Source organism: Pteronotus mesoamericanus, unplaced genomic scaffold (assembly GCF_021234165.1).
Source record: "Pteronotus mesoamericanus isolate MK-2021 breed Mesoamerican mustached bat unplaced genomic scaffold, CSHL_Meso_final contig_78, whole genome shotgun sequence".
NCBI classification, from domain to species: Eukaryota; Metazoa; Chordata; class Mammalia; order Chiroptera; family Mormoopidae; genus Pteronotus; species Pteronotus mesoamericanus.
The window spans coordinates 28,539,590-28,769,338 of NW_026555258.1; the positions used below are offsets into that span (position 1 = coordinate 28,539,590).

Sequence of the window (229,749 nt, forward strand, 5' to 3'; positions counted from 1 at the left end):
CTAAAGGTCAATTAGCATTTCTATGTTTATGCTCATTTTGGAATTTTGATGTTACCTGAGTATTAGACCTGCGGCTAGATGTTATCAGTATGTTAATAATGAAGTTTATATTTTACTGTGTCATATTCTCAGAAGGGGTCCTCGAGCTTTATCAGGGCGCCAGTGTGTCTGGCACAAAAAGAGTAAAGAATCCCTGAACTATAGGAAACAGGTAAATAAAGAATTGCATATCTGTCTAATGAAATTCTATGTAGCCATTAAAACTGATTTCGTAGGGGAGGATGTAGAGCAGTTGGAACTCTCATACTGCAGGACAGAGTGTAAATTGGTGTAACCTTTTGGAAACTACGTTTTTTCCTACTAATGCTGAATGTATGCCTACCCCATGACCTAGCAAGTGCATTCCTAAGCATATATGCAACAGAAATGCATACATATATTCACCCAAGGACATCTAAAGAATGTTCATAGCAGCTATGATAGCCAAAACTGGAAGCAACCCACACACCCATCAGCAGTAGAATGGATAAACAAACTGTGATATATTTCTACAAAGGAATACTATATGATAACAAGTATTTGTAAACTGTTGCTATATACTACAACATGAATTAATTCTGTTCATATTCTGCTGAGTGAAAGAACATAGACATATGTATAAATACTGTATAATTCAAAACATTTCAAAAACCAGGCAAAACTCTAAGAAATTAGAAGTCAGGATAGTGAGTACTTTTGGGGGAGAGGAGACAGGAACTAGGAGAGGGTCCAGAAGGTTTTCTGGGATGCTGGTAAATGATCTATTATTTTCTATTGGTACTGAGTCTAAAAGTAGGTTCAGTTTATGGAAACACTTTGAGCTTTAGACTTAAACATTTTGCATATTTCTGTTTTTATGTTCTCCTTCAGTCAAAAGTCTGCTTAAAAATGACAATGTAGCCCTGAATGGTGTGGCTCAGTGGGCTGGGTGTCATCCCACAAACTGAAAGGTCGCCAGTTCGATTCCCGGTCAGGGCACATGCCTGGATGGCAGTCCAGGTCCCTGGTTGGGGCTTGTGAGAGGCAATAGATAGATGTTTTCCTTCTCTTTCTCCCTCCCTACCTTCTCTCTAAAGATAACTAAATAAAATATTTTAAAGAATGATACTCTAGAATAATTTTAATGATATGAAAAGCTATTCATGTTGTTATACTATATTAAAAATATCGGTTGATAAGGGTGCAAATTGTGTGTACAGGAAGCTGCCATTTTCTCCCACTTAAGGATCACCATGCACATATGATTGTGAGTGCATAATGTATCTGAGAAGAATACACAAATAAATGATGGGAGTGATTGCCTCTGGAGAGAGGAATTGGGAGAGTGAGCTTTTAATTTATGCCCTTTTGAAGTACCATTTGAAGTTTTAACTATGTACTTATATTGCTGATTCAATGCATAAATAATTAATGATAATGCAGATCACAAACCTATGTGATTTCATTTTTGTAAAAATAAAGGCCTGGCACCATCAGTGTCAAATGATAACCATGTTTTTACCTCTGGGTTAATGGGATTACGAATGATTTTTGTCCTTTTCTTTTTTAAGTCTGTATTTTCTGAGTCTTCTAGTGTGACTGTGTATCTTTTTTGAGAATGAAAAGTCATTAAACTTTTTTGCAATTCCATTTTATCAATGTTGCTGAAGTATAATTTGCGCACAGTAAAATGCACTGGTTTTGAAGTGCACAGTTCAGAGTTTTACAAAGGTACCCATGTACCCGCACGTCATCACCACTCCGTGACAACACAGAGCGTTTCCATCCCCTAGAAAGTTTCTCCGAGTCCCTGCACAGTCAACCTTTCAGTCTTGTAAGGAAGCAGCCATTGCTCTATTTTTTTTTTTTTTCTTCCACAGTAGCTTAGTTCTGTCTGCTCTAGAAGTTCACAGAAATGGGGTTATACAGTATGTACTCTTTTGTGTCTGGCTTCTTTCACTCAATGTAATGCTTTTGAGATTGATTTATGTTTTGTGTGTATTCATTATAACTTTTTAAAATGGAGAGTAGTAAGTGCGCGCTGCTGTCCGAACTGTAGAGTGAGACACAATGATCCACCCGCAAAATAACCCCCCACAGCCTCTCCAAGCCCGTCTGCCGCAGGCTGTGGGGGTCCTGCGGCCTGTGTGTCCTGGAGGAGAGACAACAGCCACCCGCCACCCCCACCCCAATCCTGGCCTGCCTCCTCCCCCTCCTGGCGGCAGTGCCTGTCTCAGGTGAGAGCCACCCTGCTCGCTGCCATTGTTCTGCGAGTGACAGCCTCGGAGGCAAATGGAAAGCCGTCAACCTGAGGGCTGTCAACTGCAGACAAGAATTCCTTTCTTTGTCAGGCTGGGTGGTCTCCGAGGCTTCGACATCAACCTGCACAAAAGATGATAAGCATCGTGTGCACTTGCAGAAAAACACTGCCTCCGCCCAACAACTCTAACCGCACTCCTTTGTAAGGCCAGGATTAGGCAACGTGGCTTCCCTTGCCTGTGTGTAAATCATCAGTCCCAGCTCCCACAAGGGCATCCAAAGGTCGTTTTGTCTCCCGGACCCCCGCCATCTGCATGTTTCATGAAATGTGTTTGTCTCAAAATCTTAGTCATAGAAGCTAGAAGGTCCCTTACCACCTGGTTCAACCCTCTTGGGCTTCAAAAGAGTGTCCAGACACAGGTAGAGACTTGTCCAAGATGACACAGCGTGAAGACTAGGGCAAGGACAAGAACCCTTGCTAGGAGAGCTTTCTTGGGGTGCTCTTTCCTCTACTCCAAGCTGCTTTTGTTAATTGTTGTTCTCCCTATCCCCCAACAGACACAATGTATAATACAATGTAAAGTGTAATTTATAACTTTCCAATAAAAAAAGAGCGTGGTGTGTGTGCAAACCTACCTGCTTGGTTGATCTCCCTTGTGCATATGGCCAACCTGCCCGGCTGGGCTCCTTTAGGGAATCGTTTGGCGCCCTCTACTGGTTACCAGTTATAGCAACCACAGCTACCCCTTTGGGCATCTCTTGTGCATGGCATTCAACGTGTGGCATTATTTCTAATTTCAAATCCAAACGGCAGGCCTGTAGATAGTTTCATGAGGAAATTTAGGCTCACAGAGATTCAATAATCTGCAAAATTTTGAGCTTATCCCTGTGGGACCCTAAATTCTTTCCATTTCTCTGAGTCAATATAGCACTTTCCCCTTAAAAACGACCTGTGGATAACCTCAAAGTACAATGTGAAGTAGGTGTTAAGGGTGTTAACGTCCCTCTTTAACACACTGGGAAGCCTGGGCTGGGACATCAGCGACCTGCCTGGTGTAAGCCCTGCGTTCCCACATACAGTGCCAGGCTGCCACGCAGAAGGAGAGGTGCACACAAGGTCTGCAAAAGAACTCCTCTGGACAGCCTTCCTCCAGGGGAGGAAGTGGGAGGCTGCAGTGTTCCCAGCTGGGGGGCCTCTGGGCCTCCCTCTGTCCCACGCCTTATGTGGGAAAGAGATTCCAAGAGACTCAGAGGTAAAGAAAACACATTTTCTACTCATGGGTAACTCACATCACGATTCACTGGATTCAACAGAAGCTGTACATTGAGTCCACGAGTCCCTGGTGTGTGGGGGTGTGTACACGAGTGACTGAATGATCGCAGGAATGAATGAATGACTGAATGGAGTGGCCGAGAAGCTAGGGTTAGGGTTAGGACTAATGGCAGAGGCTGGGCAGGTTGCAGGGGTTGGGCCTGTGTGCTATAAAGAGATTAATTTCAACTTAATTTGAGGAATCCATTTTTTCTTTTTCTTTTTTAGCAGTGAGAACAGCCCATAGACAGAGACGGCTGCTTCTGCGGTGTGAGCGCCAATCCCAGGGATAAGCAAGCAGAGCTGAGATGTAGAGGGATTTCAATCAAGCCTGCAAGCCGTTTTCTAAACATCCATGTTCACATTTAGAAACTGGAAGGTTTTATATAAAAACCTAGGTTTTTAGCTCCTGTTGAACAAAGTGGAAGGCTTGGCCTCCGTGGGCCTGCCTCTGCCCGGCCTCAGCCGCCCTCAGCTCCCTATTGTCGCCTGGGCAACGAGGATGACTGGCAACATCATTTCTCATTGCACACATACTATTTCTTTTTTTTAATTATAAAAGCAAACATAAAGACATTTTTCTTATCTGGCTTTGCCAAAAAGGAAAAATTAAAGATCAAGTTATTTGTTGTAAGGAATATAGGCCCAACATATTTATCTGTGGAAGAGAAGCTATTTCCATGCATTTAAAAGGCAAGTGCCCAACTTGCTTCATTTGTTTTCATTGTAAGCTTGGCCCCCACAACAGCCTGAATTTGCTGCCCTGTAGGGTCTTGGGTGCCTTCTGGTCCCAGCAGTGTGGACCCTGGCTGAGACTCTTATCCTGTTGTCACTCCTACCTTCAACTCCAGAGAGAAGTGGGGCCACTCGAGCAGGCCACAAGGGTCGTCCTGGGTCTGGTGGCCTGAGGTGAGAGGAAACCCTGCCCAGTGAGGCCACTGTGATCTCCCTTCAAGTGGGAGCATGAAGGCCTGGTGGCCCTTCTCTGTGCCCTCTGCCCCAGGAGTCCTTTGTAGATGTGGCACCTTGATCATGATCCTTCTGAACTGGCCTCCCTCCCAGCACTTCCCTCCCCTGATAGGGCTCCTGGCCCTTCCCTCCCATCTGGCCACACGATGGCTCAGTTGCCCTCACTGGTGTCCAGAAGTGGTCACAGGCACCGGATGTGGTCTGAACAGCCCAAAGCTGCGAGAGGAATGCCTCCCTCGGGTCCACACAGCTTTTGTTCTTGTCACCTCAAATGGAATCTTTTTATTTGCTATGACACAAGTTGGTTCCTACTAAGTTTACGCAGCACCAAGATCTTCAGATTGTTTTTCATTAACCCGTCTCTAGAGAGTCTACTGCTACCAAAATGGAAAACCAAGGACAATGAAGGTTGAATGTGGTCCTGAAGTTCACCGATGCAGAAATAGATAATTTCATCAAACACCTTGACAGAATTTTTTAACAGAAGTGATGAAGTCCACACATATCCCACTTAACTTTATGTTTGACCCATAGATCCATTCCTCCAAGAATGGATTTTGATTTTGAAAAAAAAACAAACACCCCAAACCAAAACACATTAATCATTCTTTCCAGTTTAATGTTTTTCATAAATTTGACTGGGAAAATTTTTATATTTTTATATGTGTTGGTATCACATATTGGTTATGTGTTCTATTTAACAAGGTAATTCATGATCACTGTAGGAGAATTAGAAAATATAGAAAGCGTAAAGACAATAATTAAAAACTCCGGATATTTAGAGTATATAAAGGACACTTAAAACTCAATAATAAAAAGGCAAGTATCCCAGCTTAAAAATGGACAAAGGACTTGAATTGACATTTTTCCAAAGAAAATATACAAATGGCCAATATGCACATGAAAAGATGTTCAATGTAACCATTAAGGAAAAGCAAATCAAAACCACAGTGGGATACTACGTCACATCCACTAGGACAATTATAATAAAAAATAAGTTAAGTTTTGGCAAAGATGTAGAGAAATTAAAACCTTCATGCACTGCTGGTAGGAATATGAAATAGTGCAGTCACTTTGGAAAACAATCTGGTGATTCCTTAGAATTTTAAGCATAGAGCTGCCATAGGACCCAGAAATTCCACTCCTAGATTTATACTCAAGAGAAATGATAACATATATCCACACAAAACCTTATACATGGATGTTCATAGCAGCATTATTCATAATAGCCAAAAAGTGGACACAACTCAATGTCTATCATCTGATGAATGGATAAATAAAATATGGGATATCCAGACAATAGAATGTTATTTGGCAATTTAAAAATGAAATACTGATACACGCTACAGCCTAGATGAACCTTGAAAACATGATGCAAAGTGAAAGAAGCCAGACACAAAAGGCCACCTACTGTATGGTTCCATTTATATGAAATGTCCAGACTAGTCAAATCTGTGCAGACAGAGAGCAGATTAACAGTTGCCTAGGGCTGAGAGGGTTTGACGTGCAATGACTACTAATGGGTCTGGGGTGTTGAGAACGTTCAAAAATTGATTGTGGTGATGGTCGAACAACTCTATGAATATACAAGTGTGGAAAAAGTAGGCTTAAAGTTGTGAGTATGCAAAACATAGAGTTTATTCTTGTATTACTGTTTGTTAATATTATACTATTTTCATACAAACAACTATACACCCACTTCTGTCCTACCCTGTACTTACAATGATTGGATTGTACAATTTGAATGTGCGAATTTGAAGTATGGTATGTGAATTAAATCTCAACAAGGCTGGGGGACACGGTCTGTTATGAGCTGTGTGTATTCATTTGTGAATATACAAATGAAAGAATGACTGAGCGTATGAACAAAAGAATAGTGGGGAGAGAAACAGTGTGAGCAAAGCTCAGAAGCAGAGGGATTCAAAACAGGTCTAGAAAATGTGAACTTGTCCAGTTTGGCTAAAGCATAAAATTCAATGAGGGTTCATTAAAGGTAAGCTCCTCTCCTCCTGCAAAGAAGCTGTTGGAATCAGGTGACGGAGACTTCGAATTAGCTACAAATGATTCCTGAACAGAGGAATGGCATGGTTCAGGCTGTTCTTGAGAAAGACGAAGCGGTAAGGCCAATGGGAGACGGATTGGAAGAGGTCAGCCTGGAGGCTGGGAGACCGGTTTCGTGGTGTTCAGGCAAGAGACGGTGAGGCCTAAACTAAGCCAGTAGCAGTGGAACCAGAGAAGGAATGGAGGCCACAAACACTCAGCCACCATCCGAACATTATAAAAACTGTAAAAACACATATATCTGGCGATAAACAGTTCGTGTGTTCAAGAGAACTGTAACTATTAGAGGAAGCACTTGTCCGTAAAATAACAGTGGTTTGTGGTTGGACTCTGCAACCACACTTATTACAAAGGTAATTGAAAGGAAAACCCCAATTGGGGGTAATAAGAAAACAGGAAACCACAAGTCTATAATATGTGGATTATATTGTGTGTGGATTGGACCCTCCCTCATCCTACCCCAGACGGGCAACAGCGCTGGCGCCAGGCCGCAGGCCGGCAGGCAGCCCTCTCGGTCCAAGCCACTTGGCTGGCCATGTAGGGTGTTGCAAGGACCTGGCTTCTGATTCCAGCTCTACACTGACGTGGGTAGAATGAGCACCAACGGAAGTAAGAGGAAGACTTGTTCTAAAATAGAGACTTGCAGTTCAGTGGTTGAGAATATTGATGTTGGGGCTAAGCTGGGTTCCACCAAACATTTATTGGCTGATGGCCTGGAACAAATTATTTGACATCTCTTAGCTGTCTCATCTATAAACTGGGATTGGTGATGTGGTGATTGGGTGGGGGTGGAAAGGGTTATGGGGGGATAAATGGTAATAGAAAAATACAATAAATTAAAAAATAAAATAAAATAAAGCAATGTTAAGCTGGGATTGGTGAAAATACACATTGAGTGGCTATGAAAATTAATTAGTTAATAAATTTAAAATGCTGTAGAAACTACAAGCACTATATAAGTATTTGTTATTGTTATTATTGTTATTGCAGAAAATAATGGCCAAAGCTAGACAACAGTGGACTAGGCCATTGTGAAGTAGAGTATTCTTCACCACCGCATGTGTATAGCTGTCCTAGTGGATGTGAAGGGGTTGCAAGGCTCAGCTGTGGACCTTGAGTTTTCAGCGCTGCTGAAACAGACAACTAGGCGTATTCAGTATTATCATTCTATTTAATTCCAAAAACATTTACTGTGCAGCTCCTCGGAGCCACACGAGGTGCTAGGCCCTAGCGTTACTGGGATGAATCAGGTGGTTGCAGCTCTCCAGCGCCTGATGATCTAGTAACGACAGCAGGTAGGTATCACCTGAGGTGTGGTAAGTGTCTCAGCAACAGCACATGCGGTTTATAGGCAGCCAGAGGGAGGAGTCAGGACAGGCTTCCTGGAAGAGGCAGTAAGAAGCAAGGTCCCCAGGGCTGTATTTGGCATCTGGGGAGTGCAGAGTAGGGAAGATCCATGAGTGACAAAGGATTTTGGCTTCCAGTGCTGATAGCCATTTTTTTTTTCTAGGCCCCATCCTTCGTTGAATCATTTGGACCCTCCCACTTCTTGTTGCTTTTGGAAAGAAAATTCTTGTGAGTCTTTAAGATGTTTCCTAAACCCCTTTGTACGCACACAAACATTTTATTGATCAAGTTTCCAGTATGATGTTTTTGCCTCAATCCCTTTACCTTTCTTTGTTCCAGGGAGGTTGCAATCAAAGTTTCTCCAGGGGCGTTTGCCTGGCCTATCACAGCCAAGAGAGAGTGCGTTTCCGGGATTACTAAATCAATACCACTCGAGTCAATAGGATCAGACTAATCTCTGCGTTTCTGCTGCCTTGTCCCAGACAGTTTTCCCCTCGGCGAGCTCCTTCCCACCAGATGTTCTCCCACTGGGAACTAGTGCCAACCATGTTCAAAGTGACCACATTAAGGGGCAAAGCCCCAGGGAGTCGGGGAAAATAAAAATAAAAAAGAAAGCCACACACACATACTATTTACTAGATAATAAAGACAAATCTGTTCACATCCTGTCATGTGGTCATGAATACCCGCAGTAACGCTCTTAGAGAGGAGGCTCTTAGAGAGGAGGCCCTGTCGGGTAACGCTGCCAAGTTTCTCACCCCCTCCCTGGCTTCCATTATTACCTGCCTGCTGTTTTTTAGGCTTGGGTTAGGGCTTTCCATTCTTCCTCTGCTTTGCTAATTACCCCTCTTTTAGCCTGGATCACAGATAGTCTGGGAGATGGGAGAGGTACAAAGCAGGAAGATATAGTCACAGGTTTTCCCTGAGACTGAATGGGGAGAAGCGAGAATACATCCACTGCTCTATTCTCCTTGCCCGCTTTCCTTTTGTGCCCCCACCGAGATGACTCATGCCGCTACGCTCTGGGCGAGCCCTATAGCCTCTGTCCCTGTGTGAGGTGTACAGATCAGGGCATGTACTCTTCTCCCTTCTCTAAAGGAGGAGTCTCGTTTTAGCTTGGTTGAGGCGTCAGCTAACAATTCAGTCCCAGTTACACGAAACTTGCTAACAAAAGTCAGGAAGCCAAAGGAGAGGGAGTTCCCTGCAAGAGGAGACCAAAAAGCTTGGCAAGAGTTACAAAATACTAGGGTCTGTACAGCTTGTGAGCTGAGGTCTGAGTTCTTCAGCACTCAAGCTAGGAATGCATTGTTGGGGAGGAGGCTCTAGAGGCTAATTATTCTCAGCAGGTTAACATGGGGGAGAACTGTTACCTTGTTCTTTAGAAATATTGCACAGCTTTGGAGACTCTTAGAGCTGTGTGGAGTCCAGAAGGGTCATTTAGGGTTCTGGCTCTCAAAGTCTGCTGCCCATTAGAATTATCTAGGCGTGAGGGGGTGGAGCTAGGGAGGGTGCTTCATAAATCTCAATGCCTGGATCCCTTGCCCGGATCCCATCCCTGACCAATGACATCAGGATCTCTGTGGGCAGGGCCTAAGCATGTGTTATTTCAGCTCACCAGATGCTTCCAACGTGCTGTCCAGTTTGACAACCTGGGAATGCGACCCTTACTATTCCAAGTGTGGTTAGTGGAGCTGCACTCTCACCAGGGAGCTCGTTAGCAATGCGCATTCTCAAAGTTTCACCAAAGACCCACTGAATCAGAATCTGCATTTTAACACAATCACCAGGTGACTCATATGTGCACTAAAGTTTGAGAAGCAGTTAACTTTTCTTGACGCGCTGGCACTCTGGCAACAGCGGCTCCAGATCCGGTCTTGAGAATCGCGCTCGGGAGCTGCGCAGGAGCGCCCCCTTTAACAGGCACCTGCACACTCCAGGTTGCCCAGGCCCCACACCTGCCTGGGCCCATTCACAATTGGAGTTGTTTTTAAAAGGTATTATAAAATGAAATTGACTATTAGTTACATGTAGTACATCCACAGTGTTGTGCAGCTATCACTACTATCTAGTTCCAGAACATTTTGATTACCCCAAAAGGAAATCCCATACTTATTAAGTGGTCATCTCCCAACCTCCTCTTCCCTTAGCCCCTGGCAACCACTAATCTGCTTTCTTTCACTATGAGTTTGCTTATTCGTGTATTTCATATAAGAGGAATGCATAATGTTTTCAAGGTTTATCCATGTGTTAGCATGTATCAGTACTTTCTTCCTTTTATGGCTGAATCATACTTTTTGTGTATGGATATACCACATTTTGTTCATCCATTCATGATTTGATGGCCATTTGGGTAGTTTCAAGCTTTTGGTTATTGTGAAGAGTACTATGAACATTTAAGTGTAACTTTTTGTTTGAACTCCTGTTTTCAGTTCTTTTGAGTATATACTCAGAAGTGGAATGGCTGACTCATATGGTATTTCTACGTTTAACTTTTTGAAGGTCAAACTGTTTTCTATAGCAGTATCATTTTACATTCCTACCAGCTATGCATGAGTGTTCCAATTTTTCCATATATTTGTCAACTTACTATTTTCTGGGTTTTTTTTTCTTAGTTCTAGTCATCTTATTGGGTATGAAGTGGTATCTCATTATGCTTTTGATTTGCACTTCCCTACTAATGATGAATGTCTTTTCATGTGTTCATTGACCATTTGTTTATCTTCTTTAGAAAAATATCTACGGAAGCCCTGACTGGTGTGGCTCAGTGGGTTGGGCGTCATCCCACGAAGTGAAAGATCGCCAGTTTGATTCCATGTCAGGGCACATGCCTAGGTTGCTGCCCAGGTCCCCATTTGGGGGCATGTGAGAGGCTACCAACAGATGTCTCTCTCACACATTGGTGTTTCTCTCCTCTTTCTACTTCCCTTCCCCTCTCTCTAAAAAGAAATGAACAAAATCTTTAAAACAATGTCTACTTAAGCCCTTTGTTCATCTGAAAACTGGATTATTTGCCTTTTTATTGGGTTGTAAGAGTTCTTTATATATTCTGGAGACTAGACCCTTTTCAGATATATGATTTGCAAATATTTTCTGTCATTCTGCGAGTTGTCTTTTCACTTTCTTGATAGCGTTATTGAATGCACAAGTTTTTAATTTATCCTGTTTACTTAATTTTTTTATTTTGTTGCTTGTGCTTTTGGTGTTACATGGAATTTGACTTTATCACCTGCACACTATCAATAGAAAGGAAGAAAGAGGGATGTGAGAGGAAGGACCGCAGGAAAGGCTTGAGGTCTCTGTCTCCAATTCAACAGTAGATCTGAGCATTTGACCACTTATATGAGGTTCTCGAGCTTAAATACAATATATGAATAATCAATAGATTAGAACCACTAGGTTGTGCTTCTCAAACCTTAACCATTGAATATTAGTGGGAAACGTCACATGTGTCAGATCGCTCTAAAATCTAGTCCTAAATAGTATATGTAATTAGAACTTAATGTTTTCTGGTTTCAAGTCAATTTTATTTGTAATAAAAATAGCATATATTTCTGGAAAAGTGTGCAATGTTTCTTTTGCTCCATTTACCATACTTTTGGGGACTCAGGATTCAGCCACCATCCAAACTCATTGTCTCCCTGGTGGCAACTCATCCACGAATGTTCCATGGAAAAGACAGTGAAGTTCGTGAGCAGCAGCCTTGGTACCAGGTGCTGCATTTGCCTGCGATTACACAGCAAGTGAACGTTTGAACACAGGTGCTCTCATTTCCAATCTAAGGCTCTGTCCGAAAAGTCAGATCAATTATCTCTTAATCTCTCTTGATTGATGGTATTACTACCAGCTGCCATCATTCTTGGACGCTTTCTATGTGCCAGGAATTGTGTGGAAAGCCTTTACATCTAATTCCTCCAAGAACCCAGGAAGTGGTTCCGTAATTATACTACTTCAGTTTACTACTGAAGAATCGGAACTCAGGTTAAATAACTTGTTCAAGATCACGCAGATGGTAGATCTAAGAGATATGACTTAAGCTAGGTCTGACTCCAAAGCCCATATTCTAAACCATCAAGCGAAACTACCATTTTAAAAACGACCAAGTCCTGATAAAACCATCTTCATACCACTTTCTCAGTTTACAAGCCAAAAGGTATTTCCGGCCCCTGTAAGCACTCAGACTTCGCCCACCGCCCCGCCCTTCCTCCCGTCCTGCACAGGTCGCGCAGGCGCGCTCCCTCTCAGAGGCCCTCTGGTGTAATCTGCGCGTGCGCAGGACTGGGGACACGGTTCTGTGAGATTGGAGATGGCGGCAGCCGAGGAACCTTCGCCGGAGCCGGCGATTTCAGGACAGCCGGAGGAGCTGTCTGCCTCTGTGCGGGCGAGCATCGAGCGGAAGCGGCAGCGGGCGCTGATGCTGCGCCAGGCCAGGCTGGCGGCCCGGCCCTACCCGGCCACGGCTGTTGCTGCTACAGGAGGTTTGGGTCCTGGCGACGCCTGCCCTTTCCCTCTCCTGGCGAACCGGGCGCCGAGTCCCGCATGTGGCTTCGAGACCCCTTGTGTCTGTGGGCACACCCTCCCGCTGTCCCAGGAGGGAATCCGCTTAGGGTCCGGTCGAAGCGAGTTGTCCTAGATCACAGGACGATTCCACAGTAGAACCCAGGTCGTCCGACTCCTAGCCCCGGGCTTTCCTCGCTGCTTCTTGGCTGTCTAGTGGCTGCGGTCTTTAGCTTGGGAATGCAGCTGCTTGCCCTCGCCGTCGGGAGGTGCCAGCCAGTGCCCGTCAGCGCCTCAGCTGCCCGTTTCGGTTTTCCTGCAGTCTCCACCGGTACCAGAGGTGGTACTTTGCATAAAGCTTTTAGACCTGTAACCCATTCAGTTATCTGCCCCTGCTCCCTCATTCATCTTCAAAGGGTGGTTGAGTGAACTTTGCACATCCAGCCTAGGGCTTGCTACTGTAGGGCGCTGGAAGGAGCAGACAATAGCTACCTCCCTCGCATGTTTTAAATAAGCTAATTTAATTCTCAGAGCTACCCTGGAAAATAGGGCAGGGTTTGGAGTCTGTGTGAATGAGGTGGATATTGAGGACCAGAAAAGGAAAGGGATTTGCTTAGGTTCATCCCAGCAAGTGCACAGGCTAATCAGGACTAGAACTTGGGTCATCTGAAGGTGGGTTCGGGTCCCTTCCTTGCCACCAGCTGCCTCTGCTGTGCTAGGCATCGCTCACCCTTAGGAAGAAAGGCTGTTACTCTTATCTGGATTTCACCTTTTACCTTTCTTCAGGCAGCCCTTGGCTACCTGTCTGGCATGTATATGTATGTATTTGTGTATCTGTCTATTTTATGTAATTCTCCACTGTGGTCAAGTAATAATCCTCCCCAGGGTACCTAAAGTATAGTTTGGTTGACATGCAGGTCTTCAGGACTACCGCTGCAACATGAAGTGCCTGTACTCCTAAAGCCATAACTCGTGCTGTGAGTAGTTGAGCAGAGTTTAAAGCTGTGTCATCTACTATCGTTTTTCATCAGCTAGAAGGGGGGAAGAGTGCAAAGAGTCAGGCTGACATCATGTCTTTTCTTTCTTTTTTAAAAGTTTTATTTATTTTAGAGAGTGGAAGGTAGGGAGAAAGAAAGGGAGAGTAACATTGATTGGTTGCCTCTTGCTAGTGCCCCAACCAGGAACCAGGCACGCTTTGCAGGCATGTGCCCTGCCTGAGAATCGAACAGGTGACTCTTGGCTTTGCTGGACGATGCTCAGCCCACTGAGCCACACCAGTCAGGGCCTGGCTTCATGTTTTGATATTCATACTGACACTGAATCTGCAATTTCCAGCCACTATTTAATGGTTCAGGTCTCATTCATTTTGCTTTCTCGTGGCTTGCTTTTATTCCTTTTTCAACTTGAGGCATGCTAGAATCTGGACAAAAAGTTAATTTGCATTGATTAATTCATATTCATGGTTCTACGAAGGTTTCTAGATTTATACAGACAGTTCTTGACTTACAGTGGTTTGACTTATAATGGTGCAAAAGTTACACACATTTTGTAGAGACCGTGAGCTGAATTTTGATCTTTTCCTGGGCTAATGATATGCAATACTATACTCTCTTGTGATGCTGGGCAGTGGTAGTGAGCCACAGCTCCCAGTTAGCCACGTTCACGAACAACCCATACTCTACAGTGTAGTATTCGATTTACGCTATTTTCCATTTATGATGGGTTTATTGGCATGTGATCCCATCATATGCCCAGGAGCATCTGCACTAAATGGATGTGCAACAGGGGTGCAAAGTAGAGTATAAGCTGGTATTAAATTAAACTTCTGATCATGGAAAGCAAGGAAGAATGAATATTCTGTAAGATTTCTTAGGCAGTCACCCAAGAACTACTGTATTTTGCCGTATATAATGCGCACTTCTTTGCCCACATTTTTGAGGGAAAAATAAGCTTGCGCATTATACATGGGTAGTACTAATTTGTCACCAGTACATAAAATTACTTGTACTTTATATCTGTCCTTGTGTTTTGTAATCATTTGTTACATAAAATTTCTTGTACCATAATATGTTCAAAAAGAAATGCTAAAATTCCTTCATAATACAAAAAAGTATCTAAGTATAAATAAATAAAAAATGGAATTAAAAAATTAAAATGAAAAATTTTTTTCCCCTCAAAGTTTGAGCCTAAAACGTGGGTATGCATTATACATGGGAGTGCATTATACATGACAAAATACGGGTAACTGTTGGAGCATTGCATGCAACCTGCTGTGCTTCAAGAGTTAGGTAGGTGCTGAGACTTTTATCTTTGTAGTGCTTTTATTTTAAGGTACTGTACAATTTCCATTTTCTGCACGTGCCTTGAAAAAGACTGAGAACTTGCTTAGAATGTGGTGTTAAGAAGTGATGCTAAGGCCCTGGGGAAACAGCAAGACTCAGCAGCTACAATGGGAGAAAGAAACATGGATCTATTGCCTCCCTTATGTGCCCTGATCAAGGGATCAAACCTGCAACCTGTGTATGAGCCATGACCGGGGATTGAACCCACAACCTTGTCATCTATGAACCACACTTCAAACAACTGAGCTACCCGGCCAGGGCCAGCTTCCCCTCTTCTTAATTCTCATTGCAGTCATGGTCATTCCAGTTATTGGTTGCACTACTCCTGAAATCAGTATGTTCTGGTCCACTTATCCATTTCTGCCCGTCCAGTAGATATTCATGAAATGCTTAACTATTTGTCAGATTAGAGAGAGAAAAACAGCCTAATGGGATATAGAGAGAGATGAACAGACAATATAGTATAAGAATGGCTGTTAATAATAGAAATAGGCTTATTATAATCTAATCCCTTTATTTACTAGAGAAAGAAATTGAGGCCAGGAAAAAAGAGTTACTTAAGATAGTACCATTAAATTTTTCTTTTTAAAACATGATTTATAACATACATACATTGACATGTAAAATGTATTCATCTGGAATTTCCCTATATAAATGCTCATGTAAACTCCAAAGTGATTAATGTATAGACATTTCCAGAACCTTAGAAGGTTCCCCATTGCCACTTCTTAGTCAACCACCCTCAGACTGTTCCAACCATTTTGATTAGTAGTAGTAGTATCATAGTATCTTTTTTTTTTTTTTTTAAGAGAGAGGGGAAAGGAGGGAGAGAGGGAGAGAAACATTCGATGTGCGAGAGATACATCAATCGGTTGCCTCTCGCACACTCCCAACTAGGGATGTGGCCCGCAACCCAGGCCTGTGCTCTGACTGGGAATTGAACCAGTGACCTTTCAGTTAGCAGGCCGGCACTCAGTCCATTGAGCCACACCAGCTAGGACTTTTTTTGTTTTGTTTTGAGCTTCATTTAAATGGAATCACAGTGCCTGGTTTCTTTTGCTTAACATAAATATTGGAGATTCATTTGCATTATTGCATGTGTTGGTAGTTCATTTATATGTTAATAGTATTCTTTTGTATTATTATACCACAATTTTTACCATATTTTGCTGTGTATAGGGAACACTTTTTGCCCAAATTTTTGAGGGAAAAATAAGGATGCACATTGTACATGGGTATGATGATTCCATACCACGGGTATGATAATGGGCATCATAATCTCGTGTGTGATGCACAGAAAAATGTGGGTGCGCGTTATACACGGGATGCATTATACATGGCAAAATATGGTACATTTTTATGGATATTTGGATTGTTCACAGTTTGGGGCTATTAACGAAGAAAACCTGTGAGTATGATGTTAGCTGTGGGTTTGTCATATATGGCCTTTTTTATGTTGAGGTGTGTTCCCATTATCCCCATTTTGCTGAGAGTTTTTATCATAAATGGATGCTGGATTTTGTGAAATGGTTTTTTTCTGCATCTACTATGTGATCATATGATTTTTACCCTTTATTCTGTTTGAGGTGTATAATTTACAGATATTTAATCAACCTTGCATCCCACTCATAAATCCCACTAGACCTCGGTGTATGACCTTTTAAATAAATGTATTGCTGAATATGGTTTGTTAATGCATTGTTGAGGACTTTTGCATCTATGTTCATCAGGGATATTAGCCTATAATTTGCTTTTTCTGTAGTATCTTTGTCTGGTTTTGTAATAGGGTAATGGTGGCCTTATAAAATGAGTTTGGGAGTCCTCCTTCAATTTTTTGGAATAGCTTGAGAAGGACAGGAATTAAATCTTTGAATGTTGGTAAAATATACCTATGAAGTCATATGGTCCAGCGCTTTTGTTTGTTTTTTGATTACTGATTTGATTTTGTCAGCAGTTACTGGTGTGTTCATGTTTTCTGTTTCTGATTCAGCCTTGGAAGATTGTATGTTTCTAGGAATTTATCCACTTCTTCCATGTTGTCCAGTTTGTTGGTGTAAAGTTACAGTATTTCTTGATAATCCTTTTTTCTTTCTGTGGTATCAGTTGTCATTTTTTTTTCCCCTGATTTAATTTTTTAGGCCCTCTTTTCTTCTTCTCCAGTCTGGCTAAAAGTTTATCAGTTTTGCTTATCTTTTCAAAAAACCAACTCTTGCTTTCACTGACCTTCACTGTTGTCTTTTTAGACTCCCTCCATCCCCCAATCTTTATTATTTCCTTTTTTCTGCTCACTTTGGGCTTTGTTCTTTTTCTGGTTCCTCTAAATATAATGTTAGATTGTTTATTTGATATGTTTGTTTGTTTCTTGATGTAGGCCTGTATTTGCTATTAATATGTCTCTTAGAACTGCTTTGGTTGTGCCCCATAGATTTTCGAGTTATTTTGTTTTCATTTTTACTTGTCTCAAGTCATCTTTTGATTTCTCCCTTGATCTCATTGTTAACCTATTCCTTGTTTCGTAGCCTGCTATGTCGCCTCAGTGTGTTTGTGTGTTTTTTAGTTTTCATCTTGTAATTTATTCTAGTTTCATACCACTGTGATCAGAGATGTTTGGTATGATTTCAGTCTTTTAAATTTATTGAGACTTGTTTTGTGGTCGGATGTAGTCTATCCTAGACAGTGGTCTGGGTGCACTTGAAAAGAATGTATCTTCTGCTGCTTATGGGTGAAATGTCCTGAAAATATCAATTACGTCCATCTGGTTTAATGTGTTATTTAAGGCTATCGTTCCTTGTTGTGTATGTTGGTGGAGATGTAGTGATATTTTGTTATGGTTTTAAAAAAATAGTTTTTTTCCCCAATGACCGATGATGATGATGATGATGGCTTTTTCATGTGCTTACTGGCCTTTGATATCCTCATTTGTGAGGTCCCTATTCAGGTCTTCTGACTTTTTTTTTTTTTTTAGGTTGGGTTATTTGTCTTTTATTGATTTATAGGACTTCATTGCATATTCTGGATGTGAGTCCTTTGTCATGTATACATATTGCAAATAGCTTCTCCCAGTTTGCATCCTGACTTTTCACTCTCATAAAGGTCTTTTGATGAGTAGAAGTTCTTCATTTTAATCAAGACCTTATGGTTAGTACTTTTTGTGTTATGTTTAAGAAATTTTTGGCTATCTCAAGTTTACAAAGTTATTTTAGGATTTCTCCAGAAGCTTTGTGTTTAACTTTTCACATTCAAGATTATAATCCATTTAAACAATTTTTGTGTATACTGTAGGAGGTAGGGTTAAAGTTCATTTATAGAAAAGACCATTTTTTTCCCTTAGTGGCACCTTTGTCATAAATCCCAGTGCCTTTTTTGAAAAGATTATTTTTTCCCCCACTGAATTGCTTTGGAGCCTTTGCCATAAATTAAATGACCAAATATGTGTATGTCTATTTAGGACCCTCTTTTCTATTTTATTGATCTCTTTGTCTTCATGCCAATGGCAAACTGTCTTAATTACTGGTAGTGTAAGTCCTCCATTTTTAGAGTCAGCTTGTCAGCTCCTACCCTCCCCTCTGCCCCCCCCACGACACACACACACACACACACACACACACACACACACACACACAAAAGCCCCCCCCCCCCGGGGTATTTTGACATTGAATAGATAAATTTGGGGAGAATTGAGATCTTTACCAAATGGAGGCTTCCAATCTGAACATGGCATATTTCTCCACTTGTCTAGGTCTGTGATTTCTCTGAATGGTGTTTCAGTGTAGAGTTTTTACACACCTCTTCCTAGGTAGTATTTTTAAATTCTGATTATAGATTCCTGTGGATGTTCTACATATATAATAAAGCCATCTGTTGATAAAGACTGTTTTACTTCTTTCCAACTTTTATGCCAGTTCTGTTTTCTTGTCATATTGTACTAGCTGGGACCTTTATTTAGTATCATGTTGAATAGAAGTGGTAATGGTGGACATTTGTTGTCTTGTTTGCTGTATATTAAATTTACAGAAAGTTTCTGCTTGTGCACAGGGGACATACCGGCTTACCTAGTTCAGTTGTTGACCCCTTTTACTTACCTTTTGTAGGTGTGGCTAATGTAAAAGTAGCCCCGAAGATAATTGACACAGGAGGAGGATTCATTCTGGAAGAGGAAGGAGAAAAAGAACATACAGTTGGCAAAGTTGTTCATCAGCCAGGTAAGGTGTATTTTCAGAAAATAGATATTTAAGTTGGCCATTTTGAGTAATATGTGTAAGTCTTTGTAAATTGATGTTAAATAAGTTAGGCAATGAGCAGGTTAGCTTTATAAGAGTAATAAAGTTTTGCTAGTAGGTTGAAAATTAAACAGATTTGGCAGTGACTAATAAAGCTTGTGTTTTGTGTACTGTAAGTCCTCACTTTACACCATTGATAGGTTCTCTGACTTTAAGCAAAATGATGTAAAACAGAACCAGTTTTATCATAGGCTAATTGACATAAGCAACAGTTCAGTTCCTGTGGCATTTTGTCAATGTTATAGTGAAATTACATTGAACGAAATGTTATTGGAGGACCTGCTGTACTTAGGGTTGACACCGTCTTGTTTTATAATGGGCATAGACAGCCAGTATATCAGCTGATAGAATAAGCACTCAAAATTACCTTGATAGGCTGAAATGAGAGGCTAGAACCCCGGAGATAAAATTTAGAACATTCTTTATGTTTGGAGGAAAAAAATCAGTTTACATCGAGTATAAGATAGGGAGACCTGGCATGACAAAAGAATATATCCAATATCTAAGGTTAACGTTTTGGTAAATCCACTTAATATAGCCATATGTATCCTCTGGGTGAGGATACTTTCACACCCTTTGAAAAAGTTAAAGTTTTATTTGATCATAAGTTTTAAGAGCTAGTGGTATAATATAACAGCTTAAAAAACCTATTCCAGTTTTAGCTGCAGCAACGGAAGTGTTACGGTTTATCATGGTAGGTAGTAGTCGTGTTCTGTTTCTATACCATTGTTTTCAGAAGCTGAGACTTGAACTAGGATAAAGATCCTTAGCTCAGTGTTTGAAGTCCTTAAAAATATCTAGCTTTACTCTGCCTAGGGTAGTTTTTGTGCCAGGTGTTGAGGATATATTGCTAAATATAATCTCTACCCTCAAGAAGTTTGTAGTCTAGTGGCTGAGACAGATGAAGAGGAAGGAATTTTCTCTATTGGTAGAGGAAAACTTATTGTTCTAGTCACAAAGAAGGAAAGTTAAAGCATTAATCTTTTCTTCAGGACCTGTTATGGAATTTGACTATTCAATATGTGAAGAATGTAATAGAGAATTTATGGATTCTTATCTTATGAACAACTTTGATTTGCCAACTTGTGATAACTGCAGGTACTCATTTTATTTCAGACAATGTTCTCAATTGCTAAAGTTTAATGTTTACTATAGTCTTAGGGTAAAACAATTCAATCCGTTTGAATTTAATATTATTTTACTAATTATTATTTGGGGGAGTTTCTTAACATTTGTATAGTTCCCATTTTGCCAAAGAAATACAGGAAGCCTGTGCTTGTCGACGTTATGATATGTCACATAGATAGGAATGCCCCAGGTCCTGCCATAGACAGCGTTCTTTCCCTTCTGCTGGCCCGGAGGGCTTCAGCCACCTCTCCGGAGCAGGGTCCTAACCCGTCCTGAAGGATCCCTGTTTCTTTCTTGTCTCAGTGTATGTTGACACCTTGGTCAGAGGACTGGGGCTGTGAAAGAGAGGAGAGCGAAGCCTCTCCAGCCGCCCTTCTGGTACTCTCAGGACACCTCTTTCCATTCCTTGTTTTACTCTCCTGAGCAGTCAGGGAAGAGGCTAGATGAGGAAAAATCACATTCTTCTGTTATTCTTTTTCTTCTTCTCCTAGCCTTTATCCTCTTTTTATATTAACTTAGAACAATCCTTCTTCCTTCACATGGTTCCCCTGTTCCCTGCTGTCTACCTCATTGGCGTCTGTCACACCTGAAGTTCCTATCTTGGAATATTTCTTCGCCTCTTATCTGTTCCCATTCCCACTGCTGATACCTACAGCCCTCGGTGAACTCCTCACCTGCCTGGAGGACCTGTCTCTTCAGCATCGCAGCTGACTTTTGCTGGGTAGAATCTTTGGAAGACGGGGAGAATGGGGATGTTTCTGGTTTCAACATGGGTGACTGGAAATGTCCTGGCACCCGCTGGAATTACAAATTACAAGCTCTATTCCCGTTGACATACACTGTCATTAATGTCAGGGTGAGCAGTATTACCACTCTCCTTTAAGTGAGGGTAGCTTTTGGAAACTGTATTAGCACATACAGTCTTATTTCCATGAGAAAATGAAAGGAGCTGATAAATCAATTTAAAAAAAGTTGTGTGGTAGCCTAAAAAGTATACATATTTCTAAAATTTAAACATAATTAGGAACATGGTTCTCCATTCTGTTTCCTTTCAACATCTTCCAGGATTATAATTTTAGTACAGTACAGTTTACTTGTCCCCTCCTTTAGGTGATACTTTCAAATTATTTAAAGGTACTTCCAGTTTTAGTCTCCCCTCCTTGAGCTCTGCCTCCTCTTCAGTGTTCATTCCTTCGGTAAAGGCCAACTTCATTCATTGGCTATTTCTCTGCTATCCCATGTTGAATTCTGAAACCATTTGTCTCTGTGTTCAAAACCTATTCTCACCCTCTCTCCCACTATTACCTTAGCCTCGGCCGCCGTCCGCGCTCGCCTGGGCCACCGCAGCAGTGGCCCTTTAACTGGGCTCTCCTCCCCGCTTTTGCACTGTCAGTCTCTTCTCCATATAACATTTTACTCAAAATTCTTTAATGGTTTCTCCTCCATTTAGAATAAAATTGTCTTCATCATTGATTACAAGGCCACCACTTCTCTTCGACATTGTCTTTCGTCGCTCCTCACCTCACTCACTCTAAGTGTTCTAGCTACAGCGCCCCCTTGCTGTCCTGTTGCAAAGCTCTTTCCTGTCCTAGAGCCTTTGCATTTGCTCTTCTGTCTCCTAGGAACGCTTGTTCTCTGGCTATTCAGAATGTTCTCTGACTTCTTAAGGGCCCTGCCACAATGACCCCTTATCAGTGACTTTGATTACCCAATCAATCTGAAAATGTTCCATGCCTTTACTCTCTTTATATTCCTTCATAGAGTTTTTATCTGTCATTATATTTATTGACTGTCTTCATCTTTACTAGAATGTAACTTTCATGAAAACAAGGTTTTTTTTAATTCTTTGCTGTATTCCTAATGCCTCAAATAATACTCGACTTATAGAGAACAAATGAATGAGAACTCGGTGTCATTGACTGTGTCCAATTTTATCTTGATTTGAAAAGCTCAGAGCCAACTGGAAACTTAACTGTGTTGGGGCAGTTGGACCTTGCATATTTATATTCCTTATATCCTGCCCACCCCAGCTTTGTGCCTTAGTTTATATTTCCTTACTTATTGAATCTCAGTTCTCATTTATATGTGTTGGACTCTTTTGACTCATTTCAAATCCTTTGTGGAAAGGAGGGACTTTTAAGGAGAAAAGAAATCCTTAACGTGTTAAATAACATGAATTTGCTGCTAGTACAGCTTCTCAGAGCATGTAAAAGATAAAGCTTATTTCTCCGTTAGAATTTTTTTGCTGCTAATCTGACAGTGACAGCTGCAGGGAAGAGTGTTTTATATGCTCTTTTTGGCATGCGCGCGCCAGGGCTGTTGGGCTACTTGAAAACTTAGTTTATTTTAAATAACTAACTTATATAATGAACTTGATTTGTTTTCAGAGATGCTGATGATAAACACAGACTTATAACTAAAACAGAAGCAAAAGAGGAATACCTTCTGAAAGACTGTGACTTAGAAAAAAGAGAACCAGCTCTTAAATTTATTGTGAAGAAGAATCCTCATCATTCACAGTGGGGTGATATGAAACTCTACCTAAAATTACAGGTCTCTAATAAGTTATATTCAGTCATTTTTAATCCTCTGACAGGTGAAGTTTTATTGAGAAACTACTTCTAATTAGTTTTTGCTCATAGAGCGTTAAAAACATCCTTAGCATTTTGTTGCTTTGCATGTGAGTCACAGCCACTCATAATGAGAGTTACATGTTTTCTTGCTTTGCTTTTTGGTGCAGCACTTTGGAGCCAACGCATTACTAATTATTGATGGTAGGAGTACAGTCGGGAAACTAAAAAAGCTTGGAGTAAGAGTCAGACCCTGTTTTCCTGCCCCCCACAAAAACCTTTTTAAAAAAATTCAGGAATTTCACAAACACTAAAATCTAGGGACATCTGGGAAGAACTCATCTGAAACTATCAGGTGTCCATGCAACCCCGGTGTGTCCTGGGCAGATCTTCCCAACTCCGCCTGCTGTCTTACAGGTGGGCCAACGTGCTCAGCAGTGTTGGCACCTGGGGCTGCTATGGTGCCCAGGCCGGGTGTCTTCGGTCACAAGCAGCCTCCTGTATCTGCCCCAGAATGGTACAAATACTGAAATATTTTTTTGTGCAATTATATAAAAAATATTGGGAGGCATTGCTTTAGAGAAATTTGACTTAGAATTTACTATAAAATTCTAGTACCTTTAATTAAAATTAAGAAGCCACATGTAAAACCAAACGTACACTGAATTTCGTTAAATGTAAGACACTGTCGATTAGAAGATTCACCATTATTTTAGGTACCATTAAAAATGAAAAAGTGCTCATTAAACCGACTCCATGCTTCTTGACCCTTTGGTGCTTTTATTTTATACTTATTGAAATAGTGCCGTTAGACTTATTAGACGTTTTTGCTATGTATAATGCTTATGTGTACATAAAAAGGAAAATGCAAATACAACACATTTATTGAGGTAGTCCTAAACCTCTTTACATTAAGAGTCCAAGTCTTCTGAGCCTCTTTTTATGAAAAATTGTGAAAGTACTATTAAGCACATTGCTGCTGCAGCATTTTCAGAAGGTTAAATGGTAGAAAATGCAATGTTTTAGAACTATTGAAATAAGAGTGTATTATTTTATTATGTTAAGAAGAAATTTGGGTTTGGCTCTACTGAGTGATATTTTAGTCCCCTTAACATACTGTAAGAGATATCTTGAGCATAATTCTTAGTGTGTATGTTACACTCCTAAATATTAATACATTTTAGAAAGAGTAAAAAGATATAATGCAAAGTTTTAAAACTAGAATACAGTCTTTTTAGGTCATACAGCTACCAGAGTTGTTTTTTTTTAAATGCATATTCTAAAGATCAGAAGTTAATTAAGTAGATGGAAGCTATGATTGATTCAGGGGGAAAAGTGTAGTAGTGATTGATTTCCTGTGGTGGGAGATCTTTGGAGATTACCTCATACTTAGATCTGATGTGACTAATTTTAAATTCTGGGGAGGGAGCTTACCAAAACCCTTCAGACCCATTCACTGACTTACCTGTACTTCTGAGGTACGTTGACTCAAGTGAAAAAGCTGAGTGAGTCAGAGAAACAGTTACAATCCGAGGACAGCTTGTCTCTCTATGAGTATAATTGAAGTCAGCATTCATTTACTGAGGGTCTCGTAGGGTTAGGTAGAGGTATTAATAGAGATGTTTCTTATCAATATTTAAAATATTTTATATTTCAAGTGTTTGTAAAATTGTACTTGAGTTAGATCATTCTTTGGTGCCTATGGATTTAATAATTATAACTTCATAATATACAATTCTGAATCCCAACTAATTTAAATATGGATTCTGTGTTATAGATTGTGAAGAGGGCTCTAGAAGTTTGGGGTAGTCAGGAAGCATTAGAAGAAGCAAAGGAGGTTCGACAGAAAAACCGAGAAAAAATGAAACAGAAGAAGTTTGATAAAAAAGTAAAAGGTAAGTGGCTACATTTAGATCATAGAGGACTATGTTTACTGCTTTGCAAAAAGCCTTTAACTAAGTTCTTCCTGTTTAAAGATGTAGTGTCATCAGTAGATTGGAATGTTTTGTCATACATACATTGAAGAAAAAAGACTTAAAGTTTGCCCTCAGTCGCATGGTGTTTGAGGCTCTGAGTCTAAACCTCACCGAATTGCAATTCTAAAAAAATGTGGAAGCCCTCGCCTTCATTTGAATTTTTATATAGGATCAGGGATGTATCTCTGGTCAAAGGGTTGGCATCAGCTCAATCTTAAATGTGACCAATAATGTTATAAAGAGCAAAGATACCCACCAGCAATCCTCTCTAATTGCTTAAAATGAAAAAAATCATGACTAAGTCTTATCATCTCACTTAGCAGCTAGATGGAACCTTTCAATGTCAGCGAGTCTAATCACTTTCTTTTTATATATGAACAAAAAACTTAGAAAGGTAGAGCGACGTGTTAAATAATGATTAGAGTGTCGGGACTGGAGCCAGGCTTTTCGGACTGAAAGTCTGCATTGGCACACTCACTCCTCTGTCCATATGTCTGTCTATCCGCGGGACTGTCCATTCTATTGTCCATCTGTCTCTATTTGTCCAGGTGGATGTGCCTAAGTCTTCATCAATCCCTCCCTCCCTCCATCCATCCATCAGTCAAGCTAATAATGTGTCAGCTATGTTCTAGGCACTGTGTTCACATAAATGCTGGAGTCACGGTTTCTCAGAAGAGAAAGACCAGTAAACCTAAAAATCACAGTGGAGTGTGATAAGTACCGTGACAGCGATGAAAATAGGGCGCTACAAGAGAACAAAGAACACTTTTTGCTCTATCGTAAAATTCCTAAAAAGCCTTAAAAAGCAGGCATGTTCTTCATACAGTATTTGTAGAGTCCCCGTGTGGCGTAAAGAGTATATAGACAGTATGTATTTTATGTGTATTCCGGGTAATACATTTACTAAATTGATGCATTTAAAAGGAATCTCTTAGCCATAGTAAATAATTTTGCTTGTGTTTGTAGTATTTAGAAGACATTTAGGAGGGTGACTGAAGATAGCTCAGATGTCTTAAAAACAGAAAAAAGCAAACTAAAAAAGAAAGCTGCCTTGTTTCTTCTAATTGTGAGGGGATTCACACCGCCCCCCTTCCCGCCCCCTGCATTTTCATTACAGGAGTAATTCATTTGCAGTGCACAACAGTTAGATAACTACAAAGAACTGTCCTGTGACTCTGCTACCCCGAGGCAACCATCAGTAACATGTCTGTTTTTCCAGTTCTTTTCAATGCATAAACACTTTAAAAATGGAAGTACTGTTGGACATTTATGAAGTTTATCCTAATTTTATCGGTACAGATAACCCCATTATAAACATCCTTATGCATATCTCTGTATAAATTGTCATGAAAATGATTCCAGAATCAGGGAGTATAGCAGCGCCCGTTTGTGGCCGGTAGAGAGGCTTCCTGTGTGTAGCAGGCTGTGCCACACGAGAGCGTCTCACTGAAGAACCTTCCCCAGAGGAGCCCCTGGGTGCCGCCGCCTTCAGAACTACCTGCAAGCACTAATTGAGAGGGTTTGGAAAGACTTCTTTTGATCTTTTCTAAGTTCTACCCTATCCCTTTCTCTCTTCCAACATCAAGGAGAGCCTTGCAGGATAAAGTAACAAAAGACATCTTAAGGGACATGAAAGAGAAGGGCGTATTTATAAACCCATTAAATATTAGCCTCAGGTTTTTGTTAACCCCCGTTACCTGAATCACCTCAATTTTTCCCTCTCTGCTGCATTCTTAAACCCCCTTCCTGATGGTATTTTAGTGCAGATAATAATACTGGATAAAGGAATTAGAAAGTTGTACCTGCAAAGTAACGGAGTATTTTAAAAGGAGGGCTTTTTTCTCAGATACTGTTTCTGTAGTTTGGTCAAGATGTTATCTAAGATTGACTAAATTTTTATAATTTCACTAACAAAAGATTATGGCATCTGTGTCATTTTATTATGCTTTTTTCCTATAAAAATTCTATTAAGTTAATATTTAAATATTAGTATGAACATTTTTAAGCTTTACACAATTTTATAGGTATTTTTTAAAAAATATACTCAAATGTAATTGGCTGTTTTTCTCATTAATATTAAATTGCTATTAATCATCAGATAAACTTACTGTGGATTTTCCTGATGCTTGAAGAGTTTGAATTGTCCTGAATTTTTTCTTAGCTTTCTTAAGGCTGGTTTCTTTAATTGTTTGTTTGGAAGAAGCACGTCTCTTAAGGAAACTTTTCCAAGTGGATACATGCGTGGTATATTTTGCCAAGTCCCTACAAATCTAAGAATGTTGCATATGAATCTTTTGCATATGAAAACCTAAGTTCTCTCTGTTGTGTGAAAATGACTCCATTGTCTTCTGGTATTTAATATGCAGACGTCAGCATGATGCCTTCTTTAACTGCGGCTTCTCCTTGTTGATTTGCTTTAGAGGTCGGTGGATATGTTCCTGTCCTCCCGACTAGGCCACAAAGGGCTGAGAGTGGAGTAGACACTGTAGAGATTAGAGACGAGGAGCTTACTATGCAGTTTGCTCAGAAGGCTCAGAACAGAGAGGAATAGAAGCAAGTCTAAAAGTTTTTTAGTTGAAAAGAAATTGGAACCTGGTTTTTCTCTTGGTCTTCTGATTACGATCCACAAAGAAGCTGACACAGTTGATTTCTTTATGGAAAGGTAAGAGATTCCATTTCCCTGTTTTTAGAATATTGATCTACTTTAGTAGTTTGAGAAAAAATTGATCTTACTAAAGGAGAAAATTAAAAGTACATATAGTTAGTGTAAGGTATATGTAAATATAGATACGGTGAGAGACAAGAAAGAATTTTGTCAGCAAATTCAAATTGTTGTAGGTCTCAGATCCGAGGAGGCAGAAGTAGAAACGATGGCATCACTGCTATTCAGTTTAAGTGGCTTTCAAAAAATACGGTTTGGCCTTGATATTGGATGCCAATGCACAGAACATTTTGGGTTCACATGCCTCCTTTCCACAAATAAGGCAGAGATAAAGCTTTTCTTTAAAGTTATACTCAACTTTCTCTTACTTAGTACTGGTAGAATTTAGCCTTATTAAAAAAAAAATTAATCTTCACTGTTGGTTACTATATTCTTTCACGTGAAAAGAGATGGGTAAGAAATCTCCATTTGGGGGTCCTTTCTAAGTTTGTAGACGTATTAACTCTTGGGCCTGCAGTTATAACTTAGGACTGTTCTCGGGCTTCTCTCAGGAGAGTGTGACGGACAGGAGTCCCTGTTACTCTGCGTCAGTGTATGGAGGACAGAATAAGATCCAAGCTTATGCTGTGGTGTCATTTCCTGGTGATTTTTTTCTTTTCTAGTGAACAAGGGGCACCCTATGTCAAAACTTCTGCCTTCCCATCAAGTATTTAAAAGCATCTGGTCCTCCTCAGCTAGCTCCCTTGTAAGTTCATGTCACAAGGAGCATTCAGCCTCTCCGAATACAGCCTGCCTCTTTTGCAAAATTAAGGTATTAAGCCAAGTAAAATGCATGTTTTAGAGTGGTAGAACATAAATTTTTCATTGAAACAAGGATTTATGGGAAAACTTCTTTGGGTAAAAAGTATAAGCAGTCCCTGAAGATATCAGTAGCAAGACAGAACCTTTTATGGATTTTTATAAATTTCCAGGTGAGGTAGTCAATTCACAGCTTTCTGTGTTGTGAAATTCTAAGCCAATGGGACAGAGAGGCTGTAACGGTGTAAACCAGTTGTTTTCCAGCTTCAGTTAGTTGGGCTTTCAGTGCTGCTCGGCCTGTCCCTTCCTGACCCCGCTCCAGGTCTCCTCAGCTCCCAAGTCCTGTTGACGCCTCCCCGGCTCCGCTCAAGTCTGGCCTTTCTGCCCCCTCCTTTTCAGCAGTAGGTAATCGATCTCCGCTTTCCAAAGTTTTCAGTTGCTTAAATGAAGTGAAAAACATGTTAATCTTTAAACAGATTTTTATTTCACTTGATTGAGTTTGCTATACTTTCCCTTTCATTCACACATATACACACCTATTTTGCTGAATTTTTAAGTTACCTGTTGACACTGTGATTCTTATTTAATACGTCAACATGTTCTCTCTTAAAAGCAAAGACATTCCTCTGCGTAACTAAAAAACGATAATCACAGCCAATACATTTAGCAATATAATGCTACCGTCTAGTATCTCTCTCCCTCCCCAGTTGCTCCAATGCCTTTACCAGCTCTTTAGTTGTTGGATCCAGGGGCCATTCAAGGATGATGCATATCTATAGTTTTAGTTCCTCAGCCTTCTTATCTTTCATGATGTTGACAGTTTTATTTTTACACTGCACAATACAAATGAAAATTGCTACTTTTGGTCCTACTATTCCCCTCCAAAACTATTCTTTGGTAGGAATAGGGGATGGATCTCCCTTGTCCTGTTTTTAGAAAGCACCCAGGTCACAGCACCACGATCTCCTTGTGAAGTGGGACAGTAATGTAAGCTGGTCGGAGGCGGCTCCCTCTGAGTCCAGGCCCTCTGTTTTGCAGAATATCCCTCATTTGGTTTTATTCATGGCTTGTTTCCTTATAATTTGGGGTCAAACATTTTTGGTAGGAATGTTTCCTACGTGATGTGTCGTCGAGTGTGTCACATCAGGAGACACATACCGTTCTCCTCAGAGAGTGAGACTTAGTTTAATGGCTCGGTTAAGGCAGTGTCTGCCAGATTTCTTCCTGGTGAAGGCACACTTTTCCCTGTGGGTAATGACCACACTATGTGAACATCTTATTCCTTAAGTTTTACTCAGTGGGTTTAGTACACAGGGATGATTTTTGCCCAAGTCAGTTTTTACGTACTACTAGGGTGGATATAAATGGTAATTTTCTATTTGTTATTCTTTCTATAATTTTAGTGTCTGGCTTCTATTGGAAAGAAGAGCATTTTTAGTACCATTTGGACTCATAGATTCTTATTCTCAAATCAGTGTTATAGTCCATTCCTGTCATTTATTTTGATGTTCATTGTCCCAAATTTGGCCAGTTGAAGCCCCTTTAAGATAGCTCCTGTCTTTTTGGTTTGTTTTTATTTGTAAATACTTTCAAACTTACATAAAATTGCAAGAATAGTACAAAGGACACTCATATATCCTTTACTGAGATTTACCTCTTGTTAAACCTTTATGCCATTTACTTCATCATTTGCATTCTGTCTACACAACCCTTTCCCCCCATGTACCCTAAAGAAGTGCATACATCACCCTTTACCCCTAAATGCTAGTCTTTCCTAAGAATAGGAATGTTCCCTTACAGAATCAAAGTATACTGTTGATAACTTTTATCTGTCATCCATATGCTAGTTTTGTTAGTGGACCTAATTACGTGCTGTATGATTTTTTCCTTCTAGCACAGGATCCAGTCTAGGAATGGGTATTGGCTTTAGGTACCACGTCTTTCTAAATTTCTTTATTCTAGACTATTTCCACAGCATTTGTCTTTCATGACAGTGACATTTTTTAAACAGTCTCTTCCTTTCCTCCGCCCTGACTTTTTAGAAGTGTTTTTCATGTGGAGCTTTTCCGATTTGTCCCGATGGTTAGATTCAGAGTGTGCATTTCAGGGATAGCACATAAATGATTTGTCTTTTCAGGGCATCGCATCTGAAAGCCTATGATGTCCATCTGTCCTCAATGGTGTTTTTGGTATTTATTTTTGATTTGATAAGGGAAAAAATTGAAACACCTTGCAAACATCATACTTCTCCTGAACACTCCCTTTAGAATTTAGTATCTGTCCATGGGTGGTTCTTGCTTGCAGCAGTCTTAAGTAGGAGGGTTGCAAAAATTTTTTAACGTCAGCATTCCCTCTGCATTCAGCCAGCTAGAAGCCAGCGTTCTACAGCGTCCTTGCCCCCACTTGTTTTGTTTACTGTATGGATTCATTAATTCCTATTCTTCTCAATGTTATTGATTCATTTCCATCCTTAATTATTTTGGTGCTCAAATTCGGTCCAATAGGAGTATCTTCAGACTAGTTTCTGTCCTTTTGACATGTCTTCATCATTGAGTGCTCCTTTCTGCTTTCTACACAAAACACATGTATATTATCTTTTTATGTTTGCCCATGTATATACGGATAGAAACCTCAAGTTCACACAGTTGAACCCCGTTCAGTCCCAAGTTTTAGGGTCCATTCTGTATTTCTCCCTTATTTGTAACTTCCTTCTCTGACAATGAGTAACCAGATTCCCATTGTCTTTGATCTCATCAGTTGATTATTGTCCCCAAATGTAACTTAACTTCCCATCGTGGTTGCTGCCTCCTCTTGTGGGGAGATCCGCCTCACCTTCCTTGCGCGCCCCTGCTTTACCACAGGTGCCCGCTTTTTCCAAGTAATGATGGCTTTAGGACTGGATTGTTCAAGGAAGACAAGGGCAAGAAAATGATGAACATCAGTTTTTAATATTTCCTTGCCTTTTACCACGTTTTTCCAGAAATATCTGATAAATGCTAAAGATATGACCAATTATGGCCAGTAAGCTAGATTTTTGATTTTGAGTGTTTTTAGTGTTAATAATTTTCTTTTCTCTCTTCCGAAGTTCAACACAGTACTCAAATTAGGCAGAGGTTAGCTTAGCAGTGATTGGGATACAATCAGATTTTGATAGATTTTCTTAGGCAGTAAAGGAAACGTGGCCAGGATACCTTCAGAACAAAGCTGAAAAAGTAGGTACTGGAGCTCAAACAGGAGACATCTTCCTGTCATATGAAACCATGAGACATCTGTGCAGTTCTGGTTAGTATATCAGTTCATTACTTTATTTATAAATGGTCCTAAGGTAAAATAAAATAATGGAAAGGAAAGAGGGCATTTCAGATGGTTAGAAAAATTAGGGTTCTTCAAAATATGAGGAGATACAGGAATAAAGATTAGAGTCTGGATGAACAAGGTTTTCCCTAATTTATAAACTGTCTTGAGTTGTGCACACTGAAGCTTGAAAATAATCATTGTATATAAAGTGCTTTCCTACTAGAGGTAAGAAAAGGTAGCACAGCTTCATGGTTATGAACGTGGACCTGAGCTAGACTGTGCCTCTGCCACCAACCAGCCGTTTGACCTACGGCACAAGTTGCCTAAGTTTTCTGTGCCTTCGTTTTCTCATCTATGCAATTGGGATGCTAGCTGTACTTATTTCAAAGGATTGTGAGGATTAAATGTATTTTATATGTATTAAGTGCTTAGAGCAGTGCCTGACACATAGCCCTGTATGTTTGCTTATCCTCATGATATAATAAAGGCTAAAAATACAAGGATTTAGGTGGTATTTTGATATTACTTATCACAGATCAACGACGAAGTAGAAGAATGCATGATTCCTTGGTGCATGTCGATTCTCATGGTCGAGATAAGTTGTGCTGCTGTCAAAGGCAGTTCTGGGCCTGAGGGATCACTGCTCAGAATAGAAAAATTTGTAAACAATTACTGTTGCTCTTTGTTCATTAAACCAGAAACTGAGAACTTACTAGCTTGTTCATTCCCAAGTGGAAAAAGTTGTAAACGCTGGAACAGATGAGCTGGGTTTACATGCTGTCTTTGCTCAGTTTCCTTACATGCAAAATAAAATGAAGTAGAATAAAAACTGGTTTTTTTCCTAGCTTTTAAGTTTATGATTATGTTTAGATTATACTTTGCAATATTTATTAGCAGTCCCTCTCCTAAAATATTGCTCATTTTATATGATAAAGAATTTAATAGACTAGTTGCATGACCAGTTTTTCTAAGATGAAACAGCATAGTGACAGACTTCTTGGATTTCTCATTTTCTTGCAAAGCTTGATAATATGTCTCTTAAAAGAAGTAGCTGCTGACTTATATGGAATTTAAAATGCTCCTTGTCCTCGGTCACCCAGCTGACTCCCCTTTCCTGCTGTGGCATCATGTCTTCCATAATCAGTTGCTTGCACAAATTCTGTTCTTTTCCTCATCTTGATTTGATTTTTTGCGCTCTCTAACCCACACACTCCATTTCTGAATCTCCCACTTCATACTACTACAACAAGGGCATGAATGGTTTCACAGGCCAGCCTGCTAAGGTAGGTTCGTATAGTCAGTGTTGATTTGTTGAGGTTAAGGTAAACCATATTTGGTTTAAACACACACACACATACATACATACATACATACATACATACATACATATACCTGATGGATTTCAGCTGAATAGCACCACTGAAAAACTGTTGTTTGCTTTTCCTTAGAATTACGGCGAGCAGTAAGAAGCAGTTTATGGAAAAGGGAAATGGTTACTCACCAACATGAGTATGGACCAGAAGAAAACCTAGAAGATGACATGTACCGGAAGATTTGTACTTTGTGTGGCCATGAACTGACGTATGAGAAAATGTGATTTTTAGTTAAGTGATCTGTTCTAGAGTTTTAGATTTAGATAAAGAAAATTTAGATTGATCTTGTTCAAAATTCACGAAAAAAGTCTTTATAGATGAATAAAACACTTGTATGAATAATGCTTCAGTAATAAGCACGTACGTTGGGGCTTAAGAGCAAGTCTCATCTAAACCCAGCAGATCTGATTGTGGGCAAACTACTGGGTCGGTGATTGTTTTTTTTTTTTTTTTTGGAACAGGGAAGGGAGCTGAGTGGTACAGTAGGTTCAGAAGTGTTAGGTGAGAGCAGAAGTTAAGAAATAAGAAACCAAGGCAAACCTTAGGTTGGGGTAGGAGGAAAAGCTTTTAGTAGAGGCAAAAGCTGGTTGAACTGGATTCTTATCCCAAGAAATAACAGGGATGGTGGGTGACCCTTACCCCTGAGGCTGGGTTAGGACTTCTAGACTATGTCTTCAAGTCAGGGGGCTACTGCTGGGACAAGTCCTCACTGAAACAAATGAACAATGATGAACTGTGGGAGTCTGATGTTTTCTTTATCTATAGGGTTTACTTATAGGCCCTAATATTAGTCACTAGATAGCCTAAATCTAGATTAAAATGGAAAAACAGTAATTATAATAGGTTTATGGTAACTTTTTAACATTGACTGGGCATTTATCATGCGCCAGGTAAGCACTGTACTAAGTACCTTACAGGTGCTCTAACTTAACCCTGGGAGGGAAGACAGCTTGCTGCTGTGTTTGAAATAACCTACAGCCCAATGTCAGCCCAGATACCTGGACCACGTTAGCCGGTCAAAATTCCCCTATGTCTTAAGGATTTGATCCAGTATGTTCGATTATGGGGCTCATGCATTCTATTTTTTTGACACAAATTCAAGTTAAGATAAAACTGGGTATTTTCAAGCTGTTTTTGATACAGCTTTTTTATCCTAGTGGTATAAATAGAAGAAACAGGAAGTTGATACTTTTTCACTTTTTCTTCTAGATCAGCTCTTGGAGGTTATGCTTAAAGGCAAAAGTCAAAACAAGTCAAACCAAAGAGGCTTGAGACTATGATTACTAGTTATTTTCTCTATAAGTAGTCAGTATAGAAATGTTTAACATTTTTGTGTTGATTTTTCATATGCTATGCTAGATATTATAGCCCAGTAAAAACTGATTCTGAATGGGCAGCAAGATCTTCTTGGGGCACGCACGCACACAGCTTCCAGCTTGATGACGACAGAGTAACGTAGGGTTCAGGCTGCTGACAGCAGCACTGCCGCCCTGGCAGAGAGGGAGCCGTTGAGCACGTCGATTTAGGTTCAGATTCCACTTACTAGTTGTGAACCTTGGGTAAGTTGTTCCGTGGGCCTGTTTTTATCTGTCAGATGGGTGTAATAATTCATCTCTCTAAAAACTGTTACGAGAATTGAATATTGTGAATCTGTAGAACTTGGCACATAACAGCCACTCGTTAATGAGCACATATTGTTATCAAGACTAGTTCAGTTGTAGGTTTGTCTAGCTGAGATATGCTGTCATCAGTCCTGGTATCCAGTTGTTAGGGACAGCTATGTCTGCTCTACCCAGGTCAGTAAGTTTTTTAAGTTACACACATCATTACTAAATACTTTTTCAGGAAAAACAGTTATCTTCATATGAACTGCTTCCTGAATAATTCCTGGAAGAGAGATTTAGAATCAGGGAACACAAAGTATATGCTCACTTTGACAAAAGAATGGTAAAGGCATCAGTACAATTTAATAGACTGATTCCCCTCCCTCCCCCCTCCCCCCACCCCCCACCCAGGTACAATGTATAGTGACATGCCATTCTTTTGTGAGTGTGTGAGCTTCATTAGTGGAAAAGCAATTGCTGAATGTTTGCTCTTGCACTCTTGTTTCTTTGAAATTAAGTTTCTAGCTCAGTTTTTTCATATATTTAGCCACCAGACTGGGACGGAGCAGGGCTTTATCAGTTTAACAGTTGTTAGAAGCAACCATTGTTACACATGAAGAGACTTCGAAGAGGAAGGAAGTGAAAACCTAGAAATTCCTCTAGAATTTGGATCAAGTAAGTGTAATTAGCTGAACTTTGCAATATGAGGAGGAACAGTATAAATAAAAGAATATTTAGCCAAGAACCTCGGTTTTAGCCCCCCTTTTGCTAGTGCCTTTCCATGCCAACTTTAATCTCGTGAATAATACATTTCTTGTCTTAAATGGTGTGCTATTTAAAAATTTTAGGAATTCCCATCTATTGAATAGAGTATATTCTAGGGCCACTAAATGTATGGTAAACCAAAGAGATCATATATTAAGGAAAATGCTTATGATGTAATAAGAATAAAAAAGATACCTATGTTGTACAAATGTTCAAAAATACTACCAATTGTGGGGTTTTATTATGAATTTTTTCTAAGACTTAATGAAAAAGTCTAAAAGTGCTAAGAATTTAAAATGTCAGATAATTCCTTAAACTTGTATATTATTTTACAGTGCACTCTCATTTACTGTCTCAGTTAAGCCTAAACATCATATAGGAAACAGGCTCAAGAATTAGTATTACTTGGACCAGGTTCCATAGAAACAAAATCCACACCTAAATCTAATTCCAAGTATAGCTTTAGCCAGTCTAGTACTTCTAGAGGAAAAGAGCAAGGCCGTTAAGGTAATGGTTCCCAAACCTCTGGGCACATTGTAATCACTTGGGGAGCCTTAAGAACAGATGTATATTCTACCCCCAGAGATTGTAGTTTAGTTTAAAAAATAACATAGATCACCTGGGAATCTTATACAGTTACTTTTCTTTAGTGTTCAGATAAACGTGGGAACTGCTACTCTAACACTTTTTTTTTTTTTAAATAATAACCACTGGTATCTTAAAATACTTAAGAAAATTATTTTGAAAGGAAAATTTCAAATGACATATACCTTAAGAAATCACTAGTTTTAAAGTAGACTGAGATGATAAAACATGAAAAGACCAAAGTTTAAAAAACATATTTTTAGTTTTATTTTAGCCACATTAGGTTATCCACAAGCCGTGAAAAGCTATGCTACTTGGTAATAAACCCATCGGTTCTGTATACTACTTTGTTAGCTGGACCTCTAGTGTTCACATACCTCCAATCAGTTATCTTTTGTGCCTTAGGAGAAAAAAATGTCAATCGGAAAAGTTGTACGTCATGTATATAATACATCCTGTGGTTATTGTCACATTGTCATTAAGAGTATTTGCTTTTTAGGGGCAATTACAGATAATCAATGCCATATCCTTCACTGTCGTCCTCCTCCTGTTTCCTTTAGAAAATGAAAGGATGCTACAAGAAAGCAAGCATTCAAACCATCAAAAATAAGACAATTGAGATTTTAAAAAATCTTGACATGAGGAGAAAATATCACCCTTAAGCCTGCAGGGCACAGAACTGCTGGAACACAGCCAAGATATGAGGGTCTAACTCAGCAGTGAAGAGCAGGTTCTCCAGGGTCACCATATACTGCTGGATGATTTGGTGATGCTGTGGATACAAACGGGGGAGGGGGGTTTCAAGTCAAGAAAAAGAACAACACATAAGCAATCTTGCAGAACACTCCCCTTAGTAGCTCACCCATGTTGTGTGGTGATGGGAACGGGTTGTAGGGAAGAGAGTGTTTATGAATAACAGGCTCCTGAAAAGCCCCAAAATTAAGAAAATTTAGGGAAGTGAGGGAAAGGATGTTCGATAACTTAAAAAAAAAATCCAGTTCTGCCTATGCAATTCACACTTCAAGGTGGTGCCTGCTGGTACCACTATTGTAGGCTAGGTTAATGCTGGGTCACAAGTATGACTTTTTTAAAAAAGATTTTATTTATTTTTAGAGGGAGGGAGAGATACCAATGTGTGGTTGCAGCTTGAATGCCCCCACTGGGGACCTGGCCTGCAACCCAGGCATGTGCCCTACACTGGGAATCAAACCAGTGATCCTTTGGTTCACAGGCCGGCGCTCAATCCACTGAGCCACACCAGCTGGGGCACAAGTATGACTTCTAAAAATAGCCCAGACAGTGACTGACCTAGGAAGACTTTTTTTTTTTTTTTAAAGGGAAAATGGTATATGTTACAAATAGGAATAGCACAATTGCTACTGTTACAGTTAAACATCCGTAAATGTAAGAAATTTTGGAATCACCATTTTTTTTTTGGTTAGAGCATTAAAATAATCTCTTTGCAAAGGAAAAAGAAAAATTAACACTATTAGCCAGTCATCTATTAAACAGTCCACAAAATAAGAAACCCAAATGTCACATTTTTTCATCTTTTAAAAGTAGCTCATCTGCCTGACTGGAAATCAGTGACTTACTGAGCTTATGTGCAAAAAGTGTCAGAAAATGAAATAATCTCTTCTATGTGCACCTTGAATATATTCAGAGCTCCCTAAAGGTCTAGGGCCTGTTTTAATTGGCGATAACTAAATCTAGAGAGTAGTTTTATTTGGAGGCTTAAAGAACCTTTTTCCTTTTATGACTTCTAATGCAATAACTTTTTTAGAATAAATGAGAATTTGGGCTGTCATTTTCTAAAGATACAAAGAATCTGTTTCCCTCTCCTACCAATCTTTAATGTAACTGCTTCTGTGGGCACTGTTTATCATTACATTGTCACATTTTATCATTAGTGTAATTACAGTTCTCTGAGCATTTTTCTCTACATTTTGTATTACAGCTAGCCTTTCTAGCAAAGACAATGGCAGCTAGAAGTCTGAGTAATATAGTACCAATTTAAGCCTAAATATTCTGATGAGGAAACAGTAGCAGCAAATGTACAGGAACTAAAGGGTTGTTATGGATATTACATAACCTCCTGACAAACTGGATGATTTCAAAAAATGGAATATCTTTGTGGCCAAGAATAGTGATGTTTACTATCTCATCAAAGCTTCCCACAAACCTGTAAGAAGATCTGCTGAAGCCTCTCTATACAGTTCTTATACCACGGAGTTAACACGCTGGTCCCGTCCGTCTCACATCGTACTAAGTGCTCGGTCAAGATCATGATAAACCGCTGGAAAGGGGATAAAGTTAAAGAGGTGTTAGTGCATTCTTCAGAAACAATCACACTTTTGACCAAAAGACCTCAAAGGTATTGTTTGTTCTACTCTTTGTGATGTGTAACTTTCATAATTTAATAAATGCTGTCTAGAAAGGTATACTAGTGATAGTGTGAGTTAGTACATCCTTTTTGGCACTATGTGAAGGCCTCAATGTCCAGATTACTTAGCCTGGACATAATTAGAAATGATAACAGGAATCTATGCACAAAAATGATCACCAGGAAGGAGAACCGTCATCTAAATGATCAACAATTGGGAATAATTAAACGAGAGAGGCATTTAACATAATCATGCCCCGTTACTAACGCACGGAGAAATGCTCATGCAACGAATGCTCAGTAGACACCACAGATTTTGGAGGTGTATACGTAGTTCCCTCCAAGTACTGAGCTTCTATTTCTTTTGTAAGTTTTATTTTTAACTTTTATAAATGTGCATGTAGTACTTTTACGACTAAAAATAACATTTTTAAAACTAAATGTATTATTTCTTTTTACATATCAATATCCCAAGCCAACATACCTGAAATATGACAAGGAAGAGGTTCTTTTGTTCACTCTGAGCAGATTCCACTTTTTCCTGCAGCCTCTCTATTTGCTCCTCCAGAGCCCCATCTTTTCTGTCACTGCTTCTGTCGTCGTCGTCGCTTCTCTTCAGAATGCAAGGGAACAAAAGGAAGGAGCCATTTAAAATTGTAGTGGATTAAATCCTAGCAAGTAAGGGGAAATATTTTACTTTGGTCAAATATTATTTGAAGACTTGTATTCTACAGGCAAAGCTCTCCCTGCCCCGCCCCGCCTCACACACCCCAATGTCACAGGGCCAGAGAAATTTAGTGACACTTTTGGGTAATGGCAGGAGGTTTGCTATAAAGCAGAAATGAGTTATGCCTTGCACAGGACAGCCCAATCAGGGAGGTTATTTGTGTTACATATTTTTTCCCTCCAGTCAAAATGAAAACAGCTCCATGGAAGATGCAGTTGAGTCCTGCTATTCATCACAGCGATATTTTCTGAAGTAGCTGTGAACCATGGCTTGCTTAGTACTCAATCACTGTTCCTTGGGGAAATACAGGATTAGGTTCTTGGGGAGCCTCTTGTCACATTTTCATCAACTGGTCAATATATAACCTTGCTTTATATGTGCTGCTTTTGAAAGATCTCTTACTTAATATATATCACAAATAATTAAATACAGTATTTATTTACACTAAAGCACTAGCTGAGGAGGACTGCACATTTCCCGACCGTCAGTAATATGACTGAATTTCTCTGGCCCACAGGAATGCTGTCCACTACACAAAATCAGTCATCATCTCGTAAATCCATAAATGCAGCTACTTCTCCACAGCTTTCTCCCACACTACAGATGTTACTGTGGTGCCCAATGGAGAACCTCATGTACAGATTGGTGAATTTCCTCTTCCATTTTCCTGGGTGTACACTGTTGACTCATGAACACGGAAGTGACAACCAAGAGCACTGTAACTCATGCCTGGACGAAGGTTATCTAACAGATGGATTTTTCCAGTCAGGCACACCATGGCCTTGTGCTTAGGAACACTAGCCAGCGTTTGAGTCCTGTGCTTGGGGGCCATTTTAAACAGTGAAATCCCCAAGAAAAGTACAACATGTGAAAACAAAAAGCACAAATAATGCAGCACTAAATAAATGGAAAGTACAATTTTTTAAATAGCAGAATTGCTACAAAGGCAGAGAGTGCCTTGTTCAATCTCCGCTAGGAACAAGCCTACTGGGCAACTGGAAATTCCCACTGCTTTGCACACGTCTGCCAATGACGAGGGAAGCACCATGAGTATTGATTTTTGAGGTACAAATAAACTTTAGCGAGTAGGTGAGTTTGTAAAAATAGACCTGCAAACAACGAGGACAGTGTATTTTTATAACACTGCTATTTATTCAACAAAACAGATGACCAGTGGAAAAAACTCGGTGCTTCCCAATCATTAATCACTATTTGACCATTTGAGCAGTAACAGAGAGGCAGCTTGCTAATCTTTCATCCTCTAATGAGCCACACAGAAAAGCTGGGCAGGCCTTTGTGTAGCTCAAGAGCCACAGGCTGCTCATCCTTGTAGTAATTTAGAAATGGCTACAACTCACATGTAGTAATTCTCAGCAGAGTGTTTAAGACTGCTGGCGCTCATGGGCTCCACAGACCTGTCAGGCTTTAACAGTTCCCTTCTAGCTCACCCTGAAGCACTGAGACCATTTGTTCAGGTTGCTTTTGTTTGTTTTTTAAGGCAGAAGAAAAGTCCTGATTTTACAGATAAGGGAATAGATCCAGAGGTTACATGACTTTCCCAGTGTCACACAGCCAGCAGGTGGCACAGCCAGAACCTGGCCCCAGGTGTGTTACACACCAAGGAAGAAGGCAGGCACTGCCAAATCTAGAAAGCCCATTTCTTTCTAGATGACACTCTGTTGGTAAGGCCCTATTTATGACGGCCACTGTTCAAACAAAATGATCAGAACCCCCTCACTGTTTTTACAGAATCCCGCTTTTATCTCTAACGCACCACCTGTTATGGGATCTGCCTTATTACAGTTACAGGCTAACCAGATACGTGTTTGTCTCTTCCTAACACCAGACTAAGGCAAAGTTCTAGAGCACCACTGCCCAAAACACCATTCTGCAATGAGGATAATGTTACACAATTCCGTGCTTCCTATCACAATAGCACTGGACACACATGACTATTGAGCACTTGAACTGTGGTTAGTGTGACTAAGGAATTAAATTTTACATTATATTTAATTAAAGTTACATGTGGTTAGTGGTTACCATACTGGACACCACATATCAATAGAGACGGTGTGGCATGAGGGAAAGTTTCTGGAGTTTGACAGATGTGGGTGAGATCCTAGCGCTCTCACTTATAAGCCATGTAACCTTGGGCAAGTTATTTAACATTCTCTGAGCCTCTATACATGTACCAAGTGGGGATGACACCATTTACCGTGCAGTAATTGAGGTCTGTGGGAGTGTGTTTACATATATACACACATACATGTATGTATATAGAGAATAGAAGCCCTTGAACCTGCTACAGGTTCATATAAGTCATTAAACTTGTTTTCACCATCTACTCTGGTAAATGTGTGTAACACTGCAAAATACGTCATGGAGAAAACCAGGACTATGACGCTAAATCACAGAACGTAGCCAGCTCACTGTTTCCCCCGCAAATGGCAAAGTACTAAACTTCTCATTAATATGAGTAGTTTGTAAACCTGGGCATGACTGTCTCCCTCCTCTCACAGTTCAGGCGAAGTGGTAAACATCAACAGTCTTCTCCCTCTTCCCCTCTTGGAGCAGAAACTTGGAGAAATACAAGTGTTCTCTTTTACTCTTCCCATCTGGGAATGACAAACATGAAGCTGATCCAGAGATGGTGAACTTTAGAAAAGTAAGGTTTGTGGTTTCCTGAACAGGTTCATGATGCAGAACAGAGAGTAACAACCCGCCCCACCCGCCATGCTTCTTCCTCTTCCTCCACTTCTACAAGCAGCTCTGCATAATTTGGCCTCAGGAAAAAATAAGTTCCCATCAAGGTAATGAACTCTGAATATTCTCAAGAGTTTCTGGTATACCCTTTTTGACCTTCTATTAACTGAAACAAGACTTACCCGTTTGTGTTGCCTTGCGAGTTTTTCTTTAGCTTCTTCCAGCTCTTTCTGGATCTTCAAAACGTGTTTGTTCATCTTACGAATTGTGGAGTGCAAAATTTCCCAAACAAACAATCTTAAAGAAAAACGGTATTTGGTTACTGTATGTTAAACTATGTTTATAGAAAATAAGACCTCTCAACTTTTCTAAGCTACTCATTCTTAAGGTCTAATAGAGCCTTCCACTTTTTAGGTAGAATCAGCCCTACAGCTCCATTGACACTTAAGCCTCTATCTCTACCCATTAGACTCAGGTGAGCTTCCTCAAGGCAACATAGGTTTTTGTCATTTTTCGTATTTCCATCGTCTACTAGACACACATTGAAGGGATGTGTACATACGCACTGAAATGGCAAACCAGAAAAAACATTAAGAACAAAATTACATGTTCTTCCTAAACATCTGAGTACTGGAATTTTCTCAAAATGGAAACCTAGTCTGAAGCTCATTTTACATTTAACTAGCATACACTCAACCAATTCTCTAGGAACATTTAAGAAACTCATTACTTAGACAATAGCTATAAACTAATTGGGCATTAAAAAATGAAATACATATTTACATGTCAGTTACCTTATCAGCAAATTGCTAAAGTACCAGAATCACCTTGCAGGCTTTAAAATGTTTGTTGCATAAGTGGTTTATTTTCTGAAGAGGCTTCTTAAACTACTTTTCTGTCTATAAAGTAGGTCTCCTAACCCCAAGACATAGCACAAAAGATATGTCCTTCTACAAATTTTTACTTGGAGGACAAGTTTAAGTGGAAGACAGTAAATCTGTAAAACTCAAAGTTTAGAATGTTAGCAGACAGGAGAAAAGAGCAGGGCACTTTAACGCTGGAAGGGGTGCTCAGAGAAGACTTTGTGGAGTTAGGAGCAGTTGAGCTCAGTGTTAAAGAACAGAAGGAGCTCCCAAGCAATGCATGCATTTGAGAACACATGGCTTCGAATTCTGGCTCTGTACTCGGTTGTGTGACTTTGGGCAAGCTACTGAAGCACTCTGCAACACCTTTCTACTTTGTAAAATACAGAGGATATCGTAGCCCCCTCTGCAGCAGTGTTGTGAGTAAATGAGCTGCAAATGTCAATTGCTCAGGATAATGGTTAACACACTTGGGTGGCCAGTTTCCTGAGAGTTTGCAAATCTGAGAATATCCGTTGCTTTCATTTGTGAATGCCAACTTAGACAATATGATTACCTTGGGTCACACCCTTTCACCCTAAGAACTCAGTTTATTTCAGACCAGTGTCCTCTGCCAATAACAGACACAAAGAAGAGGATAAAGGTTGTGAGGGATTTTTACGTCTTTGCAAGTAATTTTCCTTTGTTTCCTGTTTTGTGTCAACTCCTGCTGTCCCAGTGCTGATCAATTATAAGCACTGGGGGCTCAACTCCATGAATAAGAACAAAGCCTAATGAAAGGTCTCTTTCCTTCAAGGGCAACAGGTCTAGAATGCATCTCCTGCATTGAATCTTGGGTTTCTATGATGGAGGTGAGACCTCTGTCCTTCACAGACATCTGGGTGCCCACCAGGCTTCCCCGGCCTCTCCAAGGACGTGTACTTAATCTACGGAGGCTTTGGTTTCTCCCAGATCCTGGGGTGCCTTCCAGGTCCCCAGTGGGGCTAAAATTCTTTTCCGTGTCCCACTGTCTAGCCAAGACCCTGACACACAGCCTGATCTTCTCTTCTCACAGTCTGGGTCCTTACCAGCATTTCCGCTTGACTGGCTGAGTCCTGATTCAACTTATGTATGTGTCCCTAAGAGATGCTGCAACCTAACCGACTTTTTCCACTGTCCAGCTATCTTTGTTAAGTCCAATCCTACCAGACAGGACCATTAGTATGTATTAATATCAATCTGGTTTCGATAAAAATTTGGAGCTTATGTATGAGATAGACACCACATGAAAACCAATCCTTAGAGAATATGAACTTTGTAATGTAATTCATGTTACCTAGTAAAGTCACGAGATAATTCTGAAGAGAAGATCCAATTCGCTACTGCAGCACAGTCAACAATCTGAGTGCGAATCATCTTATCTACTAGCACAGCAATCATCTAAAATGAGGGGAGAACAACTAGGGTAAATTACACCTGTACACAGGCCGTAATAGTCCTGCTGCTACGAAAGTGAAATAAGAGGGCGGGGAGATTCATTTCCAGTGGCTATGGAGCAATGAATGTGACCATTAGGCCTTAAGACTCACTGTGCCCTCTGCTTGGCTCTTGTATTTACTGTAAGAATACTATAACACCAATAAAGGCTGAGCAAGAATACTCTGAATGGTAATACAAGCTTTAAAAAAATGTTTGATATATCTACAAAAATATATAATTTCCATTGAATCCTAAAATTTAATATAAATGTTTTATCATAAAAAGTATTATGTATATTCTGCAATTTATTTAAATGCCTCTTTATAACACATAGCATGAAAACAGTATGTTGAGACTGAGAAATCTGGGGTGTGTTTGCAGAAATTGGATTACATAACTATTTCCTAACAAACTGGTAGAATCTTCAAGCAACACATATTCTTACTATTTAAAATGTGTTATTATACTCCCAAACTAAATAATGATACTTGCTCTTCATTCCACAGCATTAAAAATACAGATTTTAAAGCCATTCTATAGGTAAATTTCATGTTTTACAAACTAAAACAATTGTAATAATAGCCTTATTTTTACACCTATACAATCAGAGCCTCAACATACCTAGTTAAATCGTTTTTACCTGTGGATGGTTCCTCCAGACCTCAAACATAACTCTTAGAACATGTAACTTTCCTTCATCACTTTCAGCTAGGGTTTTGAAGACTTCATGAAACCTTTTGATAATGGGAAGAAAAAATACCATATAAAAACTTATTCATTAATCATTTTAATGTTTCAAAGCCTTTTTAGTATTACTCAACTTCCAGTGCCATATGTAAATGCAAAATAACCAAATGTTAACTATTAAGGATATAAGAGGTATGATTAAGAATTCATCGTTTGTATGGAATTTGTCAGAAAATCTTAGCCCAGGACTGCAGTTTACTGTGTATCTAAGGATAGGTGAGGGCTAAGAAACCATCTTCAAACACAGGCGGTATACCGTGTGGCTCGCGTTCTGTGGAAACCCTGCAGGTACTCTAGACACTCAGAAGTTGAGATGGGGTGAGGAGCCCAGCTTCTCTGTTTGGCTGGAGGAATATCTGTATGTTCTTGCTGCTTTTGGACTGTCTGATGAGTTAGAAAGCCTTGTCTTTAGATGCCAACCTTTGGCTGGCTCCCCAAAATATAGTCAGCTCTCATTTCTTCTTAATTTCCTTTAGAAAGATGCCTAGACAGGGTGGGAGCTTCTTCACTATATATACAACTATCCTATGGACCCAAATTTTTCACTACTCCCTCGACAGGTCGATATGAAAAAATACACATTCCATGTACATATGCACATTGCACATGCAGACTGACAGAAGCCACAAGACCAGGATTTTAGCTACCACAAACCAAAACCCATTATGTCAAGCTCTGTCTTAATACTACTGTTAAGATCTTCATACTCAGTGATTTCAGGTAAAAATGACTATACTGTTGGTATTAAGCAAAGTTCTAAAACCTAAAGAAAGGACATGTATTCTCTGCTACACTTACTTTGCAAGAGCACTAAAGGAGTGGCTGAAGGACTTGGCTGCCAAGTGTAGCAGAGTCTGCACAAAGACCTCTATTTTCAATGGGTTGAAGCTGAACCCTTCATCTGAAAAACATTCCACAGTAAGATAGTTAGGAAGACGTAGGTATAGCAAGTCCATGGTCCCTCACCTTGAATGCTGAGCAGACGGCGCGCTCACATCCAAATGCTAAGTCAGACATTCATATAACATCTTTGAGTAGTACCAGACAATAAAAGACCATTTATTTCAAGTACTCAAAAATAAAACTAAGCATCTTAATTCTTCGTGTTTCTTTTGGGCGTTTCTCTAATTTTTCTACACGTTCAATTTCTTTTCACAAATACCACATAGGTGTCCTGTTCATCTCTCTCTCATGGTGGCAAGATAAAGATATTAATACAAAAAAATACAGTAAATCCTAAACACTTAAGTCTATGTCCTAAGATGTCTATGTTTAAATTTAATACCATCATTTTGACTTAAGCTTTTTAGTTCCATTTTCTCTAAAATCATAAATGTCTTAGAAAAACTCAAAACAAAATCCCAGTCCCTCTCATCACTTGTCTTACCCATTTATTGAATCAAGTAAACTTATAAACTATTTTGCCAATTTTCCTACTCTTGCCATCCCCCCGCCCGCCCCCAACCACCGTAGGGATTTTTGTTGGAATTACATGGTACACGCTCAATCAGTGTTAAACATTATTGTAATAGCTTCATTTGGAGAAAACATCCAACTTTATAATATACTAAGTCTTCCTGTTCACAAACCTTTCTAAAGTGAAAGCAGGCATGCTCAAAAATCTTTGAATTGTAACAGTATATTTTACTCTGTATTTATTTTATATACTTAATGTAAGCTATTTCATAGGGATGTTAGGATCTCTTTATGTAAAAGAGAAAATACCTGCTGTTCTAGGAACAGCTGACAGGCTGAACAGGCCAAAGGAACACACTGCCCCCTGGGCATCCAATCAGATTTAAGAGGAGCTCACGTTGCCAGAGTTATGTTTATGCTCTAACCCAGTCCATACAAAGTTGCACTAAGGAAATATTTCATTCTCTTACCATCATCGTCGTCTTGGTTCGGGTTTGGTACATCTTTCAGAATGCCGAAGATTTCATCATTGGTTGCTTTGCTTTTAAAGGCAACAGCTAAACAGAGGGCAACTGAATGTCCAGGAAGAGAATCTAAGCACAGAATGGGGAGGAGGGTAGGGAAGGTTTTACGACTGCTTGCAAATAGTTAAATAACTCAGACTTTAAAAAGTCCTTTTCTTTCAAAATAGAATACTCTATCCCAAGATCACTATTTAATCTGTACCAAGATAACTCTATGTTAAAAGTTTCATTGACTTATATGTTAATAAGTCAATGGCTTTTCATCCAAAATAAGACATAATTCTCTAATACTTCCTTAAGAACATTTAGCTAATTGAAATGCACAGAACAAGGGGTGCTGATCTTCCTTAGGGACAGTGAAAGGAAATGTGAATATAGTTACATTGTCTTTGGGTAATCCTCAAATTCCTAGGTTTTGTGAGCAGAAAACAGGAGAATCGATGTTATTTTGCATTCATTTTTGCCAATTTCCTGAGTTTGAACAAGGTGAAGGCTCCCAACATAAGGCAGTTTTTTGTTTTTTGCTTTGTTCTTTGAGTCCAAACATAAGCCAACAGCTCATGTGCTGTGACTCCATGTGTTTGCTACTAGTTAATATCTGTTGAATCCTTACTGTATACAATTTGTGCTAACATACACTATAAGGCATCACCAGAACAATCTACTTTTAATGTAAGGGAGACAAAGGGAACAATTAAAAAAGCAATCCTGACATAGAACATCAGTTACTAAGCACTTGCAATGAATAAAGTCAATTATGCCAGGTCACATGTACTTTGTGCTTTTCCTTGAAACTGGGAGAGAAAATCAGTGGGAAAAAAAAAATCCCTACGACCGAGGAGTCTAAATTCTAGCTGGGGATCCAAGATACTCACAAATGAGGTAGCCAGAGAACAACACATAACTGGCTTGTCAAAGGTTAAAAAACCTGCACTGTCATGGAGGTTGGGCTAGACCTAGACAGAGAACAGGGACTGCAGATAGAAAGGGCTTTCCAGCCTGGGACAATGGCTCAAAGGCAAAACCAAGAATCAGGAGGATGGAAAAAAGATAAAAAAGGAAGAGGGAAGTGGGCCCGGCTGGAGCAGAGGTTCACGTGGGGAGAACTGACAGACAGCAAAGCAGGAACAACTGCTGGGAGGGCTTGAAACGTGAGGCTGAGTTGTTTCTATGGGAAAAAGGGAAGGTCAATGTTTAACAGACCCTGAGCTTCTTGATATGAAGGACTGTAACTTATGATTCTGAGCTAATATGAGGCAAAACTCAAAAATCAGCCCTCATAAGTGCCACATCAAGCTCTGCTCTCTCAGGAAAGCACAGCGGTTAAGAGTGCAGCCGCTCAGCCAGTAAACCCGGATCTGAATCCGGGCTCTACCGCTCGGAAGCCATCTCACTCTGGCTTTGCCTCTTCGAAGCCATTTCCTCATTGTAAAACTGGTAAAATAAACATAACTATTTCCCAAGAGTTGCTTTAAGAGTTAAGTGACATAATACCATAGGAAATATAGTTAGCAATGGGATCAACTATATTTATTTCAAGGACAACAGATGAAGTGTGAGGTATAAATGGAAAACCAGGAGTGTGGTATGAGAAGGCAAGAGAGAAGGGCAAATTTCAAAATACAAAGAACCTACACAGCATGAAACAGAAGACTTGTGGAGGAGCCATGTTTAGTGCTATTTGAAAAGACTAACTTAGAAAAACTCCATGCCTAACTCTCCACCAGTGATCACTAAGGTATACCTTATCTTCATTAAGTGTAAAGCACAAAATAGAATATCAAATTACAGTTACTCTGGTTTACTCTGGTTTTGTCCAGTAAACTTCACTGGTCAAAATACAGTCTACGCACACCTGTGTTCCCACACCGGAACTGGTATCAGATGGTAATCTCTGTCACCATGACAAATATACATTTCCATTTTAGTAAATTCTGGCTATAAATTCATCTTGTTATGTTTAGCAGTATATTTAAAATAATGTCATGACTATAACATAACAACCAATATTTAAAAGAAAAGAATTACAAGTCAGTAATACCGAGGTAGATCACAATGAATCTTCAAAATAATGACAAGGCAAATAAACAATAGTGGCTAGTACAGATCACCTTTCAAAGAGAGAAAATATAAACCCAAACAAGAGTTCACTTTTTCCTCCTTAAATAACTGATGTCAGAGAATGTACGCATTGTTACTTTTTAAAGACAGAGGGATTTGTTTGGTTACTTACTGCTACTTTCATCTCCATACTTGTAAATGCAGGTTGGGTTTGCAGGGCATAGAGCTGAGAAGGTAGGAGGAACAATATCTAATATACGCTGATGGTAAGACAACCTACAATACAAATAAAAGCCTCAGAAAATATTGTTCATCAGTTCCATTCCTTGCTAACATCCAACTTACCCAGAAAGTCACAATCTCTAAGACCCTCACAGTAGAATGCCAACTTACAAAAGAAGGAATAACAGAAAAAGAGAGAAACATCACTTGGAAATTATCCTAACAGTGGCAGGTAAAAGGAGATGTCAGGGGAGGTTTAATGAAAAACAGGATGGGTGTAACCTCTGAATATCTCCTACAAAGGAATCAATTACAAAGGGGAAAATGGCGAATTTCGGAGAAGCCTGGCAGACACTGACATGACCAGGTAGTCAAGGTTAACCTCTCCAGCGGTGGGAGTCTCGTGCCTCCCAACGTGCTGCACTGAGAAGAGCACCGATAATGCAGGACTTGAGGTCATGAGAACACAGCAGGACTCAAGAAAGGAAGGCCTTTGAAGCTGATAAGGACATGAAAAGTAGAGTAAGAACCGTTCAAGACTGCGGAATCTGAAGGACGTGACAGCTCAATGCTACACACATTCCTAGGTAGGTCTGAACAAGAAAAAAGGCCTGCTGGGGTGGCGGACGACCTTTCAGCAGCACCTGTGGGTCGCATGGTGGCGTTGCAGCACCGGAGCCAACCCCCCAATCTGGAGGGCCGTATGCCAGCTGGGGAGACAGCGTCTTTGTTTGGGGGAGATACGCAATGGGCCCTTAAAGGCGGTGAGATGATGTCATCTGCAGCTCAGTTCTGAAGGGTTCAGCAAAAGACCAGTGAAATGAGTGCGTACATAAAGAAGGGAAAGAACGAAGTGAAAAACAGAACATGTGTGGCAAAATGTTAATGAGGGAACCTGGAGATCAGGATTGAGTTCTCTGTACTATTTTGTCAACTTTCCTGAAATGTGAAATTATTTCTATTTGATGAAAAAAAAAGTTTTCTGGCTTAATGCACAAAGAATCCAGATGTCATGGCTGCCTAAAATATTTTCAGTCTAAATCTTGATTAAATACTAACAAGGAAGGCAGTCAGGATTTTAAAAATTATATTCTGGACATACAGCACAAATTCAGAGAGGAGAAAAATCCTTCCACAGAAATTAGGAGACCTTAAGCTAAAGAGAAAACACAAAGAACTTACCGCATACATTTTTCTAGAACTTCTCTTACAAACTTTGGTTTGGGACTTTCAGGATCTTGAGTAAGACAATCTGACCTAATGAGGAAACAGTTTTATTAAGTTCTTAAACAGACTCTGTACTTATACCCAACCTGTGCTTAGCTATGAGATTTCCTTCTACCTAAATTATTCCATTTGCATATATAAATATCAAAAATAAACTAAATATTTAGACCACGAAGATTGTTTCTGTTACTTAAATATTAGTAAGATTTAAATATTAATAGTATTTTAAAAATTATAGTAGACTAGAGGAAGGAAAGCTAGGACATAGTAGCTCTTACCAATCTTCCCAGCTCCAACGGAACTGGAAGTTACTTAGATGATGCGAAAACCAATTAATAAACCTATACAGAGAAGTGGGAGGAAGGAACACAAGAAGACAAATGGTTACAGTTTGTACCAGGAACTTATGTAATCCTTCAGACAAATAAAATCCTTTTTCACAGAGGTAAACGAGCAGCATATACCCCTACCTACAGCTGCACCTCCTGCCACTTATCTGTTTCTACGCAAACCCTGTGACTCATCTTCTACTCCCATCAGTAACGGTCCCTATCTCACGCCTAACAGTGCTATCCTTTGTAAGTGAATACTAGATATGATGTGAGTGCCTGTTGTGTGCCAGGAACTGTGTAGGTATTTATATAGTTCAGTAACTTCTGAGGAATGTATTATTTTTCCTATTGACAGTGAAACAGAGGCAAAGTAAGATTAAATTGCAGATAAAACATTTTATAAATGGCAGAACCAAAGTATTGTTTATCATCATACCATAGCCTTCAAACAAAATATACCACTGAAGCCCCCTTTTCCCTAAAAATACATCTCATCTCTCTAACAAGAGAACGATCACCGTAGCAAACTGTATGATGCTGTGAAATCTGTAAGAGCCCAATAAATATTTGTTGAATGAATGGCCTAACTGGGATGCCCGGCACAACTGGTAGTTTCACTAATTAGATTAGGAAAATAAATCAGAAGACACTTTCTTAAAGCGCACCCCTCATGTATCTACAATTTCAATCACTGAAATTAATCAAGATAACAAGTGAATGATACATAATAGCCCTTGCTGATAATTTTCAGGTATGGAATTTGAATAATGAACATAAAAAAAAATCATGGAAATTGGAGAAATATTCAATACCTGTCCTGGTCTGATTTGGGAAACTGACAGAAGAAATAAATACCAGTTAATAAAAGTGGTGCACATATTTCACCCAAAAGACAGTGGGCATGCAATTACCAACAGCGATAATACTCCAAAATGGTATTTGATATAAACAGCCTTGAAGCTGGAATTACATAGAAGCTAGTTATTTTAGCAGACACAATGTCTAAACAAACAAAAATACGTATGTGTTTATATATGATAAATATACACTATTAGCCTTGACTTCTACATAGAGGTTAGCATAAAGCCTATTTTAAAAGCTAACATACCCAATTACAGTGGGAAAAGTATAATTACACCAAAGCACCAAACAAGTAAACAATGAATGAAATGAAATAAATCCTCAGCACAGGCATTGTTTCATGCTGAAAATTAGACCAGAAAGTGTACTGTGACATTACAACAAGGATGAGCTTTATTTTTTTATTAAAAAAATTTTTTTCCCATTTCCATGAGTTTTATTTTTATATGAAAAAATTATTTTGGACAAACAAGAAAGAAAAATCAACTTGGACATTCTTAAAAAGGCAAACCAAATTCTTTTATAAGGTACATGGAGTAGAAGTGGTTAAAAACTAGTATAGAAATAAGGCAATTACTGTACCTGTCTACACAAGTGGTATTCATTGTGTCCAAACGCATGTACAGCATTTCAGTTGCCTGTGCAAGCTGTAAAATCGAGGATAAGGAAAACTATTCTCTACCCTCCTTCAAAAATAAGTTGTGATAGAAAAAAATAAATAACATTTCCTAGAAGTCTATAAAATGACTAATAACTAACATTTTTTAATGTAACTGACCTTTTTAAAAACAGCTTCGAGGTATCAATGTATGATAAATTTTACTTGTATACACCAATGAAATCAAGATAACGAACATTTATATCACCTCCAAAATCTCCCATGCTACTTTGTAATCCATTCTCCCTTCTCCCTACCCCCACAGCCTACGTCCCCAAACAATGGTTTTCTGCCACTAGATTACTTCACATTTTCTAGAATTTTGTGTAAATAGAATCATATAGTATAAATTATTCATTTGGTGTTTTTACTTAGCATAACTATTTTGCAATTCATTTGTGCTACTGCTGGCATCAAAAACTTGTTCCTTTTTATTACAGAGTAGTATTCCATTGTATAGGTATAATAAAATTTGTTAATCCACTCACACTGATGGATATTTGGATATTTTCCAGTTTGGGGTTATTACAAATAAAGTTTCTATGAACACTAATTCCTAAGTCTTTATAGGGACATGAGCTCCCATTTCTCTTATTACCTAAGAGTTGAGTGGCTGGATTTTATGGTACATGTTTAACTTTTAAAGAAACGTCAAACTGTTTTCATGAAGTGATGGAAACCCAGAAGTGGAAATATTTTAATAATCTTTTGAAGCTAGGTCAACAAGAGTAACTTTGAAAAACAAAGGCAAGGATACAACTTGGGGTAGAGAGCCAGGCTGAAGTTTGCACAGTTCAATGAGAAGTGTTGTGTACATCACTTCAATGTGAGGTGGTGCTGGAAGTTGAAACAGCTCTGCAAAGATCACCTACAAAAGAATCAGCAGTCAGAACTCAACCCAGTCTGCGCATGTTTACTATTAGAAAGGCCTCAACATCCTAAATGTAAACTCTAACTCCATGACATTTACAATGAAAGAAAAATTACTTTTTAATCTTTAAAATTATGCTCTTTAAAACATAAAGATCTAAAATTTAATACTGTAATAAAAATCTCTTCCTAGAACTCTTATCAAATAAGAATATGCAAATATTGTTTATTTGATATTCCCAGAGAACCATGCAATGAAATTCCAGCTCTGAAGTACAGGAGTTGATTTACTGAGGCACTCACAGATCCATCAATTTCATTATCATCAGTTAAGTAGTGAAAGCACTTATGGGACTCTGAGGATGCAAATGGAAGATCTGAATCAAGCCATTCCACTCTGCTACTTAAAACCGGTACCCACACACCTTTTTGATAGTCTAGGCCTTCTTTGCCATGCCTCTTGTTCAAAAACTTGCTTCCTCCCTCCCTATATAATGGGTGGACCACCTACTTACAATTCTAAAGCCTGATATGCATTTCTTCCTCTGAATCCCATCTCCTACACTCCTGTACTTCATTCTGGTGACTTCCTACACGTTTTGCACATTTAAAGATATGACTTACATTTTGCACTTCAACTGACATGTTGGTGAGTCAAATTCCAGGCCTAAGCTTACTCACAAATTTTGTAAAACCTAGACAGATGCAGTACTTTTAAGAAAGCACACAAGTGCAGTATAAATAAAAAAGTGAACCTTAAATAATACATCCTAACAACACTCATGAGTATTTTAACTTAAAGAAATATGTAACTGACTGTTTGACCCATGTGTCAAATGAAAACACTTTTTTGGGATAATAAAACTCACAAGGTGTTCAAATGTACTACCAATACCATCCTTCTGTATGACTTACTATGGGGTGAGAAGCCTTATTCCTTCTTCCTACTTCTAAAACAACTGGCTCTTTTGGTTTCTGAGAATAAAGAGTCACACTTAACCCTACCATGTGATACGGGAAATAATATACTGGTCAGGTATATACTACTACTAAGGGGCCAGATAAACACAGTTAAAAATAGATTATCTACCTAAAGTAATACAATATTTTAAAGTATTTAAGCCACTTATATATCTGTTAAGTGGACAATGTATCGACAGAGCTAGAGGTAACTTACATTATCCATGATAACTATCCATGAATGAAGACATACTATATAAATAATTTATAGGCAACTCAAAATTCCATTTGGCTAATGGTTTCAACCTCCTCTTTTCTCTGTACTAACATGGCTAACAGAGCACCAAAACAGACAGCAATTTCCTCGCTCCTCTGTTAACTTTCAGTACCTGACAAGCAGCAAGAAAAAAAAATAAGCCAAGAGTAGATTACAATTTAAGTCAACAGAAAGATTCTGAAACTTAGGAACAAGCTCCCTATAGAACGCATACCTCAACTATGTGGTAGTTCAAGGGGATCTTGTTCTTCCCTGGATAGCTCACCAGCTGTGCAGCACTATAAAAAGTATAATTTAAGGTCAGTAAGCATAAAAAGATACATGAACAATCAAACAAGTAATTTCAAAAGCGGTGTGTTTCTATATAAGGACAGGAAACCTTTTGTGAAATGTTCTGGATTTCAGTTACTTCACAACAACATAACTTATTTTGTCTACCACAAGGAAACTCTTTAATGCATCCAAAACTCTTTGCAAGATCAGGAGTTTAATAACAATACTAAGGAAGCATACTAAATTTACTAACTTAAAAAGTTTTAATAGGGTAGACCACTTTCAAAAGAAATAGGGTATATTCCTTTCCACCTTAAAATGTAAACCAAACTTTCCAAGGCCAATAAGGAAAATATTTTTGTCCACAGCATATCACAAACATCCACACAAAAAAGCTGGCATCATGTGCCTTGTAATAAAGCACAATACTACTACAAAGCACCCAGAGAAGTACTATTTCGGGGTGACTATTTTGAGAAAAGAAGATTGGTCTCAGCAAGACAGAATGTCAGGAAGTGAGATTTTCTTACACTCTTAACATACATTTTGTTCTTATCAAATTATCAAAATTGCTACTTTTTCTCCACTCTAAAAGGTACAAGAAAAGAATCCTACCAAGTCTTTCTTTCCTTCCAGTGGGACTTAATGATGCAGTGAAGATTCTCTTCTATTACAAATCTTTCCACTGAATGACTCCCTGGCATTACAGGGCCCTGGAAAGAAAACCAAATGTATGTACTACAGACCTAGAAAAAAGATTTTCTTTCATTTAATCAGCAAATATTTGAGAGTTTATTTTGTTCGATGCTGTAATGGGTGCTGGGGATGAAAGTTTGAAAGTGTGGAAGCTCTGTATTCTCAGCAACCTTCGTCATTGTGTTCATTTGTACCTACGGCAGAATTAGTGTCAGCTGCAGCGCTCCTGCTATACATCTGACACCACACTATCATAGGCCATCTTCAGTCTTCTAAGAAACAAAACACTTTTTGTATATCATTAGCCCTAAACAGTTTGCTTTACTTCTTTAAACCATAATGATAGATTATTTCCATAATAAACATGGAGGGAAAATTTAAATTCAAATATAGAAACAAAAAAAATATGTATGCATTGTAAGATATCCACACTATGTTGTTTAAAAAAGGTTAAAACATTACCTATTGTTTAATTTTTTAAAAAAGTATATGCATAGTAAACAGGTTCAAAGAATTTATCTTTATTTACTTATTTACTATTATAGACTCTTAATGGTGACTTTTACTTCAATCTTCTCTATAATTTCTAATTTTTTTAAATAAATATTGTTTCCAAAGATCAAAGCAAAAAATCCCAAATCCTCTTCATTTTAAGGGGAAGAGATAATTTGTATTTTGTGCTCTCTGGCAAAGGATGATGGGCACATAATTGAGGCAGCACCAATTAAGTGTAAACAGTACAGATGAAATAAGTTTTGAGGTCTCATTCTAGTTCCCTGCACAAACAAAAATCTAATCACAAAGAGTCTTACAGTCTTATGTAAATTAAGATTTTCAATTAGAGACACCTAATTAAACCATTACATAATGCTGGCTAAGTGTTTTATTGTATATGTAATATGGCAAAGTGGATTGCAAGCTGGTAGTTTCATATACATAATCATCTGACAACTTTTTACTCTGAGATAGATTACACATATACCAAAATTTCACTGATCATTAGCAATTTATAGTAGAACAGAAAAGAGAAGGTAGGAGAAAGTAAACTCAAATTTGACCTTAGATGGTAATACTGGTTCTTGAGCCAATGGTTCTCAGCTGGGGACAGTTTTGCCCATAAGAGGACATCTGGCAATAGCTGGAGACATTTTTGGCTGCACAACTGACATTTAGCTTCTAAATGCTACGGGCAATTAGAGAGTAGAGGCCAGAGATGCCGCTATGCATCCCACAATCCTCAGGGCAGTTCCCCACAACAAGGAATTATACAGCCCCAAATGCCAATGGAGCTGAGCATGAGCCACTCTGATCGATACTGACTGGGAAGCACTAAGGCAGTGATTTTCAACTTTTTCATCTCATGGCACACAAATTAATTATTAAAATTCTGCAGCACACCAAAAAATAATTATATTTTTGCCAACTTGACAAAAAAAATAAGTAGAGATTCATTCACACCAGATGGCTATTTTTGGGTGGCTGTTGTCATTTTTTAATTTGACAGTTCAAGGGAAGGGATCAGTGCCCCTGGCTAAATACTCAGGTATTGCATATTAAAATATTTCGGAGACATACTAGTGTGACTCTTGTATACCGGTTGAAAATTGCTGCACTAAGCAACAGGTATGGCACTTAGGTGAGTTTCTAGTCTGAACAAATCCACTAATCACTGGGCCTGCTGCTTGGCTACTAACATGTGGAGGTATAAAATAATTAAAGCATAGTTACAATGTAAATTTTTTAAAAGATTTTATTTATTTTTAGAAAGAGGGGAAAGGAGGGAGAGAAACACCGATGTGAGAAACATAGGTTGGTTATCTCTCCCACTCACCCCAACTGGGGATGGAACTCACAACCCAAGTATGTGCCCTGACTGGGAACTGACTGGCGACCTTTCACTTTGCGAGACAATGCCCGACGAAGTAAGTAACACTGGTCAGGGCACAATGTAAACTTTTATTTGTTAATACAATGTTAATATCAAAATTATACATTTTCTTAATCATTAAAGTACAACAGCTGCCAACAACTTGACATCATAATAAGAATAGAGATTTTAAAACTGTAAAGTCAGCTTATAATCATCTTTGGGGTTTTTAAGATAAAAATACTTAATTAAAAAAGAATAATTATAGTATAGGAAATGGAGTAGCCAAAGAATGTACATGCATGACCCATGGACATGAACAAAGGTGGGGGGGTGCTTTTTGAAGGGGGCAAAGAGAGAAAAATCAGGACAACTATAATAGTATAATCAATAAAATATAATTAAAAAAATAAAAATAATTACATAATATGAACAGGACAAGCTGTGAGGGTTAGAAAGATGCATATTCTCTAAAATTGGGCATTTTTCTTGAAAAATAGCATCAAGAATAGCTAAAATTAATGAGCATTCATTATGTATTTTGTTCTGTGCATTTTGTTTATTAACATATAACTTATTCCTCTTATAACTTTATGAGACACTATTATTATTCCATCAGGAAGCTAAGGTAGAGAGGTAAATAACTGACCCTCCATCACAAAGCTAGGATCTAATTAAACCAGGATTAAAATCCAAAACAATCTGGCTCTTGAATTTACTCCCTTAAATTGCACACTGTGCTGTCTCTTCATCTATATACACATGCTAAATATAATTTCTTGCATAATGAGGTAATATCACTCAATTAAACTGTTAATTTCATTGCCATTGACTCTCTTAAATAATAAACAACTTAAAATTAAAATGTATCAGAGGCATAATCCAAACAAGACTAAACCACAAGTATGATGCAACCCAGGCCCTTTGACAGGAACTTTTAGTTGGTCACATACCTCGGGATCATCTGTGTAATCAAACATTCTGAAGATGACCCTTGGCATTGGGTACACTGAATCCTCAGTGTGAGGAGGTGGTGTGAAAGGAGGCAAATTGTGCTGAAGTGCTTCACACAGGATGCTGTCAAAGGCAAGATAAGGTCTTAGGATGTGCCGCTCCTGCCAGCGATCCTTTTTCAATTTCTGAATCTGGGCCCACAGGCAATCTAAATACTAAAGACATCAATTTTCAATAATTAATATACATATTTGAAGGCAAGAAGAAATAACATGTTGAGTAGACAAAACCAATAATCACTACTTCTAAAATACAGGGTACAAAAGTAAACTAACTTACAATTAAATATAGTACAAAGGCATGGTGCTAATGACTTCATAAAGTCTATCTATCATCTGAGGCTATTACCTGTTACATATTTCAAATTGAGCATTTAAGTAAAAAAAAAAAAAAAAAAGTCAACTCTATGACATCTGAAATCCCCCAGAACAGGGAATGTTTCATTTATTCACATTCTAACATTTGTTAAAAACCCACTATATGCCTAAGGCTAGGGCGAGGCGAGCCCCTGAGTTAAATGTAGAAGCCTCGCTAACGGAAGGGCTCGAAAACATCACAGAGATAAGAACACAGTCAAGCGCTGACTGTGCTTGGGTCACAAGAGACTAGAACCACTTTACCTCTTCTTGTGGATGTGGTTTCTCAGCAGTCCATACTTGTAGCATGGGCACATGAGTCTTTTGGCGTCTTCTGAATATAAAAATAAAAAGCTACATTTAGGTTTTTAAAAATGTGAAAGATGTTCAGTTGCTTTAGTAAAATGCAAATTAAAGCAGTGAAATACATTTTTACCTATCAGATTGGCAGATACTAAAAATTTGATAATGTACTGTTTTACCAAAATGTAGGCAAAATATGGAGCTTCAAACACTGATAATAACCTCTTGAGAAGATTTGGGAGAGTATGTCTTTGGAAAGTAATTTGACTAAAACTATCAAAATTAAAATTAAGGCACTTCAACCCAGCAATGCCATTTCTAAGAGTTCATATCCCCCACAAATAGGTTTTCACATGTAGACAAAGATATCTGTACAAGAATATTCACTGAAACATTGTTTATAGTAGCAAGAGAAATAAATGTTTCCAACTGGAGTAAAGAAATTATGGAACATTAAAACAGGGGAATACTGTACAACTGTTAAAAAGAATGAGGTAGAGCTTATGTGTTTATGCACTAAATCCAAGTTATATTAAGGGAGGAGCAAGTACAGCGCAGCTTGCACAGGGAACTACCTACCATATGATTAAAAAAGGGGGAGCACACATACCAGTAATCAAATGCTAGGGTATTCATACAATTTTATTTTTATTCTTTGGCAAACATCTACATTTTTTAAAGAAAACCAGTACAACTTTTCAAAACGATAAAAACATTTTTAATTTCTAACATTTAAAGATAGTTTATCATATCAAAAAAGCAAATTTGTATCTTTAGACTTCTTTTAGTTTTATTTGTAACTAAGTAGATATTACCCAAAGTACCAATGAATAGATAAAAAATGAAACTTGCAACAAAATTATTATGACAATATTAAGGAGACACAAAGCCCTTATCTAGTTACCGGGTAATTAAGTTTACTAATAAGTCCTATGGTTAGTATTACAGGTTAAGGAAAACTGTTTTAAAGGACTTGATTTAGGATTAATCTACATTAAATACAGTGTATGTCCTCTGCTTGTGGAATTACAGATGTCGAAATTTCTAAAATACTGTGATTCAGGTCTGGTGGCTGGGATTAGAGCATATTTGGTACCACAGATGATTCTTATGCACACTAATATCTGGAGCCATTGTGTTGAGATATGTTATGTCTTTGCAATATATACAAAAGCAGCTTAAAAGAAGCTATGTTACCAACTCCTCTGCACATATGAATGAAGTAAGCAACATATTTGATTGCTCTGAGATCTCAGTACGTTTTAACAGGAGGGGTATGAGATTACCTAGGAAAGCCTTAGGGAACACTACAGCTTATTTTTGAGAAATGCAATTCAAATGGTGTTACTAAAACAGATAGAACATAACACATTTATAATCTCAGGAAGCTATCCTTTACCTAAACAACAGAGAGAACTAGGAGCTGTGTCCTTACTTAAGATAGCTTTCAGTGTTGGCAAAGATGCGGTCCATCTCTGCATCCTTCTTCTCATACAACTCCTTTCCAACCCAGGGCAAAGAGGACAGAAATGCATACACGTACCAATCCCGTCGCACCTACAGAATTTTTTAAAAGACTGAGTTTAAAATATGTACTAGTTACTTTTCATTCATAGTGTATGCGTATTTATTCTTGAATGAATTTCTGTTGAAGCTATTGAACAGGTCTTAAATAAGATAACTGGTTCCTTCAAAGCATTTCTAGATATTTTAGTTTTCATCTTACTAGACAGAATCATTTAACATTCAAATGTCAGGAGAACCCACCAGTATACCAACCAACTTAACTTTTAGATATTAAAAATTTATAGCATGATAATCTGCTATTTTTTAAAAAATTTTAATTTTAGAGAGAGGGGGAGGAAGAAAGAGAGGGAGAGAAACATCAGTGTGCAAGAGACACATCAATCAGTTGCCTCTCGCACACTCCCACCTGGGGACCTCGCCCACAACCCAGGCATGAGCCCTGACAGCAAATTGAAATGGTGACCTTTTGACTTGCAGGCTTGTGCTCAATCCACTGAGCCACACCAGCCAGAGCTATGTTTTGTTTTTTAATAAGGGTTACCAGTGAAAACTTCCTGTACTATATGGACAAGATTCAGCATCAGGAGCTTTCTTACCTGAGGTACATCCTCTTCCTGAGTTACACTTACAAAATTTTCAAACATAGCTACCATTGATGGGGCTGCAATGACGTGACAATTCACAAGATCAGATAAAAAACGAACCTGTTGGGGAAAACAATTTTTATGAGGCTGAAATATGTCCCCACAATAACCAAACAAATAATCTTGTGAGGTTGAAACCACAGGCGTGAAAAACTAGAGTCCAAGGGTAAAATCTAGCCTACTGACTGTGTTTTCTTGCATAGCCTGTGAACAAAGAATAATTTTTACATATTTAAATGTTTGAAAAAACCCCCAAAGAATACTTTATGATTTATATGTTATATAAAGTTAAACTTCAGCCATGACCATCTGTGCACATATTGTCTGTGGCCGTTTCTGTGCTACAACAGCGGAGCTGAGCGGTGGTGAGAGGCCTTACGAAGCACAGGAATCTGTGCATTCACAGGTTTCCATTCTGTACTACACTAAGAACCTCGACTGTAATAGCCTAGCTCTTCAACCTATAATCTTTTTTTCTACTTGGCTATGTTGCTGCAAAAACCAAGAGATATATGTAAAGAATCACATACTACAAGGAGACGAACTAGGAAAAAGAAACCACTGGACTCGGTAATGAACTCTGTGGTACACCTTTAATGAGAAAAGCTTCAGAAGAGCAGCTGATGTGGTAAGTGGGGAACTGTATTTTAAGAGAAAGAACAGGCGTGCTCTTCCTCCCAGGAACATGCCCACTCTTTTCTTCCCCCACAGGTGTGGATCTCCTAAACTCTAAGGGTCCCCACGAGACTTGCAACCAGGGAAGCAATGGGCAAGTGGCAGCTCGTCCGGGGTAAGCCCCTGAACCTTTGTGCAGGGCGCCCTTTTCTCTGACTTTTCAGGGAGTCAGCAGCAGCCCGGCCTTGGCTCACTGCTGTCACCGACTTTCCCTTCTCCGTGCTCTGAAGCAGGCCCACCTCGGAGCTCCTGCTGCTTCCTCGATCCTAAGCCCTTCCTTGCCTCACTGACCCCAGCTTCAGTAAACGTACTCTCAAAATAAAACATAAATAAAAATTAAAAAATAAAATAGACAGGACATATTATTTGGTTATACTTCACTTCTTTACCCCACCCCATCCCTGTCTTAATACAGGAAAACAAACAAAGGCCCCCCGACCCCCCAAAAAACTTACCAAATATACAGCTTCATTATAGTTGTTTGCTTTCAAAGATTCTTTAAGTTGACGAATCATGGCTTCTACAAATTCTCCACCAAAGTTGTAATTCCTGGCATTCAGCAGTCCAACTAATGTTGTATAAATTGTCAACTTCTCGGGTAACAGACGTGCACTGATTTGAAAACCCAGTATAACAAGAAAACCCCAAAACAATAGTATTATGTTAAGTTGCTGAATTTGTATTACATAAACCTTTTAGCATTTTATTAACTTTGGAACAGGATTACTTTTAGCTGTTTTTAAAACTACTTCAGAAAAGGCATAAATATTGAGAAGAGTTATAGATATGGACCTCACATTTTTCATTTTAATTCTAATTAGTTAATCCAAGAGTTAAAAAAAAAATAAAACACTGTAGTTACCAAACTGAAAAAAATAGATAACTAATGACAGATCAGCTTTTATTCTGTGTTTAGTGGAACCGAATAGTTCTATAGGAAATGGTTTTCATGGTAAAATATCTAAGAAATACTGGGTGAAACAAGTTTCTTGTATGCAGAATCATTAAGGGGTGAGATGCAGCATTTCTAAACTTAGCCAACCAAACGTCATAAAATCAGAATTCCACTTTGAGAAACACTATTCTTAGAAAACACTATTGCTTAGGAAAAATTCAGAACTAAAACTAGTTTCAACTAAGCTTCTATCAGTTAAACTACTGAATTTTTAAAATGGTACTCTGATATAGTAAGACTTCTTTACATCCCCGTTTGCTTACTCCGAGTGTGTTAATTTTCACTAAAAGACTAAATTTATTTGAAATGAAGGGAAGAGGATTCCAGTAATAAATAATTGGGAAAAACAAATGTTACTTCCTAATTTAGGTAGCCTTTAAAAATTGGCTCAAAAAAAAAAGCAAGTAGGAACTCATGATCATTCAGGTTCTCATACACTTTTTCTGTTTTTCCAAGGTACCTAACAAAGTGTTAGGGGCAATTTAGGTTTAAAATAAAAATCCTTCCATCAACGGTAACCACCGACCCCTAAAAAAGTAATGACTTCTTTTCGAGTTTAAGCATAAACCATTCCATTCTAATAAATGCTTTAAAAACAGAAGACATCTGATGGTAATGGATAACTATAGCAAATGACTATCCTTGGTAGCTTCTTCATCTAAGAACATGTATTGCTCAATAGTAATTGGATTCCCTTTAAAAATTGTAACTTAAATTATGAGTGGTTAAAATGAAATCTACTAAAAAAGAAATCCACTGAATTTGTATGTACATTTTTAAATTTCAAAAATGAGCTGTAAGCATTAAAAGCATTATTTTAAAATAACTGAAATGACAACTTAAATAAAAGTCACCGTCAAAATTTAAAAATACCTAACAGATAATTTATAATTTCATATAAAGTACAAAGATCCCTTAATCCAGAGGTCAGAGCCACTTCTTGCAAGGCACGCAATTCAGAGTCTGAGAGATGAGTCTCGAGTGCGAATTCCACCACTAGGACAGGCAGTTTCATGATTCCAGGTGCGACTTTTTCTACTTTAATTTCCTCACAAATTAAATGCTGGTACTTGTCCTAGCTAATGTAACTTATGAAGATTATTAATAGCTTCAAAAGCTTCTTCAGTCTTTCAAGAAGGGCTATTACTTGAGTGATTAGTTTTCCAATATGTTTGGTATTGGTTAAAAATACAAGTTAAATTCCATTAAATATATGTAAATGTACATGCTTAAAATCTCTGAATGTGAAAGTGTCTACTTTCTCACTTCAAAATAGTCAGCTCAAATAATTCTCAGGTTGCAAGAAACAGAACATAAGGAAAATGCTCAATTTTAGTTCTATTTATCTCTAAGAAAAAGAGTTAACCAAAGGTCATTTCATGTGTACAAATTTCCCAACAGAAGGGAAGCTGATCACATATGGAACATAAACACATTTTTTGAACATTTCTCAAAGCATTTAAGAGTAGATAATACATTATCACCTGGATTCATAAATCTTTTGCATACATACACTGTACAAAGAAGCCTTAAGATCTTGCTCTTGTAGTTAGGAAGATCAGCTTCCAAAACACCAGCCAAGCCTTCTAGGTTGCTCTCCAAAGAGCAGGCACTCTGTGGAGAACAGCATATGAAACATTTGTTAAGTATTCAGTGAGCACTAAATTAAAATTTTCTAGGTGATCATAACACATACAAGGCACTAAGATAGGTTTACTATAAATCAATTCAGTAGTTACTGTTTTTTAGAAATCATGAAAAGAGAATGAATTAAATTTAAAAAGTAGGCAGTCTAAGATAGTAGAATAAGGATGAGAAATGAGGATATCACAGGCTCTATTCTATCTCTAATTCACTCACTATATGACTCTGAGCAAATTACTCTTAGTATTTAGGACTTGTTTGGCTCTTCATTTATAAACTGGGGGACTATTCCCTAAATATTTTTCTAAGACTCATATTCTATAAAAAGTACTAAAAACATTTAATTCTCAATTATCTGCATTCTAAGGTTTTTAATATGCATACTTTGGGATGCAGATGCATGGTGAAACAAGCTTTGCCTAAAGCAGACCATCAGGTTTTCAGCTGATGACATTAATCAAAGCGCAGTCAGCTACAACCCTAAGCCCATTACAGTCTGTCCCTATTTTGGTGCATACCTTTTCTCCTACTTTGCATATTAAAGATTCCAAATGATCTTCAGTTTCATTTGCATCAGAGGTCTTTCTCCGTTTGTGAGGCTGTCCCCCTATTTCAACAAAGTAAAAATTAACATTCCATGAAAAATTCACTGTCGCAAATCTTATTTAACTTTTTAAATGTTATAATCTCTTTTTTACCAGAAGCCCTATTTTTTACATACAGTGGAAGTCTTAACTGACCCTCTGCTTCTTGGACTAGGCTAGATTAACACACAGCCTCCATATCCGGGGGCGCTATAGCTCCAGGAGGCATTATTTATGTTAAATTTTGTGTGAAAGGTGCCCCTTGGAGTTGGAATGCAGCAGCCCTCCATTTCTGAGGACGGCGCTAACCACTGGCAAACAGATCTCTCTCTCTCTCTCTCTCTCTCTCTCTCTCTCTCTCTCTCTCTCTCTCTCTCTCTCTCTCTCGGCAACATCCTGTGCTGCCACTTCCATTCTTTCATCCCAAGTCATTTACTGTTCCTCAGTTACCTGTTCCAAAAACCTGTTAGTACCAGCAGTACTCATTGTAATAATGAAAATTATTATGTAAGCTGATGACATACTCAAAGAAAGTCCTTAGCTCTATAACAAATAATTGGTGGAGAAAAAGTATATGTTTTATGATTCCCTGCTTAAACTGGCTCTTGATTCCCTAACTTTAACTAATTCTATTATGTTAAAAAAAAAAAAAGTATCATTTAAAAAATCTTAAAAAGAAATCTACTGTTCTGAAATCATTACCAACCATCTATCTGTCCTTTTGGTTGCTAAAGATTTCAAGATGAATGATGCTGTGCTACAAGTTAACCTTAGGCACTGGACTGTCTACTGTTCAGACTCTTGCTGTTAATGATCTCTTACCATTTTATTTAAAACTCTAACATACTGACTTCACATCCTTTTGTGGAATAATATAGGATTAAAAAATTTTAAACTAATATTGTTAAGTATGGAACACAATGCTGTTGCCTCACATGACACTGGCTAGTTTCCCAATATAATTTATTTTTTGACTTCCAACAATTAGATTATTAGGACTGCAAGTGGACAAGGAAGCAATAATTTGTAACTGTGTTTGGGATCTGTATTAATAACAAAAACCTACAGTTAAATATAGGGTTACCCAGAAGCAAGTTATATATAACATCTGACTTAAATGACCAAAGGAACTATTTTTACAGAGCTCATAATCACGTACTTGCCCCCAGGAAATGTGGCTTCAAATACATGATGATTATCATAAAACACTCTACTTGGCTATTCAAGCTTAGCGTAAAGTCACTCCAATGACTGAAATGATCTTCATGTACCACTTGGATGTATGCTGAATAAAACCAATCTATTACTATCCAGGGCTGGCCAGATGGAAGTATAATAAAAGGCCACAGAATAAAGCACTTTGCGCTTTCACTCTCCCACCCCCTAGTTATCATAAAGATCTAGCTTAAATAGTCACTGAATATAGTTTTGAAGGGAAAATGACATAAAAATACAGTATACATGCAGCCTGACAGCTCCGATATATTCCTGCAGACATCTTCCTATGTTAAGTTGTGGACATGTGTAACATTGTGGGATAAGTCACAATGATTCTTAAGTATATGTCAAACCTAAGTCACAGGATCTATAAAGGTTCCATCACCTGAAAGGCCAACTTTCACACAAAGGTGTTCTATTTCCAAGATTCATTCATTGAAACAAACAAACAAACAAACAAACCCCTGCATATTTGACGTAATGTTTATATAAGTTATTAGCCAGGACATTAAAAACAGCCTTTTCCTAGAGCAGTGGGTCTCAGCTGGGTGAGATTTTGCTTCATAAGGGCCACCTGGCATTCTTCAGAGACAATTTTAGTCTTCACAACTTGGGGAGTGTTGCCGGCATCCAGCGGGTAGTGGTCATGGACTCTGCTAAATATATTGCATTGCAGAGGACAACTCCCAACGAAAAGGAATAACCCAGTCCAAAGGGTTAACAGTGCTGATGTTGGAAAATTCTGTTCACAAGGCAGGATGCTAGTAGTGTCCTTCAAAACCAGACTCCAGAAAGGTTGCGGGATGTACATTCTGAAAAAGTAGCTCAGTGAGGACAGTTTTTGTTGTTTCATATCTTACCCACTGCTCCCTTTCTTTCTGGCCCATCTACTTTCCAAATGCTTTATTCCACAACCTCCCTAAATTAAATGCCCAGCTTGCCTGTTCCATACCAGTTTGGAATCACATTCCAGTCTTTAAAGCAACCCTCCCAGTCTCTCTTGCAAGCTTCGAAAGGGGGAAATGACGCTATGGGGAGAGAAAGTAGGACTTCCAAAGAAAAACTAGAGAATACAAGTACGTAGTCCTATATCTCATCCACAGCACCTCTTATTTCTCTTCTTCCCATTTTGACTATATTGAAAAATGAATTTGTTTTGGAGAATGGAAAGGGGCAGAAAGTATTAAGAAGTAAGAGATGCCCCATAGTGGAGAGAATATGAAGGGAGGGGGAACTACAGACACAATCTGAACTCATGGACAAGGTCAGGACAATGAACTGAGAGGAGAACCTGGGGAAGTCGAATAAAACACCTCAATTAAAAATAACATCTGGGGAATGAATTAGCTGAATGTTTTCACGGTACCCTCAAGAAAATATATTTATGGTAGCTCCCAAAGCAAGAACAGATTTTATATTAAAATGTAACTATGTAGAAGTTTTGCAGTGTAAATTAAATTGTAAATATTGTAAATATTGTCACTTCACTCAGACACTGTTGGCTAGAACAAGAAACAAGTTCCTATTAAATCTATCTAAAAGGATCTTAATACACCAAATAATTTTTTCCTCTGTAGGGTAAAATTAACTTTATATGGATATATTGTCCTACATTTTAATACACTCATTTAGAAATAGATACACTATAAGAAGTTTTAGACCCACAGTAAAAAACAAAAACCAACAAGGTAAAAGAGAAAGTAACAAACAAAGTAAAAGGGAAAAAAGTGGAGGTAACCATCACTTCTGAAACAAACTATCCTCTTCCTGAAAGTAACACATCCTTTCACTTCTGCTTCATTTTATTTTTCTATAGCTAAGGAAAAAACCAGTGACAGTCTAAAGGATAAAGATCTAATTCTAAATATTTTAAATGGAGCTACTGTGGGTTTTTGGCTGATTATGGGCAATCTAAATACTTTCTGAAAAGAACAAAACAATGTATCAAACAATTATTATGCTTTAATAACTGAAAAGCTTCAGAAATATCCTTTAAAAGATTCTAAGAAACGTTAAATTTAGCACTAGACCAGTATCCATAACACACTCATTTCCACTTAGGACTTCCCTTTCCTTGTCTATAAATTGACCTCTAGGTGAAACTGTCTCCCTGGATCCTGGATACTCTAGTCTCAACACAGAGATACAATTTTAAAATCATCTTCTATGAGCCAATCATCTGCTACTTCTCTGATCTTATCTCCTACAACTCTTCCCCTCACACTAAAACTCTGTTTCAGCAACGCTGGCTCTTTGCTGTGTTCCTGAACTGGACCCCAATGGTCTAGCCTTAAGGCCTTTGCATGTGTTGTTCCCTATGCTTACAGACTACTGTTTCCCCCCACAGAGCCATCTGGTCTGCTCCCTTACCTCCTGCAGTTGCCATTCTCAGGGAGCCTTCCCTGAGCAACCCACAGAACACAGCAACGCCTCCCCAACAGCAGTCTCTATCCTCTTTACTGAATTTTATTTTTCTCCAAAGAACTTATTACCATAAGATACACCACATTTTGCTTGGTTGTTTTCTGAAATGCTAAGGCCCATTTATTAAACTATAACTATAATGCTCAACCTATGACTATAATAATATAGTCTTCAACAATATTTAAGCTTCTAATATTCCTAATTTTAAAATATTAATAAATGCTTAACTAAAGTATATAAAATATTTGATTCAGATCATTGTTTAGGGTGACTTAATCATTACTTAAATTGTGGCAATTCACAAAAGTTCCAGATTTGTTGCAGTCTCCAAGAGGCAGTATAAACTGCCCCTCCATTACTAAATTATTTGCCATAGTAAATTTTGATAAATTAACTCTTCATTTTACTTTGTATTTATTCTGAGGTTCCTGTAGCTAGACCCAAATGGACAATGATTTAGCTGCCAGCTGATATTAAAAGAAACTAACTCCCAAGAAAATTATGCCAGCATCCCAATAACCAAAGCAAAAGCTGCATTTATACATATTCAAATCCAGTTCTCCAGTTTGCCCTCTGGAGACATTCTCTCTCCCCTTAGGTTTACCCCAGAAGAAAGAAGGAATGGGGAAAAGTATGAGAAAAGCAAAGAAAAACTGAAGAATTTAAAAAGGTTTAAGTTCTCTAAACACCAAGTGATGACTTCAAGCACATTAGCTTTTGATTAATCAATTCAAAGCATATGAAGTGTATTTTCTGTGCCCAAATATGTTACACAAGCCTACTAAATAAAAAAATAAAAATAAATAAAAAGCACAAAGCTTAATACCTGTGTAGTGAAGAGAACCCTGAACTTGCTTTCTCACTGGTATCTGGGCACTGCATGTTAATTACACAAAAACTCTAGTCCATGAATGTGGCCCAATACAAAATTGTAAATTTACTTTAAACATTATGAGATTATTTTGTGACTGTGTTACAATATATTTACCATGCGGCCCAGAAATGCCAAAGGGTTGGACACCCCTGCCTAGACCCTTAGGTATCAGATGAGAAGGCTAGACTAAAATACCCTTTCAAGCCATGCTCTAGAAGAAATCTGTTGTTTCACTGTTAAAACTAAATACACGTGACTTAGTTTTACCCTAACCACACCGACATTCAAAGAGAGAAATATATTAATGGAAAAAATACAATTAAAATGTTTGTTCTGCATTTTTCCCTACATCATTGACATCTGCCAATGTTTATCACCTCTTGAGCATTAACAGGTGATAAAATAGACAACATCCTAAACCATTCCTCATGTGTTATTTCATTTAATCATTACAAAACCAGTAAGATGTATGTATCATTCTCTATATTACAGTCTAAGGTTTTAGAAAGGGGATATAACCTGGGCAAGATCACACAGTAAATGGTACGGTCTATCTTTAAACTTAAATCCTCTGATTTCAAAGTCTGGCCATTAACCACTACACTACATTCTTTACAAAGAATAAACTAAAATATTAATAGAATTAGTCTTTCTTTGTGGATGTTTGTTCTTGGCTGATTATGTAATGCAAGCATCTTTTTGTTTTTCCATCTTTTTCTGTTTTTAACTAGCAAAATTATTCTTGGTTTTTATGATGCACCATGATCCCCTACCGAGCACAACCATCCAAGTGGAGGTGGCAACCCCTGAATTAAATCTCTAAGGGCCCTCCAGTTAGTTTTCCAAAACTCTTTTACACGAGGAAAATACGATCATAGCCAGTTCAAAATTTAACATCACAACATGCATCTGCTTATTAGTGACCTCTTGGGTGTGGATAAGAGATCTCTTTCCTTGCAGCGTAAAAGGCAAATCAACGACGACCGGTAGGGGACGGAACTACATTGCGCTTCTTCAGATCCCTCGGTCAAGGCTTTGTTCCTTTCCCTTAGTAGTGTGCTGAGAGCCCTTTCAGGTGCAGTTTGAGGGGTCAAAACGACTAGGAGGTCCTGTCACTGTCCCTAAGAGCGACAGCGCGGACACAGGTGTACTCCTCTGCTCGGCGGTGATAAGGTCCAAATCCTGAAAAGTCGTTAGAGACGAGAGCCCCCCTCCCCTCCCCCAAGGCCTCCGATCAGCCAATGACTAAAAGAGCTGGGGCGGGGGGAAGCAGGAGCTTTACAGAAGTCACCAGGCCACGCTCCCGCTGTGGTACCCTCGACCCTCCCGAGGCTTTCCGAACGCTCCCGGGTGGGAAAGCCTTCCCATTCCCTTCCCTCGAGACTCAAGGAAGCCAAAACTCGACGCCCACCTGGGCGCGGCTTCGGCGGCGGGGCCCAGGGCACTCACCATCGTTCTCATCGCTGTGCCGCCGCCGCGACATGCCGCACGCCCCTGCGCTGCCGAGCCGAGCAGCCGGGCGGAAAGCACGGAAGGAACGGTCGCAACGCTGACCGATGGGAGGACAGCGGCGAGGCGTGCGGAGTGGCCTGGGCGCAGGCGCACTCGCTCTTGGCGGCTCCCGGAAGCGCAGGGAGAGGCTGCCGGGTGGGCTCAGCGGCGTCTAGGAGCTCCCCAGGCCGCGGGATTCAGATCCCCACTCAACCGCTCTCTCCGCCTTCCTCCGCCTCTCAGCTGCTTCCCTCTCCCGCCGTACGCGCTAAGTCCTTCCGGGGCCACGTAGATAGCACCGCCTCTTCGGCCAGCTGAAGCCCACAGGTGCGAGCCACGCCGGGAGGCCCGTGGTTTAAGGGGGTCGCTTCAGTCCCCGCCCCAACCTACCATCCTCCCCCACGTGCTCTCTGATTTTCCCAGCGTCCCTTTCGCTAATAACCTGGAAGACTTCCGGAGCGAGGTGACGTTTCCAGCGTTCCTTCCTACGTAATCTCCAGGCGGGGCCGGGAGGTTCTAAGGTGGTGAGCCTTGTTAATTTCTAGGAGGGGACCATTTATTGAAGAAAGACCTAAGAAAGTATTAGGACTGGCAGGTAAGTGCTGATGTTACTCCTAGTTCTGGGCCTTTGCCTCCTCGGGAAAGCTGAGTAGAGAGATTGGGCCAGGCTCAGCGCGCCATTTCCGTAAATGGCACCTTTCATCCGATTGCTTAATCCAAAAGTGTAGGTATGGATCGGTCTTTGGTCCTCCTTTTCCTTCACTTCCTACATAACAAAGAGTACGTAAAGCCTGTCGGCTCCGTTTTGAAAACAAATGAGGAATCAGACCACGTCACTCCTTTGTTTACAACTCTGCAAAGACTTGCCATTGCAAACTGCATACCCTTAGGCAGGTACGGGTTCTTTGTCATCACTACTCCCTCCACTCCTCCCTCCTGCACCTTCAGTAAGCCAGGCGTGTTTCACTTCAGGATTGATGCTCACTATTTCCTTTGCCTGTAGATCTCTGCTGCTAAACATGCATGGATGGCTTCTTGTCATTTAGGTTTCAGCTCAAACATCAGGTCCTTAGTGAAGCCTCCTCTGGCTGCCCAATCACTGTTTTATTTCATTCAACAGATATTGTATTTATTAACATTTAGCACCTCCTCTGTGCTAGGCATTGTTCTAGATGCTGAGACTGCAGAGGTGAACAAAAGGAAAATCCCTGCTTTCTTGGTACCGATGGCCAAGTCAGGAATGGGCAAACATAGTGCAATCCGAGGTAGTGAGCAAAGGGACAATGGCAGAAGAGGACATTAGAGAGGTGGTGGGAGGGGCTTTGTTAGGACTTTGGACTTCATCTGAGTAAGTTTAGAAGACTTTGGAGGCTGACCTGACTTATTTTTTAATAGTTACCTCTCTGGCTCCCACATGAGGAGGGCAGTTAGTCTTAGTCTATTGCAATAATTCAGACAAAAAAAATGATGGTGGCTTGAAAGGGGTTAGTAGTGCAGGTGGTGCGAAGTGATCTGATCTAACTGTATTTCAAAAACAAAGTTGATAGGATTTTCTGAGGGACTGGGTGATAGTATGAAAGAACAAGTCAAGAAGAAGCCCAAAGTTGTTTTTTTTTTTTATCGGAATAACAGGAAGAATAGAAATGTCATTTATGGAGGTAAGGGAAACTGGGAAGGAGCAAGAGTTTGGTTTCAAACAGTTGTGTTTGAACTGCCCATTAGCTTTCCAGCTGAAGCTTTTAAGTAGACAGTTAGATATGTGAATTTGGAGTTCAAGAGGGAGGCCCGGCTTGGAGGTATAGATTTGGAGTCAATTAGTGTATAGTATTCTAAACATAAATTTCCCTTTATTGATGATTGCTTGTCCTTTTTTTCATGGAAGTTTCAAATATTTACACAAGTTGAGATAATTATGTAATGAATCCCCATGTACTTTATCAACGAGCTTCAGCAATTCCCAACTCATGGCCAATCTAGTTTCACCTGTATTATCCCGCCTCTGCACAGTTATTCTGAGGAAATTTATTTAAGTCCTTGAGACCAGATGAGATCAGATCACTTAGAGAGTATATAGATAAGTGATTCAGCATTCAAAGGTTGGGACAGACGGTAAGGAGGATCCCCAGCAAAGGAACTTGAGAAGCATCAGCTTTTATCCCTGATATTTTCATGTTTTTAAGTTTGTTAACTTATTTAGTCTCTCCTTTCTCTTACTAGAATATAAGCTTCAAAAGATCAGGGACCTTAACTGTTTCATTAAGACCTGCATCCGCAGCACTATTGTGTGTGCCAAGCACATAGCAGTTTCCACATAGAATGTTTAAATTAAAGCAAGAACTGAAAGGGATTTAGACTGAGGGGAGGTCACCTACTTGTACTCAACTACACCATGATCCAAAGCAAATACCTTTCCCGATGTTACATGTTTCATGTTGCCTCTTTTTCACCTGTAACGTAGGCTTTGTAAAGGGAAGAATGTAGTATGTTGGTTGTATTGTGTCCATTTTGACAAGACTTGGCCACAGTAGCCATTTATGTATTTCTTCTGACTCATTAAATGGGACTCTCTTGGTAGCCATTTCTCCTAAGACAGGGGAACTTGTACAGCTCAAAAATTTAGGGAACGAAAAAGAACAAACTGTTAATAACTGAAGTTAGTAGCACACAGCCTGATTGTGCCCGGTGTTTTGTTGGTATTGTGTAACTTCAATGTTTGCATGTTTGCCCCCTAATTCAGTCTTTTGCTCAAATGCTGCTGCCTCAGACTTTACCTATCCTCTGTGTTTTAAAGATCCCCTGCATCACTCTGCTTCTTATCTTGCTTATTTGCCTTCATAGCCTCTTTTACCATCCGACTTTTTAAAATCTTCACCTAAGGATATGTTTTTATTGATTTTAGAGAGAGAGAGAAACATCCATGTGAGAGAGAAACATCAACTAGTTGTCTCTCATATGTGCCTCAACTGGGGACCAGATCTACAACCCAGGTATGTGCCCTGACCGGGAATCGAACCTGTACCTTTTTGGTGTACAGGACAACACTCCAACTAAGCAACACGGCCAGGACCCATTTGACTGACTTAAAAAAAGAAATCAAATTATTTGCTTACATTCTCTCACCATTGGAATGTAAACTCTAAGACAGATTTTTTTCTCTTATTTCACTTAATTCTATATCCCCAGTATCTAGAATAGTGCCTGCTAAATATTTATTTATTGAATGAAAGAGTGGATGAATGGATAGCTTGGGCTGCTGGGCTCATGCTCATTTGTATGATTAATTAGCTTCAAGTGTACTGCAAGTAACCAAAAACTTGGACATTATTGTCCCTCTCTTGCTCACTTTCTAGGAGGTAGATAACTGAAAGGAATCCACTCCACTGCTGCAACCAAACCAGATGCCTTCTTCTACTTCCTCAGACCAAGGAGATGACCTGGAGGCTTGTGTTTTGAGATTTTCAGACTTGGATTTGAAAGACACAAGTCCTACCAACCCCAGTAGCAATCTCAAAGCAGAGCTAGATGTCAATACAAAGAAGAAGTACTCGTTTGCAAAGAAAAAGGTAAAATTGCTGTGGAAGTTTCAGGATCATGCATGTATAGTTAATATGGATAGAGCTAAAAGTAGCTCATCAAGGTTGTGTTTCAGGGAGTGCTTCAGGCAAAGGAGGATCACAGGCAGGGTGCGGCTCTGGGACGTGTGTGGAACACCTGAGGGCAGATCCGAGGTAGACGGGCTGGGTTCCTTCCGCACCGAGGGTTATGGGAGGAGTCCCAGGAACCCAGGAGACCTAGTCATAAGGAGAACAAACAGGCAGCAGGGCAGCCGCTACCTAAGACTTCTCGTCCAGCTGGCATATGACTTACTTATAAAACTGTCACTCTCTCAGGGAGTTCGTCTGTTGAATAGTAGGACATAAAATTGGAAACCCCTGTGGAAAGATAATAGAAGGAATTTTACTGAGACTTCCGTTGGTCTTAAACCTAAGGTTATTTAACCATGGCAATTTGAAATGTAATTGCAGGCATTTGCCCTTTTTGTCAAAACCAAAGAAGTTATAGCACCTTCTTATAAATGTGAAGAAAAGTGGTGGAAATGCTGTCAGCAACTGTTCACGGACCAGACCAGCATCCACAGACATGTGGCAATACAACATGTTGATGAGATTCGCCACCAGACTGCTTCTATTTTAAAGCAGCTGGCTGTGACATTGAGCACCTCAAAGGAGCTTAAGTCTGCAGACAGAAGGAACCCTCCAAGGGAGCACCTTACCCGAAACCGTGAAGTATCTGCTTGGCTCCCGGATACTAGTTGCTTTAGCCCTGATGAGCTGATAAGGTAAGGCTTTGATTCCCTACTTTTGGTTTAATTTTAAAAATGTTTTTTGAACCACAGTGAGGTATCACTACCCATCCACTAAAATGGCAAGATCCCAAAGGCACAGAATTTCTTTATGGGTCTATGCTAGGCCGATAAACGTGTGCTATGTGTAATGGAAGTTCATAGCCTATGCGGTAGCATACACCCATATAGCTGGTAGTGTTGCCAGGTTTCTTGAAAGCCATTCTGTATCATATTTTTAGGGAGAAGTAAAGAATAAAAAGTATTATTTTCAAAGAGAAATCAGAAGGCGCAGAAGTGTTAATGATCCCTCTCCCCTGAATAATGTCAGACCTTAAAAAATGTGGTTTTCTGAGCTGAATATGTTTTAGAAAGGTGGTTAACTTTAGAACTGAGGCATAAGATTAGAGGTTTAGACTCTGCCTTCGAAAAACTTTTACCAAATCATACTACAGAATTCTAGAGGGCAGATTTCTGATATCAAGCAATTCCTGAACTACTTGGTGAATAGAAAATGTCCAAATTTGATATACTTTAATCACTAGTATTTAGTGTCAAATTTACCCTGTTTATCAGAAAGAAAAGGAGAAAGAAAATTGAACCTGGAGTCCAACTGGAGCTGGTCAGTAAAATTTTTTGTGCCTTCATTTCCTCACTTCTAAAATTGGAATTATAATGTCTGCCCTGCCAGCCTCACGGTATTCTATAAAATGATGGTAAGAGCAATTGTGAACTAAAAAGTGAATGTGGCCTTTTCGTTTCTGTGTGGCCTTGCACTTCAAGGAGTTCATTTTCTACCTAAAGAAACAAAGAAAAGGGTATGAAACAATTAGCAGATAACTTGAGATGGGCTATATAATTATCAGTTAAATTGTATGGTTCAGATAATTTAATACAGAGGTTTAGAGAAAGGAAAGCAGGTAGGCTCTAAAATAGAAAAGGCAGCTTTGCAGGAAGCTAGGTCCTTAAACATGATTCCAGAGCCGGATGGGACCTTAATTATCATCTACTGTAGCATTCACTAAAATAACGTCTGTGCTACATTATTGTGGAGGATGCTATCAAGTATTGAAAAGAGGTACTAAAGACAAGTTTGGGAAGCACTAGTTTATAATGTTTTTAATTGAAGCACCTTACAGAGCCTTCAACAGACAGGGGGCTTTTACTGTGGCTCAAAGAGGGAAACACTGTGTACAAGATTTCTCAAATGTGATGTCATAGAACAGCTTCGGAGCACACTTTTGGGAAAACCTGCTCATTTCAGTTCTGCAGTTTTACAGATGAGGGAATCAGGGCTCAGAGATGACAAGAGACCTGCCCAGATCCCACGGCACAGTGCAATAAAAAGGGTTTGTGCTCTAGTGTCAGAAATCTGGTGTTCAAGCCCTGACTGTGACTTGTAGCTGTCTCACCTGGAAGGAATTGGCCTCAGCTTACTCAGCTCTTAAGTGCCTCCTTAGAGCAAATGCAGACAGGAATTGCTTCTCCTTTCAGGAGAACAATAGTGGGTGCAAAGGTGGCATGAATTGCTCCATCTAGACCATCTCTGGCGCTGCCTGGGTATACTTTATGAATTGTGGCTTCCGTATGCCACTGACTCAAATGCTGTCTCCCTGTGGTTTTCTCTGTACAGTGGCCAGGGCAGTGAGGAAGGAGAGGTGCTACTTTATTACTGCTACCATGACCTGGAGGATCCCCACTGGATCTGCGCCTGGCAGACAGCTCTGTGTCAGCGCCTGCACCTCACAGGCAAGGTAACACCTTTTTCCACACCCCGTCCTTCACTGGGCTCCTCTGGCCTTCAACTGGGATTGCAGAGGTTGTACCCAGTACAAAAGGACTCACTGTTGAGTTTGAAGAAATTAGCGAACTTGTGCTAGGCATTGAAATAGAATACTAAATAGCTATTAACATGGTATTTTATAAACTTATTTAATGGCATATACCAGGAGTCAGTAAACTTTTTCTTAAAGACCCAAATAGTAAATATTTTAGGCTTTGCACAAAAAATGACTCAACCCTAATTCTTAGCACAATTCCTGGTGCAGTAAAAAACTTGGTAAACATGTGTGGAATAAATACATCTATCACCATCTCTATTTAGAGATCATCTTAAAAGATGGGTATTCTCACAGTCAATCTGAATTTACAAAATAGGAAACCAATTTCTTTCCTTGGTTTAGGGGCCAATTTTTATTTTTGGTCCAGCCCATGGTGAACTAGCAGTGAGTGTCTCAAACCACAGGGTGGCAGCACCTGCCTGGGTCTTAGGTCTAAATTCTTTGGTTTCAATGATACATGTTCAGTTTACTGAGATCATTTCCTGCTGGTAGGAGACTTGTCAGAATATTCGTATTTAGCTAGAGAAAGAGGAGAACTTAAAAGTTCTACAATTATGGAAGGAAGCTTCTTGTCCCTATTGCTATACATTCCTTATTGCCTAAAGATACTTAAGGGAGTGCACTAGAGGCCTTGGAAAGGAAAAATTACAAGATTTAGAGCCAGTAAGACCTAGTTTTGAAACCCATATCTACACATACCAACTTGTGCCCTTGGGCAAGTTACCTGACTTCTCTGAGCTTCTGTTTCCTTTTCTGTTGAATGGGGATTATGATGTCTACCTTTCAGGACTGTAGTATAAAGCTCCTGTCTCACAGTAGGTGCTCAGGAAATGCCAACTTACTGCTCTTTGTCTCTGAGGTTTGAGGCCTTCCTCACCAACAAGCTGCTTTGAGATTTCTGCTGAAGAATCCTAGAGATTGAAAGTCTAGCATATGAATTTAGAGATTGCTCTGCCTCAGCTATAGAGGGAGTGGATGTGCTTGTTTTTATTTTGGTTTTGATATTAAAATAACATAGGAAAGAATCTATTAGCCTACCCAAAAGACAGTAACATAGAAGTATGTACCTCTATATCACATCTGCACAGCCAGAAACAGTTTTAGGGTAGATTTCCGGACCCTTATACTGGCTCAGCTCTGTTTTCCATATATATATATATGGAAAACAAATATCGTGGTCTGTACAGCAGAGACGACGTATACTTCCTCCTCTCTTCTCCCATGCCGAGAATAGGCTGCATTAGACTTCAGTGCTCTTTCTCAAGAAGCCTGGATGGGATCCAGAATGCTCATCGTGGAACTCTGATAGCCAGTACTAGTGAGCTGGCACTGGCTTGTGAAATGGATTTATTTATATCCATGCCCTAAAAGACTGGAATCAAGTGGGGCAGCAAATGAAGTATTTTCTCTGAGCCCTGCAAAAGGGAAGCGATATAAATTTTTCAAGTCCTACTGTAATGGGAAGTATATCATTGTGATATAGGTAACAAAATAGGACCTTAAATTACCTCCCTTTCCAGAGAATACATGATATGTGTTGCACTTTCTAGCACTTTTGTCTAGAAAGCTTAGCTCCCTCCAAAGATGGTCCATCTTTAAACTCATCCAAGGACCTTATAGTACCAAAACAAACTTTGCAGGGTCTCAGGTCATTGCCTCCTAAAGCAGGGGCCTTAATCCAGGCTCGGAAGTCCCCTAACCAGGGAAGCATTGGAAAGAGAGTATGGGGTTTGAGAAGCCAGGATGCACATTCATTTGTTCAAAGATAGATATTGAATGGCTGCTGTGAGGCCGGTACTGTTCTAGGCACTGGTTGTGCAACAGTGAACAAAACAGACGCACATTCCTCCTGCAACCTTGTGTTCCAGCGGTTTGGTTTGCGTGTTGGGCCTTCCCCTCCGGTGTGCCCTGTGCTCTAGGGCTTGGGTAATGTCCGTCCAGCAGTGGTTTTCATTGCTGGATCTTTTCCATCCCTGTTTCATCAAGATGAAGAATCAGAGGTTCAGAGAAGTAAATTAATTTTCTCAGGGCAATTGGCAAGTACGTGGCAAAGCTAAATCTTGCTTCTAGATCTGCTGGCCTGGATCGAATGCAAAATTCCGTTCTTTGGCCATCGGACAACTGGAGCTCTATAGCAAATGGGACTTTCCAGTAGCCTCAATCATTTCATGCTCTTGCTCAGCACACATTATCTGAGCGCCTCACCTGAACTCTGGGGGTGCCACTTCAGCAAACTACAAATATCATTGTGTGGTAACACTTTGGTGTCCACAGCAGTGTCTCTGCTTTTCCTGTTCAGCTCATTGACACACCGGAGCCTGTTCTGCCCTGGGAAGATTTAAACTAAGCTAAGAACACACTGCATTCCCTTTCTCACACTGTGTGTCCAGGTGCGAATTGCTACAGAAGGAATCAACGGGACAGTTGGTGGAAGCAAACTGGCCACCAGGCTCTACGTGGAAGCCATGCTTTCCTGCCCATTGTTTAAGGGTTTTCTGTGTAAGGACGATTTTAAGGTAAGAGAAATTGAAAAGAAAATGGCTGTTGAGCCATTTGCTTCTGCCACGGTGCCTCTTCTGTTGTAGCTATGAAGGGGAGGGCAGTGTAGAGAAATAAGCAGTGCCAGCTAGACACCCTCCCCCTGGACAAGGCTAGCGGGCAGGGCATGGGGAGGACGTGCTTCCTCCAGGTTCTCCGTAAGTCACCGTATGACCCTGATCCACTTAGTGCCCTCTCTGGACCTTAGTCTCCCTTTTTAAAGGGTAAGGATGGTACGCTTTACACAATCTAAACCCTAAAACTTAAAGGCGTTTGGTCACTTGGGAGATTGCCTGGCTATTTCTGTAAACCTGGAATGGTCGGATCAGCACTTCACACCCCAGGGGAGCAAGGTTACTCTTACAGCTGAACTGCTGTGTGTGTGGGACTTTCTGCTCTATCATAGTAGGTGGTAAAGGTGCTGGGAAATAACCTTGCTGGTGTTAGTGCTGGTGGTGATGGATAGAGAGAGGCCATTGCTCCAGAGCAGAAGCTGGGATATAATCTTACATGTTGAAGTTGCTCGGGGGTATTTCGATTTTAAATGCTTACTGCTATAGAAACACCTTTTCAATGTAATGTTTCTGTATTGTAATGTACCAGTGTTCATGGTAGATATGCAGTAAATAAGTACCAAATAGAATTAAGTCTGTTTTATAATAATATGGTAGTAGTTATCATATTATTATATATGATATATATATTACATATAATAACTATATATTAGGAGTATTAAGAAGTCTCAAATCAGGAAACCTGTTTTAATGGAAGAAGGGAATTACAGGCTAGAATGTTCCAGATAATTCAACATTATTACATGTCTTACACCTGGAGATGGAAAGACTGTATTCTGCTTTGTTTCTCATTGGCTAGACCAGCAAAGGAGGAGCTTGCTGTTTCCCAGAATTGCGTGTTGGTGTATTTGAAGAAATTGTGCCTATGGGGATCAGTCCCAATAAGATCTCCTACAAGAAGCCTGGTATGCTTGCTTTTAGAAGAAAAACTTTACTTTTCTTCAAAAGAATAAAGCAGTATAGAGACAAATGTGAAAGTTAGATACAGATCAGCTAGAGTTGTGATGAATCCTTTCATTAAAATAGCTGTGGGCGCCTAAATACTTGGATTATTCATGCTTAAATGGGTCTTCTGTTAGGTGCTATGGTAACTGATGGCTCACCCCTCCGAATGTCCTTATTCTTTCTATTTATTATTATTATTTTTTAATCTGCAGCCGAGGATATGCTTACTGATTTTAGAGAGGGGAAGGGAGGGAGGAAGAGAGAGAGGGAGAGAGACATTGCTGTGAGAGAGAAACATTAGTTACCTCTCATATGCACCCAGACCCCAGCCCTGGCATGTGCCCTGACCAGGAATCGAACCTGTGACCATTCAGTTTACTGGATAACACTCTAACCAACTGAGCCACACTGGCCAGGGCTGAGTTATTCTCCTTGATGACCGTTTGGCAAGAAGTTGTTTTCTCTTTTCAAAGATAGCAATTTGAGAAGAATGTAATTGGTAAATAGTTCATCAACTGAGTAAAACACATTGGCTTATTGCTATAGGAAGCAAGTTGCTTTTAACACCAAAGCAGTTTGTTTGCAAGTGCTCTAGAATGTTCTCTTTCCCCTTTTTCATGGTTACCATAGATGGTTGAAAGAAATTTGGTTTTTCCTTTTTTGTTTTTGTTTTACCTTTTACTATGAAAATTTGCAGGCATTAAAAGAGGAGAAATTAGTACAGTGAACTCTCATGTGCCTGTCACACACCTTCAGCGATTACACGTTCATGGGCACTTTCATCCGCATATACGCGCTTCCACCCCTTGGGGTGGTTCGGGAGGCAACCCCAGGGTCATGTCATTCCGTTCATAAATGTTTTAGTAGCTGTCTCTAAAGGTAAAGATTTCGAAAAGGACTATAAAATCATCTTCACATCTAAAATATATTTAACAGTTACTCTTTGCTATTATCAAATATTTAGTCAGTGATTAAAATACCCACTAATTTAATAATTTAAAGTTTACTGGTATCTGGTTTGGTGCATGCGAGAGGCAACCGATCGATGTATTCCTTGTACATGATGTTTCTCTTTCTCTCTCCCTTCCCCTCTCTAAAAACAAATAAATAAAATCTTGTAAAAATAAATAAACTGTCAGGTCTCCATAGTGCTTATCTTAGGAGGAAGGACAGTGAGGACACCTGGAATTATTAAATTATTTCATCAATGATCATCAGATAGTGCTATTTTGAGACATAATTGTTATTTGGGAAAAAAAAAAAGTTTAGGTGAAGAGAAACAAAGCAACATTTAAGTCATTGGCCTGACCCAATTATGACTGGGTTTTGTTTCTTTGTTCTTGTTTTGTTTTTTTTTTAATTAATTTATTTTTTTCAAATACATTTGTCTCCACCTCCCCCTGTTCTTGTTTTGTTTTAACTAATTTTTTGGTTTGGTTTTAGGAATCCATTTATCTCCAGGTGAATTTCATAAAGAAGTAGAAAAGTTTTTGTCTCAGGCAAATCAAGAACAAAATGATACCATCCTACTGGACTGCAGAAACTTCTATGAAAGCAAAATAGTAAGAACCAGAATTGACCCCCCCACAGTAAGACGTATTCCTGAAGAGGACACTCTGGCTGTCCCCCCAGCTGTGGGCAGGTTGCATGGCTCTCCCCGCACTGCCAGCGGCTGCAGAGGAAACCCAAGCCTTTGAACTCGGGATCTGGTGAGAAGGTCCAAGAAAAGATGAATTAAAGACATCTTGGCACGTGATGTGCATTCTGGTTCCTATATGCCTGCCCTTGACTTGTGTCAAGGGTCTTGTAAAGTTTGCTTTGGGCAGCCTCTCCAGTTCCCCTGAAGACTGGACAGGGGACCCACAGCCCACCAGCCTTGTCTCTAAGTTCCAGGTCTTGAAGTTGAAAGGTCAGAGTGTGGGATGAGAACAGCGACTAGCAGGTGTTTCATTGCCGTGGTGGGGGTGTTGAAGGGGGTGTTTGACACAAAAAAGGCACAGCAGGTATACTTTTCTGACCATTTTCCTTCTGCTCTCACTTTGTAGGGACACTTCCAAGGCTGCTTAGCCCCAGACATCAGGAAATTCAGTTACTTCCCTAGCTACGTTGACAAAAATCTAGAACTCTTCCGAGAGAAGAGGGTACTGATGTATTGCACGGGGGGCATCCGTTGTGAGCGGGGTTCAGCCTACCTCAAAGCCAAGGTGAGTCACCCTCTTTGGGGCACTACAGGCCTGGTGGTGAAGAAGGTACCACCCGCAGCACGTGTGGGGCTCCCCCCTCCTCCACTGATTCCCCCACTTCCAGCCAGCCAGGGGTTTATTTTCCCCTTGTATGGTGTCAGCTTAGAGTTTACAAAGACACAATCTGAAGTTCTTAAATCTTAATGTGTGAAAAACACTGAACAGTCTTAAAGACTCATCAGGTACAGACAGGAAAAATTAGTTAACACCTCCCTTTGCCTAATACTTTTGCTTGATCCTGAGAAGAGCAAATTCAGTATCATTACAAGTCCCGACAGGTGTCTTCCTATATTTAGGGGACAGCAAAAATAGTCAAGCTTCGCAGGATCTAGAGAGCGAAGGCCCTGACTGCTGTCATCGCCCATCCCCCGTGCCCCGTAGGCAAGATCTGGCCAGTTGGTTCCTTGACCCCTTGGTCAGCAGTTTCTTGGTCCTGCCGCGGGAGCCAGGAGCCACACCTCGGGGGTTCTCACCACGCGCCGCTCCTCCGTGGAACTCCTTGCTGGTCTCTGCTTGTCTCCTACAGCCTCCTGTTGTTTCCCATACATAGGGAGTGTGCAAGGAAGTGTTCCAGCTCAAGGGTGGCATCCACAAGTACCTGGAAGAATTTCCTGATGGTTTTTACAAAGGGAAGTTGTTTGTTTTCGATGAGCGTTACGCCTTGTCCTACAACAGTGACGTAGTGTCAGGTAGGTCAGCGCAGGCCCAGAGCCTAAACTCGCGATCAGGCACACCTTCTGTGCTGGCTATTCTGGAAGGCCGGCCAGTACTATTACTCGTCCAGTACTCGAAAATAAAACAGGGAAAAAGAACGCATAGCACCATCGCTGCCCGCAGAGTTGGAGACGGGCCTCACCATCTGGACCCTGGCTTCACCATTTCCTAGTTGAGTCCTCAAGACGGGGATGATGCACCTTGCTCCGCCTTCCTGCTGAGAGCTGACGTGAAAGGCTAAATCAGGTGTCTCCACCTGGGGTCAATAGATAGCATTCAGGGGGTCTATGAATTTAGGTGGGAAAATAATTGTCATAGTTTTATCTTTATTTCCATAACCCCTCACTAAATGTAACACTTCCGTCAATTATGAGTGTAAGCAACAAATCAGTAGTATGAGATGTACCTGTGACTTTGTCAATAGAAGTCATATTTTCATAGATTACAGTTGCTGCCTGTATCTCAAAATAGCGTCTGTGTTCATTGTTACTTCAAGTGGAAATAGCTATTAGGCTCACCACTAAGTCTTATTATTTAATGTGTTAGTATCTTACTATATTTCAGATTTTAAAAAATGTTAATATTTTGTATTTCTATATAATTGGATTCCGTTGTAATCCTATGTAGTTTACTTTATGCATTTAAAAAATATTTTTCTAAGAGTTCATAGCCTTCAGTAGACTGCTAAGTCAATCCATGGTGCAAAATAAAAGAACCCCTAGTGTAGATGGTCTGTGTACACACGTGCACTTTTCAGTGGTGGGCGCACTTTTCAGTTCCACAGTGGGAGCTGGGCCTGGGGTTAAGGCCAGAGGCAGGGGTGGCCCCAGGAAGGGTGTGGTTTAGCTAGTTCTGAGTCCACACTAACAAGTGGTTCCAGATGAAGGCCGTCAGTGAAGAGGGATGGAAATGATCCTTTAGAAAAATGGCTCTTACCCCTGGATGCCATAGTCTTAGGTAGGAAAGGCCACAGGCAGACAGCCCTAGTGGCTGTTGCAGTTCTCTAGAGTGGGGGTCAGAGACTAGATTGCCTTACCACTCAGGTAATAAATAAGATCTGAGTTTGGTTGTCCTCTCCCCTTCTTGATCTTTTAATTAAGCTGGATTGTCTTGTATTTGTGTGTCTTATTGAAAGCTACTTCACATCTGTTTTGGAGCTGGATGTAGTATAAAGGGGAGCGGAAGGCCCAAAGGTAGCTTAGACAAACCAGGTAAAAAGACTTGAAGAAGAATAATGTTAATAGTGGTAACAGAAGTCAGCAGGGAAAAACCTGCTGAGAAAGTCAGTAATTCAAGTTTTAGGAATCCCATTGAAAATGTCTGCCAGTAACAGCAGGAGAATCAGGCCTGGGGAAGTGGGGCCTGGGCTGCAGAAGTTGAATGTAGATGTGGGACCATCTGCATTCAGATATGTTGTTTCCTGGTGAAAAAGGGAACGATCTAAAGGGAAATTGAACAACCACCTAGGGGCGGTTGCCTAGCTTTGAACAGTTAATGAACGAGAGAAGAGTTACTACCTGATTTCTGAATGGGAAAAGAAAAAATGGGTCAGTGAATGCTAGAATCAGGAAGACCATTCCCAGAAGTAGCCTCTCCCACCCCTAAAAGGGGGGGATAGGGAGCCTTTTTCAGTAGACAATAGGAGACTTACTATTTAGAAGCATTCCCCAGACGCAACAGGATATATTCGATTCTGATGAGCTAAGAGTCATATTTAGAACTTTGAGGAGTGCCTGTGTGTGTGTGCACAAGTGTGTGTGTTCCTAATGAAGACTGTTCTTCCTCCTCAGCGTGTTCATACTGTGGAGCCCCCTGGGACCAGTATAGACTCTGCTCCACTCCCCAGTGCCGCCAGCTTGTCCTGACCTGTCCCACCTGCCAAGGACAAGGCTTCACAGCCTGTTGTGTCACCTGCCAAGACAAAGGGAGCAGGCCTGCGTCGAGCCCTGCCCAGAACAGCTTTAAGGAGGAATGTGAGTGCACAGCCCGCCGGCCGCGCGTACCCAGCGACCTCCCGCCCCAGGCGCAACTCCCCGTGAGCCCAGAACCGGGACCCAACGGTGGTGAGGACGGGCCGTGCCCGTGTGAGCGGCGCCGTCGGCATTCCCCGAAGCCTGCGCCAAGCCCAGTTTGAGGTACCCTGTACTGGAGGACATCAGGCTGCAACAACAGAGAAATGGGGGACTTTGGTGCCGGCCAGTGCCAGCATGTCAGACTGGTCACCATATTGGCCACCTGTACTTCACTAGAGCAGGGAAGTGGGAGTTGGTGCTGACCGCTTACCTGAGAGATTCTGACTCAGAAAATTCGACAGCATAGAAAAGGGTGAGCTCTGTGGGGTCCCCAAGCAGCTGAGGGATAGGCTATGTCCTTTCTGTGCCATGCGGCAGGGCTGGTAGTAGTCATTTTTCTTGCCACCAAACCTGACTGTCCTGATGGCAAAAGTGTGAAAGCTGTGGCCCTGGAAGTGGACCCCTTGGAACCAGTCCCTTTAGGTCACCTGCTGTCCACCCCTGCCCTCGCCTCGTCTCTGTTAGCCCGAGAGCACTCGACTGGGATCTGCAGACTACGGCATTTGGCCCATCTGCTTTTGTAAATAAAGTTTTATTGGAATAGCCACACCCATTTGTTTACATATGATTTATAGCAGAATTAAGTATTTACAACAGAAAGATTATGGCCTGCAAAACCTATATTTACTATCTGGTCCTTTATAGAAAAAATTGCCATCTCTGGTCTAGACCAATTGCTCATCTGATGGCCTTAGCACTGTGGCCCGCCTTCATTTTTTATTGATTTGGTTTCGAACAGAGATTTTCCCCTAATAGTGTCTGCTTCCCCCAACGCCCACCACTCTTGGCTTTTAGGTATTTTCCTGGAGAGATTCAGATGAGCTCGATGGCACTGACATTTGGGCAGTTTTTATATCAGCGCCTTGGGACACAAGGCACATTCGGAGTGAGGGCCACAGCACTGCCGTGGTTTCTCAGCCTTGTCCAGTGCGTGTCCCTGTCACGCAGGTCCCAAGAGACACATACGCAGCCATTCACATACCAACAGATTTAATGTTATGTTGCGGTTTCCAGTGATGCAGAATACAGCTGCAATTGTGTGTCAAGGAGAAGCCGGTCGGGACGGCTGTCCCTGCAGCGCAGCGCCACTCCCGGGCCCACCTGCAGCCGCAGTGACACTCTTCCGTAGCGGTGAGGCCCTGGCTCCACCTCAGGTTTGCCCGCACTGTGCACATCACTGCAATTCAGTGCGCCGGCCTTGCCCTTTTCACGAAAAGCCTCTCTGCTCAGTGCTCTGCAGCCTCGCCTTTATCCTAAGATGTGTCCAGTCTCACCCCGCAGGCAGCAGGGATGCTAGCTGAACTGGCACTGTGGTATGGTAAAAGGCACAAGGGCATTGTGGCATCACTTTTTTGCTGGATCCCCAGAAGTGCAGATATTAGAAAGAGATGTGGCAGGAATACCAAACTTACATTTTCAAAATAATCTTGGGATGGTTTTGCCAGGGTTCCTAACTCTTTAATATCTGGGTCTTCACCATTGGCCTTCAGAAGCTTAATTTTTATGGGCATGAGATTAGCAGTGACTCGTCTAATAAGTGCTGCCACAGGTAGGTAAAGTCTGTCAGCATAGCCACAGCGGCTAGAAATGTATCCCTCTGATGTCTGACCTCACGTAAGCCATTAGCCCATGCGCAGTATAGAAAGGTGTTTTAAAGCATTTGGCCATAGGTTTTCCCATCCATCACAAGGTTGGCATTCGATAAGGAAAAAATTTTGACTCCGGTTTCAAATTGTAAGTAAATCCCAGATATCATACAGAACACTCAAGTTGCTGTTTGTTGCCTGGGATTGGTAAAGAAAGGATAATTTTTGAAACTTAGAATTTCATCACCAGCTTTTCTGTCATTTCCTTGTATCCAGCAAAAAGAAATCTCATGTTTTTTTTATTCCTGGCATAGCTCTGTGGCTTTAGTCTTTCTGTCTTTCTTGAGAGGAGAAATTGTGATCTTGATCCCAGAATCAATTTGGCAACTTTAATCTTGAGGTTCTTACATTTTAAAGGAGAGTTAATAAAGAACCTGTTCTCTTTGCTATAATAACTAAGATCAAATTTGTAATAAAGTATTTTATAATGATTCTAAACCACACAGAAGAGTGTATTATTCTTGTGTTACTCAAGTGTGTTATGTTTGTTCATGTGTTACGCATTTTAAATACACTGGAAACACCACAGCAAGACCACTGAAACTGGGCTCTTGGGGTTAAGTCACTGCTGCTATAATGTCATCTTCAGTAAGATCTGCTGGTTCAGGGGCTTCTTAGTTTTTAAATAATAACCAGACTGAACTGTGACTAAAGAAAAACTTCACATTAACCATAGTTTATAAAATTTTCGAACTATAACCACTAGTTAACCTAAAACCTTAGTGCATAAAGAACTGAACCACAAAAGGGTTTTGTGCCGGCATTTTGCCTTCCGGTTTCCACTGCAGAGCACAGATTATCAGTAGAACATGTCCAGTTCAAAGGCATGGTCGTCACCGCCATGCACTAGACTCCACTCCGGCACTTGGGAATGATGGGCCCAGTCAAGTCCGCGAGCCTCCTCTTCCTCACTGGAAAGGAACGGAGATGAGATGTAAGCCGGTTGTCCCCGTGGCTCGGAGAAAGCACTGTGAAGCGTCCCGCTAACTGTGGTTAGCAAAGCCTGAAGTCAGTTGTTTCTAAAGGACCGTTATGTGTGGCTTGTGTGACAGCCCTCCAGTCTGTCAGTGCTCACTGATGAGAGTCTGCGGTAGTGTGAATTCATAGAGTACTTCTGACTCACTGATCTCACAGGTATCAAACCCCTTATCCAGCTCCACTATTGTTCCTTTGTGTGCAGAGACCCTGCAGTTGAAGGTCCCTGCTCCAATTCAGTTAGGAGTTAAGTTCCATTGATCTTAATGAGACTGGGGTCTTAACCTGCTGCAAACTTTCCCCTCAGCCTTTCTCAGAGCTCCTGGCCTGCCTCCTGCCTCTGTAAACAACCATTTCTCTACCCTAAGATTTCCCTGCATTATCTGCCCCCGTATAGTTAACCCTGACATTTTCCCAGGGGCAAGACATTTGTAAGCTCAAAGGTTGATCACATAACACAAGTAGTTAAATGTCATAAAGAAGAAAGCACTAGCCAGGAGGTTGCAGGCTGGAGACATTAGCTTATAGGGTGACGGGACAGGGAAGGGACAGGGGTTCCCTTTGTTGTAACAAGGGAGAGTGTTTTGAAATGAATTAAGTGTGTGCAGATGAAGACCAGCAAGTTAGATCAGCCACAAGAGAAGGAAGTCTGTAGAGCTGGGAGGTGGCAGTCAAGGGGCGGCTGGTGTGGCAGGGACAGGAAACGGGGGGCAAAAGTCTGTCTATACTTATAGATGTCTTCCAGTTCCCAAGCTGAGCCGGTAGACCTGCGGCCACCAGACCCATGCATGCGAGCTGCAACAGAACCCAGTCAGCTTGTGCAAACAGCACATAAAGCAGAACCACCGGGGAAGGGGGTGTGGTGCTCAGGTTGTGGCTGGGAGCTGGGAGGAGGGGCGTGGGGGACCACAAGTCACCCAGTATGGCGCCTGAGCTCCTGCACACCCCGAAACCCCCATCCGAAGAATGATAAATGCAAATCAATGGGCAATCTCCTGGTGAGAAAACAGTGTGACCAGACTCCTGGAACTTTCAGAATGTCCAACAGCTTGGGGGTAGATGCAGAGAAACAAAAACCCAAAGAGCAAGTTTCTGTCAAGGCGACTGGAGGGTTTACATGAACCAGACTTTTAGGCATGTCCAGTCAGCCGTGCAGGCGCGCCCAGCAGGGCGGCCCGCGTTACGCCTCTTTCACACTCAACACCTCATTGCAGCCCCTCCTGCAATTCTGGGATGTCCAAGTTGTTATCATTCCCATGTTATGGATAGGAAAGAAGGGCAGAGAGAGAGCGCATTTCTTGTTCAAAGCCATACAGCTGGTAGCAGAGAGAACCAAGGCTTGTACCTAAGGCGCCTCCCTCAGTACAACTCGGGCCCCTCCCTGTAGGTTTTGCACCACATCTCCTCTGGTTCTCACAGGGAGGATTAGCAACTTTCCCCTGAGAAGAGCAGAGTCGGGACTGGGACCTGGGTCCCCAGCCCGCAGCTCAGAGTACAGAAAGGGATCCCATGCTTCTTCCTCTGCTGCACACCCTGCCTGCGTACACGGGGCTGGATCTGTGCCAAGTCCCCTGCACGGATGTCACGGGGACTGGATGAGGGGAAGGGAAAGATGCCCACTTAACTCAGGTATTACTTTCTCCCATTTTAATGATGAAGAGAATTGAGGCCAAGAGAGGGAAATAACTTGCCCCAAGTCACAGTGAATAAGTGACAGAACTGGGAGTAGAGTCCAGGACTCCCAATATGCCCCCCCTTCAACTCAATCGGCTTTTTACTTCCACTAAAGCAAACTCCTCCATGTTGCTCATCACGGCAACAAGCCAGAGACTCGTTTATTGTCAGAGCCCAAAGGAATCGAGTCACCTGGACCGACCTCCGTGGTGGCCTGTGCTCTCTCCACCACTTCCCGCCAAGCTCGAGCACCTCCGTCATGTCTTTGGGATGCATCTTACATTCCTTTAGATGTGCAACAGCATTTACTGAGTGCTATTACGTACCAAGCACAAGAATCAGAAATAAAGATACTGCTTACCAGGAGACCAAGGTATATCAACAACAAGTTTGATGAAATACTACAGGTACCCTGGCAGATCTCTGTTAAGTATGAGGCATAATGAACGAAGTGGTCGGATCTTCTGAGGATGGGCAGGTAACATTCTGCTGACATGCGCGCGATAAAGGAGTAGGTGGTGAAAAGGGACCAGCAGCACTAGGAGTCATGGCGCTCTACAGGGGTGCTTTTGTCTGGGTCTCTCGCAGCCACTCTAGCTACCTGGACCGGCTGGTATGAAGACGGCAAGAGGACGGCTCATCAGAGGTGTCAAGAGATGAGCCTGGCAGGGCCTCCCACAGCGAGGAGGTGGAGGGTGTAGGCTCTGGGGCTGGACTGTCAGTTCAAAGCCCACTTCTGCCCAGTGACTGCGGGTAACCTTATCTACGTCTCTAAGCCTCGTTTCCTTAGCATAGAATGGGGATAATAATAGCACCTACCTCACTGGCTGCTGGCAGCATCGCAGGAGTTAGTAAGATAGAAAGTGTTCACAGCAGTGCCTGGCACGCAGTGAGCACCATGTAAGTTCCAGCTACGATTGTAAAGGGACACGGGAGCCACGTCAGGGAGTTTAGCTTGAGAGCCGCAGGAGCCCAGATGAGGGGAGCCTGGCAGAGGGACAGGGCAAGCTTCGGAGGGGCGCTGAGCCAGAGGCCCAGCCCCGGGCAGCTGCAGGACCCGTGGAGAATGCAGGGTGCCAGGCGGACATGATAAGGGTTGGACATGGGGCAGGGTGAGGAGGTGGCTGGCTGGTTGGGGTGGGGGCAGAGAGACAGGCCCAGATTTCTGGTCTGAATGGCTGTGAGAATAGAGCCCTTTCCTGAGGTGCTTTTGGGAAAGGATGAAATTGACTTGGGGTATGCTGTGCCTGGGGTGCTTGTTAGAAAGTTCTTCCTTGAGAACACAGCAAAAAAAGTGACTTTCCCAGGAAGGGATGTTTTCTGCTTTAAACCATGTTATTTTGCCCTTCCTTCCCCCTCCACACCTCGCCGCTCCCACCCCCCCCCCCCGCGCCCCCAGCCCCGCCACACACATATACAACTATCTTAACTTGGAGGCTGCAGTTCAGATTTCATTTAAGTGGGGAGAACTTCAGTGGCAGATTCACAGGACCTGAGAGCCAGGCTTAGCCTAGGTCTGAGCTATGAATAGTGTGCAGATAGGAGTCATCTGAGATCACCATGGGAAAACATAGATGGGGACCCACGTCTCTTCCCAGACATCACCACGCCCGGGTGCCCTGCTCTCTCCCACAGATCACTCTGGTGAGAGCTCGCACACAGGGTGAGAAGGATCAAAGACACACCAGTCAGAACGGGTCCTGAGCAGGCTGCCTGTCTGCAGAGGCACTGGGTGACCTGTGGCCTTGGGGACTGAACGTCCCCCAAGGACAAGCCCACCTGCCTCACCGGCAGGCACAGCCCAGGGCCCACAGAGGCCCAGCCAAGGGCCGGGAGTTAGCACAGAGGCAGGGCAAGCGCGAGGGAAACCAGAGAGGCTCAGACACTGCTGGCAACCACAGCCGCTGCGCAGCACCCGCAGGAGGACCTTGTGATGAATGCATTCAGCTGGAAAGCACGGAAGCCTGTCTGCTTCGCTAGAACATCAAGAGCGAGATGAAACTACTGTGTTGGAAAGAAAGTATTTCCCTTTTACAGAGGGAAGCTGATGCACTATCAGAATCAGAAGAATTTCTTTTATGAAAATTAGCGGATGACCACCAATTTGCTTTTAAAGCTAGAAATCCTACAGCACCAATGAGCGCTGAATGTTGTGTGTAATCACTGAACTGATTCTGCTCTAATTCCTTCTGCACAGTTCCCTTGGGGTAACCCTGAGCTCCACTTTTATCACCTGTCACTCCTGCCCTGGAAACTGCCACCATCCCCCTTCCTACCTCCTTTCATCACCAAACTCCTCAGGCTGGCATTACAGACCTTTGGCTGACAGCCTTCTCACATCTACTGAGTCCCATTCCTTTTGAACACCTTGTAAACAAACCTGTCAATCACCTGCCTTTGCCCATGCTGTTCCCTCTGCTTAAAATGCTATTCCCTCTACGTGAAAATGCCCTTCCTCCCTTCCCTGTGAGTTCCTATTTTCCGGTCTAGGTCTAACTCCCAATAGTCGTGCCTCGGTCCTCTTCGATCTGTCTGCCTCTCCTGCCCTGCACCCTGGGTCCTGGCGCTCTGCCTTTGCCTCTGCTGGTCCCCTATCAGGATGCCTCCGGACCTCCCCACAACTTAGCTCTCCTTTCAAAACTACCTGAAGGCCCACACCAACCAGGATGCTTCTATTAACTGGACTTTGTCCTTAAAAATAATCTCCTCACTTTATTTGGATACAGTTTCCAGACATTCTTGAAATTTCAGGCACATCTTGGTGTGTTTTTTTTCCTCCCCTAAAGGGTCTTGCATCAGGGAACTAGCCTTTCTGTTACCCTTCGTGTCACTGAGCATACTCCTGAGCACATGCAAGATGTTCCAAAGGCCTCGCTGCAACTAACCACTGGTGTGACTCGACTGAGCCACAGCCCAGAAGGGCAATCCCTCCAGGGCTTCAGGTTCTCCGAGCAGGACCTGGAGGGAGGGGCCTGAGGTCCCGTCCAGCTCAGGTCCTGCCAGAACCTCAGGACATGCCTGGGCACAGGAGTTGGGCCTGGGTTTTAGAATCACAGGCTCTTGGAGAGGGAGAGTCCTCCAGGGCCGTCTCTTTAAATCTCCAGCTGATTTTGGTGTCTCCTCCCTTCCTCTCTCAGCACCCCAGATCTCTAGTCATCTAGAACCTTCTCCCCCCCCCCAAAAAAAAAGAACTCTACGCTATCTTGCTGCTGGAAGACGGCAGCTGAATTAGCCCTGAGAAAGGCACCCAGGGGCACACAGGAAGCTCCGTCTAAGCTGGGGGGTGGAGGGGAATATGAAGCTACTGTCTAGCAAAACAGAACTGAAGGCTCTAAAGTGCTTGTTCTGAAGCCAGGTCAGAGCTGGGCCCCCAGAGTTTGGACTGAGGGCCAACCTCACCAGCGCAGGGTAGCCATCACCTCTGCTGTGGCCTAATAATCATGAGTCTCAGTTATTAGCGTTAGTTCTTACTTTATTCCAAATCTGGACACTCCAGATAAACCAGGACACTGGGTGCATTTTTTTATTTGCTTGTTTTATGGACTTTGCCGCAGCTCTAGAAAAAAGTAGGAGCCAGAGTGAGTAATGACTTGATAGCCTCTAGGCTGTGACATCTTCAAGAGCAAGAACCTGTATCTTCAACACCCAGTGCCCTACAGGACAAATGTTCGTTCAATTGACTAACTCAGTCTGAAGCGTGTATGGCTCTGAGGTTACCTAGGTGGCAGTTCGGCGAGAACTTGCCTCACGCCCACACACCTATGCTCTCACCTCCCGCCCCCCGGGCCCTCCTTGCAGGCACTGACCTTGCCTGGATCCTTCACCATGTGCTTAGGCTCTTTGTAGTTTACAGAGTGTTAGAAATGAAACAAACGACAACAAAAGCCCTGTGTAAAGCAGGTTTGAATTTGATGAAAAACTTACTAAAGACAGTATCCTTTAGAAAACTAAGTTATTTCATAATTCAGTCCCAGAAAGTAGCTTGTTTCCGCCCTCCCTCATCATGCTTCCTTCTCATCTGCCATAAGAATAATGTACCTTGGTTTGTCTTCTTCCTGCCTTGGCTCTAGCAAACTCACAACTAAGTACAATAATCAATTATGTTAACATATTAGACTTACTTGGTGTTGGGGGGTTTTTTTCCTCTCATTTTCCGGTAGCCTTATCAGAACCACCCCTTTGTGGACACTATGTCGAGTTCTTCCAGCAGCCAGCAGGAACACACATGGTAACTAACCACACACAGAGTGCGAAAACCACCGACATCTGGAAAAGTCGGTGACTGCTCTCCCTTTTCACTCCACTGACTTAAATACCGACTGGGTGCACGTTCACAAGAAAAAATGACCTTTTCTTTCATTTTCTTTTTTAGAGAAGACACATTATGCCTTTAACTGAGATTCAATGAGTCTAACCTGTTTACTATGGAGTCAACATTGTCAACTTTTACCTTAAAAGCAAGGAGAAGTCTCCTAGGCTTGGGCTTTGGGTAATGGTGCTGGTTGGGGACTCTGGGATCTGGGGCTAGAGCCGGACTGTGTCCTGGGCAGAATTCTTGTGTTCGGGGGAGGGTGTTCGGAAGACGAGATTCCTGGTGAGCTTTGTGTTATGCCTGGTTTCCTTTCACTCAGCTGACATGCTGAGGGTGCTGGCCCTCGGGCCCAGCCCTGGGCTGCGCTGAGCTGAGCTGAGCTTTGCGGTGGAAGTGAGAAGAGGGCCCAGGCTTGGCTTCCCGAGACAGGGTGCTCACAGCCCAGGGAGGAGACAAGGCCCCAACACAGAGAACAAACATAACCCACGTGAAAGTCAGGGGTTGGGTTCACCAAGAGGACTCCCTGGAGAAGGGATCAGTGAAAATTTCCCTGCCATCCTGCCCAGGACAGGTGGAAAGGTAACAGGCAGGTGGGCAGGGAGCATATTTTCACTCACCAAGGTCGTTGTTGTTCATCATGGCGTTGGACGCCCGCAGCCGCGGGCCCTGCTGGGTAAAGTGGTAGCCGAACTTCAGAAGCGTTGTGTTCTTCTCCAGCATGCTCACGATCTCCATCTCCACCTTGTTGCCCAGGGGCTGGCTCTTTGGTCAAAAAGAACAATCATCACCACTCATTCCGTTTGTGCAGGACATAAACCTTTTCTACCCAAGAGAAACCTTGCGGGGGCGACGGGGGCGGGCGGGGGGGCGGCTTTAACCCCTCCCCCTCCAAGAGCAGGAAATGAATGTCTGGAGAGGGCAAAAGGTCACACACAGCCAGGAGGAAATGAGTTGGGGTTCAAACCCAGGGCCGCTGGGCACCAAGCAGCCGTCCTAGGAGGTCTGAGCAGGGAAGAACTTAATGTTGTCTAGTCCCCAGAAAAATTAAAATTCCTGCTCCCTGGGCTATTCCTTATGCTAATCGGAGTTGCTGGGAGTGAGGCTCAGGTGTCTGTGGTTTTACAATCCCCAGGTGATTTCACTGTACAGCCAGGTTTGATAATCAGTCGCTCAGACTCATCTTCAATTTACAAATGAAGAAAGTGAGGCCTAGAGAAGGAAGAGGGTTTGCCCAAGGTCACACAGGGCACTGAGAACGCCAGAGTCAGCTTCCTACGGTCTGTTATGTCCCTACTCCAAAATCTATAGTGATCTGACAAAGATTAAAAGAAAAGAAAGGAAAAACCTGGCAAAACACAGGGTCAGGAAAGATATGAGATTGTGCATAGGTCTTGTTTATAATAGTGGGAAAAAAGGGAAACAACTTAGCATCCACCAAGCTGGAGTGGCTCAAATAAACGACAGTTCAGCTTTGCAGCAGAACCTGGGTCACTGGCCTGGGGAGGTGACCATGAACCAACACTAAGTAGAGATAAATGCCATATGAAAGTAGAGGTATCTTTATTTTTCATACACATGTATATACATTGACAAGGCCTGGATGTTTATCAGTGTGTGGGATTTGGGGAGTTTTGTTTTCTTCTTGATCCCTTACTGCACTGAGTTTTCTGTTACCACGTACAGGGTGGGCGACAGTAGGTTTAGAGTTAGTTGTAATACGAATAAATAACACAATAATGAATAAATAATAACACAAGAATAAACTGTTTTGTGTACTCAAAACTGTAAACCTACTTTTGCTCATCCCTGTATAATAAGATAAAAAAACATAATCTTAGAGTTTTGAAAAGACAGAGAAAGCAACATCAGTCTTAATGGGTAAAGACTTCCCCCTGGGAACAGGAGCAAGAAAACAGTGTTTACTTTCACTAACATTGTCTGGCAGGTCCTAACCAGGGCAATGAAGCAAGAAAAAGAAAAAAAAGTCACCCATTTTGGAAAGAAGGAAGCAAAATGATTTGTATTTGCAGATGACACAATATTGTAAATAGAAAATCTCAAGGAATCCGAAAAAAATGACTAGAGCCAATAAACAAGTTCAGCAAGACTGCAGGGTATAAAAGATCAACATCGAAAAGTCAGCTGTATTTCTGGACACTAGTGATAAACACTCCATAAATGAAATTTTGAAAATAATTCCATTTATAATAATATAAAAAATACTTAGGAATAGATTTAATACAAGAAGTAAAGGCTTATATACTGAAAATTCCAAATAGCATAAAACATTAAACAAGACCTAAATAAATGTACAAACATTTCATACTCATGGATCAGAAGGTTTAATGTTGCTAAAATGGCAGTATGCCCAAACTGATCTAAAGACGCAGCAAACAGAAACACATAATCCCCCTCCAATGTTGCCCCTCTGCTGGTAACTTTTGCTATTTATTGAGAGCTTACTATGTTTCCAAAGCCTTTTGCTCAATTCGGAGGATCTCAGTTCATTCCCTTTAATAACCCACCAGGATAAGACTCACTTCCTCCTCAGTCTGGCGCCCAAGACCCTGCACAGTGTTTAGTGTTTGCCTTCCTTTCCTCGCTCAGCCCTCGCTCAGCCTGCTCGGCCCAGGGGCCTGGCGCATGGTACCTGGTGCGGCAGAGGCCTGCTCCTAAACATGCGCCTTCCTCCCTCCTGATGGGACGCCGCTGCCCTCTTAGGCCCACCGGCTGAGGTAGCCCTAGGGCTTTCATGCCCATCGCAAATGCCCCTTTCCAAGGAGGCCTTTCCTGAGCCTTATCCCTGGAAAAGCTCTTTCCCCACTCCACACTCAGGTGACACACTGTCCGTCCATCTCTCCCCCTGGCCTGGTCCACCTGTCTTATTTGGTCACCTGCCTGCATATCTGTCTCTCTGATGAAGCCGGGTTGTTCACTACGGTAGCCATTAGCTATACGCGGCTCTTGAAGTTGAGATGTAATTGACATAAGGTATATGAGCTTTAAATGTACAACATAATGATTTGATATTTGTATGCATTGTGAAATGGTTACCACAGTAAGTCTAGGTAACATCCGTCATCATACAGCTACAAAAAATTTTTTCCTTGCGATAAGGACTCTTAAGATTTACTCTTAGCAACTTCCGAATATGCCATATACAGCCGTGCTGTACCTTATATCTCATGGCTTTTTAGTTTAAGCCAGAAGATTTTACTTTTTGATCCCCTTCACCCATTTCACCTACAACGACCCCCGCCCCTGGCAACTACCAATCTGTTCTCTGACTCTATGAGCTTGGTTGGTTTTGGCGTTGTTTTTAGAGGCCACGTATAAGTGAGATCCTATGGTATTTGTCTTTCTCTGTCTACCCTGCTTCACTTAGCATAAAGCCCTCAAGGTCCATCCATGTGGTTGCACATGGCAAGATTTCATTTTTTTCTTATGGTTGAATAATATTCCATTATGCGTGTATATATATACATACATACACCATATCTTTTTTATCCGTTCATCCATTGGTGGATACTTACTTCGGTTGCTTCCAAGTGCTGGCTATTGTAAATAATGCTGCAGTGAACAGGAGGGTGCACACTCTATCTTTTCAAATAAAAGTGCTTTTATTTTCTTTAGATAAATACTCCAAGTGTGATTGCTGGGTCATATGATAGTTATATATATACATATGTATATATGTATAGTGAGGAAACTCCAGAGCACCTTCCCTAGTGGCTGCATCAATTTACATTCCTACCAGCAATGCACAGGATTCCCCTTTTCTCGTATCCTTACTAATGCATGTTATTTCTTGTCTTTTTGATGATAGCCGTCCTAAGGGTGTGAGGTGGTATCTCATTGGAGTTTTGATTTACATTTCCCTTATGATTAGTAATGTTGAGCAATTTTCATGTACCTGTTAACCATCTGTATGTCTTCTTTGGAAAAATGTCTATTCAGATATTCTGCCCATTATTTAATTGGACTGTTTTTTAAACTTTAAATTTAAATAATTAAAATTAAATAAAATTTGAAGTTCAGTTCCTCAGTTGCACTTGCCACATATCAAGAGTGCAATAGCCACTGGCTACCGTGGTGGTCCGTGCAGATGTAGACCATTCCCATCATCACAGAAAGTCCTTTTGGAGGTGCTACCCTGGACTGTGAGCCCTCGGATAGCGCACAGTAACCAGTACCTCTGGGTGTAGGTCAAGGAATTGAAATGAGTGGAGGAAATAGGAACAAGCTCAGTGCACAGGAGGGTTGAGAAGATGCATCAGCCCAGCATCTGGAAGGACAAGCATGGAACCGCAGTTGAGATCTTGACAGAGAATTCCTCCCAGGTTGTTCTGATTCACCAGAGCTTGTCTGGGTTCAGATGGGCCTGGGGACACTGACTAGGGCAGGCAGAAGGACAGTGGCGAAATTCCACCAGCCCCTCTGGCAAGGCTCCTGAAAGTGCAGGAAGAAGGGTGGTGGCCTGTCCTCGGAGGACTCAGACCAGCCCTACGCTCTGAGGCTTGGCCTGGCATATGGTACAGGGACCATCGGAGGCCCCAAGAAGGAACTGGCAGGTCCCCCACGCACCCTACTGAGCGGGAAGCCTGGCCTCTCCTTGAGGTCACTTGCTCTGCTAGAACTCAGCATGGGCTAGTCACAGAAAGCGTAGGCCTTCCCTGACTGGAGGTGCTGCCAGGGCTGCTTCTGCAAAGCTGACACTTCACGTGGCTCAGGCCAGAGTACCAAGCCCCGCAATGCAAACTGCCCCCATTCAACCTCCCTGCATCCTGGGGAGGTGGGCCGAGCAGGTGGAAACTAGCACCTCCATCTTAGAGATGAGTAAACTGAGCCCATGCATAGAGGGAAGCTGGGCTGTGCTCATTTTGCTTAACAACAGAGCCAAGACTTGACCTAGGCCTGAGCCTGGAAAGACTTCAGAGGACCCCGTAGGCCGCCATTCTCAGACTAGTATCCACTGTCCCCGAGACACATGCAGGTGTGTCTGGGTGTGTGAGAGAGGATACCGGGTTCAAAGGTGGCTAGTTTTTCTGGCATGTGAATCTTGGACCAAACCCAGTATTTTTACATGAAGGAGTAAGACAGAAACGTGCCTACATCTTAACAAACTTCATCCTTGGGCTCCGTTCCCTCAGGGACTCTGAAACCAGAATGCCTCACACATGTCACGGGTGAGAGAAGAGGCCGCAGGACGAGGGTAGGACTAAAACTCTGGTCTCTTTCTTATTTTTCAAATACTTGTTATTTAGTGGTTACTGTATGCCAGGCAATGTCACAAGCACATTACATACGCTGACTCACTTTCCCCTTACTATGAGCCTAGGGAACACGTACTGTTATTGCACCTTTCATTGTACAGATGAGGAACATGAAGAGCAGAGGTATTAAGACATTTCCCCTGAATCGTAGTGCTGGTCAGGTGCAGACCAGGATTTGAACATGCGCAGTTTGCTTCAGAGTCTGCGCGAGTTCCCAGCTCACGTGGGGGCCTTGAAGAGAGCTCAGAAGGCAGCAGCGGGATGAGAGGAGGCGGATGGAGTTTGGCTGCACGCGCAGGACTGCGTTCTAACCGTCAGCAGCACTCGCACAGGGAGGAGCCACCTGCTGAGGCAGTGGACTGCCCGTCCCCGGGAGTGTGCAAGTAAAGGTCAGACGGAAGGTGGTATGGGGGTCGTAGACGGCTTCACAAATGAGGAAAGCTTAGGCTCTGTGGCCTTTCTGGCTTCTGGGGCCTGCATTTGGCGAGTCTATGAATAGCTTGCTTGGATGGCATAAAAAAATCAGGAGACGACCTCAGCAGTGGGTGAAAGGCAAGGAGAAGCCCCGTGGGGGATGGGGGGGTGGAGGGGGCGGTGATCATGCCGGGACTGGCAACGTCAGTCTCAGGGAGTTGGGGGGCTGGGGAAGAACTCTTGTCTCCTTTCAGATTTGCTTAAGAATTAAATAGACCATTTGTGAACAAATATCTCATGATTATAAATTCAAACAATACTAAGGCTGATCACACAAAATGAGTCTCCTTTCACCATTTGTCCCCAATCCCCCTCCCCCGCCTTCCACAGAAGTAACCGCCATGGCCAATGGGCTGGGTTCCTGTGAACTTTTTTCCATGTGTCAAGTATATAACAGAAATATATAGTTTGTTTTTTTTTTAATTCTCTTCTTTAAATGGATTCCTAATATTCTTATTTCTGCAACTTGCCTTTTCCAGTTAATATCTCCTAGAGATCTGTCCAAGCCAGCACACAGGAAACTAACTCTTTCCTTTGAGCTACTTCATGGGACACCTCGGCACAGCTGGCTACTTGCTTCGCTTCCGTACCTCCTTGTACAAGCAGTGCCGCGGGGAGCTTGGCAGGGGGCGGTATTCTTTAGGCTGGGCATGGAGATATGGAATTGCTCAGGTAAAAAGTGAGCACATTTTAAATTAAAATTGTGAATGCCTTTCAAAAGGATACAGATGCTGACCTGCCCTTCTGTGGCGCGTGACAGCTCTCGGGTCCTCACACCTTTGCTATGAGAAGGCGATCAGATTCCCTATTTAACAAAACCACCAGCCAGCAGCTCCGGTGGAATGGGGCTGTGGCCTGGGGCTGGTGGCTCTGAGGCCCCCTTTCTGGCCAGAGGCACCCTGGCCTGAAAGAAGCTCACTTTGTACATCCGAAGGGGTCAGCTGTGGTCCGTTCCTGGTGACCCAGAAGACACGGACGACTGGGAATGCTTGCCAATCCTGCAGAAAGGCGCCCTGGGGGTTATCTAGTCCAACTCCAGAGCCCCACCCCCTGGCTCATATTAAAATTCCCTCCACATCACAGCTGCCGCATTGTTCTGTCAGCGTGCACGTCCCCGGTGATGGGGGCGCATCGCCCTCAGAATCGCCCTGCCCCATCCTTGGGGAGCTCTGCTGCTTGGAAAGGGCTTTCTGGCCAAACAGTGACAACAGAAAATAATATAGACTGTTCTCACTCTGGTGATTTAAAAATATGTCTGCAAATTCTTTGATATTTCTCCTTCCAAAGGCGGAGCCTGATTCCATTCCCCTTGAATTGCACTTGGTGACTCACTTCTGACAGACAGACAATGGCAGGAGTGACGGTCTAATTCCAAGGTTTGGCCCATAAAAGGCATTTGCAGTTTCCTCTTTCTTCTGGCTTGGGCCACTGTCTCTGGGAGAAGGTGGCCTCCACAGGGTAAGGACACAGAGACGGCCCCATGGCGAGGCCCACCTGGCAAGGAGCTGAGGCCTCCTGCCCGCAGCCTGGAGGGGGCCGCCGTGGACGCAGTCCCTCCAGCCCCGCCCAGGCCTTCAGCCTCTGTCAACCTCCTCAGAGATCCTGGGCCGGAGCCGTCCCACCCAAATCCTGCTCCTGGGTTTCTGACCCTCAGAAACTGCGCGCTAACGCATGTTGGTTGTTGTTTTAAGTTGCTAAGTTTGGGGGTTAATTTGTTACACAGCTATAGATAACTGATAGACTCACATGTGATGCTGAGAAAAAAAGCCAGACATAAAAGTGCACATGCATATGATTCCATTTATCTGAAGTTTAAGAATAGGCAAAACTCATCTATGGTGATAGAGAGCAGGATAGGATTGCATCTGGAGGGGGTTGACTGGGAGGGGGTCTGAGAGAGCCTGCTGGGGTTCTGGAAACATTCTAGACCTTGACCTTGATGGGGATTACACAGGTGTGTGTGTGTAAATCCACGGAGCTGTCCTTCTAGGACATACTTGCTTTACCATATGTAAGTGGCACTTCACTAAAAAAGTAAACATAGAAAAAGAAAGAAGAAAAGAGAGAAAGAAAGAAAGAGAGAAAGAAAGAGGGAGAGAGGGAATAAGAGAGGAAAGAAAGGAGGTAAAAAGTTGCTTCTTGCATGAGCTAGAATCTCTGACAGGTCAGTCCTCCCCACCCCGCCCTGTGGGTCCACCACCAACTGGGTCAAACAATAAAAATATCATCCCTCTCTGACTGAGAAAATACCACATGCGAGGTGTTGATTAACGGATCAACATATTAAATCCTGTCACTGCCCTATTAAGTTGAGTATTATTCCTATTTTATAGATGAGGAAACTGAGGCATGGATAGATTAAGTGACTTTCCCCAGTTACACAGCAAGACCAGAACCAGGGCTTAGCTGGGACTTGATCGCTTGTTTGGCTCCCAGTGTCAGAGGTGTGAAGACAGGTCATTCTTTGGGTCAGTCTGTCTCTTGCCTGGAAAGCGCCCGGTTTTTCAGAAGAGAGTGCAGTGGGGACCTGATGTGGTGCGAGATGGTTGTCACAGATCTTTATTCTGATTTGTTCTGACCTGTGCAGGAAAAGGGTTTTCTCTACATCATATTTTTTTTCTCTCATTTCCACTGAGTTTATCTCATTTTTCCCTGAGAAATGAGGTCAGTAAAAGAACACAAGTGGCACGCGGTAGAAGGAACGATGGCACATGCCTTTCCTCTCACTGAGGTCTATAGCTCCAGGCTGAATTACTTCGATTCACAATGAAAATACAGGTGCAAAAGTGATGCACAGACCAAGAGCAGCTGTTTAGGAAGTAAATGTATAAGGAACAGAACAGAGAACACAATTGGTCAGGAAGCCTTGTTCTTTTGGTTTTTCAAGAGTGTTTTTCTTATATCTTGCAAACCCAAAAGCTTATTCAGCCTCGTTTAAAATAAAGTTGGCCAGGTCTGACTGGTGTGGCTCAGTGGATGAGCTTCAGCCTATAACCCGAAAGGTCTCAGGTTTGATTCCCAGTCGGGGTCCATTCCTGGGTTGTGGGCCAGGTCCCCAGTAGGGGGTGCTCGAGAGGCAACCACACATTGATATTTCCCTCTTTCTCGCCTCCAATCTCTCTAAAAATAAATAAATAAAATCTTTAATAAAATAAAATAAAGTTAGCCAGCTGACATAAGTGTGCAATCTAATATTAAGGGGGCGTTGTCATGTGTAAAAACCTTCAGGATCTTATTCCAGCATAGCTTTTGTGTTCTTTCTAAACTTACTTTAATTGGGAAAGCAAATTAATCAGAAAAAAAACCCCGAAATCCACTTCCTTTGGCTTTAAAAAATATATATATTAAGCACATCCTCACTGTCAAATGCCAGAATGGAATGTCCAGCCACTACCCCCAGACCTTGGGCGTATCCTCATTTGCGGAGAGGGTCAGGTTTTCAGGTGTTGTCCATTCAGAGGGGTGGGGGAGTGCCCCGTGCCCCGAGGGTCCCAGGAAGAGCCTGCTGGAGGAGCTCCACTGGGAGTGAGGAGGGTGAATTGAGAGGCCCAGAGAATGGATTGCCTGGGATGGACGGGCCTGCGGGACCCCCGTCTGCAGGGTCCGTGAGGGGGGCGGGGGGAGTGCTGAGAGGGCCTCTCCCGCCCACCCGCATGAAGCCTGTCTGAAAGGCAGGACTTCTCAGCTCCCACCCAGCTCTGACACTTAATCTACGGCTTCCGGCTTCCGGCAACTCTCACCCCTTCTCTGACCCTCAGTTTCCCCACCTGTAAAAGGAGGGCTGGACTAGCCGCGTTCTCAGCACCCTCAGCCCGGCCAGGGCCCCTCTGCCCCCTCCCCCGTCCCTGCGGCTCCCAACGGAGCAGTGCTTGCAGATAAAGAAAGACTGGCTGAGTAAACAAAGAACCTCAGAGTCCTGGTTGCCGAATGTGTCCAGAGCCAGCCTGGGAGGCTCTGTGTCACTGGGTAGAATGCCCCAAGTCCCTTTCTTTGGCCATATAAGGAAAAAGGAGAACAGAGGCTCCCTGACACAGGTTGCAGGCACAGGGGCTGAGCAGAAAGCTGCCGCCTCTGAAGACCTGGGTGAGTAACCAAGAATGAGGAATAAATCAAATGCCACTCACCACCTCCTTTTGGTCACACTCCTCAAAGGCCTAGCATCTGGGGACCCGACATGGGGCAGCCGACAGAGGCAGTCATCATGCCCAGGCCTCCTAGGACGCACTGTGAGAGGCACGGGTGGCCTTCCCCAGAGCCTGGGTGGCAGAGCCCCCTCCTCATGACTGGCCTCCTCCCCATCCTCCTCGTCCCCTGGCAGACCCCATTCAGTCTGCAGACGCCAGGCCTGTGGGCGCACTTCCCCACACGCCCCTCATCTAGGAGGTCGTAATACCCGCTCTGGCCTCCCACACCCGGAGGCCCCTCCCTGCTCCCAGTCCTCTCCCATCCAGCAGGGACCCGTGTCCCTGAGCACAACTCTGATTAGTACACAGGGCAGTCCACAAGCCATCTTCCCTCAACCTACCTATTCAGAGCCCATTGGACTGCCAGCTCCCTTTCTGGCCTTCCTCTTGGGGGTAGCATTTGTCAGGTATGGATGGGCTTCTCATTGTTCATGTGGTTCCCTGCACCTGAGATGCCATGGCCTCTACTGCACCCTGTGAGATACCGTCCACCCTACAGTTTTCTCAAACTCCACCTCCTACAAGAAGCCCTCCCTGATGCCTACTCCTGACTGAGACTGCTTGCTCCAGTGGACTTTAGGGCCCACTGTCTGTGGTTTTTTGGCACACCTCATATGATGGTCATTTCTGCATTTATGTGTCTCCCTATGCAGCGTAGAATCCCTGGAAGGCAGAGCCGGAGCCCAGCACAGCTCTGGGGTACGGCCAGCACTCACCAAATGCTGAAATGAACCAAAAAAGGGGCTCCCAGGACGCGGGTGTAGGTGGTAAGGATGCTCTGGCCTTGCACTTAAGAAAAGGGACAGCTGAGAAAAGCCAAGCGAGGTCCATGTGAAACTACAGTAGGGTTCAAGAGCCCCAACCAGCACAGATCTCGGACTTTGGAGTCACACAGACATGGGTTCAAATCTTGCGTCTGCCACTTACTGTATGACCACTGGCAGGTCACATAGCCTGCATAGACCTCAGTTTCCTCACCTGTAATACCAGAATGGGTTGTAATATCCAATTACAGTCTGTCTGAGCCTTAAATGATGTAATGGATCCATGGTACCTGCTCAGGAAATTAACCCAGAATAACATGTGAACTCCCTAGATCACTTTTGGACTAACTACAGAGGTTAACGACTGCGTGGTTTACATCAGCCATCTCCTCAGAAGTGGAGTTTTTTTTTGTTTTTTTTTTTTAAAGATTTTATTTATTTGTCTTTAGAGAAAGGGAAAGGGAGGGAGAAAGAGGGAAAGAAACATCAACGTATGATTGCCTCTCATGCGCCCCCTACTGGGGACCTGGCCCACAACCCAGTCGTGTGCCCAGAATTGGGATCAAACTGGAGACCCTTTGGTTCACAGGCCCACACTCAACCCACTGAGCCGTGCCAGCCAGGGCAGAAGTGGAGGTTCTTCTTAGCCCCATTTACAAGTGAGGCACTGTGGCTCAGGGAAGCGATCACCCTTGCACTAGCGGTTCAGGCAGGGCGAGGGTGACGGTCAGCATTGGCTTCATCTCTGGGCTCTGGGGACACAGTAGTGAGAAGGAAGGTGGGCGGCTCCTTCTCCGACAGCTGCCACCACAGTGACCTGAGGCCAGTGCTCTGGGCCATCGTTGGCCAACCTTCTGCCCCGGGGATCAGGCTTCAGTGGACACTGGGTAGACCCTGACTCCCTGCGTGGCCAGGCTTAAAGTCACATGACCAGCCAGTCCCCGAGCCTGGCCCACGGCTGCTGCCACGCCTGCCATATGCCTTTGTCCCATCTGCGGTGCCCTTCCTGCCTTCGGTAAAGCAGGGTAGCACTGGCCAAAGGAGGGACATAAAAGCAGCGGGGCAGGGACAGTCTGGAAATGGGTGAAGGAGCAGCAGCCAGGCCACTGGCATCCGAGAGATGCTAGGAGTCCAACGCAGCAAACTCCATGACAGGGCTGCTGCAGGCTCATGTGGCCTTTTTATATGAATTAGACAGAAAGCACTCTCTCTGGGTGGACAAAGCTCCACACCAAGTCTTAAAGCGTGGGACGTGGGTTGGGCTTCAACCCCTGCCACCTCACTGTGCAGTGAACAGTACGCACAACCATCCCGGCTGCCCTGCTGGCCAAGCACCACTGCGGGGCCGAGACACGGAGGTGACTCGGACCCAGCACCGGCTTCTGAGGATCTCACAGGCTAGCCAGGGTCCCAGGAGAACACAGGGAGGGAGCTCCTAATGTGCTCTGCAGGGCCAATTTCCATAGTGTGAATATTCCCGCTAGGGGCGATTTCAAGGTACCAATGTGCCATCCCTGAAGGGGAGCTGGGAAGACATGTGCATAGTCAGCTCATCACAAGCTGGTCCGAGCTGGCTCTAGGACACCACTGGGACAAGGATATGTTTTAGCTGAATCCAGAGGAAGAGGAGGGGTTCTCCAGGCAGAGAAGTAGTGGGGGCAGTGGCGAAGAAAAGCAAGAGCAAAGACATGGAGGTATCAAAGTAAGTAGGGGGCAAACTATGAAGGGGTTATGATTGACAAGGGACCACAGAAATCTTCTGAAAGCTGGTAATGTTTTAGGTCTTGACGTGGACAGGGGTTACAAGCCCAGACCGATTCGTTAAACTGTACAATTAAGTCTTAGGCACTCTTCTGTGTGTTAGTAATATTTTTACTATAAAGATAAGTATTTCATTCCAGGATAACTGCTATTTACAATTGTTACATTTCCTTCCAATCTTTTTTCTATGCACATATTTGTATGACCATGTAGCAAAAATTTTCATGTAGGAAAAAAGGTTCCCTATCCACATGCCATAAAAAAGGAAGCATTTTAACATTGGAAACACGTGGTATAATGAAAGGAGTGTGGGTTTTGGAGCCAGAGAGGTCTGAATTCAGATCCTGCCTCCTAAAGCGCAGGCCTGGCAGCCCTGAGGAAGCTTGCCTTAGCCTCTCTGAGCTGTTTTCTCCTCTGCAGCCTGGGAGAGGGATCACCCACATCCTGCAGGGCAGGCAGGACAATCAGAGATGCTGTGTGTCAGGTAGATGGCGACGAGCCTCGCCCACCACAGACCCTCAACAGGCGTAACATACAAGATATCTTAGATGCCAGACACTGTCACTGGCATTGCTTTAGAAATTCAGAACTTAAAGAGTTGCCCTGAAAATAAATGACTGAATCACAGAAGTTATACAGCAACGATAACCCCACAAGGATAAAGACAAACTAGAATTTGCCCAGAGAATAACCTCCATGATAAGGAGACACAAAAAACCATTGTGTGTGTGTGCATGTGTGTGTATAGGGTGGTGTTGGAAGAATTTGGGGTATTTAGCCTGGTGAGGAAGATTCCAATGGTTTATAAGATTTGTGCAACAAATATGTCTTGTGTGCAGCACAGAACAAAATTAAGCCCAACAAAAATGATTTATAGGGGGCTCATTTCCACTAGATATAAGAAAGGACAGTCTCACTAATAATAAACGATAAGGAGTGAACTCCCCATCGCTAGGGGCATACAAGCAAAAGCTGCAAGAGCACTTGGCGGTAATGAAGAAGGAAGGTGAGCGGGCAGAGGTCCCTTGAAGCTGGACTCTGGAGCTTTTATAATCAGCAGCATCCACTCCGTCCAGCAGCATGTAGGGAAGTGCAGAGCAGCCAGCATCATGTAGTGAAGGGCACAAGGAGGCCCTTGCTCATCTTACCTGGTTATCGATTTTCAGTTCCACCAAAGAAGTGTTGTATGGAAGGGCTTCCACCAGGCGCAGGATCCCAGCTCCGGAAATGAAGTTGGATTCCACGTTCAGTGTCTTTAACACCTTGTTCTCCTTGAGCATCTCAGCAAGGGCCTTGAGCCACAGGAAAAAAGCAAGTGTACCCATGAGTCATTCTGAGCAAGACTGGAACCCATTTTGGGTAAAACCTAAAATACTGAAGGAACCTCGCTGGGAGAAAGAGTCTTTTGTACACATGTGCTGTTTAAGCCAGGGACCCGCCAAGATGATCCCCTCAACTTCCTTCATCAAGCATAGCTCTGTGTCTCCCCTCCCCTCCAACCTCCCTGGGCTCCTGAACCCCTACCAGGTTATTCCATGCTCCTTAGCCTGCACCCAAAGCCTCTACTGGGCACAGGTCCTGCTCCCTGTTCAGCCTCAACTCTCACTGCCCCCTTATGGTGGGGCTAATCCCAGTTCCCCATACTTGCCCAGTGCCTCCCACTTAACCTTTGCTTTAGCTGCCCCTGCCACCTGGAATGTCCCTTCCTGTCTGATTCACTCACCCAGACCCTGCCGGTCCTTCAAGGCCATCCTCAATGCCCCTTTCTCTGAGAGCCTTTGCTGACACTCCCAGTGAGCTGCGGCCTGTCTTCTTGAACCACATAGAATTTATCCATAATCTCCCTCACGGAACTTGTATTCCCCAGTTTAGATTGCTTTTTATACTGATGTCTCTGCCATTAGTGTATCTATCCTTGGTGGGCTGAAAATGCACCGTATTCATCCCATGGTGCCCACAGTGTTCAGCACATAGTAGGTCCTCAGTCTCTGTTCACTAAGTGACTGGTAAAGTCCTAGCCTCCCTAAATAGTCTTACTTGTCTCTTCTGTTCCCCTGTTGGAATTCCATGGAATCATTCATTTGATTGGAACAGCAGAGAGCAGAGGGGGAAGCCTGAGAAACCACTCCACTGGGCAAGTGTCCAGGACAAATGGGAGGAGAGGAGCTCAGGTAGTCCCCAGCACGTTTGGGAGGAATTCAGCCAGGGGGTGTAGATGACAATCAGAGCCTCTGAAGGAAATGAAGTCATTAGCAGTTGGTGGAAACAGTGTGTCATGGAGGAAAGGAGACACCCGCAGCTGATAGGCCAGGGTGTACAATCTGTGGGCCCTGTTGTCTGAAAGGATGATCCGAGCCAGAAATGCCCTCCTCACTGTCCCCGCTTGCTGAAGCCCTACGGAAGGCTCACCTCGCAGGGAGCCTCTCTGACCGACACCATCAGTCCCTCCTCAGCTCACCTTGCTGTTCCCCCAGGATGGCCGGTCCACTTTCTCTGTGACCCCAAGTAGGTTGTACCCTCCCGAGGGGAGGGACCCAGTCTGTGTTCCCGCCACGGCATTCTTCCTGCTCTTCAGGAAAGGCCTGCCTGAGTCTGATAATCAAAATATTTAAAAACCAGTAGGCAAGTCCACCAGGCTGATCTAAGTAGACATGCTGGTGGCCGAACAGGCCTGAGAGGCACTGTCATACCAGGTGCCATCTCTGTTTGCTGGAGCAGAGTGGAGGGACTGGGGTACAGTGGGCACAAGAAGTGCTGAGGCAGGCAGCGGGGGTGCATACAGAGCTCGGGTAGCCTTATTTACCAACTATCCCAGAGCATTTCAACATGTGACAATGGGTGTACTGGTGTGAACGGGCTGACATCAGCTGCTGGCCGGGCACAGGGTCAATGTGCCATAAACATATGTGGAGCTGAGCTGAGTGCCCGCATGGACATGCTTGGTTTCTGATCCATGACACAGCAGCGTGCTGGGCATGTGGCTTTGCCGGCCACATCTCCGTGGGTGAACTCAGAGCCACTGTAGATGTCCTGAGGTCAGAGGTCATCTATCCAGGAGCAATGAGAGACTCTAAGCTATTTCTATTATTTCAAATATATCAGAGGAAATTGTCCTGCCTATTTTCAAAACGCAGGAAGAGTTGATTGCTACTAAATAGACTTCAAAGCAAGAGAAACTATCAAGGATTAAAGAAGGGCATATGTGATGGTAAAGCGATCAATTTTCCAAGAAGATATAACAATCCTTTCTGTATTTGCACCTAACAACAGAGCATCAAACTACATGAGGAAAACTAACGGAACTGCAAGGAGAAAGATGAATCTACTGCTAGAGTTAGAGATTTCAACATCACTCTTTCAGAAATGGACAGATCCAGCAAATTCAAAATCAGTAAGGACATAACTGAATTCAATACCACCATCAGCCCACTGGACAGAGGTGACATCCATAGACTACTTCACCCAACAACAGCAGGATACACATTCTTTTCAAGGTCACATGGGATATTCATCAAGGTGAACCACATTCTGGGTCATGAAACACATCTTAATAAATTTACAAAAATAGAAATCATACAATGCCTACTCTCAGACTCCAGTGAATTTAAACTAGAAATCAGTAGCAGAAAGATAACTGGAAGACCTCAGGATATGTGGTGATTAAACAACACATTTTTAAATAACATATGGGTCAAAGAAGAAATCACAAGAGGAGTTGAAAGGTATTTTGAGCTAAATGAAAATAAAAATATAATTTATGAAAATTTGTGGGATGAAGCAAAAGTAGTGCTCAGAGGGAAAGTTATAGCAGTGAATGCATATATTAGAAAATAAGAAAGATCTAAAACAATCATCTAAGTTTCCGTCTCAAGGGACTAGGAAAAAAAAAGAGCAAGTTAAATCCAAAGTAAACAGAAGAAAATAAATAATAAGAATTAGAGAAGAAATTAATAAAACTGAAAACAGGAAATCAATAGAGAAAATCAAGAAGCCAAAAGCCATTTTTTTGTTTTTGTTTTTTTTTTTTAAAGATCAATAAAATCCATAAACCTTAGCCAGGCTAAGAAAAAGAAGAAAGGACACAAATTACTAATATTGGAAATGAAAAAAGAACATCACTATGGATCCCATGGGAATTAAAAAAAAAGATAATAAAGGAATACTATAAACAACTCATATCTTCATGAAACAGACCAACTTCTTGAAAGACAATTTTCCAAACTTCATGTAAAAAGAAATAGACTATTTGAATAGGCCTTTATCTCTTAAAGAAATTGAATCAATAGTTAATAGGCTTCAAAACAAAAAGCACCAGGCCTGGATGGGTTCACTGGTGAATTTTACCAAATATTTAAGGAGAAAAGATACCAATTCTCTTTCAGAAGATAGAAGTGGAAAAGAACTTCCTCACTCTTCTTTGAGGTCAGCATTATCTTATCTCAAACCCAGACAAAAACATTACAAGGAAGCAACAGACCCATATCTCTCATGAATATAGATGCAAAAATCTTCAAAAACTGGCAAATCCAACAATGAACAAAAAACAATTACATGCCGTGACCAAGTGGGATTTATCCCAGGTATGTAAGGCTGGTTCCACATTGGAAAATCAATTAATATAATCCATCACATCAACAGGAAAACAAAGAAAAAGCACATGATCATATCAATAGATACAGAAAAAGCATTTGATGAAATCCAACACACATTCATGATTAAAAAAATCTCCATAAACTAGGCATCGAGGAAAATGTCAACGACTTGGTAAAGAGCCTCTGCAAAAAAACCTACAGTTAACATCACACTTAGTGGTGAGAAACTTGAAACTTTACTACTAATATCAGGTAAAAGGCAAAGATGTCCCTTCTCACCGTTCCTCATTAACATATAGCTGATACAGTAAAACAAGAAAAGGGAATAAAAGATTTAAAGAATAGGAAGGAAGAAAAGAAATTGCATTTGTTTGTAGATGACATAATTGTTTATGGAGAAAGTCTGAAAGAATTGACCCGGAAAAGCTCCCCTAGAACTAATAAGTGATTATAACAAGGTTGCAGGATACAAAGTTAATATACAAAAGCCAATCACTTTCTTTTATACCAGCAATGGACAACTGGAATTTGAAATAAAAAACACAATACTATTTATACCACCCCCCCCAAAATGCAATACTTAGGTAAGAAGCTAACAAAATACGTATAAGATCTATATGAGAAACAGTACAAAATTCTGATGAACAAAATCAAATAACTAAATAAGTGGAGAGATGGTACATGTTCACGGATAAAAAGACTCAATATTTTCAAGATGTCAGTTCTTCCCAACTTAATCTATGGGTTCAATGCCATCCCAATCAAAATCCCAGGAACTTATTATGTGCATACTGACAAACTACCACTAAATGGTCAATTACCATCCCTGGTAAGCTAGTCCTGCACTCTTTACTTGCTATTAGAGTGTAGCAGTCACTCTATACTGTTATTTTTTAGTTGTCTGCATGGCCAAATAGACCATAAGTTCATGGAAGTGGGAGCTATATTATGTGTCTTGGGCACAGCTGTATTCCCAGAGCCTAATTCAGTGCTGGACACAGAGACTCTTAATAAACTTGTGTTGAATGTTTAAAAAGAAAAAAAAGAACTGATGGCTACTTTATATTAAGTACAATTTAACTTGAACAGTAATATTTTAAAGACATGAATAAAAAACAAATGAAGTTGGTCATTGGGACCCGCTGGAGAAGACAATGACTTTAGATATGGAGAAACTGAGGCCCTTGTCCGAACACAACGTGCTGGATGTGGAGAGATCTGGCTGTGGGGTCCATGTGACTTGCATTTAAACCTCAGCTCTACCTCCCCCTTGCTCTGCAACTCTGGATAAAGCAAGTGCCCTGGGCCTCCCGCACCCCAAGTTCTTCACCTGCAAAGTGGGGAGACCTGCACTTCTGGGATCGGGGGTGGCTGTGGAGATGAACTAGGATGATATGAAAGTGGTGCCTGGGTAACCACCCTTCTGTCTACACCCTCTCCTGGCTCTAGCCCAATGCCGTTCACCACACCTTGCAAGGTTCTTCATCAGTGGGATGTGGCAAGGCCACGGCATCACCCTTCGGTTTCTATGGCATTCCCCTCCACCCCCAATACACCAGAACAGAAAGGTACATACATACGCCACGGGGTCATTGCTCCGTGTCCCCACAATGCTGAACTTCTTCACATATGAGTTGTCTTTCAGGGCCTCTGCGTATGCCTTGAGGGTGGGTATGGGGATATTCTGCAGAGAGAAAGGCAGGCAGTGACTGGCAGCCCCTCCCGGGGCAGCGTGGGAAGACGGAGGGGCTAACGCTCTCACACAGGCAGCCCGATTTGTAGCAAGTCTCTGACCAAAAAGCGAAATGGGCAAAGGATTCTGGCTTTTCTCTCAATGACTAGGATTTGGGAAGAACTTTCTGGTAAGCAGATAGAGAAAACCCTCCCTGAAAATTTCAGATAGGACTCACAACTCCCTCTTTGTGCACACAGAGACCAGAGGAGGAGGCCAAACCAAGGCAGAGGGTGCAGAGGAGTGTTGTGCCAAGGACTGAGGCCTGGGCCTGTGGGGGTGAGCTGACCTCCGCCCCTGCAATGGGTCTCATTTGCTCTGTGACTCTGGGGAGGTCTCTGACCTTCTCTGGTCCTGTTTCTGGAAAACAGCGGTGTCGGGGAGGGGGCGTTGCACTAGATGACCTTTAAGAAACATCTGTCCCCAAGGGTCTCAGCTCTGCCGCACATAAGAGGTTCCTCGGTAACCTTTCCCAAATGCTGATGCTCGGGCCTGCTCCAGACTGATAAAATCAGAATCTCAGGATGGGGGAGGTCTGGGCACTGGTGTATATTTTTTAATCCCCCAGGTGAAATACACCGATCTAGTCCACCTGCCTAATGTGCAGAGGGGAAGCCGAGGCCGGAGAGGGCGAGCCCTTGCTGAGGCCCCGCCGCGAGGGCACAGAGCCAGGCCCTGCCAGGCCGGTATCCACTGCCAGGGCGCACACAGTTCTGACTGGTGCCGGTGTCTCCCTCTGGGCACACGGCAGACAATGGAGGCACCTGAGAGAGACCCTGGCTGTGTTTTAACGGATCTCTCATTTCACAGCGTCACTTTAGCTCCCCATGGGAATCGAGCACGGGAGGCCAGGTGGCAGAGAACACTTCAGACGCAGGTTTCCAATCGGATTGTGTCGTGGAGCTAACAGTCACTTAAGAGAAAGTGGAGAAGAAAGGAAAGAGGAGCCAGGGAGTGAGGGGCCTGCTTCTTGTCTTACCACCCCCCCTCCTGGGACTAATCCCACTGGCCTCCAGGCTGAGCAGGTGGGCAGGCAGCTGGGCTGCTTCTGAATTCTGCCTGTCGCCCGTCGAGCGTAGGACTGCCTGTCTATCTGTCCCTCCTCTGCCCTTGGTGGTCACACGGAAAGTGTCCAGAAAGATGTGGCTGACAGCTTGGAATAAATCTTCAGATATTTGGGCCGACAGCTCCCCGCAACGGCTGCAGAGTGAGGCTGAATACATGCGTGATTCAGCAGCAGTGGTGGTTCGGGGTGGCCCCTGCCAGGGCCTGGGTTACCCATGCGCCTGGTGGGCACGGGGCTCTTCTAGCCTTGAGGTTCGGAGCAGCTACAGGCGCCTGCGCGTGGGTGACTCATGATTTATCTTTTATCTCGGGGAGCTCTTTGTTTTGACTAAGAAGGCGGTTTCCCAAGTTGAAGTTGGGTTGGCCTGGGAGGTGAACATCTGGGCCTGACGTCAGATCTCTGAAACAAACCAGGACCGCGGGACGTGCTTGTTTACGCTGTCATCCCTTCTGAAAGATTTTGCCCCTATTCCTGATCCAGAAGCACCCAGAACCCAAACAGGCCCTGCCACCTCTGTACTGCTAAGCCTGGGCTGTCTGCAGCGGTGCAGTGCCGCGCGTAGCTTTCCCCCTCCGGTGAAGTGAGGTGACAGGGACTTACCCGGATGTTATTGAGGTTAACCTCTTCGAGTTTTGGGTCATTTTTCTTTATCCGCTCTAGCGTTTCCTCCACGTCTGTTGAATTGGGTTCTTCATCGGGCACAGGCTTGTATTGTGTTGGTTTAATCACACCTAGAGTGACCCACAAAAGGGAGGTAGCTCACAGAAACAAGAGATCACGTTCCCTCAACCCAAGCACACCCTGGCAGGAAGTGGTGGCAGAGTTCAGGGACATGTGGAGAGGATGTGGCCCTGCTTGGACTCTGGCTTTGATGTCCTGAAGAACTAGGCAGCTTCCTTAAACTCTCAACCTCTAAGTCCACATCTTGTAGCCTGTGAAGAGGGGCTCTTTTGAGGACAAAAGGAAGCCTGGATGGGAAAGAAATATGTAAGCCTTCCGGGGGGGACTAATGATTCTTTTGGCACCCCCTCTCTGGGGCCAAAGCGCCAGCTTGGAACAATGTGCCTGAGCAAGTAAGACAATGCAACACTGGCACAGGAAAGGACAAGGAGACTCATGGACAGGAAAGACCGCTGGGGACAGACCCCTGTTGATGCATGGAAGTTTACAGGCAAAGTGGAGCCCCAAACCAGCGGCGAAAAGGCACGCTTTGCAAAGAATGGCTTTGGGACAGTGAGATATCCATTAAAAAAATGAAAACTTGATCTCATCTCACACCACAGACAGACATGAACTCCAGGTGGATTAAGAAAGTGCATATACGAAGTAGACCTCTACAACTTTCAGAAGAAAATATAGGAGGTTATTTTAATAATACTGGGATGAAGGAGGCCTTTGTAAACAAGACACAAATCCCAGGAGAGTAAAAGGAAAAAGTGGATAGATTTGGCCACATAAACGTGTACACGTTCTGCCATGAGCCAGAGAGCAGGAGAGGGAGGGAGCAGGAAGCGTGGGGACGACTTCACTTCCGAGGCCGGGCCGGCAGGGCCGTGTACTCACTGTTGAGGCCCTCCTTGTTCACGATGGAGCTGCTGCCCAGGGCCTGGTAGTACTGCTGGTTGCTCATGAGCGTGTGCATGCCCAGGATAGCTGCGGGGACACGGGAAGGGCTCAGAATTTTCCCCTCAGACAGAAGAGCCTCCTGGGCACAGACATCCCACTCCCTTGAAATGTTTGCTCCCGGAAATGGCAGGAAACCCTTGCATGAAACCTTTTAAATTTCCTTTCCCTCTATTGACACGAATGTCAAATCCCTCGCACCAGCCTAGACTTCTCTAGTCCCCGGCTTCAGGTTCCCAGGTGTCCCCTGCTGTCCCACTGGCACAGCTAACCCAACGGCCCAAACAGAACTCATCTTCCCCAGCAACAGCCTCTTCCTTTGGGTCACCTTCCCGCCTGTCATCCTGTCTGTCCCTTGGGGTAGAATCTCACCCACATGGCACCTTTACCAAGTCCCCACCTTTCTAAACCGTGCATCTTGTCTGTCCCGCCTCCCACCCCATCCCCTATGTCTTGGTTGAGGCCCTGTCATTTCTCGGTGGTACTGTCACAGCTGTGTAGTTGCTGGTATGCTGGTCCCACCCCCGGCATTCAGCACAGAGCAGCCAGAAAAATCTCTCTGGAAATGTAAATTGGATCACATCACACCTGTGCTGAGTCACGCTCATCCATTCATTTGTTCAACATTTACTGAGCCCCAACATCATGTGTCCAGCTCCAGGGACGACGGGGACAGTGGGGCACAACAGAGACAGGATCCCTGCCCACGTAGCTTACAGTCTGCTGGGGGACAGAGCTGCTAAGCAGGCACCCACACAATTAAAAACATAGGCACAGAGTGTGGCGGGTGTTGTGAAGGAGGACCCCAGTGCATGCCGGGAGAACGGAACAGAAGGGCTTGGATGGGAGTGAGGAGTAAGGGTTGGCCAAGTTAAGAGAAGGGAGGCAGAACGTTCTGGGCAGAGGGAATGGTGGTTGGAAAGCCCTAAGCTCAGGGAAGGGAAGGCCGGGAGGGGGAAACCGGAGATGGGCAGAGACGAAGTTGGACACGTGGTGGACGGCGCAATACCCTGCTCGTGGAGCCACGCGCTCTGGGCCAGAGACTCCGCCGTATGCCAGTGATTCTCATTTGGTTGTGCATTGCAATCAATGGAGAATCTTTAGAAACCCCTGCCGCCCAGGCCTCCCCCAGACCAATTAAACCACAACCTCTGGGGCGGGGGCTGGGGCTGAGATACCGGCCCTTTTTGAAGCTCCCCAGGTGGTTTCAATGGGCAGTCAAGGTGGGGAGCACCGCCTGACACGGTGCCCCCGAATCCTCACCACGACCCTTGGGAGTAGATTTTATTCAGACGGTCCACATCAGATCCTGCAGGGCCTCAGAGGTTTGGGTGAGGAGTTTGGATGTCTTTCCCAGATGCAGCCTGGGAAGCCACTGACGGCCCAAGCAAGGGCATGAGCTGGTGTGACCGAGCTCTGTGAGGGTTGCCGCGGCTGCCCGGGCCCCTGGCTGCAGGGGGAGAGAAGCACATGGGAGGGCTGCGAGGCTGCTGCGGCCATCAGGGTGGGTGGGCAGTGGCTTGTGAGCCCCAGTGCTTCCCGGCCCTCCCTGGGCTGGCCCTGCCTCAGCAGCCTTGTCCCTCCCCTACACCCTTTGCCCTCCGGGGGCACAAGCAGACACTGCTCAGTAGATCCTCCTGCTTCTGCCAATGCCGCCCCCTCCACTGGCAGTTCTCTCGCCACTGGCAGTGCCCGCTGTCGAAATGCCCCCAGTTGTGTTGCTATATTTGGCACATAAAATTAAAGACACCCAGTTAAATTGGAATTTCAGATAAACAATGAAAATGTTTTAGTATAAGTAGGTCTCAGTCAGTGTTTGGGATCTATTTATATTTAAAATGTATCCATTGTTTATCTGAAATTTAAATCCAACTGAGCATCCTGACCTAACAACTCTACCTCCCCATCCCTCAAGACTTAGAATAACACTTCCTCCCCCAGGGAGTCTTCCTGGATTCCTCCCTTTCCTCTGCTAGTTCTCCCACAGCCCCGGGTGTCCTCATCACAGGCCACAGTCTATGACAAGGTATTAGGGATGTCTGGGTACATGTGTGCTTCCCCTAGCAGACTATGGACTTCCAAGGACCAGGAAAGAATATCACCTCTCTTTCTTCTGCCTCTCCCAGAACACAGTAAGGTTTGGTAAATATTATTTACCAAATATATTTACCCTAGCCATTTCATTAGACATGGTTTCTCATTAGACAGAAAACACCAGAGCCCTTTTGGAAGAGTCGGAGACAGGTCCTGACTGTGCCCCCAATGCTGTGGGGACTTGGGAGGGTCCCCTCCGTCCCCAGGCTTCAGCTTCCTCTGTTCAGTGGAGGGGTGAGGCAAGATCAGGGCTGGACACCTGATTCACCCAGGAACTTTGAGACAACATCCATGCTCCACCCTGGAACAACTAATCCAAATCTCTGGAGGTATATTTTTTAATCTCCTTGGGTGATTTTGATGCTCGGTGGGAGCTGGGAACCACAAGCTGAGATGGTCTCAAAGTCCCTTCTGTTTCTCACATTCTACGAGCCTTCTCTGCTAAAATTAGACCTGCCTACTCATCGCTAAGAACTGGTAGGAAGAGAGGCCTTGCATTTTTACAAGCTCGCTCATTTAATTTAGGCTGTGGCTACGTGGGCAATGGGAGCTGAGGCCTGAGTCAGCAGCAGGTGAATCAGATCACCGCGCCTCACCTTCCGGGGCTGCCTCTTCCAGCTCCCACACAAGGAGCGGCTGGCGGTGCTTCTGGGCTGCTGCTGGGATTGTAGGTTTGGAAGAACAGTCTGGAAAGGTTGCTGGGATTCCCAGGGAAAATGGGACCTCGTGTGGCTGGCTGCTCTTGCTTCAAGTGTATAGAGAGGTGAAAAATGCAAAATGCATTTTGGACTCAGATGATAGCTTCCTGTAACAGTCCAGAAAGGCGGGCAGAGGCGGGACAGCTGCGGAAAGTGCCAGGAGACAGAGGAAGGAGACCTGCGCGCCAGTCTGGCTTTGATTCTCATTTGCTGGGTAACCCTGTCCAGGTCACTTCTGCTTTGGGGGCCTGTTTTCTCACCTGTAAAATGGGGTGTATCTGAAAGCTGATTTCTTACCTTCACATAGGACTTAACAGCCACACCATGTCTCATCTTTTTATCCTGTTGGATTTTTTACAACCAGCCACCAGGGTAGGTGCCGCCGACCCTCCAACTTCTCCCGCAGGCTCGAGGGGGAAATTGTTTGTCAAAGACCATCTAGCAAGGACTCTCTAGCTTTGCAGTTAGTATTCCCAAACACTCCTCCACACACAAGGTCACCAGCGGTCCTACAGTTATAAAACTGCCCCTCTACTGCAGAATTCTAAAAACAGATAATATATATTCTAGGAAGTCATATCAATAGCAGGCCTAAGACAAAAAGAAAAACCACTCTGCAGCTCTGAGGAAATTAGAAAGGAGATTAGAAAGAAGGAAGGAAGGAAGGATGGAAGGAGGGAGGGAGGCATGTGTGAGGGAGGAAAACAGCACATCGACATGGCCTGTTGCTTCATTCTTGGTAGATATTGGCAAGGCTGAATTTAGCACTGGGGAATGTAATTTAAAAAAAAAAAGTCTAGATCTTCCTCAAAACTCAAAAAGGACTATTTTTGAACTCTGAAAAAGAACATCAAGTTCTCTTTCCTCGCTCTGCCTTGGCAGGGTTCAACCGGGTCGTAATTCCACTAGGGAAGCAGGAGATAACAGCACACTCCTGGGCCTCCCCAGCTGCCAGCCGCTCGGACTGGCTCAGGGCGGGCGGCAGGCTTCCTAGGAACAGTTGGGAGACGCTGGCGCTGGCTCAGGACTTGGGTGCTGTTGAATGGCTCCTGGATAAGCCACACCCTGACTCTTGCAGAACAAGAGCCTGAGGCATGAACGGGACACCTGGAGCTGAGGTGGGCTGCCTAAAGCTGCCTCTGCTGGTCAAAGGAGCCAGGGGCTGCCACCTGCCCTCGGGGGTTGCCTGAGGGTTGGCCCTTCTGACGGGTGAGTCTCCTGACCCCCCATTCCTTCTTGGGTCCTACTCCACCTGAAGAGTCCCTAAAGGCAAGCCAGGATCGCATCCCTAACTGGGGAGGAGAGGCATTGATAATGGCGAACGCTGGTGGATGGCTCCCAGCGGCCTCCAAGCTACGACCCAAGGCCACGCGCCAAGAATTTTGTCCTGTCGGAGGCCTGTCTGTTCGTGACCCTGCAGTGACACATTTCATGTTAAAATTGACATGCTCCTGTTCTGTCCTCCCATCACATCCTGGGCTCGCCAAGGACAGGGGCTGGATCCAATTCATTTATACAGTAGGAGTTCAATAATGTACACCGGCTCCAGGAGTGAAGGAGTGAATGCATGGGTGATGCACAAACAGGAAACCAAATGAAGAAATGAGAGGTCGCAGGCCTTGTCTTACCCGTGTCGCACCTGAGTCAGCATGACACCTCTGCCGGGTGTTCTCCTACATGTTCCCTCATCCCCAAATATCAAACCTGCGAAGCGAGCGGTTTGAGGGGCCTGCCTCCTGCCCCGCGCTCCCCCACTGCACCCTGCCCTTCCTTCAGCACCCTGGCTCCACCACCCAGCCAGGCGCCCACCCTGTCCTTTTCTCCTTTCTGACACTCACCCTCACTTGTCATTTTACATTGGTCTCAGTGTTGGCTTACATGGCTGTACGAGGGCAGGAGCCAGGCTGCTTTCTTAGGGTTCTCTTGCCAGGGCTCGTCCAGAGCCTGGCAACAGAAGGGAGGCCAGGACAGTGGCTGCTGAGTGAATGGGTGAGCCCGCAGAGTGCACTTCACGGAAGTGCTCTGCCCAGGAGCTGAACTGTGAAAGCTCGAGATGAGGCCCTCCTTCCTCTCCCTACTTTTCTATCTCTAATGACTCGCCCACACTGGGCTCCATCCACTCCCTCCTTGGGAAAGGCCAAACCACCCCCTCCCTTCTCCCCTGCCGCTGGGGGGCTCGCCACACCCAGCACTCTGACAAGATGTCCTGTCCCTCCTGCCTCCATCTCTTGCAGCATCTTTGAAATTCCAGCAGGATTAGGAACAGCCGATCTCTCGGTGGAGCCACATCTCACAAGCAGGGTTCCGCCTGGCCATTGGCCTCACCTGGGGCCTGCCTCCAGTGTCCCCCATCCTCTAAACACCACTGCCTCTCTGCCCACCCCCCGGCTTTCATCGGCCTCTCCCAACCCTCCCCTAGTCCCAGGTGTCAGTGCCCTAGTGAGGCATCCAAAGCCTTTCCTACTGTGGCCCCATCTGCCCCCTGCCGACTCCGTGAGACTTGGCACCGCGCTCTCCCATCATCTGTGTCCACTGTGCTTCCCAGCCCTGAAGGGCTTTATCCAGGTTGCACTGGATGGTGACGCTGTGACTGGGCCATAGAGCGAAGCTGCCTGGGGTCAAACCGCACAGGCAAGGCACGTAACCTCACCGTGCCTACTTCTTCCATCCGTAAAATTGGACAAAGAAACATACTTCAGAGCATTGCTGCAGTCGCTAAATAAAAAGCAAGGTATTGGAAGCAGCTCCCACAGCATGTGCGACATAGTTGGTGGTCAACAAGTGCTCAGTCCCTCCTTCCCCAGAGACACTGCCACTTTTCAAATGGCTGATACATGATGACAGGCGTCCAAGTTGAGCCAGTGAATACTGGTGTCGACTTACAGCTCCCTCCTCCTTTCCAGACCTCAGAAGGATATGGTATCATGAACAGATAATAATAATTAGCCATGCCAGCAAAATTAAAGAGAAATCGTTTCAAGAAATCAACACAGAAACTTAGCCCAATATTGCAGCTCTACTTTGGCACAGGAACTGGTGGCTCTGACGCGGAGTCATCTGATAATCCTTCTGAGCTGACTAATGAGGGGAGCGATGTCACGGGTGGTGGGGGCTGGGGGGTTGGCGATCGGAGGGAAGGGACCAGGATAAAAACAGCTCTGGGGTGAGTCAGTGTGGAGGTGCTGCGCTGCAGTGTCACTCACCCATCTCCCTGCTGCTGGATTAACCGGAAGTCAAGGGGACACCCCGCCCCCACCCCCTATCAGGGAAATGGTTCGGTCAAAATACATGCGCATGACGTGGGATCTAATATGATTTGTGTGGTTTTGACAACACAAAATTTGAACTTCAAAGCAAACCAGTTACATTTTCTGAATTAAGTGTTCTATTTCCTTTGGGGTGAGATGCTGCTTCGGTGATTCACAGGGAAAATGAAAACCTTCCTCTCTCGTCCCTGACACCCTTCAGGCATCTGCCCCTGGGCCTTTGCCAAATGTTCTGCCTCCTCAGGAAAGGGTTGTTTGGATTCAAAGTCTACACACTGGCTCTCCGCATTCGCTCCGTGGGTCCCTGCAATCTGGCTTTGACCACCAGCACCCAGAGGTCACCCCTCCTGCATATTTGGGTCTTCTCACCGCCCCTCCCCCGCATGGTCCCACTACAGATGACAGCCGTCCCATTTTCCGCTCTCCAGCCCCTGTAACAAATGTCCTCAGGACTCTTGCACCACACCCACGAGAAGCCAGAGGATGTGATGAGGCAAGAGGCCAAGCCCCCTGGCATTGGTGGCCTCACCTGGCCTGTACCTGGGTCTCAGGCCAGCCCTGAACCCTCATTCTGTCTCCCTAGCTCTTGAGTAGGTTCTGCCCATTCTGATTTGGCCTTTAGTGCCCAGCCCGTTTGTGGCTTACTGGCCCCCACTGTGGCTGGAGTTGCCCCATTTCAACTCCTCACCTCTCAAAGGCTTCTACCCTGGCCGGGACACTTGTCTACAGAGCCCCAGGCCTGCACTCCCATCATGCCCTCTGCCTGGAGCTTGACAAGGCTAACGATGCCATATCTTTATATTAATGATGCTACAAGGGCTCCAGCGTGGATCCGTCGCGGAACTCAAGACTTTCACACACAGCTGTTACCACCTGGGTGGCTCACAGACACTTCAAACTGAACTTGGCATTTCCCCCGAGCCTGCTTCTCTCCCACTGTCACGGGCTGAACGGCATCCCTCCAAAATCCATGCATTAAAGTCCCAACACCCAGTACCTCAGAATTTACTACTGTAGTCAGAGATAAGGTCTTTAAAGATGTGATTAAGTTACAGTGAGGCTTTTAGGGTGGGCCCTAATCTAACCTGACTGGTGTCTTCATAAGAAGAGATAAGAACACACAAAAGGACGCCAGGGGACACACGCACAGAGGGACACAGGTGTGGCCATCTGCAAGCCAACAAGAAGAAACCAAACTTGCTGATACCTTGATCTTGGGCTTCTAACTTCAGAAGTAGGAGAAAGTAAGTGTTTATTGTCTAAGCCACCCAGCCCATGGTATTTTTGTCATGGCAGCTACAGCAGACGAACACACACCCTTCGTCGATGACACTGCCACCTACTTAGTTTCTGAAGCTGGCAATCTGGAACTTGACTTGACTTCTCCCCAACCTCACTGTCACAGCTGGACAGAGTCAAGCCCATCTTTCCTCTCCCCTTCCCATTTGCCTCGAGTCTCCCCCCACCCTCTCCACCCTCCTGTCATCATCGGGGTGATGGCTAATAGCCCCCAAGTCTGTGGAATGAAAAGACCATCCAGCCCACCGGCCGGGGGCACAGCACGAGGCGGGGCGTGCAGAGTGCGCGCGGTGGCCAGACCTGACTCCTGGAGGGCGCGGAGCGCAGGCATGTGGGGCAGGGACTGGACCGTGGACTGTAATAAGGAGAGATGATGAGGGGGTGAAGGGCTCTGAAGACCGGGCCACTTCCTGGGGTTGTAGGAGTTGTTTGTGATGTTTGTATGGAAATACACATGGAGATAGAGGGTGTTGTGCAGACATGAGATTGGGGGGGTGCAGTTCTGGACTGTCTGTGCAAAGTGGCAAAATCAGATGGCTTTGCTCCAGCCACTGGGAACCTCCCAAACTCGAGATGCCCCCAGACCTCTATCTGTGCCCCCATTCTCTCGGCCCCTGTGGTGTGGGCAGGACTTCATGCAGCAGGGGTACAGGACCCCTGCAGCTCCACTCCCCCAGCCCCCCGACGCTCCCGCAGTCCTCTGGGATGGGGTACATGGCAACAACAGATAGCTCCGTGGTGTAATGGTTTGGGGTAGTTTTATCTCTGTATTCCTTGTTTTGATTTTTGATAATGGACTTCTGTTCTAGTATTCTTGGACTTCTCTAGTTCTTGCTAGACAGAGAGAGGGTGTTCATGTTGAAATAAACCATGCAAGGCTCCCTGCAGCTGTGGGTCAGCTCCTTCTGGAGGACGCGGGGGAGCTTCTGGAGCGCTTCTTACCTGCGATGTCACAGAGTTCGGCATCTGAGGCGTTCGCCAGCGCCTCCTCCAACTCCGGCTCCAATGTCACACTTTCCAGCACAGGATCCATCGGCTTCTGCTTGGGGACCCAGACCTTGCCTGCAAATACATGAGTGCCCGTTTCAGGGAGTGTGGCGGCACTGGGACAGACTCTGGCAATGGCCCTGGGTGACCATCCCAGAGCCCTGTGATCCCTTGATGCCGAGTCCCTCTGGGAACCCAGTGCCAAACATCCTAAGGAATGGGAATTGAAGACATCCAACAAAGCACTTCTTACATTTGAAAAGAATACCCTTATTTCTTGGTCAAACTAGACTGTTCATTATGGAAAACATTGATCATTAATTTAAATGACCTGTAAGTAGGAAAAAGATAAATATGTTATCATGCTAGGGTCTAGGATATCATAACCAAAGGTTCTGATGGGAGAGAAAAATTTAGAAACATCTGTAAACAAAATAAATAAAATGTACTCAGATTATTCAAAGTGGAATGGGGAGCAAGAAATGTCTCCTTGCCTCATGGGACATGATATTTTTAAAGTGTCAAATTCATAACTGAACAAGGGAGCAAAGCAGCACATACAAGAACAGTCACTGCTGCGTCCCCCTGTAGGAACTGCTGAAGAAATTCTGGGGCACCCACGCAATGGAGGTCCAGCAGTTCTTTTTAAGGGTAATGGAGACCTCCACTTACTAAGAAGGAAAATGCCAAGACAAAATATGACAAAAACAAGTGTACGGAACAGCATGAGCCCTGGCTGGTGTGGATCAGTGGCTTGAGCACTGGCCTGCAATCCTGAGGGCTGCTGGTTCAGTTCCCAGTCAGAGCACATGCCTGGGTTGAGGGCCAGGTCCCTCGTTAGGGGCATGAGGGAGGCAACGGATTAGTGTTTCTGTTGTATATCAATGTTTCTCTCCTGCTCTTTCTTCCTCCCTTCCCCTCTCTCTAAAAATAAATAAATAACATTCTTTTAAAAAATAGCATGAATAATTTAATTCCTTGTATGAAAAATGACTCCTATATATTTGTGCAATTGACATTTATTGTTTCCTACATGCCAGGCCCCTTTTTAGGGGCTAGGGCAGTAGCAATGAGCAATTTACAATTTAGTGAAAGGAGACAGATGGTCAACGAGTACGAAAAGTGATTAGATGGTGGTGTGGAGAAAAACAAAGCAGGGTGAATGACTGGGAAGTTCTAGGCCGGGGGCTGAGTGAGGTGGGCGTGTTCTTTCAGGTCGGGTGGCCAGGGAAGGCCTCATGGACGTGACGGCCTATAAGCTGGGAAGGAATGAGGAGGAAATGAGCCCCGAGGACCAGCAAGCGCAGTATTGCCATATGATCCAGCAAAAAGAACTGAAAACAGACATTCAGACAAACACTTGTACATAAATGTTCACAGCAGCACTAATCGCAATAGCTAAAAAGTGGGGACAACCAAGAAGGTCATCAGTGGGTGCAGGGATAAGCAAACGATAGAATATCATTTAGTCATAAAAGGGAATGAGTCTCAAAAACCATACGCTAAGTGAAAAAAGCCAGACACACAGTCACCCATCATTTTAATTTACAGGAACTACCCAGATATCATATGATTTAATTTACAGGCAATACCCAGGATAGGTAAACCTATAGAAACAGATCCGTGGTGGGCAGGGGAGCATGGCAGTAACTGCTTATTGGGTACAGGGTTTCACTTTGGAGTGAAGGAAATGTTTTGGATCTGGATAGAGAGAATGGTGGCACGACATTGTGGATGTACTAAATGCCGCTGAATTGTTCACTTTAAAGTGGTTAATTTTATGTTACGTGAATTTTACCTCAATTGAAAAAACAACAACAACAACAACAAAACCCTGCTCCCTTTCACTATTGACTGAGAGCAGCCCAGAGAGGGGCGAGGAGGGAAGCCGGGAGACGGCCAGGAGGCTCCTGCCACAGTCCAGGTGACAGACGGTGGTGGCTTGGACCAGGGCGGTGACAGTAGAGGTGGGAAGCGGTAGGGAGTGCAGGGAGAAATGTCCAGAAGGATATTCACTAAAATGGGATCAGTGTACCTCTGTCAGTGGAGGAAATGACTTTGAATTACTTTGTTTTATTGTTTAAATTATTTACAGCAAAGATCAATGCCCATGTAAGCAGAAAACACAACAAAATCATCTAAGAGAAAATGTATCACAACCTCCGCCAGAGGTGGACCTGGAAAAGGACAAAACACACAAAGAAAACAAAGTGGCTAAAATGAAAATCAACTGTGAAAATGGTTGGTACGATGACAAGAATGGACATTCAATAAATATTTAAGACCTATCCCTGCAGCTGGTGCCTCCACTGAGGGTGGTGCCTCCAAGATACCACAAGAAGGACTTGGACTTCTTCCCTTCCTTCATCTTATGAATTGGAATGGTGATGTGATGACAGGAACTTTAGCAACCAGAAGGACCATGAGGACAAGAACATATTGCAGGAATGGCAGATTAAAAAAAAAGTTGGAAAGGGTCTTGATTCCTAATACCAGGCAAGATGCCTTACCAGCTCTGGACTGCCTAACCCTGCAACTCTTCTAAGTGAAAGAAAATGAAACTTCCACCTTAATTATCCCTCTTATTTTACTTTCCCCCCCCAAGTACATGTAGCCAAGTCTAATTCTAATGAAAATATACTGCATGGATATTTTATTCTGATCTCCCGCTTGAATGAGAGTGGATGAAGTTCCAGTTCCTCAGGATTTTGCAGCAGTGCGTGGCTCCGACCACATTCTGCAGGGTCTTGTGTGCTGGAGCGCTGTTTCCCCCCAAGCCTAACGCAGCTCCAGGCCCAGCACTGGGCGCATGCTCAGCACAGGCTGGACTAAGCGGCCCTGCATCTGGCTGTTAGACCTAGAAGGTCTTCCCCACACTTTCTGTTGAGACCCCCACTTATTCAACCTGCAGACTCCAACAATCACCAGGAAATACTTTACGGTGATGGCACTGGTGGTGGGGATGACAATGACAATGATGAACACTTTAGGCTTGTCATTACGTAGCAATAGAATACATTCTAGCGACCCTTCTTGAGTCGAGCTGGTTTGTTCTGTTTTTTCATGAAGGCAGTTAGGCTCTGGGAGCCCAGAGCACTGTAGCAGGCACTAGGCCAGGCTGGCATTCTCTGCAGGGGCAGGATTGGGTGTGTACGGCCCAGATTCCTTTCCCCACCCCCACCTCATCTCCAGTTCCTCCCTGGGAGCGGGGTGGGTGCCTGAGGAAGTGGATGCCAGCAATGACGTGCCAGCTGTCTACCTAGGTCGGCCGCTGACTCTCTCACAGCCCCGGCCTCCCCATTTGCCAAATGGGCAGCTGGGATGCTGGGTGTTTGAAGGCCTCATGAAATCCAGAGATTCTATTATCTTTATCTGCTGCGCAAAAACTACTCCTCCTGGCATAAGTGGCTTGCTTAAAAACATCTCGTGCCCACAAACTTAGCGGACACGCCTAGCCCTTACCGACCCGGCCCCGGTCATCCCGGGCCCTTGCCCTGCCACCCTGTCAGGGCGCCTCGGGTCACACAGTCCTTCTGGAGTTCTCCATCCCGATGGCCCCGGGCTTCCCTGACCTGCCAGGTTTTCAGTAAAATCTGGTCAGAGCTCCAACACCAGGGTTTGGGATGGCTCAGCGTCCTCCTGACCAGTCTGCTCCTGCTGGCTTTTTCATTTGATTACTTATCAAGCAGATACTCTGTGCAGCGTATTGTGCTCATTCAACAGGGATACAGGGATAAAAGCCACAGACTCAGACTCTTGAGGGTAGGGAGAATGGAAGAGACTGAAAATAAACAATTAATCACACAATTAACAAATTAATTAAACAAATATATATTGGGTGTCTCCTATGTGCTAGGATTTATTAAGTGTGGATGTCATGAACAAGGCAGATGTGGTCCTGGTCCTCGTGGCGCTTCTATTCTAAGGAATTAGCCCACGATTCATTATATATTTATTTAATTTGAACTCATTCATCCATTCACCAGTTCTTTCCTGGGCCCGACTGTATACCAGGCCCTGCGCCAGGTGCTGAGGGTGTTGTGTGAGCAAAAACAGCCTGAGTGTCTGGCCTCGTGGGGCTTCCAGGCCAGTGGGAGAGGCAAATGATAAGTGAAGAGATAACGACAAAATGGGAATTGCTACAAAGGGAGCCCACAGGCTCCTGAGGTGAAGAAGTGCCAGGGGGAGCTGAAGGGACTGCACATCCTAAACCAAGGAGACAGAAAAGGCTGCCCTGAAAAGAGGAGACAGGGCAGCTGAGACTGAAAGGACCCTAATAGCTAACACTTGCATAGCATTCGCTATGGGCCAGGTGCTGTCCCAAGCGCCTCATGTGCATCTGAACTCAGTTCTCATAACTGGCAATATTATTTTCATCACCCCCATTTTATGGACAGGGAAATGGAGGCACAGAGGGTTTAACAGAGCACTCAAGCTCACACAGCTAGTGAGTGGCGTGCCAGCATTACAACCAAAACACATCCTGCTCCAGGCTGGGTTTCCGACCACTGTGCCACTTACAGGGGAGGAAGACAGCCCAGCACCCCAGGCAGAGGGGAGCCGTGCGCAGGTCCTGAGGTGGAAAAGAGCTCAGGGGACCTGTGGGGAAGCAGGCAGGGCAGGTGCCAGGCAGGACAAGCGTGGCAGAAGAGGGCAGTAGAATGGTTGGGAGTGCAGCGGGAAGTCCTGGAAGGGCTGAGCAGTCAGGGACTGCCTCTCTGCTCTCCAGACACTTCTAGAAGGCTTGCCTTAGGCTGGGGCAGAGTCTGTGAAGGAACAGATGAAGGAAGGAATAATGCAATTGCCAGAGAGAGGATCCTTTGGGAAAGATCAGGGATGCTGAGGGGAGAGATAAGGTATCTCTTGTTCTTGGTTTGCACAGGATGGGCCTTGCTTAGGTTTCCTGTCCCAATATCATGATTAATAGTTACTTCCCTCACTTTCTAACCTGCCTAGGTTTGTATGAAAAATAAGCAGGATACCCCAGTTAAAGGGGATTAAAGGAGGAGTTTTGCTGGTCTGGATTACCCCCAAACTTCCCTAAACCTACATCTTTGATGCTTCTGGAGTTGGGTTTATGTTTGGGGGCCAGGCAGGGATACGGGCAAGGAAGCCCAGTCACATCAGGCCCAGCACAGAGCCTGGCATACAGCTGGCACTCAGCGATGCAGGGGGAGTGACATATTCATAAGAGCAACGTTATTCAGTACCTCGCTTTTCCCCTGTGTAGGGGACCAGATCTTCTCGGTCCTTAAACTCCTTTGCTTGCTTTTCCAAGTGATCCAAGAGCTCCTCCCTTTTAAAGGGGCCCGTGGGCGCCTTGGTGGTCTGATCCTTCTGCCTCAGGCCTGCGGGCAGCAGTGCATTCTACAGTGGAGGTGGTGGCCCCCGTGACAGAGAGAGAGAGAGGGAGAGAGAGAGAAAGAGAGAGAGAGAGAAAGCGGTCAGCTGCTGAAGACATGCATATATCCAGAAACTCATCGTTGAACAACTAGGCTGAAGTCACTCATTTACATGTGAGGAATCTGACATCTGGTAGGAGCAGGAACTTGTCTGAGGTCACACAGCAGACTGGGGGGGGGGGGGGCGGCGGGGGGGCGGCAGAGCTAGGCTAGGCCTTTTGATCTCCTGGTGTTTCTCAGCCTCTAGTGTTTTTTGAAGACGAGGGGGCGAGTGGTCAGCCAACACGGGGCTGAGCACAGAGGGACACTCTAAAAGCATCTGCTGAGTGACAAATAAGATTAAGTTGGTGTTTTGATGCAGGAGGATATTTATAGCTGTTGTGTATAAAGTGATCAGGGAGAGAAAAAAGCCAAGCGGTCTGAGTTAGAGCCCTGGAGGCAGAATCAGGCAGGAAGAGGCAGACTCCCCCAAAAAGTGGGTTAAAAGCTCAGCAGAACGGTGAGGTGGGGGAGGTGGGGGAGGTGGGCAAGGCCAGCCTTCAGGCTGCAGCCCGGGAAGGCCCGACCAGCTGCCTTCTACCCTCATGACAGTCTGTGCTCATGCCATACGGGCTGTTAAATATTTTGAACGTCGCCCCTGGAGATGGATCTCTGAAGAAAGATAGCACCAACCAATCATTGTGGTGTCTCCTTCAAACATGGGCAGGCTTCTAGGTGTGGGCTTCCTACTAAAGCAGATTCCTAATTAGGGTGGATTTGAATCCCATGGGCTTTCCTTAACTCAACCCCCAGTACCTTAGAGATTGAAAGTTTATATTTGCAAAGATGCTTAGAAACTGTCTCGTGCATGCACCCTTCCTTCCAGGGGAAACTGAGGCCCAGAACGAGGAAAAATTTGCCCAATTTGTTTCAGGGACAGGTCTAGAACAAAAGCCAGGGTTCTTCTTTAGATTTCAGGGAGGTGAGCCACCTTCAGTTCTCGTCATTGCTTGCTCTCCCTTTCATTTCTCCCCCTTTCATTTGAAGAGGTGGTGGAGGATACCTGGAAGGCAGATGTGAGCAGAATCTCACCTCCCTTCCTGCCACACTGCGAACGGGCTAACCGGGACTTCCATCCCGTGCTATCTTCAGTCACCCGCCCACCCCCCAGCCCCTTCCCTGAAAGCCTCTCTGAGAGGGAAATGGTGTCAGGTATATGGAGATAGCTGCGTGCACAAAGAGGGATAAAGCCTGGGAGGGAAATACTCCTGTTAAGCTGCAGCATTTTTTTTTTTTACAAGATGTTTTGCCACTGCTTAGCACCGCCGTGCTGTTCCAGTAAGAGCAGCGGCTGTGAGCTCAGGGGACGGCGTGTGACCGGGACTCTAGGAGAGCTGCAGGGGCTCCGGCCTCGCTGGGTGCACAGCGTGTACAAGGGGCCCCGGAAGGAGCACTGGCGTACATGCAAGTAGATTTAAGCCACAGTCAGGAGAGGCATTTGGGAAGTGGCGCGTGTTCTGAGAAGATGGCCGGTAGGTAGAAAATTGGCCTTGGCTGGTTTGCGGGTGAATGCCAAGAACGTGAGCGATGTCACAGGCATCCCAGTTTTCCTGAAGCAGCCGGCCTCAGACGCTGTCCACTGTGAGAGGCGGGGTGGGTGATGGTCGCAGGAGAGCCAGGCGTCGGTGGGCGGGGCCAAGGTAAGAGGGGCTGTCCTTCTCCCCCATGGCAGGGCGCTAACTGTCTCTCTCGGTTGCCCATAACGAGGAACCAAGGCTTTGTGACACACCCGCCCCTCGCTGCTGGTCCCCCTCGGGCTTGGGTCCTGACCTGTGGTAGTGATGGCTCATATGATCCAGGGAGAGTTGCCTCATCTCATTGTGCCTTAGTTTCTACGGCTGTAAAATGTGAATATTAGTCACTCTCTGGGTTGTTGAGAAAATTAAATTAGTGCCAAGCACTCACAACTACTATTGTTCTAGAATCGGATGAAAACATTTTAACAGGAGATCGGTTATCTAAATATGTATGTTGAACGGGGGAAGAATTCTCCAAATATGTCTCAAAAGTCAAAAAATGAACACATACAAGTAAATAATAAATTAAGCAACAAAGATGGCAGTTTTCCCAATGACCCTCACAAGGAAAAACCCAATAGATTTTTGTCTCTGAGGGGCTGTGATGAAAGTTAAGGTTCTGGGGCACGTTTCGGCCTCTGAAAGACTCTGTATTGTGATGGGAGAAAACCAGGAGGTTGTAAATGAAGGAAAAAGGATTTGCAAATTCACATCTCTTTTCAAATATATCTGACAGAGGCCACTGATTTAATTAAGCAGGGTTTCCAACCTTGGCACAATTGGTTTTTGAGGCTGGATGATTCCTTGCATTGGTGGCTGTTCTATGCACTGTAGACTGTTTAGCAGCATCTCTGCTCAGTGGAGGCCAGCACAACCCCCGCCGACCAACGGTGTGACCAAAAAAAAAAAGTCTCTAAATAGTGCCAGATGTCCCCTGGGGAGTAGAATCACCCTGGACTGAGAGCTACTGTGTTAAACTCAAGCTGATATCATTCTAAGAGGGGAGTAAACATGTTTTTAATATTTTTAAAAATATTACATGGCATATTAAAATATGGTTTAATTTATTTAAATCTTTACTGAGAGCCGTTGATTTAAAAAAACAAAAATGTCAAAGGCCATTTCTAACAGTTCTGAGCTTATAAAATTCTTAAAGTAAATATTGAGAATATCAGCCTCATTAGAAGTTAATCTTCTTCCATTAAATATATTTTATGAACCATCACATGATTTTCAATTAAAATCAAAGATAACTGCATATTTTTTAAACTCCTGATTATTTCTCATTTTAATTTATTTTCAAAAATAACACGTGATCTCACATGGTATAACAAAAATTAACTCCAAATGTATCAAAGACCTAAATATAAGAGCTAAGACTGTAAAACTTTTAGAAGAAAACACAAGCATAAATCTCTGCGACCTTGGATTAAGCAATGGTTCCTTAGACATGTTGCTAAAATAATAAGCAACAGAAGAAAAATAGATACATTGGACATCATCAAAATTAAAAATGTTGTGCTTTAAAGGACACTGTCAAGAAAGTGACAAGACAACACACAGATTGGGAGAAAATTTTTGCAAATCATATATCTGAAAAAGTGCTGGTATCCAGAATACGTAAAGATCTCTTACAACTCAAAATATAAGACATATATCCCAATTTAAAAATGGGCAAAGGATCTGGATAGATGACATAAAATGGCCAGTTCACACAGGAAAAGATGGTCAACATCATTAGCCATCAGGACAACGAACATCAACACAGAAGGTGATACTTCTTCATACCCATCAAGAAAGACAACAAATGTTAGCAAGAATGTGGGGTAAATGGAACCTTCGTGCACTACAAATGGGAATGTAAAATGGTACAACCCCTTTGGAAAACAGTCTGGCAGTTTCTCAAAAGCTTAAATGTACAGTTATCGTCTGACGCAGCCATTCCTTGGATATACTTTTAGGTGTATATCCAGGAGAAATCAAAGCATGTGTCTACACTAAAACTTCTCCAGTTCATGGTAGCATTATTCCTAATAGCCAAAAAGTGGAATCCACTCAAATGTCCATCAAATGATGAATGGATAAATAAATTATGGTCTCCATACAACAGAATGCTATTTGGCAATAAAAAGAAATGAAGTTCTGGTACATGTTACAACATAGCTGAATCCTTGAAAACACCATGCTAAGTGAAAGAAGCCAGACACAAAGGACTGTAGTGTCTGATTCCATTTATATGAAATGTCCAGAATGGTCAAATCTATACAGACAGAAGTACTTAGTGTTTTTCTAGAGCAGAGGAGATTGAGGGGAAATGGGGAGTCACAGCTAATGGGTGTGGGGTTTGGTTTTTTTTTTTGAGGTGATGAAAATGTTCTAAAATTCATTGTGGTGATGGTTGTATAACTGTGAATATAAAACATTGTGAATAAAAAACATTGAGCTGTACACTTTAAATCGGTGAATTTTATGATATGTGAATTATAGCTCAAAAAGTTAATAAAATGGCATATGCTATCTAGAAAATGGCTAGTGCAATAAAAAAACCTGAATGATTCTGGGCTGCTGTGGACAGGAGGCTCTCTGTGTGCCAGCGGCCAACAGGGATGCTGACGGTGGCCCAGCAAGAGCTGTTCAAGTTTACCATGGTGTCCTGTTTTATGACGTGATGTGCCTTATTATGTGAATTAGTTGTTGAGGAGTTAAATGGGTGAGAAAATACTGCCTTGAATCTCTCGTGACTATTAGGACCTAAACTGACTCTCAGACCCAGGTATCCAATGGGTGAGGAAAGTGTTCGCACAACTACGGGAGCGCTGACCAGAAGAGTATTTGGGGAACATGAATGCACAGAAATGTATCTTATTCCTCTGTTCATCCTCATTGAACAAGCATCCATGGAATGAGTATTGTGGGCCCAGGCAGTGTGCTACCAGGTAGGGCCAGGACCCCACAGAGAGCTCTCTAATTTGGAATAACCAGGAGATGAGAGGTAATGGGGCAAGCAGAGTAAATTGAGAGTAAAGTCCAAATGACAGCACATGTGGAAAAATAAGGTATTGTTTTAGACTTTATGGTCAATCAAGATCCTAAAGGGGGGTCTACTTTACTCAATAGCAAAGAATAGTCTATAACTAGCCGCCGCCGTTGCGTGTAGAGGTTGTATATTTCCACAGTGCCTGCGGGTAAATGGACACATCTAGTCTGAGGAATTTCAGTCTCAGTCTCCTAATCTTAAAAAGTGCACAGAGTAAATTTGCTGGGCACTTGCTTTCTTTATAGTTAGTTCAAAGGGAAGCATCAGTCTGGCTCCTTCAGGTCATTCGTCAGGTGTGCATCAGGCAAATCTGTTTTATGTGCACACGTCACACGTACCTCTTCAGTCCAAAGGCAGGCTGGTTATGGGTCAGATTTGCTTTGGGAAAAAGCTCTGGTATGTAAGACTCTGCACATGTCCTCCTGTTCTTACTTACAATCGGAAATTAACTCATGAGGAGGCAGCGGTGAGTGCCTGGATGATCTTACCATCTCCCAAGTGGGAAGTTAGTGTTGGTTTTCAGGAGGAGGAATTTCTAGGTGCGCTCTGATCTTAGCCTGAAATAATCTCTGTTGGCTACTGGGCAGTGGTGGGGACTGCAGGGCACTGGGGCTTTCGGGGCTCCGGCCAATTACCGCCAAGTGAGAATGTGGGCGATGCTATTGATCTACTCATCTTTATGCGAAGTCTCTTGATTTTTAAATATTGACACATGAGCCAAGTATTTTAAAAACAATATTCAGCCTAAATAAAACACATCTGCAGGCCAGGCTCAGTCCATCTGGCCCCATCTAATCTAAGGTTCCCATCAGACTAAAATTCTATGGAGAGAAAATCAAGATATTCATTCACTTACTCCACAAATATTCAGGGGGTACCTTGCCCATATCAGGCTTTGAACTAGAGGAAGAAAGGGACATAGACATGGGCATTTCATTTAGAAGGGTTTTAAATGTTAAAAACACATAAAAAGTTTACTATGTTCTTGGAAATAACCGAAAGAGCAGATTTCCTATTGTGCCCTACTCGTGTTTTTTTAACGACTTCCTTTTAAATGTTGTTAAATTAAAACACGGACGTGCAGCTTGACAGGTTAACATCTTAGCCTAATTTTCCCACACACACTCTGGAGTCCAGTTGTCCAAAGGACAGTGGAAACTTTGACGAATCCTCAACTGTTCTGTTAGGAGCTCTAACACCCTGCAAACAGGTGCCAGTAAGGCCAAATATCAAGTATCTGCACAGGCACCATTGCTATAGATAGCCAAGGCTGCGTGAGAAGCCATTCCAGCTGGAACCATTGCAGGCTCGTTCAGATGTGCACGCGTGAACAATATGTGCACACACAGGCAACACATGTGTGCGTGTGTGCACACACACAATTTATTAAAAGAAGCATAGAATCCTGGCAGTTCAGAGCTTCAAAGCCCTTAGAGAGCTTCTGGTCCGATTCTTTTAGTTTCATCTGGGGAAACTGAGGCATAGAAAACTGAAGCCACTTGCCCCAAATCACACAGCTCGTTAGCCACACAGCCAGGAAGCCCAAGATTATATAGAAATGACGCTGTATATAAACAGCATGCCCAAGGATCCATATGCATGTTTCAGACTAGGGGCTACTCATCCATAGAATATCCCCTAACATGATTCTTCACAGTGAAAATATAAGCCATTTATCACTTTTCCCAAATATATTGGCTATGTCTAACAACAAGGGAATGTAAAACATGCCCTCTGGGTCTGGGCTGCGGGAGTCCTGGATTTCTGTCCCGTGGCTGAACCAGACGCAAGTCCTTAGGAGAGGATGCGCCATAGTGGCCAAGAGCCAAGGAAGGGAAGGGCCTTGCTTGAGGTCACACACTGGACTGAGTGCCCAGGGCTCTTGACTTCCAAGCCATAGAAAACTTTCCATCCCACCTGACTGCCTTCCTCTAGGAACTGATCCTGGAAACCAGATGTGGCACCACACAACCAGGTTTCCTCTCCAAGTGTTAGAACGCCAGAGCCGCCCTCCTTATCGAACGAGTCTCGTTTTACAGATAAAGAAACCGAGGCCCAGAGGCATGGAGCTCCATGGGGGCAAGGGGAAGCCGAGAGGCTTACCTTCTCAGAATTCCCATGGACTCCTTCCCCCGCCACCTTCCAATCAAGTGCAGCATGTCCCGGACGCCTGCCTGATGCCCTGTCCCTCTGCCACTTCAGCCAGGCCAAACATCACAAAGTACTTCCTCAAGAAATTATTTTTCAAATGGTTTTGAGGACTTTTATTTTCCAGTTTGCCCTTGTGTGAAATGTAGCCCTTTGGTCCCTCAGGGCCTCGTCCAGGTGAAGAGAGCTCAGTCTCTGTATTGCTGAGCAGCAGCTCCCAGATCCCCCTAGAAATCATTCAGTGAGGCTTCCACGGAGATTTCTTGTCACACATATGGTGGCACTGAACCTGACAGTGTGGAGGGGCAGAGAGGCCACACCACTCATGCCTCAGTCACAGGGGGAGCAAGCAAGGTACAAACCTCTGAAAGCCCCTGCCCCTCCAAACATACCCCCCACCCCAATAGACACAATCTGGGCATCTTGTTATTTTATCTAGAAAGGTCCGGGCTTTTGGTCCAACCCTCACGACCTTGCTGCTACTTCTCACAGTCAACTTTGCAGGGCATGGACCCTGACTTCCAATGGCATCCTTGTGGCCCAAGCCCAGTAATGATCGATGGTGGGATCTACTGGTCCTAACAACACACTTTGTCTCTCTCTGGCATTCTTGGCACAAGGTAGGGCCAAACCTTCCCTTCCTGGCTTTCTCCTAACCCTCCTTCCCTGCACATTCCCTCCTGTGCCAGCACTTGGCATCCTGAGACAATGCATGTGTGATCCTGCTCCATAGGGACTCAAGGTGAGAGGGGAGACATGCCTACGTATGGGCAGCTTACTCTGTCCCCTCCCTCCCTTCTTGGAGGAGGTGGTACCTGAGCAGTGTGTGTCTCAGAGGACCAGATAAGAACCAGTCAGATGAAGAGAGCGGAAAGTGGTGTTACAGGGGAATAGAAAGCACAACGCAGACAAAGGCACGGCAGGATGAGGGGGCATGGTTCGTTAAGGGAAGACATTTGGGTGAGTCCAGTGACGCAGGGATTTGAAATGGTCTCCATCCCATGGGCACCACCCCTATTCAATCCACCCTGCCTTCCTGGGACTGTCAGAGGAAGCTCCTGGCTGGTCTCCCTTCCTTGGACCTCTCCGCCGCTACTTCTGTCCTCTCCCACCAGGCAGCCAGACCTCACCAGCATGAGCATCTGATCGTGTCATTCCCCAACACACTCACAAATGCTCAGCACATTTGTGACCTCCACTGACCAACAGGATCATGACCAAATTCATCATCCAGGCATGAAGAGCTCTTTATGCTTTGACTCCAACCTACTTCAGCCTCCTGATTTGTTCCTGGCTTCAAGTGTGCCATGTTCCAGCCCCTGAAGGCTACTCTGCATTCCACAGCCACGCCTCGGACTCTCACACTGCCACGCCTGGGCGCAGGCTGTGCCCTCCGTCTGGAATTCCATTCTTCTCCTCCCCTGCCTTCACCTTTCAAAGCCCTCCCCTTGGGCACTCTTTTCAGCCTTTGCAGTGCTCCCCACATTGATCTGGCAATTCTTTCCAAATTCCCCTAGGCATTTTGCCAGGTCTTATATAATGCTCATCCTAAATTGTCTCAGAGCACATTTATGCAACATCTCTCTTCCTGAGGAGACTGGGTGCCCCCAAAAGGCCAGCCAGGATGCATCTTTGTCTTCTCTAAATCCCCAGCTTGACGCTAGGAAAATGTGACCTGAATCATCCAGAATCACACAACACTGATGCTCCCGCTAGGGAGAGGATAGTATTACTTGGACACCCTTCAGGTCCACATCACACCTGCTGCCTCAAGCTCTTTACTGGGCCATCCAACTGCTGCCCCAAGCAGGTTTGGAAGAGGGGACGCATTATGAAAGGTACTAGGGTGGGGGTGTCCAGGATGGGAGATCAGAGTTCACTGATGGGGGTTTTGGGAAATGCCAAGTTAGAGAGTAAGATCCTTGTAATGTTTTCTTTGGGGGCCTGGATTTGTTGAAACCCCTACCAACTCCTCTCACTCCCACTCTGATCTTTTGGCAGAGCAGAACATCATGCCATGAAACTAGCAAACCCAAATTGTCCCTGATAGCATGTTTCCCCTTCTTCAGTAGTAACAGCACTCCATTCTTTTAGCTGAGCACATGATCACTTAGATTAAAGCCTACGTTTCCCAGGCTCCCTTGCAGCTAGGTTGAACCATGCAAGAAACTAAGTTCTGCTCAATGATATGAGAAGTGGCCAGTGGCAATGTCCAGGAACCTCCCTTAAAACAGGCCCTTGAACAATGGCTTTTCTGTTTTCCTTTCTTTTTGCCCTGTTCCTCTGTTGCAGTGCTTAGAGTGAAGCAGTCAGGGATACCACTTTGGACCATGAAGATGAGGACAATATCCTAGGGGTGATGAGAAAGTGAGCTGGATGGAATCTGGGACCCTGGGAAGTTTGGGGAACTGAACTCCATACCAGCTCTAGACTGTCTACCTTTGGACTTTTACTTGAGGGATAAATAAGCCACTGCTTAAGCCATGTCATTTTGAGTCACTATTATTTGTAGTCAAACTGCATCCTAATTGACAACTGGGTTCTCATTCCAGGGCTGTGAGACCGAAAACAGGGCACTGGTATTCTCTGACTTTGCATTCCCATTTTGTAAATGAAGGTCGAATGCCCTTTTAGTTTGAAACCTCAGAATAAAGATTTGGATTCCATATAGAAGCAACTTACTGCCAATCAGTTTTATCACCATAGGGCATAATTGTTCGTTTCCATTCAACTGAACACACGCTGCATTATGGAGACACTCTCTCAGGGCAGCTGCATCTGGTTGTGCACTACACAACTGCAAGGCCAGCGTTTGCTCTCTGGTTCATGGGAACAGTGTCCCCTGGAGTTATCAGTGCACAACTTGCACAACTGTACCTATATGCGTGGTGGTGCGGTGTGGCTCCAGATCTCAAGGAGCCTAGATTCTGGTGATCAAATCATATATTCAGGCTCAACAAACACTTATTAAGCACCGACCATGTACCAGATACTCAGCTAAGTGATTTTAATATATTCAACTATTTTACGTATATACATATGTGAAATATGTATTATGTATGTATGTATGTATGTATGTGTGTGTGTATACACCAAATATATATATATAAACCAAAACCTGTCATATGGAACAGAGAACCAGAGTTGTAAACTGGAAGGCCTACAGTCTAATCAAATGCCAAAACATGGTTTGTTTGGTCTATATGTTTGAATGAGCTGCCAAGATTTTAAAACAGGCAACTTGGACACAAAAATTCATATTTCCAGTATCTCTTGAAAATTAGACATGGCAATAGTGGACCTGCATGTTCACATTGTCAGCAATTGGTGGAACTGAGTAGCAAATGCCCTTTAGTCAAACACAAACTCTCCCATTTGCCTCAGTGCCCACTACTCCCTATTGTATCTGACATAGAGGCTAAGAAAGAGTTACCATTTGTCTCTGGCTTTGTTGTTATGTTTCTCCCTGAAAGCTTAAGTGAAAACTTTCTTGTGTCCTTATTTCTTTCAAGAGTGGAAAAATAAAAGACGACCCAAGATGGACATGCATTGCAAGAAAACTGGTCCATCTTCCTTTCTTCCTGTGTATTACCTGCTTGACGTTGTGGGGGCTTGGTTTGCTGCCATTCAAGTCGAAAGCGTTCACTAGAGTGGAAGAGATGGGGGAGAAATGGCAGGGGGAAGGGGAAGGCTGGGTCCATACTTTATAGTGATTTTTTTCTTTTTAAGGGTGATTTGAATCAAATAAGGTAAAATGTTTCTAGTTCTTAAATTTGGATGATGGAAATATAGGTATATTTTGTACTCTCCTATATGTATAGAATATTTATTAAAAATGTCAAAATCAGCCCTGAGTGGTGTGGCTCAGTGGATTGGGTGTTGGCCAGCAAAGCGAAAAGTCACTGGTTCATTTCCTGGTTGGGGCACATGCCTGAGTTGTGGGTCCCAGGTTAGAGTGCATACGAGAGGCAACCGATGGATGTTTCTCTTGCACACTGATGTTTCTCTCCCTCTCTTTCTCCCTCCCTTCCCCTCTCTAAAAATAAATAAATAAAATCTTTTTTTTAAATGTCAAAATCAAAAAGGAAACGGCCCAGTATCCTCTGTGGCAGGTGCTGTGCCGGGGGCTTGGCAGAGGGTGTCAGGAAGGCTTTGCAAGGCAGGGGCAGGAGGTTAATCCTCGTTCTAATTTGGATGAAGGGCTCCGGGTCTGAGAGGCCCCTCAGCAAGCAGCAGCAGAGAGGAGGGGATGGAGGGGAAAGGAGGACATTCTGAGGAGGCTGGGGAGGGGGGTGGGGGAAATGGTCTTGAGGCCAGAGGATAGAGGTGGGGTGGGGACACACTAACACCTGGCTTCACTCACCCTCACTGCCCCCCCAAGGTCCATCCTTGGCTCTGTGAACAGCCCGCAGTGTTTCTAAGGATATGTGCCTATTTTTAGAGCAGAGATTTATTTCTTTCCATTTCAACTGTTTACTTCTGTCCCGGGCTTGTGAATCTGCCGGTTTGTGTTACAGGGGAGAACCATGGCCCTGTGGACAGAACTTGGCCGCCTCCTTCACGGCCAAGAGTGCCCTGCAGTGCACAGGTTACAATTTGGGGCCTGAGTAGGCAGCATTTCACTCTTTTGCTGAGTCTGGTGGGAAGCCATGTGGTGAGACAGGAATCCCAGGTTCTCATCTTGGCTCTGCGCTGACTCACTGCGTGACCTTGAACAAGTCCTTTCCCCTCTGTGGGCTTCAGGGGTTTTGTTGTTGCTTTGATTTTTCATCACTAAAATGATAATGATAATATTGACCTCATAGGACTGGTAGGAGGATGTGATGGGATAGATGAAACACTGAGTAAATGACACGTGTCTAAGAGGGGACCCCTAAAATCAGGGTTTCTTTATGTGCTCTGTGTATGTACACGCAGGAGTGGGGGAGGGAGGGTTAGATGGTCCCTAAATGTCCTTCTAGCCTCTGATATTCTACAGTTCTAGGCTTTCTCCTCCATCATTTCTTCCTACAGTTCAAGGCCCATGTTCTCAGGACTCTTGACACATTATGGGCTGAGAAAGGCAGGTCTGCCTGAATTTCGTGTGTCATTCACTAGCTGTGTAATTCTGGGCATCCATTTCCTTACCTTAGACTGGTGTTGACCCCAGCCTGTAAGGATCAGTCTCATAGGATCCTTGCAGAAATTTTATGAGATAATCCCCATAAAACACTTAGTACAGCACCTAACATGTAACAAGACCTCAAAAGAGAATAATATTTGTTGCTATTATTATTATTAATTTCAGGATTTGCAAGAGAGCTGTTGTTTTCCATTGCTGTTTCTGTTATTATAATGTGTCACAGATCCCTAATGGTGGACTTCAAAGTCAACCCCTGGGACCCAACGTCTTTACAAGGTAGGGATTATCTCTACCATCTTCTTTCCTGAAAAATTTTTGATCTTTTTCCTGAAACACTTTAAAAAATATTCTTCCTTTTCCCCCAAAGCCTCACTAACAAGCAATATTTATAGTTAAATTCTTCGTCTTGGTGGTTTCTTTCTTTTTTTAAGATTAGTATTTATAGAAAAAATAACAACTTCAAAGGCAATCGAACTGAAAAAACAAAGTTGCTGATAATCCCCCGCCCCATTCCCTTCCAGACCCATCCCACATGTGTGCACCGGGGGCGGCGGTTACCAGCACAGCTACTGAGTCAGGGCTGTGGAGTCTGGAATCCCAGCGCCACCGTGTTGCGTCCTGGGCAGGTTACCTCATCTCTCTCTGTCTTAGTTTCCCATATTTAGAATGGGGCTAATAACCAAACCTCTCAGAGGATTACATGAGATCGTCCACGCAGGGTTTTGCCCATGGCATACCCAGGAAATGTTAACTACCCATCGATCCTATCTGATCGCGTACACAGCTCCTTGCGCCAGTCAGTGTGACGAGCCGCTCTCAGCCTTCTCTGTGCGTCGCCCGTTTCCCCCACTGCCTGGTGCAAAGGCAATCTGAAGCGAGGAGTTGGCTCGGCTTCAGAGCAGCATCCACTTAACTCCGGAGAGACGAGAAAGGGCAGATCCTCTTGGGGAATCAGTCAGCAGTGGATACTTTTAGCACATGGAGCATTCCTCTCCCGCGGGAGTCCAAGTGCAACAATCTCATGATAAGCTCGAGTTTTTCCAGGCCGCAGAGAGGGAGAAAGTTTCGGGGACTTTTTTCCCCCCCAAGTCTAGAGTCCTCTGCTGCAAACAGCGCTGCTTCCCAACTCTGAGTACTCTGCTCTGTCACATGACACTGGGGCTTAACAATTGCATCACTGAAAACCTGACCCCCTGAAGCAGGAGCTCAATTCAAGCAACACGGCTGCAGGGACTTGGCGGAGTGATGGTTTTGGAAGTTATATATATATATATCTAATCACTATGTTGTACACCTGAAACTAATACAATATTGTATGGCGATGTGAAAATTTTTTTTTGAATTTTTAAAGACTGCCAGGAATTGGTCATAAAACATGGATGGTTAAAGCCCTGGCTACTGTAACTCAGTGGACTGAGTGCCGTCCTGCAAACCAAAGGGTCCCTGGTTTGATTCCCAATCAGGGCATGTGCCTGGGTTGCAGTCTGAGAAACAACCCATCGATGTTTCTCTCCCACAATGATGTTTCTCTCCCTCTCCTTCTTTCTCCTTCCCACTCTCTCTAAAAATAAATAAATAAAGTCTTTAAAAAAAAATGGATGGTTAGAAAAAATTGTACCTATGTGTGGTGACAGATGTTAATTAGTCTTATTGTGGTGATTGTCTTGTAATATATACCAATACTGAATCATTGTGTTGTACACCTGAAACCAATATGATGTCATATGTCAATTATAACTACATTTTTAAAAGTAAAAGAAAAAAGCCCAGCTTCTGAGAGCTGGAGGGGGCATTCGTGGGCACCTCGGCACGCTGTATCCCCTTTGCAGATGGGAGAACAGACGCCCAGAGGGTACAGCATGGGCCCGAGCCGGAAGCAAAACCAGAAGTGAACATGAACACCTGCATCTCAGGGTGTGTCCAGGAAGAAAGGAAGGCGATTTTACATGCAGCACCCTCCCCAGCTGCACACCCAGAGCACATCTATGGCTCACACTGTGTTCCTGGAGACTCCCATGAAATGTTACAGAGGTGTGGCTAAGATGGGAATTCTTAGCAAGTGCCATATAAGCACTTTTGAAACAAAAATTAAAACCGGAGGCTATAGACTCATAGGGTATAACAGAGAGGACAGCGGACGTGGGTTCCGCTCCAGTTCTGTTTGGCGTGTGACCTAGAGCTACTTCCTTCCCCTCCCTGGGCTCAGTTCCTGCTCTGCAAGTTGGAGGGCTGGACACCTGCTGGTCCCTGTGCCCATCCAGGCCAGCCGGCTCCAAAGCCTCTCATGGGCCGCATACCTTTGGCCTCTCCCTGTGCTGTGATTTTGGAACGTGGGCCAAGGGCGGGTGAAAAGTGAGCTGGAATGTTTGTGCTCTCAGAAAGATGGGAGGCCCACTTGATCTTTTCAAAACTTGCCTACTGACTTGCAAATCAGGTAACAGAGACATCTCAGTGAAGGGGCCAATTGTGTGGCTGGGACAAAAACCCACTGGCCTCCGTAATCTCCTATCCTCTCTCTGATTTCTCTTTTCTTTTCCTTGAACTCAGAGAGAAAGGGGTCTTTGAAAATGTTCATTTCGAAACCACAGTGGTGTGAGAAGGGCAGGTCTCAGGTTGCCCAGCCCTGCTCCCAAATCCACGTACACAATTACCTTCCTCCCTCCAGAGCGGGAGGCACAGGCATTTGGGAGCCTGTTAGAAATCTGAGTCTCCACGCCTGGCCTGGGGACACTGGGTGCGTTGTCAGCTCACAGAGCTCCAGGTTCTCCATCCCTCCAGTGGATGCAGGTATCCCTTCCTGTTAACCCCCTGGGCAGGGGCTCAGGGGAGCTGGCTGTGTGAGAGGTACGGAGGCCCTGGGCATGTGCTGCTGGGGCTGGATGCCTGATAGTTGGGGCGGGGGCACAGCGGGAGCTCTTTGCCAGTTAAGAAGTGAAACAGAGCTCCGAGCTGGAAATCAAGCAGTCCTTGGGGGCTTTCCGCTGGGTCCTGAGAGGGCTTGTCCACCTGCCCCCTCCGCACTCCCAGGTCTGATGTTGGCCTCTGACCCTTGTCGCCATCTGCCCGTCATCTGCCCGATTTGCAGTCACAGCCTAATCTAATCTCAGTCTCATCCAGTGGCTCAGGACAACAACAGCCCCAAAGGCCAGAGGCTGCAGGCCTACAGGGCCGTGGGGGTCTGACCTTCGCCCTGGGAACAGCGAAGAGTCTGCTATGCGCCGGGAGGGGTGTGGAGAGGGGCAGGAGCCCTGTCTCCTCATCAGAAAAGAACCCTCCCACCACAGGCTGCACAGGGCAACAGGGGCTCGGACGTGAGCCCCTTCTACCCTCACCCACCTCCCTGGCACCTCGGCCAGTCCCTCTGTCCTCAGACAGCAAGCCCACCAAGTCGTTGCCCCTCAGAGATTCCCCAGGCCCCCTGAGAAAACCCAAACTGTTCAGTAACCCTCTCCCCGCTTTATCTAGTGCAAACCCCCTTCCAGGCTCATCTAACCCTCCACAGAAACCACATTGAGACTCCCTGTCCCCCATTACCTTCTGTACAAGACCCTGTGCTTGTGGCCTTCACGTGGCCTAGAATTCTTTGTTTTATTCTTGTCTTAGAAAAGTCCAGGGCCCACTTCCAATTCCACCTGTTCTGTGAAGCCTCCCACCAGTAAGAATTAACCCTCTCCTGGAGCTCCCGCCTGCTCCCATTTAGAACATAGGTTATATTCCATCTGCTGCGCTCTGGGCTGAGCGCCTGCAGGATGGAACCCGCCCCAGGCTCCCCTGTAGGCAGCCAGCACAGGGCCTGGCGCCTGGCAGGTAATTGAGCCACGTTGACTGAGTTGACTACAAGTAGCCCATCCCCTTTTTGTTCTCACTTTTTAAAGCTGTTCATTCTTGCAGCAGTGATCTAGGATAGAATTATTAAAACAGAATAATTTTATAGCAATAAAGCTGGAAGCTTAATTGTTTCTTGTCCACATCGCTAGTTTTTGACGCAACCCAGGCTAACGGCGAGCATGGTACAGAGGAAGGGGAGGGGGCCCAAGGCTCTCCTGCCAACGCTGCCTTCTCATGGGCTGGAGCAGCCTCATCGCTGGAAGCATCTCCTTATGGCTGGGCAGCGGGCGTGGTAAACAGCAAGGTGACTGTGCTGCTGGAGGAGCTTACCATTCTATGGGGCCTAGGCCCCAGGGTCCTCAGACAAGGATTCTGGGCTATCTAGAATGAAGCCACGTAATCCAATCTGGAAATAAGACCAGGTTATGAGCTCATGGAATCTTGGCCCTGGTGACACTAAGGCCTAGGCGAGGACAGCAACTGGTTCAAGGCCACGATGAATGTAGCAGAGAGGGCCAGGGCTGGAACTGGGACATCTAACCTCTAGTCCTGCATGTTTCCTGCTAACCTACACGTTTCTACACCAGCGGTGATTACTTGAGGGTTAGTGAAATAATATAACGGATTGGCCAAGAAGTTCATTTAGTTTTTTCCATAAAATGGCTCTAGTAGTGCTTAGTTGTCTTTAACTTCATTAGAAACAATCTTGTTAGATTGTATTGTGGCAGCTGTCATGTCAGCGTGCACTTTAAGAAAACTTATCAAAATTGGTGAGTTTTTGTGCAACCATTTTAATATTGAAGATGGAAGAAGATAAGCAACATTTTTGGTGCATTAGGCTTTATTATTTCAAGAAAGGTAAAAATGCAACTGAAATGCAAAAAAAAGACTTGTGCAGTATGTGGAGAAGGTGCTGTGAATGATCGAACATGCCAAAAGTTTGCAAAGTTTCTTGGTACTATCAATATTTTGACCAAATAATTCTTTGCTGCGGGGCTGTCTTATGCATTGAAAGATGTTTAGCAGCACCCTGACCTCGTCCCAATAGAAGCCAATAGTGGGAGACAGCCAACGTACTCAAAATATCCAAATCAATAAAGTTGTTGATGAAAATGAAAAATATGTCTTTTATTTTACAGAAAAAAACGTAATGGACTTTTTGGCCAACCCAGTAGAAGTGTTCTTCTTTTACGGATCACTGTTAAACTAGAGTTGAACAATGACAAGTTTTTCTAAAAGGCATGAAATGTTCCATTTTTAATTTGAAGATATATCAAATGGAAAATTCACTAAATGCAGTAACATTCTTTATCTACCTCCTCCTTTCTGGGGCATTGAACTGTGTACCTGAGACAGAGACGGGGACGAAGGCTCCTACCTGTCTAGTAGGCCACCTGGGAATCCCTCCCTAACCCTGCTCAAAGCTCCATGGCGCCTGAGCAAACCACAGACATGACCAGAGAGCCTCCCACATTCTGATGATGTGGTCCTAACAGCAGAGGCAAATTCTGAGCATTAAACACACTTCTTAATTGTGCCAACTATGAAATGCAATGATAAAAACATCAGACAAGTGAAAGAGGCTCTTCTAGTCCTCTATTTCTTAGTTAATTCATTCTGTGACACATGTTCCGTACCATCCTGAAGCAGCTTCCTGGGTAGAATGGTGGACCGGGCTTTCGCAGACTCAGCAACAGAGCTAGCTAGCAGGCACCACCTTGCAGGGTTCCTCGGAGTCTGCATGTGCTCTGAGCCAGTGTCCACATAAGGTGCTGCTTCTCCCACAGCTGGGATTCACAGATCCAGGAATCAAGGGTAGACATGGGAATGGGACCACTCATTATTACCCCTAGAGACTCGTGACAAAGTTTCGCTTCCTGTTCCTGTGACCTCATGCTCTGCTGGCCTAGTGGTCTTAGTTTCAAATGGAGAAATGCTTCCTCCAAGAGACATAACAATGATTCCATTGGTCTGGAAGTTAAGACCCACACCCAGCCGTGTGGGGCTCCTCACACCTCTGAACAACAGGCAGAGAAGGAGTTGCTGTGTGGCTGGGGTGACTGATTCTGAGTACCAAGGGGAAACTGGAGGTAAGGAGCATACGTCTACAATTGGAGAGTGCTTAGGGCTTTCATTGTATTACTGTGCCCTGAGATTAAAGTCAATGAAAACCTGCAACAACCCAATCCAGGCAGGACCACTAGTGGCCGAGACCCTTCAGGAATGAAGGTTTGGTCATCCAACCAGGGAACGTACCATGAGCAGGTAGGTGCTTGCCAAAGGCAAAGGGGATATGGAATAGGTAGTGGAAGATGGTAAATATAAATACAAGCTATAACCATGTGGCCTGTTAGAGAAACAAGGACTATAATTATCATGAGTCTTTCCTTCTTATTTTGTTATGAACATGTTTTCAGGTGTGCGTGTGTTAAGCACACATCTTTGGTTTTGCCCCCCACCCCCTGCCAGTCTCCTATCATGTAACATAAGATGTATTGAATTTCTATCCCTGGGTCTCAAGCCTGCCAGCCTTTGGACTAAAACTATGCCATCTACTCGCCTGGATCTCCAGCCTGTCAACTGCAGACCTTGGGACTTGTCAGCCTCCATAATCATGTGAGCCAATTTCTTTTAATAAATCTCTTTCTATATGTATATACATCCCATTGGTTCTGTTAAAGAACCCTGACAAATACATCTCTCTCTCTCTTTCTCTCTCTCTCTCTCTCTCTCTCTCCCTCTGTCTCTCTCTCACACACACACACCCCACACCCCTGAAAAAGCAACCAATGTGAATGCCATAGAAGGAAAGCAGAAGTGATAGCTTCAGGATGTCTGCACCTGTCCCTTCCCCAGGAGGCCATGGCTGATGTCCCTGTACCTGTGACAACGTGGTCCCCTTTAGTGCCTACTCACATCAGGGTCGAGCTCATCCAGCTCATTTTCCAGAGTCCTGAGCTCTTCCTCTGTCAGGGCTCCGAGGATTTCATCTTCATCCAGGTCGCGGTATTTCTCTAGTTCCCGTCTGTACGACATTGTAGTAGAACTTGTCTTTGTCTTCTGAGTTTCTGTGCTGAACTAACACCTATCAGAAAGAGAAAGATCTTAGGAAGGCCCTTTTTGGATTTGCTTTCAGAGAAAATAAAGGCTTGTCATTCACATAGCAGCCTGAGCGTGTTTTATGAATCGTCAGGAGAGCAATTACTATAGTGGAATACTGCACTAAACTGGACTAATTCCATAATAAAACTGAGGGTATGTGATTTAATGAACCGGAATTGATTGCATTGGCATGACCATTAAATATGAGTAACAGGTGATTATAAATGGCTTATGAGTACCTGAGAACTATTTCATCCTTCAAGTAGTCTAAATCCTTTTCTGTACAATCCTCCACCCTTCACCCCACCCCCTAATGGAAAACACGAATGCTGGAAACTCTGCCAGAACTGTTCTTAAAGGTGGCGGGGGGGGTGGTATCGATGTTTAACAGAGCCTCTGCTTCCTGCAGGCCCTTCACCTACAACATCTCATTCAATCCTTACAAAAGCAGCCAACGGTAATGTTAACCATGTGTTAAGCTGTGTGTTAAGCAATTTATGAAGAGTTCCTAATGTAATCTCTGAGGTGGGTATTAGCTGTTATCTCCATTTTGCGGACGGGGACACTGAGTTTAGAGAGGCTGAAAGATTCACAGAAATCACAATACCAAGCAGTGGCAGAACCACCATTGGACCCCAGGTCAGCAGGCTCTCCGAGCCCGCATGGCTCTAGCCACTGGGTTCCGACATCTTTTGCATAGAATCCCCTAAATCCTGGCCAGGAGGTGATCGCTTCATCCAGACCCTTCATTTCACCCCTGAGGGAGCTGGCTTGGTGGGAGACATGATTGGCCAGCAGGGAGTTGGGGGGTAGGGAGGGAGCAGTGTCCAGGAAGACCGGTGTCCAGATCCGCCCTGTCCCAGGCTGCCTTCCTTTGCAAGAGGAGCTACTGCTCGTTTCCCATGGCATAGATGAGACATAACACCTATGTTTGGATCCTGTTTCTGCTACTTTCCATAACCATGATGTTTTAACACCTGTGAACTCATTTGATGCTGACGTCACGCCCTGGAAGTCAAGTCTTTTAACTAAAGCCATTTTATCAATGAGGAAACTGAGGGATGGCCTAGGACTTGACTCAGGACCCCTGTCATTGGACCCCAGGTGCTCCCCACTACACCACACTGCCTCTGGCCTAAACTGGGACACGCACGAGGCCTTAGCGCCCTTCTATCCTTCAGCTTGGCTGGAGATGTCTGATAACACGACAAGCCCCGCTCACACGTCACCTCCTCTGTGCAGCCTTAGTGTGGCCTCACTAAGCCAAGCTCACCCTGGCCACAGCACTGGGTCCGCACCTGTCCACTTGGCTTGCACATCCATCTCCCTCGGCTTCTGCACGGCTTCACCCCACTCTCCTCAGGGCCCAACCCAGGGCTGCGGACGTAGCAGAAAGTTTTTTACTGAAATGAACCCAATTCCAGTTCTCTACGTGCCACTGTTGGTCCAGTCAGACAGCCTTAAGGAGATTCTAGGCCCTTCTCCACTTGGCAAGAAATGTCAGCTTGCTGTAGAAGCTGCTAGCCCCTCTGTGTTTGCGCCTGTTTCCACGTGACCTTCAACCTACAGGGCACAGAGCTGTCAGCCTCCTTTCTGCAGCTGACAACCAAAAAGTGAGGCAGCCCCTCCGGCATTCCTCGAATGCTGTGGGAAGCTGTATAGAATTGGGTCCTCTCCAAATTCACATTTAAAGTTCTAACCCTCAGCACAGCAGTAACCTGTTATCACACTGCAAGTAAGAATGTGACATTACCTGGAAATAGGGTCCTTGCTGATATAGTTAGTTAAGTGTAGATGAGGTCATGGTGCAGAAGGATGGGCCCCTGATCCAACATGACTGGTGTCCTTATGAAAAGAGGAAGTTTGGACAGACATGCATGCAGGAAGAATACCATGTGAAGATGACGAAGGCGGAGATCGGGGCGACACTTCCACAAGCCAAGGAACACCGAAGATTGCCGGCAAACCACCAGAGGCTGGGGGAGAGGCTCGGACACATCCTCAGCGCCCTTGGAAGGAACCAACCCCACTGATACCTTGAGCTTAAACTTCTAGCCTCTAGAACTTCGAGACAGTAGATTTCTGTTGTTGAAGCCGCTCCGTTTGTGGTACTTTGTTGTGGCAGCCCTGGCAAACTCATACAATCAGAATCACCTTCTTCATAGCGGTTTATGTTTTTAGACACCCCCCTATGCAAACAAATAAACAAAACTCAGGGCTTATCTGTGAAATGCCTGATGGGATTTTCCAGAGTAGAGAGAAACAAAAACTAGGAGAAGACGACCAACTAATCCGTCAAAAGGGTGAAATTAATTGTTAATTTAAAACAATTAAAGTAATTAAAAATAAACTAAAACTGAAGTTCGCTAAGCTACCAGGAAAAGCCTCCATTTCTGGAAGCAGAGACACATGTTATTAATGTAAGTTTTGGCACGTATGGGCACATTTGTAGAAGTCCAAGGATGTGACAGCTGGCTCGATAAGAAAGAACTTGCTTCCCAAATACAAAACACCCCGGTGCCATCTTTTGCTCTGAGAATGGCTCATGTGGCCTGATGTCGTCCTTTGACCGGACCCCAAGAATGCAATGTTCAGACCATAAATGGGGCCCCCTTGACTCATTTCTACTTACTTCCAAAGAAAGCACAAGTAGTGCACAATGTCCTGGTAGAGATGGAAAAAAACCTCCTAAAGGTTCTCAGAGAATAACCTAATTTGGCTTTTCCTAAATGGAGCCAGGAGAGGTCTCCATCCCAGGGCCAAGAGGAACCCTAATCAGGGGCTGAGAATCTTCCAGAACCCCCCAACTAGTGTCTCTTAGATGGGGTGCAAAACACGGTTTTTGGTGCTCCAACAGGTTTCAGGTTACACAGAGGTCCAAGGACTCGGCCGCAGGACTTTGTGGAACTGTCGGTGTTGCTGCCACACACTTGACATCTCCGGCAGGGGCAGGTTACAGGCAGGATCTCCCCACCCTTTCTACCAGGAAACCAGGTCTCTGAAAAACCGTTCCTGGAACTGGAATCTCAGGAAACAATGTTGGGTCACCCTGACCTCTGGGTCACAAGAGGAGGCCACTCAGACTCACCCAAGAAGGGACATGGGGACAGGACCTGCTAGAACAGGTTTGTGACCCCAGGAGCTTCCCCTGCGTGTTATCTTTGCCAGCTGACGCGTTTCCTAGATGATCTGCACTAAAACCCTTAGGACAAAAGTCACAGACAGACCCTGAAAGAGGGATGAACCTGGAAGAGGGGGAGGGGAGAAAGGAATCCTGATCAAAGCCAGCTGGGAGAAAAGGAGCTGGGAGGGGGCCGGGAGGGAGAAGCGGGTGGGAACTGCGGGGTCCGTGGAGAAGGGACAGGGCTGAGTGGCAGCCATCTCCACAGAGGCCACCCTGTGGGGTGCAATCATTAAATTGCCTGAGGATCAAGTCTCTCTCTTAACACACACAAGAAAGTTCACGATTCCCTTACACACTCAAAGGTGCTACTGAATTCAAAAATCCTATCTCAGAGAATTTAATTGTTTTTCTTTTATTGATTCCAGAGAGAGGGGTAGGGAGGGAGAACAAGAGGGAGACAAACATTGATCAGTTGCCTCTTGCACACACCCCAACTGGGGACCCAACCTGCAACCCAGGCACGTGCTCTGACTGGGAATTGAACCTGTGACCTTTTGGTTTGCAGGATGATGTCCAACCACCTGAACCACACCAGCCAGGGCCTATTTCAGGTCATTTAAGAAGTCCCTTTCTAACGTCCAGTGTCCTGTGAATATTATGGAATGATGAGGCATGGCATTAAACAAGCCGAGAGGGATAGAGAAGTCCTAAGGTAAACTTCAGAGCTGTCAGCTTCAAGCCACACTCATCCACTTGGCTCCCAGGGATGGTTTCTCTAAAGCAAGACTCTCCTCCTGAGGTCAGTGATGAGGGGGACCTGGAGGTGGGGGGACCTGGAGGCGGGGAAGAGAGACAGGGTGGGAGGGAGGTGAAAACTGTGTATTAGAGCCTGCGGCACACTTGGCCTTAAAATATGGCTTGGAAGAGATGGTATGTTATAGCTGTTAATAAAAGGCCTCTGTTCCCTAAGAAAGAGTTGTCATGGATGTTCACAGGCCTGAGACCCCTCAGCCTTCAACTGGAGTGAGCGTTGTGGCAGTAATCCCCACAGTACACTCGACGGGCTTTCCTGTCTGGGCTTCCATTACAGATGGGCCCATCTGTAAAATGGGCAGTAATGGACTGGGAAATTCTGCCTGTAACCTAGGCCTCTTGGAAGCTTCCAAGAACTGGATCACGTGAGCGGTCTTTAAACTGTGCCGAGGGAGATCTCAGGCTCTGAGAGAGCCCCTCTAGGACCCTTGTGGGGGGAGGGTTGAAAAGAAGAGGCTAAGGGAGGGGACTTGTCCCTGATTTTACCTCATTTGTTTGTTTGGGGTTTCATGGAAGAGTTTCCTCGAAGAATGAATTCAGATGCTAAAATAAAAAGTTGAAAATCACTGCACTGGGCTTTGTCATCTACATAATAGGAGGGTAACAATACTCACCCGCTAGGGTGTTGTGAGGATTAACTGGCAACAAACATAAAAGGTATAAAGCCTGGGGCTGGTGTGGTCAGCGCAGGCGCAACCAATGAGAGCCCTTATTATGAGGCTGCTGGAGTCAGCACCTGCCCCCAACCCTGCTCCCCCACACACGTCATCAGGCCGTCATTTCCCTCAGGCACACCTGTGTCTTACTTGTCTTCATGCCCCCGTGCCTGGTGAACGTGCTGGCAGGGAATGGCACATTTGGGTTTTGGTCTAATATCCCTGGAACTTTGGGCAAGCCCCTTTTCTTCTTGGGTCCTTTCTTTTCCCACCTTGGAAAATGGAAAGATGCGAACTGGTCTGGGAGACCCGGGAGCCCAAGCGGGGGAGGGGCCGGGAGGTGTGGGGGAGGAGGCTGCCTGGGCTCCCCGCAGGGCCTGCCTGCAGCAGCACAGCGCCTCCGGTGCCTGGTTTCGAAACTCGGTCCCAAGTAAGAGTCGGTGAGAAAAAATAAAGGGCAGCTCAATAAATTTAAAACATTTAAAAACGTAAGTGTTTCAAAGCTGCACCGTATATTACACTCAGCACATCTGGCCACCCTGTTTCTCAGTAGCCTTAAGCTGCTGCTGCTAAATATGAAGAAAAAAAAAAAAGGTTTTACAAGCTGTGCCAGGAAATAAAACTAGGCAGGTTGGGCAGTAAAAATTAATGGGTCGAGGGCTGAGGCCATCCATCAGGACGCTTCTTGGAGTACCAACTATGCCTTTAAATCTCTCACCAAGAGATGCTTGTTACTTCTGCTAATGGCATCTCCAGGGCCTGCCCCTGTGGCAACACTTGGGGAGGAGGTGCTGGAGTAGCTTCTTGATTTATGGAGCACGTTTCCCTGGGTCACAAGTTCAAATGAATATTTTCCAGTTATACCATCTTCTTATTTCAGCCACAGCGAACATCTTTATGCTGGGCAGAGAAAGGCTAATTTCCAGAGCTGACTCTTCACTCCCCATCTCTTCCTGTCTTTGTCCCTCCCTTTTGGAAGACACTTTGTCTAAAGGGTTGTGCCATGATCCCTCAGCACGGCAGTCTGCACCCCTCTCTTCATGACAGGTTCCCTGTTCCTTCTGAGGGAGCTGACTCCCCCCTGCCCTCTTTTAAGGGCACCTCTGAGCAGCAGCCACGCTTTATTATCCTCACTGTCCCCCCTGCAGACTGGACAGAGCAGGTGACTGATTCTAGTCAATGGCCTCTGAGGTGGCCTAGGACAAGAAAAAAGGATGAGCTGGATGAATGTGAGTTCCTTTATTTTTTGGCATTTGTATGAGTTTTGTGGGGCTGTCCTAACAAAGTACCACAAGCTAGGTGGCTTCAACAACAGAAATTAATGCCTTAGTTTTAGAAGTTACAAGTTCAAAATCTAAGTGCCGGCAGGCTTGGTTCCTTCTGGGAGCTCAAAGGGGGTGTCTGCTCCGTGCCCGCCTCTCGCTCTGGCGCTCCTCGGCTGCAGCTGGCCATCACCCAGGGCTGTACGTGTCTGTGTCCCAATGTCCCCTTTATATAAAGACACCAGTCGTATTTAAGGCCTGCCCTCATGACCGTATCTGAACTTGATCATCTGCAAAGACCCTATTCCCAAATAAGGTCACATGTATAAATTCATCTTTGAGGGGGATGCAACTCAACCCATAACAGCATTGAACTGGGACGCAGGGAGAGAATGGGGCAGGTGGCAGGGGAAGCTGGGGGTAAAGCGAGGCGCACGAACATGTGGGAGCTGCGACTCGGAGGTAGTCGTGTCTCCAGAAGCGCCCAGTCCCTGCTCCTCCCCCCCCGCCGGCCGGGATTGCTACGGCTCACGCTGGATCCCTGCGCGCCTCCTGTGCTCCCACAGTCCTTAGGAGGCGCGCCCATCCCGGCGCTCGGGTACCTTGAATGGGTCCCTGCTCCTTAGAGCCAAAAAAGAGCGAGATCTCAGAATCCCAGTTTCCCTCCTTCCTTTGTGCCTTCCTTCTCAGTCTCCTCGATGATGAATTCTTCTTGGCCCATCTGCTCCCCTGGGCTCTGACCTCTTCTGGCTTCTCACACGCCCCTGGGGGTTCTTATCTCCCCTGTGAGGTCTGCGGCCTGTGATAAGCGGATGACTTTCAGCTGGTCTCTCTCCAGCTCAGGCTCCCTGCTGGGCATGTCTCCTGGAGTCCCTCAGGCTGACTGAGCTCAACCCGGAGCTTGGCCCACCTCCTCGCCCTGCCACCTCCGTCTCTTCGCCTGGGCGGGTGATGACACCCCTGCCGCCCATCATTCACCCAGGCGAGACACCTGGGGTCGGCCTGCACTCTCCCCTCCCACAGCCCCCCGCCCCGCCCCCGGCTCCGGACATCCTCTCGCCCATCGATCCTATCTATCTCTATCTTTATCACTTCTGAATGTTAATAGTTTTTAAAAATTGTGGTAAAATATACATAATATAAAGTTTACCATTTTAGTCATGTTAAGCGTAAATTTCTGTAGCATGAGGCACATTCACACTATTGTGTAGCCATCCCCCCAACTCAAACTCTGTCCCCATGAAGCACTAACTCCCCACCCTCCTCTCCCCCTGGCCCCTGGCAACCTGTATTCTACTTTCTGCCTGCTTTCTGGCCTCACCTGAGTAGAATCATACATTACCTGTCCTTCTGTGACTAGAATTCTACCTCTTTCACACCCGTTGTATCTGTCCTTTCCCTCCATTTCATAGTGCTTGCTTTAAAAAAAATCTGTTATCACAGCAGCTCCCCAGTCTCCCTTCCTCCGTTCTCCTACCTCCCTGTCCACGTCAGCTCAGCCTCCAGACGATCACCGTGAAAATCAGTTCTGAAGCTGCTCCTGAGCCGAAAGCTACCTTCAATAGCCCCCACTAAGACAGACAGAGAGCAAACTGCCCAGCCTGGGGTTTGAAGCCATCCTGGACCGCCTACCCCGGAGCAGCCCTGAAACTTCAGTCCTCCGGGCTGTGCTCACGCCGTTCTTTCAGCCTGGGCTCCCCGCCCCCACACAGTCTGAAGTCGTACTAAGTCCTCAGAGTGTGGCCTCTCCACACAGCACCCCTCACCTCCTCACTGGTGACTGTGGCCTCTCTCCACGGTCTCCGGGCCAGGGCAGGGGGTGGCTGGGAGAGGTCAGGGTTGGGAAGTTGCGCTGGACATGTCCCTTCCCATAGACCACTGCCCCAGCGTCTGGAGACAGGCGGTCCTAGGGTTTGCAATCTCTGCACCAGGACAGTAGGTGCCTGGATCAGGGGTGAACAAGAGGCTTGCCCTGCAGAGTTGGCAGCAGGAGGCACCAGGGCAGAGAGCCCCAGGGGTAGCTGTGGTAGCTGGGCAGGGGTGTGGAGGGGAGGCTGGTGGGACCTGGGGTGTCAGAAGGTGAAACAGCTGGAGCCTCAGAACTCTTCCCCAGGAGGCAAAGAGGCAGCAGGTGGTGGGACCTCCCGTGAGCCAAGCCTCCACGCCCTGGTGCTACCCCATTGTCAATGATGCTTCATTGAAAAATCTAAACTCAGAGATAAAATTAAGAGTTTCAAGAAATGACCTGCAGGGAGCATGTAACCAAGCACAGAGCCCTTCTGAGAAAAGGGCGCTGGGCAACCACACAGCCTACAACCCGTTCGCAGCCTTCTTCCCAGGGCACACAGCCTGACGGCCCCAGGGCCAGGCCCAGCCTTGTCTCACCTGAGATACTTCTTTTCCTCCTTAGCATCTTCCAAACCATTGGAATCTCTGGTCCCCTTGTCTGTGGGAAGCTGGGGCCATTGTTGAAACAATGGCAGAGGGAACACTGGGATGGGAGTTCAAGGGGACCTGGTTACAAGTTCTGACTTTGGTTGAGGACTTGCTGTGTGACCTCAAGCAAGTTGCTATACCTCTCTGGATCTCACTTTCCACAACCTGATTCATTGAGTGAGTATTTATTAAGGACCCACTTTGTGCAGTGTGGGCTTCTGTGGGAGGAACAGATATTAATGAAAGAGTCCTCAGGAAGCTTACAGTTAAATTGGGAGGATAAGACTCACAGAGAAGTCCCTGGGGTGATGCCACATATGTCGTCTGTTCGTCTACTGCCCTCAGAGCGGGGACAAGCTGGGGCATTAGCTCCACTTTGCAGACGAGCCTCCTGCTGGGTCAGCCTGGTAACAGGTGCAAGCTTGGATGGGGTCCTGCAGAGCTGGGCTAACCGCCCCCCCCCAGCAGGCCTCAGGCAAGTCTCTTAACATCTCGTGGATTCATTTGCAAAGTGAGGGCACAACAGGTACCTCGGAAGGGGCGCTGTGAAGAGGAAGTGAGCTCAAGGATGACACGGTACAGGTTGCTGGCTTTTGTGCCCCTGCCTCAGACCCACTGAGGCACCAGCCCAACAAGCCAACCCCGCAAAGCATAGGATGGGCTGATCAGCCATGAGAAAGATCTAGGGGTTCTCAATGGACTGATCCCCCCCAACATAAGCCAATAGTGTAAGGCACCCGTCCCAGAAGTCATCATGCGATGTCAGCTGCCTCAGCACAAGCATGGTGGCCAAAGCAAGGGTGACACCGGTCTTGCTTGGCTTCCCACGGCCTTCCATCCTGTCTCCTCATGACACTATACTCAGAGAATTAGGGGCTAAGGAAACATTTTTCTTTTCCTGAAAACTGGTGTTCTTTTTTATCAAACACAAAACGTCCTCCAGCTCGTCTCATCTCCCTTTCTCCTTGGCTGTCACCACTCATCTCGGAGCTGCTGTGCGTGTCCACGCACAGTTGCCGCCTTCAGCCAGGTTGATGGCCCGATGCTCTGTCCTTGTTCCGTGCTGGGCATTCACAGCCTGGGCTTCTGAACAGCCCCCAGGGGGCCCACGCATCCACGGGGACGATGTGCAAACTGGTGGGTGTATGGGTATATCCCCTCTTCTGGAGCAAGCGGCCTTACTTCCCATCAGATTCTCTGAGTTTTCTGACCCTAGTTTTCCACTTTTCAGCCCTATCTTCTTCAAATTTCTGTTTTTCCCACTATGTTGCCGGTGGAGGTTTATTTTAAGCCATCTCACACCCTTCTAATGCTGTAAGTGGAATGCAGTATAAAACCCATAAACAAATGCACGCAATGGTGCCAGCCAGTCTGACTTTTTAAACCTTCCTGGGTTTGCATGGAGGCAGTGGCGGGCGTCCGGGTTCCCACGCCAGCACAGGCCAGGCACTCGTCCCTTGCCCCCAGAGCTATAGGCAGTGTGCACTGAGAACAATTGGACACAGGCACCTGTAGCTCCGGTGCTGTGGGGAGTCTCTACATTGGACAGGAAGTGGGCACTGGGCTTTAACGCCCTGTCTGGACCTAAATTTTTCCAGAACACAAAGACGGAAGGAAGGTAGAAGAAGGTGGAAATAACCCACTGCTGTGAGGCCTGACTCTTCCAGAGGCAGCCCCGAGCCATTTCTTGCACCGTGTCCTTTCAGGGGCCTGAGAGAGCACAGGTGAGGCAATGAGAGCTTTGCTTTAAAGGGTAATTACGCGTTCGCCATGTTCAGAAGGGAGAGAACAGCATCCCAGGCAGAAGGAATGGCAGGGACAAAGGCAGAGACAGGGGCATGAAGGTTTGTATGCTCGCACCATGACAAGAATTTGTGGGAATGCCAAGAGATGGTTTTGGAGAGGTGACTTGGGGCCAGATCTTAGATGGGCCTGGTGTTCAATGCTAAGGAATCTGGTAGGAAATAGGGAGTCCCTCAAGGGAGAGAGAACAGCGCAGCCATAGCCATGTCGCACCGAGATCTTTCAATAGCAGCACAGGGGAAAAGGCATGAGGCAGCAGACTTTCAAGAGGCTCTGAGGGTAGCTCAGTGGAGAGACAGCAAAGTAATGGATTAGGGTGGTCATTGTGGGGATAGGGACGAGTAGAAGAGATATTAAGGAAGGTAGAATGGCAGGACTTGTGACCAAATAAATGGGGTGGCCAAAGGAAGGAAGGCTGCTGGCTCGGTGCCTGTGTGAATGGTGTTGCTGCTGACCAAGCGGGGGACTCCAGAGGAGGACTGGGTGATGACGAGCCTGAGGCTTGGGCCTGCTGGCTGTGAAGTGCCCTTGGGAGGCTCTGTTGGCTTTGTCCAGCTGGCAGGGGTCACAGGAGGAGAGCAGTCCTACCTGGACCCATGACTTTGGGAGCTGTTAGTTTATAGAGCTGCTTGGAGCCATAGGCGTGAATGGGATAGTAGGGGGGTATGGGATGAAAAGAGAACAGGGTTAAGGGTGGCATCAACATTTAAGGGCAGGCAGGAGACATAAGTCCACGAAGGGAGGCCGAATGAGACCAAGAGGCATTTCTGCTTCCCCTGTCCCCTTGGGAGTGGAGAGTGAACACCGCCGTGGCCATGGCTCATCATCCACCAGAATCATCTCCAGGAATGGCCCTGGGGTCACCGCCCTAGGAGTCCCCGAGTGACTAGTGGCTCGGACTGAGGACCTTGAGAAGAAGTACTGAGACAGGGACACGTGAGCCAAGCTTGCCTCCCTCTCCTTCCCACTTTCCTCCTCATATACAGTAATGACCAGCCCTTTCACAAATCTGTTTTTCTCTGGTGGCGGGGGTGGCGGGGGCGGGGGCGGCGGCCACAAGAGGATGTAAAACAAAAGGAGGAGAAACGAAAGAAATGCTCATGTTAGTTGAGCTTTTAAGATCAGACAAGGACCCAGCACCTTCTAACATCGAAGAAAACTTTCCAGACATGTCCTAGGTTGACTTCAGTGAGCTCATTCTTTCATTATCATTAAGAGCAAAGAGAATCATGTCCTATCATGATTAACAAAGGAGGATTTTACAAAACAAAATAAAAAAGAGAAAATGGCTCAAGAGCCCCAGCGTTATGTTATCTGATTCATGTTTTTCCATAGAAACAGGTTTGTGGCTTTAAGCTGATAATGGCTCCTCGCAGCCAAATAATTGATCTACTTGGTGTTCTGGCTTTAAGCAAAAAGTGAACTGTCCTCTTTAGAAATGTTGGCAGCCTGGCTGGTCCATTAGTAAGACTGAAAAATCAAAACATTGACGGGAAAGGGCCATTACGGCTGAGCTCAGCAGGAGTCATCGATAAATGATGTCATTTCAGAAATAAGCAAGCCAAGGTCACGAGGCCCCAGGGCAGAGCCAAACTACCCTTCAAGGCCCATCATCAGCCTCCTTTGCAGATCCTGAAGTCGGCCAAGGAGACACGGAAATCTGAGCTAGGACCGGCCTCATTTTACCCTTCCTGTGCTCAGCTGATTCTAGAGGAATGCAGTCCTAGAGCCTGTGACATTCAGTGGGATATTAAGGAAGGTCCTCAGTCTTCCCACTTGCACCCCCTTAGATTCTCTTTTCACCCTCTTCCCCTCTCCTGGTCCTTCTCCTGGTCGCTCTCCTCACACACCTCATCCCAGAAACACCTGCCTCATCTCTGTGCCCTGTCTCCATATCCTAATACCTTCCCTCCCTCTTCCTTTCTCATCCAAAAAAGCTTTTAGTAAAGAGTCGTACACGCTCTCCACTTCTTCAGCTCCCATTAGCTTCTGCCTCTTCCCCTCACTCACACTCATAGCATCATTACAGGGCTGAGGGCTCTCCCTGCATCTTCACCCTTAATCTCCATAGCAACCCCCATGAAATGGGTGCTGTCATTGTTCCAATGTACAGAGGGGGAAACTGAGGCTGGGACGGACGGGGCAGGGGGCTCACTAGCCCCAGTAAGGCAGTAGCAGATTCCATTTTCCAACGTTCTGCAATGCCCTGGCCCATGTCACCCATGACTGTCTGCCAGTCCTGGTGGCCCCTCCACAGTCCTCGTCCCCTCTGTCTTCATGCAGCAACTGGCGCTGCCAGCCTCTCTCTACCCTGGCTCTTGGGAAGCTACTTCCTCTCACTCTTTCCCTCTTCTTCACAGAGTGGGGTTCCCCAGGTTTTATTCCTGGCCCTTCACTCTTCTCGTTGTAGAAAGTCTTCCAGGAAACTCCAAGCCCTTCTGATTCCAGGGCCGCTAGAGGCCATCTTGCCCGCCCCCTCTTTGCCCATGGTCGCTCTAAGTGGGTGGCAGAGGCGGAGCTGGAACCGGGTGTCCTAACCTCACGGCAAGTCCACTTGTCTTACTCAGAGCTGCCGCTGCCTACGCGCCCCCTGTTTGTGTGTTTTTGCTGAGCAGCGGGGAGTGGCCTTGCCCTGCAGGAGGGAGAAGGTGCGAGACCCTGATAAGGTGGGCGAGGCTATTTTCAGAGGACACTAGCTTTCCACTCAGGCTCGGGGAACTCCGAGGCAGACAGTCTGAGACAGGGGATTGAAAGACTGGCTCATTAAAGAGAATTAATTCACCGAAGTCACAGCGTTCCTTGCTTCCACTCTCTGCCTGTTTGTCGTGTGGCTGGAATTGATGAGAACCTTACTATTTGTCTCCGTGTCCCCTTAATGCTGTGAAGCTTTGATATGACATTAGAGAAAATATAGAAGAGAAAGTAAAGTAGAAACAAAAATGAAACTTCGGGATGAGGGTGCTATTGTCAGAGCAGAGGAAAATCCTGGACAGCAGCAGATCAGAGAAAAGGGGGCATTGGCGGGGTGCTCACTGATCCCTCACGCCTGCCTCAGCCTCAGGAGGGGCCAGGAAAGAAATGAGAGAAGCTGGTGCAGATTGCAGACCTCCTGGCGCTCCCAGCAGCCTGTGACCTTGAGCAGGGGGTTCTGAGGCCCTTCTGGAGAACAAAATGGCTGTCACCGCTGGGAGAATTCTAGATGGGGATTTTGGGGGTGCTTACGCCAGAGGCCCAAAACTTGAGCTAGGGTGTGGCTCTGTGTTTGAGGAGCAGAAAAGCTTGGGCCAGGCCGTCTCCAGAGTCTGAGAGGGCAAAGGTCGAGGCCAAGTGCAAGGTAGGTACTAGCCGGAGGGGCTGGATTAGTGGATTTCTCCGCACCGCTTGAAGGCTGCATCATAATTGCTGTATAGACGGATAAACTGAGGCCAGGGAGCTGGACAGGAGCCTCTAGCCCTGCCCAGTTCTTTGGGTCTAAAGCTGTTTGAGTCACAGGCTACTTTGCGAAAGTGATGCTGCTACCGGGCAGGATACCCGTAATTGCCGCGGGGCGTGCTTCCCGTGGGTGTACCGCCCAGGCTGTTCCAAGGGTCCTGGTAAGTCCCGGAATACCAGCCGAGTCAGAGGGACCGCCAAAGTCTCCGGTTTCTGCAGCCCCTCCGAATGCGCACGGCTGCGCCCCCGGTGTCCCAGGCCGGGAGCAGTGAACAGGTTGGAGGAGAGCCGGTGTCAAGAGCATGCCCTGCTGCTCTCAAGGCCCTGGCTCCCAGCTTCATCCCGGGAACCAAACCCCACTCCTCCATTCGGGGAAACTGAGTCTCAGAGAACCGAGGCGGCTTGCCAAGGCTGCCCTGTGAATTGGCAGCAACCAGGGAGCTTCTAGCTCCAGGCACCGTCCAGGTCCACCTCGGCGCAAAAGCTCTGTACTGTGGTGCCTTAAACCTCTCCATCTTCCGCAGTTGGGGAAACTTTTCCTGCCTCAAACAGGCGCAGCCCGAACCCCTATTCCACGCCTACCCAAGCGCGACGCCCCCACTCCCGCCGCCAAACTCTCGGAAGCTGGAGGGGCGGCCGCCTATCGGTGCCACCGCGGGCCGGGACCTGAACCCAGTGGAGCAGCCGGGGCGCGGAGCGCCGCCGAGCTGGAGCCCAGCAGGGGAGGCCCCCGGCCCCGGCCGCCGGCGCGGCTCTCCTCTCCCATTTACCGATGGGGCTGGCGCTGAGGTGCGGAGAGGAGGGTGCCCCGGCCAAAGCCACACGCGCCGAGAGAAGCCGAGCGACGCGGACCAGAGCGTCGCACTCCGGACCCCGACACCCGGGCTCCTCAGCCCGGCGGCAACCCGGGGCGGCAGCTATTTATAGAGGGAACCACGCTCAGTCCCTCTTGGCGGCGGCGGCGGCGACAGCTGAATATTTTGCCCAGATATGGCTGGCGCCCCAGCGCGGGGGCAGGGAGCCCCGCGAGCGCGAGGGGGACCCCTGGGCGGGTGGGGGGCTTACCGGGCCGTAGAGCCGCAGGGGCAGTCGCAGGCGCGGGCGCGGGCGCGGGCGCGGGCGGGCGAGCGTAGCCTGGGGCTGAACGAGCTCCCGTGCGGCCGCGGGCAGGCGGACGCTGTGGGCTCCGGGGGTGGAAGCCAGGGGCGGGCCCGGCTCCGCGCTGTCACCGCGCCCCGCCCCGCCCGCCGCCCTCTCCCTCCACTCGGGGGCGCCGGGGCTCAGCGCCGGCCCGGGAGCGACACCCGCGGTGGGCAGCGCGGGGCAGGAGCCGGCCCGCCCCGAAGCTTGGCTCTACAGACAAGGGGGTGCAGGTCGCTCCTGAGTCTCGGGTTCTCCACTTGCGCCAGGAGGAGTTAAAGCGATGGTAGAGTTACCTGGAAAAAGGTGGGCGGAACCTCATCCCTGAGGGCTTAGGAAGGTTCTTGGATGGTGCCAAGCCAGCCGAGAAGCTGCTGCTCCTTGACCTCCTTTGATTGAAGCAGGGACCCCTCCATCTAACCAGCAGCCCAGCGAGGTCTGGTGTAAGCCGAAGCTTTAGTAACGATGAGGGGCACTGTCTTTATACCGAGAGGATGGAGTGTCCAAAATAACGACGTAAAAGAACAAAGTAAGTCCCACTTTCTTGAAAGCCTAATGTGTTTTCCGGAACAAATCACTTAAACCCAAACAAACTTCAAGTGTTTTAAGTTTTAAAATGGCTCATAAAAAAATTTTTGTAGGGACAGAAGATGATGTCTCTTTGAATTATTATGGGAAAGTTTCTGGTAGGAATACATAATATCAGCCCTTTTTAATATTGAGGCATAGTTACTAATGAGAAACACTCTTTTTAAAAAAAAATCTTGTTTTCCACTAAAATGTATTTCTACATTACAAAGCCCTTAAAGTTGTAAAAGAATACTCTTTTCAAGGGGTAGGCGCCATATATTTTAAATGATTTAACATTTCAGACGTTTTCATTTTAAACCCTTTTGTTGTGGAGTCTAACATTTAAGAAATGTGTATACAACACAGGTGAGCAAGTTCAAGAATTTGTATCTCTGGGAACACCTGTTGCAATCACCGCTCGGTCCAAAAAAAATCACTGCCAGCCAGCCTTTTGTGCCCTCCTAAAGACGGTTCCTTTCTTGACTCTTAAGGTAATCACTTCCTTGTCTCCTCTCCACGTTTGTCTTCATTTGCTCAACTCTAGGTTGTGAAATTAACCTGTGTTGTTTTGGTGGCTGTAGTTTCCTCTCATCGCTGTAGAGGTTTTCACTGCATACTGCAGTTTTTAAGTATTCATCTTACTAATGGACATTTAGGTTGTTTGCAGGTTTATCTGTTACAAATTGTGCTGCTGCGACCATTCTTCACCAGAATCCTCCTGCACAAGTGCACACATCAACAACTCTTGAACGGAATAAAAATGACACATTTCCCCCCACTTCTGGTACATGAGTTATGGTATCGCATTGAGGTTTGAATTTGCATTTCCCTGTGTCCTGCTGGGCTGGGCACCTTTGTGTGTTGATTGACCAAGTGGATTTCCTCTTTTGTGAAAGGTTTGTTCAGACGTATTTCCCATTTTGCTTCTGGATAGTCTTTTGTTTATTGAAAATATTCAATGTATTTTCCCACTACATATATATAGGGTGAGGAAAAAGTAGGTTTACAAGTTGTTCATATGGCAAGGAATACAATAGTTAATAAATAATAATGCAAGAAGAAAATCTGTTTCACATACTCACAACTGTAAACCTACTTTGGCTCTACCCTGTACAGTATATATTGGGTTGGCCAAAAAGTTAGTTTGGGTTTTTTCTGTAAGATGGCTCTAGTAGTATTTAGCTGTATTTAATGTCATTCAAGACAATTTTGTTAGATTGTAAATGGCAGCTGCCACATCATCGTGCATTTAAAAAACTTATCAAAATTGGTGTATTTTTGTGTAGTCATTTTAATATTGAAGATGGAAGAAAATAAGCAACATTTCAGTGTATTATGCTTTGTTATTTCAAGGAAGGTAAAAACACAACTTACACAAAAAGATTTGTGCAGTGTATGGAGAAGGTGCTGTGACTGATCAAACGTGTCAAAAGTGGTTTGTGAAGTTTTGTGCTGGAGATTTCTCTCTGGACAATGCTCCATGGTTGAGTAGACCAGTTGAAGTTGATGGCAATCAAATCAAGACATTGAGAACAATCAATGCTATACCACATGGGAGATAGCTAACATACTCAAAATATCCAAATCAATAAAATTACTGGTAAAAATGAAAAAAAAAAGTCTTTTATTTTATGGGAAAAAACTCCCCATACAGACTCTTTGGCTAACCCAATATATTCCTTCGTGCTTTGCCTTCATAATAATGTCTTTGAACAAGTGTTCTTCATTTTAATATAGTCTAGTCTATCAACTTTTCCTTTATTGTTAGCACTTTGTGTGTCCTGTTTAAGACTTCTTTCCTATTCCTGGATTATAAAGATGTTTTCCTATGTTATCTTCCTACATTACATTAGCCTTTCATGCTTAGGCTTCAATCCACCTGGAATTGACTTTTGAATATGGTGTGAGGTAGAGGTCAGGTTTCATTTGTTTGTCTGTCAAATTGTCCTAGCACTAGGTTAATTTTTTCAGTTATATCAACAACACAATTAATTTATTTTAAAAAGTAATGGAAATACTTCTAAAGGCAGTAAAATAGAAACTATCTTTTCCTCTCACACACCCCCAAAGGGGGACCTGGCCCACAACCCAGGCACGTGCCCTGACTGGGAATTGAACCTGTTACCCTTTGATTTACAGGCTGGTACTCAATCCACTGAGCCACACCATCCAGGGCTATCTTCTCCTTATCTGTCGACAATTTGAAAAAATTTTGTTCATTTTTTAGGAAAAGAAACCATTATATAAAAACACGCTACTTTATTTCACTTAAACATGTATGTCAGACATTCTTTATCATAATTATTTAAATCACTGGCATAAGCATTCCTGAATTTTGAATCACTTTTAAAATTTTAAAATGAATTTTAAAAAGCTAAAAGATAATTTTAACATTTTTACATAAAAAACTTAAAACATCTGGTCTTTTAATTTCTATTCTTAATTTTCCTATATTTTCTCACATAAAAACAAGCAAATGAATTCAAGTGTTTTATCGTCAGCCTGGTCTTCTCCTTGAAATCCACTCATACTTCCAATAGTTTATGCATATCTCCACAGAGAGGTCTATTAGTTTACACTATGTTCAAAATAAAAATTTCAAGCTTCCCAAATTGAGTAATGTCATCATCCCAGCTTCTCAGACCTTCAGATTTGCCATCACTTTTTTTTTTAAATATATTTTATTGATCATGCTATTACAGTTGTCCCATTCTTCTCTCCCCTGTATCTCCCACTCCCCTCTTACCCTCCTTCTCTCCAGCATTCCTCCCATTTAGTTCATGTTCATGGGTCCTACACGTAAGTTCTTTGGCTTCTCCATTCCCTATACTATTCTTAACCTCCCCCTATTTTGTACCTACTATTTATGCTGCTTATTCCCTGTACCTTTTTCCCCATTATCCCCCTTACCCCTCCCCACTGATAATCCTCCATGTGATCTCCATTTCTGTGATTCTGTTCCTGTTCTGGTTGTTTGGGTTTTTTTAGGTTCAGTTGCTGATTGTGAGTTTGTTGTCATTTCACTGTTCATAGTTTTGATCTTCTTCTTCTTAGAAAAGTCTCTTTAACATTTCACATGGTAAGGAGGATGATGAACTCCTTTTAATTTTACCTTATCTGGGAAGCACTTTATCTGCCCTTCCATTCTAAATGATAGCTTTGCTGGATAGAGTAATCTTGGATGTAGGTCCTTGCCTTTCATGACTTTGAATACTTCTTTCCAGCCCCTTATTGCCTGTAAGATTTCTTTTGAGAAATCAGCTAGTCTTATGGGAACTCCTTTGTAGGTAACTCTCTTTTTCTCTTGTTGCTTTTAAGATTCTCTCCTTATCTTTAATCTCGGGTAATATAATTATGATGTGTCTTGGTGTGCTCCTCTTTGGGACTCTCTGAGCTTCCTGGACTTGTATGTCTACTTCCTTCACCGGATTGGGGAAGTTTTCTTTCATTATTTTTTCAAGTAAGTTTTCAATTTCTTGCTCTTCTTCTTCTGGTACCCCTATGATTCGTATTTTAGAACATTTGAAGTTGTCCCAGAGGTTCCTAGGCCTCTCATTTTTTTTGTATTCTTGTTTCTTCACTCTGTCCTGGTTGAATGTTTATTTCTTCCTTTTGTTCCCAATCATTGATTTGAGTCCTGGCTTTCTTCCCTTCACTGTTGGTTCCCTGTATATTTTGCTTTATTTCATTTTATATAGCCTTCTCTTCTTCTTTTATTTTGTGGTTGTACTCAATCACTTTTGTGAGCATCCTGATTACCAGTGTTTTGAACTCTGCATCTGAAGATTGGCTATCTCCTTTTTGCTTAGTTCTTTTTCTGGAGTTTTGATCTGTTCTTTAATTTGGGCAGTATTTCTTTGTCTTGATGCACAAGTCTGGATGAATGTTTCGTCTTTTACTCCTTGGTTGTCAGACTTCCATACAGTTCGATTTTCTGGCAGTTCTGGCTGTTTTTGTTTTTAAATTGGTTGTTTCCTTCTTTTGGTTGTGTGGGGAGGCGAAGTGTGTCTACCTATGCCTCCACCTTGGCTGGAAGTATCACTCTTTGACACCTACTTTTTCTTACCTTCTATATCCAAGATGTTAATTCTAATATTTCTAACCAAAAACTTCAAAATGTCTTTTATATTTTTTCTTTAGTACCATTGCTCCACTGTTTGTCCGTGGCCTCCCTTCCTCATCTTTAAGCTACTGCCAAGGCCTCTAACCTATCCCCCTGTCAATTCATCCTGCCCATTCATTGGTAAGCACACACCATTGTGTGCCTGGTATGTGCAAGACATCATTCTATCTGTTGTGGAGGATGAAGACAGTGGTCTGTAGTACAGGCTTGCAAGAGCTATTTGGGTGCATCTTCTTCCAACTCCACATTCAGTGATATCACATTGTTAGCTGGGCCTCAACAATGGAGGGAGTATTTACAACCTGGGAATCATCAGGCTCTACCAATCAAGGCCTGCCTTGAGAGTACCAGTAATCCTGGATGAACATGCATGGCATTCAGGGACCACATAAAGGTCCAGTGTGATTGGTAGAAGGAATGGTGGACAATGAGGTTAAGTAGGGAGGTGGTAGAAGGCCTGGGACTTCAGTCTCAACTCCCTGGGCAATGAGAAGCCACTCCAGATTTGGAGGGAGAGGCACGCTGGTTTGCCTGGCTGCTGCTCCTCCTGAAGCACCACTAGCAGTGCTGATAGGCTAAAGTTCGGGATAGTCTTCTCATGGTTTGGTGACTTTGGGACACAGCACTGCACACCAGGGCAGAGTTAAGTCATACGATTCTCAGTCCAACTGGACAGGAAACCAGCCAGCACTGCAAGAAAGACAACATAAATAGAAAGGGAAATTCTTCATCTTAAGATCATAAAGCCTAGAAATTATGAGGTAGCCAGTTTTTACATTGATAAACATGTTTATTCTAATGTTATAGTAATAATTCAAGTACAATTCTCCTGGAAAAGTCAACTCTGTTAAACACAACTTATAAATATTTTTCATTAACCATAACATATTCTTTTCAGTCCCCACAGCAGTCAGAGCCATGTAGCAGAGATAAGATTTTTTTAAGCCTACTACATTTTGTTATTGCTAGAAAATCTGAATTAGTTGTCAGGGTCTCACAAGCAGTGATTATTTAACTTTTGAAAGCTCTACCAGATATTCTGACATAAAATCATGAATCCAGATATCTGTGTCTGGCAACGATGTGTCCACTAAATAGACCACTACTTTCTGGTCCCAAGGGTTGGCATTTTCTGTAACTGTCTGAACCAATGCCACCAGAGGTTTCTTCTCCACATGATTTCGAAACACCATCGAAGCCTCCTCGGACCACTGGTCGCACTTTACTCCTAGGAGAAAGAGAGCAGTGAGGGGACAAATGAGCCTCTTTGATCCAGTATGATGGAAAACTATTTAGTTAATTCCAAAGTGGCTTAAACATACCAGGATAGACTTGCCTAACTGAAACACAGTTGCTGAACAATCTTGAAGCAGTCCAGCTTATAGTTTTTCTATTCTAAATGGGGTTACTTCTGTAAACCTTTACCTACAGATACACAGTTTTGAGATTTAATGCTACATAAAATGAAGTTACAATAACTACTGCCCATTTCCCTACATAAAGTATATGCACTTTTAAACTGATAATGGAGATTAAAAGAGGGAAATAAAATACCAATGACATTTCTCTTATTTATAGATTTTTTTCCCTGATGAACCAGATATAGTAAAAAAAGAATTAATATACTAATTTTTCAAAATTATTATATACAACATGATGGCAAAAGCACTGGATTGAAAGTCTAGAGACTCAGTTACTAGTCCCAGCTCTTTCTTTATCAAGTGGTCTGATCTTGGATCTTGGTTTACTTATAAAATATACTGCCTGGACCAGATGAATTTTAAGTCTCATGCATTCCTAAATCTCCATAACTTTTAAACTTGAGAGCTAAGTTTAGAGAATTTTAAATCAGGTTTTAAAACAAAATTGAGAAAATATGTATTTTTCAAGAAATACTATTAAACTAACAAATTAAGTCCATATATACTGGATTAGATAAACTATAACTTATACCCCATAGTGATAAAGGTCTGGGAGTTTCACGTATTATTTATTTATTTATTTATTTATTTATTTTTTAAAATACATTTGTCTCTGCCTCCCCCACATCACGTATAATTTAAAAAGACCTGCTGTCTATATAGCGAGTGGGCTAAATTCTCTGATCAATAAGCATTTTCCACAAGAGAAGTCTAGAATAGTTCCCAATCTGTATAATAGTGATACCAACAGAACCTAAACTTCCTGCTGTGGGGGAGAATTTAAACAAACAAAGTGGCTGGGAGAGTCCCACACACGCAGTCAGCATCAGTGACCGCAGCCACGACGTTTCATGCTTCACAGAGACTCCTTTGCTGGACAGTTTAATTATCATGTTTAACAAAATGTGTTGTTAATAAAATATGATAACATTAAAAAATAAAAATGAAAAAATGTAACTATACAATCTGAAGAAACCATTTGGAGGTTTGAGTTTGAAGCAGATCAATGGTAGCCATGCCATGTGTAAAATGCCATTTTTGGTTTATATCCAACTACCATGGGGGTTTCCTTTGAATTCTAGTAGAAAACACAAAGAAACCAGCAACTATTTTGAAAATAAGGCAAAATATCTCTCTCTAATACAAGCTGATCAATAATTCCAAGAATAACCTATATGCAGAATTTCTTTCATTTCTGAGATCAAACAACTTCTGGCACGGTGCTAAGTGTATGGGGCGAGCAGCGGAGAGGAGTCAGCGTGGCACTGGGGAGTCACAACTCCCCACATCCCAGCATAGCGGGCAAACGGAGCCCCAGACGACGGGAGTGTCTGTCCCCTCAGCCCTTGTGGCCTCCACACCCCCTGCTGAGGCGGACAGGCCTCTGGGCAGAGCTTCATCTACCTCCTGGTAGAGCACACACAGAGCAGCCACCAGCATTTGGACTGCTTTTACAAAAGATAAAACAGAAGTCTCATGGCACGATATTACAAATAAGTACCACTGTATATGGATTAAGTTAGCTCCTTAAATTTAATGGTAGTTCATAGGCTGGTGTGAAGGTGGTAAAACCATACACTTGCATGCCGTTAGCTGTAATGCAACGGGACACTCACTTGGCCATGACAATGGTCATACCCTATGACCCAGAAATGTTTTATAACTGTGGAATTCCATTATGTAGATGTATTATAATGTATGCAATAAGTTACAAAATATTTCATTGTGCAATGTTCTCCTCTCGTTAGTTATTTAGGTTGTTTCACTGTTTTTGTTTTGGACAGTATACACAGTGGCAGGGTTTTTTCTTAATACTACAATAAAAGTATAAAGAACCTAAACAGTCAACAATAGGGAAATATTGATTAACAGAATATTTTACAGCTATTAAAGATTACTACCTAAACACCCCCAGAATTAGAGGAAAATGCTAAATGCAAAGAGCAGACTGCAATATTGACCTGTACTAGGATTGCGGCTTTAGAAATAAACGCATACATGAAACCAGAGCTAGGAGGGAACATGGAGAAGCAGAAACAGCAGATACAGCTGGAGGGCATGACGACTGCGAGAGATCACTGCAAATTATTTCCATCGAGGATGGGAAGTTGTTTGTGGGGGGAAAAAAGTTACCTTAGTAAAAGCCAATGATTCCGTACTCCCTTAGTACCCAGGGTAAAATGACCATATAAACAATGTTGGGGAATGAGTTCAGATTCCACTGAAATTACCTGCCAGTTGAGCCGTGACTGCTTGGAATGGCAGCTTTCGGAACGTGTCCACTAGGGGCTGCACTTTTCTTATGCTGACTAATTCGTGCTTGCCGTAGTCCAGCTCATACACGGAGGCCAGCCCGTTGGTCAGGATTCCCTTTAAAAGCACCCTGTGCCACCTAGGTGTGCAAAGGATTGAAAAGGAAGAAGAAACACAAAGTCAACACTTGCCTTAAGGATAACATTTTCTGATAAAAAGAAAAATTACTAAGAATGCTGTTTATCAAAGTCTAAAAGTCTACTATCAGAAGTTTTTTAAGAGGCTGCTTCTTTTTCTAAAGGTTACTATTGGCTTTATCACTGGCTCATGTGATGGAATTTGCTCACTCCAACACCTCTTTCAGGCCTCATGGAGCTAAAGGAGAACGAAACAAATGCCACGCAGGATGGTCAGGACAAGGCCCATTCATGGACTCCTTCACTCTGTTGGGAGCACAGGGGACGTTTGGGACAAGGCACACATGTGAAAGACGGGAAGAGCCAGGCCAGGCTGAAGACACACATGAGAGGAAAAGCACAGAAGTCTCTCCAGGGCATGGTGGTTTGGAGTGAAGCAAACACTACAGCGTAGCTGCGAGGTGGAATGAAGGGAGGAATGGAAGAGAAAGTCAGACTGGGAAGGGAGGTTGGGAAGAGATTACAAAAAATAATGTAAAGTTGACATATTTAATTATGCCAAGTAAAAACAATAAAAAACAAAACAAACAAAAAAATCTAACCCACCACTTAAAGAACCTGGAAAGGGCAGGGGAGTATGAAGGGAGATCCAACGTTCAAGGGGCCAGAAATTCACACACACATACTTTTCTCCTCTGTGCCTCCACCATTAAAATGAGAAAAACCTACACTTCAGAGTTCAAGGATGAAGGACTGTTTTAAAGTCCTGAAGTTTTGACTGTTCACAATGTCCAAAAGGAAAGTGTCTACAGAGGTGGTCTCTCCTCCTGAACGGTGTGAGTCGGGCTCTGCCTCGGCTGGCAGACCTGGACGCCCTCTGCAACGGTGGTATCGGGCCCAAGCCCAGAGGAACAGCAGGTCCTTCCCTGCAACCCCCTGCTGGGCTGGACCCACTCCCCAGCCAGGGCACCCCTAGTGGAGAATGGCTACAGGAAACTCACACAGCTGCTATGTGGGGTGAATTACAGTAAGAAAGATACAAAGAAGCCAGCTTTAATGCTGTAAGTGATTGGGGACTTGAAGGGGAAACTCCAGAAACCTTCAGATACGGCCAAAGTGCACCAAGCGAAAGTCCATGAGTCACAGAAACAGCAGGGATACAAAAGGGTATCGTAGTAAGTACAAAAGCGCTTTGGGGGCCAAACTCCTGCTCTGGAGTCCCACCGAGCTGGGCTGTTTTCCAGCTGTGTTACCCTGCACTCTTTCTTTATTCTCTGAGCCTGTAATCTCAGAAGTAATATTTAATTTTAATTCATTTGCAGAAATAATATACACAAAGTGCCTAGCCCTTAAGTATTTGGCAAATGGTAGCCATCATTATTATTATTATAATCATTATTAAAAAGAAGTTAAGCTGTGTAAATATAAGAACTTCAGACCAAATGAAAGAGATTTTTTTCCATATGTGGAAGTGCCAGCTTGGTCCATGTTGCTAATTTATTTAAGTGCAAAAAGAGATGAAAACATTTGGTTTCCACCAATAGCAATGTCTTTAAGTTGTACAAAGCAACTTATGGTGGTCTGTGCTTTTAGTCTATAAATAAGAGTACAGAGCGGTGAGTAGAGAGCCATCACGGAGCTTAACTGTTGTGCTTCTACTTAGCTTTCTCTTTTCAAAACTAATAGCTAGGTTTCCAATTTCAGTGCAAGGCTGCTTGTGAATCACCTGGAGAATTAGTTAAAAACACAGATTCTGGAGTTCCACCTTGCCAGAGATTTTGATTCAGGGTGTCTGGGGTGAAAAAGGAGAATCTCTATTTTTAATAGGATTTCCAAGTGATTCTTAGCTGAGATAGATTTGGAAACCCCTGTACTAAAAAAAGTATTCAACACTCCTATGTCTTAACTTACTGTAGTTGGGCACAAGGTTTAGTAAATAGTCTCAGGCTGTAAGCAAGATAGAAACTCTAAACATCTTACATTGATTAAGTTCACAAAGTTTTTAAAATTTTTCAGGTAATCTGTTCTTATGTGTAAGACATCCCTGGTTTATCTAGGGACAAATTAATTGGTTAAAGCCCAAGCAGGAGTCCTGGGGCAGAGCTGCTGGCCCCATGGTGGTGGCAGGGGGCCGGGGAATGGAGTCTGAAGTCCCACTCTGCGGGCCTCCAGTGTATGGCTCTCCTTCCCACACACCCCTCGCCGCCAAGTAGGACCCACCTCCTCCCACTAATTATCATTGATCTGCTCCTCAGACAACAGGTAACAGTTTAACTGTGAATAAATTAGATTACAAAGAATTGTGATTGAGGTAAATTAACACCAATAATGTTCTGGTACTGAATCAAATCCATTTATGCTTATGATTATAACTAACACAGTAAAAATGTTTTTTTTGAAGGCGAAAAGCTTGCAACATATAAGTTGAATGCTTTTCAGAATGAAAGCTACTATACTTTTTACTTTTAAAAGTTAAAAATTGGATTTCTTTTTGCTCATAAAAATAACAAAGTTTTTACAAATGCCTATACATGCTATTTTAAAGAACAAAAGCATTTTATAGAAAAAAGATAAGGAGTTTGACCTTTAAAGCTGTCTTGGGTATGTATATATATGTGTTTGTATGTGTTCTTGGGTGGAGGGGAGATAGTTCCTTGTTTTCAGCATCATCAAAGAAGTCTGGTCATTTCCCCTAAGCAAGCTGTCCAAGGGGACAGGACAAGGGACAGCTGCGCCATTTTCCAGAGCTTCCGTGGCCAGAGAGCAGACTGCAGAGGGCAGTGCTGGGCTTCACTAGGCTGAAACCAGCAAGTACCTCAGGACAGTGCTTTAGGAAAGGAGGAGGTGGATCCAAATGTACAAATATGAGAAGACAGACAGAAGAGCTAAGCAAACGTAGGGAATTATGGTTCTCACTGTCCAAAGGCCAAAGAGTAGTGAAATAGGCATTGTTGCACCTTATAAAGGTGGCACGGGCTCCCTAGGAAGCAACTGACAGCATATATCAAGAATCTTTAATCAAACAGGTATTTTCCCTTCTAGGAATCTATCCCATAAATAATCAGAGATGTGAACAAGGGTAATGTCTGGTTGGCTGATTTTAATTTTGTATACTTTTTGTATTTTTAAATTTTTCTACAATAAAAATCTTAGTTTTAAAATTAAAAGGTTATTAAATTAAAAACATGATTTTCTGAATAAACATTTTTTCCTAATAGAAAAGTAGAAAACAACGTTTAAAACTTCACCTCAGGTATGATTAGGTTTTCACAGGAATATGGTCTCTATATTTTTAAATAAATGACATCATTTTAAATATTAGAAAACTGCATAATTCATTAGTCTCATTTCACATTCAATATTCCCATTCGTGCATTCAAAGTCCCCCCTGCAGGGATTAAGGACTCCTGGCATCACTCTACACATTTTTCTTAGGAGAATAAAACACTTTGCCCAGGGACCTACTTATTTTCCACTTTTGCAGCATACACTTGGTCTTTTTCCACCGTTACGTAGCGCTCCTTAGACACACTGTAATACAGAATCATCTCTTCCATCAGGACTTCCAGCTTATGTATCTCTTGCCACGGCTGGATGACAAAGTAGCCCGGGTGACAGGCCACAGGCACATACACATCCATGTACTCCCCCGGCTTTGGCAAGTGGACAGGAGGCGGCAGTTCCTCCGTGGGGAAGAAGCAGGTGGGATCCACCGTGGGCTTTTTGATGCCATCCATGAGGCTCTTTCTGACGTTCTCTTCAGAGCTGCTCGCCACGGGGGTGCTACCGCTTTTGCCGCCGGGAGAGCTCGTGCCACTGGATATGGTGCTCAAAAACACATCCTTCTGATGCTTCCACAAGTCTGCGTTTGTAATCTGGCGATTAATGCTGCGATGAGGATCCGGGAAGTTCTTAGGAGTAAATAAGTAAACGTGGGCGATCCCTCTGGTTTCATCCACTTTTGTAACCTTTGGAAAACATGAAAAACCAATTCAAGAAATCCAAATTTACATTAAATTCTGAGAAGTGGTTATAATATTAATGTTAAATATTAAAATACAGTATTTTGCAAAAAACCCCAACTTGCTTAGTTATTTTATTTAAGGTCAGATGAATTATCTGTCACAGTAGCAATGAATAAGCTCTTAAGTAGTCTAGAAACCAACAGCAAGCTTATGGAAGTGAAAAATGTACTGATTTCTCAAATCTCTGAGAATACCTTATAACTTGCGAGGGGTCATTGTCACTGAGAGGAAGTGATTCTATATATCATGATTAAATTTTTTTTTATTAATGACATTTTAAAACACTCAAAATAGAAAAAATAGTAGGACAAATCCTCATGTGCTCATCACCCAACTTCAACAATAACAAATAATCACGACAACGGCAAAATACTCTCTAAGCATTCTGCCTAAGGCTGGTGTGCTCCCAGACGGGGGGGTGGGGTGGGAGGGGGTGCTTTGACACTCACCATACCCTAGAGGACCCTCTGGCCTACATTCCTTATTTGGTCCTAGTATCTGCCCTCACCCCTCACCCCGTTCCCCAGCTACATGAGAGAAGAGGGATCTTGGGAGTAAAAGAGGAAGAACACTTCAGGCCAAAACTGCAGTTTTGTACCTTTTGCCCAGGAGACCTTGGACTACCTAGCTACCTCTTTCTATCAGAGGGGTGAGTGTTTGTTGAGAATACCACCCATTAAAAACTGAGACTGTACTATACTGCTGTGTGTCCCAAAGGGCTGGGTGACTGTAAATCTTCTCATCAGCTCCTCTGGTTTATCTCAGAAATGACAAAAATGACACATTTCTAGCTGCATCTATTTTTTGTCATATTAGGCTAGAAATGAAAGGCAGAGACACAGGTGTGAAGACAGGGAGATACCTGCAAGGCAATCCTCCCACAGTAATTTACTTAAAGAAATATTTTTCCTAGCAAGATGAGTTTATTTAAATTCATTTGGAGTACTAATGATGTACTGACTGCTAATTCACCTTGATATTTATGATACAGAAACACCATTTCAAAAATCAACCATTAAAATGCCCTGGTTTTAGGAGCTGAAAAAGTAGCTAAGAAAACAATATTCATTATAATACATCAATTAAAGAATATAAAATGGTATGTAATTAAGTGTGTAAGTGTACATTATAAATCTGAGAGGAGTATGCAGATAAAATGAGTGAGAGCTAGAATAATTTAGAGATCTTCATGAAGATATTTCTCAAGGGCATTTCATTGTTGAAGTTTCATATAAAATGACTATACTACTTGTATCTGTTAATACAGAGATATATCATTTTACATGTCTATTCTTGGAAATATGAGCCATGTCTTTGATATGAAGATGCAAAAGTACAGGGAAAAAAACAGCTAGTGAAACAAATAAAGCAATTTAAGAAGGCTTTAGGAAAAGAGGCAAAACCAAGATTATAAGCAAATAATTTGTTTATACTCTATTACATTTTAGAAAAAAAGAAATAGAGGACTTCAATGACTTTTTAAAACATTTATCAAGAGATACACGGTGGTCTGTTGGGGATTTAATTCCTTATCGTGGTATAAAATAGGAGCAGAGAACCATGTCTGCTACCTTGATGGAAAACTTATATAAAGGGTTTAAAAATAGTACTGGAAATACAGAATAAATTCTTAAAATTAAACAATGAAATATCTTCTCACTGCATATGTAACCAATTTCATGACTGTAAAAATGAGTCAGATGTGAAAGCATCAGTTTACAATAAGATAAAATTCGATAAAATTCTTTTACAAAAACCAATGAGCCCTTTAGGCTGACAGCTCGCTTTGTAAATGTATCAAGACCAATAAGATAACTAACCTTAATGCTACAGTCTGAGCAATTCAAAACAGAATCTCTTAACCAAAGCACAGCATCTGGTGTCCACATGCCAATAGATTGTGGAATATCTGCTAAACAGCACCTGATAGCCTGAAAAAAAAAACATGATGGAAAAATGAACACACTACCTTAAAATAGGTACTTATGAGTAATGTCAATATTATTTTCCTATAAGTCAGATGTTGGCAACATAGAAAGCGAGCAATAGCAATAGCTAATAAAGACAATCGCAGCGCTCAGGTTGAAGCATCCGCGTTCTTCCTGGCTCTATTTGTATTACTACTATTCTCTTCACTCCTATTACAAGCCAGGGCTTATCCACTCTAATACTTCTGCTTGCCAGGCCAGCGTGGCAACACCACTCTACAGACAGTGAAATGGACTCAGAGAGCCTGCCAGATCACAAAACTGAGAAGACAGCGTTGGGAGTTATATTCAGGTCTTCCCTCTGAACCTAACAAATTAAATCATAAATAAATAAATAAATAAATAAATAAATAAATAAATAAATAAATGTGTCATTTGGGTGAAAACTGACTCCTGTCGCAGAAATCTTTTTGGAGGCTTCTGTGCTTCATCCAGCATTTCCTGAGAACGTTATGGGTGCTGGCATTTGTGCTCACCTTTGGAGGGAGGTTGTAGTGAGAATTAAGAACAGAGAAATCCGTAGAGAGCTGAAAGCTTCATTTTCCCCAAAGCTTTTGCCTCCCACCATTGCTGTACACATTTCTGCAGAATGGCTACAGCAGACAGTAAGAGGTGACCTCAGGGACCCCCTTCGGCTGACAGAAGCCTTTGAATTGATGGAGGCAATTCTGTGAAGGGAATGAAAGCTACTTCCAGGATTCCTGGATTCCTTCTTTCCTCTCTAAGTCTCCATCCTCCCTGTCAAAACCCCCGCCTTGGCGGGCTCCAAGTCTCTCATTGTGCCCCTGGATGAGGTCACATACTCGAATACTCGCAGGGGCCAGGCAGGTAATGCGGGAGGGAGGCAGCTAGATGGGGCCAGTGCGCTGGACAGCGCGGCCCTGTGGAGGAGAGAGCCCACAAAGTGCTGTCCCGTAAAGGAGAGCACCTGATGCTGTCGGATTCTCTAGTTTGTCAAGAGAAGCTAGGAGTAGGGATTTTGGAGTGAAATTATCTGATTTTTAAATCCTGGCAACTGATTTCATATTTTAAAATACTGTAAGAGCCAAGAGCCCAAACTCAATAGTTATGGGTCAGCTTTGGCCAACTGGCTGCTCTGACATAGGCCTCTTGGGGAGATGCTGTTACACAGAGGCTTGGCCTTGCTGGCTTTTATAGCTCCCCCATCCCACTTCATAACTATTAAACAATGAATCTAGATATATTAATACAAAAAAATTTGTCATGGCTTTTAATGCTGTGGCTCAAAGAAGGTGTACTGCGTGACTTTCAGACAGAAGCAGGGGGATGGGGTCCCTCCCCACCTTCCCCTCCAGCCGGGGGGCTTTTCTAGGTAAGGCGGGCCCTGGGCGATGTCCTAACGAGGGCTGCAGAGGCCAGAGGTGCTATCAAGTGAAAGGAGCACTTAAAAGTCTAACAATTTTAAGTATTATGGCTGAGCAACAAGTGATTTTGAAAGCTGGCTTGATGACAAGTTGAACAGTGTCTGTAACAGTCATCTTGGAAAAGGCAATGGCGACTGGAGTGAGAGCAATTACGAAAGCCGTGCCAATGATGGCCAAGCACTTTTTATTCACTCAGTTTTGATGGCACAAGATATCTTCTGGCACATATAAGATGCCATTTAAAATTACAGAATATCGAAACAATTTTACTTTCAAAAAATGATTAATTTCTATACAAAATCCTCTACTTCTCCTAAAGGTAGGAAATAGTTCTTAACAATTTTAATAAACTCAAAATAATTCAAAATCCTTATCATAAATTTTTACCAATAGAGGAGGGACAGGCTGAAGTTAATCTTTTTACTAAAATCTATGAGGGTAACATCATATAAGAAAATGATTACATATAAATAGATTTTGAAAGAGAATAGTTACCTAATTAAACTAAGAACTCTGGAAGTAAATGTTTACATATAATATCCTGAAGCTGTGTAGAAGTAAGCATTGACTATATTAAAAATCAATAGAACCTCTAACTGGACAACATAACCTAATGATCGACACACTTAAAAACAAACATTTATCAAACAATGTTCTGTAAGTCAGACTGGTCTTGTCTAAGTCAGCTGAATTGTACATCTGAAAACCAGTGAACAACTACATTTGGATCATTTCCAATTTAGCGACAAACTCAGACTTTGGTCATTAACGAGATCAAAACTGAGAGGGCATCTCATAACATGATTACAAATACATTCAAATCTCTTCCAGCATTTCTCCCAGGCTTCTAGCATACAGTACCTGAGATGGTATTGCGATGATTTCTTGTAGAAACCGAGAGGGAATTTCCCTGAGTTCAGATATTTTTACGGATGTCACAGTGCCAGTGTCCAGGAATTGAACATCTAGAGTCCGGCTGCTGTGAATGTTCATAATCTGCAATGACACAAGTGTTGGCTAATTTATCAGCACATCCAAAAGGCCAGAATGGCTCTGTGCCATTACATTTGGTTCAACTCTTCCTTTGTATATAAAGACATTTCTTATATAATAAGGTACAATTATCCTTCCAGTCCTTTATTCATGATTTTACAAAAAACTTGATTGAAAAAAATTAGAACATATTATACTGCAGAAAGTGAATACAGACCACACAGGACATATCTGGAGGAAGATCGATGTTAGGGAAAATGGTGGCCACAGAACAGAGTTGGCTGGACATATGGAGTAAGTTCAAAATGTACAGGTACTAAATAGTATATACTATTTAATAATTGACCACTCTTCACTCAGTGTCTCAAAAATATTTCATGTCATTAGACTTCCACATCATTTTAATGTTGCATAAGCTATCATATACATTGTGACTTATCTAACAAATCTTTTGGATAATTTAAATTGTGTAAATTTTTCTTCAAGAAATAATTGTATTTATTGGATATTTGTATTCCCTTTTTAACAAATTGGAATTTCATGATTTTCATAAATGTATGTCCTTTTAGAGCTGGACCTTAAATTATGAATGGGAGTAAACCAGGTCGGAAGAAATCTAGTCAGGGATCTGGACGTTTCAGAGGAGAGAGGATGGGCAGAGACACACAGGTATTTCTTACGTGTGGGGTCTACAAGCAACTTGGTTATGTTGGAATATAAAGTGAGAGGCAAAAGCGGGGTCTTGGAGAGCCAGATACTATGTTTTAAAGAACTCAGGCTACCTTGTAGATGAGAAGCCGCCAATGTCCAGTCTTAAGAAGAATGGGATAGGAGCTTTAGAAGAAGGCATGTACTTTTGGTAGTAAGACTGAATAAAGGGTTTACAATCAGATAGATTCAATATCAAACCTCAGCTCTCCCACTTTCTCCCTGAAGTACTTTCTTCATCAGTAAGAATGGGATGGTAAGGTTTTGTGAAGATTAAATGAGATTAGTCATGTTTAAAAGAAACTTTTAGTTTCTGGGAAATATTAAGCCTCACTAAATGTTGGTTGCACCGTTATTTGCTATTACTTGCATTTTGGGTTGCTCACTGTAGTGGTACAGAGCTTGGCTGGAAGAGGACGGAGTAAAGGCAGAGGAACCAGCTGGCATGGTATTGCAGCAATCTCGGCAAGAAATTACAAAGCTCTAAAACAGACAGAGTTTGGTGACCACTTGTACCAAGGGCTGAGGAAGATACATGAGTCACAGATTTCTCTTAAGAAACAGCTCGAATGGTTACCTGAATGGAGGTACCACCAAAATACAGACATAGGAGGAAGACAAGATGAAGGAAAGGTAATTTTGGTTTCAGACATGCAGAGCTTGAGGAATTTGTGAGATGGACAATTAAGCTGGCTTTTTGCCCAAATCTGAAGCCCATCAAGGGCTGGAAACTAATTTGGGAGACATTAGGACTGAGATAATAACTGAAACTATGAGAAGGCGTTGCCTAGAAGGATGCAGAGGCTGAAAAGAGTGGTGAGCTGGGGCAGAACCTGGGGACACTGACACTTCAGCCACGGTGGTGGCGTGGGGAGTGAAAAACAAGAGGAGGAATCATTAGAACATTGTGAGGAAAATTAGGAGGATTAGATAACATGGTAGCCCAGTGAAAAGAGAATTTCAAGTTTCCACACTGTTGGATGCAGCAAAGAGGTCTGGTAGAATGACAGCTGGAAGATAATGATCAGGTTGTACAATTAAGGTGTTGTTACAGGAACAGGCACCCTGGTGCAGTGCAGGCAGCAGTCGAACAGCTGAAGACTGACCGGGAGGTGGTATAGAAAGTGAATGCAGACCACGCAGGGTGTGTCTGGGGGAAGAGCGATGGAAGGGAGAGAATGGCTACAGAATAGAGCTGGTTGAACACATGGAGCAAGTTCAAAATGTATACATACTAAATAAAGCTTATCATGTCAAGAACAAATACATCATTTAAACATAGGACCTGCTTTTCATTAGTCATTTTTCTTTCTACGTATCTCTAAGAGAATAAATACTTTTGCTATCTCAAAGGTAGACAATATACGATTTGATAGTAAGAAAAACAACAATAGATATTTATCTAAATACTTGAGCATATGCTGAAAGGTATTTTTGCCAAAATGTCATAGCCTGATTCCACACATGAAGAAACTCAAGTTGAGAGATACTCTACAAAATACCACTATTCTTTAAAAGACCATGAACAATAAAGAAAGAGTAACTGCCAGGTTGGAGAAAACTGAGAACCCATGACGACTAAATGCAACTTGGGATCCTGGACCAGAAAAAGGACATTTGAAGGACAACCTGAATAAATGAACATTTATTCATTTAGTTATACCTTATTGATTTATTTGTACTATATTTTATATACATATTCATTGCTATATTTCTACTTTGTACATATGTAAATACATAGATAATAAAAGTGTGTGTGTATAGACACAAAGATAGTAAAAGTAGAAAGGAATGAATAGGAATGAGAAACACCAAATTCAGCTGGCAGCTCCCCCAGGGGTGGGATGCATGGAGAGCACCAGCCATGTTGGTCAGATTTTATTTCTCAAACTGCTTTTTCCATTTTAAAAAAAAAATTGTTTGTGTGTCTGAAATATTTCATAATACGTTTTTAAAAAGTCACCCTGACCAGTGTGGCTCAGTTGGTTGGGAGCTGTCCCGCAAGGCGGAGCGTCGCCGGTTTGATTCCCAGTGGGGGCACACGCCTGGGTTGCGGGTTTGGTTCCCTGTCAGTGAGCATGCAAGAGGCAACTGACTGATGCTGCTTCTCTCTCACATCGATGTTTCTCTCCCTCTCTTTAAATAAATAAATAAATAAATAAATAAAATCTTGGGGGGTGGGGAGTCAAGTGACTGATTTTACCTCTACTCGTAACCATTTTCCTTTGCAATGGATGAGGCAGATTTTCCCACAGAAGGGTAAGGAAACGAAGTACTCTGAGGTCATGTGCTGCAAGACAGAATTGCATGGCACTGTTATTACTCTTAGCAAAGAGCATATTGCTACACAATTAGAAAAACAACCGTGGAACTCAGGCCGACTGCTTCACCCGCATGTAATCAGAGGATGCTGTACATGTCCCGGGGCTTGGAGAACTTCTGCACTGTTTCTCTACATTTGTTGATGGCAGTGATCTATGCTCCTATGCACATGGCTCATAAATCATCCCTGTTGAAATGTCTAAAAATGTTAGCATGGATGTCAGTATGATTCATCCAGGCTCTGGCGCCATCAGTTAAACATGAAGAGGGAGAATGAATCTGACATAGAAGAGCCGGGATGAAAAGTGAGGAGGTTGGGCTAACTGTCTGTAAGGTCTCTTTTTTTGAATCTTTTAAGATTTAGATTCAAAGCTAGGATTTCAATTCCAAGAGAAATGTTATCAACAGAAATGCAGATGTCAGAGCCAGTGAAATGGCAACACCTCACAGCTGAAGGTCTCCTCATCCCGCTCTGCTGCTGTGACTTGAAGCTGGGGACCTACCATGGTCTCTTTCCTTCAGGGTGAATGTACTTTTCCCCACAGGTAATGTCTCCACTTGGGTTACAAGAGCACTAGGTACTATCAAGAGTGCCCTTCACTGCCACGGGTTAGAAGCACACACATGCAAATGAGTTGCTGGAGTCAGCCTCTCCGGGTGTCTCAGGTTCCTCCAAGACAGACTAACAAATCCAACCCAACTAATGACCTTGAGATACATCTAAAACATCTGTAACACACAAAAAGTAAAGGTGTAGGTCTAATGCCTGAATTCTAAGCTGTAGTCTGAATTTTGCTTAACCTAAGTCAGCAAAATCTTTGAAATACCTATTCAATGTAAGACACCAGATTAGCAACTATAGGACTGAAATGGATTAGGAGTTTACCAATAAAGTTCAATCTCTGCTCACAGGAAGCCTACACTCTAGTAAAACAACCAAATACCCAAATAACTAAAACACACTACTGCCTAAGTGCCATGGGGCCCTCACTGTGCTTTGTAGGCAAGGGGTCTCTTCCAGGGCATGGGATCAAGGTTGAAGTGGCATTGGGGTTGAGTCACTCGGAAACCACAGCATATTCTGGATCATGACTATACTGTCCTAATGGAGGTAAGGAAATCACCTTAGAACCTTAAAGCAAAACCTCTCCATATCCTGATTCAGAAAAGAATACTAGATTTAACAGGTAAGGAACTTATTAATAAATTTAAACTGCAGAACCACATTTACTGAGGTGGCAGGTTCTGAGAGACCATAAAGAACTTGGGGAGTGATGCCTCAGAAGTTTTATTCTCACCTTGACTAGTATGACTCTGTGACTGAGCACTGGTCTGTGAACCAAAGTGTCACCGGTTCAATTCCCAGTCAGGGCACATGCCTGGGTTGCAGGCCAGGTCCCCAGTGGGGAGGGGGGCACTTGAGAGGCAACCACACATTGATGTTTCTCCCTCCCTCTCTCTCTAAAAGTAAATAAAAATTTTAAAAGTGTTTTTAAAAAAAGTTTTATCCTCTTAAATCTCATGGTTGTGTCTTTGTCCAAGGCAAAGCAGCCAGCTGGCTCCAGCTGATAGAGACACAGAAAGCTGTACTGTAGGATCATCACCTGCACCTTGTAACAAATCTGCCAGTTTTTGAGCACTTCCTATACACCAGGCACTGTGCTAATTAAGCAGGCTTGCAACGTGTTCTCATGACACCCCTATGGGTACATAGGGTTACTACCCTCATTTTACACTGCAGAAATCAGTGGGGGGAGGGTCTTGTTTGTTTTAAAGTATGCAGTCTGTGGCTCTCTCCCACCATTCTAGAAATTCTACCTCAAACTATTCAAAAGTTACTCATACTTAGACAAATTTAGTGACCACTCTTAGTTGCAATTTTAGGACTGATTTTATGGGTAGATGATGCCCCGCGATACCTTGCAACGGAAGTAGTCCTCTATCTTGTGCAGGAGGTCGTTGAGCTTGTTCAGACCCTTACAAGGCACCTGGCAGTAGAGTGTGCCATCAGAGCAGATATTAGTCACCCTGACATTTGTGTACATAGCATCAACCTGGAACGAACAAAGGACATGCCAGGAGGCTTGAGAACAGAGCACAGGGCTGCCTACTAAATATCTCATTAAAAGTCTTTGCATTTTAAAATCTTCTAAGTTGGAGGATAGATATGATAGAATGGATTTCACAACTTAAATGTGAAAAACTGATTTAGATACCTCTCTTTCCAAAAGGAATATCTGATATCATTTGTGCCAGGCACAAAGTAGACTTTTTGCATACATTAATATTAACACTTTCCATTGTCTGAAAAGCTGAGAATTATCCTTAATTTTAGTTCATTTTCTCCCCATTAATTTAGGGAAAAAATGACTACATAAGACATTTTTACAACATTAACAGAAATGAAAATAAAAACTCTCACCAAATCAATCCCATTATCAGCCTATTTTCTAATCTGTATCCATAGTCCACATGAATTTTAGTAATTTAAAAAAGTTTTAATCATCATAAAAGTTTAATTTTAGCTATCTTTTAGTCAAATCATAACATAAAAATAATTTACTGTCATTCCACTTATTAAAACAAATATTTTCCTAATGTTGCTATGAAGCCTTTAAAAGGATCAATTTTAACATGTCATCCTATTCTTTAGAATGGCTGTTCCAAAATTTACTTAAAGGTTTTCTTCTTTGTGGACATCTATGTTCTTCACATTTTAAAAATGTTAAAGCTAATAATTTAATAAACATCTTTCTCTATTATCTTTGCAAAATAATTCCAAATGAAATTAATATATGCTTATTGTAGAGACTGGAAAATAAAACAAAAATCCAATTCCTAATAATTACTATTTAGGTTTTGGCATTTCCTCACTTCCAGTCCCCCTTCCTTTTTTTTTTCAATACATACAAAGTCTATCTCTATCTAGTGTGAGCCTAAAATTTGTAACATTTTTTTCTGATAACTTTCTTTCCTTTGATATGTGTAACAGATGACAATAGTGGTCACAGTGGTACCTGAAGGTGAACCTCTAGTGACTTGTCACAAATGGCCTTTAAGCAGGTGGCATTGATATTGATATCATCTTCTCCTGAGGTATCATACAGAACAACAAGTGGAATATCAGTTTTTTCAAGAATTTCCACTGCAAAGATCTTTCCACAAGTTAAAGATTCAACCACCTTCACTAAACCAGGATCATCACTTAGAGCTTCCAACCCTGAAAAATATTGAATATTTTAATGTCTATTTAATTAGCAGAATCATTTTAAGATGGATAGATTGATTGCATTTGTTATGGATACTTACTATAATTATGAATCTATTACAAAATTCTTAAATTTTATGGGGAAGCTTTGTTTTATAATCTCCTTTACATAAAGCACCAGTAAGTTTTAAGATATATATTATAATGTGAATGCCTTTTTGAATGCTCACACTAAGGCAGGCAACTTAAAACAAGAAGGAAAATTGATGATCAATCAGAATTTCTACCTACGGAGAAATAGCCTTCACTTTATATATAAACACATACTTAAAAAGTCTAATACATGAAAGAAGACACCAATGAATTATATCTGCCGGTTATGTATTTGTAATGTCCTTCCTGAAAATATACCGTTGACTTTTTTCATTTTCTAATTAATACACACAATGATTTCTCTTTTATAAAATGAACGTGAATTTATTGGAAATTTAGACACCCATCTTTCCTTCGTTCCTTTTTTTCCTTTCTTCTTCCTTTTTAAGTACACCACAATGACCCTAAAGATACCAAATTTTTTTCTAATTTTTCACAGAAAGATTAAATAGTATTTAACATAATATGGATATAGGTGAATTTTATTTTAATTACTCTTTAAATTCTTTGAAAACTATAATTTTATGTATCATACATATGACAACTTTGAGTTAATCTATTAAACTAATTAAAACTAGTTCATGTTTTCCTGACATTTATTTTCATATTTATCCCCTTTAAGTCCATAAGTAAAAGCTCACAGGCTCCCTCTGAGCTACCTTTTTCCTGTTCTTATTTCATTCTCTAGGCACAAGTGTTTTGCTGTTATCAGACCTTTCATTTCAGCATCCTAAATCCTGTCCTATGCTCTTGATATGTTCTTTTCAAAACTAACAACCACAAGTCTGTAACAGTCTTTTAAAATAACTTGAGATTTGTCTCACAGACAGAGCCAAACCCTGTCCCTCTGACATAAAGATTTATCCTTGCTGGCAAGGAGGGCTCTCTCGACCGGGCTAATTTTTAGGAAAGAACTTTGATCGCTTTCTGAGTTTTGCTCAGGCTCTCTTGGCAGGATGCGCACAATTTCAGGGTCTTCCTTCCTCACTAGCATGGCCACTGCAGCCTCCAGACTCCCAGGTCGTCCCTACAATGTCACTCTCACACATGTGTGTTCCTCTGTGCTTTCTTGAGGAGGAAGAAAAGAACAGCGATACATTGATTATGCCAGAGACTGCACAGGACCTATAGCCGAACTTGTGACTGGGCACACGGAGGCGCGTTACTTGGTAATAAGCCGGGCCTGCAGAGTCTATATCACTGGAACTAAAGTTGGGAGTCACTTCAAAACAGGCTGAATAACATGATTTAAACTGATCAAATTTCATGCTACACGGCCTCTAGCAGTTTTTACTAGAGCAATTAGAACAACAACAAAAAGACCCTTTAAGATGGCCAATAGACTTTTTATTAAAAAAAATATGTAATATATAGAAAAAATTAAACATAATTTTTATAATAATCACATCTTATAAAGATGATATTAGACATTAATTTATTTATACCTTTCAAGAAACAACACATTATAACACCCTGAGAAACACAGTACAGTTTTTAGGATTTAAGCACAAAGTACAACGGTAATACTGTATCAAAATGGAAAGACCTTTCAAAAAAGTTCCTCTTACCTGCTAGCTTACACTTTGTAGCTTGGAATGAGAGTGAACAGAACTTCGGGTTCAATTTGTATGCTTTGCTCTTTTCAACATTTTCACTAAATCCATAGTCAACATAGCATACCTAATGATAACAAAAACAATGTTTAGGTTCAAATTAAATACTTTATCCCCACTTTTTATGGACTCGCGTGATAGACTTAATTGGTTCCCTTTTATTACACAGTTGCCATGTAAGTGGCGCCACACTGCCTGGGAAATGCCAGGAGAGGTGCCATCTCTCAGCTCCAAATAGAAAGGTCCGGGGCTGGGACCAGGGGCTACGGCCCCGTCTTCCAGCCGCACTTCCCCCTGCTCCTTTCCATGGGGAGGACAGGGACCTGTGCTGAGCTCCGGTGCCCGGCTGCTGTCAGCTTCTTGGCAACACACTCAGCTGGCTCTGCAGCCTGGCTGCCCCGCCCTTTCACTCCTATCATAATGCTCGCGCCACCTTATTCTTCCTTGACTCGCACACTTCCACTAAAGATCTGTGTCCTCTAGGCAGCAGTATTTGTTTCTAGAGAGGGAGTCATGCTGGTGACTCCCCAATTCTAAATTCCCAAAGCAGCAGTCAAGGTGGCTGCTCTCGGCTATGATGCTCCCAGGCACCCAGATGCTTTCTGTCAACGACAACAATGATGTCATGGCTGGATAACACTGAATTCTACGCTGTAAGAACAGACATTTATTTGATTTTTTTTTTGATAATAAACTTTTTTTCTGCCTACCCCCTACCACTTTCCCTTGCCCCCTCCTTCCTTCCCTCCCTCAGCTCTTCCCCTTTGGTTTTGTCCATGAGTCCTTGCTGTATGTTCCTTGACTTTCCCCTTCCCTTCCTTTTCCCCGCCACCTCCCCTACTTCCCTCTTGTCTCTGTTGATTTCTTTTCCTTTCAGTGTTGCTGGTCTTATTTTCCTTGCATCTTTGTATTGTTGGTTAGGTTCCACTTATAGGTGAGATCATATGGTATTTGTCCTTCGCCCCCTGGCTTATTTCGCTTAGCATAATGCTCTCCAGTTCCATCCATGCTGTCGCGAAGTTTAGTAGTTCTTTTTTTCTTTGTGCTGCATAGTATTCCATTGTGTATATGTACCATAACTTTTTGATCCAGTCATCTACTGATGGGCATTTAGGTTGCTTCCAACACTTGGCTATTGTAAATTGTGCTGCTATGAACATTGGGGTGCATAGGTTCTTTTGAATTGGCGTTTTGGGATTCTTAGGGTATAGTCCCAGCAGGGGAATCACTGGATCAAAAGGCAGTTCCATTTTCAGCTTTTTGAGGAAATTCCACACTGCTTTCCGCAGTGGCTGCACCAGTCTGCATTCCCACCAACAGTGGACTAGGGTTCCCTTTTCTCCACAGCCTTGCCAGCACCTGTTGTTTGTTATCTGTTTATGATGGCCATTCTGACTGGTGTGAGGTGGTACCTCATGGTGGTTTTGATCTGCATTTCTCTGATGGCTAGTGATGCTGAGCATCCTTTCAAATGCCTTTGGGCCCTCTGTATCTCCTCCTTGGAAAAGCGTCTGCCCAGGTCCTTTGCCCATTTTTTGATTGGATTGTTTGTCTCCTTGGAGTGGAGTCGAGTGAGTTCTTTATATATTTTGGAGATCAAACCTCTATCTGATGTATCATTAGTGAATATATTTTCCCATAGGGTTGGCTCCCTTTTCATTTTGCTGATGTTTTCTTTTGCCATGCAGAAGCTTCTTATTTTTATGAGGTCCCACTTGTTTATTCTTTCCTTTATGTCCCTTGCTTTAGGAGACATAAAAATTGAAAAAATTTTTCAGTGAAAAAATTGCTGCGTGGGATATCTGAGAGTTTCTTGCCAATGTTCTCCTCTAGGACTTTTATGGTGTTGCGACTTATATGTAAGTCTTTTATCCATCTTGAGTTTATTTTTGTGTATGGTGTCAGCTGATGATCCAATTTCAATTTTTTGCATGTAGCCGTCCAGCTCTCCCAACACCATTTGTTGAAGAGGCTATTATTGCTCCATTTTATGCTTCTGCCCCCTTTGTCAAATATTAGATGCCCATAGAGACCTGGGCTTATTTCTGGGCTTTCTATTCTGTTCCACTGGTCTATGGGTCTGTTCTTGTGCCAGTACCAGATTGTTTTGAGTACAGTGGCTTTGTAGTAGAGTTTGATGTCCGACTTTTTTGTTTGATTTTTTCCAAGGGTGTACAGCTGGGTTAGGCCTTCATCCAGGTCAGCAAAAGCCAGAATCTGCTGGACAGAGTTCTGTGTCTGCAGAAACCTGCACAGCACTTCCTCACGATTAGCACGATCAGGAAGAATCTGGTTATTATTTTAAGAATATTAGTAAAACCTTCCATTGAAAAGGATTCAACAAAGACTTTTCTGGATAAAAAAAAAATCTAGAAACATTAAGCTGTGGTTTAGAATGAAAACTAAGAATCTGAGGGAAAATGTTAAAAACCTTTTATGCTTCTCTAGTTAAAGTGGATGACTGTTATGAAAACAAAATAAAACAAATCCAGGGCAAAGGAAGAGTACGTAATAGAGAGTTTTACTTTCTGCAGCAAAGTTCACAGCTTCTTAGTACCTAGATTATGATACCAAACACACACGCAACAGTAGTTCTTCTAAGCAGAGAATCTCAGGAAAATAAGAATAGAGAAACCACTTAGGTGTTTCCTGGCCGCCTGATAACTGGACCTGTGGAGCCCGCACACTGCACATTGGAAAGGACTGTCGCTCAAAGTCCGTGTCTTGACTCAATGCGCCTTTAGGCCTAGATCTCAGCGGGGTTCCCCCTCCAGGCAGCCAGCCATTTAGAGGTACAGGCCCCGTCCGCCAGTCTCAGAGCGGCACCTGGTCTCCCTTCCCACAGGCCTCAGGATTCAGGCAGCTTTGGTACCCTTTCATGGCTGCCGCCACCTGCGACGTGGATTCTGCTCTTCCCAGACCGAAAGTGGGGATAGCATGACCTGACAAGAGGATATAGTATGTGAAACTATGATTCCTAGGAAATTTAGAACATATTCGTAGCACCAATAGGCTACAGGATAACTGCTCTAAAATCTTCAAAGGGTTTCTGCAATGTTTAGAGCTTGTTTTCTTTCTTTCCTTCCTTCCTTTCTCCCCCCCCTTTCCTTCCTTCCTTCCTTCCTCCCTCCCTCTCTTCTTCCCTTCCTTTTGAATCACAATACCATATATTTGTATGGCAGGTGAAGTTTATAAAACAGTTGCCCATGGATCGACCAGCTTGACTCTCCACACTCTGCTCAGTGTGCTCGGCTCCGTAGTGTTCCTCTGATGCTCTGGGATCAGCACAAGCAGGCTCAAAAGCCTGCGAGCGGGCCCCAGCCCATTCCTGGTCCTCTGGCACCATCAAGTGGCCAAAGGTCTCATAGCGCCACCTGAGTAATCACCAGCCCACATTCCCAGGATGTGGGTCTAGGTCAGGCCAAACTGGCGCCAACCCCAGGAGGTGACTGCAGGTCCTGACTGCAGGACCTGTCTCATACCAAAGTCTGCAAAAAGCAAGGAGGTAATTCATACTCGCTCTCAGGCATAGTACCGTTCAAGGGAAACAAGACTTGCTAAGTAGTTGCGGTTTCTCCAGATGAAGGGAAAAATTCATCTCTGTCAGGCTCATCCTCATGTGGGGATCTTGTCCCCCATTTGGGGAACAAGATCAGGCCAGAATTGCTGTAACTACTGCTGTATTAAGATCTTAGTACTGTACAATATACTAAGCCACCCTTTTTTATTCCTAATACCAGCTCACAGCGCTCAGGAGAATGGAACAGCTGGTTTCATTCTCCTTTGGAAGATCCCCCCGACTCTAGCCCTCCTGGTTTTCCTTCTCCTTTGTCGTTCTTACAGTCTTCTTCTCTCCTCTCATGCCCATCATCTAAATGCTGGCGTGTTTCAGAGGCTGGTTCTGGGTCCCCTTCTCTTCTCTATGGCTATTCTTTCTCTAGATGATCTTACCTGGTGCCATGACTTCAATGCCTATGCCTCTGCCGCCCCATTGGGTGTGTCTCCATCCTGACTGCTCTCTTGAGTTCCAAACTCAGCCATGTGAAATCTGGTAGCTATCCTCAAGCCTAACAGGTCCTACAAAATTCTTGATTCACCTACATCCTGGTTCTCCTCCTTGACTTCACAGTCAATAAAGGGCACCATTGTCCACCCGGTTACTCAAGTCCTAACCCAGCAGCCACCCAGAATCTTTTTTTCTTACCTCCGAATCCGGTGAATTAGTGTCTTGTCAGTTTTACCTCCAAATATATCCTGTTACTTCCGTCTCCACTAATGCCTCCCTAATTCAAGTTACACTCTGCTGGCTGGTGCAATAGCTAACTGGTCTGTCTTTCTTTGTACTACTGCAATGCTCCCCAACACAGGTGCTGGAATAACGCTTGGAGCACATGAACCCAATCACATCTCTCTGCCGATCCCTTCCTGCAGAGTTAATCACAGCACCCTCGTTATTTCCTTCCCTGCACTCAAATGGTCGTGTTTGTTCATTGTATACTTCCTCATCATCTGCCTTTTTTCACTAGAATGTAATCTTCTTGAGAACAAAAACTCGTCTGTCTTTTCCCCTGGCCCAGAACAGGGGGAAAAAAAAAATAAAAAGAACAAAAAGTACATTAGGCAGCAGGGAGGAGGATATAAGAGGGTTAAGTGGTGATGGGAAAAAAAATACCATAAATTTTTTTTTTTAAGTGTTATCAGGCAAATAGTAGCATGATGATAGAGTCAGAGAAGTTTAATGCCTTTCCCAAGGCCACACAGCTAGAAATGGCAGAGCTGAGACTCAAACTCAGTTGTAACTGACTCCAGAGCTTGAATTCCCACAGTAGAGGTAAGGGAGGGAGGGAGGCCCAAGTGATTTCTGCCATTCAGATTTCAGACCCGGAGAGATCCTTGTGGAGCATCTGCATTATTTACTGAAACACTGTCGCACAGATAATGTGTCACGAGGGTTTGTGTACAGTTCATCTCTTCATAAGCAATCTCTATGCCTTCAAACAGCTTAAGGTTTGTTGAACTTGCTAAGGGCAGGAAAACGGTCAGGAAGTAAACGTTTACCTAGGAACAGGTGGGGCAGTTATCCCCTATCAACTAGAGGCCACTCAGGTTTCTCATTAAGCTGAGAGCAGTGACGGGGTCACACTGCTGGTGTCCTGATCACTGGGACTTCCTGTTCCGTGCTGCGCTAAGGTTTCTGCGGTTTGCTAGTCCTCCCTCCCCCTCCCCAGCTCCACTTCTCCTCCTGGGGTCCTGACATCCTACTGTGGGGCACTCTGGCTTTGGTTCTTGGACCCTCTCCCAAGCGTTTCCCACCCCCACTCTTCCACACAGACATGTGTTAAAGGTTAACCCCTCTGTGGTTTTCTTTCCTGGAGGAGGTGCTGGTAAACACAGGGACGCACTATTGCAGTGTTTTCATGCATGTGACGTCCCCAGGGAAGAATATTACGGATAAAGCCCCAGCCAGGTGGCTCGGTTGGTTGGAGCGTCATCCCATGCACCAAAAGGTTGCAGGTTTGATCCCCAGTTGGGGCACCTATGGGAGGCAACCGATCAATGTTTCTCTAAGATCAATAAATATATCCTCAGGTGAGGATTTAAAAAAGATTCCAGACACAGACAAGGGACAGCTAAGAAGAGTTTTGTGGACCAAGAGCTCAGGCTACAAACCATTTAGTCCAGCGCCTTCCCTTTGTAAACCCAGGGCAATGGGGGGACCTGACCCCCTCCCCCTTGTACACACCCATTACCAGGCAGGGTCGGGACTAGAGCCCAAGCTGCTAATCACGTTGTGTTCTCTGCTGGTCATTATCAACTTGATCCTTACCTTTTTCTAGATATTTTTTTTTCAAATTTCATCCAAGTATGATTTACACTGAATTAAAAAAATGTCCATTTAAGTATAGTTTGATGGGTTTTGGCTAATGTAGATACCTGTATAATCACCATCACAAGACAGCAGATCATGTCTGCAGCTCCAAAAAGTTCTCTCTTCCTCCTTTGCGGTTAACCCCCCTCCAGCACCTGTCCCAGGCCACCACTGATCTGATTTCCATCACTACAGGTGAAGTCTACCCGTCCTCAGACCTCCCTGATATGGAGTCATGCAGCATAACTCTTTGCACCAGGCCGCTTTCAGTTGACAGCCTGTGGGTTTTTATCCACATGCCTGTGTTTTCAGCAGTTCATTACTTTTTAATGTTGAATAGTATTCCATTATGTGGACAAACTACAATTTATTTATATATTCACCTGTTGGTGAACATTTGGGTTGTTTCCAGTTTAAGAATATTATATACTAAAGCTGCCACAAATGTGTACAAGTCTTTTTGTGGACCTACATTTCCTCTTGTGTAAATATTTAAGGGTCATATGGTAAGTATTTAACTTTTAAGAAACCGCCAAACTGCTAACCAATTTTCAGATTTAAAACAAATTGCTTTAACGTTTTACCATGGTAGATTTGGTTCAGGAGTTTCCTAAATTTCTCTGGGAGCGGCAAAAAGGGGCTGGGTGGTAGGGCCTCTCCTGCCAAATGAAGTGGGCAGGAAGCAGCGGGCGCCCTCTCTGGCTGACCTCCTGATGCTGTGTTCGAAGGTGGGGGCGTCAGGGCAGAGTACCCAACAGACTGAGGCCTGGGTCCGGCCGTGGTTATCTGCACTCAGCGACATAGAAGGGATCGTTTGCCAGGGCTGACACTGGCGCAGGGAACAGCTTTTATTTATTTATATTTTTTAAAATTTGTTTTTCAGTTACAGTTGACATACAATTTTACATTAGTTTTAGGAACAGGTTTTATATTATGGAACAGGGGCCATGGAAATAGAAGTGTATTTCTGTGCTTATAAAATCTAGACATAGCTGTGCTGAATTCAGGGCGGGAGAGTCCTAGTTTTCTTCTCTGCACTAAGGGGAAGAGGCAAAGGGGAAAAGGCCGACCACCAGGAATGCGGCCAGGCCTTGAGGTCTGGGAGCCTGCTGAGGCAAGAGACTGGTGACACAGTGCTCTGGCCGTTCCAAGTGCATGTCCCAAGTCCTGCTTGGGGTCCCCAGCTGACTGCAGAAGAGGGCAGAGCAAGAATGCCACCTCCTCTGATCTGTATTGTTCCCCTTGCTCCAAAGTAATGACCTTGACCGGAGGCCCAGAGAGCTCTGATCAGCAGTTATTATTTCTCCTGGGAGCGGGAATAAAGGGTTTTCCTGATTACATCGTGGATTACGGACACTTCCATGGAGGGGAATTTCTCCTTGTTTTTTTCTAATTAAAACTTTGAGATAATATAACTACCACTGACTTAAAAGCTGACAGCGACAATCTTTTATAGACTATCTCTTCAACTTCTGAAGAAAATTAAATTGTTTTATTGTGTCCTTAGGATATACGATTAGAAGCATTATTTTCATTTGAAAATTTACATGCTTGTTGTCACAATGCTATGACAAAGTAAACAGTGCTTGCCTTTATTTTGTTCCCTTCTGTTGAGGTGATCTGTGCCCGTAACCAAGCGTCCTCCTCGGCATTTACAGCCAGCAACTGCCCAACATGCACAGTCTGGACTGGTGTGATCTTAGGATTCTTACTGTAATACTCCTTCATTTCATCTTCCATTAATTCCTGAGCACCAGAATAGTCTTTACCCACATACCTGAATTAGTTAAAGGAAGAGAACACAAATGAAGCAACACAGGAAGAGATGATCTATACAAATTCATTAATATTACTGGTTTTCTACTGTCACCTTGGGTTCCAGTCTCAGATTTGCTTATATCAACAGGGAGAAGAACATGTATTTAGCAAACACGTATATCAATGAAAGAAAATATAAAATGTGGCACTCACGCAAAAAAGGACAAGATCCAATAGACCACAAAACAGGGCACAAATGCTCAACAACAATCCAGCAGTTGGGGAGTCTTCAGGAGGATGAAGCAGAGAGAAGACTCCAGGGAAGGGAAGAGAGGGAGACAGGGAACAGGGAGACTCCAGTGGAGGCCAGATAGCAAGAGTGGACACAGAGGTCTGACTGAGGCTGCTGGGAGCTTTGCAGATTACTGGGAGAGAATCTAGTTGATAGTTTTGCCTAACTAAGGCTGGGTCTAAACAAGGCTCAAGCTCTGAACACCGGTGAAATTTTACTAGAGGAAAACAAGCCCTTAAATTAAACACACTAAACATAACTTTGTGGCAACCCCTCCCCAATTTACTGAACAAACTTGAACACATTACAACAAAATGTTGAGTTCTGATACCCTTTGAAGAGGCAACATGTTTTAACAAAATGCCTCTTAAATTGTTTGCGTTCTGAAAAGTACTTTTTCAGAAGACGTTCCTATCTCCTTCTACAATTTTGTGCTGTTGACAACTGCAGTCACTTTGTCCCAGTTCATGTTATCACAACATAACTATTTCCTTTCAGCCACAAACAGGCTGTTGTATTTTTGCCCTTCAGTCCTCAAAGATGATTCCATCAAAGGCCTCCTTGCAGGATGTAAAACCTGATGAATCAAGTTTGGCTCCTGTAACAGGAGCTGCCTCAGCCATATGATGATGGCTTTTTAGCTAGAAGGCTATGCTATCACCTGGCCAGGGAGATGGGGGATATGCCAAAAGCACATTGTTCTTCGTCCTGTGGTTCTAGCTTTTACTGAGGGCCCACGTGGTCCTATTGAGCATTAAGATACTACTCCTTTAGGGGTGTTTTTATTTTTAAGGAGTGTTTTCATGTATTCTTGGTAATTACCAGTAGAGCAGGAGATACCATAGTCAACCTACTCATAACTAGATTTTAAAAAGCTTTAGAAAGTCCTACACAAAATAGGAAAAAATGCCTCCGGGCAACGACCACTTTTAAAACCATTATTACATGCATTATTCACACCAGAAACAACTACAGTAGCTCCGTCGCACTCCATCATTTATGTTTATTGACTTTCGCAAATGCTAAGGAACGGCCTGCAATGCAGCAGCACTCCTGGCCCCAAAGTCTCCTGGAAGATCTGTCATTCTGCCCAACCGCCCATTTCCTGGGACCTGGAGTCTCCTGGGGCCTCCTTGTAGTGCTGCTACGGCCCTGGGAGCTCAACTGGCAGAGGCCTGGAATGTAAGCTGCACCTGTGGGTTTAGTCACCTGCCTCACACAGGCTCCTGCTGAGGAGGTGAACAGTGCAACCAGCAGAGATGGAGGGCTACACAGGTTGGGTGGAGTAGGGGGATGATGTTACCGTTGGTATGATAACAGCGGCAAGAATGCAGTCATACCTTGCCCCCAAATTACCTGAGCAAGCGGGCAAAGAACGGATGTAGGCCAATTTAGGTATGCCATAGTACAGAATTTTACAAAGTTACTTCTTGAGACCAGAGACAAAAGATTCCTATACTTGACCAGAGGATTCTGCTATAGCCCCTCTCTGAACCTTTCCTTACAAGTCACAGGCCTAGTTTCCAGGGCTTACTGCCTTGTCTGAGTGAAGATATGGGTATAGAACAGGTCTCAGCCCATCTGGGATGGGCTACATCTCCAGGGCAGTGGGGGATGCCAGTGATCTAGGGTCAACATAATGGCAGACACTATCCATTTGCTGAAATGTGCAATGCTAACTCCAGGATTCAACTTTACACTGGAAAAAAGGGTCTAAATAATCTGAGGACCCTAGGCCTAGTAATCCTGGAGGAGGCTGGAAGTCCTAGAACTGATTCCGATTCCTGCCAACCCTTTGGTAGGAGCACCAGAAATCACGCGATTGATCCAGTCCAGTGCTGGGTGCGTGGCCTCTGACAATGGCACCAATAGCTACTGGTAACAGACACCAAAGGTTCCTGCCAAACAGGCAGATTTACATTTGTTAATAATGTTAAATGGTAAAAGTTGGTAATATGTTCTTCACCATTCTTCCTTTACCTCTATTTTTTTAGTGAATTATAGTGGGACCTCTAACCCTCAGCTATCTATTTCTATCTTCAGGCCATACCACATCTGAGAATAAAAGCTTTATACATTCACTACTTCTGCGTAAAACAAGACTTCTCTCAAGTTTTTATACATTCTTCCAGATTGAGCATCCCAAGATATTTGATCTTCATTTCATTACCCAGTCAGACTGAGTAGTTTATTCAAATAGAAGAGCTTCAATATATTCGATCCATCCTTTCATTGAAGGACTTTATTTGTTGTGGCCTTTCTTTGGGCCTTCCCCGCTCAGCCATGACTCTTGGGGGGTAAGAGCCCAACCTGTGAGGCTTCTGTTCTGCTCTGGGCTTCTCCTGTTCAGTCCAGCCACAGCTGCACCCTAAAGCTCATACCTTCAGAGATCCATCTACACCAGTTCCCATTCTTTATCCCGAGTCAGTAACCGCAAATTACAGTCTTTCAGTGTTTCCTATGTATTCTATATTTTCTCCAGAGCTCCATGTCAAGTGCCTGGGGCTGGACTGCTTTTTGTAATTCCTGTTATCATCAGCTGCTCAGGTAATGACTCCTCCTCCCAGGCAATGATATCTAACCTCTCAAGAACTGGAGCACCTTTGGATCCAAGGTCTAACCTGATGTATTATACTAGGAAGGTGGTGCTTAGCTATTTTGACTTTTAGTAAACACCTGAGTCCCACATTAAATAATATGAACCACCTAGTGGGTGACTTAGCTTTCAGACCATATTTTCATTCCAATTTTTAAAACTGTTAGTAATCTCTTCTCACAAGAATAGTTATATATTTTGAACATTTAACAAATATTAACACTCTCTGTACAGATGAGTTTTTAAAAGTAATTTGGTTTCAAGATGTTCATCATCTTCTAGGTGAGACATTGTACTTCTTTAACCATAATGTAGAAGAAATAAAAATTAAAACTCCTAAGAGACACCCCCCGCCCTCAAAAACAGTTCTGGCAGTTGAGAGAAATGTCCAAAATATGAAGAAGAGGAGAATATATTATTATACTTCATTATAACTCTATATAGAACTTAGAATATATTATTCCTCCTCAACCCCCAGCACCCATGTGAAGAATAAGCAAGTAACAACAGTACACCAGGTTCCTAAAAAACTAGAAAATAAAACTTGCCTGATAACTACTTCATTTGTGTTGCTCAGTTCAACCACCAGTACAGACGGGGATGCCTCAGTTGGAATGGTTAATGGAGGAACTGTTACATACTCCATAACGGGATCAGCACTATCAACGTTCTTTTCTACTGGCAGATATTCTTGTTTAACCGTAGACTTGAGAGCATGATCGCCACGTGCTTGCTCTGTATCCTTCAGGCTTTTGTCGGTGGACGACGGGAGTTTAGCATACAGAATGGCCTTCTGGGGATTTCCAGAAATGTAGTCTATGGTGCACACATCAGAAAGCAAGGCAAGATTTTTTGAGGCATCCTTGGGGAATTTTACTTTGTACATGTCCTCAAATGCTTTTGGAAGCGCACTTGCCCAAAGACCACTTGAGTATTTCACCAGCAGCTCTGCAACTTTCTCTTTAAAGTCTCCTGGCATAACTGTTGGACCCCCTTTTGATGGCGGTGCTTGTTTTGGAGCAGGTAGTGGAGACGGAGGCACCTTTCCACCGTCGAGTTCACTTCGCAAGAGCTGCTTTCTCTTAGCCGGGTAAAGGAGCAAATCTTGACCACCGCTGGAAGGTTTTTCCACCTGGAAATTTTAAGTAAAGCAAATGACAGATAATTCAATGACTATAAACAGTCTGAAAACACATTAATCCATTTTAAATCTGAGAGCAACGCTGTTTTAAAATTAATCAAGAGAATACAAAAGTGTACACTTTATTCAATTACTTAAGACTTCAATGCATTGCCTTCACCTGCAACTAGCACCATGAGCCACATTTCAGAAATAAACAGAAATAAAAGAGCATTCATTTCCCTTGTGAGGCATTTGGCCTCCAACAACCCTAGGAAACCATGAGTGGTTCTGCCCCATGTACCCCGTAGCTCATTGAGTTCTCGCCGCCAAATCCAAGGCAACAGCTTACAAAGGTGACTGAACACAAGGTGGACTGAAGCTGTGGAGAGATGTCAGACCTGTCAGGAATAACCCCCTGGAAGGAAGTTAGGGAATATTTAGATGAAACCGAAGTGCTGTCTCTCCTTGCAATAGCCGAGAAAACCCTCAGCTTTCTGCTCTTCAGAGCCAGGCCCTCCAGCGGTGAGGCACAGTTTTTTACAACCACCACAGCTAAAAGCTGCAAGTGTTGCCCCTCCCGTAAACAAGAGTTAAAAATGCCTGGCATTTGTATGTCATCAAGTCTCTAATTTTATCTGCATAACATTCCTGAGAGGTTATGCCATGCTACGTAAGAGAAGAAAGAGAAGAAAAACTGATGTATGGCACCATTTTCCCAAGTTCTAAGCCTTTCTACTAGATCCAGCGTCAAAAACTACAGGCCTCAGCCCAAGAGAGCTCATCATTTGTTTTTGCAAAACCCATGAGCTAAGAATTTTAAATGGTTGAAAAAATTCAAAAGAATTATTTTTATGATGTGAAAATTATATGAAATTCAGTGTACACAGTTTTGTTTTGTTTTAACACATTCATGCTTGTTTGTTTACTGCTGGGTTTTGCACTGCAATAGCAGAGTCCAGTAGCTGTGCCAGACTGTGGGTGACAGTAACAAAGCTCTTGGCCCGCAAAGCCTTAAAAATTTACTATCTGGTCCTTTATAAAAATGTTTCTTGACCTCCAATTAGATTGAAGTTCATATTTATAGTCTTCTGAAATGTTCCTGTTTTGTCAGATCCTGCTCAGCTATTCCTTAGCTGCAATTTAAGCCTTAAAGAGAGTATTCCAGACCACAAAGGCAATAATACAAGCTTGCAAGAAGTCCTCTCTTCTCTAGGAATAATACAATATTAAACTATGGTGGGTGGGTAGCTTGATAGTAAAGGACATTTACTTCATTTTTAAAATAAAATGCTGAGGAAGAGAGAACATAAATATAGGTATGTAAAGAAGGTATTGTCTTGAGAAGAGATTTAATAAGTCAAAAAACATAGTTGATTTAATATTAAGATAGGTTCCTTTTAGTCTAAATATATATTCTAGATAATACATGAGGAGGATGAATATTAATGTAAATATAAAACATTAGGTTTTCCTCCTTATATTCTTCTGCTGATGTGTGTTGCTTCAATTTTGAGGACTGAAGAAAAATTCCTTGCCTGAAAAACCTAAAGCATCGAGGGAAGCAGAGGCAACTGCCTAGAGCCCGGCACCCACCCATGTTCAGCATCTGCAGGCATTCCCCATCATCGGGGGTGGGCTCCTGCCGATGCCTTGTGACACTTTGGGTGCTGCGTTAAACAACAGCCACAACTTATGTCCCTCATTTTAAGCTTTAGGGACACAAATGTTTAAGACTCCTCATTTTGCTCTCAAAGGTTAGTCTACCTCTCTAGAGACTCATATTTTAAACTCTGGAATGTTAAAATGCCCATCCTCACTGTGCTTTAAGACACTTAGTAAGATTGGGTATCTGGAGAAGGTTTGAGAGCACAAATGAAAAAATTAAACAATTCTATGTGAGTCATTCACTTGTTATAGAAAATCCTCATTAATGTAAGTTCAGATTTAGACATGGCAGTCCTCCATACCCAAAGCCAGCTGAGCCTTCTGGGCCCACCTTAAAGCCTTTCTTATTTACCTACCAGCCTCTTCTCAGTTTCAGTGGGTCAGTTTATTGGCCTGTGGAACTTTGCCTGCACCCCGCTATGGGAGAGATGGTAGGTAACATAAAAGATGAGCTCTCTTAACCGGGGAGTTCACACCATCTCCTTTGGTGATCGTCAGGAGGTTCTGGTATCTAATATGCCCTACGCTTTCTATTTCCACAAGTTCATTATATTTAGCTTCATTTCTGCCTCATTGGGAATCACAACTTCAATGAGATACTTCTCATACCTCTCTGGGTTTCTGTAAGTTTGGGGTAGACAGATTAGATTTGACAGATGTGAGACTTTAGGACTTAAAACATGAGCTTCTTCAGGAACCCTTTCTGTTCACACAAATAACAGTCTTCATCCTGTATACCTAGAAACTTTCTTCTCCTTAATTCTGAGAGGTCTTGACTTTTTCTTTTACAATTTATCTGTGCTGTAAAGTTCTTGAACTCAAACTCCTTTGAGTCTGTGAAGGCTCACCTGCTAACTCTGCAGCCTGGCTCAAGTAAACTTACTGTCTCTTAGGGAATTCAAATTCTCTTTGGGATTCTAAAACAGAATTGGTATTGACCAATTAATTCAGAAAGTTTTCCAAAAACAGTTGTATGGGTCTATCAAGCCACAGTTGCATTTACATCGGGCTGGGGGCCTTTGTGTCCAAGCTCTAAACTGAGTTCCAAATTTCACTTTACACGGTTACCACCCGACACGAACCTGACACAGTGCAGCCTCTCTGCAGCAGCTTACTGATGCTAGTGACACTAAGCCCTGGATATTCACAGAGGGTTATAATTTTTTAGCTGTTTCTGTTAAAGAAAGCACAACTGTTTGTAGCCTATTCCACAGAGGTTTAATCAAAGGCAAAGGTTCCTTGTAGAGAGTAACTCCTGTATACAAACCATCTACCCAGAGAAACTCTCCTCTATCTCAGTTGAATAGTTTTATACACTCTGCATGTTTCTGTATGTACATTCATACTCTTTTTCATTCCCAACCCTTTGCCTAGTAAGGACTGTTCACTGATGCGGACTGCCACTATATGCATTAAGATAAACAAGTCATTTTCTTTCAGCATGGTCCACCGTTAGGCCCTGGCTTATAGGTTCCTTCAGGAAAGCCATGTGTCTTCTGCTTCATGTGCGCAGAGCTTTTGGGGATGATCTTGGCCGCCGCTGCAGCTTTCACTGTGCACTCTGGGCTAAGGTTCTCCACGTGTCCTGCTCTTGTTACCCTTGGTGGGCAGTGGGCGGGAAGATCTCTTCCTCTAAGATGGCAGACACTCACCTCACCTTGGAGTTTCAATTCCTTCGACTTCACTCACTGCTTTTTTTTTTTTTTTTCAATTTAAACTTTTGTCCTTCCCCACTTTAGCTTTCCCTCTGTTGTTTTTTGTTTTTGTCTTTTTTTTTTTTTTTTTTTTTTTTTGTAGAGCTTGCAGGGCACGCCTCTGGCTTACCAGTGGGTTTTAACTTGCTTTTATTCAAGCTGGTCTGCTTCAAAAAATAACAGCTGCATTTTCCTAAATAGCTGTGGTTTCTGATACTGTACTGAGAGCTGCTTTTTATAGTTGGTCTCATTTAATTCTAACCACCCTATGAGACAGGTAGAAATAGTCACACTTTAGAGCAGAGGGAGGCCCTGAGAGGATAATTTGTGTGCCAAAAGTAATGCAGCTAAGGAACGGTGAGGCACAAATCTAACTCCAAAGCCCAAACTCTTTCATTGCACTATAGGGCCCTCTAGGTATTTGCCCTATTTCAAGTTCCAGAACAGCAACATCACTCCTCAACTTTTCTATTCTGATTTTGCCACCATGCCCTTTTTTTCTCCTATTCACATGGTCCCTGAAATTAAATTTAAAAGCTGTTGCAATGTGATCACTGCATATTTCTTTTCATTGGTGAAAAAAATCAGACAAGAAACTGGACTCCAATTAGATATTGTGGCTATACTTTAAAGTGCACAGTTTCCGTTCCAAGGCGGTTTCTGCTTGCATGGCTCCCAGATTGTTTCCTTGCCATTCAGACTGAGGAAGCATCACTGCTGTTTATTTTCACTTCATCAGAAATCCAACACCAGCAGGTGTTGCTGCCCTTCTCCTAGAACCCAACGGGAGCCCTTGGATTGCAGCATCCACGGCCTATAGGCTTACCATCCTTGGCTCTGCACTTCCCAGACAGATTCTGCATAATCTCCACTTCTCTCACAAGCTGCCTAAGAACACTATGAAACTGACACATCATTGTTAATATGACTTTATATTCTCTTTAGCTTTCCCAACTCTCAGCCCACATTTTGTTGTTGGAGAGCTCCGAAAGGTTAAGAACAACAGATTCAAAGCATCCTTCTGCTTGAGTCTGAATGGCACGCAGCATCCTTGTGAAGTCTTACAGCATACAGTGATTAGGTCTTCCATGAAGGTAAAATTTCAGAGTTGCTATTTGGTCCTGGAAGCTAATGTTGCCCATTTGGTTATTCCAATGGAAATCCCTGCAAGTGGTTATCTCTGGGTGGTAGGACAATGGATAATTCTTTCTTTTTTATAACTTCATTTTTCAGTCTCTTTAATATAGGATGTTTTATGTGACTGGGAGGGAAACAACTTTGGTTTGTATTTTTTTAAAGAAAGAAATATACTGCATGCACTTGGATTTCTTCTTCAGTTACTATTTAGAAAGATGCACATTACCAAGCCGTTTTTTTCTTATCCTACATTTTCCGCACTCCGTTTGAGGCTGTCTGACCTTGGTGATAGTAGCAGCAGTTTGGCCATGTTATGAGTGTTCCTGCTTTTTAGTAAGGTGAAAAGTAAGTAGTCAGAACAAAGGAAAAGTAGCCACGGGGTAACTGTTTAAAGCTATGTAAAACTAATCAAGGTACAAAAGTGTTTACTCATAAGCTGGTAAAAAAATATTCAGAGGTTAAAAAAAAGTTTTGAAAAATATCAGTAGACATCAGTAAGACTGGCAGTTTTCAGCATCCTAGACACAAATGCTCATGCCTAATGATTGATGGTGATTGCATCTAAATAGCCCTACTCAAAGTTGAGAGGCAGAATATAAAAGGTGAATTATATTTCTGCTTTCTGTTCCACCTTCACTGGGGCACATAAAATTATTATGCAACAAAGATGAATTTGAGTGCTTGAAAAAAGCCACCAAAAAACAAAGTCAGTTGTTTCAGCACTGGATATTTAGTAGGAAACCACTTATTTTGGGTAAAGTTTTAACATCAATGAGATACTCTCTCACCTACAATGCTAGCAAGAGAAATTCTGGGGCTTTGTAGACATGTAGAGTAGCAAGGATGAAAAATTTCCCCCAAAGGCCACAAATTAAGTCACACTGAAAGTAATTATCATAAAGTATAAAATAAAATAACCAGAAACATAATACATTAAGAAGAACCTTGGTAAAATCTTACAAGTTCTCCTAAAGATTAGGGAAGTGTGAGGGGGTACATCAATGAGGCTAAGCCTCCACCCAGTGATAAAATCCTTGCCAGAAAGGAGTAAAAATGAAATCAAGGGAAGGGCAATCTTGGGAATTCCCATTATAAGAATTAGCTCTACATTCCACATAAATAAGGCATAATATTCTAATGATCATTAAGCATTCTTGACTTTATAAATAGAGACACAGCCGTAATTCCAGAGTTTTATATTTCTCCTTGTTTTCCCCCTTTACACTATATAGCGTAACATGTCACATTGCCCAGCTGTGTTCTTAGCACCGAAGGCAGTGGCTGGCACCTGCAGGTGCACAGTAAATGGTATGGGAACAAACAGGATGGATGGGGGACACAGGTGCAGAGTAAATGGTGCATGAACAAACAGGATGGATGGACGAGTGAAGGAATCTTGCCTGAAAAGTGCCTGGGACTTGAGTGGGTGTTAGTGGCCTGGAGGAAAGAGTGGTTACAAAAGTATATGCTGTCTTCAGTCCAGGTGCTTATAAAGAGGGAGTCCCCTACAGTCTGCCCACCATGGTTTGGGGCCAAAATATATATGAAATTAAACAAAGGAAAGCCCTCTATCAAATACTAATCACCATGCATATTTAATTCTACAAGCTTAGAAGCAATGTTATTGTTACCATTTAAAACAGTTACATCGTTCAACGTATTCTGGTAAATAAAACATTAAGAAATGTCTAAAAGTTACTTTAGTTTAAGAACCTAGTTGTCTCTCTGGCTGAACTAAGATTTCTAATAAACTATTCTGATCCTTCATTTTATAATAATAAGACTCTCAGTAGGAATGCATATGGAAATTGATGCTAATTCATTTTTAATTTTTTTCTCCAAAGAAGTTTGTAAAAGTTTTAAATCTGCACCATATATTAATTTTAAAAATTATAAGGTATTTTATGAATAATTAAATATATTACATATTTAGTTATATATTGGTTATATTAGTATAGTTATATATCAATATCATTGCATTTACTAATATATAGTTATATTGGCTATATTAGTAATATATCATATAACAAAATAACTAAAATTTGTTCAGCTGAATGTCTTTAGAAGTGCTCAGAAACAAGCATATAAAATTTGAGGCTAATAAAGTTTTATTACCAGTAAGTTCATTATTAAAATGGCAAAGCTATCACTATCTATTGGTAGCAGCTAAATACAAAAGTGTATATCTGTTATCACTTATTATATGCACAAAAGATAATTTAAAACAAAATATATAAAAACAGCAATGGTAACACACATAGTTTTTAACCCCTGCTATACTTCTCCTACTCATAAGAACAGATTTGTGTTCCTCTTAGAGATAAAGATTAACGAAGCAATATTATGTAAAGTGCTTCATGCTCCCTGGGTAGAAGGCGCTATGGCTAGTAAACCAAATCTGGAAGTGGAGAAGGCATTGGGGGGAGGAATAAGGAGAAACGTACCGTGCAAATATGAGGCCAGTGCTCACATTGTTGTAAAATTCCTTGATTAAGTTCTTCTTTATATAACTCTTTGTAAAAATGTGGAAGCTTAGACATCCAAATGCCATTGGTATGCTTGTTTAGCATTTCCTTTATGCGGTTTTGAACCTCATCCATTTTATAAGTGTAAGAGGCAGGAGGCATGACATTTGGTTTTTCAACAGTCTGATTTAAATTATCTTTAAATTAAAGAAAAATGATAGAATTAACCAAAATGCTTCATTTAGGTTATCCCCATTACCTAATAATTGTGTCTTTAGGTTTTGTTTTACTTCAGGCTTGTGGGGGTCTAGGAATTTAAAGAGGGCAGTACTAGGCAAAGCAGGACCATGACAACTTCACTCCAAGTTTTAACCATGAAATAATCAGCAGGGTCAACGACCGTCCACAGAGGGAAACTAGCCCCTTTGTTTTTCAAGGGACTTCATTTAATTTAAACATCAGAATAATCTTGTTTCATAAAGAATAATGAAACGCTATTTAACCAATCACTTCTAACTGCAACTAAGAAAGATTAAATTTTAGACATTATTATCTAAATTTTCCAACATTGTCTAAACTGCAACCAAAAGGTTAAAATTTAGACATTATTGGTTTATATGCAATGCTGAATTTAAAGCTATATTCCACAAGGCATGAGGATAATAATGCATTAAGGTTAAAAAAGATCTTATAAAAAATAATAAATTGTCCAGGTTTTAAGATGTGATCAATTTTTCTCTTTATTAATGAGAAAAATAATTTAGCAATATAGTTAAAAAATGATCCACTTACAATAATCATCCTAGTCTCAGTTTATAAATATAAATAAAAGGTTTGAAGCCCACTGGTAACTATTAACAGTTTGTTTTTATTTCCCTAATTCATATTATCTATCTTTCATAAGTGAATATTTATAAAGTGTTGACTGGCTCTCTTACTCACTTATTTTTTATTTAAAATTTAGAGTGCCTGAGTTAATATCCTAAGACTAAGGAATGTGAGTGTTCGCAATAACGACAGTTCTGGTATTTTAAGAACTATGAAATTCATTCCAAATCTCTTTTAAATTTCATTGGAATACAGAGCAGAGTATTTTAAAAATTACCATCTACAAGCAAAATATGTTCCTACCTTAATCACAAAGGATTTCTGCTGGGATTCAACAATTTTAATTTAACTTAATTGAAGTTTAAGCTGCCTGGTATAGACACACAGGTTGGTGTGAGGACACCAGCCTCTAGGGAGGCCACAAAGATGGAGGGCAAGCTGGGTGCTGCCGGCTTTACCCACCTCAGGGCGAGACCTCGCCTTGTTAAGACCTAGTTTGGCTCAGTGAACACAAGGGCCCAGGATGCCCATCTAAGTTTCCTATTAAAGGCAGAACTAATTTATTTAGTAAGTTCTTTGCAAATAATAATATAAAAATGCCAGAAAAAAAATATTAAGCTTCTCAGAACTGGCCAGACCCCACTTACAGAGAGTGTGTCAGCAGCTGAAGCGCAGCTGGAGTTTTTGCAAATGCACCTGCTCTGCAGAGCTCCTTTACCTTTTGATAAACAAATCAAGAAAGTAATCTGGGCTGTGAGCAGGCAGCAGACGTGGTGTGTAAGTGCGCTCACAAGACACTTGTGTCTGTTATCAACTTCCCACTCATCAGAGGATAAGATTTAAAATACATAAATACGAAGTTTAAACTCATAAAGTAGTTGCAGATACACCATCATTTAAAAGCTGGGAACCTAAACTGTGTGCAATGACCACTAAACATGTAAATAGGAATATAAACGATTCCTCAGGTTAAGAAAACAAGAGATGCACATCAGCCACCAGGTGAATTGCTATCGTTCCGAGTAGGTCCTTTTGGTTCTGCAGAAAAAGTTTATTCTAATTTAATATGATTTACAACCTCTAAAGGGTATACAACTGTACTCAGTAGTAATGTTTCAGAAAATGGATATGTTAAAGTAATTGACACAAACAAAAATCATATTGCTCAATTAATTTATAAAAAATACTGGAAATGTGTTCTTAGGGAAAAAAACGATTTCAACTCAGTAAGAATCACACTTAAAGCAGCAAACCCTTTACAATCACATTGGAATTACATGCAACATAAGTACCAATTCTGGAAACACTGCGTCCCTCAGGTGGGGCTATAAGCAGAGGATTTATACCTTGGTTGGAGGAGACAAGATGATGAGTGGGTGCATTTCTAACCTTCAGATTCTTTGAATTTATATTTCATCTCCAACTGTTTTCTTAACAGCCCCTTTTGGATTTTGTAATCCAAGGAATCATTTATATTCACATTTATATGCTCAGAGTATCTGAAATGATTTTATGACTTTAGGTCCCATATATATGTCCTTTAAATCTTACCCTTAATGAGCGAGAGGGTGACAACAGACACAAGTATCTCCACAGGGGACACACAGAATAGAAACAGAATAGGTCTGGTGTGAGGAATGTCTCCAGTCAGAATAATATGATATCATTAAGGTATTATTTCCTCTTTGGATCATGACAATTCCTAACTTAAAGAAATCAGGAAAGAGGGAGGAGAGATATATTCCAAGTAGAGGAAGGTGAGAATAAATGTCAAAAGCCACCACTAGAGAGCTTTCTTGGGGCTCTGAGGCTCTAGAAGCCAAAATGTATGATGAATGTTTAGAAAACATACCACTCATTTCCTTAGCACAGGTTCTTGGGAGATGCATCTGAAAAGGAGGTGGAAAGGATGCTTTTGGGCTAAACCTAAATAATAATAAAGAAAGTAAATTAAAATTCCAATAGTGAAATCAACACCAAGTTTTAAATGCTCTACTTTTCATTCAAGTCTCTGTGGCACTGAACAGTAAAACAAGTCATTAAAATAGTTCAAAATGAGCTGAAATAAAACTATACCTGATCCAGCTTTCATGTTTCATATTCACCCAAAGAAAATGTATGAAAAGCTAAATTTAAACTAGGACTATAAAAGAACGAGGAAGTCAGAATTCCAACTAATCACCTTTAAGGAACAAGCAATACAAAACGGAAAAAAAAAAACCATGCAAAGAATAAACAGTTGAACACAGAGACTATTTTGGAATACAATTAAGAAGTGACGGACTTGTAACACCAAATATTGAAATGTATTATAAAATTACAATACTTATAATAGTTGGACAGATAGGTAAAACTGAAGAGAGCTTAGAAACACTCAATTTACATTATATCTTAGCACATGATGAAAGTGGCATTTCAAACCAGAGAAGGGATTGCTCAAATAAGTACTTAGAAAAAAATAAACATAGATTTCCCACCTTATACATGCTCCAAAATAATTTTATATGAATTATATTGGATATATATAGCAAAGTTTTTCCAAATATGAGGACAAAGAAATAAGCTACACACACAGACAGAATTATTTCATGTTCATGTCTGTCTCCCTCACTAGCCTCCAAGTGCCTTCATTACCTGTGTTCCCAGCGCCCAGCACTTGGTACATGCAAGGGAGAGTTAATGTTGTAGGAATGAAAGCAATAATACAGAATTTGTGGTTGACAGGGTTTTTTTTTCTTTCAGCACTAGAAAAATATGCTATTTTTTCTTCCATGGTTGTGGCTGAGAACTCCAATGTCATTAACTGGTATTCCCCTACCAGTGATCTGTCATTTCTCTGGTTGTTTTCAAGTTCTTTTTCTTTGTCCTTAGTTTTCAGAAGTTTCATTATGAGGTGTCTTGGTGTGGTCTTCTTTAGAGTCATCTTATCTGTAATTCTCTATGCTTCTTAAATCTGTAGGTTTGTGTCCTTAGCCAAATGTGATATTTTCAGCCATTTTGCCTTCAAATACTCAATTGAGCCCAACTGTCTGCTCTCCTTCTGAAACTCTGATATTATAAACATCAGATCTTTCTTATTTTTCCCATAGGTCCCCAAAGCTCTGTTAGTTTTTTCCCTACAGGCCCCTCAGGCTTGCTAGCTGTTCTTTTGTTTTGGTTTGATTTTTTTTTTATGTCTGTTTACTCTGCTGTTAGATTTGCTAATTTCTATTGTTCTATCTTCAAGTTTACTGATTCATTCCTCTGTCATATTCATTTCGTTACTGAACTCATCCAGTCTATTTTTTATTTTAGTGTTGCATTTTCCAGTACTGTAGTTTCCATTTAGTTCTTTTTTCTATGTTCTATTTCTCTAGTGAATTTACCATCTTTTCAAAAATATTTGCAATTGCTCATGGAAACATTTTTATGACAGCTACCTTAACACCCTTGTCTGCTAATTCTAACATCAGATGCATCTTGGTATTGGTCTGTTGATTATCTATGCTCATTCAAGTAGTCATTTTGCTGGTTCTTAGTGTAACAAGTGGTTTTGTTTGTTTGTTTCTTTGTTTTTTGTATACTGGACATCAGGAGATATGTTAGGACACTGTGGATACTATTTAAATGTCATATTTTAGCAGACACTTAACTTGTTTAGGTTTAGCACATAGCTCCTGGGCCACTTTTGCAGGCTGTGGTCCCACTGATAATTTAGTTTTCAGGGCCTTATGGTATTATTCTGGTGTGTGATACATTTACCTGTTGCTGTTGGGGCTTCTGCTTGATCTCTGCAAATGCTGCCCATGGGAGCAGAATGTACTTCCCTGGGCCTGGTGCTGCTAAGTGGGAGGGGCAGAAGCTAGGCTGCAGGTCAGAGGGCACCAACTTGGGTCCACTGTTTAGGCTGCTCTTAGGGCCCCCACATAATCACTGCTGGTGCTACCTGCAGGGATGGAAGGCACTTACCTGGGCCGCCTAGTGCCACTTGGTAAGGGGTAGGAGACACCAGATCATGGGAATGCTCCCAGACCCTGCAATCCAGAATGCCTGATTTTGCTATCATTTTATATATTTAATTAAAAAATGAGACTTTGACATTGAGGCATATAATCAGAAGAAACAGTTGTACCTCAGACACATACTGAAACCACTTAATGCTTTCAGTCGATCTCTCAGTTTTAACTGTGTATTTTTCTAGATCTTATCACAACTATGATAACCATAAACAACATTAACTATTTACCATTATGGCAAATATTTAAGGGTTACTTTATTTAAAAAGCCAAAATTTAAAAATTAATACCCTTTTATGTAACTTAAAAAACATTAATTCTTTCTAAATATCCTCGTATTGGGGTGGGAGGTTGCCCATGTGGGGGAAACTAGGGAAACTAGCTTTTGCATAAAATGGGATTTTTGAACACTAAGTTAAAGGATTTGGCTGATGGGTTGTAGTTTGCTGACCTGCATGACCTTTTATAAACCATAAAACTTAGACTTGGAAATGAAATTTGAGATTGCCTAGTTAACATTTTCACTGGACAAATGAGGACACCACAGCCCCGAAAGATAAAATAATTTCACTTATTTCCCCTGGCTTGTGAATGGCAGCAACCAACTGAAGACTTTAAGGTTGTATTAACACCAGACCAGCATTCTGAAGTATGGATGTATTATGCTACTGTAAAATTATGGATTGATTACTGGAGCACAGTGGTGTGTGCAAATAAATCAGATTTTATTTAAAAATCCAAAATTAATTATAAGAAAAGTCTTCAGAAAAAGTTGTAAGTTATGCTGAAGTGGCATCTTAGAAGAATTGTGAGAGCTTTTAAAGTGAATTTCAAAAGGAGAGAATACCAAAAATGCAGAGAAAATACAAAATCGAGATATTCAGAGAATGACATTCACGCAGCCAGGAAAAGCAGACTTACTAGTAACGACGCATTTCTCTACTACATATGAACTTACATTAGACAGAACAGGAAGTATTTCCTTCTTATTCTGAACATACATGTTTAACATTTATTACCCTAGGTTCATTAAACCTCTCCTTTTAGTCAGACAAAGTGCACATACCTATTGTTGGTAGGCATGGTCACGTGCCTCTGCACTGGAACATCTCTGAATACTTCATTTCCAGCATTGGTATGCAATGTGTAAGGTAGCATTTCAGCATCATACTTAATTCCAGGAGAGTTTCCTTTATCTCTTGACAGTGTTGGATTAGGCTTTTTGCTGATAGGAAAATCTGAAGAAAATCCTGGTTGTCTGAGAGTAGCCTTTGGTTTTCCTATGAAGTTAGACATACAGAATGGAATTAATTAGCTTCCCCACACCCTGGTTTCATCATGTCACTCTGCTGTCCAGATGTTTTCTGTAGGTCTCTACTCCCCGAGCAGTATGTAAGAATGTGATGAAGTAGCTACTTGAAGGTGTGTCAGTGCGGGAAGAGAAGATTGGTGAGTATTTAACAGATGAGGTTCTTCAAAATGTGGTTTCATCTACTAGGCTAGCCAGTTACTTTCCTCTTCTTACCAGCTGACACTTCAGTGGCCGCCTCCTCATGTTCTTACAAATACAGCACACTCCACCATCTCTCAGTCCTCCCATCTCTCCTCCATCAATTTAAACTCTTCCCATCACTTGAAGTCTGGGTTCAAGTATCCTGTTCACTGTGAAGCCCTCCATTGCCATCCTCACTCACCTAAAAGGCTTGCTGTGGATTTAGGCATCTATCTTTCCTATTACCACTGAACTATTTCTTGAGAATTCAGTTTTAGGACTGACTGTAAGTTCCTTGAGATGAGTGTTTGGTAAACACAGGTGGAGTTGCCTATTTAACACCTTTGCATACTATATAATTCATGTTTTTCTGAAAATAGACGATTTATACTAAAAGACATGCGTTGCTAAGTAAGACATTAAATCAAAGTTCTTGGTTCATCCAACACTCTGGACGAGGCTTTCCGTCAAATAATCTAAAAGAATAAAACCATATTTTGCCATAAGCTTAATTAAAATCTTCTCTGAGTAATTTCACGCTGAGTAATTTCCTCATTTGGTAAGTCATGCTCATCATGTTCACTTAATTTCAAATGGAAATACCAGCCTCAGGACTCTACCCTTGATATGTGAAGGTTAACAACTCTAAGTGTTTGTCATGAATACAAGCAATATTTCCATAATTCTACATGTCAGTGTATGCACGCATAGGCTTACTTTTTTTAGCATGTGAAAAGACCTTACCTTCTAGAAAAAATGGCATGGCTTTCTTTACTCTCATTTGACAATTAACTTGCCGCCCAGTCTTCCTTTTAGAACTCCTCTGGCGAGCCACAAGCTGAGCGATTCTCGCAGTTTCTGTGCAGGCCACAGCATAACAGGTGATCTATTTATAAGAGATAAAGTGAGAGGGGAAACATCTCTCAGACACACTAGTGCCCAGGGGCCAGTTTTTAAACGTGGATCCCAGTGAGTTTACATGTCCCAAATCAAGCTGTATGCAAATAGTTATGTCTTTCTTCTCCTTGAAAATGTTAGAGCAAAATTGTACAGAGAAATCAAGTATATGGAATAATCTTCTTTGCTTAAATTGAAAATTTCATTTATTCCTTAAACTGGTATTGATTAAGCATCTACAATGTGCTAGGTACTATGGGATTAACAAATGAACCAAGAGAAACCTGTCATCTATACATACTACCTCAAATAATGTGAGATAAATTTTATTCCATTTTAAATAATGGGAAACAGAGGCTCAGGAAAGTCAACAACTCTCCCAAGCCACACAGCTAGGCCATGTGAGGCTCTCTGAGTCCAAAGCAGGTACTTGTAGTTGCTCTGTTGCATTACCTTTCAAACACCACTAAGTCCTAGTCTTACCACCGCACCGATGAGCTCGGTGATTTAGGGCAAATCAGTTGACCTCCCTAATCTCAGTATTTGCAGCTGTAAAACAGGGTTTTACAGGACTTAGATCTGGGGTTTTCAAACTGTTCAGAGGAGCCACAGGATTCCATGGAGGTGCCCCCAGGGGCCTCGCAGTGGCAAGGGCATGAAGGCCCGGCTGGGCAAGTAGAGGGCTGGACCCTCTGCTCCCACTTAAAACACAGCAGCTCAGCTTTTTACCTTAAAAAAAAAAAAAAACACAAAAAACACTGGTGTGACATATAGAATATTTGAAAAAAAAAATCTTTAAAAAGTATGTAGACTATTAGGACTAGATCATCCCTAAAGCCCCATCTGCTATGTAAGTCTTTGATTCTAAATTGAAATCAAGAACAGGAGAGCAAAATAATCCAAAACATGTCCCTATTCTTTGGGCCAGTATTTCCGTTTGTAAAAATATGTTATAAGCATGTAATTCAAAAGAAGAAAAGTTACATACCCAAATATGTGCACTAGGGGCTATTCTAATATTCAAAACCTGAAAACGCTGAAAATGTCCAAAATAGGGAAATAAAGAGTAAGTTATAGCTTAGTAATGATATGAACCACTGTTAATTTATTAATCCATTAAGATATTTTATGATTCATACATTTGACACATTTATTAAGCACCAGCTATTAGGGATAAAAAAAATAATCTCTCATCTTCAAGAAACTTATGAAGGAAAAAGAGACAAAGAGACTAAACAGAAAACGCTGTGTCAAACAGTATGCTGGATGAATTACAAGATGCCAAGAAGAAAGTATGGCTTAAATCTTTCTGGAAGAGTCAGGGATGCTGAAGAAAGTTTTGTTATTAATATAATACTTAATTAATGTACACCTGCTCCTTACAAAAGTTGCTACAGACCAGGTGAACGCCCCCTTTGACCACTCTCCCGATCCTGGGCCCCGTCTTCCGCCTCCGCCCAGTGCCTCCCCCGCCCACTGTGAACAGATGAATAACTCTTCTAAGTTTTGGTGAGAAGACACTTCATACCTGTTCTATGTATTTACAAATGTACTAAGAAAATGTATTGGGGTTTTTTTTGGGGGGGTGGTGTTTCTGCTTGTCCTTGGGGTGGTGATGGTTTATCCATATCTTTCATACTGTATGTTGGGCAGATACCAGAAGTGAAACTTCTGGGTCACAGGGTATGTACAATAAAAATTTTACTTCTAGCAACAAATTGCCCATGTTATACATAAAATATACAGAGAATATAAATATCAATATATGATATTATTCTAGAGAAACTAAAGGATGTGAACTTATAGACTATTTAATATGTTCACATTGGTGTGAAGACAAGGTCAGGCTAGAGAGAGAAGGGACTAAAGAGAGAGAATGGTAGGGAGGACTCTGTAATAATCAAGTGCTAAATGATCATTTAGGGACTGAACTAGGTCCAGATAACAGGAATAGATAGGAGTGAGGTCAAATGATGAGAATTTCAAAGTGTCTGTTAGTTTGGTGATCAGATCATTGGCAACCTGGGAGAACAGCTGTAGCAGGTTTATAAGGGATGCGTGGGATGTTTAGACAGTTAAGGTCTCCAGTACAGTTATTTCATCTGGATGTTGAGAATGCATAAACCTCAATTTTAAAATTTCTTAATGTGGTTAAAATCTTATTTTTACAACAGAAGGAATTTGCAGGATTAACCAAGGTAATTCAAATCTAGGCTGTGCTTGAATGCTGTTCTATCACTACCAATTCCAAACCACCTTTCACTTTGACTTCTATCACAGTTACGAGACTGAAAGTGCCAGACACACAATTAAGAATTGGTTTGACTTTTGTGATACGCACAATTACCTCCTTACCTCACCAGACCTACTGGTCTCTATCCTGACAACTGCCGGCACACTTCTTAGATAGGCTTCCAGCGTTGGGTAACCTAACTGCTTGAAGGGGATCCAGTCTCCAGTCAAGGATTTGTACTCTCCTTGGAGCCGAGGCAATGCTATTCCATTCTTATGAGACTGTAGAACAGCTCGTAGCATTTTTGAAACCAGATCAGCTTCCAGCATCTTCACCTACACGAGCACAGTAGAAGATTATTGTGAGATGATTCATTAGCTTGTGAATTCAAGTTGATTTTCAGAGTTTACACTTGTTAAGATTATTTCATAATTTGTTACTGGATACTTCTGTGCTATTACAACACAGGGTGGTAACAGCTAAGGTAGAGAAAAGCACAGAATGTTATGAGAACACAGGGGAAATCAGAAAGGCACAAAGACTAGCCTGTGGGAGGAAGGTATCTGAGAATGTCTCCCAGATGAGAGGACGCCCAAATGGAAACCTAGAGGACAGGACAGGATCAGCCAGACGAGGAGGAAAAGGGTGTACACGCACGTGCGTGCGTGTGTGTGTGTGTGTGTGTGTGTGTGTGTATGTAGGGGAGGCAGAGATGGGGAGAGGTATCAGCCCCAAATAGAGGGAACAGAAAGTACACAAGGCACAGTGACGAGAAAGAAGGACATGGGTGGTTCCGAATTTCAGGCAGTTAAATGGCTGGCCTTGCTTGAACAAAGATTCCAAGCTAAGGACTGAAAGACAGGGATGGGAGACGTGGGAAGAGGCAGACCCAGAAGAGACCATCATATCACACTAATATGTTTGCTTTTTTGCCAAAAGTAATGTGGAGCCTTGGAGGGATTTTAAATAGGGAGATAAAGTGATTAGTTCTGCATTTTAGGATCATCACTATTCAGTAGTGGGGAAGATAAATTAGAAGGAGAAAAACTAATAACTCAAGAGAATATTTAGAAATGTGGAGGACATGAAAACAGGACCTTGGGAATAAACAAAAAAAAAAAAAACCAATTTGAGAGGTAATTAAGAGGCAAAATCAACAGGAATTGATTAACTGGTTTGGATGGTGAAGGGTGTTCCAAGTTCCTATCTTAGAAGGGTGGTGGAGAGTAATGAGCCATACTGAGGTGAGGTAGAGGCAGGTTTGTAATAAAGGAAGAGAGTGAATTAATTCTGGATATAGGCATTTGGGATGCTCTTAGGGCAGCCACATAGATATACTTAATAGGAACTTAAGTGAGAGGTATGAGCTGGTTACAGATTGCTGGCCTTCAGCATATATGTGGTATTTGGTGACTAGGGAGTCAAAAACAAAGTTAAGGATGTACATTTGTGGAAGGCTATCATTTAAGGAATGGGTGAAGGAAGAATCAACTATAAAAGGCTGAGAAAAAGGGACCAGAAAAAATGAATTAGAAAAGGCAGAGCCAGCCCTGGCTGGTGTGACTCAGTGGATTGAGCTCTGGCCTGTACACCAAAGGGTCGCCTGTTCGATTCCCAGTCAGGGCACATGCCTGGGTTGTGGGCCAAGTCCCCAGTAGGGGGTGCGTGAGAGGCAACCACACATTGATGTTTCTCTCCCTCTCTTTCTCCGTCCCTTCCACTCTGTCTGAAAATAAATAAATAATAAAATTTTTAAAAAAGAAAAAAGAAAAGTCAGAGTCACAGTGTCACATAAACAAAAAGAGGAAAGAACCAAGAAGAATGGCATGTTCAAAAGCAGACAAGTGAGAGAAAAAAGGTATCTACTGAATTTTGGCACCTGGGAAATCCATGAGGACCTTGGCTAAAAATTATCATTGATCAGTAACAGTCATGTTTCAAAATTTACCATTCCAATTTTCTTTAGACCAATGGTAAATAAAATGAAAACAGATTAGGAAAATCACATTCAAACAGCCAGGAAAAGTTAACTTAGCCCTTCATTAAAGGGAGGAGGAAAAATAAGCCATGGACAACTTGTTATATTTTCTTTCAACAGTACAATCCACTAGAATTTTCTGTGATGATGAAAATGGTTTATATCTGTGCTGTCCAACATGGTAGCCAAGAGCCACATGAACTACTAAGCACCCGAAATGTGTCCAACACGACTGAGGAACTGGATTTTAAATTAAATTAAATATAGCTATTAGATGTCATATTGGGCAGCAGAGCATTTTATCAATTTCCTCATTTGTCCTTTTGAAAAAGCAGACAAAATATCAGCTCAAGTGTGGGCCCTTTTAATTATAAATATGATACTCAAATGATAGCAAGATTTAAATGACAAATAACCTAAGTATTCATCATGGACTTCTCTTGATTAAATACTAACTTTTTTTCAAATTGTCACCACCAGCACCAACAACATGTAATTAACTATAGTCTAAGAAAGTCCTATACTAGGTCAATATTCTTACTCTCTCTATAGACAGATAAACAGATAGACATATACACACATATACATATATACATACACACTTCTATATTTCCAAATCTTCATTTAGGTATAATTTATATACAATAAAATTTACTCATCATATGTGTAACATGTACTGAGTTTTGAAAAATATATACACTCATACAATCATCATCACAATCAAGATATAGACATTTCCATCACCAAAAAAAATTCCCTCATGTGGGGTGCATAGTTATGTAAAAGCAAAATGTACAACAATGATAGCACAAAGAATGAGAGAAACTGCAAGTATACTACTGGAAGGTTCTTATACTGTACCTAAAGTAGTATAATATTATTTAAAAGTTGAATGTGATAAAGACATAAATTGTAAATACTAGGGCATCCACTAAAATTTTTTAGGTATAGCTAAAAAGCCAATAGTAAAAATAAAACAGAATAAAAATTCAATCATAAAGCAGGCAGAAGTAAAAAAAATTGGAAGGAAATAATAAAGATGAGAGCAAACAAAGAACAACAATAACTGCAGGGAAAAGACAATTAGAAAACAACTAACAAAATGCTAGACTGAAAACAAACCTTACCAATAATTATATTAAATGTAAATGACCAAAATATTCTAATAAAATGTTAGAGTAGCAGAGTGGATATAAAGGAAAGACTTATCAAATACTATCTATAAGAAGCCTATTTTAAATATAAATAAATAGGTTAAAATGGTTAAAAAGAAAATGATATGACATGCTAATACATGGCTATATTCATATCAGAACAAGGAATACCAGCAGGGATAGAGAGAGAAGATTACATAATAATTAAAGAGTTTATTCATCAGGAAGACATAACAATCCTAAATGAGACTGCACCTACAGTCAAAACTTCAAAACAGGAAGCAAAACCAACACAGCTTAAAGAATAAATAGATTCACAGTTATGGTTGCAGACTTCACAGCTCCTTTTCAGCTAGTAGAACCAGTAAACAACAATAAAAAATCATTAAGGATATAAAAGAGCTGAACAACACTATCAACCAAACTAATCTAATTGATATTTATAGAATATTCCACTCCAACAACAGAATGCACATCCTTTTCAAGAGCACTTGGTACATTCACCAAGATGGAATATATTCTGAAACTTAAAACAATTCTTGACCAATTTAGAATAACCAAAATTACATAAAGAACATATCATGGCCAGAGCAAAATTAAATTAGGTATCAATAACAGATGTATTGGTAAATTTAATGACATATGTCTAAATAACCAAGGATCAAAGAGGAAGGCTCCCCCAAAATTAGAAAATATTTTTAAATAAATGAAAACACAATATGTAAAATTTACTGGTTGCAGTTAAAGCAGCATTTAGAGGGCAACTTACAGCATTATATAATTATGTTAGAAAAGAAGAAAGGTCCCAAATCAGTGATCTAATCTACAACCTTGAGATACAGCAGAACAAAAGAGAGCAAATTATAACAAAAGCAAGTGGAACAAAAGGAAATAACAAAGATGAGAGCAACATAAATATTGAAATGATGAAAAAGGTCTGTAATGAAATAGGAAAAAAATGAAGAAAGAATGAAAGCAAAACTAGTTTTTAAAAAAAATCAATAAAATGGATAAACCTCCATGCAGATTAGTCAAGAAAACAATAGCAAACACAAATTATCAAAAATGGGATTGAACAGGGGGCTGCCAATTCATCAGGAAGACAACAGTACCACAGATATTTATAAGAGAATATTATGAACAATTTATGCCAATAAATTCAGTAATTTAGATAAAATAGGCACATTCATTGAAAGACACAAATCCAAAGCACACCCAAGAAGAAATAGATAATATTAGTATCCTTACATCTATCAGGGAAACTGAATTTGTAGTAAAAAGCCTTTACAGAAGGAAAATTCAAAGCCAAGATGGCTTTTTCTTGGCAAATTATACCTAACACTAAAGGAAGAATAGACACTTATACACAAATTCTTCCAGAAAACATAGGGGAAGGGAACACTCCTGAACTTACTTCATGGGGCCAGCATTATGCTGATACCAAAACCAGACAAAGACACTGCAAGAAAAGCACACACCAACATCCTCATGAACATAAGTGTAAAATTCCTAACAAAATGACACTGGTTTGAAAGGACAGGTCTAATCCCATCTTAGAGGCTAATCAGAGGCTTGTGCTATAAACTGCCCTCTATGAAAGCCTCCTACTTCCACCTATGGGAGGACAATTCTAGGTCACTTTCTCTGAAATGTCCCCCTCTATCTCCCTTATTTCTTCTCTGAAACATTTGGCAGCAGGGATCTCTCAAATAGGGAACTTAACAAGTTTGGAGGTGCAAGTCGGGGGGGGGGGGTCCCAACACCCCCCCCCCCCCACACACACACACATAGCCTGTCTAACTGCCACATAGTATAGTGAAAGCTGGAAAGCTTTGCCTGATGCTTGCCTCCTTAATCCCGCCCTCTTTAAATGGGACTTCTTCTTTTGGGACCTAGACTGTCAAGATACAGCAGAATCCGTATCCTAATTATCCTATCCTTCTGCCCAACATTCAGATATGTTTCATGTAAATACAATGTATGTATTTACAGTGAACTGATAATAAAATTAAATAAATAACAAACCAGTGTTAATTTGTGTGGCGCAGAAGTGCTCATCCTTATTTTTCATTCTCCCCATTCTCTCTAACCCTGTGTTTGCTTATTTTCTTTTATTGGCAACTGATAGACTTTTTCCCCCTAAATCAGACTTCCCAACCTGATCTCAAGACAGGCTCATGTCATACACATATATCCTAGTTTCAGTTTCTCTTTAATGTACATATTATCATAGTTAAAATCTATAATTAAAACCCAAAGTTGTTTAATCTTTTTTTTATTTTGACTTCATTTGGGGAAGGGGGAGGGGACTACAGAAGGTTGTGCCTGGGCTTCCTCTTGCTTGTGTCTTAAGTTAATACCATAATGTCAACAGCACCTATTTTCCTGGGACAAATCCCTTCTCCTGGGCCTTGGTCTCCTTACGTGATGATGAAGAGGTTTGGTATTCATGGTTCTCAAGTCCTTACTACTATCATCACCACCACAACCACCACAAAATGATGCGAGGAGATGGACAGACTCACTGAGGTCCACAGTTCCCCCACTGCTCACCACCTCTTTGGAGATCACCCTAGTCCACCCCACGCCAACATCTCCTGCCCGGGTCGGGGCAACAGCCTCCTAGCTCGTCGCTCTGCTTCCACTTCACCTCCTAGAATCAATTCTCCATATCACAGCTACAGTGATCCTTTTACACCATAAATCATATCACATCATTCCTCTGCTCAAAACTCTCCAAGGACTTCCTGACTCACTCAGACAAAAGGCTAAAGTTTTCACAGGGTCCAAAAGGGCCCTACATGATCTGTAGCCACCCCACTTCCTGACCTCAATTCCTCCTTCTCTTTTTTCCCCCCTCCTTCCACCCTACCCAGACCAGCCTCCTTGCTTTTCCTGGAGCATGCCCTAAATAGCTTCACATTAGAGCTTTTGTACTTGACATTTCCTCTGTGTCGCAAGTCCTTGCTCCAGGGCTCCACACAGTTCACTGCCTTACTTTCAGGTATTTGCTCAAATGTCACCTTCTCAGTAAGGCCTTCCCTGGTCACCCTTTTCAAAATCAGAACAGTTATGCCAGCTGCTCAGTACTCCCTACTCCCCTTCCTTGCCTTAGTTCACTTCTTAGCACTTACCACCACCACCAAATACTCATCTTTATTTAATTTTACCATCTGTCTCCTCAACTTGAATGTAAGCTCTGGGAAAGCAGGGTTTTGTGAAGTTTTGGTCACTGCTGAATCTATAGTGCCCAGCCCACAACAAGGGTTCAACAAACACTGAATGAATGAATTAGAAATTCTCCATCTACCTAACACCACTGCTTTTCTCTCCTACTCACTGAAATGTGAACTATTAAAGGAATAATCTTTAATTTATTTTTAAAATTATTTGCAAATTTTTTAAAAGATTTTTTATTTATTTCTTTTTAGAGAGAGGGGAAGGGAAGGAGAAAGAGAGGGAGAGAAACATCAATGTGTGGTTGCCTTTCACACACCTGCTACTGGGGACCTGGCCTGCAACCCAGGCATATGCCCTGACTGGGAATCAAACTGGCAACCCTTTGGTTTGCAGGTTAGCATTCAATCCACTGAGCCACACCAGCCAGGGCCATTTGCAAATTTTAATGACGGTTATAAACCAACTGAGACGGCCAACTGTGTCACCAAGCTGTGGCTGAGAACCACCAGGCAGATTATTTCTGGGCCTTCCTTCTCTGAGCCAGTGTCCTCATAAGCAGGCCCAGCTCAGGGCCACAGTGTTACTGCAAGGAGTCTGTACACTACGATGAGCAGTAAGCACTGCTTGAATACTCTCGTCACACACGTATTCCTGTTTTTCAAACAGTGTGCCGATACCACTGGGATTCACAAACTCAAATTGATACTGAATTCTCAACAGCTTTGAATTGTAATATAGTTTATCAGCCGATAAGACACTGGAAGTGCAATCACTAGTATGTGGTATTTCACAAATTTTTACAAAGCTAACAACAAAAAGGACCTTACACTTGAGAAGACTGCGAAACAATGCCTGACCACATGAATTAAGTATAACTCCACTTCCCCCTCCATCCCCTGCCTTTTAAATTATATGCTGTTTTCATGGAATACTATAATTCTCTATTTGCAAACAACTTTTTGGAGGGAAGAATAGTCCCTTAGGCTGTAAGACTGAAGATCTCCAAGCTGGTGAGAAGCACGAAAGCACAGTAAAACCTGGAATGGTAGTGTGATTGTATGTTTTGTTCAGATGTATGTTTTGCTCTCATGCTTGTTAATTTCTTCCAGTTTGGTTTGCTCTTCCTACTTAGCAATACCACTTTAGGCATTGGACAAAAAGAAAGGTACAACTAAAGCTTTAAAAAATCATTATATTTTCTAATCTACTATATTGCTTCAAAATGCTCTCAGTTTTGTTAATTCCATGGTTATCATGGCATATTTGAGACTTCCTGAAGATGGCTATTATACTGGAGAACATTTATAAAAGGTGCAGTATATAAGAATACTTTCCTCTAACTATAAAAATCAAATTTACCATCTTGGACATCATCCATTAGAAACAAAAAGGGAGCTTATCAAGGGAATTTCAGCTTTTAATGTCTCAGTGGGAAACCTTTAGCCATTCCTCCAAATAACTGAAGTTTTTCTAAAGTGGCTTCCCAAATTTTTAAAGTTGCCAATTTGATCTTTCCAATCCCTTGTCCCTTATTTCTATTTTCTAAAAGTGTTGCGATACATACATTTGAAGTTTAAGGGAATTCAAATTACTTTTATTTTGAGAATATTATGCAAGCCCTAGAGGACCATAGGTTAGACTGGGTTGGGAGAAATAAGGTTGGCCCCCTCTGTTTCAGACCACAGGTTCTCAGGTTAAAATTCTTAAGGCTTCTCTTAGATAACAAAGGGACTTAAGGGAGCTGTTCTGACTGAATGGCAATCCTAAACAACAGAGTGAAGTGGAAGCAGGCCTGGAGAATTATTTAACCAGACAATTTTTGATTTCAGAAACCAACCAAGGTCAGTTACCAAAGACCACAGTCAAGGAAGAAGAAACTGGCCCCAACAGATCACAATACATACTGCACTTGACTTTCACTTCCTTCTCTTTTTCCTCCTTGGCTCTCTTTCTGAATGACAAATGTCAAAAGTAGAGTTATATGTGATTACCACAATACTTGACATTCAGTAGTTACTTAAGTTAAAACATTTCCCTAGAAGCACGGTGTGGGTGGGGAACTACCCAGGAGTATATGTGTTAAAAGGCTAAGAGTGCACTAACAGGAACATTGGTATGTTGGATTTAGTATGGCATTAAATTTGAAATACCAGAATTTTCCCAGATTTTCTTACTTCCCTCATTAACATACTTATGAACTGGCAAGCTTGGTAAGAAAGCCACTCCTCCCAATGGCTGTCTCCTCTGAGATCTCTCACCTAAATAACAGACAAAAAGTCACTTACTGCTTTAGCAAGTGGCCTCTCAGCAGAGAGGCCCTGTCAGAGTACAACCCCACAATGTCCCCAGACCCTGCCTGGCCGAGGAATGCAGCACGGAACGGTGGGCCCAACCTCAGCAAGGGGAGCTGAGAGATGCATGGAATTCCAGTGGGCACCTTCACACCATCTCCTCCAAACTCTCCTTTTCACAACTATGAAAAATGAGACCCAGGGTAAATATTCCAGGTCTCACATATTTTTATGACCAGAACCACAGCAAGAACCCAGGTCTTCCGGGCTTCTTTCTGGACAGCTTCTCCAAATGCAGAGTCGCCTTCTGAGAGTAAATTTGGTGCTTAAAGTACACTAACAGCAACCCTGGGGTATGCTTAGCAACTTGCCCTTAATGTGGCATGAAACAGGGATCTGCCACATTCTGGCTGAAGGGTGTGGCATTCAAATACAAAGGAATTGCCAACTGTTGCAAAATTTCAATGGTGGTAAAGGATACCATTTATCCTTTCATTCTGTCCCTTTCCTCTTTGCTATACAATTAGCCAAGAGAACCCCAAACTGCTAATATGTACAAGAAGTGGGGCAAGAAGCAGGGGAAAGTAATGACAAACTTGAGAAAAGCAAGACTGAAGCAATTTCAGTAGCTTAAAATACTTCTCACATTCAAAACTGTATTTTGGAAATTCACAGCTTTTTTTCTTTAATACACCTAAAAATGGTCCTGAGAAAAAGTCTTGTTCTGAAAAAGCTGGTTTTGGTGTCCTCTAGACACGCCCTGACCCTCCCCACTGACTGACCCTCCCCTGCTCAGGCATTTGCATTTTATCTGCTTCCTGTCGTTGCTGAGTTTCCCTACTGCTGGGGCCCAAAGACCCTCAGCCAAGCTGGTGTAGCTCTCCCCTATGCTTTCTCTTCTCTAAGGTTCTCTCTTCTCAACTATTTCCAATTGTACTACTTGGCTCGTCTTCCTCATTGCATGTTTCATGTCATAAATTTGAGTTGTAGAGTGGCACTAAACTCCCAAAATAAACCCGAAGAATTATTAGGGTAAACTGAAATCACCAAGTAATCTCTCTTTAGTCAGCTTCAATTTTTAGTATCTCTCAGGACATATAGTTTTGGCAACTGGATGCCCTTATCCTTGAAGACATTATTTTAGCAACAGGCCAGGCCTCTAAAGTCCAGAATGTCTATGCTGAAAAGAATTTAGACATCATCTCCAATCCCTCATCTTACAAAACAATACACTGAGCCTAAGAGGAAGGGCTGTTGCCTAAGACCCTTCCACTGGATTCCTCATCTTGCAACAGTTTAACATGTCACCTTTTCTTTCCCATTATAGTCTATTTGTTACTACCTGAATTACTTAGAATTCTTTTTAAAAGGAAAGATAGTAATTAATGGCTCACCTGGAGATGCATAATACTTCCATAGAGTATCTCCAGGAAGCAGTTGTTTTTTAAAAATTATTATAATTTCAAACTCCAAATTATGCATGCATTTCTAAGTTCATACCATGAATATATAAGCAAGGCCTTTCCATAAATCTATATACTAGAGAAGACAAACTCACTTATTTAGGAGTGTGGGTCTTAATCCTATTTATGCTACTATGTGTATGTGACCCTGCCAGCAAGCGACTTCAGTCTCTTTTTTTCATATGGCAGATAAGGAAGGTGGGCAAGATCTATGGCTTTCAACTTTCCTCGGAGTCCCTTGCGTTCTGCAATGGGGTACAAGAACCATGGGTTTGTTTCCTCCTGACAGAGCTGAACAGCTAAAATACTGAGTTCATTTTGGGGTCACACTGGGTAACTTGTGCTGATCAGAAGATCTAATTGGCACATATACACATTTTCAGCTAAAATGACAAAATAAATCACTTTTAAAGAGCTTATTTGAAAGACAAAACTTTTTTTAAAAAGGCCCAATGGGGAAATTTTTTTTTAAAAAGCAGCTTTTAAAAGCACAAAGTGGGAGTAGGGGGTGGAGAAAATAAGTTTTATATAAAGAGAGAAACACCAATTAGATTTCACTCCACACACCAAGGCATTTCTATCATTCCTGCATTTATCTGTTGATCCTAAAAGCACCCAGAAGCAAAGTACTCTCTCTACGTCAAATCTCAGTTCTTGAAAACAGCACTGGACCTAACACAGAGTAGGCACTTAGTGTTGGATTATAAAGTCTTTTTCCTTTACATTCAAATTGTCTCCAACTAGATTATGTTGCACAGAGAACTTGAAGAGAGGTCCTTCAAGAAGTTTAAATCTTAGTACAAAATACAATAGTTCATTCAGCCACATTCAACCAGTACACTTAGAAGGGCATTTAGCAGAGATTACATTCCAATCTACAGGGACTGAAATCTGAAAGCACCACCAACTGCTGCCTCACAGCCTCGCTGTGTCTAACTAGCAAAGAGGGAGGCTGTGTGCCACAGAAGGGCACTATACTGGGCACGGGAGATGTGGGTTCTAATCCAGCTGACCTCAGGAGCAATTCCCTGGACCCAGCACAGTAATTTGCATGTAATTGATGCTCGATGAACGTCTGTTGAGTGGAACTGCAAAAATCTCTACCATGTGCTGCTTTATATTACATAGAGAGTTTAAAGACGTGCCACTGCTTCCAAGAAACTGAAATCCAATTATGTAAATTATGGGAAGTTTGGTGGGGGTTAACATTTCCTAACATTATTCAAAGGATTTATAGTAATTATCTCACGAAAGCCTTGCAGACTAAGCTAAATATTTCCATTTGATATACAGAAAACCAGGTTCAAAGAAAATCTGCAGTCTGTTCAAGATCACAGGATAAGAGGAGAAGCCCAGATTCCAACCCAGGTCTGCAAGGCCCACACTGTTTGCAGGACGCAACACCTACACACCAAGGTAGCCCATCAAGGCAGCTCGGGGTAAGTTGGGGACTTGAGTCAAGGTTTCACTTTCTGTCATTAAATCATTGCTTATCATTAGGAGTAACACTCTTCTGCAATTTTTCTACTCGTATGATGGGGGCAGGGTGGGGGTGGGGAGCGGAGGGGGCGGGGAATGACCTAGATCAGTAGTTTGTTTTGTTTTGCTTAGTTTTGTTTTGTTTTGCTTAGTTTTGTCTTGTTTTGTAGGGCAGTTTTCAGAACACTTTTGAGCCAGGACTTTTCTTTTCTTTTTTCCCCTCTAATATATGTATTTCCCTTTCCTGCCCAGTCATTGAAATGATCTGGGAGCGATACCCTGGGTGATTAACGGAAACGCATTATACCCCTCAAGCGGATCAGAGCAGACAGGCTGTGTGGGCTCCCAGCCTCTTCCCATGAAGTTGAGGCTGAGACCCTGACCTTGCTGGGTCTTGGTGAAAGTTAAGAGACAACTCATTCATGGATTCACGTTTCCTGCCGAGCCTGGAGCTCTGCGCCCACCGGTGCTGCTCGCGGTTTGATCGAACGGATGATATTTGTGCCCTGCATTACCTTGAGCGGCCTGCGTGGGCTGGTCCATAAAGTCATGCCCGTGCCTTTCCAAAACTTAAAGCTCCGGGTGTAAAATACGGGCGTTCACACAGCCCGAGGCTCCGATGGCCCCGGTTCCGGGCGCGCGGCTGCGGACGGTCCCGCCGGTGCCGGGAACCACTTCCTGGTCGGCCCCTCCCGCCCCCGTCCACACCCCCGCTGCGGCATTTCCCCCACCGCTCCCGTCTCCCAGCCGGCAGCACGGTCTGTCCGACTCCCCGGGGATCCCACAGCCCGGCCCCGAGTGGCCGAGGGAGGAGTCCCACCGGAGATTGGAGACACAACGCTCTGGAACGCCAACTCCCTCCGCGCCCGGCCCGGTTTCCGGGGCCGCGGCATCCCTGCGGCGGCCGGGAGGAGGCCCATTCGAGCGTCGCCCGGGCCACTGTCCCGTTAGAGACACAGGTGCGCCGCGCCGTCCCCAAGCCTCGTCCGACTTCGCCCGGCACCTGTCGCGCCCCCCGCGGCCGGACCTGCGCTTACCTCGTTCCGGGGGCCGACGGCTGGTCCCCGCGCCTGTGGACCCAGCTCTCGCCGCCGTCTCCGCCAGGGCCACAGCCGCGGCCGCCGCCCACTTTCGGTTTCCCCTCACCGCCCGACCTACCGCTGCGGCTCGGGAATCACCTCAAGCCCCCGCCCCGCCCAGCTCGGCCCCGCCCCGCTGCGCTCCACCCCGCCCCGGGATCGCCCAGCCTCGGCTGTGCGCACGCGCGGGCACCGCGGCCTCGTCCGCCCACGCCGGCATCCGCGCGTGGGAAGGGAAACCGACGCCGCCTAGCGGTTTCTGCGCGTGCCCACGCACGGACCGAGGGCAAAGACGATTGCAGGATGAGCTCGGGAGCGCCTCCTCATGGGCGAAGCGAGTGCAGGCGGGCCGGGAGGGCCCGGGACGTAGCTGATCTCGCCAGCACTGACGCGCTCCTCCTGTTGTGTTTATTCTTCCATCAGAAGTTTCATTCAACTCTTGCTCATTTAATTTTTATTCTGCTAGACAGCCACCTGGTCTGCTCACTTCCTTTAGGTGTTTTTCAAGCACCACCCTTTCAAGGAGGGTGGCCACACTCTCAAAAATGTTAATCTCCTTCCCTCTTATTCCCTGTCTCCTTTCTCTGCTTTCTCTTTCCTTAGCACAGTAAATGCCTTCTAAATCTTTTCATGTCTGTACTCCTCCTGAAGTTAAAGATCTGTAAGCACAGGGAGCTTTGTCTTGTTCCCTAGTCTGTTTCCAGTGTCTGGCACATGATAAGGGTGATACAAATATCTGTCAAATCCATTCATTCATTCATTCTAAAATTATTGAACACCTAATATTTATTCACTTATTTCTCCTGCACATACATTCTACCAACATTTACTGGGCATATTGGCTTATGGTCCATAAACCAACATATGACCCAGCAATTCTATTCCCAGAGTTTACCCAAGAAAAATGAAAACATATGTCCACCTAAAGACTTGGATGAGAATATTCATAGCAGCATTTTTCCTACCAGCCAAAAATGGAAACACACAAATGTCCATCAGAAAGTGAAAGGACAAACAGTATATATGGAACACCTATTGTTAAATAACTTTCACGGAGTGCCTACTATGTTAAGGCACAAACCTGTGCTTGATGAGCCTTTCATTACGTGAAAAGATCTGGTGGACAATGAAAGAGTAGATTGAAAGTAGAGCATGAGAGCCCATGCTCAAGAATTTGGGCCGTTTCCCAAAGGCAGTGGGGAACTGTTCAGTCTTCTTTGAACACTGTTCTCTTTTATACTCTTACATCTCGTTCCTAAGTCTTCCGGGGGACTCTCCCTGACACTTCGCTCTGTCTGTTGCTGTATTTGAGTCTATTTCAGAGCTCTCTCTACCTACTCTCCCCTCCAGTCTGCTCCAAACACTGCGGTGGATTTAATAGACCTAAAATACAACCAGAGCCAATTTGGACTCTGCAGTGCTCACAACATCCTCTGGCTCCATATTTAAGATGGGAAA

The 229,749-nt window shown here is 43.1% G+C and overlaps 5 protein-coding genes across 8 annotated transcripts; 2 read left to right on the forward strand and 3 right to left on the reverse strand.

Annotated features, from left to right (window-relative positions):
- The first annotated feature begins 12,239 nt into the window (after positions 1–12,239).
- Positions 12,240–34,584, forward strand: XPA (XPA, DNA damage recognition and repair factor). 2 transcript variants are annotated; one of them, XR_008530066.1, is made up of 7 exons: positions 12,240–12,441; positions 18,894–19,004; positions 20,075–20,180; positions 22,598–22,763; positions 24,558–24,675; positions 27,177–27,418; positions 32,962–33,034. XR_008530066.1 is itself a non-coding variant. In XM_054584628.1 (6 exons), exons 1-6 carry the CDS (start codon positions 12,270–12,272, stop codon positions 33,108–33,110), a joined length of 822 nt encoding a protein of 273 aa, XP_054440603.1. In that variant the 5' UTR covers positions 12,240–12,269; the 3' UTR covers positions 33,111–34,584. The 2 variants fall into 2 exon arrangements, 1 of the variants encoding a protein (XP_054440603.1); XM_054584628.1 differs by lacking the exon at positions 27,177–27,418 and having other exon boundaries at positions 32,962–34,584.
- A 1,546-nt stretch (positions 34,585–36,130) lies between these two features.
- On the reverse strand, positions 36,131–71,056 carry NCBP1 (nuclear cap binding protein subunit 1). The gene is made up of 23 exons (XM_054584629.1): positions 70,633–71,056; positions 64,602–64,690; positions 63,953–64,053; positions 61,940–62,096; positions 60,762–60,869; positions 60,074–60,195; positions 58,600–58,669; positions 57,919–58,134; positions 55,018–55,115; positions 54,344–54,407; positions 52,780–52,890; positions 51,947–52,011; positions 50,450–50,512; positions 50,127–50,201; positions 48,895–48,998; positions 46,608–46,730; positions 45,520–45,622; positions 44,615–44,708; positions 43,832–43,935; positions 41,836–41,950; positions 38,708–38,836; positions 38,023–38,136; positions 36,131–36,612 (listed from the first exon to the last, which is right to left on the reverse strand). Exons 1-23 carry the CDS (start codon positions 70,664–70,666, stop codon positions 36,499–36,501), a joined length of 2,373 nt encoding a protein of 790 aa, XP_054440604.1. The 5' UTR covers positions 70,667–71,056; the 3' UTR covers positions 36,131–36,498.
- A 46-nt stretch (positions 71,057–71,102) lies between these two features.
- On the forward strand, positions 71,103–86,089 carry TSTD2 (thiosulfate sulfurtransferase like domain containing 2). Of its 3 annotated transcripts, XM_054584631.1 has the most exons (11): positions 71,103–71,269; positions 73,513–73,661; positions 74,025–74,237; positions 74,700–75,013; positions 76,650–76,770; positions 79,248–79,373; positions 80,269–80,374; positions 81,858–81,976; positions 82,460–82,618; positions 83,208–83,346; positions 85,162–86,089. In XM_054584631.1, the coding sequence occupies exons 3-11, from the start codon at positions 74,073–74,075 to the stop codon at positions 85,503–85,505; spliced, it is 1,593 nt and encodes a 530-aa protein (XP_054440606.1). In that variant the 5' UTR covers positions 71,103–71,269; positions 73,513–73,661; positions 74,025–74,072; the 3' UTR covers positions 85,506–86,089. The 3 variants fall into 3 exon arrangements, with proteins under 3 accessions (XP_054440606.1, XP_054440607.1, XP_054440605.1); XM_054584632.1 differs by lacking the exon at positions 73,513–73,661; XM_054584630.1 differs by lacking the exon at positions 71,103–71,269 and having other exon boundaries at positions 73,453–73,661.
- A 327-nt stretch (positions 86,090–86,416) lies between these two features.
- Positions 86,417–162,805, reverse strand: TMOD1 (tropomodulin 1). The gene is made up of 10 exons (XM_054584633.1): positions 162,650–162,805; positions 147,873–148,041; positions 129,074–129,230; positions 123,819–123,938; positions 115,460–115,549; positions 114,497–114,627; positions 112,675–112,782; positions 107,655–107,798; positions 94,668–94,812; positions 86,417–88,000 (listed from the first exon to the last, which is right to left on the reverse strand). The coding sequence occupies exons 2-10, from the start codon at positions 147,990–147,992 to the stop codon at positions 87,936–87,938; spliced, it is 1,080 nt and encodes a 359-aa protein (XP_054440608.1). The 5' UTR covers positions 147,993–148,041; positions 162,650–162,805; the 3' UTR covers positions 86,417–87,935.
- A 5,391-nt stretch (positions 162,806–168,196) lies between these two features.
- On the reverse strand, positions 168,197–228,387 carry TDRD7 (tudor domain containing 7). The gene is made up of 17 exons (XM_054584634.1): positions 228,250–228,387; positions 215,790–216,002; positions 213,282–213,423; positions 212,112–212,325; positions 208,903–208,976; positions 206,202–206,419; positions 198,687–199,270; positions 195,083–195,269; positions 187,579–187,690; positions 185,667–185,869; positions 184,569–184,703; positions 182,531–182,617; positions 179,488–179,622; positions 177,074–177,184; positions 174,694–175,196; positions 171,070–171,230; positions 168,197–168,645 (listed from the first exon to the last, which is right to left on the reverse strand). Exons 2-17 carry the CDS (start codon positions 215,994–215,996, stop codon positions 168,425–168,427), a joined length of 3,294 nt encoding a protein of 1,097 aa, XP_054440609.1. The 5' UTR covers positions 215,997–216,002; positions 228,250–228,387; the 3' UTR covers positions 168,197–168,424.
- Positions 228,388–229,749: the final 1,362 nt, after the last annotated feature.

Bases quoted from the DNA above. Each gene is read 5' to 3' on its own strand.
- XPA (XM_054584628.1), top strand. From the start codon at position 12,270: ATGGCGGCAGCCGAGGAACCTTCGCCGGAGCCGGCGATTTCAGGACAG. The intron at 19,005-20,074 runs GTAAGGTGTATT...TCTTTTCTTCAG, and splicing joins CAAAGTTGTTCATCAGCCAG to GACCTGTTATGGAATTTGAC. The intron at 24,676-32,961 runs GTAAGTGGCTAC...GCTTTTCCTTAG, and splicing joins GTTTGATAAAAAAGTAAAAG to AATTACGGCGAGCAGTAAGA.
- NCBP1 (XM_054584629.1), bottom strand. From the start codon at position 70,666: ATGTCGCGGCGGCGGCACAGCGATGAGAACGATG. The intron at 50,202-50,449 runs GTAAGAGCTACT...TTTCCTCATTAG, and splicing joins CGTTGGAGCTGGGAAGATTG to GTCAGATTGTCTTACTCAAG. The intron at 36,613-38,022 runs GTTTGTGGGAAG...TTGTATCCACAG, and splicing joins TTCAGCAGATCTTCTTACAG to CATCACCAAATCATCCAGCA.
- TSTD2 (XM_054584631.1), top strand. From the start codon at position 74,073: ATGCCTTCTTCTACTTCCTCAGACCAAGGAGATGACCTGGAGGCTTGT. The intron at 76,771-79,247 runs GTAACACCTTTT...CTGTGTGTCCAG, and splicing joins GCCTGCACCTCACAGGCAAG to GTGCGAATTGCTACAGAAGG. The intron at 80,375-81,857 runs GTATGCTTGCTT...GTTTGGTTTTAG, and splicing joins GATCTCCTACAAGAAGCCTG to GAATCCATTTATCTCCAGGT.
- TMOD1 (XM_054584633.1), bottom strand. From the start codon at position 147,992: ATGTCGTACAGACGGGAACTAGAGAAATACCGCGACCTGGATGAAGAT. The intron at 129,231-147,872 runs GTGAGTAGGCAC...CCTCCACTGTAG, and splicing joins TGGATGAGCTCGACCCTGAT to AATGCACTGCTGCCCGCAGG. The intron at 123,939-129,073 runs GTACTGAATAAC...ATGTATTTGCAG, and splicing joins CTACACAGGGGAAAAGCGAG to GCAAGGTCTGGGTCCCCAAG.
- TDRD7 (XM_054584634.1), bottom strand. From the start codon at position 215,996: ATGCTGGAAGCTGATCTGGTTTCAAAAATGCTACGAGCTGTTCTACAG. The intron at 187,691-195,082 runs GCAAGCACTGTT...TGTTATCATTAG, and splicing joins CAGAAGGGAACAAAATAAAG to GTATGCTATGTTGACTATGG. The intron at 185,870-187,578 runs GTAAGAGGAACT...AATATTTTTCAG, and splicing joins TACAAAGTGTAAGCTAGCAG to GGTTGGAAGCTCTAAGTGAT.